We start from the raw sequence: 288,358 nt of genomic DNA on the forward strand, positions 1-288,358 counted from the left end.
TCTGAGAGACATAAAATAAATTATGTGAGCCCTATTGCTTTTCCAGTAGAAAAGGGGAATCCACATTATGCTTAGCAAATTTCCTGAGTAGAAAGACTTTTCTAAGAATATCTTTGGACCATGGTTGCTAGAGTGCTCAGGACAGATTATAAGATAAGACACAGCTGCATAGCTAGAGAATGTTAGAGATCTGCAAAGGAATCTCTACAAGTGTTCAGTAGAGTGCTGATTAGCACACTTGTGCGCACCAATACCAGGGAAATAACCAACCAAAACTGTTACAGGGAAAACCACCTGGAATTCTCACAGGTCTGGGAAGAGCGTGTTTTCTGACCAGCCAAGTCTGGAAAAACTCATAACCCACCAGGCATTTGGTAGAGTAATAATACTGCCTCAGTTTTGGGGAATAATTATCTCTAGACAAAATATGTCATGACTACCACCTCACAAATTTTAAAATCAAAATTTGAAGGGATAAACTGTTTCCAAATAACTATCCCAGAACAAAGCTCAAGAGTCCTTATAGGAATTCAAAGATATCCAAAATACCCTAAAGTACAATAAACGGTGTCTGACATTCAATCAGAAATTAGTAGGTATGCAAAGAAACAGAAAAATACAACCTGTTCTGATGAGAATAACTATTCAACTCAAACCCATTCAAAATAGATTTGGATATTGGAGTTAGTAATAAGACATTAAAGCTGCCATACTGTATTTCATATGTTCAAAATAGTAAATAGAGACATAGAAGGGATAAAAGAGATCCATACCTAACTTCTAAAAATGAAAACTACAGTATCCAAGATAAAAATACTACTACATGGGATTAATAGGAAGCTAAATATTGCAGAACAAAGAACAGTGTACATGAAGACATGGAAGTAGAAATTATTCAAGTAATATACAGAGAATAAAACCTTTTTTTTTTTTTTTTTTTTTGAGACAGGAGTTTCTCTCTGTAGCCCAGGCTCAAGTGCAGTGGTGCAATCTCGGCCCACTGCAATCTCCGCCTCCTGGGTTCGTGTGATTCTCCTAACTCAGCCTCCCAAGTAGCCTGGATTATAGGCATGCACCACACTCCTGGCTAATTTTTGTATTTTTAGTAGAGACAAGGTTTTACCATGTTGGCCAGGCTGGTCTCAAACTCCTGACTTCGAGTGATCTGCCTGCCTTAGTCTCCTAGTGTGCTGGAATTACAGAACGAAACAATTTTAAAATGCACAGGGCATGGTGAACTGTAGGAAAGATGCAAGTGCCCTTTTATTTGTGTATTTAGAGCCCCCCACCCCCCAAAAAAGGAAAGGAGCAAAAAGTGTGAAGTAATATTTTCCCCAAAATTTCCAAATTGAATGAAAATCATAAACTCAGGGACCTAATAGACTCAATAAACCCAAGACATGAATAAAACTACACCAAGGAGCATAAAAACTTACCAGAAAATTTACATACAATTCAATAAAGTTTATCGGAACCAATGATAAACAGAAAAATCTTAAAAGTGAAAAGAAAAAGAAACTCATTATATGCAGAGGAACAAAAACAAGGAGGAAAGATTTCTGTTGAAAACAATGCAGTTGAGAAAACAATGAAACACTATTTTTAAAAGTACTAATGGGAGAAAATTATCAACTGTCTTATTTCCAACTGCTAAAACAGAATATTATAAACTGTAATATGCTTTGGCTTTGTGTCCCCACCCAAATGTCATCTTGAATTGTAATCCCCAGGTATTCAGGGAGGAACCTGGTGGGAGGTGATTGGATCATGGGGTCAGTTTCCCTCATGCTGTTCTAATGATAGTGAATGAGTTCTCATGAGATCTGATGGTTTTATAAGTGTTTGACCGTTTCTCCTTTGCTCTCTCTCTCGGTGCCTTGTGAAGAAGGTGCTTGCCTCTCCTTTGCCTTCGGTCATAATTCTAAGTTCCCTGAGGCCTCCCCAGCCATGCATAACTGTGAATCAATTAAATCTCTTTTGATTATAAACTTACCAGTCTTGGGCAATTCTTTACAGCAGTGAGAGAATGAACTAATACAAACGGTGTGGCTTAAAAACAGAAATTTATTTCTCACAGTTCTGGAGGGTGTCAGCATAGACAGATCTTAGTGAGGATCCTCTTCTTGGTTATGTCCTACCATGGCTTTACTTGCTTTATTTGGTGCACACACACACACACACACACACACACACACTCACTCTAGTCTTTTTCTCTTCTTATAAGGATGCTAATCTCATCATGGGGGCTCCATTTTCCTGACCTCATCTAAGCCTAATTACCTAATTGCCTCTACCTTCTAATATGACTCCATTAGGGGTTAAAATTTCAGTGTATGAATTTTCAGGGACACATACATACAGTCCATAACATAAACCTAGCATTTTTTTTTTTTTACCTAGGAAAATATGTTTGTTTGTTTGTTTGTTTGTTTGTTTGTTTTTGAGACAGAGTCTCACTCTGTCGCCCAGGCTGGAGTGCAGTGGTGTGATCTCTGCTCACTGTAACCTCCACTTCCCAGGCTCAAGCGATTCTCCTGCTTCAGCCTCCTGATTAGCTGGGATTACAGGCATGTACCACCACGCCCAGCTAATTTTTGTATTTTTAGTAGAGAAAGGGTTTCGCCATATTGGCCAGGCTGTTGGCGAACTCCTGGCCTCAAGTGCTCTGTCTGCCTTGGCTTCACAAAGTCCTGGGATTACAGGTATGAGCCACCATGCCTGGCCAGAAAGTGTGTTCAAAAGATAAAGGCAAAATACAAACTTTTTAGACATACAAAACTGGAAAAAAAAAGAAGTATCACCAGCATACCTGCACTACATGAAATGTTAAAGAAAGTCTTCAGACAAAAGGAAAATAGGAAAATAGGAAAATGATACCACATGAAAACACAAACCCATACAAAGAAGTAATAGAACTGGAAATGACAATCACGTAGGCAAATATACAGAGTACTTTTCCTTATTATTTATATCTCTGTAAAAGATAATTGATGAAACCAAACAATAACAATGTAGTATGGAGTTTACAAGAATGTAAAAGTCAAATAAATGAAAGCAACAGCATGAAGGTCAGTAGCAGAGAAATGGAAGTCACCTATTATAAGGTTCTTATACTCCAGATGAAAATATCACTTGAAGGTAGGCTGTTAGGTTAAAGCTGTAGTATACAAACTCTTGAATAAGCACTTATATAAAAATGTTTTTGCTAAGCAGCCAAAAAAGAAAACAAAATGAAATCATAAAAAGTGATTAAAACAAAGGAAGCACAGTACAGAAAAAGAGGAAGCAGAAACATAAGGCAAATAAGAAATTTAATGCTAACCATATAAATTAATTGTAAATGGTATAAACATCCCAATAAAAGGACTGTATGCATCAAGCTTTTAGACATTCACTACTATTATTTGGAAATTTTAATTAGACAATGCAATATGAAATTAATGCCTATTGCTTATTTAAAAGCTTATTGAAATGAAATGTATCTAATATAAAATTAATTATTCTAAAGTGAACAATTCAATGGCATTTATTACATTCACAATGTTGTGTAATCACCATCTCTGTCTAGTTATAAAATATTTATTTAAATCCAACATAAAACCCTATACCCTTTAAGCAGTTTCTCCTCATTTCACTCTATCCTCAGCCCCTTACAACCATCGATCTGTACCTTTCTCTATGAATTTACCTATTACAGATATTTCATATAAAAGAAATCATGCAATATGCGACCTTTAGTGTCTGAATTCTTTCACTGAGCATGTGTTTGAGGTTTATCAATGTGTAGTATGTCTCAGTATATCATTCCTTTTTACAGCTGAATAATATTCCATTGCATGTATATACCATAATTAGTCAACACATTCATCTGTTGATGGATGTTTGGACTGTTTTTGTCGATAGTGAACAGCACTGCTATAAACATGCATGTGAAGGTGTTTGGTTTAGGTGCTTACCTTCAACAATCTGTGTATAAACCTAGGAGTTGACTTACTAGGTCGTATGATGATTCTATGCTTAACTTTATAAGGAACCTCCAAACTCTTTCCATGGCAGGTGAATCCTTTTATTTCCAACCACACTGTATAAGGGTTCCAATGTGTACAACATTTTGTTTATGATTTATATTAAGACAAAGTTACATTGAGGTAGCATTTACATATGGTGAAATACAAGTATGTTAAAAGAACATGTCAATGAGTTTGAACAGCTATATACAACCATGCAATCAACATCCTAATAAATATATTAAAATATTTCTATCATCTCAAAAAGTTCCCTTACACCCCTTCCCATATCAATAATTGTTCTCATTTATATGGTTTGTCCAAGTTCATCAGTATTTATTACTGCCAAGTTTTATGTATGAGTATACAATTTGCTTAATGTATTGTCCATTTGATAGAAATTTTACTATTTTAGGTTAGGGTTATTATGAATGAAACCAAGATAAACAAGCTTTTTGTGTATAGGTGTTTTCATTTCTTTGAGGTAAATACCCAGCTGTAAAATTGATGGACCATAGGGTACGTGCATGTTGGACTTTATAAGATGTTGTAAGTTTTCCAAAGTGGCTCTAACATTTTTCACTGCACCAGCAATGTGTGAGAGTTCCAATTGTTCCTCATGCTTGACAACATTTGTTGTTGACAGCTTAAATTTTAGTTATTCTGGTACATGTAAAGCAGTATGTCACTGTAGTTTTGATTTGTTTTTTTTCTGATGACAGATGAGATTGAATAATTTTTCATATTCTTATTAGCCATTTGCTTATTAGGCTTTTTTGTACAGTGTCTGTTCAAGGCTTCTGGTAATTTATTTGTCACTTTATTATAGTCATGTAGGAATCTTTTGAAATATATTCTGTAGACACATTCTTGGTCAGGTATATATGCATTATAAATATTTTCTTACAGTCTGTGGCTTGCCTTTTCATGTTCTTAATACTGCCTTTAAGGGGGGAGTCCATTTAATACTACCCAATTTATACATTATTTTTTGTCTTATGTTTTGTCCATTGTGTATGCTAAAAATTTTTTTTGTAAAACCAGGAGATACAGGCCTATCTTTCCTGCTATAAACTTTAACATTTTTTCCTTTACATTTAAGTGGCAATCTCAAATTAATTTTCATGTGTGGTTTGAGAAAAGGATCATGCTTTATTTTTCCCTATGTTTATATCCTTGTTTCAACACAAATTGAGAGGAAGATTTTTCATTTCCCATTGAATTATCTTAGACTTTTTGTCAAAATATCAACCAAACATGTAAGTATGGTTCTATTTTTGGATTCTTTTTTCCCCATTGATCCATTGGTCTATCTACATAAGAAACTCAGGAGGCATCTTCACTAATGTCAGGAACAAAACAACGTTGTCACTATTACCATCACTACTTATTGTATATTGGCGAAGCCATTATCTTAACTGAAATAAGTCAGGCACAAAAAGACAGATGTTGCATGTTCTCACACATATTGGTAGATAAAAAAAGAAACTTGATCTTATGAACATAGAGAGTACAATAATACCAGATACTGAGAAGTGTGGGTAGGTGGGAGAGGAAGATGAAGAGAGGTTGGTTATTGCATAAAAATATATAGTTTGATACAAAAAATAAGTTCTAATATTTGATAGCATACTAGGGTGTCTATATTTAGCAACAATACTTTGTGTGTTTCAAAGTAAATGGAAAAGAAGACTTGCAATGATACCAACACATAGAAATCATACATTCTCAAGGCAATAGACACCACAAATACCCTGACCTGATTATTACACATTCTGTTCTACATAATAAACGCACACTTATATGTACCCCACAAATATGGAACATATTATGTGTCAATAAGAGAAAGAGGTAAAGGTAAATCTAAGCCAAACTAAGTAGCTATATCAATTATTATTTACAAAGCTTGCTGTGGGTCTTTACTATGTGCCAGACCCTGAGCTACCACGACAATGCATTTTAAGCTTTCAGGGAACTCGTGGTCCAATGAGAAAGATCAATAAACATAACAAATAATAAATAGTATCAGTGGACTCTTGTGGGAACACAGAGAACAGTCAATATTCTGGCTATTTAGAAAAGGCATTATTGAGCAGACATTTCGCATATTCGTGAGTATATGCCAGGCTGAGAATTGGAGAATAGGGCAGTACAAAGAAAGCAGAATGTGCAACGACATGGCAATGTGAGAGGATCTGGGACACTGGGGAATGTTGAGTAATGTGAAGCAGAAAAAAAAATGAAATGAGACTAAATCACAAGGCAAAAAAATCGTCACATGTAATCTAGGTAGAAATAGCTAATGACTTGAAGTTAGGTAAGTCATTTGCAAATAGTAGCTTTGTGGATAACTGAATATAAGACTGGAAAGCATAGATCCATTTATCAAGCACATAATGTTTCTTGGAGCATGCCCAAACGTAGGCTGGTATGAGGTGCATTGGACCAAATAATCTCTTTTTGATATAGCTGAATGAAGAAAGGGCTAGGATAGGTCACATCAAAAGTAAATCACACTTCCATTAGAGGTGACAATTTTCTGTCCCAAAGGATCCAGTTTGAAACTAATAAAGCAGCGGCAAAATGGGCTGATTTAAATTTCACCTTCTCTCACTTTATATCCAATTCCTATTAGAAGTGCTAATATCCATGGGACCATAAAATGGCCTAAAGACCTCTTGTTGTGCAGATAAAGTGAGGATAATGAAGGTAAATTGAATAAATTGCATCTGGAAAATGAAGAGTTATTTGACAATTCAATAGAACTTTTCAGGTTTCCTCTATTAAACAACCTTTTTTATTTTAACTATTATTTTAGTCTATGTTTTCTATGTAAAATAAATGAAACAGAAGTTATTACAAATTGGGATGGAATAGTGAATCAGATAGATTTATCCACAATGTGAAATCTGTTTTCACACAAAGCTAAATTTTATCATTTAAGTTTTCATATAGTTACGATTTTATGGTAAGAAAATATAAATATGATTTGTCATCTTCTGACGTTTATGCCATGATAGTGTTTATAAAATTTTTATGCTTTCGATTTTTTCTTTTATTGATTCATTCAAATTGTAACTGAGCAAATGCTATATGTATTGTTTTAAAAATCAAGACAATGTGATAAAATTGGAATTTTTAGGTAGTTGAAACTCTACTGTCTGTTGCTAAAGGCTATTAACCCACTTAGACAAAAGAATATTATTTAACTAAGTAATGACACATTCACTGCTTGCCACAGAAAGTAGCTTTGGATCACAGAAACACAAAATACCATATAGATTTTTCTTGATTAAGACCATGAACTCTGGGGTCTTGCCCAGTTTTCCCACTTGCTAGTTGAGTGCACATTAGGCAATTTATTTAACTTCTTTGTACTTCATTTTTTTATTTGTAAATTGGGGATGATATTAGTATCTACCTCATGAGATTACTACAAATATTTGATGTAATAGTTACAAAGCACTTATTCCAGTGCTTGGCACTAAATTTGTGTTCAAAGTATACTATGAGCTATATTTATTTCCATAGCTCTTCAGACAGCAGATTTATGAGCTGTCAAAAGCAATATCCCAATTTCTACTGTTCCATTAATTGAAGTCATCTACTCCAGGTCGTCCAAGCCCTACTCCAGATCCTATAGGTCTTTTAAGAACCAAGTTTGGCATACAACCATCTCTTTAATAAAGGCACCCTGGCTTCCAACTCTTCTTCCTCCCAGTACATTTTGCCTCTTAACTCTTTTCTCTGTAGTTGTAATGACAGTTACTCTAAAACAGACAGTCTGTTTTCACTACTATAAAGAAATACCCAAGACTGGGTAATTTATAAAGGAAATAGGTTTAATTGACTCACAGTTCCACATGGCTGGAGAGGCCTCAGGAAACTTACAATCATGGTGGAAGGCAAAAGAGAAGCAAGCTTGTACCTTCTCACATGGCGGCAGAAGAGAATGAGTGAGTGCAGGAAAACTGCCATTTATAAAACCATCAGATCTCATGAGAACTCACTCATTATCACTAGAACAGCATGGGAAAACAGTCCCCATGATTCAATTACCTCCCACAAGGTCATTCCCCTGACACACAGGGATTACAATTCGGATTACAGTTGAAGATGAGATTTGGGTAGGGACACGGAGCCAAATCCTATCAGTTACCCAATTCAGCCCTTGATGATTCTGAATTATATACACTTCTTTCTCTCTCAACTGCTCTATAGAATTTTAGTATATTGAATTTGCAATAATAATAATTAGCATTTATTAAATTGTTGATATCTGCCAGATATAGTACTAAATGTTTAACATATGTAATGTCACTTATGGTACCCCAAGAACTTCATTTTATAGACAAATCAACTAAGGTGCAAAAGTTAAATAAATTACCCTTCTTCCGTAGTTTACTAAACATAGAACTGGGATATGCACTCATATTTGCTCAGGCTCAGATAACCAAAGCCTCAGATACATGGCCTCTACTACTGCTCTGTTAATCTCAGCCACATGAAATGCATAATATTCAAGTCTTTCAGAACTAAATATATCTAAACATCATATGATACAACTAATATTATTCTGCTATGCACAATGTCATTCCTTAACAAATGCCTGGTGTGTTTTTAATTACATACCCTCAAAATTTCAAGTCAGATTCCTCTAAGCAGCTCTCCTTCTTCACCAGTATTTGTTATTCTTCCACATCTTGTTCCTTCTTTATTGTGACTGCTGAGACAGTCTACTGTGATATTAACCCATTTAATCTCAGGCCAATAGAAATCTGATTTCTTTTCTACCCATCAGTATTATTCTTTTTTAAAAGTAGAAATTCCTGACTGTTGATTTACATGAATTTGTATAATCAACAGTAGGAACAAATTAATTTATACAAGCATGAATAAAATAAAATAAAACCTGAAGCATTTCCAAGCCTTGTTCTGGTTCAGCTTTATTTTTCCTCCCTGGGTCTTTTTTAATAATACAGAGCCATTCCATGTTTTCCTTTACCATTTTAAAATTGCTAAGAAGTCACAGAAAAATATATAATTGAACTCTTCGCTGTTTTTCAGTACACACTAAAGAGACATAAAATGGCAAATATACCCATTTCACACTCAAAGAATTATATATCTTTGCACAAAATTGCTTTAGCCACTTATGAACAGTTCCTGTAGAAACAGTGGAAAAAAGTCAGAAAAGAAGGGTTCCAAACCAAGTTCCACAGTTTAATAGATGTAAGACTTAGGGAAAGAAATTTCTTCTCTTTGAACTTGAGTTATTTTTTGTGTAACATGGGAGCCATTGTTGCTGGTGTAAACAGAGATTGTGAAGGACTGTTTCATTCATTGCTTTATAAACTGCCTAGCTCTATGCAAGGTAGTATTTTTCCCCCAGACTCTCAATTTATGTCCATTTATTTTGGTTTTCTGATTTGTGTCAAACTTATTGTTGATCTAACATTAAGATCCAGAAATTGCCACCAGGTGGTTATGACGATTGCTCTAAACTTGAACTGGCAGATATTTGCATTTTGTCAATTCCCAAGTTAAACCTACCCTTGACTTTGTTATGGTAGAACTATCTAAAGATATGAATAATTTAATGAAACTTCACTCACAATTGATTTCTGAGCATAATATCACCTTTCTGAAAAAAGATAACTCATTTTTAAGCTAGTGTAGATTGAATAACATTTTAAGAATATTTTTAGTGACTGGATTAAACTTACCATCTTTAGAGACTAATATCTACCTCATAAACTCTTTCAGCCTACACTTTTAATTTTCTTAGTGAAGGAAGACAATTCCTTGGTAAGAGGTAAGAAATAAATGATTTTACAAATACAAAACAAAAAGTTTTTTAATAAACTGTATTCTTGCATCAGTTTTGAAGCTGCTAATATACCACAGATACAGTTTCCTCTTGCTTTACCAAAGGGAAGAAGAGCTTTGAGTCCTTTTGTCACATGATGGGTATGAGTGATTTTCCTGAACAAGCACTGCTTTTCTTTCCAGAAGAACATAGTTAAGCATATCAACGTTGACACACCTCCTTAAACAATTTCAAATTGGGCACTGCCACTTTAATAATCCACACCTGGTTAAGATTCCAGTTCCACTGAATTCACACTGTGGTAATAAGCCCTTAACATCAGGCAGAGACATGAATGAGAACAATGCAATTAATCACCAAATTGTGCTCAATTTCAATAACATAAAAATTCTCTTACTTTTTTTTCTCTCCAGAAATAATATTTCATGTAGTAGAAAGATAAAGTTTCAATGATGAACAACAAAAAAGTCCTTATATTAAAAAAAGCTAATAGCAGACCACATGAAGACGAGTACAGAACTCAAATACCTATACCATCTGTTATAGAAAATTTAACAGGAATTAAGTGACACACATTTCTAAAAATACTTTTCTTCACAGCATGCAAGAGCGCATCCCAAGAATTAAATTTTTGAGGAAGAATATAAAAATGTATTATCAATTAGAAAATCCTATCTCATTAAAGAAAAACAAATTTACAGCCAAACTTCTTGCCAGGTGAATCTACTCTTGTAAATATAAGACAATACAACACAAAGAAACCCAAAAACAAAACAGACAAAACACTGGGTTAAATTTCCAGAGAGCTGGGTGTGCCTGAGTCACTAATTAATTTGTGTGATGTAGGAAAAATCAATCTTTCTAGGCCTGTCTCCTCACCTATAAAAAATAAAACAGTGGAACAGAAAGTAAAGCAGAATTTAACAGAGTTTATTCTACATCTCAAGGAATCTAGGTATCTGAAGGCTAGAGATAATAAGTATTACTTTCCCTTATTCATCTGATTTCTGTGGAATTCTTAGCGACAGCAAGGGAACAACAACAAGAAAAGCATGTTAGTGTTAGTAAAGATGGTTTTTTCGGAACAGACTATTATTTCCTCACTGTGGTTAAACCCTGATGTACTACTTGCATATATTCAAGACATATGCAGGAGAGTTGATCCTTGTTCTATAACATTTGTGTAGTACACGGCTAGTTGTCTTGCAAGTGACACAAAGTCTACATATTTAGGACTGAACATATTTCTGAAAAAGATAGTTCATTAAGGACTGTAATTTGAAAAACAGGTGCAATTAGCCCACCTGCAAAATTAGTTTATGGGCACATTTCTGTCAATAATAAAAACAAATTGGACATTTAGTTACTAGCTATGCATTTTTGTAGTCCATTCTCTTTTATAATAGCAAAAGAAAGAAAAGATCTTGCATGCATAATTTAGCGTTCATATATCGTATAAACCCTGTTTTTCCCACTTACTTTGGAAACAGTAAGAAGGGTTTCTTCTTAGAATAAATAATGTTTATTATTTATTAATAATGAATAATAAATAATGTTTATTATTTATTAATAATGAATAATAAATAGAATAAAGAATGTTTTGTGATTAAAAATGACAATGTGCCTCATGCAGTTTGCAGACTAGTTTACACGGTTGCATTCTGATTTTAATTTAACAGAGCCTTGAATGCTGAATTTTAAAATTTTAACCAAGATGATTGGGCAAGAAATCCAAATGAGTAAAAGTGGTGAGTCATGTGGAGACTGGCTTTTGAGACATTTAAAATATAATTTAGAGCTTGAGTTTGATCCTGTAAAGTAAATTCATGCTACCTTGAATAGAACGTTTTGCAGTCAGGCATTGCATAAGGACATTATGGTCAATGATAGACTACATATGAGACAAAGATCCCAGAAAATTATACTTCTGTGTTCCTTGTCTATGTTTAGACGCAAAATACTTACCATGATTTACAATGATATTCATGACTTACCTATGATATTCAATATAGTAACATGCTCTACAGGTTTGTAGCCTAGGAGCAACAGGCTACACCTTATAGCCTAGACATGTAATAGGCTGTATTATGTATGTTTGTGTAAGTACACCCTATGGTGTTTGCACAATGACAAAATCACCTAAGGACACATTTCTCAGAACATGTCCCTTTCATTAATAAATACACGACTATTTCGTTTAACGTAAGCAAATAGTATGTCAAGTGCTTTTAAATGTAAAACTGAAAAGACAATAGCATTTGGTTGACCACTAGATGTTACACACAATGCATTTTGCTAAATAACAATACCACAATTCCTATATCATGGAGGCAACACAATCTTTTGAGCAGATGTTGTAGGACAGTTAAGTAAAATAGCCATATCATGTCCGTGGAAAGATTTTGTTTTAATCATCTTACAAATAAGAAAATTGAAGATCAGAGAGGCTAAGGTATTTGTCTAAAGTGACATAGCTGATAAATCTAGTATTGGGATTCAAGCCTGGGCAGTGGTGGCAATTGCTTTTCTATCCAGCAAACTGTTAAAGGACTTCCAAATATTGCAGAAATTATATATTGATTTAGAAGTATTTTTCTGATTTCATTTTATGGACTTTTTAATTCATGAGTAAAATCAGGGAATGAATTAACAAAACAATCTCATGATTTCTAGCTCTTTCTCTTCTTAGTACATGGAGTGGGTGAGCTCTGTAAGATGTGCATCAAGGCTTCCTCCAGTTGAGTAGCAGGCCCACTTGCTTGTAAAGATGCTAGAGAAATATGTTGTAGAGGAATTAAAATTAATTTTGGATGTTTGGTAGGTTAATGTCATGACGTATTTATTAATGTGTGTAACCTACCATCAATTTCAAATACATTTTAAGAAGAAATGAATCTGAATAAATGAAAAAAGCCTTTAAATAGGCATAATACCAGTGTTATAGCAAAAATGTTTCCAATGGTCCAATTTTGAAATTAGTCATGATTTCTGAAGCAATGACTCTAATCATATCCACCTCAATTTTATTTCAAAAGAAAGAACCATAATATCTTAGTGCTAACATAACATCAATACTGTACATTTCTTTTTCTTTTTTAGAAATAATCCTAACATTACTTTGATGATATCTAGAGCTTTGAAGAAATTCAGAAAATGCCTTTGTTTAGACATTTGCCAGTACTAATCATAGTTTTTTTTAATGCCCCTGATATGGTCCCATTGATTTATTCTTGTTTGACCTTATGTGACAAGCCACAGGCAGATTATGATGTAATGCAGCATAGTAAATGTTATTAAAAGTGGTAAAATAAAATGCTGAGTGTGAATCACAGTCATGGGTGCTTTATGTGTTTTTACAGGTGTAAGTCTTTTTCAGGAATTTCCTTAAGTATAGTTAATGTTTTCTTATGAATTCTTAATAAATATTTTAATATTCATTAAAATCGTAATAAGGACTATTCTAAAGGTCAACTTTGTCACTTTCCTCTCCAAGGAGAGTAAGCACAGGGGATATCAGGTAACTGAGTCTCATAGCTTAAATAATGGTGTCAACCTTATAAACAGATCTTACAGTAGTAGAATATTTCTTAAAATATCTGGTAGTTGTCCATCTTTTCCATTTCTAAGTAGCTTACAAAACTTCATGGAAGTGACCTCATTAACCAATTTGCCATTTCTCAGAAGTAGGATGCAGGGTAAAGTATTTTAACTACTGCTTAAAATCAACTTCTGGGATGTTTTCTCCTTCTGAACTCTGACGCTGGGCCCTGATTTATTTAAAGAGCACAATGGTGAGTTCCAGGTTGTGATGAGTAAATGGCAGGCCTTGAATGGGACATGAAACAAATGACTTGACTTTTGAAAGTGGTTCATTAGAACTTGTGCAGACTTGTTAATGGAAGGCTTTGAAGAGACCATTAAGTATATTTCTCTACTACTTTGCAACACAACATCCGAGCTAGCTCAGAAATATAATAACCTGTCTTAAAGAAATCTGTTAAGTTAACGTTTACAATACATTCTAGATTGCAAAATGTATGAGGGGAGATGGTGTTGGTCTAACTTGCTTGCAGTAAGCATCCTGTTCATGTTTACTTAATATATGAATTAATAGATAAACAATGATAGTTAAAATGTATTGATAATACACTGTTTCAGGCATTATTCTATGAATATTGTGCATACACATTCACTTAATTATCAGTAGCTAATAATTATTATTAATTAAAAGAAAGAAAAACTTTTCTTGTGAAATTGATAATTTAAATGGTCAAGTATTATTTTAGAAAAGTTTTCCTTCTGCATGAGCTAAACCCTTTATGTTTTCTTCTGCTTGCTCTTTCATGAATAAACATATAGAAATATTAAGGTAAAATACATTAAATATTTCATGACTATAAGAAAATAAGTAAAAACGCAAAGCACTTGGGAATTTAATGTAAACATTATTTCTATAAAAACACAAATAGACTGTAAAGATAAAAAGCATAATAATTGTTACTGTTACATAAAAACACCTTGTACATTTTACCGTAGGTAATATAAATTTAGATGCATTCCCTTTAAATCATTCCATTTATAAAAGATTTACAGTTTTAGAGCATGTAGTGGATATTTTAACATTATTGGAGAAACAATATTTATATACATAATAAAAGATGCAAATTCTTAATGTTGGTCTGAGTTACAAGCAGAGGCATACTTTTTACATGTTTCTTCTCGTTATGGATTAAAAAAAATAATTTTGGCAATTATTCAGAGACTCTCACAGCCTCTTTCATTTTAGTAACTGCATTTACCTTTGAATGTAGAATTCGTCTGACCAGGGTCATAGTTTTCTTAAAAGAAGAATGATCGGCCGGGCGTGGTGGCTCACGCCTGTAATCCCAGCACTTTGGGAGGCCGAGGCAGGCGGATCACGAGGTCAGGAGATCAAGACCATCCTGGCTAACACCGTGAAGTCCCATCTCTACTAAAAATACAAAAAAATTAGCCGGGCATGTTGGTGGGCGCCTGTAGTCCCAGCTTCTCGGGAGGCTGAGGCAGGAGAATGGCTGAACCTGGGAGGCGGAGCTTGCAGTGAGCCGAGATCACGCCACTGCACTCTAGCCTGGGCGACAGAGCCAGACTCCGTTTCAAAAAAAAAAAAGAAGAAGAATGGTCATAGTGCTGGAAAAGACACTAATGATAGTGGTAACACATTTAGGAATCCTAAAACGTACACAGTGTTTACTTACAGAAGATGAAGGCCAGTATTTTTATCAAAAGACACTGTGTACTTGTCCCTGAATTGGTTGTCAGTCTAGCAAAATAGAAACTTTCCATGCATTGTTGTTATAATCTTATTTTTTCAAAGTCCTTCATCATCAGTTGGGTTTTTCTTTTGGCTTCATGCAGCACTGGAACCTCATTCTGTAAACCACTGGCTATGTGATCTTTAAAAAGACATCAGCATCTGACATAATGGTTCCAAACAATTTGAGCAACAAAGCACGTGCCACAAATAACGTGTGTGCCTTTCCTTTCTAATAAAACTGAAAGCACTCGCATGCTATCTTTGTCCGAAGAATGTCTTATTGGAGAGTAAAAGAATGGAAAGAACAATTGCTGTAACTTTTTTTCTTATTTGTTGTAAGAAGCAAGATGAGAAAAAATAATAATAATAGGACAGAGGTATTATAACCACCCAGCGCAAAATGGGCTCTGTCACTCTAAAGAGTGAAATACAAATGAAAACACTGTTTTAAAATTAAGTTTTATGTTGATAGCTGTATCCTGCCAATCCATTCGTGTTGATAAAATAACTATTCAACGTTTAGTTACTTTAGAGGCCTTGATAAAAAAATTGAAATTTGCCAAAATGTGTTTCTCTCTTTCTCTTTGTTTCTCTCTCTCTCTTTCTCTCCCTCTGACCCCTACCCCTTTCTTATGAATTTGAAAATTTGCTGTGACTCTGTTGGAATGGGGGTCGTGCTCTCTTGAATCTATATGGCGTCCACTCTGAAAGTAAGCATTGGCAATAGCGTCCAATTCCATTTGAAGGAATTGTTTTCTTTAGGCTCAAAGTATTGACGTCATTCCGAGCAATTTACAAAATTTGTACCCTGCTGTCAATGTTCGTTGTCAGTTCAAAAATTACATTTATATGAAATGTTCAAATCAGGGTTGCAGTAGACACATTCTATATCAAGTTTTAAAATAACTTAAAAATATCATTCTCTTTCTATTACACAAAGAAAAAAATCATGTATAATTCAGTCTACAAAATAATCATTAAAATATTCATGAATATGTATTTATAGGCTGAATTTCTAACTTAAAGATTAGGTCTTTAACTGAGATCATGTTTTTCACTTACTATCTGTGCTATTGGTGTAGTGATTGCTTTCTGGGTGTTAGTACTAACTCCTTCCAAGAGAGAGCAGTAGTGAATTGCTTTATTTGTGCTGGCTACATAGTTTTACTCGAAAGTACTGATTTTCATTTTCAACTTTATAACCTTTCAACCTATTGACCATGAAAAATGCTCTGACACAATGTGACACATATAAATGTTTAAAGTCAAAAGGGTAATTATCTATATTCATAGTTAAAACTGTGCCTTCATTTCACAATAGAAACCATATGTTCACTCAAAACGCTTTCAATAGGTTAAATAACACCCAGATTAACCCTGAGTTAGTTTACTGGTTAAAATAATAACAGCATCTTCTTCCAATTCAGTAGTTCATTTATCATCTCTGATCAAGGCACTGGACATGAACTTTCAAGATTTAAAAGCTTAAGTTTAAAAAGAAAAAAGCGAGAAAAAAAGGCTACAGATGTTTAAATATCCTCTTTCTTGACCTTATCATGGTCTTATCTGTTCAGGTACTTAATATCAGCTTTGAGAGTTATTACTGAAAACTACATATTCAATTTTGTCTGATGTTTAATAAAATAAAACAATTTCTCTCTCAAGTCACGAAGGCAGTAACTTGTAAATTTTTCCTTAGCACTGTACCATATGGAGAGCAATTTAGAACAATTATTGAATTTTTTTTAATGCAAATTGCCTTAGGCCTTGATCAAACCAGTGAGACACACCGGAATGAGGAAGGTGGGCCTCTGTCAAGGCCATGCTAGAACATCTTGCTTCATTGGTCAAATGAAGGATTTTGTGAGACAAATATGTGAAGTGAAACTTATATCACCTTCAAATAAACCAGCTTATATATATATATATATATATAGTCATCCTTACAATAATTGATCTGAAACTTTTAAATCACTGCAGCAGAGAGTTACAAACAGAAAACAAAATTGTGTATTATAAAAGTAATGAGAAGTCAAAGGAAAAAGACACTGCAGGAGATAAAAAAAAAAAAAAAAAAAAAGACAAAGAGGCAAATGACTTTTCAGCATGTGCCAGCTCTGCTCACGTTAAGCTGATTCCAAACCCCTCCATACACTGCTTTGTAATGTCACAGTTCTTTGTCAAGCTGCAGAGAAGATCACCTCCAATGAACAGATGATCTACTGGGGGCTTCATCAAAAAGGACCTTTCTGCCTCTGAAGAAGTGACATATTTTTCCTTAATATTTTATTCAAGCTCCATTGGAAGCAGAGTACAAGCAGAGTACAGCATAAACTAGGAGACCTGTGGATGCTTGGCTGATATACTTGTTCTGATCACAATATTATTATTTTTTATGACTATACAATTGCTTGGAATTGTCATTCCTCTATATAAAGATAATACAAAGGTGTGGGAATTGAGGAGGACAGTATTCCCTTTGGATTTAAACAAGTTTCCATCTTTATAGGTAAGAGCATGATCTCCAGGAGGGAGCTTTGACTGAGTGCTCTTTCCCTTGAAATAGAAAAGAAATACCCTTCTGCATATAAAAACCAGAAGTTCTACTTGTTAAAGAACAGCCTCTTCCTATCAATGGAAAAAAATAGGTTTCTAAAATTTTGCAGTTTTGCATCCATCACTGGCTGATATGCTCTAAACAAGTGAGCAAAACCATTCACCCTTAGAAAAGCTGGCTGTCACCTAGTTTATTCTCTATATGTGAGTTTTCATATGTTCTCCTTATAAACCTTTACCATCATTTATGCATCATTTACCATAAAGATAGGACTTACTATTAAATCTCTTCTGTAGAATGCTATAAAGTAATTTGAAGGTCTTTCATATTCAATATCTCAAATGACTCTGCAGCCTTCATTTTGTCACAGTATAGATTATTTTGGATATGGTTTACTTGAGTCTTAGTGCTATTTATCAACAAGACTCTGAGTGTATGAATATAAAGAAAAATTCTTAGCATCTGGGAGGAATACGCAAGGCTCTTGCCTCAGTTCCAGTTATTGAAAGTTAACACCAAGGAAGTAAGGCTTTTAAAGCTATCTACACTCACAGTAAGTTCTCAGCAGTGGTTGCTAAAGCCCATGAATCCAGAGGTGGTAAAAAACATTTATGTTGCATTATCGGCTCAAAGTGACAAAAGGCAGGTTGCAGTGCGAGGGCGAGTGTTTCATTAAATTTTCCAGTAAGTGAGTTAGCACTTGGAAAAAAGAATTGATACATGGTTAATGCTAGTATGTGAAAGGCTGTGCTCTGCAGATCTAATAGATCCCAAATATAATCAGTATCTACAATGATAGAAGGTTTGGAAAGAAGCAGTCAGAGAAGTTGTATCAGAGATGCTTTACTCTTGTATTGGGTTTACTGTTATAATTTTGTTTTATGGACTAGAAAGAAATTAAAATTTTTACCAGGAAAATGAGAGGTTATCATTCAGCTTTTTTGTTTTGTAGCAAAACAAAACAAAAATTGGAAAAAGTAAAATAAATTTAAACATTTATTATACTTTAGCAAGTTTGGTGTTCATTAAGGACACTTACCATGGTCAAAAAAATCAGCTAAGCAAGGGTAAAGTGTAACATTTTTAGACCTAATTCAGCAGTCTTTAGACAACATTCTCTAAGGGTGTTGCTCACTTAGTTTTCCTCTTTCTGGACAATCAGAAACTTAATTATGATACTTCTATAATTTCATCTCTTATATCCCAGGGTCCTATAACTCTGAATTTAATACAAACTCTATAGAGGTTTCTAATGAGAATTATGTATTGTAATGCATACTTTATTTAAACATAAATATATGTAATAGCTTAAATATAGCCTGTGAATTTCTGGTGTTAACATCTATTTTCTCCTCACTGAACATCCAGGGACAAATCCCAATCAATGCAGCAGAAACTGACCTGACTTCTCTTGAATTGTTCTGCTGATTGTTTTGTTTGCTTTTCCTGACCTCATTCCTGTGTGCCATTTGGTTCTGGGTTCTTAGTCTTTGCAATGCAAATGCCCAATGTTAACTTTAAATGCAGTCAGTAAGGAAGTCTTGTTTCTTTCCAAAATGTTCAGAAAAAAAAAAAATGCTGGCCGTCTGCTTGACTTGTTAAATGGGAAACTGGTTTCTCTCTCTTAAGTTGGCCCTGAAGCACTCTCTCCAGACTGCTCTGTGATGTCTGTGTTCTTTTTCCAACACTGAGGTGAGGGGAAGAAGTGATCTCATCCCCAGGGTAAAAGAAACACTTCTTTGTTGGAGACGTATGAAAACACATCTCCTGTTGAGGGGTGCCTTGTCATTTCTTATGTAACAACATTAAGCATGCTTCTGAGGAAAGGGGCTGGGATGCTAATGCTTAGCTACTTCATAGACTAAGGCATCTGGGACAGAGAGTACATGTTTTGGGCACAAAGATGGGGGAAAGGTGTTGAAGTAAAAAGAAGTTGTGCAGGAATGTCGGAAACAACTTGCTTTTTAAATTACTCAGTATTTACTAAGCAACAACTTTCCATATGTAATATGATGAGTATGGCAGAGAATTCAAGATGAATTAGACCTGAAATCTTTATTCAGGGAGCTATGGGAGGAAAAAAAAAAAAAAACTCAGATGCATTAATAACTTTGGTACTAAGTAGAAAGACAGTCAGGGTTGTCAGTGAGGAACTGGTTGGTGTCAACCAGGGTGGGGAGTAATTAACAAAGACTTTCTGGAAGAAATGGCCTTTGATTTGGTCTCTAAAAGGTAAGAACTTGTGTGTACAGAGGTAGGAGTTGGAGGGTCAAAGCGATTTAGTGCTAAATGGCCTTGCACATATAATAATATGTAATTATATTTGTTTAATACATATTGGATGGAAAGAGGATAGTAGAAAATATGTTTTAAAAAGTAAGTTTGAGAGAGATTGCATAAGGCTTCGAATACCTGAGAAAGGAATTTAAACTTTATTTTCTAGAGCAGGCTTTCTTAACTTTTAATCTCTTCTATCAGAATCTCCTGAAATGCCTCTTAAACAATCATGTTCATATTCATAGGCCTTACATTGAATATCTCGGTTACTAAACCAGTAACAATGGAGTTGGTATTCTGAATTCTGAATAAGTTTTTAACATATAAAAGTCATTATTATACTCACTAAAGACTAAGAACTACTGATCTAAGGAGCATGGAGTCACTGAAAGTTTTCTTTTATTTAACAGTTAGTTATTGAATGCATACTATATGCCAAACCATGTGCTGGACATGCAGTGTTAAATAAGGCAAAGCCTACTCTCGTGAAAGAATAAAGACCTGAAGAATGCTACAAATGGGAAAACTAAAGAAATGATTGCTTTTCACCAGAACTAGTTATATAATCAGTGAAGCTTTCTGTGCTTAATTTACTACGCTTATACTAGGGGCTATTGTGGGAAAACTCATGAACTTAGTTAAGCATCATATTACAAGTTGCAGATAATAAATGGCATAAAAATTCAAAGAAGGAAAATATTCACAAGATAAGAATAAGTTGATGAAGGTGTCTGTACTACCAGGATTTAAGCTGAGCCTTGAAATATGATAGATTCCTAGCAAGAATCATAATATGATCTCTATATTCTCTCAATGAAAGCACATATGATCGTTTGTTGAGACTTTTTCTTTCTAACATTAAACTCATGGAGTGAATTATCATGTGGACTCTCATAAAAGTGACATTGAGCAATATAGTAAATGACATCCTCAGCAATGGTTTGGCTGAAAGTGAGTAATGGTTTTTTGTGCGGGGCTATTCTTTATTTTGACTTTCAATGAAAATCAAGGCAAAACATTAAAACACAGCAAAGGCATCATTAGAGGAAGTCAAACTAATAGATCTCAGGGATTTTGGCCTCTAGTAACTTTATTTAGAGGACATGAGACTGAAGTCTAAGTTATATAACCAAGTAACAGTTATTTTGTGTTACTGTTTACAGAAAGATCCATTCCCCAATAAATTAAAATATCAGACAGTAACATTGACATTCCCTGTGCACATCAGAAGTCTGTATGTGCACACTTATGAAAGGAGGGTCCTACTTCTGCATTGGAATCCCAATGTTTTTCCTTAAAAAAAAAAAAAAATTTAATATACTACCTTGGACAACAATTCATTGAGCACAGGGTTCCATGTATAAGATAATTTATTTGGGCCTAAAATATTTTGGGAGAGTAAGATGTCTTATCCATAAGAGAAACCCAGTGTTAGGTCAGAATTGTTTCTGATTTTGACTGGTGCTACAAGCTGATTGGCTCACCAGGATGAGTTAGGCATGAAACACACTCCTAAGTAATAGAATGGATTGACTCGCTGGATGGAATTATTTAGTACTGCCCATTTTACCACCTGAGGACTCCTGCCAAAGACTACAATTTTAAATTGAGTGGAATTGATATTAAGCCCTTCTGTCTGACAGTAATTAGCTAAAAGTTTTTATTGCTTCTTGAGGTTGCTCCTAGATCATGATATAATCTAGTATTCACTAGAGGAGAGGCCTTTTTGCTATGGCATACGGGCTTGTATCCAACTCATCTAGAAAGAGAATCAAGCTATTTAAGTGTAACTTAAAGAGAAAAGGGGCTGTGCAACATAGTGCTTTTAGAAAACTGTTTAGAATTAGAATGAGATGAGTCCAGAGACTCTTCCCACTGTGCTGCTAGTGTGGCAATCATATTATAATGCAGGAGAAGAAGAAGCATAAATATTCAAGGGTCTATGCTGAGATCAGCATTTTGGCTTAAAAGGCAGTTCCTGCTTTCTCCCTGTCTGTTGCAGAAGAAACTGACACTCAGGAAGATGACAACATTGCAGACACTGGTTTTAGTATTTCAAGTCCTATAATCATGAGCCAACAATAATTGTCCATGACTTTAGCAAGCATGAAGTCAAATGCCGAGACATCACTGAAGGCTCTGAAGAGTTTTGCATTATTGTTAACTTGGCAAGATATAATAGCATAGAATGATCAGTACTGTGAGAGTTTTTATATAATGTACTGGTTCTAAGCTATAAGGCTGAGATATGGCCCAGGTGAGGTAGCATTTTGAAGAGATAGCTGAAAAACTAGTGCTATTTGAGGATAAAGCAAAATTCCCATGTTGAGGGTGGGTAAGCTACTGCTATGATCTGAATGTTTGTGTGTCTCCAAAATTCATGTCAAAACTTAGGTTTTAAAAGATGGGGCCCTTAGAAAATGATTAGATCATGGGGGCTTGGCCCTCATGAATAGAATTAGTACCCTATAAAAAAGGTTTAATGAAGACTTCCACTTCTTCCACCAAGTGAGGACATGGCAGGAAAGCACAATCTTTTTTTTTTTTTTTTTTTTTTTTTTGAGATGGAATCTCACAGTCCCCCAGGCTGGAGTGCAGTGGCGCGATCTCGGCTCACAGCAAGCTCCGCTTCCCGGGTTCACGCCCTTCTCCTGCCTCAGCCTCCAGAGCAGCTGGGACTGCAGGCGCCCGCTACCATGCCCGGCTAATATTTATTTATTTATTTATTTATTTATTTATTTATTTATTTATTTATTTTAGTTTTAGTAGAGACGGGGTTTCACCGTGTTAACCAGGATGATCTCCATCTCCTGACTTCGTGATCCGCCCGCCTCGACCTCCCAAAGTGCTGGGATTACAGGCGTGAGCCACCGCGCCCGGCCAATCTTTAAAGCAGAGAGCAAGCCCTGATCAGACATTCATTCTGCTGACGACTTGGGTTCTTAGACTTCCTAGATTTCAGAACTGTGAACAATAAATTTCTGTTTATAAATTACTCAGTCCATACTATTTTGTTATAGCAGCCTGAAGGTGGGAAATAGACATGAAGACTTAATTACATCAAATAGTCTGGGAAAGATTGGAACCTTCCACTTCAGACAAAGTCTAGAGCACTGGCAGCTAACATTCTTTTCATGATGGTTTTTTAACCTAAACTGACTAACCGAATGTTTTTAGAACAGATACAGTTTCTGCATCCAAAAAGAAAATAAATCTGAGTTCTACAAAATAAGAATAAATATTAGACAGAAAAAAGAATGGATTTTCTTACTGGGTTATTAAAAATAATTGTAATTTTCTTATTTTTCGTAGCCTGTTTCTACTTCCTGTTCTTGTTACCGTTGTGTCAGCCATAATTTTTTCTTTTCACCTCAGTAACAGCAGTTGATTTCAGCTTGCAATTTTTTTCCAACACTCAGAGACAGAATCTGTTCTGTCACCCCTTGAAGGCAGCAGCAACAGCTGACAGTGTCCCTGAGAGGCCTGGATCCTAGTTCCCCGGACCCCCAACTGCAAGCCGAGACATGAGTGGTGGCTGAGCACTGTCCAATTAGAGGTCCATGTTCCAGTACTGTGGGGCCCTTTCTCCTATATTTTATGCTTTAATTATTCCAACTCTTTTGCTTGTTTTCCCAGTTCTAGAAACAATACCTACTTCTGGAAATAGCCACTTCAAGGACACATTAGCTTTTCTTCTTGCATTTTTATTTTTCAATACTTAACAATTATTTATACTGAATTATCTTTATTAAAATAAGTGGTGCTTTTATTCTGTGACTGGATGGTATAACTGATACATGCATCATCTATTAATCAAAATGGCTTTTTTTTTTTTTTAAGAGGCTTTCCTCATTTGGGAATAAACAATGAAGAAAATTAACAAAATAAAATATAGTATGCAGAAAGAAAGGTAAAATTGTAAAATCATTTTGTTTCTTAGAAGATCATATACAGTTCTCAGGGCCAAAATGGCTGAGTAGAAGCAGCTATAGTGCATAGCTCTCAGGGAGAGGAAGGAAAGGGGAGAGTAAATATAGCACGTTCAACTGAAATATCCAGATACTCACTTTGGGACTGATCAGGGAAACAGCTGGACCCACAGAGAACAGAGAAAAGTAGGGCAGGGTGATGGCCCACCTACTGACAACAGGGAAGGGGCAGGCTGCCATCTCTGCTGTTTTGCAGCCTTCACTGGTGATACCTCCAGGTACTGGAAAATCCATGGTGATTGGGGACTGGAGCAGATGCCCAGCAAACTGCAGCAGCCCTATGGAAAAGTGGCCAGACTGTTTAAAGGAAAACCAAAACAACAACAACAAAAACTCATCCAAAGGCCAGCAACCTCAAACTGAAGGTAGATAAGCCTACAAAGATGAGAAATAATCCATGTAAGAACTCTAACAAGCCAAAAAGCCAGAGTGCCCTCTCTCTTCCAAATGACCACATCACCTCGCCAGCAAGGGTTCAGAATGGGGCTGAGGCTGACATGGCTTAAACAACAGAAGTAGACCTCAGAATGTGAATGATATGGTTTGTCTGTTTCCCCACTCAAATCTTACCTTGAATTCCCACGTGTTGTGGCAGGGACCTAGTGGGAGGTAATTGAATCATGAGGTCAGGTCTTTCCCATGCTGTTCTCATGATAGGAATAAATCTCATAAGATCTGATGGTTTTATAAAGGGGAGTTTCCCCTGCACAAGCTTGCTTCCCTTGTCTGCAGCCACTTGAGACATGCCTTTCACCTTCCACCATGATTGTGAGGCCTCCCCAACCATGTAGAGCTGAAAGTCTGATTAAACCTCTTTTTTTTTTTGTAAATTGCTCAATCTTGGGTGTGTCTTTATCAACAGTGTGAAACGGACTAACGTATTGGATAAAAACAAACTTCACTGAGCTAAAGGAGCACGTTCTAACTCAATGCAAGAAAGCTAAAAATGACGATAAAACATTGCATGTGCTAACAAGCAAAATATCCAGGATAGAACTAAAAAACATGATACAATAATTTCATAATGCAATCAAAAGTATTAATAGCAGAATAGACCAAGCAGGGGAAAGGATTTCAGAGCTTAAAGACTATCTTTCTGAAATAAGACAGGCAGACAAGAATAAAGAAAAAAGAATAAAAAATAATGAACAAAACCTCCAAGAAATATGGGATTATGTAAAGAGGCCAGATCTATGACTGATTGGTGTACCTGAAAGAGCTGGGGAGAATGGAAACAATTTGGAAAACATTTCAGGGTATTACCCATGAGAACTTCCCCAACCTTGCTAGACAGGCCAACATTCAAACTTGGGACATGCAGACAACCCCAGTACTATATCTCATGAGAAGATCATCCCCAAAATGCATAATCATCAGCTTATCCAAGGTTAAATGAAAAAAAAAAAAAAAAAAAAACGTGTTAAGGGCAGCCACAGAGCAAGACCTGGTCACCTACAAAGGAAAGCCCGTCAGACTAATAGACCTGGCAAAGCACTGTTGTAAGTCCAAGTGTCCAAAAGCTGAAGAACATAGTCCAATGTTCAAGGGCAGGAAGCATACAGCAAGGAAGAAAGATGAAGGCTGGAAGAATTAACAAGTCTTCTCTTTTCATCTTCTCCGTGCTTTATTCTAGCTGCACTGGCAGTTGATTAGGTAGTGCCCACCCACATTAAGGGTGGGTCTACTTCTTCTAGTCCAATGACTCAAATGTTAATCTCCTTTGGCAACACTTCCACAGACACACCTATGAACAATACTTTGCATCCTTTAGTCCAATCAAGTTGACAATATTAACCATCACAGGCAGTAATAAATAGCCTACTAATGAAAAAATGCCCAGGACCAGGTGGGGGCACAGCTGAATTCTACTAGATGTACAGAGAAGAGCTGGGACCATTCCTAGTAGAACTATTTCAAAAAATTGAAAAGGAAAGACTTCTCCCTAACTCTTTGTATGCCAAATGATGCCAAAACCTGGCAAAGACACAATGAAAAAAAAAGAAAACTTTAGGCCAACTTCTTTGATGAACATCAGTACAAAAATCCTCAATAAAGTACTGGGAAACCGAAACCAGCAGCAAATCAAGAAGCTTACCCACCACCATCAAGTAGACTTCATCCCCAGGGTGCAAGGTTGGTTCAGCATACACTAATCAATAAATGTGACTCATCACATAAATAGAACTAAAGACAAAAATTATGTGATTATCTCAATAGATGCAGAAAACGCTTGCAATACAATTCAACATCCCTTCATGTTAAAAATTCTCAATAAACTAGGTATTGAAGGAATATACCTCTAAATAATAAGCACCATCTATGACGAACCTACAGACAACATCATACTAAATGTTCAAAAGCTGGAAGCATTCCCCTTGAAAACCAGCACAAGACAAGGATGCCCTCACTCACCACTTTTATTCAACATAGTATTGGAAGGTCTAGCCACAGTAATCAGACAAGAGAAAGGAACAAAAGACATTCAAATAGGAAAAGCGGAAGTCAAACTACCTCTGTTTGCAGATGACATGATTCTATATAAAGAAAACTCCATAGTCTTGGCCTGAAAGCTTCTTCAGCTGATAAACAACTTCAACAAATTTGCAGGATACAAAATCAATGTAGAAAAATAACTAGCATACCTATACACCAACAATAACCAAACTGAGAGCCAAATCAGAAAGGTGACCTCATTCAAAATTGTCACAAAAACATAAAATACGTAGGAGAGCAGCTAATCAAGGAGGTGAAAGATCTCTACAATGAGAATTACCAAACACTGCTCAAAGAAATCAGAGAAGACACAACTGAATGGAAAAACATCCCATGCTCATGGATAGGAAAAATCAATATAATTATAATGGCTACATTGCTAAAGGCCATTTACAGATTCAGTGTTATTCCTGTCAAACTACCAATGACACGCTTTACAGAACTAGAAAAAAATTACTTTAAATTTTATGTGGAACCAAAAAAGAGTCAGAATAGCACAGGCAATATTAAGCAAAAGGAACAAAGTTGGAGGAATCACATTACCCAACTTCAAACTATACTACAAGGCTACAGTGACCAAAACAACATGATATTGGTACAAAAACAGGCACAGAGGCCAATGGAACAGAGAAGAAAGCTGAGAAATAAGGCCGCACATCCACAACTACCTGATCTTTGACATAGCTGACAAAAACAGCCAATGGGGAAAGGACTTCCTATTCAATAAATGGTGCTTGGATAACTAGCTAGCCATATGCAGAAGACTGAAGTTGGACCCTATCCTTAGACCATATACAAAAATTAACTTAAAATGGATTAAAGACTTTAATGTAAAACTCAAAACTATAAAAACACTGGAAGGCAGCCTAGGCAATACCATCCTGGACAAAGGAACAGGCAAAGATTTCATGACCAAAAGCAGTTGCACCAAAAGCAAAAATTGACAAATGAGATCTAATTAAACTTAAGAGCTTCTGTACAGTAAAAGAAATGATCAACAGAGTAAACAGACAACCTACAGAATGGGAGAAAAATTTTTCAAACTACCAAACTATTCATCTGACAAAGGTCTAATAACCAGCATCTATAAAAAGTTAAACAAATGTAACAAGAAAAAAAAATTAAAAAATAGGCAAAGGACATGAACAGACACTTCTCAAAAGGAGGCATACATGCAGCCAACAATCGTATGAAAAAAAGCTCAATATCACTGATCAAGAAATGAAAATTAAAGCCACAATGTGATACTATTTCACACTAGTCAGAATGGCTACTATAAAAAAAGTAAAAAAAAGGAATCCTCATACATTATTGGTGGGAGTGTAAATTAATTCAATCATTGTGGAAAGCAGTTTGGCAATTCCTTAAAGACCTAAAAGCAGAAATACCATTCTACATAGCAATCCACTACTGGGTATATACCCAGAGGAATATAAAGCATTCTACCATAAAGATGCATGCATGTAAATGTTCATTGAAGCACTATTCACAATAGCAAAGACACAAATCAACCTAAGTTGATTGTGACAGACTGGATACAGAAAGTGTGGTGTATATACATCATGGAATATCATGCAGCCATAAGAAAGAACAAGATCATATCTTTTGTGCAAGCATGGATGGTTCTGGAGGCTATCATCCTTAGCACACTAACACAGGAACAAACAATCATATACCACATGTTCTCACTTATAGGTGGGAGCTAAATGTTGATGGACACAAAGAAGAAAACAGCAGACACTAGGTTCTACTTGATGGGGGAGGGTGGAGTAAGGAGAGGTGCAGAAAAGGTAACTATCGGGTACTGAACTTAATGCCTGAGTGATATAATAATATGTACAACAAACCAAGTGTTTATGTAACGAGCCTTCACATGTGCCCCCAAACTTAAACTAAAAATTGAAAAAACAATAATAGCACAAAAAAAAATAGTTCCCTTAAAAAATGAAAATCATATATACACTTTAGACAGAGAGATGTGAACTAGATAGATACATTGAAAGATATAGATGTAGATGCAAATTTATATAGAGAGATGAATATACAGATAGTGTTATGGGTTGAATTGTGTTTTCCAAAAGCATACATGTTGAAGCCCTAAGCTTTAGTGCCTCAGAATGGGACTTTATTTGGAAATAAGGACTTGGTAGACATAATTTGTTAAAATGAGGTCATACTGGAGTAGGATAACCCCCTAGTCCAATATGACAGGTGAACTTATAAAACGAGGAATTTGGACACAGACACGAAAGAGCATTGAGAGAATGTCAGGTGAACATGAAAGCAGAGATTACAGTGATGTATCTAGAAGCCAAAGAACACCAAAGATTGCTGGAAAACTACCAGAAGATAGAGAGGGACATGGGACATGTTCTCCCTTCCAGTCAATTGAAGGAACCACATTTAGCTACCAGAAGTGAGTGTAAACTGAAAATAAAATTCTAAGCACCCCCAACCAATTGAATGGACCCCTCCTCTTGGCCAAGGGCATTCCTAAGTTAACCTGGAAAGCTAGTTCAGGTTAACGATATCAGGTTAATGAGGGTCAGACATACCACATTATACTCTCCTTTTGGATTTCAGGCACAGCTGGTCAGCATTTAACATTAAAACAGACCTTAAGACTGACAAAGCAGACTCTCCATAGCAATAAGATAACGATAAGATAGATAAAAGGCCCTAAAAGAAATCAAAGTATTTTACCCCCAAATATATTTCTTTGACATACTTTGAAACGGTCTGCAAAGGTGTCTGTTCCCTTTCCCCTTCCCTTTCCAGTTTTTTTCACTGACTGAGGAGAGAATTAGCTGAGAGTCTGGCACCTTTGTAAGTCTGATAAGAAACATTTGCAATATATTCTGTCTGATGCCTGCTACTTGGAGACTTGCTTCATCTGCATAATAAAAATCTTGATCTCCACAATCTTTTGTGTTAACCCAGACACTCCCTTCTATTGATTCCAGATCTGTTTTGTTTTGTTCTGTTTTGTTTTTGTTTTTTGAGACAGAGTCCCACTGTCACCCAGGCTGCATTGCAATGGCATTATCTTAGCTCACTGCAACCTCTGCCTCCCAGGTTCAAGCCAATTCTCCTGCCTCAGCCTCCTGAGTAGCTGGGATTACAGGTGCATGCCCCTACACCTGGCTGATTTTTGTATTTTTGGTAGAGACAGGGTTTCACCATATTGGCCAGGCTGGTCTCGAACTCCTGACCTCAAGTGATGCACCTGCCTTGGCCTCCCAAAGTGTTGGGATTATAGGCAGTGAGCCACTGCACACAGCCAATTCCAGATCCTTAGATAAACTCTTTCAACCAATTGCCAATCAGAAAATCTTTGCAACCGCCTGTGACCTGGAGCTCCCCAGCTTCTCCTGCCCCTTTCAAATTGACCTTTCTTTCCAGACCAAACCAATGTACATCTGTACATCTTACATTCATTGATTGATGCCTTATGTCTCCCTAAAAACCAAGTTGTGGCATGACCACCTTGGGCATGTGTTCTCAGGACCTTCTGAGGCTGTGTCACAGGCATGTCCTTCACCCTGGCAAAACAAACTTCTAAGTTGATTGAAACCTGTCTCAGATATGTTTTGGTTTATAAGAGAAAATACATTTCTATGGTTTCAGCTACCCAATTTGTTGTGCTTTTTTTTAGGTCAGCCTTAGCAAACTAAAGTAGATAGTTATACACACATACATATACACTACAATGTAAAAATAACAGCATACTTCAAAATAGGATGAAAACAAGACAGTACATCTATAATGATTTGACTTGGATTTCTCTCAGTGTATATTGATATAACAGAACTGAAAACTGATTCTCATTCAGAGAGTACTCTCCAATTGAGCATCCATGTTGTCATGACATATATGAGATTGAATCGGCTAAACTCCCAGCCGAATAAATCCCTGAAACATAAACAATTTCTATTAGGATGTCTGTGTGCCTGAACCCAGATCCTAAGTCTCTTACCACATTTACCCTTTGTTACTCACATCACAGGGATTCTCAACTCCGAAAACTCCAAAAACCTTCCTGTTCCTGTTTAGGCTTCTAACCTTGCATTCCAAAAGAGCCAGTCACTCTGATGAGGTCCAGCCCAAATTCACCTTCTGTGACCTTAGTTCCTTCCTCACTTTTTCACTATACTTGTCTGTATCATAGATTATTTTCCACACAACTCTTTGAGATCTTCTCTAACTTCTTATCCTGTTTTTCCAATTCCATCCCAAACACTTTGCCTCCTATTTTATGAAGAAAACAAAGGCTGAAATCTAAGCTTTTTCTACTTCCTCCACTTTGCCTTTTCTGAGATTGATTTATTGGTTACTTTAATAATCCTAGATTTCCTTCTTAGAAAGACTATTTTCTTTCTGAGTTCCCATCTTGCAATTCTAGGTTCTCTTTTTTTTTTTTTTTTTTTTTTTTTTTTTGAGGCGGAGTCTCGCTCTATCGCCCAGGCTGGAGTGCAGTGGGCTAACTTGTTTTGTATTTTTAGATGGGTTTCACCATGTTAGCTAGGATGGTCTTGATCTCTTGACCTTGTGATCCGCCCGCCTCGGCCTTCCAAAGTGCTGGGATTACAGGCATGAGCCACCGCGTCCGGCCTTCTAGGTTCTCTTTTCTTTAACCTCATGACGCTAACACATTTATAGCTCTATTTCTCTTATATTCAGTATCTCCATTTCTCCTACCAACAACATGCATTCGACTTATCCTAGCGTGTCTTTCCTGTACCATTTTATAGGTTAACACAAGGTAATGAGTCTGGACCAGGTGAGGAACAAGTCATATAATAATAGAAAAAGATAATTTGACTCCATAAAGGGAATTAAAAATAATTTACTCTCAAGTCTTTATTTCATAAATAAAGAGGTCAGGTAGATAAGATATCCAGCCAAAGAAGTTTAGTTTTTTTTTGTTCTTGTTGTTGTTGTTGTTTTAAAAGTGTTCTTTGAAAAATCTCAAAATCATCTCTTAGGCAAACCTACAAGTTAATCTATCAATTGATGAAAATAAAAAATAATTCAAGAAAAGCCACTAAGGAAATAGGAGATTGAATGATGAACTAGATATTACTTATTTTTCAAAACATGTTATTAATTGGCTAGATTATGCTATGTACATTATACGCACTACCTCGTTTGACTCTCACTGCAACTCTGTGAATTAAGTAGTAGTATTTTTCCCATTCTAAACATGAAGAAACTCAGGCTTAACTTAAGTAACTTGCTGTGGTCACAAAGCTTGTAGATTTATGAATAAGGACTTAAAATCCACTCTATCTAGCATCAAAGTTCTTCTCTGACTAAAAATTACAACCAACACTACCTACCTGGCACTATAATCAATTATTTTTTCCCTGACCATATGGTTAGATAACTAGGGAGTGTGTGTGTCCTGTGAGTCTATCTGAGGTAGGGGTAGGGGAGGAGGGAATGTAAGAAAGCTGTGGTGAAGCATGAGAAAGAGTACATATTTGTTTTCAAAGGGGAGAATTAATTTACTCCGAGCCATCCTTAAATGTATTTCAGAGATACTTTTCTTTTTCTAATCTTTCTTTCTCTCTTTTTTTTTTTTTTTTTTTTTTTTTTTTGAGATGGAATCTCACTCTGTCACCCAGGCAGGAGTGCAGTGGTGTGATCTTGGCTCACTGCAACCTCCTCCTCCAGGGTTCAAGTGATTCTCCTGCCTCAGCCTCCTGAGTAGCTGAGACTACGGGTGCGCACCACCACTCCTGGCTAATTTTAGTATTTTTAGTAGAGGCAGAGTTTCACCACTTTGGCCAGGCTGGTCTTGAACTGCTGACCTTGTGATCTGCCCACCTTGGCCTCCCAAAGTGCTGGGATTACAGGTGTGAGCCACCATGCCCTGCTGAGATACTTATTTTTTATGTGACTTGACAAAGTTTAAAATTCAGTTTTTAGTTGTGAAAGATTGTCCCATCCCAGATGGGAATGACATTTCTAACCAAGGCCTCATTAACACCTTCCCAATTGAATTCAAAATCTAAAAAGAGTGAGAAATATTCCTAAAAAGCAAAAACATTTTGATTCATGTCATAAAAAAAGGAAAATATTCAGAGAATAAAAAAGCACTTATTGATGTTCTTAAATCTTCAGCCATCAAGGGGGAGATTCTCTGAAGCATGGGAACCAGACAAGAGGTCACATTGATTTCCTGCCAGCATTCACAGGTTAACCACCACAAACATGGCAATGATCACCAATGGGACTGTATGCTCTGTAAAATAAGTAGCATCAGGGTTATTTAAAATTTTCCAGGCTTCTCCTCTCCATCTTGAAAGCTGTCAGTATGCAAAACAATTTTCAAGGCTAATGTTACCTACTTCAGGACAGGAAAATAAATGTGAAGCTCTATAGCATTATTGGTTGGTCATATTCTATAAAGAAATTCAAAAAGTTTAGTTCTTCCAGAATTGCTTTAAACCTCTAGGAAGAAAAAAACCTCATTGGACATCCTGTTTGCACAAGAACATAATTCCCCTTAGAAACTTGTCACTAAATACTTACGTGGCTTTGGCAAATTTGACAGTAATGTCTTTAAACCATAATTTCCTCATTTGTAACATGGAGACTTGGGATCAAATTAGTTTTATTACTTTGTCCAGGTCTAAAATGTCATAATAAATACCACACCATGGCAAATAACTGATGATATCTTAATTCATATGACTGATACCATGTCACTAGATTTTTTTCGAATTTCATTTATGCGGAACATAGAAGAGGAAGGCAACTTTGAGACACAGATCACTTGTCTTCAGGATGAAAGATTAGATTTCCAAAAATTTCTGTCTTCCCATTCCTGGTTTTCCAGGGGAAAATGGCTGAGGGTGAGCACAGGCAGCATCACTAAGGGAGGCAAATTATGATGGTAGTTGTAGTGAAATATCTCTTCTGACCATGATTGTGTCCCAAGTGTTTCCCAGTGTAAGAGGGAGCCTAGAATATCAGTAATATAGATATTACTGAACACTTCTGGGATGATTAACAGTATAAGCCCTTGTAGTTTAAATTCTCATCCAAACCTGTATGTGCCCTCTTTGTCACAGAGTTAGTGGAATAGTGCTCATTCTACCCCATGTGAATTACATCTTTACTCAGAAATTTTGTGCGCCTCTTCTCTATGGCTTTTTACCAACACGGACTGCATCTTATTTTTAAAGTCTGAAATAAAGAAGTTATTAATAAATCAGTCAGGAGTCAATTAGAGAAGCAAGAGTACTAAGATATATATATACACAAACAAGTTATGTATCGTAATTGTCTTATTATAAGTAAATGTATGCCTATATTATTGTATGTATGTACGCACTGGAGTGCAGTGGCGCAATCTCCGCTCACTGCAAGCTCCGCCTCCCGGGTTCACGCCATTCTCCTGCCTCAGCCTCACGAGTAGCTGGGACTACAGGCGCCTGCCACTACGCCCGGCTAATTTTTTTGTATTTTTAGCAGAGATGGGGTTTCACCATGTTAGCCAGGATGGTCTCAATCTCTTGACCTCGTGATCCACCCGCCTTGGCCTCCCGAAGTGCTGGGATTACAGGCCTGAGCCACCGCCTCCATACATATATATAAGTATACACACACATGTACACATACATACACATAAAGGATTTTGTTACAAGGATTTTACCTTACACAATTGTAGGAGCTGGCTAAGCAGTTTCTGTAAAGCTGTCATCTGTGTATCTGTTGCTGTTGGTACTTGAAGACTACAGGGCAGGCAACAGAAAAGGAAAGATGAATGTAAAATGGAGGAGTGCAAGAACAATCTAGAGTCCACAAGCACAAGTTGGCTTGACATGGATTAAACCTCCTATCAGTCTTGTTGCCTCTGATGTTGAAGGTATGGCTGTCCTGCAGATTCTGGGGTCCTTCTTATGAAGCTAAAAATACACCTGGCTCAGAATTGAGAAGAGTTATAGGAAGATCTAGAGGAAGATGAAACAGCTGGAGATCTGGTTTCTGGCTTACACTGAGGTGAGCAGTGTGTGTGTGCTACAAAATGATTGCAACTTAACTTTCACCCTCCCACAAGATCTCCCACAAGAATCTCTCTTGTGACCCATGTTCACCAAAAGCAAAACAGGAAAGCTATTTTTAGGAAATGAAGTTCAGCCTAACTAAATTGATATGTTACAAAGCCACTATTAAGATGCTTTATTGACAACAGCAACATGCTGCTAACATAGAAATTATGCTTTGCTGAAAACTGAGCATGTATCAGGCATTCTGCTGGGCAGTTTATATAGATGATTTCAAACAGTTCTCATCTTATCAACTGAGCTAAGTATTCTTATCTCCATTTCAAAGATGAGAAAACTGAGATCCAGAGACAATACAAACTCTCTGAGATAATAGAGGTGGTATGATTTTAGAATCTCGTTCTATCTCACTCTACCATGCATTTATATGTTTTAATTATTCCATGTAGGATGGAGATGATGATAATAACCAGCGTCTAATCATAAGTACTATTTTGGCAGGTGCTGTGCTGAGTACTTTACATACACTACCTTACTTAAAGTTTACATTTCTATGAAATAGATACTTTTATTCTATTTCACAGATAGAAGAAGAGAGGATTTGATAGGTTAGATAAACATTCCCCAAATCACAGAAGTGGTAAGTGATTGACCCAGAACTGTGTCCAAATTTGTCTAGCTTCAAAGCCAACGTACTTAACGCATGTTGGGTTAATGGACTTAAGTCTAATATATACTTTTGTTTGTTTAAAATGTTCTATACCCAAAAGATATAGGTACAGATTTAAAAAATAGTAGCAGAATGAAATTTTCCAATCTCTCTCTCTCTCTCCATCCAATCATCATCTTTCCCAATTTAAAAAAGTAGTTTCTCAGCATCTTAGAAGCCCTCTGTGTGCCTCTCCCCAATATTATCATCCAGCCTTCTCCTCAGAAGTAACTAAAATCATTCACATTTTATTAATCATTTCCTTTGTCTAAAGTTTGACACATCTATGTAGTTTTTATGTAGTCTTTACATATTTTTTGACATTTAAGTGAAATAAACCATGTCATATACATTTTTCTATGACTTCAACTCAGAATTAAGTATGTGAAATTCCTCTGACTTGCTAGTTACTGTAATTGATTCATTTTCCCAGCTGTGTAGTTTCCCATTATATTAATGTATTACAAATATTTGTCCATTCTGTTGTTGATTGGCATTTGGGTTGGAATATTTGCTGTTACAAACAATGATCCTATTCACTTTTTAAAAACCTGTTTACTATTGCATGTACTCAAGTGTTTCTCAATGGTATTTTTGCAAGAGCGGACTGCTTAAAGCATGGGGCATGCACATTTTCAAATACTAAGTAGAGGCCGGGTGTGGTGACTCACGCCTTTAATCCCAGTACTGTGGAAGGCCGAGGCGGGTGGATCCCCTGAGATCAGGAGTTTGAAACCAGCCATGCCAACGTGGTGAAACCCAGTCTCTACTAAAAAAAATACCAAAAAAAAAAAAAAAAATCAGCCAGGCATGGTGGCACATGCCTATAATCCCAGCTACTTGGGAGGCTGAGGCAGGAGAATCGCTTGAGCTGGGAGGCAGAGATTGCAGTGGGCCGAGATTGTGCCACTAGACTCCAGCCTGGGCAACAGAGCAAGACTCCGCCTCAAAAACTAAACAAAACAAAACAAAATAAAACAAATTTACTAAGTAGTGTCAAAATCTTTTTGAAAATGATTAAACGGTTTAAAATTTCTACCAACTGTGCTTGAGCACTGCCATGACCCTATGTACTTTCTAACAAGATCTATTCAAGCTTTTAAATGTTGACTGTCATTCAATATATCTGATGTAAAATTTTTAATTTGAATTTTTCTGATAATAATATTGAGAGTATTGTCATGTAATATGAGCCATGTGTGTATCCTGTAAGGAAAACTTTTTTGTCTTTTGCTAATTTTTCTAAAGTGCTCTTTATAATTTTCTTGTTGATACATAGTTTATTGTTATACGTATGTGCTAGAAATGCCTTCTCCTGGTAAGTGTTTATGCTTTCATGAGATATTTAGATTATAAGAATTCCTTGATTTTATAATATTCTAGTTTTTCAAATTGTCTTCATGATGTGAGTGTTGTATCTTCCCAAAAAATTGATTTTATTATGCATATTAAAATATTCTACTTTATAGAGTTTTAATAAAAGTTTATTGTTTTTGCCTTTTACATTTCATCCTTCAATTCACCTGAAATTATGTATTTTCTGAAATGGGAATCCAATTTAAATTTTTTTTTATGTAAAAAGCCAGTTTTCAACTGGGCACGGTGGCTCACACCTGCAATTCCAGCACTTTGGGAGGCTGAGGCGGGCAAATCACCTGAGGTCGGGAGTTCAAGACCAGCCTGACCAACATGGAGAAACCCCGTCTCTACTAAAAATACAAAATTAGCTGGGCGTGGTGGTGCATGCCTGTAATCCCAGCTACTCGGGAGGCTGAAGCAGGAGAATCGCTTGAACCCAGGAGGCAGAGGGTTGCGTGAGCCGAGATCGTGCCATTGCACTCCAGCCTCGGCAACAAGAGCAAAACTCCGTCTCAAATAAAAATGAAAAACTAAAAATAAATTTAAAAAATAAAAAAGCCAGCTTTTTCAGTGCCAAGTTTTCATAATCGATCCTTTCCCTACTGACCCCTGATGATGGCTTTGACACAAATTATACCTATATATGTATGGGCAATTTTCTGGATATTTTTTTCTTTTTTACTGTCTGTATGTAGTCTAAGAATGTATGTCATGATTAATATAGCTTTATAATAAATTTTGACTGGTTATAGAACTGATCTTGTTTTCTTGTTGTTACTGGGGGTCCTTGCTCCCAGAGCTCCCAAGATGGTAGCGGGCCGCTTCCAAGATGGTGGCAAGCCTCGTGTTCTCTGACTTGGGGTTCTCAGCCTCACCATTTCCAAGGAATGGAATCGTGGGTCATGCGGTGACTGTTATAGCTCTATTAGAAGCCATGGGTCATGCAAGAGAACCGTGGAACCCAGTGACTAGTGTTCAGCTCTATTAGGACGAACCCAGGCACTTAGCCATGCAGAAACAATGGCCAGCCTTTAGCCTGATCGGGAGTGGCAATGGGCGCCTAGCTGGATCAGGAGCACAGCAGACACCCTGCCAGATCTGGAGGGATGGAAGTCAGTGGTAGGTCTGTAATGGCGGCAAAGAGCAGTGGTGGAGGGCAAGGGAAAGCTCAGCTCAAGCCATAACAAACGCAAACCAGAAGAGTGCAGTTGCAAGATGTAATAGAGTGAAATAGAGTGAAAACAGAGCTCCCACACAAAGGGAGGGGACCCAAAGGGGGTTGCCACTGCCGGCTCAACCGACTGCCTGGGTTTATATCCCCATCATTGTCCCTCCCGCTGTGCTCTCAGGCAACAGATGATTGGCTATTTCTTTACATCCTGTTTTTGCCTAATTAGCATTTTAGTGAGCTCTCTTTACTATCTGATTGGTCTGGTATTAGTTAAGTTGCAAGCCCCGTGTTTAAAGGTGGAAGCGGTCACCTTCCTAGCTAGGCTTAGGGATTCTTAGTCAGCCTAGGAAATCCAGCTCTTCCTGTCTCTCATTATCATCTTGGAGTTTTGGTTTCCTTGTCATTTTGTTTTTCTCTTCAAGTTTCTGTTTGGAGTGTGTCTTGGCAATACTTTTCATATGATTTTCAGAATCAGCCTATTGAGTGGAACACACACACTCATACACATGGAAAGAGATGGAAAATTATATTTGAACTTACTGAAATTATTTTGATTTATAGATAAATTCCATGAAGTTGGATATCTTTACAACATTGAATTCATCTTTTCAAAAGCAATTAGTATTTCTTCATTTGTTAGTTTTATTTATTGTCTAATATCTTTATAATTTTCTAAATAAAAAGCTTTAGTATATTTGATTAGATTTATTGCTAGATATGTATTATCGCTACTCTAAATAGTTTATCAATGTGTTAAATAGAGAAATATATTGAATAACATATATTTTAAATTGTATATTCTAATTTTTGACAATACACAGAAATTCAGTTAGCTTTTGTATATTGACTATTATATTTTGACATTTTAAAATTATTTGCCATTAACGCTTATAATTTATGTACACTTTTAGCTTATTACCTAGACCTTAGCATCATCTTCAACAAATAGAATTTTGTTTGTCCTTTTCTACCCTCAATTTTTTCTTTCTTTCTTTCTTTTCTTTCCTTCCTTCCTTCCTTCCTTTCTTCCTTCCTTCCTTCCTTCCTTCCTTCCTTCCTTCCTTCCTTCCTTCCTTCCTTCCTTCCTTCCTTCCTTCCTTCCTTCCTTCCTTCTTTCTTTCTTTCTTTCTTTCTTTCTTTCTTTCTTTCTTTCTTTCTTTCTTTCTTTCTTTCTTTTTTTTTTTTTTGAGACACAGTCCTGCTCTGTCACTCTGTTGCCAGGCTGGAGTGCAGTGGCACAATCTCAGCTCACTGCAACCTCTGCCTCCCGGGTTCAAGTGATTCTCCTGCCTCAGACTCCCAAGTAGCTGGGACTACAGGTGCACACCACCACGCCCAATTAATTTTTGTATGTTTAGTAGAGATGGGGTTTCACCATGTTGGCCAAGATGATCTTGATCTCTTGGCCTTGTTATCCACCTGCCTTGGCCTCCCAAAGTACTGGGATTACAGGGATGAGTCATCACACTCAGCCCTTACTTTCTCTTTTATCATGCTAAGCTAGCTAGAATCTCCATTTTCATGTTGATTGAAATTATATTAGCAGAGAAAAAAAGTATTTTTAGTAATCTTAATGAAAACTTGAAATATTTTAACAGTAATAATAATGTTTGTTTCAATTTTTTTTTTCAACTATCTTCTATAGTAGCGGTGCCCGACCTTTTTGGCACCAGGAATGGGTTTCGTGAAAGACACTTTTTTCAGAGGGGTGTTGTTGGGGTGAGGGTATGGTTTCAGGATGAAACTGTCCCATCTCAGATCATCAGGCATTCTCATTAAGGAGCGCACTGCCTAGATCCCTCGCATGCGCAGTTCACAATAGGGTTTGTATTCCTATGAGAATCTAATGTTGCTGCTTATCTGACAGAAGGTGGAGAACAGGCAGTAATGCTTGCTCACCTGCCACTCACCTCCTTTTGTGTGGCCCAGTTCCTAACAGGCCTGGTAGCTGTCTGTGGCCTGCAGGTTAGGGGACCTCTGTTTTACACCTTTAAGGAAGTGTTTTCCTACTCCTGATTTGCTGATAGTTTTATCAGAAGTGAATGTTAATTTTATTGGACACTATTTCTACAACGATCAAGATGGTTTGCCTATCATAATTTATCAGAATGGTAAATTATATTAATCATTTTAAATGCAAAATTGTCTTTGATTTTGAAATAAACCCATACTGTTTATAATGTGTGTATATGCGTGCTTGTGTGTGTGTTTTAACACTGTGTTAGATTTGGTTTAGAACCATTTAGAGGTTTTCCAGATCACAACATTTTCATGAATTTCAAATACAAAACCAGATGTGGTCTGAATTTTGGTTACAAATTTTTAGAGTAGACTATTTTTTCCTACCAGTAAAGACCATTGTTCTCGAGTTTCCCTTCTGAATGGTGTGTCTACTTCTTGTTTATATTGACAAGATATCCCTTTTGGTTCTCAGATTTATGAGGTGGTTTTATATAGGACTTTTCACCTTCAATGGACTCAAGGCTTTATCTTCTGTCTCAGTTACCTTAAAGCTGTCAAAGTGGAAACCGAAGTCATCTAGGGTTTATTTGAAATCTTCTGATTTCCTGTGTTCATATTAATTCTGGATTCTGTGCACTTTTTTCATGCTCTTTTCAGTCTCCATGAGGAGAATCATCTAGGGCATTTAGTCTAGCAGAGGGCTAGGAAGAGCATGGTTTGTATATTCTACTCAAATTAAATTGATATCTCTCAGTGACTACAACTCGTAAAGATTCAAGATAATGAAATTCTGAAGAACTGAATATATATTTCCTATGATTTTAATTAAATTAGTAAAGACACTAAGAAATTTTTGTTATAATAGCAACTCCTTAATCATATAAAGCTACTTTATTTACAAATGATAGCACAATTTCCATGAGGTCAGCATTAGTTAATTAATATAATTCCTAGTGTTAACATTGTTTCTATCATCTGATCTGCTTTGTTTGAACCTCGTCATTTCTACATCTTGCCACTGAAACTATTCTAATTCACTGAATTTAATTGTATCTCTTTTTCTATGTTTCAAATATATTTTTCTGTTGATATGTTAATGGTGACATGGTGACTTTTAGAAAGAATTCTTAATCAAAATGGAAAAAGGCTGCAGTTTGCTTTTATGTGTTGCATGTGTACAATATGGCAAAGATGACATCACCATCACACAGGCTTACGTTACCTTTGTTATCAATAATTAGGACTAATTGAACATACTTGTTCCCAAGAACTAGAGCTACACCTTTGCATAAAAAGCAGATGTTAGTCAAAACTGGGGCATTGCCAACTCTATGGAACAGAATAACTGGCATGAGGTAGTATAAAAAGAAAGACATAATAGATAAATAAATGGCAAATGTTATTTACTCAGTACCTTTCTGCAGAATGACATCACCTGAGAAATTATGTCAGCTTTGCATATCAATTGGCCTATAGTCATATTTGTGACTTCTGAAGCTTCTGTATTGTCCTTACCTGCATCCTCTTCCTCCCATCCTAACTTTATTGACTAATTAGTCTTCTCTCTTTCACTGAGTTGGGAGGACAATAGATTCTGCCATCAACAAATATGTTCACAATTTATTTTGTACTTACAAGTTAGAGATGGAATGGAGAAGTCTCCAATTTTAATTAGTTGTCTTTCTGGCTGATTTTTTTTTTTTTTTTTCGTTAGGTTTTCTCTCTTTTCAGAAAGTGTTTCCTGAGTATAATTCAGTAGGTGGGCTATTGACTATTACCATGGCTGGCAGTAGAGTATTACATTAATGCCATGCTCAGTTTTCTTGATCCTAGATAAGAAGGGAAAAGAGAGATCACTCACTGGTCTAAGGTTAAGGCAGAAACATCAGGGGCATGTTGCTGAATTTTATGCTGGGTATTTTTACTTTTGAGAAATCACTTAACCTCTGCTTTCATTTTTCTAGTTGTAAAGTGGGGTGTTGAAGAGGTTATACAATTAATATTCCTAAAGTACTCTTAAAATGAAAAATGCTGTGCAGGGTGTTAATTATCTTGTCGTGTTGTTATTAATAATAATTTAAGTCATACATTTTAGAAAACGACCATCATGCCATTTTTTTGCCACCCAGCTGATTGTTTTCCCCAAAACAGCATGCATGTTAGTATAACATAGATTCAAAGTATGTAAAACATGTCTTCTGTAATTGCTAGAGGTAGTCATAGCTAAACAATTTGTAAGCCTACGTTATGTTAAGAGCAAAAATAAAGTAAAAGAGATAAGAAGACATGCAGACCAGTAACACCATAACACATGTATGGTTATGTGTGCACGTGCACATATGTTTACTATGCCAACTAAGAGAAATGCTAAAGGGATATTATCTTAATGAAGTAACTAAGTCAGCAATCCTCAGTTTATTTTGACAAGCTCTGCTTTCTTCTGTCAATTCTCTTCCTCGTGGGCTGAACAGGAGGAGAATTTCAAGTGACCTTACTGGTTTATGCAGGCAATAAAGAGAACACATAGGTAGGTAATACCTCAGGGTACTAACAGCTCAGGGCCAAATAATGGAACAGCTCCTTAAGAACAGCAACATGGGCAGGATTCATGCGTTTTCTATGCCATCTGAGAAGAAGCACCCTTTCATGTGAGAAGAAATCACCCTTCTTAGAGTTCTTTAGAACAGGTAGCAGGTAGGCTATGTGAGTAAAGTTGAAAAGTTTACTGTACATCTGTTATCAGAAGGAACTTTGTTTGTGTAGACTAAGATAGATGTAAAATACTTCTGGGGTATCACCAGAGACAGACATAGAGCCTAATATGCTCATTTCAGCTTGGGCCTATACTAATTTCTATCCCCTGCCTCCTCAAACAACATGTATCTGAACCACAGATTTTGAATCCTGAGATTCTACTCTGTGTTGCAAATCACTGTGCTTGTTTTAATGGAAAAATTGTATGGTAAGATATGAAACTTGTTGAAAGTACTTAATGTCTCAAAGTGGAGATGAGGTATGTGCATGAATAATTGCATGAGTTGAATGTTTATTTTCAAAAACCTCCATATGAAATGGCTATCGTTGTGTAATAAATCACCCCAAAACTTAGTGCTTCACAACAATTGTGTGCTTGGCTCACATTTCCAGGAATTGACAATTTTGCACTAGATTTGGTTGGTTTAGATTTGGTATTATTCACATGTCTGTTGTTTGCTTTAGCCTGGGGCCTCAGTTCTTTTCAACGTGATGTAGTGTCTTCCAGCTGGCTAGCTCAGGCTTTTTCATATTCTGTAATGTTCCAAGAAAACAAGAGAGAGAACAGTGGAGTGCTTAAGCACCTTTCTCTCCTCTGCTTGTGTCACATTTGCCAATGTCCAAATGGCTAACACATGTTAAATGTCAACCAGATTTGTCTCTTGACAAAACTGTCTCTTGACAAAAAATGTAACACTATAAGGTCATAAACGTTAAGCAGGGAAAGAATTTGGGGCCATTTTTACACTCTACCAACAGTGAGGGACAAAAAATGGAGACTCTTTGGAAAGTCAGATGCCATTTCATGTGCTTTGTCAATCAAGCACCTATCTGAATATATTAAAAATGTAAAGTCCAATTCCTCTTCTTTGGATCTCTTTCCCTTGAGATTTAAGAAGTTTGCAGGTGTCTTATCATGTCCCAGGGGCCATTTCTTGCTGTCTCTAACTCTGCTGAATGTAAAACTAGGGTGTACCTTCTTGAGGTTAGAAAGGATCTACATCTCTGTTTTTTTTTTTTTTTTCAAAAAAAAAAAAAGAAAGAAAAATAAAAAGACAAGGAAAAAAAAAAAAAAAACCTGTCCTTCACCAACACTGAATACTCATAGTTTTAACACATCTTCCATGCACAAAGACGGTCTTTGCTTTCCATTGCTTGACTATTGCACTATGTCATTGCAAAGTAGATGGAACTGAGCTATGACAGGGCTCAAGACACCCTATTCCAAAATGTGGCATCTTGGCATATTAAATATTTTAAGCTGAAGGAGTTTGAGAATGGGCAGGGTCATATGTCCCTCATATGAGAGATGCTCCCCAAATACCTGACAAAAAGGAAATTTTTTATCCTCAAAGACAGAGGGACACGAACAGGAATCCTAACAAACGAGCCTTGCTAACCGCCCTTCAGTCTAATACACTTAGCTCGTACCCCTATCTCTTATACTTTTCCATAACTTTCCACTCGTCATCAAATGTAGTATAAAATGCTCAGTTTAACCATTTCTTTAGATCTTCATTTGCTAATGAAGGCACCAAGTCACATAAAACCTATATTAAATGCTTTCCTTCGGTTAATCTATCTTTTGACAAGGAGACCCAGTCAAGAATCTAGAAGAGTGGAAGGAAAGGGATACGTTTCCTCCCCTCTAGCTGTCTGTTCTGATTGCTGCCTCTATCCTTGCTGCAGTACTTCTTCAAGTTGCAAAGTAAAAATCAGTACCTATGCTATCTCAAGGTGTTTAAACTTAAGTTTTCAAATTTGTGCCTGTACTTCCAACATTATATCTTTTTATATTCACTTACACATTCGCCTTACCAGAAAGTAAACCTGGCCTCTTACAAATTCAGAACTACCATACCTTTTTTCACCAGTGTAGCTTCTAGGTAAAGCTCAGAAACCGCATGATGGTTTTATTTTAAGGGCTCTGTTGTTCTTACCTGTGTTCAGGCCTAGTGCAGGGTCATCCTGGGACATCCCAAAGGGTTTGGTAACATTAAACTCAGAGATAAATATCTGGTCTTGATTATTTCTTACCAGTTTCCCTAGAATTCCAATGCTTACTTTCTAGGTGCCCTCTCAACATCTTTTGTTTTTCAATGTCTCTCTCTCCCTGTACATTTTCCAGTCACAAAACCAATTAATTACTAAATATTCAGATTCTTGCCCACACCATACCACAAAAGTAGAATGATTTAAGTTATAGAAGAGTTCATGGCAGAGATAAGTGTCCATGCTAAAGATAAATTATTTAAAACTAAAGGAATTGACGGAAAGATTTTATGAAAATTATTATTTCATTTTTTTCTTTACTTGAAAAATGCATAATCTTTGGTTATTAAGAAAAAATGGGAAAAGTTCTCTGAGTGGATAGAAGTGGAACAAATGCATAATTACTAGAAGTTCAAGCTGTTTGGGCAGAAGAGAATGCTGGAGTAGATTGAAACTTAGAGTTTTTAAAAGGAAGAAAGAGGTGACAATTATTGATAATATAAGAAAAAAGATCTTGTAGTAACTTGAAAGGTAGCCTAAGAGATTTAAATTTTTCCATAGGAAGTAATAAAAGTGACAAAATCAGAGATATGGTTTAGAAATATGAACTTGAAAATAGCTTGAAGAGTGTACTCGAGAAAAGTATGGGTCATACGGAAATGAGCTTTGGGAAAGCTATCAAGATAGTCCAGGGTTAAAAAAAAAAAAAAAAAAAAAAAAAAACTTTTCCGTTTCCTTAGTTGTTTAATGGGCATAATAATATCTTTTTTACTTACCTTGAGGATTAGAAAAGCTATTTCAATATGGTATCCAACACAGTACTTGGTGTTTAAAAAGAAGGTTGTAATAATGGTAAACTGCTACTGCAAGCTTCAAATTTCCCTAATCAGTATATATATCTGGTTTCCAATAGAGTGATTCTAAACTTGTTAAGAGGAAACTTTTTCTGTGCCTTTAATAACCCTTTTCCCCCTTTGTATTTGACGCAATTTAAGTTCTCAGAAAATACTTATTGAATAAAATACACACCCACATAGTACACTATTGCTTTTATGTAGAAATATCTATAATTTGACATAGATTTAGTTATTCAAATTTTAATATTACACACTTTAAACATTTTAATTTTATTGCCTCTCTATGCTACTATGCAAGGTTTTTTACTTCCCTTTTTTGTTGGAATTCTCTCAAAAATCCAGAGGTTTTTGCAATCTGGAAAATAAAGTCAGAGATAGGTTTTTGACTGTCTCATTTTAGTGCCAAACCAAATTTCAGGTTCTAGTTCAATTCATTCTATCGCAGGCCTTCTGCACAGACTCACTTTGCCTCCAGTTACCTGCAGCAGATAAAAATCGAGCCTCTTATCTTCCAGCACACATCTAGAACTGATCTAGCCTGTTGCTTTCTGTTCTCTCTTCTCTCCTGACTTTCAAGGGCTTCTTGGCTTTCTCAGATTTATCTCATTTCTATATTATCCCTGTGTGCACATACTTTTATGACTTTGTCCTTAGTTATTTTACTTGGATTCCATTTGTTATTTGTTCTCTTTGTCTGTACATCACATCCATTACTCTCTCTTTTATCTAGCACCCCAGATCCACAGGAGCCTTACTAACTGGAAAGCCCTATTGACCTTCCAGTTGAGGTAGGGGTATCAGACACTGTTAAATACTTTGTTCTGTCTTAAGGCAACAAAGTGCCTTAAGTGAGAAGGGCAAGAATTAAGTCAAGACTACAGGTCAATGTAAATGCCAATGTAACTTCCAGAAGAGTGGGATAAGCACCCCATAAGTGGCATCCAGTAAAGGATGTTGCTTATTAGTTTGTACGCTCTGGGCTTTGGATTGTTGATAGTGATGGTATTTCAGAGCCTACCAAATCCAAATACGCCTATCTTAGGTTTGTGTATATAATTCAAATACGTTTGGAGACTCACTTGCCTACAGAGCCCATGCAGTTATCCTTAATAAATAAGATAGTTATTGTGTCAGAAAGAAAATGGAAAGTGGAGAAGACAGTAATGAATCAAGAGGATAATTCCATAGAGAGCTGCCAGCTACTATTCATCTCCAGCTAATTGTTCCATGAGGAAACCCAAGCCTGAAAATATGTAATATTCTGAACTTTTTAAAAAGAAGATCAAAATGTGCAGTTTTATATGGCTTAATTGTACTCAAGACCCTGTAGGAGCAGCATTTTGTGAATGTAACCTCTCTTTTATAATAATAAGAAAATGGAGTGAAATGTTACAAAGACGTTCTCTATTCAATTAGGGATATTCAAATTAAATTATCATATAACGTTTACTCAGTAGCATAAGCATGCATTTATTTATACAAAAATAAATATTATGCAGCGGAATTTGTTTTTCACTGCCAATTCATGTATGTATCATGGGATATTTGGAAAATATTTACCAGATTCATTTTGTATTTCTCCTGAATAATTTCCCCCTACAGTCTTTTCTTAAGGGCAAGCCAAGAGGCTTAAGTCTTAGAAAGATGGATATACCAATTAGAGCAATAAAATCATTACTAGATTTTTGACTGTCAAATTAGTCATTAAAGCCACTAAGAATTTCTGAGTCTTTTGTTAGACAATTATTCTGGAAAGCTAGGCATTACTGAGAGAAAAGAGGATTTTCCTTAAGCTCCATTAACATATCAAGAGCCAATTCTGATAGAGTCAAGCTTGAATAGCCAGTTTTATTCTAAGCCAGGTAGAGAAACGCGGTTATGATGTACTAGAAATTCCACCTGCCAAAGTAGAATGCAGAAACTTGACTGAGCTGGATGCAAGAGAATTTCTTGAGAAAATTTTAATGAAAGAAAGCAGGTGCTAATATGTAATTTTTCCCTCAGAGAGAATACTCAAGGTGGTCTACGAGAGAAATATCTAGGTTAAGATGGAGGAACCTGAAGAAAAAACAAAATTCTTCTCCAATTACATCACATTGTTTTGTTACCATATCCAGCATGATAAGCATTTGCTAATACATATGTATTTGAAGCAAATGACCCAAGAGTGGCTGTCCTGTTTCTTCATAGCCTGCACACATAGGGTTTCTATGTAGAAGATGTGTAGAATGATCAGAAGATTAACATCTTGTGGTCCAGATGAAGAACTCATGGTATACAAGGCCCACGAACCGAGGCTGATGACTCTGATCTTGAACTTCCACAGCTGATGTCTACAGGATGTCTCTTATGCTGACTGGCACCTTGGATAGGTTAGCTTGGAGTAGGAAAAAACTCGGAAAGACTGAATTTTTACCCATTAAAAAGTGGAATCTACTGGCTTAAACCTGAGGAGTCAAGGCTATCCTCACTTGTCAATTGTAAGTCCTCATTCCTTCCATCATCATTCAACAGGTTAGGAGCTTAACAGCAAGATTATATCATTGAAAATAAAATAACTATTTTCTTGCACACCTTAAGAATGATTTGTCAGTTATTGAACTTACCACATCTCTAAGTAATTAAAGGGCTTCTTAGATAGGGCTAACTCAATTGTCTCTGCCCGGAAATTGAGTTAATGTCTTTTTTATTTTAATTCTTAATGGTCTTATGCTTTTTTGCTATGTCCAACACTGGTATTACTTCATGCTTGTCTGCTATAAGATGTTCCTTTCTAAAATGAAGGCATTTACCACCATTTTGGGGAAAAATCAACCTGCAACCGTTCACATTTCGGATTTCAATTGTCGAATCCTCATCAACGTATTTTATAGTTCCAATTATTCAGTTCTTTGTCACAATAAACTAAGAATATTTTGTTTCTTCAAATAGTTCTTGGCTGATCATTATATAAATCCTCAGTTTTCTGTCCTTTTTTTCTGTGGTTTGCCTGCAAATAACCATAAAATGGGAGGATGAGGGGAACATAAATTTTTATTGGTAGTGTGGAGAATAATATCACATATAAGGCTGATTTACAAGTCCCTGTTTAGCATTTCCCTTTACTGTGAACTCAAACCAAAAAATGTTTGGTCCAGAAATACAGACTTTATGGTACTTGTATAGTGCCAGGATAAAAAGGCTTGTTTAATAGTAATAACAGATTAGAAAGTTCTTATATTGTCATTTCCTGACAATGTTCTATAGCTATGCCAACATAACATATGACTAAGTTGTATGTCAGATTAGATGGGAACAGTAAGATATTGAGGATGTTTGGGAAAAGCAGCTCTTCAGCACTAGGAAACTGTCATTGTAGAGAAAATCTGAGCAGGCAAAAAAATGCAACGAGCTAATGCGCTAAATTTATGATCAGGCAACTTACAGAAAAGGAAATTGGAATGAACAAAAGCAGATAAAGAGGAGAAACACTGCTGTGACTGTACTTGGTACAGTCATTGTGGGGTGATTTTGTGGAAAATAATAGTTTGAATGTGTATATAGTCTATGACACAGGCTTCCACTACTGAGTATAGTAATACCCCGGAGAAATTCACACACATGGGCAAGGAAACATGTTCAACACTTCTAACTAGTTATTTCTAGTAACAGGGGATTAAATTTAAAAATAGTAAAATTATACAGTGAAAAAGTTAAAACTTTAAAGAATTAACTCTCTTTCTTGTTTCTGTTTTTTGGAGACAGCATCTCACTCTGTCACCCAGACCGGAGTGCAGTGGCACGATTGCGGCTCACAGCAGCCTCTACCTCCTGGGCTCAAGCTATCCTCCCACCTCAGCCTCCTGAGTAGCCACATACCACCACACTCAGCTAATTTTTTTTATTTTTTTGGAGATAAGGTTTCACAGTGTTGCCCAGGCTGGTCTCAAGTTCCTAAGCTCCAGTAATCTACTCACCTCAGCCTCTCAAAGTGCTGGGATTATAGGTGTGTGCCACTGTGCCTAGCCAGAATAAACTCTCTAGATAGCTAAATAGATTACTCTCTATAAAGGTATGTGTGTATGCATGTGTGTGTATATGTTACATATATATAACATAAATACATGAAAGCCAACATGAATAGCAACTTTCAGAATAATACACAAGGCATATTATGTGATACTCTTTGTACAAGTGGTAAATATAATTGACATTATTCATTCATACATATATAGATATATGGAAATTTGAAAGAGATATAAAAATCATGATAAAGACTGCCTCTGTAAAAACAGACAAGAAGATATGACACAGTGTAAGTCAAATAACACTTCAAATTTATCTGTATCCTTTTCTTAAAATAATATTGAAGCAAATTTGGCAAAATGGTGACAATTTAAAAAAATTTTTGGAGCATAAATGTTAGTTACATTATTTTCTTTAATATCCACATTTTTAAAATTTCTAAAAATGATTGATGGAAAGAGGAAATCCCTCATGATTTTCAGCTTTGAAAAAAATAGATATGGATTATACTATCTTCCAGCTGTTTCTAAGGAAAATGAATCTTAACTTTGTTATAAGATGAGCCATAGTAATAAGAATTCTGCTCCTTTGCTTCATCCCCCAAAGAAACCTGTTCCTAATTCCTTAAAAAGCACAATGAAGGAATTAATGTAGGATTTTTGCCTCCATGCCTCTTTGAAAACTTGGGTAGCTGTTGGCATTCTTACTGCTAAGTAATTAGCTAAGGCAGCTCCCACAAAGACAAGGCAGGTGCATCCATGTGATGGTGGCTCTGACTTGACTTGTCCAAGTTGACACTGAGTAGCTTGCATAATACACTTCTCTTTGAAGCTATTGCTTTAGAAAAAAAAATTGCTCCTACTTTCATAATCTCTGAAAACTCACGTAGAATTCAGAACACACAAAAAAAGAACACATGTAAATGGCTTTTAGATAATATAAATTTTGATAATTGTGTTCATGTGGATATGCACTTCACACATCTCTTTAAAATACTTTGAAAATGAATGGAAGCAGTATAACTCACTTTCTAAGACCCACGGGGTTGAGAACAGTACGTGGCATCTTGTAACTACTTAGTAAATATTTGTGGAAAGAAAGAGGAACAAAGTTAGAAATTTGTTACGAATAAACATGGAGACCAAAGTTAGATGCAGTGCAATTAGCTTCATATTCAGAAAATGACTTGCATTGTAGTTATAAACAGTAACACCTAGCCCAGAAAAACATCTTGTAAATTTGTGTGAAGTTGCTTGCAAGGTATGGATCTCTGAAATCTTAGGTGAAAGAGTGTTTGAAGGATACATTGTTGGAAGAGAGGCAGAAGAGGAAACAAAAGTCCTTATATTTAAGTGACATTCCCCTGTGGGGACTGAGTGTTTTTATTCTTATGCTATGATTGATTGTCTTTGAATGAGAATCCAGGAACACCAAATGTGAAGCAGGGCACCTGAGGTTCAGGGAGCGCACTATTTTTATACTTTATAGAATTGTGAAAATCCAAGCAAAATGACTTCTTGTGACTCACATAATATTGGGCTCAGATTAAAAGGACCAGCACATCCACAGAGATATTTGAGGCAAAAAAGGTAGATAAACCTCATGCTTTGACCCTCTGTGAATATCCCTGGGATAATACAACTCAAAAATGCACTTCTTTAACAGTGAGATTGTGTGTTTTCCCATTGCATTGTGACATAACCATGGTATGAGATTAACTGCCTCCAGAGATCAGAGCATTCACAAAGTCAAATTTCACAGCCATGTTAATTTCTTCATTTCCACATTTTAATCAACATTACACTTAGGAAAAAATACAGTGACCATTATCATCTGAATATCGTTTTATTTTCTCTTTTAGGGTAATTTTGTGCATAGTCCCTAACCTATCATTAAAGTGAATTGAAATAACACATGAATATAAAATATCAGGAAACCTGGGTATGAAATAGTGGCTTTAAACTGTATTTTTCAGAAATAAGAGTATTTTCATATTGATGTTTTCTTACTTTTTTTCTTTCTGTTTGTATGTTAAGTTAGTGAGCAGGCTGTTGAACAATGAAAATTTTCCATCTGAAATGCAGAAATAGTCTGAGATTTCCAGTCACTGACTTTTTTCTGCTACACTGTGTGAGTTTTAAAGAGTAACTTACCTTGCTGGTGCCTGTTCCATATTAAATTTTATGTATAACAATTAAATTCCCCTCTGAGCCATCTGGTTTATTGGTTGTTTGAATTTACATTCTTCAAATTGTCCTCCCAATTTACCCATAGTGGGACCAGATTTTCTCAGTTCGTTTTTCATAAATTCCCTGCATGTAGCCAGTCCAGTAAACTCCCCGCTGAGGTGGCTATAATGTGGCTCATACTTTTAAAGTTATGTATTCATGCATTAGACCTCACAAGGAAATGCACGTAGCTCCACTTCTGTGCATGCAAGTAAATTGGGACATAATCTATTTTCAGAAAAATCACCTTGCTGGAAACTGAGTTTACTCTGAAATTAGTCCCTTTTTTTCTTTTTGTTATAATTGTAATCTGGGAAGAATTCTGTTATATATGTTATAGAGCTTCTTTATTTATACTTTAAATTGGAACTTGTTCTGTATATATTCATCCAAATAATTCATTTTAAGTAAATGAAAAGAAAAAAGAATTACTTTTCCTCCAAGCTTTTATTTTATAAGGTTGATTAGGTCATCAAATTGAGGGAATATATCCAAGTTCAAAAATCAAACTTCTTTCTTGTTGAAATGTACATAATTTCTTATTCTTCATACATTTAAGCTGCATAATAGAATATGTAGCCTAAGTAATACATCAATTCAGTAAAAAGGAAAACTAACCAGACTTTCATGTTAGTAAAATCTGGTTGAGAGTTTAATGTTTCATTAAATATAATTTCAGGTATTTATTTTTGTAACATGTAATTTAAGTGCCAACAACAGCAAATCAATCTTATCTTACATAATTTATACTCTTTACATGTATTATATTTTCATTGATTGCTTTATCAATTTCTTAAAACTTTTTTTAAAAAAAAGAATCTTTCAAATATGCAGACTATACAGAATTAATAATTTTGAATTCTATATAATATTTTTTCTAAGCATTTAGTAAAGCACATTATTATATATACTACCCATATTTCATACATATATTTCACGCAGATATGAAATATGTATATACTAAAGCCCTTCATAAAGTAATTACTAAACAACACAAATGCTGGGTACTGTGTTAGGTGCTAAGTCTACATTGGTGAATGATAGAAACAAAAATTTTTTCCTTCTTGGAACTTCATGCTTGTGAGGAAAGATGAAAAATTAGCAATAAGTATAATCAAAAAATTTATACAGTATTTTAGAAACATATTTCTATTATATAGACACAGATGAAAGAGATTGAGGGCTCCAGGGTGGGAGTACGCTTTCTGTTTCAGTTGGGGTTGGGGAGTCATGGTAGTCACATGAAGTAGGAGACTGAGTCTTGTAAATAATGGGGAAAGAATTTTCCAGGCAGAGCAAAAAACAGTAACAGAGTCTCAAGGTAGGACTATTTTGAGACCAGGGAGGAGGATGGATAGTGTGTCTAGAGTAGAGGTGGTCCAGCAATGGAGGGAGACGTAGCGGATAAGAATAGAGAAATAAAGAAAGGACACAGTCATGAATGACTTTGTAGGCCTTTGTAAGGAGTTTGGGTTTTACTATTAAAAAAAATAAGTACGATAATTTTTACTTAGATTTTGATAATATGCCTCATGCTTTTTGTTCCAATCCCTGCCTCTTTCCTGAAGCAATCATATCGATAATACATTGAATATATTTTTTCCATTTTTATTATTTCACTATTTAAAAATTTTATGACTATATTGATGTACAATTGACAAACAATAGACACATGTATTTAAAATGCACAATTTGTTAACTTTTGACATATGTGTATGCAGTGAGCCCATGAATGCAATCAATATAATGACATTTCTACCACCTCCAAAAGTTTCTGCTTGACTCCTTGTAACTCATTACTCCCTTCGCTGTGTCTGCAGGGAAACCCTGAGCTGTGTTTTTGTCGTTATACATTATTTTGCATGTTCTAGAGCTTTACATAAATGGAATCATATAGTAGGTACTCTCTTTTTGGTCTGTCTGCCTTCCTTAAGGAAGGAAGAAATAAATTCTGAGACTTATTCAGGTTGTTGCGTGTATCATTAGTTCACTGCTTTTTATTGCTGAGTAGTATTCCATTGTATGGGTATACCAGATTTTGGTTATCTATTCAACTGTTGATAGACATTTAGGCTATTTCCTCTTTTTGTTATTGCAAATAAAGCTTTTCTGAGCATTGGTATATAAGTCTTTGTATGAATGTATGTTTTCATTTTTCTTTTAGAAATGGAATGACTGCATCCTATGTTAGTTACATGTTTAGTATTTTAAGACTCTGCTAAACTATTTTCCAAAGTAGAATGCCATCTTACATTCCCACTGGCAACATGTGAAAGTTCCAGTTGCTCCACGTTTTTGCCACCATTTTGTATGTTGATGATTTATTTGTATTATTTTTTTCCAGCTTTATTGATATACAGTAGACAAAAATTGTATATGTTTAAAGTATACATGTTTTGCTATAAGCATACATTGTGAAATGATTACCAAAATCCAGCCAGTGAACATATTCATTACTTCAAATAGTTACCATTTTGTGTGTGTGATGAGAAAATTTGAGACCTATTCTCTTAGCAAATTTCAAGGACACAAAACAGTGTTACTAACTATAGTCACCATGCTGTACAGATCTCCAAAACTGCATAGCAAAAACTTTTAATCCTTTGACCAACATCTCTCCATTTCTTCCACTCCACTTCTGTCTGCCCCCTGCTAACCATCATTCTACTCTCTGTTTCTAAGAGTTCAACTTTTTTAGATTCATCATATAGGTGAGATCATGTAGTATCTGTCATTCTGTACTTGGCCTATTTGACTTTGCATAATGTCCTCCACATCCATCCGTGCTGTCTCAAATGGCAGAATTTTCATGTTATATAGACACCACATTTTCTTTATCCATTCATCCACTGATGAACAATTAATTTCATATCTTGACATCTTGGTCATTTCTATGTTTTCCATTAATAAGTGTCTATTCAGGTCTTTGCTCAGTTTCAGTGGGGTTGTTTCCTAGCTGTTGAGTTTAGTTCCTTATATACTTTGGATTTTAAACTTTGATGTCTGGTTTACAAATTTTTTTTCCATTCATAGGTAAGTTGTGTCTTCTCTCCGTTAATTATTTCCTTGGAGCACAGAATAATTTTTAGTTTCATGCAATCCCATTTGGCTATTTTTGCTTTCACTATCTGTCCTTTTGGGGCCATATCTAAAAGTTCAATTTACCCTAACCAATGCCAAGAAGCTTTTCCCCTATGCTTTATTCTAATAGTTTTACAGTTTCAGGTTTTAAATTTATGTCTTTAATCCATTTTGAGTAGTTTTTTTTAATGTGTTATAAGACAGAGTCCAATATCATGCTTTTGCATGTGGATATTCAGTTTTCTCAACACCATTTATTGAAGAGACCGTCATTTCTCCAATTGTGTGTTATTGGCAACCTTGTGGAAAATCAATTGGCTGTAAATGCATGAATTTATTTCTGTGCTCTCTGTTCCATTCATCTATATGTCCATTTTTAGGCCATTACCATACTGTTTTGCTTACTAAGACTTTGTAGCATATTGAAATCAGGTAGGGCAATACCTTCAGCTTTGTTGTTCTTGCTCAAGATTGCTCTGTCTATTACAGATATTTTGTGACTTCATATGAATTTTAGGGCTGTTTTTACTGTTTCTATGCAAAATACCAGTGAGATTTTGATAGGAATAGCTTTGAATATGTAGATAAATTTAGATAGTAAGAAAAATATTAATTTTGTAATTCCTGAACATTTTCCATTTATTTGAGACTCCTTCAATTTCTCTTGTCAAGGTTTTGGTGTTTTTACTGTGTGGACCTGTCACCTCCTTGGTTAAATTTATTCTTAGTATTGTATTCTCTTTGATGCTAATAAAAATTGACTTGGTTTCTTAATTTGTTTTTTGGATAGTATGTTGTTAGTATATAGAAGCACTTTTTTTTTGTATTTTGGTTTTGTATTTTGCAGATTTACCTAATTCATTTAGTAGCTCTAAAAGTTTTTATGATGAAGTCTTTACTTTTTCTGTACAGAAACAAATAAAATAGATTCAAAGCATTGATTTTTATCATTCTTTTTTTTTTTTTTTTTTTTTTTTTTTTGAGACGGAGTCTCGCTGTGTCGCCCAGGCTGGAGTGCAGTGGCCGGATCTCAGCTCACTGCAAGCTCCGCCTCCCAGGTTTACGCCATTCTCCTGCCTCAGCCTCCCAAGTAGCTGGGACTACAGGCGCCCGCCACCTCGCCCGGCTAGTTTTTTGTATTTTTTAGTAGAGACGGGGTTTCACTGTGTTAGCCAGGATGGTCTCGATCTCCTGACCTCGTGATCCGCCCGTCTCGGCCTCCCAAAGTGCTGGGATTACAGGCTTGAGCCACCGCGCCCGGCCGATTTTTATCATTCTTATTATTTTAGTGTCATTATTCTTATATTAAAGAGTGGGTTTTCTAGTTCTAAGTGTAACATGCGATAATCAACAGTACAGTCTTCTCATATCTTTTCCTGTTTGAATGTTTGTTTTTTTCTTAATTACTTGTATGACCTCTGCTGCGTATCTTCTAAATATGAATCATTTTTTGTCAAAAATGTGTCACAATCTTCTTCTAATCTCTTGTCTTTTAAATTAGTTTATGGTATTTATTTCTATCTTTTTGTTAGATTGACTTTCATTATCCCCATATAAAGTTTAACAATTTTTAAAATATATTTTAATATATTGTTTTAAATATTCTTTCTATTCTGAGGTAAAAAAATAAACTGTCTACATGTTCATAAAAGTGTTGAATTCTCCTCTCTCTTAGACACTGAAAGTTTTGAATTTTCTTCCTCATTTAGGTCATTAATACATAAATTGTTCATCTAACTTTTTATTTCTTTTCCACGTAAAAAGTTGGTTTTCCTAGCCACTTTGAAGTTTCCTTTCCCCAGTGATTTCCAATGTCATCTCTTATTTACCCAGGTAGCTGTTTTGTATATGACTGACTCTTTTGTTTATGAAGTTTCTGTGGGAAGAAAATCTTATTTGTTTATTTTTGTAGCCATACTAATTAGCATGGACCAGTTAACAATAAAGTCTTTCAAAACGGACTGTCATTTGAACTGGAACTTGACAGACATGTTACAATTCTCCAAGAGCACATGACTGGGTCGTAAGCTTTTATTAAATTTGGTTTAAGACATATGTCTTGAAAGCAAATATAAATATAAGAACTATGTTCCTATTTACTATACCACTCTAAATTTCTTAAGGGCTTACATTTTCAATTTATGTTTGAATAACTATTAAGCATAAGATCTTCATGTCAAAATTATTTTTGTTTATTCATTTAACAAAAGATGTTGATTATTCAGTATCTAATCTGTGATGCATTATAACTCAAGGTATAGGATATAAGGTCAGCCAGGTCATATTTTCTATCCTCATGAAGCTCATCATCATTTCAGGAATAGGTGGATGAAGAAGTAACTGTGATGTAATAAGTGCTCTAGGAGGGACATGTATAAAGGACAACAGAATACAGTGAAGGAAGAGTTAGCTTTGCAATAGAGAGCCAGAGAAGTCTTCACTGAAGTGATCATGACTTAGTTAAATCTCTATACGAAAATTTAAAGTTCACCAGGTAGGGAAAAACAAAACAAAACAAAACAAACAAACAAATAACAACAAAAGAAACCCATGTGTTTTCTTACCAGTGGAATAACAAGCACAGAGTGACAGAGGCGTGATGTCACGTGGCATGTTCAGGAACTAGCAAACAACCTTTTATAACTAAAGCAAAGACATCAAGTATGGGGAAGGGCTTTGGAGATTAATCCGAAAAAAGTAGATTGGAATTGGATTTTGAAGAGATTCGTATGAAGAAGTAGGTCATAAATCTATGGGCAACAGTCAACCACTGAAATTTTGAAATAAGCACATCATGTGATCCAATTTTTATTTCAGGAATTAACTGATGTCAGGATGATGAATGGACTGAAAAGCATAAAGACTAAGACTTAGTAAAGTTTATTTTTGTAGACAGAACAAGAAACAGATTTCTGGGTTTCTGTAATAAAATCTTCACTTGTTTTCTTGCCTCTGTCTTTGCCTTTTGTAGACTAATCATGACACAGCAGCCAGACCTATTCTTTTAAAAACAAAATCAGGAAAGCAAATTAGGTCATGTCACTTCTCTGCTCCACTCTTGCAATGATTCCTCAAATAGCTCAGAGTAAAAGACAAAGTCTTTATAATCAATAGCTTACAAGCTCCCATCACCTGTCTGCTTTTGTCTCTTACTACTCTTTCCCTGGTTCCCTCATTCTAGCCTCACTGGGTCCTTGCTGATTCTCAGAAATGCCAGATATGCCCCATCTTAGGATCTTTGTCTCATAAATGCAGAGTTAATTCCCTTATTGCTTTTAAATCTTGGCTCAAGTGTCTCCCTCTCACTGAGGGCTTTCCTGGTCACGCTATTTGAGATTGCAAACATCCATCTCTTCCTAGCACTCACAATCCTCTATGTCCTGCTCTACATTTCCTCCCAAAGCATTTGTTATTCTCTAACATACTATTTAATTTATTCTTTAAATTATCCTATTGTCTTTCTCCCTTGCTAGAGTTTAAGGCAGCAATCTTCTCCTTTGTTCAGTAATGTGTCTGAAAGTGCCTAGAACTTTGTCTGGCACATAAAAGTAGGCTCTTAATTAATATTTTCAACGAAAAAAAAATAAGGGTCTTATGACAGTAAGATAGTGACAAAGGAATGGTTGGATTGAAGAGTTTTGAAATGAATTTAGTGTAATTGTGGGTGGGACTCAGTAATTGATTTAATACAATCATTAAGTGAGATGAGGGAATAAAAGCTTTACCCATTTACCTGGCTTTGTTGAATCAGTGAATTATAGTGTTATTAGCCTATATTCTTCTCTTATTTCTAGTAAGAGCAGAAAGGATAGTTTCCTTATTAATTTTAAAACCACGTAAAGACTATATAAAATATATTAAAGATTTTAAAATTCTCTTGTAATCTCCAGCTATACAGATATGCATTGTCTTTGCTTTAGTGTTTGATAAATATTTTTATTTTTCCTTAGAAGAGACAGAGAGACAGAGACATAGAGAGAGTGAGATGGAAGAAGATAGACTCTCAGATTGTCATCTACCTTCCTCAAATACACAAATTAAATAAAGAGAAAAATAGATCCAAATTAGCCTCTATTGCTCTTGTTTCTCTCTCCCTTGTCCTCATGATTGTGGTTATTGTGAACTTTAGCTCTTACATGGATGTAATTACTTGCTCTTGCAATAGTCTGGTATCCTGTAAGAGCACGGGACCATGACTGCTATACTCTGGACAGTGTGGCCCTGAGAAGAGAAAAAAAGAGCTTCACTCTAGCTTGGATTCAACAGAGCCACTTTCAGGTTCCAGCTTTGTTAGTTTACTAGCAATGAACCCTAAAGCAAATTATTTAACCTCAAAAAGAATCAGTTCCCTAGTTTGTAAAATGATACTATTGCAAAATATTGTTGTGGTGAAGAAGTGTAGTTTTTGAAAATTGTGAAATGCAGTCAACGTATCAGATATAGTCATCATTCTAAAGAGCAAAGTGTGCTCATAGACTTTGAGCACTCTCTAATCTGGCAGAGAAATGAATGTTACCTGGTCTTTAGAAAACTATTCTATTTGTGGGGGGAGGGGAAGAAAAAATTAGTTTTACAATTTTTTCAACCAAGTCTGGTACTAGGTGCCAGTGTTATTTTTCTACTAGGCAGTCACAGACAGAGTTGTCACATTTATATTTTTGCCCCAAAAGGTGCCTTGGGGTATAGTCACTCAGCGACCCCTCTAAACTTCATATTAACTCATATCAGGATGTTTCCTGACTAGAAACACTGCCAAATGACATCTCTAAGGGAGTTAAGTGTGTTTAAAAATTAATCAGTACTCTAATTTCACCTTCAGAATATTTGCTAGAATCTGCTAATATGTAGTCACGAATATAGCATCATACTATTTCTTATTAAATCTAAGATTTGAGTTTTCCATCTTGATTATATGCTTGGAAATTTCCATATTCAGTAATCCTTTTTTTTCTATAATTTTCACTGCTAAAGTTTTTCTGATATTACATAAGGCAAAGTCAATAGTAATTTTTTCTTTCGTCTTTGTACTTATAAAAGTCAATAACTGGAGCAATAAGACATCACAGGTAAAACAGGACTACTTTGAACCTCAGGAAACGAAGGCATTTTAATGCAGCAGAAAGTCCACTGAACCAGAATACCAAAGGCTTACATTTAGTTCTAATCTGCCATTAGCTAGATCCCAGGCCAATCATTTTACCTTTCTGTGAATCAACTCTTTACCAAAAAAGTAAGCAAAGAGACTACATAATTTGTCAGTATGTTTTGCCTACAAAAGTTTATGAAAATTATCTCTTCCTGGAAGAGGGATGGCAGTTAGTGGAAAAGGAATTGTTTTGAAAGCCTGCTAACTGAAAGTTAGCCAAAGATGTTTGAAGCAGATACCATCCTGATAACTTGTAGCCATTGGAGAAGACACCATTTACTAATTGTCCAATAGAATTTAAAATAGCAGCATAGAGAGGCAATTTGATTATATTTATATAATTCCCTCTCTAGGTAGTATAAAAGTCAGTAGCCAGTGATATCTAAAAGCATGCACTTGTTTTGGCTTCCCTATGAAACTACTTTTGATATAAGAGTTTGTCAGAAGAGATTAGTGGTGATTTATATTCTCTATTTCTAATTGCTTTGCCTATTTCAGATCTCCCTAACAATTTTTGATAAAACTACAGTGAAAGTTTCACAAAACCTTCAATATTTATTTCTTAAGGCTCTTCAGTTAATTCAAAACCAAAGAAAAATCTGATATCCTATTTAAAATTAAAAATGCCTGCCATACTAATTATTTATCTGAACAACAGAGGGTTTCAAATAAACAAGCAATAAAAGCAATATGTTAGGGGAAGATGGGAAGAGTAACAGCAATTTCATTTTTAAACAATTCTGCTGATGCTATAATTATTATTAGTTTTTGGAAATACTCCTTCATCGAAGAATGCCTACTGAGGCATTCTGGCGAGCCCATGTAGAGTTGACGATAGGCATTGTAAAATGTCCCTATGCTTGTTTCTCTCTGGGAGATCAAAAACACCAACAGCTACCAATATGGATTATGAATAAAAACAAACAACAGCTCAGAGTAATTGTGTATGACCACTGTATTTTCTTTCATAGACTCATTAATCTATTCAGGACACATCTATTGACAACTCGTTACATACCAGGTGCAGTGCTCTAACTTGAAACTGTTCATGTTAGACCTTGGGTTGTGACTTTACAGGCTACTAGGTGCATTTTTCTAAAAAGAATAACTATTTTTCTGGCATCTTCAACATGTGTCATTTATTGCTGTTTTTCCTGATGGTGATTTCACATAATGTTGTCTTATGTTGTACTTATCAATATTCTTAAAACATTTATTGACTCCATTTTGCTTATTACCAAGTCATAAACTTTCTGCATATTTTGCCATCATATTTTATTTCTGTATTGTCCAGAGCTTTACACTTGAGATGCAGTAATCACAGTTTCGAAGCTTGTGAACATGTTGCACTCCATAATTTACAACTGCATGCACAGTGTTCTTATTTTGAAAATCTTCAAATTAATTGCAAAGTTGAAAAAATAGTTTGATATAAGCACCCAGATAGTCTCCAGCTAGGCCTACCGATTGTTAACATTGTGCCATTTTAAGTCTATTTATACATACATACATTTTTGCTGAACCCTTTTTTAATAAATGCATAAACCATGACTTTACTTTTGCATGAAGCTTTGAAAAATTACGACAAAAAAAGCATAGGACATTTTCTACATAATCACAATAATTCCATAATTATAACTCTTGAAAATTAAGCATTGATCAAACAGATTTATCTAATTTACAGTCCATTATAAAATGGCCTCAGTTGTCCTGGTAATGTCCTTTATAGCTCTTTCATTGTTGCGCTGAGCCAAAACTCAATTAAGGATCACACGCTATAAGTTAACTGTCGTAACTCTTTACTCTCTTTACATCTAAAATAATGCCCTGCTTTAAAAAAGATTGTCTTAATGTATTAAAACTTGAAGAATCCAAGACAGCTGCTTTTGCGATATAATTCATGCTTCTCTAATATTGCTACATAGCTGGCGTTGGACCCTGGTCAATGTATTTCACTAGAAGTAAGGTACTATAAGTTTGATCTATGATTGGTAATGTTTGTTTTTACTTTTTCTATTGTAAAGGCATTTTACGCCCTTTGTAATTATTTTAAAGTCCTATTTTAAATAAATTTGATATAAATCTTTTTTCTTTTTGATAATTTACTAATGGTTTGCAGAAGACATTGATGACTCTTCACTGTCTTGAAAATATAAGCATCTTCATACATCTATTACTCTTCTTGCACTGGGTAGATCAGTTACCACAATCTTCTTATCCCCCCATGATTCTGTCTAGAATAACTTGAATTCTTGGGCATGCAATTGTGAAATCATTTTTAACTTTTGACCAAATCCAATATCTATTAAATTTTCATACAACAATTACGTCAATCTGTTAAAGATGGAGTTAATTATTGAAAATCAGAAATATTGAACAGGAATGGAGTCTAACTCTACCTGCTGCATGATACAAAACATTAGCATAGTTTCTAATATATTCTTTCCTGGGAACCAAATCTTAGTAACTAGCAAATCCAGGATGACTGCTTCTCGAATATCTTTAATAGATCTAGTAAAAAGGTAATACAATTATATACTGTTTTCTTAAGTAATACTCTTGACCTCTAATGCTGTATTTTCTAAGTTGTTGAACTCAAATATCTTTTCAGGAACAGGACATAATTCTTTCTCTCTTTCTTTCTTTCTCTCTCTCTCTCTCTCTTTCTCTTTCTTTCGTTCTTTCTTTCTTTCTTTCTTTCTTTCTTTCTTTCTTTCTTTCTTTCTTTCTTTCTTTCTTTCTTTCTTTCTTTCTTCTTCTTTCTCTCTCTCTCTCTCAATACAAAGAACTTCAGCTTTTTTTCCCTAGTTTTTTTGTTTGTTTTACTTTTTTTTGAGGCAAAAAACTCATGGAGTGGTTATACACTCTTTTCCTAGGCATATGTTAAAAGCTAGATGAAGGATAGGCCTGGTGGCTCATGCCTGTAATCTTAGCACTTTGGGAGGCTGAGGTGGGTGGATCACCTGAGGTCAGGAATTCTAGATCAGCCTAGCCAACATGGCAAAATCTCCTCTACTAAAAATACAAAAATTAGCTGCATGTGGTGGTGCATGCCTGTAATCCCAGCTACTCAGGAGACTGAGGCAGGAGAATCACTTGAACCCAGGAGGCAGAGGTTGCAATGAGCTGAGATCATTCCACTGCATTCCAGCCTGGGTAACAGAGCAAGACTTTGTCTTAAAAAAAAAAAAAAAAAAAAAAAAAAAAAGCTAGATGAGTATATCAACATAGTCAGAAGCTCTCTCATGTTTTATTACTTTGGCCAAAGCAATTATATTTTTGAAATAAAATACAGTATTACAAATAAAATAACACAAATATAACACAATGATTTTTGTGAACATTCTGTACTTTGCCTAGACCCTCACTAGTACTAGGATAAATGTATTGACAAGATTGCCAAAAATCCTTGTCCCTGAGAGGAGATTCTCTTTCTGTCAATGAAGATGATGAACTATTTCATTTTCTAATTTGAGAAGACAGTCAAATGCCCTGCTGGGTTTAATCTTCTCTATTCCAGAATATTATTTGGATTCTACAGGCTACTTTGACGATTTATGTGCCTTCATTCGATTAGTAGATTATGAGGTTGGAATGTATAAATGCACTTCTTCAGCATTAAGATTGGAAGCATATTTTATTTAAATAAGAATTATACAAAATGATGACTGTAATAAATAATAATCATTGTATATTTCAAAATTGCCAAAAGAGTAGATTTTAAATGTTTTTACCATTTAAAAATGATACTTATATGAGGTGAATTTGTTAATTAGATTGATTCAATCATTCCACAATGTAAACATGTATTGAAACATCACATCGTACCACACAAACTTATGCAATTACTATTTTCATTAAAAATAGTGTTTTTTTAAAGAAGAGCAACACCACCTAGATTTAACAGTGCTCTACAGTGTAACAATTTTTTAAGGGATAGAGAATATCAGTGAGAAATAGCACAATCCATGTAAATCAATGTGAGAGCCATCCTTTAATTTGATACCTCATCATTTTACATTAGTTGTTTTTAAATTAATAATTTCCCAAAGGGTTCAATTTGATCAAACTTGTCGTACTCTTCAAGTAATCAAGGTAGAGTTAAAGTTCAATTGCTATGCCAATTCACTATCTTAAAATAGACTGTTGAGTAAGACATATTTCAAACATACTTGGGTAATATCCAAGGTTGACAGAAGCAGAAACCTTATTTCTATTTTGTGTCTCTTGCATATCGATAATTTATAAACTTGACCAAATGGCCTGCATGTTTCGGTTAAGACCTTTAATGAATGAAACAAAAAAAGAAACTAGAGTTTAATTAAAAATAGGCATATTTGCTTGGGATTCATCCTCTATCTTCAATATTAGTGTAAAAATTAATAATTTTTTAAAAAACCGCTTCATGTGCCTTGTCCTACAGGACATGAAAGGTTCAGATAGAAAAGCAGCGTGTTGATGGGGCTGACTGTTCCAGAATTGATGTGCCCGTGCTCCGTGAGGAATGCAGCTCATGTGTACCAGCAAATGTGTTGGCTCCTGCCTGCAATTGTATAATTCAGGTGTACATTTAAAAACAACTCATGGATAAGCACAGGTAAGTGTTATTACTCACGTCCTATCCTGGTAAAATTATGTAGTGCAGACATGCTGTGAAAGTGCTCACTTTTGTGCAAGAGTTTTTCTTTGAAAATTTTTTTATTGGTCCCTGTTCTGTGTTAGATTCTTGACTTCTTTTGGCAGCACTTTGAAATGACACGTAAGAACGGGTATTACAGTGTTCAGTGTAAATAAGAAATTCCTTTTTAGTTAAAGTTTTAGGATTCTCTTTAGTATTATCTCTCTCAACTCAAAAGTAATACCACGAGTTCCCGATTGTGCTGTTTGTTGACTTTCTAGTGTGTTCTTTCCTTCTTTTTATATTTTCTTTCTTTCTAAATATAGTACAATGTCTCTAGCTAAAAAAGAAATGAGTAAGTTACAAACCTGAAATACATTTCTCGGTCATGAACTTCACAGGTAACTGGTGTTCATTACAAAGGCTGAAGTTTTTACATTTTAAGAACACTTTAAATCAATGCTTTTTAAGTGGTGCTGAATACTTTGAGCTAGTTTTCCTCAGTTGTTTAATGTCCCATAAGTGAACTATTGCACAAAATAATGCAATGTTCACTTATAATTTTCAAATAATTTTTGCGTGAATATTGCTTTTAATTTAAACAGTATTCTATAAATTAACATTCTGGAGTCTGAAACGTTGTTCATTCCCTCTGTAATATCCCTGTTACAGATACTGAAATAATTTCACCTTTCTTAGATCACCCTACTATAGCAATAACAGAGTCTCATTTGGTTTCTCTTTAAGAAAGCATACTGATAAATTTACAATATAGTTTGCAACTATGGCCCAACTACTAAGAATATTCTACTCCATGAAGCTTGTTAAGTTATTCAACATCAGGCCAAAGGCATATTTTTAAAGAAAATAAAATGAATGCTCTCAATTTATCAATTGTTCTGTCATTAGGGGTCTAAACTATTGTACACTTTTTCTTGGATCATTAGGCAACCTTGTAATAAGGAGAAAAAATTGTAAATGTCTGGAACAATTTGTTCATAGCTATAAGCCCACAACCATGGTGTTAAAAGTTCCCTAGTGGCAAGGTAGTTTCAGAATTCCCATGTGATATATAGCACTGCAAACGAGGTACTATGAAAATTTCTACAGATGGCTGCTTAATGTGTAAATTAATCTGACTCAGTAAGGATCTTGCCAGTCACTGGCAGCTATAATGATAGATCAGAATAAGACCTTGCTCTACAAATTTGTTCAACCAGAGAACTGTAGCATATACACAAGTTTATTTAAATACTTTAATTATTTACTGCCAGGATTTGTGGCACATGTGTGCTTCAACTTGCAAACACTAAGAGGAATGATACAGCACCATGTTCGTAGCATAAAACAAACAAGGTCATTACAAAATATAGAGGAAAAACAACACAAAATAACAAAACCAAATATCCATCTCTAAGCACAATCGATTTTCAAAGCAAATTGATCAAATAATAGACATCAGTCAGAATGGGCATTTTGAAGGATCCAATTAAGTATGAAGCTGATATTCTTTAAAGTCTTATAATCTTAAAATTAAAATTAAAATCTAAATTACCCCAATTAAGCCCTCATTAACTAGCTGAATTCAGAAATCTACTTAAACTTCAAAGTAACAGCTGAAAGTTTATTGAAGACAAGCATATTCATACTTAATGAGATTCCCGTGAAATTTCAGCTTTTATTTGGAGAGTTTAGGAAAGCACCAACCTTGAAAGTCACATCTGTTCTGTTACTAGAACTAGAAAACAATCTCCTTCCTCCTATTAACTATGAGAAACAGAATTCTCTAGGAAAAATACACTGCAATTGACAAAGGATCTCCTTTTTCCCCTAAGGTAATCTTTAATACTGTCCTTACTCAATTGAAGTAAATCCTAATTTAAATAAGCTAATCTGAAACTCCATTCAAAGAAAGGAAGAAGTGGTACCATAAGAGGAGATCTGCTATTACAATTTCAAAGCATTCCTTATTTTCTTTGAGGGTAACACTTAAAGATAACATTAACCAAGCTCTCTGCCTAATATTGAGGAATGTGGCCTTCTCCTTTTCCATAGTGCCAGTCTGTCAATGGAGAGATGATTAAACTATATACATCTTTCTTCACCTTCATTAAGAAACTGTGTAGCATAACGTAGGGAACACAGCACTGGAAGTCAAGACCTTGGTTTCTGCAAGAATAACTGATTGTCAGCAAAGCACTTAACCTCTATGAACCTCAGTTACTTCATCTATAAAATGAGAAGCTTGGGCCAGAAGACATCTAAGGTGTCTCTTTCAGTTCAGCATTTAATCATCCTATAAAACAGTATGTATACAAATGAAGAGAACTGACTGGTTCTCTAGCTAATCTTGGCTCTTTAGACAAAGCTTCTCAGTGATATGGATGTTTCAAGGAAAAGAAGTTTGCTTTAATTTTTCACTTCATTTTAAAGACACAAAAAGCCCTACTTGTAGAAAGAAGAGGTATGTACCTCCATGATATATTCTGAGGTACTGGAAAATCCCTATAACTCACTAAAGGCTCTCAAATGGTCAGCTTTAGACTCATTTCTTCATGGTAGATGACAGCATTTTTCTGTAGGCTTTGAACTTGATCTGCTATTATCGGGTTTGTCAAACTGGGAGCATGCATGTTTAGCGATCTGATTAGGTCAAGTTAAGGTTATTCACACTTAGTGCAAATGCGTTTTTAAATTGTGTCTCAGGTCCCCATTCTGTGGTCAGTACAGAAGGATTTGGATGGAAAAGGCACTGAGCATTACCATTTCAGGAAAGACTCTTGAAAGACGCTGCATTAAGGGTAACTAAGTATTAGCAAACGCCAGAAAAGCAAGGACAGGAACTCTGTGTCTCAAGATATTCAAGGTACTCAAAAAATATGATACCCCATTGGGAGGAAATGGGATTGCCTCTTTTCAGTAGGAGGAAAACTTAGTGTTTTGCTGCCGATCTTATCATGAGCTCCTAGTAGGGTTTGACTGTTCTACATTCCTTAGTCCTTTAATTGAAGCAAGACTAGAAAAGTGAAGTGCAACAAACATGAATGGTTTAGTAGCCAGGGCTTTTTCTTTTTGTTTCTTAGAAAAACAATACAGCAAAAGAAAAAAAATATTTGATGATTGCTACCTACCATTTGTATGGCAAATAGAGATTAGTGGAGAAAATGGCAAATCCCAGGTCTAAAAGGGGGTTGCACGGGTCCTCAGTTTCAGTCAATGTTCCCGTGTGACAGGGGCTCAGTGTTGCCATGTCTTCCAAGTTCTCACAGGAAGTCTTCAATCTAGACTTTTATAAGCAATTCTCCATTTAAAAAAAATTTACAGCTGCTTTTTTAAAAAGTTTAAAATATTATGCAAGTTAAACAAAACATACTGGCAGGCTAGATTGATCAAAATCTACCAGTTTTCAACTTTTGAACTAGAGCTCCATTAAACATCCATGTAAGTATCAAACTCTAAAAAGCCAACACTCCTAACTGAATAAAAACAGCAATAAAACCAACAAAACTCAATGCCCAAGTCAAAAACCTACCTGGGGGCATACAGTAGACTATCATCACCTGATTTCCTTGATGGTAGCCTGGTACTTAGTTCTCAGTGCCATGCTTTTACTGGTTAAGATTTTTTTTTTCCAATAATATGGACATGGAAGTATATCACCTAGAGAATCAAAGATCACCATCATTATTGTGACAAAAATATCAGTCATATTATTAGAGACACTGACATACACTCAAAAAAATTAGATGTGGGTGTTTTAATATTTCGAAAAAGTATTATGCAGTGTATCTTCTGTATACTCTTTGCAGCTGATAAGTTATTAAATATGTTTGGAGGACAATAAGTGATTTCTTTATAAAACAGATAACAGTTTTTATTTTTTTCTTGTCAGCCATTTGCTGGGAAGTAGCCAGTGTGTTCTTTCTTTTGCAGATTGCAACAAAAGGGAAAACATTGAATTTGAATATATTTTTTTTTTTTAGCTGCTCTAAAGGTAAATCAAGAGAGGAAAGAAAATTCAAGTTAATTAAGGCATAATCCATTAATGGCATAAATACTGCCAAGAACAACAAAAAAATACTCAGTAGTCTTAAAACAGCTCTAGCCCAATTTTGTTGATTAAGTAGGGGATTCTACTCCTTAGTTTACATATTTTTGCATTTGTTTCATAGGATCTAAGCTAATACCATAGGGCAGTGGTACCCAAATATTTTTTGTCTGATTACCTATAACTTAAAAAGAACACATAGTTAAAATTATATATGTAGTCATATATACTATATAGCCATGTGTATATATAATATGTGTGTGTATATATATTTATTTATTCAACAGGTATTTATATAGCACCTAGCAAATGTCAGAGACCAGAGACCCAGTGGTAAGCAAGACAGCTACTTTCTATTCTATTCTAAATTTTATAACCTGGTGATTGATATAAACATTAAACAAAAACCATTCAAAGAATTATTAAAAGTTTAATTGTGAATAATGTTAATAAAAAAAAGAGTCTCTAATGGGGAGATTAACCATGGCCTGGTGTGGGTGGGGACTGAGTTTGGGTCTTGGAGGACAACTAAGGAAGTAGCATTTATGTCAGACTTGTAAGAAGGCATGAGTGCTGGCCAGACCAAGAATTAGTGGAAGAGCATCCCTAGCAGCCAAAAATCAGAGCTGGTTTTTAAATACTTCTTCCCTAATGGGGCCTCAGTCAGCTTTCTTTAAGGCCTGTCAACAATTTCACATTTTATTATGACTTCGGTAAATGGTAGTACTATTGGCAAAGATCTTGGGTCACACAGACTGGGTTCAATTTACTCACTGTGGAAAAAAACAAATTGAGTAAACTCTTTGACTTCTAATTTTCTTATTTGCAACTAGAAGATATCAAACCTTGTTTCTTCTCTAAATTCTTTTGGAAATTAGGTAAAACATATTAAGGAAATGACTCAAATTTGATAAACAATAGTTGTTATTGTGTTACATTTTCTTTCCCCTTCCTGATGAAAAACCCTGAGAAAAGATACATCTTAAGGAATATTGCAGGTGGATAGAATTATGAAGTTGATTGAAGGGGCTTTTATCCCCGTGTAAAAGTGTTTGCTTGCAACCCTTTTCTTTGCCTTTTACTTACTCTTCAGGAAACAAATAATCCTGCTTCCAGAAAAGTAAAAGCTGCCATTTGTTTAATGTAAGACATCGCACTGAGCAACTTTAGTAAGATGTTTAGTTTGGTCTTTACAACCCTGGGTATGAGGTATTCTCACTTCCGTTTTACAAATGGAGAAACTGAGGTTACTGATGTTAAGCAATTTGCCCAAGGTCAAAGTCTTAACAAGTAGGCGCTTGGGATTTAAACTTAGGTTCCATAACTCTAAAGGCCATGTTCTTAAAACTCTGGAGCATATTTTATGGAATAAATATTCTAATTATGTGCGCACAGGGTTGGAAACAACTGGAAAAAAACCTATTATGCATTACATTCGAATTTTATGTTTGAAATATAAAAATGTTTATTTTTATGATACAAACATCAGAAAGTACAATTCAAAAAATATTTTCTTATTTCAGTATTAGTGTTTCCTCAAGGGAAGGGTGGGGGGAGCTGAGTTTCAACATTTTTGTTTGATTGTTCTTTTGGATTTAAAACAAATATTTGAGAACCATTGGCAGGGAAAGACATAATAAAATTTAAAATATTTGCTTAAAGTATTTTTCTTCTGATTGTCTCTCAATAGGAAATGATAAAAAATGAGAAAAGAGTTATATACATGAGAATGTTTCTTTAAGTGATATTTTTAAAAGTGAGCAATTAGAATCGACATCTTTATCCAACAATAGAAAAATAATTGATTAATACAGAATTAATTCCTAAAAATGAATATCAATTAGCCACTTAAAATGACAGTCCTAAAGACACTGGCAAAGTAGATAATATTAATATATGAAGATGTTTGGAGGAAAGCAGGATATAAAACTACCTATTAAGATTTTAACTTGGAATGGAGTCTAGACTCTCTTCCCACCTACAAGATCCTGTTGCAGTGATCCCTATATCTATCACCATGGATCCCTTTAAATAAAGTCTGCCTTATCATATTTAAAAAAAGAAGAGAAATTGTAACTATATGAAAATATAAATATAATAAACAGACAACAAAATGGTAAGGGTTATTGTACTGGACTTATTTATGGGCATTAACACTATTTTTTATTTTCTATTCCTTTTAAAGTAGCCAAAATGCTTTAAATCTTAAAAAATTATTTAAATAAACAGCACACACCAAGTCATAGACGTACAGAGCAATTATTTCTAAAATTGCTCAACAGTGGATTATTTCTCCATCAGTTCACCCTTTCTCCTTTTACATACAACTAGACAGTGATTATCATATTTTAATATATTTGTTTATGTGTCTAGTTCATTTGCCAGCCTCTTGACTAATTAAAAACTGGGATTGTGTCTTATCCATCTTTGTATATTCAGCGCTTAGCACAGTGGCCTACATTTAGTAAGATTTCAATGTACTTTGGTTTAATAAATGTATGAATCACTATATCTTAATACCATTTACTTCTCTAGTGTGGATACAAGGGCTTGGGGATAAAAATTAAGTATGATTTGTAGTAGGGAATTAAGTTTACTGATTATTTGTAGAGGAAAATAAAGTTTGAAAAATAACGGGTTCAAGCAATGACCATCAGTAGTGAAAAACACAAGAAAAGGCAAAGAAAGCGGACCTTATTTGCCTCTTGATAGACATATACAACATCCTTAATGAAGCATTCTTGCCTAAAGTTGAACCTGAAAAAGGACACATCTCAAGATTCAGCTAGTAGAAATATAAAAGATAGAAGAGCATTAAACAACATCATAGAGATTCAATCATCAAAGTCCAGAACATGAGAACTCTAGGGGAGAAATGACCCAGTTTTGTCAACAAATAAATTGCAAAATAAAAAAAAGGAGAGAATGGAAACATATAGATTAAAAGAAGCCTAAGAGGCAAATCAATAAAATGCAGACTGGAGCTGGTTTGAATCCTTATTCAAACAAACAAACAAACAAACAAACAATATGAAAAAGGGGCATTTGAACTCTGACTGGTGTTTTGATTGTATTATAAAGTTAATGTTAATTTTAACTGTGATAATTATATTATGGTCATTTTATTGGTGTGTTTGTGTCTTTTAGAGATGCATACAGGTATATTTATGTATGGTAATGAAGTCTGGGTCTGTGAGAGAAGAAGGAGGGGTATAAATGAAAATGAAACCAGATTGCTCATAAGTCCATAACAGCTAAAGTCAGGTGATGGGCATGTGGTGATTTATTGTACTATACTATACATTTATATATGTTTGAAATTTTTGTAATGAAAAGTTTTAAAAAACAGTTTCAAAATAATTCAAAGCGAAACAAAACAAAGAATCTTAGAAAACTGGCTTAGCAAGGAGCCCCTATTTTATTTGTTCATCAATTTCTTTCTAATAACCTTGCCTGTAAAGTACTTTCTTTTTGTTTTGTCTTTGATAGATCAATACATTTCCATCTTATGACTAAAATTTTTTAAATGCTTATTTTTCTTTCAGTAGTTTTTGGGGTATAGGTGGTTTCGGTTACATGGATAAGTTCTTTAGGGGTGATTTTTGAGATTTTAGTGCACTTATCACTAGAGCAGTATACACTATATTCAGTATTTTTTATATATATATATGTATATGCATATTTTTATCCTGCACCTCCCTTCCAACCTTCCATCTTGTGTCCACAAAGTCCATTGTATCATTCTTATGACTTTGAATCCTCATAACTTAGCTCCCACTTATAAGTGAGAACATATGATATTTAGTATTCCATTTCTGAGTTACTTTACTTAGAATCATGGCCTCCAACTCCATCAAAGTTGCTGCAAAAGACATTATTGTGTTTCTTTTTATGAATGGGTAGTATTCCATGGTGTATATATGCCACATTTTCTTTATCTACTTGTTGGCTGATGGGCACTTAGGTTGGTTCCATGTCTTTGCAATTGTGAATTGTACTGCTATAAACATGCAAATGCATATACATATGTCTTTTTCATATAACAACTTACTTTCCTTTGGATAGATACCCAGTAGTGGCATTACTGGATATGATTTTTTTTTCAAAGATTTAGTACTCTTAGGATGAATACAGCATATAAAGGCTAATGTATGCAAATGAATGGATAACTGTTAAAGAATCTCTAGTCTTAATTTCACAAATCTCTTTTCTTGGGAGAGAACTAACACTTTGATTTCTTTGGTATTCAATTATTTGTTGTTCATCTGCCTGTCTTAGGAATTCAAAAGACTCCCCAAAGTCTTCCTGCAGCAAAGCCATGTCTGGAGTACTATGTAGAGTTAATCAGGTAAGTCAGATAGAACACAGAAATTAGCATAAAGTATAGCTAACTGTGTCTACCACAGGCTAATTGTGTTGTCTTACCACTTATGAAGAAATGATTATGTAGTAAACTAATTTTCCAATGTTACTATCATTTATAAAGAGCCACTATGTAAAAGACATTGAAAACTTCTGTAATGGTTGATCATTACATGCCAACTTGGCTCCACCATGGTCCGCAAATAATGCAGTCAAACATTATTCTGGATGTATTTGTAAGGGTGTTTTTGAATGAGTGTGAGTGGACCTCATTCAATTAGTTGAAGACCTAAATAGAACAAAAAACTGACCTCCACCAAGCAAGAGCAAATTCCGTTATAGGCAGCCTTTGACCTTGAACGGTAACATTGGCTTTTTTCCTGGAAATTCAGTCTGCCAGTCTACTCTGTAGATTTTTGGACTTGCCAGGCTCCATAGTCTTGTGAGGCAATTCCGTAAAATAACTCTTTTCATACACACACACACACACACACACACACACACACACACTCTAAAGGCTAGGTTTCTCTGGAGAACCCTGACTAATACAGCCTCAGACAAAAGTTTACATGTAATAAAAGTTTCAGTTTAGCACTAAGAATACCTATTCGCAATAGAATTTAGTAAGACTATTAGTGGTAGTCTGTAGCAGCTACATATAATGGGGGTCTTACCTACCCTTTAAGTAGCCTTACTTCTCAAACTCATCTGAAATGTTGTAGCGTCTTTTGGCTATTTAGCATATAGATTTTCTCGTTCAGTTATTTTTCTGAATTATTCTATTTTAGAAGCAAATCCCAACTTTGTCTCACTATGAATTGTTATATATTTAAATTTTTATTTACTCTTAAAATATGCAATATTGAAGATTGTAGCAGGTAAGACACACCGATAGCTCACAAATGTATACTTTGTAATGGGTTATAGTTTTGGAGTCATTCTCTGCAATTTATTTAGGGAATATAAAGGCTGTTTTAGTCAGTTTGGGCTGCTATCACAAAATGCCATTCACTGAGTGTCTTAAATAACTAATATTTATTTCTCACAGTTCTGGAGCTTGGGGATTCCAAGATCAAGGTGCTGACAGATTGGGTGTCAGTGAGGGCTCTCTTTCTGGTTTGTAAATGGCCTTCTTGTTAAGTCCTCATGTGACTCCTTGGTGTTTTAACACAGGAAAAGAGAGAGAGGCAGACAGACACACAGAGAGAGATAAGGAGAGGGAGAGAGAGGGAGAGTTCTCCTGTTTCTTCCTCTTTTTATAAGGGCATTAATACTATCACGAGGACTCCACACTCATACCTAATCTAGTTACCTCCCAAAAGCTTATGTGCTCTTGTTGCCCAGGCTGGAGTGCAATGGCTCTATCTAGATTCACTGCGACCTCTGCCTCCCAGATTCAAGTGATTCTCCTGTCTTACCCTTCCCAGTAGCTGAGATTACAGGCATACGCCACCATGCCTGTCTAATATTATATTTTTAGTAGAGATGGGGTTTTTCCATGTTGGTGAGGTTGATCTCGAACTCCCGACCTCAGATGATCTGCCCACCTCGGCCTCCCAAAGTGCTGGGATTACAGGCATGAGCCACCATGCCCAGCAGAATACTTAATTTTTAAACATTTTATGAGTGTTTCAATGTATACAATTTGGAGAGACAACAGATATCCAGTCCATAGCAAAGGCAAACAAACATTATAGACAACCAAGATAGATCAATGACCCAACTTCATCTTTTATGTATACATTCATCATCCTAATTCCTTTTTCTCATAAAACAAAAGTATTATATCATTTATTTTCCGATGTTCACAGTCACTCTGGATTTTCTTTGCTGTTAATGCGGTCTGACTTCACCGGTGTGTCACCATATGGAAGACAGTCCCTCCTATTATCTAAACAAAAGAAAAGAAAACAGAACAAAACAAAATATAAAGAATGTGAAAAAGTTTTCCTGAGTACAATTATTTATTAAGATTTGACAAACGAGGATGAAGAGGAGACAAAAAAAAAAGCAAACAAACAAAACAAAACAAAAAAAAAAAACTTTTTCCACAGGCCAGGACAAAATTCTATTTATATTTCAATCAGGACATTACCCTACAGGGAATCTACTGCCCCTTCAATATCTCACCTCTATCTAATTTTGCCAACTCATCTATGTTATTTTCTGTTCACCTTTTTTATCTCTTCCCTTTTCTTATGAGAAAAGCTCTGTCCTCATGTTGTGCTTCCTAGGCTCTTCTTTCCAGCACCCCCGACCTTAGAGTCTTTGAGCTTATACAATTATTTCCCCCTAAAAGTGAATTGCTGTTATAAGTAGAATTGTGATGCAAACTGTTAAGTATAAAACCAAATAGAATTAACTAAATTTATTTATTTAATAAATCAAATAAATTATTTCTAATTTAGTTAATTATAATTATAATTTAATTATTTAGAACAAATTATGTAGAGATACAATGTATTAATAATTATAATAAAGTGTAAATAGACTAAGCATTTTTTTAAGTTAATGTAAATGAATTTTTAAAATCCTATTATATGCTCTTTATAAGAGATACACGTAAAATATTAATACAAAGAAAAATTTTTAAAAGTTGTATAAATGTTATATCAGTGCAATGCTAAACAAAAAAGATGTTGGTTTATCAGTATCAGATATTTAGAATTTAAGGCAAAAAAAAAGTAGCCTAAGGAAAGGTAAGGTCACTGAACAATGACTTCAAATAAATTGTAGAAAAAAAAGAAACAGAATTTGATGAATATACCATTAAAGTACACACAATTCAAAGCATTTTTGTAATTAATAGATCAAGTAGTCAAATTTAATAGAGATAAAGATTTAAACAAAACAAGCAATAAACAAAATCTAGCAGATATACATAGAGAACTCTGCGCTGAAGATTTTAATAGTATACATTTTCTCAGATATACACATAAAACATTGATAAAATTTACTAAATTCCCAGTCTCAAATTATTGGTATTATACCATGAGTTATGTCATATGGGTCTGGGAAGACCATATAGTGTTAGAAATGAGAAAGCTATTTTAAATAATGCATTTGGAAATAGAATAAATGAGTAAATGAGCTTACTACCTTCAATCAGTATTTTACTTACTGATATGTTTTCACTACATCCCTTTACGCTGCTCTTTGCTCGTGGTGGTATGAATATTCTGCTTTAATCCTCTAATGTTTAGATCACTATACTAGTATCAGGTCATTATATGTAGTTTCATTGGAAAGTACTCAGGGTAAAGTGTCTCATTTTGAAGCAAAAATTCATTTTGTTTAGTTGCTCCATAAGTAGTTGGGATGGATCAGAAGGAAAACACATAGCAAGGGTTGATTGAGGCTAATAACTCTACCTCTGTTTTATGTTTTGATCTTTCACTCTACTACAGGTCACTACCTTTATTTCTTAAATTTAAACTGCCCAAAAGATATTTATCTTCCCCCCACAAACTTGTTCATCCTCTTCTTTTTGGTTCCCCTCTGTCAGTAGGTAGAATTGCATATGCCCAGAAAAATGCATTCTGAGTCAGAAACTGAAGACAGACTCTGTCTTCCCTTTCAATCTTCACCACCAGTCTTTACTGTTTGGACATTATCTCTCATCATTTCTTATCTTGATTTTGCATCAGCAGGCTAACAATTCTTCTTGCTTCTAGTATTGTTCTCTTCTAATACTTTATGGTACAACCAAAAGAGTCTTTCAGAAATACAAATCAAATTATAGCACATCCCTCTTTAAGTTGTTTTATTGATTCCCATTGCCTATGAGATATATTCTAAACTTATTTGTGCAGCATATAAGGTCTTTCAAGACCTTACCCTTTCTCAGTTTTCTACCTTCAAATCTTCCCTTTTCTCTCATACTCATAAAGTCTCACCCTATCAAACTATGCCTTTCTTTATAACTTCCAAGATGCAAAATGCCTTCTCTTGATTCCCTCTTGGTGCCACTGCTCAGAGAGCTCCCTATGCTTAGAAAATTTTTATTTTTATTTTTTTCCCATTCAACTTCACTAATTTCTACGTCATGGCTCAGCTCAACATCATCTCCATGAAGGAATGTGTTTGCGATTACTACTAGTTCATGTGCTTTGCCATGTGAACATAATTCCATTGTAATTATCATCCCTGGATAGAATATTTTCCCATGCATATGACAACATTTAGGCTGCAAGCTCTTTGAGAATAAAGAATTAGTCATTTGTGTATCCTTGGTGCCTATTACTGCTCAAAATATATGACTCACACATCTCACGGGAAATGTGTAGCTGAAGTAGAACAGAAAGGAATGAAGGGAGTATGGGAGTATGGGAAGGGAATGCAGGAAGGAGAGAGGTAGTCCATATTTCTGTATTAGTTAAATGAAGTAATTTGGATATATTACCCACCTAATAAAATTAGCCTATTTATTTCTTTCATCTGAAAGTCTTATCTGTGTACCCCCAAATTTCCCAAAATGCTGCAAGAAATACTTTGGAAATAAACTTACTCCTCCAGAATACATAGCATCCCTCTTTAGTAGTTTTACATGCTTAAAATATTTATTTTGGCTGGACACAATGGCTCATACCTCTAATCCCAACATTTTGGAAGGCCAAGGGGAGAGGATTGCTTGGATTCAGGAGTTTGAGGTCAGCCAGGCCAACATAGTGAGACCCCATATTTACAAAAAATAAAAAATTAGCTGCACATGGTCATGCAGGTCTGTAGTTCCAGAGACTTGGTAGACTGTGGTGGCAGGATTGCTTGAGCCCTAGAGGTGGAGGCTGCACTGAGCCGTGACTGCACTACTGCACTCCAGCCTGGGCAACAGAGTGAGACTCTGTTTCAACAACAGCAACAACAACAAAAGAAACATTATTTTTCAACTAATCTAATAATAAGAATTAATGGTATTAATGGTATTCCTGTTTCAAAGGCAAGTATCTAAGTTACATAGAAACTTTCCTTCAGTAGTTGAATTAATTATATTTTTCATATATTTTTCTCCTTTTCTATCACTGCTAATTCTGTTTCCTCCTGAAACAGAATTCTGTTTTAGAATTTATGACTTCATTTTTAAAAACATTCATTTATTGTCTTCTCTTCGTATTTTCACAGGTATATTTAACATCATACATCTAAATTTAAAATATCTCTATTCTAAGTGTTCTTAGGATTCTGATCACCCTCTTTGTCTTAGGTATTATTATTGTCAAGTATTTCAGTTTTAATGTTTTTCTCTTACTTCTCAAGCTACGAGTTCTCATTTTTGTACATAGAGTAAATTTTATTTTACATTTACCAAACTTCATTATCAACTCTAACATTTCTTCTTGCATTTAAAATTTTCCAGCTGGGACCATATTCCCTCTTCTGAGGTATATTATTTAGATATCTCCTAATTGAGGATTTGTGATGGTAAACATTTAGTTTGTTCAGCTCCGAAAATGATTGCTTTTTCCTAAATTGCAGTACAGTAATGTAACTGCCTGAGGGGTTCTTCCTGCCGACCATGGCATTGTAATGAGAGTTTAGCAGATACGAGGCCTGCAACACCACATGGGAGATGGAGTTTACTCAAATCATCTCCTCTGAAGCTCATAGACTAGGGGTTTTCTAAAGGCAGTTTTGGGGGAAGACGTAGGGGTGACTAGGTAACAAGTGCTTGCTGCTGATTGGTTGGGGTGGAGATGACATCGTAAACAGTCGAAGCTGTCCTTTTGCAGGCTGAATTGCTTCTGGGTGAGGCCACAGGAGCAGGGTTGATGATGCGGGTGAGCCATGGGTGTCAGACATGCAAGAACCCTAGAAAGATGTCTCAAAAGACCAATCTACAATAGTGGTATTTGCAGGAGTAATTGGGGACGTTACCTTAGTGGAACTAAGGCTCCTCTCCTTCTCCTCAACATGATAGCCTCCCATTAGCTTTACAAAAGCAGATGAGTTTTGGGTAGGGCCTATTATCATTTAAATGATAGCCTCAATGTCTTCCAAAATGAGCTTGGAATAATCATCAATTATTAACATAATAATAATTATACAATATATTAATTATATTAATCAATATTACATTTTACCATATTAATATATTATAACAATGTATAACTTTTAGTATAATTATTCCTTTGAATAAGTATTAAGTACTCATATAATTAATAATTAATATAGCTAACAATTATAACCATACAGTCTCAATTATTTCTGGCCCCAACACCCATAAATAATTAAGGGAAAGGCACAATGGGTTGTGAGTTAGCTTAGCTTACCGCTAGAATTTTTCTTACTGATAATTTTTGCAAACTTGGTTTCCATTATTTAACTGAACATTAAGTTCTAAGTTAAGTTTTTTTTCTCTGCCTTTAAAAAAAAGGTCATTCTGCTACATTCTGGTTTCCATTGCTAGTATTGAGAAATTGTTCCCCCATTCGAATTGCCTTTCGTTTTTAGATGTCCCATTTTATTTCTTTTTTCTTTAAAGATCATCTCTTTGGTGTTTTTCAGAATCATGAAGAACAATCTCTTTTTTAGCTATCTGGCTTTGAATTTGTCAGGCTTCTTAAATCTGAGGAGTCATGTTTTTCATCATGTCTGGAATATTCTCATTTTCATTTTGGCTGTAGCTTCTCTTCCATTTTTTTTTCCGTTTTTATCCTGAAACAGAAGTTAGACATTTGTTGGACCTCCCCAGTCTGTGCTTCATGTACAGTCTTTTTGTATTTTTTAAATCTCATTGTTTCTCTGTGTCAGCCTGGGTGGTTTTATTTATTTGTTATTAACCTCACTAGTTCTCTCCCAAAGTATCCGAATTAAACTTGCAATACAATATGTCATGGAGATTTTAGTTTCAATGATTATATATGATTGTTTTTACAAATTATATCTGATTAACATATATATTATTCTTTTTGGTGTTCCTACCTTTTTTGGTAAACAAATAAAGCTCATTGTAAATCATTTAACTGTCATTCAATACCACATTATCTTTGTGGGTATAACTTTACTTTTTTTTCTGTTTACTCTTTTTTTTTTTGTACATTGTTTCTGTAATTTTGGATGATGAGCTCTAACTACAGGATTGACTCATCCAGACAATACTTGCTTTTACTACTGTTAAATTCTGGTAATACTTTTGAGTTCATATCTTTTGGCTGAGTTTTTTAAATCTCATAGTTTCAGTCTTTCATTTGGCTGTAGCTCTTCTTTTCGAACTGTGTAGGTGTAATCATCTTCCACATCTTCCACATCTTCCAAAGTAAGCTTACCACTCTGATTTCAATTTCTTTAATTTGGGTGGAATTTTTCTTAACTTCTTATGATTAGTTACATATTTGAAAAGTTATTTTTTATATTGTATCCAAAATTTAAAAGTGTTTTGTTAAAAATTTATTTTGTTAATATCTAGTCTGTTCTTTTATTTTTTCGTTCTTTCTATGAAACTATATTAAGTACTAGCTACGTACCAGGCATTCTGATAGGCATAGGGAGTTGGGATAAATAAACAAATAAATTATTACTGAATGGCATAACATATGCTGTATTGAAATCTGAGTAAGAATTTATGGACACACATGAGACACTGAATCAAAAAACAATTATTGGTTGTGTGTGGTGGCTCATGCCTATAATCCCAGCACTTTGGGAGGCTGAGATGGGCAGATCACTCAAGGTCAGGAGTTTGAGACCAGCCTGGCCAACATGGTGAAACCCCTGTTTCTAATAAAAATACAAAAATATAAAAATACAAAAATTAGAAAGACATGATGGTGCATGCCTGTAACGCCTGCTACTTGGGAGGCTGAGGCAGCAGAATCATTTGAATCTGGGGAGTGGAGGTGGTTACAGTGAGCCAAGATTATGTCATTGCAATCCAGCCTGGGTTACAGAGAGAGACTCCATCTCAAAAACAAAAACAAACAAACAAAACTATTAGCCACTTCTAGGAAAATAAATTTTTTTAAAGTGTATGTGTATATATATACACACATTTGTATGTATATTATTATATATACACATATATACATACAAATGTATGTATACATGTATGCATATATGTGTGATGTATATATACACATATATGTGTATGCATATAGGTATACATATATGTGTGTGTATATATATGTGTATGTATATATAGAGAGAGCATATTCACTTTGGAAAACGTACTTTTATCATTTGCTTTGGAAATAAGGCAGGCGTTCTGTCAAATACGTGATCAGGATATCAGGATGAATTTTGGGAAGTGAAGATAAAAGGGAGTATATTTCAGTTGAGTAAATGGTAGAAACAATGTCATTGAAATTAAAAAATATGTATATTGCCATGAATTATAAATACTTAATTGTTCTAATTGGCTAGTGAATGGGGTATGTAAAAGAGAGAAGTAAACAAATAATATTGAAAAAGTAGATTCATGAGAAGAAAAGCTAACACTAGGACTAAGAAATTGGAATTTTATTATATTAGTGAGAGACAGTAAGTGAAGTGAGTGGGTAGTGGTATTTGACATTATTTGAGAAAGAAATTACATGAGGAATGCTCTTCTAAATTTGGATAGAATTTTTACAAAGTGAAAGGTGGGTAGAGATGTTGTGGGCAAAATAGTTCCTCAGTCATATAGTTCTTAAAGTATCGTGTAACTACAGGATTATTATTATATGAAGATAATTGATTTAGTCAGAATATTTTAGGAAAACAGAAGCCTTTCTAGGTGTTACATGCTGGAAGAATTACATATAGGGGAATAGATACTAATCAACCTGCTGCAATAATTGGAAAAGTGAAGACCATGGAAAAACATGATTAAAGTTCTGAAAATCAGATAATACAATGATCACAAAGAGCCTCTACCAATTATCTCAGCAACCTGTAGAACTGAAGGGGATTATTCATGAAAAGAAATCAGAAAATCTCTTGTGAAACTGCAGGAAGTCACCTGCCACAGGCTCTCTGCCTGTGTGCTATTTTCAGGACAAAATAGCTTTTCATTCTCTCTGCCTTCCAAATATCATTCAAGTGCCATTCATTGGTGAATCGCAAATGGAACCCTGATGGCAAGGGAGACTGAGAAATGTAAACTCTTAGTTTCCTGCCTCTTAGATACATGAGGGACCATGGGAGGGAACAAAAAAGATGTTGAGAGGCCAACAGAAAATTCAGCATACACTTACAAATTTACTACATATCTTTCAATATTTTGCTCAGTACACAAAGCAGTAAAAATGTGTACTGGAAAATGCCTGGAGTGTTTACTGACAATTTTAATCACTTTAGTGCAGAAACAACTAATCAAAAGGTTTAGAAAAATTATTCCTATCTGAAAGCACTTGCTTTTAAAAATCTGAAAAGTACCAATGAAGAAGATTAAGAATGGGAAACCAGTTTTTTGATTTGTCTGTTTTTTCTTCAATGTGTGAGCTTTTGTCACAGTTTAAACACCACATTACAGGATATGAAAAGAAAGCATTCTGGAAATGAGGTTCTGTTAGATCACTCTAAGCAATAATTCAATTTTATCAAGGTGGGAACTATTCTACCATGTTCAGTAAAATATGTAGGAAATATAGGATTCCACAAATCTATCAGGGAATATATATTCACTAACACACCAAAATACACACAGCTCTCTCCTTAACTGGCATTCAAATAGAAAAGGTATCTAGATATCAATCTGAGTAGTTTTCAAAAAGCAAAATTGTTGCATATTTGCTTTTCATAGCCACGCTCATACCGGTCTTCTAAATCCACTTTCTATCCATTTTCTTTTAGTTTGACCTGTTACCAGCAGTCTCTTTTAAGGTTAAAAAAACCTAAGAATCATAAATACACGAGGCCTTGAGAGAAAATGTAGTTTACCTGGTTAATTTGTGATTTTGACCAACCATGCTTTGTAACAGATACTAAAAGAAATGTATATTCCAATTATATTTTTTAAATTGCATACACAATTAACTCTATTTTCATGCTAAATAAAGTATGACTTTCATTTTATAATATTATATCCAACTTTAACATTACAAATAAGACTCATTAAGTAATAGTTTCAACTGATTATTAACTGTACATCTGGAAATGTTAAAATCAGAATTTTGTTTCCTTTTTATCATATTTTAAAAATATCTGCTTAACTTTGTTAAACAGATGGATTATAAAATCAAATTGATATATCATATCTAAATCACAACCTTTTTGGTTCATCTCTTTATTTCAGTTGATATTTATGTAGGGAAAATCAGATGCAAAATAGTTGAAAGAAAAAAGAAAAATAAATAATAAATCAGTAATAGTAAGCCTGAGTACCTGAGACCATATTTCTATATCATTGCTTGATCTCTCTCTCTCTCTTCAATAATTTCTATAATTTCAAGTAAGTGCAAAATGATAATATTCATTTCATTATTTGTCTGAGTACATGACCCCAATTTATAACAGCATCCAAATTTGCAATCCATAGCACTTTTTTTTTTAAGAGATGCAAACCAAACATTTCTCTTCATAGGTCAGTGTAAGTAGTCCATTCATGCAAAGGGAGCTTTGCAGGTCCTCAAAGAAACGCCTTAAAGAGGTTCAGGGATATTACAGTGCAGCTTTCTTCAAAAACTAAATTTGCATTGGAACTGTTTACCTGAAAATAGTTTTTAAAATGTCTTATGCAGCCCCAGAGACTTTTGAACATACTTAGTAAATAAGGTAAATACTGGTTAGAATGTTTTAACCAAATAAATACCTGAGAGTTACTCTTTACCTATTGGCAAGATTCCACAACTCTAGTATCTGAGTGAAAAATAAAGCTGAATTTTCCATCAACCCCGACAATACCTTGGTTTTCTCAGAGACTTCATTAAAATGAATGTTCTTAAAATTTAAACATTGCAGCTCTCACCTCTAAGGTTTGCAGAAATGATTCTTTATTTATGAGAGATCAAAAAAGGTTATACAACACCAGTCATCCTGTCACAAGGGCTTTTGAAGTTTAGTTATATTTTTATGCTCCTGTTTCTGTTCTTAAAAATATGAAGTTTCCAGCAGCATGTAAAGAATATTGCAAAGTATATTTCATAGAATTACTTTTTCTTCTAAAAAGAATAATGCCCTCACTATATCTGCTTTCTTTCATGAAGAGAAACAAATTATATATTTTAAGAGCACATTTAAATTTAAGAAATGAGAAAAATATAAAGATTCACCTAGATATTTAAAAGTTCTAATGTTTCAGTGTTTCACCTTTCACAGGTGGTTTGGTGATAGGAAAACGCATTCTTTTTATTAATATGTGTGTGTGAAAAAGAAAAACTAAAAACTATATTAAATATAATTCTCAGAAGGTGTGGATCTCATATTCATCCTTATCAACACAACTTAGGGAGCATAAGGGAAAGAAATAAATAATTTCATTAAATGCAGGCAGAAATTAACCTGCCTGATAACTCCAGTTGGCTAAAACTCTTCTTTAAGCTGTTGAAATTGTCAAAGGCAGGCCACAGTCCATATTGACTGTAACTACAAGTTAGCCATCTCAGCTGACGTCCTGGGGAACTCTAGTTTACTTTATAGAAGTATGATGCTGTAGTATTTTTTTGGACTTGCTCTTATATAAATGACAGATGTCTTGCCAAGTTGTTATCAGTACCTGCAAGAACCTCTAGAGGCATAGGCAAAAGTTAATATCTATTGAAAATCAATCCCATTCACTCTTCTGAGTAAACAGAAAAAACAAGCTCATTGCTTGCTAGGTACAAAGCCTACAAACAGTGTTTGAAAGCCAGAGGCAAAAGGTCCAAAACTTCTCCTCTGTACTTTTTCAAAGACTTTACATTTCATTTTCTTGAAAGTTGAAAACAACTCCAAAAAATCAGTGTTTTTTTTAAGTTGCTGACTTTAATTGATGTCTCCTTTCATCCAATGAGTCCAAGAAAAGAGAAGACAATATCAAAATCACTTAACTCTTACTTTCATTTGAGCCTAGTGCCAGGGAGCATTTAATAAGACTTTTGAATAGATGATACAGTAGCAAATTGAAATAAAGACAAAACAAAATGAAATAAAGATTAAGGTATCAAGAACCACTTTTAAAACAAACATAAAATCCAGGTATTAAGAATTTTCAGAAAAGGATTCAAATGTTATATCAAAAAAGGGTAGTTATGTCCTTGTAGCTAACATAGATCTGTGGCCAGATCTTAAAGACACATTTCATTTTTGTATAATTTCTTTTCACATTGGGTATATCAACATGCAACTGTAAAGTAATACATTTTAAGTACACGAGGATTCATGTTTTCCCTACTGTTTTTGTCTTATTAGATTCACTTCTACATATCAGCAGTATTGGTAATTATATGTGTTGGCTGATTGAGTCTCTAAGAATTCCAAATCTCTAAATATCTTTCTCTGTAACAGGAAGTCATGTGAGTTACTAATGACTTGGATAATTAGCCATAAATTCAAGAGCCTACAGTAGTCAGTGAGAGAATTATAATCGATTAGAGTGTATTTTCTGTGCCAGTTATCAATCTATTGCCTCTCAGCTTTAAATCCATATGATGCTTTGCCTTGATTTGGATTCTGAGGCTGGTCCCTCTTAACATTTTTCCTTTGCCAACTGGCACCTGGGTAAACTTTATCATGGGAAGCAATGGTGCGACACTGCAGGAAGAAGAGTCATCTCTTGTTGGTTCTAATGTCTGTTTCTTTCCTTCTTGCTTCTGCAATGTGTGGCAGCCAGCAGTAGGCAGGACACATGGTGGCACTCATCCTCCACCAAGTTTTTTATGGTATTCCAGCAGGTGGCTTCCCAGTAAGTCTTGCCGGCCGTCCAGCAGGCACTTTTCTGTGTCCAGTCTTGCAGTCTGCACTTCTTCTCTATCCAATATGCCACAGCCAGACCCTCTCCACTGAGGAATCTAGCCCTGGGTTTGAGGGTGATTGTGCTCTCTTCCAAATGAGTTTCTTCCCTAGGTACGCTGCCTTAGCCCTTAGCTGCTTCCTATGGATAGGATCTATGAATCCTTCAAGGATCTCTTTACCCTGTGGCAGTTAATCCCTTGCTGGTAGCTAATAATTTTTATGTTAAATTTTCCCTGTACAAATTACTGGTGTAGTTTTTTTTCTCTCCTGACTCAACCTTGAATGATTTATTCCTATCAGTTCTGGCTATTGCATGGTAGACTATGTGTTTTTAAATCTTATGTATTTTTCAAATAATCTGGAGATTTTTTTTTTTAGTAAAAACTTTTAATTTCATATGTGCCATTTGGCTTAAAATTTAGAAATCATTATGCAAACAAAAATTCTATAAATTTTACAGTTTTCTAATCCTGCTACACATAAATGGGGAGGCAGATAGGTGAATGTAGCATCACCGAACTGGCAAGTTTGTAGCAAAAGTGAAATTTGAACACATCAGCGCAATGAACCATTGAGGCGGAGAGATTGGGAAGGTGAGGCCTAGGGTCAGGCTTTTAAAAGATTATTTTGGGAGAAAGTTAAGAGAGAAAGAAGATATTTCGCAGCAAACAAAAAAAATTACAGCCACTTCAACTGTTGTCAGGAAGAAGTTCCACATAATGTGTTTACACACACACACAATTAAAACATAATAGAGAATTAAAGTTAAGTCATTTGAGGCTAGAATTCCTCATGGAAATGGAAATGATTTCCTATTTCAACTTAACATGAAAAGATTCTTGAGCCTGCCTAGCTTTTAAAAGGGTAAATTGGCACTTGTTTTGCAGCTAAGAATTTTAAAAGATTAGAAAGTTCTAGAAGAGAAAAAAAGAGCAAGCAATTTTAAAATATATATATTATTTTTGAACTACCTCAAATAAATGTAATGTGATTTTGTCACCTTACTGTGATCTAATTGTATATTCAGGAATGCAAGTCAGTTGCAAGAGTTGGTTCTATTTTTAGAACTCTCTTCTTTCACATTAAAAGTGGAGAACAAAAGGGACAGCCAGGTGAATAGTGTCTGCTAATCTAGATACTGTCCACTCAACCTTAGCGTAATGTTAAAGAAGGCTGAATATTTGAACAGTTTAGCATACCGAAGCATAGGGTCAGTACATCTTTATTTTTCATCTAGGCAGCTGGGCAGAAAATTAGTCAATTGAACTCCATCTGTCTCTATCTTTTCTCATTAGTTTTTGGAGGAAACATAACATTTTTGCAATATATATGCTCTTTTGTTTTTTTCAAAGTATATGAATTATCCTAATGCAAAGGTATGATGAAAAATAGTGAATGTCATGTCAGGAGGTTGGTGTATTTTCTCATAATTCTAGATATATATCACATCTCCCATACATAATATAAAAATGCTGTTAAGAACAATGCTATTTTTCATCATATAATATGAACATCACCAAGAGTAATTTGTAAAACAATTAAAATGTTGAATAATAAACATATAACTGTGACTTACTGACTTTATGTATGAGGCATATAACCATGAAAAAGACAAAGTTCCTGCATTCAAAGAGCTCTATTTTAACTAGTGTGGACAAACACATGTCTGACCAGTTTTCTTACTAGATTATGGTAGGTATGATAAGATAGGAATAAGCAAACTGCTAGGCACCTGGGTAACAAGGTTGATTCATTCTTCCCAAGGTTGATTAACAAAAGAGATTAATTGTGCTATGATAAATGACTAGGTTATCCCAATGCATACAAGGTAGCAATGGTCACCCACTCAAAGAAAATTGCCTGAGAAAAAAATATAGAATGTTTGGAGATAGCCAATGATGTAGTTGGGCTAGAACATAAGGTACTGGGGGAAAATAACCAATAGGGCAAAACGTGAAAGGATTGATGCCTTGCTAAGGAGTTTAGATTTCATTGTCTGTTAAATGGTATTGCCAGAAATGTTTTCCAGCTTCAGAGTGGTTATATATTCATATTTGTGTTTTACAAGAATAAGCCTAGCAATGTAAAGAGCGTATGTGGAGACAGAATGCATGAACTCCTGGGAGCTTAGGGAATGGGCTCATATAATAACTGAGAGCATTTGATGATGAGGACTGGAATCATAGAAGTGTGGAGGATGAAGCATAGGACAAATTCCAAAGACATTTCAAAGATAAACTTGAGAGGACTTGGTTGAGTGGATTTAAAGGGTTAGGAGAGGTCGGAGTCAAAGATGATTGAAGTTTTCTAGCCTGTGTGACTGGGAGGAGACTGGCCCCATTACTGGAGCAAGGGAACACAGAGGAGCAGCAACTTTAGGGCGGGGGTGGAAAGATAATGAGTCTAATTTGAAACATCTTAGGTTTTGAGTGTCTGTGGGCCAGGCATGCTTCGTATTTTCTAAAAATAAAAGGGCTTTTGGGGCAATCATCTAAAATAATTGTAATATTAAAATATAATTTATAAATGTCACCCTGATGTAAAAATATTTAGCAATGCACATCATTAGCTCACACCATGCTATTTTGAGAGGCCTATGCATACACATTAGGTCTAAGGTGTAAAAGTCTATCCATTAGAGAGTGTGGCCCAGACAATTACATTTGATTTGACCTACCTCCTTGTGCATTTTGGAGACATGGATTAAAGAAATAAAATATTTTTTCTCTTATTTTACTGACAAATATTTCGGATAACTCGTATATATAGATAATTTGATTTTTTTGAAGTAAAAATCAGACAATAAAGTATTGAGTAGAGAATTGGGTGGCTTTAACTAATGAAAATAGAATGAACTATATGTTCCTTTTAGTAAAGACTACTTACTCTTTTAAAATGTCTAAAATCAAACAAAAATGCTCAGTAATTTCTTCCATTAAATTACTATATTAACCTTCTAATTATGACTGCTAAATATTTGAATTGGATTGTAGAACAGAACAAATAATAGGATTAATGCTAAATTCTAAATCTATTTTATATAGTACTATTGAATTTGATTAAATCAATGGTAATTTAGCAATTAGTAGAAGGGCATATAAGATGTTACTATGCAAACAGTCTGTAAGGCGTACTAGCAAGCTATTCAAACTTTGGGAAACAGCAGGTACTGATTGTTAGTCTCTTAAAGTCTGTTTCCTCACATTTTCTTACCTCTAGCCAAGCCCAAAACTCTTTAGAAAACTCACTGAATTTTGTAAAAATATTAACAACTCATCCATCTAATTGATTCATACTTTCAACTCTATTGGAACTTTTTGATTCAAACAGAATGCTTCAGGAGCAGCATGCACTAGCATTGCAGTTACATGCACTCTGTTTTTAATCTTTATAATTTCTCAGTTTTACTCAATATTAATGGGCTTACACCTCTGCTTTTAGAACTGTCTTATCCCAGTAGATTGTTTTGCTCATAGCTCATCTCAGAGTACACAGCTTACTCCATCACAATTTTCATGCACATTTTTGATGACAAACATCAGTGCATATTTCTTACGTATTATCACAGTTCATAAATATTTCACTTATTTTTTCTCATTTGATACCTTCTGTGGCTTCAAAAGATGATCTGAGAAGTATTATTTGAACACATTTACAGAAGAGGAAATAGTATCAACGATTTGCTTAAGTTCACATCACTAAGAAATGATGGAAATCACACTAGAATCCCGAATTTCTTTATTCAAAATAAATGGCACAGACTTAGAATGGCCAAAATGCCAGTAATAGAGAAAACATTCCCACTGGAGATTTCTTTGTCTTTGATGTTGTCATGTTAAAGAACATTCTCTCTCTCTCTCTGTCTGTCTCATTAAACTTAAGATGAGAATGATTCCTAGTCTAATAACTAAAAGATGCACACTAAAGTAATATGTTTATACTATTCTTTTTCTACAAATAAGCACAACTTACTGTTTAGATTGTCTTGTTTACATTCAATCTTTAATCACCAAAGAGTCTTAAAATTTTCAAAAAGCATTTTCTATCAGTATAGAAAATGTGGCCAAATATCAGCAATCCCACATAGGAGTAGGGGGAAATAACTATTCCAGATCCATGCTCTAAAAGGTATACAAGGGTACAACATTACAAGGAGAAGGGCCTTGGAAAATGCAAGGAAACATGCTCCTTAGGACAAACCAATCCATCTCCATTTTGAGTGCAATATGGTCCTAGGAATTTAAGTGGGCAGAATCATCTCTTTAATTCTTTCTGTTCTGTTTTCCTGCATGCTCTCACTTTCATTGAGAAACTAATGAGGGGAAAAAATAACCCAGAGGAAACATTCTGCCTTATCAACAGTGTTCAGTGCAAATAGTCAAAACATACTGGATATAATAATATCACAGCTTAATTAAAAGGCTTTTAAAGCAAGCCTTAAAATTCTCCATATCAAGTAGTGACATTGGCTCTGGTCAAAGCCAGCGCTCTTAGAAAGCTTTTATCCAGAAAGAGATTTGTTTCTGTAAAATGAACAGAGTGGTTTTTACTGCTCTTTCTTTGTTGGCAATTAAGAACCTCCCCTAGGTAAAAATGTATAAGACTCTTAGTGTACCACCTCTAGGGCAGTTACTATAGAATCTCAGAAGCCTTTCTTTATCTGTCTTTATATATTTTTTGTTTGTTAACAGAACATGTGAAAACATATATGAGGCCATATAGTATTTATTTCTAATCTGTACTCAAATCTTAACTCCTCTCCTTTCCAGTTGCAAATTTTGAGATACTTGTTTAACTTCCCTCACTTTCAGTTTATTCATCTCTGAAATGGCAAAAGTGTATCTAGCTCACAGGGCTGTGTCGAGTATTCCTTGAGACTATTAATGTAAAGTACTTATCAGTTTTGAGTACTTTAGATGTTGTTATTATTATCATTTGTCTTACTAATCAAATTTCACTGTTATTCTGTGACCTGTGACATTTTGGAGATCCAGCATACCATCTTAAAGGTGAGTCTTCACTTAGATTGCAGCTAAGGACCATTGCCATTGGCTGGTCATGACTGTATGCTGGCACATGTCCCCATAATTCTACCTCAAGTCCCAGAGGATGCTAACTATGAAACCAATTCCCAACAGATCAACTTTCAAATTCATTGGTACAATGGGTTCCATGAAAAGGCAGTGACTTGCACTTTGATCCTTTCTTTCTTAATCAACTAAAAAATTCTAGGTATGTGCAAAGATTGAAAAGATACATATTTATATTTATTTCATTATTATCTCCACCACCCCCAAGCCCTCAAGTGAAGGCAGAGAGGAAAGTTGCCTGCAAATCAATATGATATATAAAGGAGTGGTCCTTCAGTCTTTGCTGTGTCCTGGACAGCACATTTCCTGCTCTTTGACACCAGTCCAGCTGAGGAAGAGGTAGAGAAAATGCTGTGATTGACATGAAACTATATAGTGGGCTGTCTCTGAATCCTGACAAGTTGAATCGCTGCTGGAAAAAGGGCACTTATTGAATTTACAGAGCTCTGTAATTAGTTGCAAAGCTAAATTTGCAGCAGCAGTAAGCATATCTCAATCCTTACCTGATTCTCATATCGCCAGCTGTAGTTAAGGTTGAGTAAGCTGGCCCTCGTGTTGGCACATTACACAAGGGGAAATCTTCTAAGAAACAATATTAGCAGGAAAAAATTACAGATTTTAAAATAATAACTAGCTCAACATGTTTCTGATCAAATTTATAAAAATAACTATACATATACATATGCCCTCTTTCCCACCTTTTCTTCCTTCATTTCTTGCTCTTTCTTTCATTTAAAGATAGAGAGAAGACAGTAAAATTCATTCCACTGGATCCAGTGGGATTTGGTGGGGAGCTGAATTCCCACTGGGATTCGGTGGGCAACTGAATTCCCAGTTGGATTCAGTGGAGAACTGAATTCCCATTCCATGGGATTTAGTGGGGAACTGAATTCAGGCTGTGTGTTGAGGATTGGCTGAGCACAGCACAGGCTGCCTTTCAGCCCCACCATCCTCATTGGCAAGCAATTGCTGAGCAAGGCTTAATTTACACAATTGTACATGGAGGCCCTGAGAATAGGAAAGACTTATTGGGGATGAAAACTGCAGTTATTAGAGAAGAGCAGAATTAACATGACTAATACAATTGGGAAAGTATTAAAGGCTGACTAGATGCTTCCCTGTGTGGTTCTACTGAATAACCTTTCTGTTAGTTTAGCCAAGAACAAGAGCACAATGGGCAATTATCAAGTTTCATAGCAGGTCTTAGTTGGGGGTGGGTGGGATTAAGTTTAAAAAGATGTTATGCAATATGAGGAAGCTATGCAATGGGGACCAGTAAACAGTGTATGGTGGTCAAGAGCCACCATAGTAATGGGAGTGCAGATCTCCTCCAAATTCTTTATATTATACACATTGGTATAAACATGTCAGTCTTTTCTAAAATGCATGTTGTTGGCAGCTAAGAGAAATGAGAAAACAGGTGATTCATCGAAAGACTTGTCTAACTATAACATAATTCAATTAAAGAAGTAGAGGCTATCATAGTTAAAAACTGTAAATTCTAATTCCTGATCTCCATGGCAATATACTTTAAAGAACCCAGAATATATATTCCCTTGTGATATATCAGTTCTGTATACCAAAAGTTTATGATGCAATATAATAGTCTCATAATTAAAAGGCCAATTTTGCTTTTAAAACTTATAAAGCACATTAGAACTGATCATGTGTTAATAAATGAATTCATTTATGCGTATTGTGCTTTGTTGACGGTTGTTTGCCCAGAGCCTGGGACAGTTCCTGACACATATAATGGGCATGGTATAAACATTTTTCAGTGAATTAATGAAATTTAATAAATCAATTTTATGTACCTTAGCCCATTTGATCCTGTAGAACATGTATTAGAAACCCTGCTAGATATATATGGAAACACAGGCTAGAAAATTTAGAAAGAAAAGTTCATTTATTGTTGCACAAAATTCCATTAAGTGAAAATTGGCTCTCAAACATGAAGACTACTGGATTCCAGTCTATGGCTTTCTAACATATACTGTACTCTCTCATTTGTAACAGGAGGCTACTACCTTCTAACTTCCTAATTCTCTCTAAACTAAAAGTTGCTTCCTATGTCATTGTTTTTCAGATGTTAACTAGTAATGGCCCAGGCTTCCTTTATCACACATTAAGTAACAGAAAACAAATATTTGAGTACCAAGTTATACATGTAAATATTTAAGTATAAGTTGTTAACACCCAGAGTTTGGATCTTTTGGACCATATTATATTACCTCTGAGTAATAGGAGGCCTGTGTTTTGGTGATAATAAGTAAAAAGAAAATTCAGTTTTTTACAACATATCCAGACATGGCTTTGTTAACTGTGATGGAATGGGTTGATTATTTCAATGCTTCACATTTTCAAGGACTCACACTGTTTTTATTGATCTCCACCCTGCCATGCTAGGGGGGACTCTGCTCACCCTGCTATAGGCACAGCATTGCTGCAGCATCACTGTGTACTACATTAATGTCACAAAAGTGACCACCAATTGAGAGACTGTTCTGTACTGTTTGGCTCTTTCCAAGAATAAAGAAACTTTTCCTTAAAGACCTTAAGCAAACTTCTTTTAATAGCTTTTTGCCATAATTATGTCATATAAATCAATCAATGGCAAGCAGAATGGAATTATCATGATTGGCTATCATAATCAGTATTTACTCCTGAGGAGCACTAAATGGGACAATATAGGCAGCTTCCTCAGCACCGTCCCTTAACACAAAATGTCAGCATTCGGTAAATGTGAAGGATTATCTCCGTTAGTCAAGAAATAGGCATATTCTGTGGAATTATGAAGGCAATCACCAAAAGAAATCACACTGGACCAGATAAAATACAGTTTCTTCTGTAAACTGTGTCTGTATTAGAAGAGGAAGGGGAAGATCATATTTTCTTTTTAATTTGTTTTCAATTGTAGGGTTGAAATTGCTTGGCTATGTGTACTTATTAATTTGTATCATGCTTACCCCATTATATTAGTGCATTTCAGTATTAATGTAAATATCAGAACCCATTTATTGAACTTGAATTATTGTGTTGCTGAGCCCTCTACATTTGCCATAGTCAAAGATCCTGCCATCATTTATGTAATCAACACATTTGTTAAGCACCTATGATGGACCAAGCATAAGGAGAGACTCATAACTTGTCAAGGGGCCTCTCATAATACTGTAGTGTCCCAGAAAGTGTAGTTCTCTAATAAACATCTACTAATATTAATGGAGAAAAGTGGGAATTTTTAGTTTTATTACAGCATTACAACTCTACTTTTTAAAAGATTGATGTTTATGAAACAATCCACTAGAATAAATAATATGGAAGACTCAACTTTTCTTCTTTTATATGGCAAGATAAATTATGTGATTTGCTAAAACAATAAAAGAATTAATTTCCACAATTATCTTCTCAATAATAGAAATATTCTTAAAAATTTATTAAACGTATCTTTTCTCTTTATGTACGGATAAATGGTCTCAACTTCCTCTATTTTAGTGTGGCACAATGTTAAACAGCACCAGCTTTGAAATCAGATAGATCTATTTTCACATTCGTATTCTCTTGGTTTTTCCATTTAGTCTGTGCATGACTTTGAATATAGGCAAAATTCTCTAAGTCTCACACTCCTCATCTATCAAAGGATCCTAATAATCCCTTTCCTAATTGGGTTGCTGTGAGGATGAAATGGGATAATGCAGTAAATAATTTAGTACTGAACTTGACCCATAGAGAGCATCCACTAAATATTAAATGTTATTATATTTGTAGTGAGTACATTATATCTGCTCCTAGTGTCCTAGTGAGTAAATGATAACCAAGGCCAGCACAGTGACTGATGCCTGTAATCCTAGCACTTTGAGAGGCTGAGGCAGGTGGACTGCCTTAGCTCAGGAGTTCGAGACCAGCTGGCCAACATGGTAAAACTCAATATCTACTAAAATACAAAAACTTAGCAGGGCGTGGTAGTGCCTGCCTGTAGTCCAGATACTTGAGCAGCTGAGGCACGAGAATTGCTTGAACCCAGGAAGTGGAGGTTGCAGTGAGCCGAGATCGCGCCACTGTACTCTAGCCTGGGCAACAGAGAGAGACTCTGTCTCCAAAAAAGAAAACAACAACAGCAACAACCGCCCCCCGCCCGGCCACACACACACACACACACACACACAACAAAAACAAATGATATCTAGATTGGCTGTTTTCAGCTGTGTTTTAAGATATATACACTCACGGTTTCAATGGAAGCTAATTTTTTTGAGGTAGTCCTTAAACACCAAGTGCATTACAAATTACTAAAAGGCCATATTGGTACCATATACCCTAGTTCTTGATTTGCTGCCTCATTTGGGGGAAAAGCTGCTCCATTTGGGGGAAAGAAGAAGGAAGATGAAGAATAGGAATAGGAGAAGTATGGTGAAAGGATAAAAGTTTTCTGTTATTAATCCTTCCTGGACACATTGTTAATTTTTGGAGACTAGTTTGAAATAGGTGAAACTTTCTTTTTGATTTGATATATTCCCTGTCCATGAAGCCTCACGGGTAAGTCTTCAGGTTTGCAGCACTGAGATTCTCTAAAAGAATAAAGATTTTCAGAGTGATTCCATAGCAATAGTGGAAACATTAGGGAGTCATAAAATAGTGAAACAAAAATAGTGTTTGTTATTTGCTTGTACATATTTCTAACTTGAGTGTTGCTTTTATTTGGTATATTTTAAAATTGGAGACTGATCTGAATTTATAAAGTATGCATAGCATGCATTTGTATGTGTTCTTTTGAAAGTATATCAAGGCTCTTGTAAGAAAGGCAGACTCAAGTCATTCTTACCAATACAGGTTATAGTAAAGATATTTAGAATTTGCTTAAATGGAGAATGTGTACTCACTTAGTTAGGTATTCCGTTATCCTTATAAAAATTTCATGTAGGAGTTTTTCCTCAATTAATCTGCTGGCACACAAGGCAAAAAATCCTATGACTTACAAATTGAATGCAGAGAAGAATCCAATGCAAAATGAGAATAGAAAGAGCAAAGCTGCAGTCATACCCTTTACATATGGGCTAAATGCTTTCCTGAAATGTCTAGCAAGCGAATTTACGCATTATTGAGCCTATTACCTATCATTCTATTCACTGGGCTGAATATCCATTTTGCCAGGGGTGGAAAAAGAGCCATAAAGAAAACTTAATTCCTTGGCTCCACCCAGATCTACTTCTGAATTTCCCCTTCCTCTTCTTTCCCAAATGGAGACCCTGGGGGTAATGCTCTTCAAGAAGACTGCAGACTGTTCCCAGGAAAACTTCTGTAAATCTCCAGACTAATTAGGATGGAGATTATTTCTTGTCCTGATCTTATCTTTTGATTCCTTACCCTCAATCAGGTCCCTGTCTGTTGTCTTTCCAGAGATGAAGACAGAGTCCCTAAAGGGTACCCTCCTTTACTCCAAATACTGCCAGTGGTGAGGAGCTAATAATACTCATTTAGCTGGGATTTATCTAGAATCTTCTCATTTAGGGATAAAAATGGGAATAAGGCATATTCCCCTAGTGGGTATCTAAGTGTATTTCCTCTGTTCCCTCTGAAGACCATTCATTTGGCCCTAAGAAGCATTCCACAAATACAGGTTTGGGAGAATGCATGCTTGAAACCATATTCTTGATTTATAAATCCCATAACACAAAGTGCTGCACACAGGTCATGAAGCAAAAATCCTACACGGTCACATAAAATACTCTGGCTTTATTTATTTAAAGAATTAACCTTTCTCTCATAGGCAGCTGGAATTTCTATCAGTTCTCCCTAACTAAGGTATTTTATATGTAATTGCCACATTGCCCCACTCAAATAAGAGACACTATCAATTCACTCTGTTGCCTCCAGTTGTTTCTGTCACAAAAATAGGACCCTTGGCTGCTTTTGCTCCCTTGTAACAAGTATTTGTTAATTTTGATAATTTGCAGAGTTTAAAGAACAGCAGTTCTGTTTGTGTAAATCACAAGATTTAATTAGAGAAGAGGAATCCAAATGGTGCAAATAAAAGTCTGTGCATAATAAAATATTAATTGCCTTTAAAAATACAATAGTGTTCCAGTATTCTATTACACTCCAGCGGAAAGTGCTGCAAGCAACAGAGTGCAGTACCGCAGCTCAGCTGTCATCATGGCAGCCATGGAAAACTGTTTGCAACCCTGAAAGGTTGGAGGAGCAACTGCCTTTGTTGCATCGCTGATTAGGATGTCTTAGGTGTTTTTTCCCTTGGGGTGTGGGACATTCATCGTATTCTTATTGTACTTCTCATCCTTGCACTCCTCTGTATCTTTTCCTAGAAATTTCTAAAATGTGGAATACTGTAAAGAATTTACAATCTTAGGGTTTCTGGTAGGGGGAAAAAGCAAGTTAAAATATAGGAATTTGAAGATGTTTTGGCTCTACCATTGGGAGATTGCATCAGTAATAAGCCCTGGGACCTTGAGTCCACAGTTTCACATAATGAGATCTCTGCCTCTTCACCTGTGGAATATATAAGGGTAAAGTGCTCAAATCAAAAGTGGTCCCTTTGATTTCTAATCAGTCTAGTATTCTAGTTAGTATTCATTTTCACATTAATCTTTTTAAGGAGAAGTTAAGTCTAGAATAAAAATTGTGATATATTATTTGGTAATATATTGTGCTTTCCAAATATAGAGTTTATGATAGATACATGTAAGATCAGAAGTAATACCTTGTCATTTTGCATTGTGTTCAAAGATATGCTTCACAACTTTGGGAGGCGGGTGGACACTTTAAGTCAGGAGTTTGAGACAGGTCTGGCCAACATGGTGAAAACCCATCTCTGCTAAAAATGCAAAAATTAGCCAGGTGGTGGCAAGTGCCTATAATCCCAGCTACTCGGTAGGCTGAGGCAGGAGAATCGCTTGAACTCAGGAGATAGAAGTTGCAGTGAGCCGAGATTGCCCCAGTGTACTCCAGCCTGGGTGATAGAATAAGACTCTGTCTCCAAAAACAAAACAAAACCAAAAAAACACAAAAAGATATGCTTCACATACATTATGTATTTGATTATATTCAATAGCAATTATCGAGTAATTCTGTATTAGAAGAATTTATAAAGTTTAATGCCAAACAATTACTGTTACTATTGTTATTAGAATTATCAGATTAAATTTTCATAAAAACTAAGCATAAAGAAACTTAGGTTAAAAATTAAAATCCATATTAGATCCCAATGTTATTTCATAAGTTTATTTTAACTTACAATGATTTAATTTTAGAATAACTGATTCACTCATATATTCATTCATTTATTCAAAAGATAGACATTAAGTGGCACAGTCTTTAAAATTATTATGCTATTAATGAATCTGGGCAAGGAGCAAAAGAGGCATTGACACTGAAGTCACAGATCTTTCCATCCAGGGCAGACAGGTATTTCAAGATGTAATTTTACTAACATTCAATTAGTATGATAATAAGGAGGCAAGAGTGTGCTTTAAGAGTATATATTAAAGGTTTAATACCCTTTAACTTCCTAGTTTAAAAATAACTGATACCCCTTGATTAGTAGTAAGCACTAAGTATTCCTTTCTTCTAAAAATTTTTAGCTTTTAATACATACGTTGTCTATATTTTTATTGAAACTATCTAGGAATTTCTACCAAATTTGATTTCTGGAATACACATTGTAGAAATTTTATATCAGTAAGCATCAGTGACAGGATAGTCATTCATGGTGAAGAAAAGATATTTTAACTCCACTTCCTACTATTGTTAGCTTAAATCCTAAGGAAAATATATATTTATACTAACAATTTATTTTCTCAACTATATTTGTTCTTTTATAGCTGTCAAAGAAAATAATACTTGGTGTAAACTAAGCAAATATATCTACCTCCTGTCTCTCTTGAGAGTCATTGGGATTAAAGTCTAGAATTAGAAAATGAAATAGTCAAAACAATAAATAGAATATGAGAGGTGTCACTGTTACAGAAATATCTTACTATACTTGTAGAAGACCATAATTGGATGGGGAAAAGCCTTAGCCTAAAGTACAATATTGATTGCTGTGGGAAAAGTTGAGGTTATTCCATCTGAAAGAGCTCCAGAAAATTCCTGTGACTCAGAGGCAACAGATATGAAAGAGGGCAGACTTGTGGGGTAGAGTTACAGTCCACTGGACTGGTCTCTCACTCCTGCCTACACGGTGAAGATGGCGTTTACCCAACTATACCATCTGGGGAAGGGTTATACTTACAGGATGACCCATAATGACTAGCAATGAATGCTTTCTCACATTGGCATAGTGGTGAGGGCCTGGGGTTACATTTGACCCTGCTCTACCTACTCTCCTTCAAATGAAGCCGACTAATACAACCACAGACCCCACCGCACCCTTCCACTCAGTGTCCAGGAAGAATTTCTCACTCAGCAAAGAAACTGACCAGAAGTAAAAGCAGAGGAAATCATACAAGCTATGTATCCTGTGGAAACCAAAGATTACTAACACATGAGGACAGCAAGCTGTGTGGAAGAGAGACACCATATAAACAAAGAAAAAAAACTGCCCTAAAGGAAACATAATTCACAGCACCAAGCAGGTTTTACAATTTTTTTTACTTATCTTCTGAGATATTTAAGAAGTTATCAGGTGCATAAAACATGAAAAGTAGGCCGGGCGCGGTGGCTCAAGCCTGTAATCCCAGCACTTTGGGAGGCCGAGACGGGCGGATCACGAGGTCAGGAGATCGAGACCATCCTGGCTAACACGGTGAAACCCCGTCTCTACTAAAAAATACAAAAAACTAGCCGGGCGACGTGGCGGCGCCTGTAGTCCCAGCTACCCGGGAGGCTGAGACAGGAGAATGGCGTGAACCCGGGAGGCGAAGCTTGCAGTGAGCTGAGATCCGGCCATAGCACTCCAGCCTGGGTGACAGAGCGAGACTCCGTCTCAAAAAAAAAAAAAAAAAAAAAAAAAAAAAACATGAAAAGTACACTATCAAAGAATCAATCAAGAAGCATGAAAAGCTCTTAAGAGATCAAAATATGGAATCTGAAATTAAAATAAACCAACAAAACTAGAAGATAATAATAGCAAAAATTTATATATACTTACAATATGCCGGATCATGTTTTATGCCCTTTATGTGTATTACCTTATTTAATTTTCACAACAGTGCTGATATAGACACTCTATTATCCTTTTTTATAAATAACAAGCCTAAAGCACACAATTGTTAAATTGTTAAAGGGGCACTTATTACCCAGCAAATAAGTGGCATTAATGAGATACAAGCCTTAGTATTCCGCCTCCAAAAACCTTCCAGTTAGGAATTACACTATATTTCCTCCCAAAATACATGAGAGATAAAGAAAAAATAAGTTTTATAAGGTTCCAGAGGGAGAAAGACAAAAAATTATCTATAGACTAGTAAAAATCGGAAAAGCATCAGACATTTTGTCAAGGATACTTTATTACAGATAGCGATAAGGCTCTTAAATTCTGACATCAAATGATTTTCAATTCAGATTTAATACCAAACCAAGCAATCGACTACAAGTGAGGACAAAATGAAGGCCTTTTATAACATTCAAGGACTGAAACACTTGATCTCTTTACTATCTCTTAGGAAGTATCTGGAGTATGTGTGCATCAAAATGAAGAGGTAAAACAAAAAAGAAGGATGCACAAGATAAAAAATAAATCTGGCCAACCACAGGAAAAAAATAAAGACAGAGAAAGGAGAAGAAAGACAGGAAGGGAGGAAAGAAGGAAAGGTGGACATTACTGTGTACTACTGTAGACTTTATAAACACTGTACACTTAGCGTGTTCTAAATATATACCTTTTCTTTCTTCAATAATAAACTTAGCTTACTGTAACTTTTTTACTTTATAAATTTTTTAACTTTTTTGACTCTTTCATAATATCACAGCTTAAAGCACACACTGTACAGCTATACAAAATATTTTCCTTCTTTATATCCTTATTTTATATGCTTTTTTCTACTTTAAATTTTTCTGTTAAAAACTGAAACACAAACATAATCATTAGCCTAGGCCTACACAGGGTCAAGATCATTGATATCACTGTCTTCCATCTCCACATCTTGTCCCGCTGACTGGTCTTCAGGAGCAATAAAGCACATAAAGCTGTCATTTCCTATGATAACAATGCCTTCTTCTGGAATACCCCCTGAAGGACCTGCCTGGGACTGTTTTACAGTTGTGAAGTAGAAGAAGTACACCCAGATATAATGACAAAAATGTATTACATAGTAAGTATATAAATCAGTCACATAATCATTTATTATCATTATGAAATATTATGTACTATACATAATTGTATATGCTATACTTTTAACAGTTATCAGTGCAATAGGTTTGTTTATACCAGCATCACCACGAAGGTGTGTGTAAGGCATTGCACTGCAACATTGCAGTGACTAGGATGTCACTAGTTAATCGAATTTTTCAGCTTCATCATAATCTATAGGATCACCATTGTCTATGTAGTTTGTCATTGACTCAAATATTAATGTGGCGAATGATACCTGCAGCGCGGTTCTGATGGGAGTGAGAAGCACAAGGCTTTGGATAGTGATCTCCAGAAAAAAATGACAAATGGAGACAGCAGAAAGTGGAAGCTGCTCTGGCAAAAGTGAAAACATGCTGAAGGTATAAAATTTACGAAGTAGAAAACACTTCAGCAGCTCTCGGAATAACAATGAGTTTGAAATATAAACGAAACTGAATTGTGGCAGAATTCTGAGTAATTGAAGGAGTGTAAGAAAAGAGAATCCACCTGACTTTGCTGGTACAAACATTCTCTTTAGAATAGCCCAAAAGTAATTGAATTGGGCCCACTAATCCTAGTGTCACTGCTTGGACCAGCACTGAACAATATATGCACAGTCATAGTTAGGTGAATACTGATTCTCAAATTTTAGAGTCAATCGATATTCATAGAAGATTTATTTGTGGTTGCAATTTAGATCGTAAATATGACCTGCACAGATGGCATACATTTTAGAATCTAGCAGAGAGATAAAATGAAAAAGAGGATTGGAAAAAGTTGATGAAAATACAGAAGCCCAATTATATTCATCAGACAAAATGAAGAATCAAGAGATAGTTTTGAATGTTATTAACACTAAAAATTGGGGTTTAAAAGGTAACCAATAGGAGATGAAATTGGAGGTCATTGTATTAAGCGAAATAAACCAGACACAGAAAGACAAATATATTGCATATTGTCATTCATATATGGGAGTTAAAAAGTAGATCTCATAGAGGTAGAGAATCGGTTGGCAGTTATCAAAGGCTGGCGAGAGTGTTGGGAGGTAGCGCTGTATTAGTCCATTCAGGCTGCCATAAAGAAATACCTGAAACTGAGTAATTTGTAAAGAAAAGAGGTTTAATTGGCTCATTGTTCCGCAGGCTATATAGGAAGCATGCAGCGATTGCTTCTGGGTAGGCCTCGGGGAGCTTTCAATCATGGTGGAAAGCAAAGGGGGAATGAGCTGTCTCACATGGGAGGAGCAGGAGGAGAGAGAGGCGATTCTATGCACGTTTAAACAACCAGATCTCAGAAGAACTCCATCACAAGAACAACAAGAAGAGGATGGTGCTAAATCACTCATGAGAAACCACGTCCATGAGCCAATCACCTCCCACAAGATCCCACCCACCTCTAGCAGTAGGGATTATAATTCAACTTGAGATTTCGGTGGGGACATAGACCCAAATCATATTGGGGGGGAAGAAGAGAGGTTAGTTAATGAGTACAAACACACAGTTTTATAAAAGAAATGAATTCTAGTTTTTGATAGCACAGTGAGGTGACTACAGTTAACAATAATTTATTGTATCTTTCAAAATAGCCAGAAGAACGGATTTGAAATGTTCAAACACAAGGAAATGATAAATGTTTGAGGAGGCAGATATCTTAAATATCCTGATTTGATCATTACACATTGTATGCATGTATCAAGATATCACACGTGTCCCATAAACAGGTACAATTATTATATATCAAGAAAAAACTGATAATTACTAATCAAAAGAAGGAAGGAAAGATGAGAGTACAAGTGAATTAAATCTTCATGTATCATAAAAGCAACTAAATTGATAGTTTCCAATATGTTGTTACAGGGGTGAGCACTGTAAGAGTTAGAAAGAGTGAGTGCAAAGAGTATAGGGAGTGGACTAAGGGTGGTGAGAACAGTACTAGGACCAGTAGTTTCATCACACATTCTCTTTACTCTTTGATTGTTACCCAGTACATGTATTATTTTAATAAAAGTAATTTTTAAAAATATAGTGTTTTTGAAATATGTTAATTTTAATTTTCTAATTTTCTAAATCTAAAGACTTGAATGGGTTGATCTGTTATCGAGGTTAAAAATAAAAAGAAGAAAATATTATTCAGACATAAAAAAGAAGGCAACTCTACCATTTGAAACAAAATGGATGAAGCTAGAGGAGGTTGTCCTGTGTGAAATAAATCAGTTGCAGAAAGACAAATATTGCATTATCTCACTTACATGTGGAATCTAAAAAAGTCAAACATAAAGAAGCAGGGAATGGAATAGTGGTTGGGGCTGGAGGGAAAATGGGAAGATCTAGATCAAAGGGTACAACAAACATTCAGTTATAAGATGAATAAGCTCTGGGGATCTAATTTACAGCATGGTGACTATAGTTATCAGTACTGCATGATACACTTGAAATTTGCTAAAAGAGTAGATCTTAAAAGCCGTTAAAATACACATGCACACACACATACACACATAAAACAATGGCAGCTATGTAAGGTGAGAAAAGTGTTAACCAACTTGATTACCATAATCATTTTACAATGCATACTTATATCAAATGATCATATTGAAAACCTTGAAAACATACAATTTTTATTTATTAATTATTCTACAACAAAGCTAGAAAAAAAAACAGGAAGTATGTTTTCAGCAATATAACCAAAAGGTTCTGTCCTTTGTGGAGTGGGCTCCTGGATTCCACAGATAAATTCCTAAGATTACAAATGAGCATGGGACAAATGATTTGGGTCAGTATGTTTTCTATATTATAATATCTGAGTAATCATGATGTATTAAATTCATATGTAGCAGAACAAAAGGCAAGATTTATCTTCCAAAAACTTTCTAGATATAAAGAAAAGACTGAAAGTTTATACTTAAAGGCATTTACCCCTTTCACTTTTGATGTATACATGGGATGAATACAGGGTATAACAAATAATATATTTAGCAGGTAATTGGAAAATACGAATCTTGACTAATTACAATGTGATGGTGGCCAAGCACTCTATCATTTTTGTGATTCAATTTTCTCATCCACACGAAAAAGTAAGAGAGGAAGAAAAGAAAGAAGGTAGAAAAAGAAGAGGGAGAGAAACAGGGAAGAAGGAAGGATGAATGGAGAAAATGAAGGAAGAGAGAAAGGCAAAAAGGCAGGCAGATAGGCAGTCAGTCAAGAGGGAAGGGTGGATTTGATTTCAGATTGGCTCTAAAGTTGTATAATATTCTGAGTGAGGAAGATGGTTTACTTGGAACTGAAATGATAGATGTGTAGTTTGGAGATTGGTAGGGATTTTAGAAAGCTTTGAGGCAGAGGTGTATATTTTAGTCATGGAGTTTCAGGAAATGGGGTCCCTGAAATCTTAAGAAGTAGGTGGTAGGATCATATCAGTTACTTCTTACAGAAAACGAAACAAAGCAGAGGATGCTTGGAGGCACTGGCAATTTATTAATGTATCAAAACTGCATTACTCTATATTCAAAGTACTTTTGTGGGAGCTTTAGAGGCTCAACAGACACGGGCTCTGACTTAAAGAAGGTTACACGCAGGCAGGACGACAACACAGTGTCTTCTTAAACATGTAAAAAGTCAAATTCGATTGTCAAATATGTTGTAGAAAATAAATGGTCTGGGATTGCAGAAGAAAAACCACTTCTGCCTTTGCCAGAATGAGAGAAGACTTTTGAGGGCACAACGGGTTAGAGACTGAGATTTCATAGCAGTTCAGACTGGGCCTTCCTCCCTGCAACTCTCGCTTAAAGGAATAGAGTTAATGTGATCTTTCAGGGAAGGTGGAATCACTTTGTTTACCTGAGAGATGAAACTAGAAATTGTTGGTCACTGGAGACTTTTTTCAGTCTTTGTATGGGGTGCAGAAGTAGTTGGATTTCCAAATCTATATGGCCCTTGATCCCTGGAGCTTTGTTTCCATTCTTGCCTCACTCTTAAGCAGCTTACTTACACTAGCCAGTAGTGGACAATACTGTGGCTCTTCCCAGCCACTTCCTCTAGAGCTCTCGTTCAACATGTAAGGCATGCTTTCAAGTTATCTCAGACAATTTTCCAGATATTTGTACTGCACAAGGATTGTAGTTGTCCAACCTCGGGTATCAGTTTTAGCGCCACCTGCTGCTGAACTGTTTTTTTTTGTTGTTGTTGTTATAATAGTACTGCCTTCCAGTGACATTTTCTATAATACATCTGGTCACTTTGTGAATCATCTCCATTCCAACTAGTGGGAAGAATCATATGTAAGCAGTATCTTTGGGGCCATGTCGGAATAAAGTAAGACATCCTTTCTGCTACATATCGATGGTTAGGACTGTCATCACATAGTCATTCATAACTAGAGAGAGGTTGGGAAGTGAAGTCTAGCCGTGTGCCCAGGAAGAAGAGAAAGTTCATTTTAATGACCGAGCTAGCAACATCTGGGAAATGGAAAGGGCGCTGTGATAGATTGACAATGCCTGCCACGGATAAAGGGTTGGTGTGGAAATGTTTGTGTCATGTATTTGCCATCCTGGCCGTAAACAATGCAATTAGAAACAATTGTTAGCCGAATCTCTTAAAAGTTTATAAATAATCCAATTTTATTTCAACTATGTTTCCCCAATAATCTCCATCTTTTCTTAACGATCCTCTTTAATAATGCTTTTAAAACAAATTTTGGCTAAAACTGGAGTTTGAATTTAAAACAGGCGCTAGAGCATCTTTTATAAAAAGCCTAGTTCTAGAACATCCTTCATTTTAAAATTCTGCTATCTGTTCTCTAATTCCACAGGGCCCAAATATTTCAGAAGCAATATAATCTTCAGTTTATTTCAAATTTCTAAGCCTTCCCTGGGGCATTTGTCTCTCTATAGGACACGAGTAACTAGGAACTTTGGCCTCATGCTACCAACTTGGTTAAAGTTCACAAAGGGGAGAAATTGCCCATGTGGAAACTGCAGTTCCAATACTTGTCACTGAACGTAAAATAACTCGGGCCTCCAGGGTTAATGGTAACATTAGAATCACTTGAGGCTCAGGTAAGAAAATTGTAATTAAAAAGGAAATAGAGTTTGAGATATAGCTGAACTTTATTATACAAAAGTACAGTGTAGCATTTCCTTCTTAACCTTGGAGCCAAGTCTCTGAACGTGCTGAAGTTTTTGATACCTAGAAAATGCCTTGATGAGGGAAAGGGAGAAGGAAGGGGGGGAAGTCATATAGACCCCTGTTGGAGTTCTGCCCTGAATTTTTTAGAATAATTAAGCCCTGCTGCCATCTATTTCAAGTTTTTCTACTTTTGTTTCATGTCAGCTCAATTTTCTTCTCATCTGTTCCTGTGCAAGGTGCTTTTGGCTTTAGTTCTTTCACAACTGATTGGCATCCATCCCCTTCCCTTGATGGAATATCCCCCCCAATGTCTCCATTTAGGAGCTTAGCCAATTAAGCAGGGTATCTTCTTCTTCTTTTTTTTTATTAACTAAAATTGCATGGCCTAGTAGCAGTGTTTTCTTTTTCCTTCTCTGTGACAGGCTGAAATAAACACACCACCATCTGATAAAGGTCAGCTTTGAAATACAGCTGCCTGCTGGGCGTGGAGCACAGACACAGTGCACCCCAAACCTTTCCTGACTACTAATACAATTTCAAATCCAATTAAAACCCTCAGCCTCCTCATTGAATCCTGAAGGTCTTAGAGACCCAGCGTCTTCAGACATAGCCTAGTGAAGTCTTCTTCCCCTTGCTACTTTCAGTCAACACTAACTCTCAGCAGTTGTTTATTTCTAGGACTACATTGAAAAGACCTCAACAAAGACATTTTGGAAATGGAAACCCAAGAGCATAGACCTCTCACTTATCACATATCCACCCAAGTCTTGGTATAATAATTCACAACGTGGCACATACAACTTCCTCCCTCAACAGACTCACTAGCTTGGAATCCTAAGTCTGCCAAAGCCTGTTTTGTTTTCCCACTTGCATTCACATGATTTAAATGGAGTGAAGCCCAGGAGAAATTGATTTCTCTTGGTTGCATTATACTTACATGTTTGTCTGATCTCATAGCTATGCTGAGTGCCTAGCAATACGACAGTTTTAATAAACACCACACACTTCTGAGTAGGAGGCATGCAATCAGGAAAGGTGGGGACCGTTAGTGTACCTGCTTATTAGTCCCTTCGACAAGACAGACATAGGGCACTTGGTATCTTGCACCTGCTACAGATGCTCTGATCCTCAGTAGCGGTGTGCCCTTCACCTGAGGACTCAGTTGCAGCAGTGGTATGCATTTCTCTTTGTTGAGTTTCTATCCCTCTTGATACTTCAGCTCTGCCAAGTACTCTGTGGGCCAGAACCACTCTTTCTTTGTGTTTGTGCACATGGTGTTAAGGGATTAAAAAACGGGGAGGAATATTTACCCTTTAGGAAGTAAAGTGTTGGAAGCTTACACTGCCGTTGAACAGCTTATGACTGCTGATGGGTGTTTCCTTTCACTCAGATGGTCTGGGGGCTTGAGAATCACAAATGTGGTTCAAACCCTTGACTCCGTATCTATTGTGGCATCTGCCCTCTCCATGCTATTGTTGGTGGCTAATATACAGGGCAACCTCTTTGCAAAACATTTACATGTAGGGAAATTTTGCAAAGCACTGAAAAGAGTTTCAAGTCCTCTCAGGAAGTCCACAGGGTTCAGTGAAAATAGAATCTAATCAACCTGTAAAAATTGAAATCCCACATCTATTGCATGACTTGATTTGATTTGAGGTATCTTCTTTTTGATCCCCAAGCAATAAAATGAGTTGACTATCTCTCCTGGAACATTATCTGCACCTGTCTTTGTTTTTCTCGGCCTCCTCTTCATTCTTTGTCTTCTTTCAGGCTTCTGTTTCTGAAATCTTACTAATTGCTCCTCAGCCCAGGTATAATTCATCTTTACTGTGCTGAGTGGCTTTGCCACTAACTAGAGAGGAAAGGAAAACAGTCCTTACTGCCTGCCTCCTATTTATGAGGCACTCCTTTGCCCATCGTTTTTTTGTGTGTGTTCTTCTTTCCCTAAGTTTCATGATTTCCCCCCTGGCTCCCAGGGTTTTATAAAGATTTTGTGAAGAATCATTGCTTAATCAATTAAATTTGAATCAGAGCAGTTTCAGAATCCTGTGTAGTGTTTAGACAGGCATCTCCTGTGCTCACAACAAACAATATCATAGGGAAGTTGATATTTAAGTAAATCTTCTTTCATTAAATGTTTCAAGACTGGAACATCTGTCTCATTCACCATCTCCAATAATAAAAATATTGTATATTCATGCAATATTTAAAAGTTCATATGAAGGTGTAAGCATTATTTAATTTTATCCTAAAAGGTAATGAAGAAAAGTAGTATAGCACTTTTTAAATTTATATTTTTACATGTGAGAAATTAAAACTTGAAGGATTTTAGTGGCAGAAATGGAACTAGAAGCCAGATCTGATATTTGGTCCACCTTTCCATTATAACACAGTTGACATAATATCTAAAAATTATAGAGAATCAACAGTGATTATTAGTTTTGATACTATATATACTTGCACACATTACATTAACCCAAATTTGCAATAATTTGTAAAATGTCGATTTTTCATGTTATATCTGCTTTTAAATTATTAGTTGCTTTCTCCATAATACCTTGTCCTATACCACCATCAAAAGCATATGTTTAGTATAATATTTTACAATAGATTTCTTTACGTATTAATATAAACAGCCCTTCATTCTGAGAAGCTCTGAATCTGTGCATAATGCCAAGTTCATTGTAGGGGTAAAAAAAAAAATTTAGTGAAAAATGTGTGAATACAATATAGAACTCAAAGGACTTTTACTACAGGGAGTCCAGACTTCCTTACCTACTCAAAAAAAAAAAAAAAAAAAAAATTGCATGGGGATGCTAGGGAACGTTGTTTAATGCCACATTCCAGAGGCAATACCCAAAGCAAGGGTTACTTCTAGCATCACGTTAGCTCACAGGTTCAATTATGAATATTTGGAGAACATCAGTGAACTGCCCCCAGCTTCTCCTTTGCCTCTCTTCTACAATCATCTCCCATCTGTACATTGTTAATGATCTCTGAGGTCTGTGCTGCTCAACTCTAAGCACGAATGTGATCACAGCCCAAGGAGGGAAAGCCTCATTTGAGTTTGATCTGTTCATCCAGCAATAGTGGAAGGAAAGGTGTGGAGTGATTTGCCCAACTCTGGAAGCATTTCTGGAGAAGCGTGTTGAAGCCAGCAGACTTAACTTGTTTGACCTTCAGATTCCATCTTCCTTGACATTAAGATTTGTTTTTATTCTTTTTCCTGTTTTGTTGCTGTTTTCATAGCCAGTGGTGGTAATTCTTAGAACAGTCAAAACTGGTGTGCATATGCATGTGGCAATTATGTGTATTTGGGTGTTGTGGTATGTTGTCTGGCATTACATTAATAAAGAGATCCCATGTTGCATAATTCTAAGATTTAAGATTACTACTTAGAATGTTTTTAAATTTTTGTCCTGATTTGTGCTCATATATATTCTAGCATACTTCATCTGTCCTATGAGGAGAGATAATAGGAGGCAATTTCTACATTACTTATCTCTGCTTTAATTACAACATATTGCATAGGAGACATTATTTTCAAATGCCTTCCTTTTTTTCTCAGTCCTGATTGTTTCTCATCCCAGAGCAAATATTCGCTTAAATGTTGTAAGCCATCTGTAGTTTATAAAACACCTTTAAGCTATTGTTTTAAAGTTTCATACCTTTTAATGTTTTCCTATTTATTTCCTGCTGATATCAACATATACCCTGCCAAAACCAATCTTTGGTGGGTACTAACATATTCCTATTGAACATTTGATCCAGAAAGTTTGCATATAATAAGCAGAATGAACATCTGTGAGGGCTAGATAATTTTTAATATTTATGGAGGGTTCATTTCAGTGTTACAATTCTTATGATGAGTTTGGTACTTCAAGACACTGTATAGTGTGAGCCCTTGAAGCAGATTGCATCATGGGACAAGTTTGAGAACTGAGTACTAAAATGTTGATTAATTGGGATTTCAACTGTGTAGGAAAATATTACTTGTAAGAATTTGAGCACTGTGCAAGGTACTCATGAATAGGAGTTGATGTCATACATTTTAAAATTGGCATATGCCAAATGCATTAAAGAAAAACGTTTCCACCTTAGAGAGAAAAGTCCACAAATGAAACTTAATGTTTTTACTCAACAAGATGTCTAATGTATTGGCTAACACTCTGGAAAACAGAAAAAGTGATAATTGTGGAATTAGAACAACATCTTATTAGTATATTCTCCTGTTTGTAAAGTGTTAGTGCCTGGAAACAATTAGTCACAGGTTCAAGTATAGTATCAATGCATTATATGGCCAGGAAACTTGTCTGAGGTGTTTTTTTTTTGTTTGTTTGTTTGTTTTTTGTTTGTTTGTTTGTTTTTAATAGAAGGAGTCTCTCTCTGTCACCCAGGCTGGAATGCAGTGACACAATCTCGGCTCAGTGCAACTGGGTTCAAGCGATTCTCCTGCCTCAGCCTCCTGAATAGCTGGGAATACAGCCGTGTGCCACCATGCCTGGCTAAATTTTGTATTTTCAGTAGAGATGGGTTTTCATCATGTTGTCCAGGCTGGTCTCAAACTTCTGACCTCAAGTGATCCATGTACCTTGGCCTCCCAAAGTGCTTGGACTACAGGAGTGAGCCACCATGCCCTGCCCCATTCTGAAGTTTTTGGGTTTTATTGATTTGTGTTTTTTCTGTGGGTATTTTAATGTTTTCTAACTCCTCTTCCAGGCAGTTTCCTCAGGGTCAGATAAAGTGAACTGATTGGCAAAGGAGTTTGCTAAGATAATAAATGTTGTTATCATATACTGATAAATAAATTACCAATCAGATTTAGTTTCAGGTATCAGAAAGGTATTTAGAGATCGTATGGTTTCACCTTTCATTAAATTGCACTCTAAATACATTTTAAAAATTCATCTGATGATGTAACATAGTTTGAGGCAGATGCAGGACTGAAATGTAACTCTGTCTTTTAAAGTACCTGAAGCATAGTGAATCTGGGAAATAAGCTTGAAAAATGGCCAAGATGGGTAGAAGTTAACCTGCAATGACTATCCTTGTTTATGGACTGCTATTGAGGAGCCTCCACTTTTCTTCATAATCCTCTTGTACACATTATGACTTTGGAGAGAGCCATCCTCCCCTAGTTGTTTACATTGGTAGGCAAAATCCCTTTTTGTCCAAGAACAGTATTCGTAGGAAACAGGGCTTCAGGCTTTTTATTCTGTAATTCTCTTCTACCTATCTTTTTCTGGTTCACAATTTCCATTTAGATCCTGAAATCGATACTGAAGATAATTAACCTTACATCAGAAAAAGCAGTCTCCTCTTCTCAATTAGACATTGGAAATGGCTTCTTACCTACCCACTGGAAAATAATGAAAGAAGATATTGGAAGATGGTTGTAGCACCATAATTTTGGTCTGTGTCATTTTAAGCTTCCTAAATATATAAATTTCATTAATTATTTATTGATCAAAATGATGCTAGAATTTCCTGTGCATGTTTCACTTTGGGTCATACAGAGAGATAGAGTTTAGTTCTTATTGGTTTTGGAGGTAATGATCCTGCTGAAGGTATTAATGATAGATGGATAGAATTCTTCAGTACAGAAGTGCTGCTGTGTTATCCAGAAAATTCTCTAGAACAATAAATATTATAAGCAAATAAGTATCTCATCTCATGGGACCAAATGGTTTTCTCAGCATCAAACTGAAAAGAATCATTTAAGAGTTCATCTTTGGCTGGGCATGGTGGCTCACACATGTAATCCCAGCACTTTGGGAGGCCGAGGCGGGCAGATCACGAAGTCAGGAGATCAAGACCATCCTGGCCAACATAGTGAAACCCCATCTCTACTAAAATACAAAAAATTAGCCAGGCGTGGTGGCAGGAACTGTAGTCGCAGCTACTGGGAAGGCTGAGGCAGGAGAATTGCTTGAACCCGGGAGGTGGAGGTTGCAGTGTGCCAAAATCTCACTACTGCACTTCTACCTGGTGACAGAGCGAGACTCCATCTCAAAAGAAAAAAAAAAAAAAACGGAGTTCATCTTTCACAGGCATGATATAAACAAGAGAGTGCAAAGAAAATATGTACAGAATAAGTAAATCATCTGGCAGTATTAAAAACCAGCATGCTATAAACAATACGCTGATCAATATACCCCAATGCTGTTTATGGATCTCTAGGAAGCAGAGACCATTGTCTCCGCAGTGTCAACATGAACCCAAAGACTGCCCTATACTTGCTGTTTAATAAATTGTTGTTAAATTGATTAATTGATTAGCTAGTTATCCAATAAAAATGAAGCCTTTATTTTCTTTTCTTAACAATCCATATGTATCAAACAAAATGTTTGAAGTATGAGCCATTAAGCAATTTGGTGTTGATATCCCCAGTAATACAAATAAATCAACAAATCCAGAGAAGAATTTAAAGGTTGACTCACCATTAGCTAAGAAAAATTGAATAAGGAAGTCAGTCTTTCAAGTAAATAACGCTTCCCAAGTCTGTGTAACATAAACAAATAGAAGCCTTTTAAATGACACGTTTGTTTTCCTACTTCACTTGACCTTGTGAAGACGGTTGAATAATTATGTTGTACAATGCTTTCTGTCTTTTCAAGGCAACTTAGGTTAAGCTATTAGTTTCACATGTAATGGAAATTTTCAAAGGTAAAATGTTACGTTTAATTGGGCTAGGGACTTGAGCATAATGTTGCTTTCAAACAAAATGCCAGTGTCCCTCAAGGCATGCCTAGAGATATTATCTATGAGGCACCTTACTGCAAACTTCTGCTAACCTGGGTCATAAAGACATGAATGAGTTTACATAAAATTTGTAAGGAGTAATGGATTATTTTCCTTCTTCTTTAAACCTTTTTTCTAACTCTAGAACTTTCAAAAATGTGTCATTTGTTCTGTTCATTTAACCTTAATCCAGTGAACATAATTTAGCCTTTCTTGATGACACATTTGGAAATACACAATGTATGAAAACTCAGATATGGGCATAGAGGCAGATGGCATGGGCATGTTGTCATCCATCATTCAGCCTTCTTTTTAGACCATGCCCCTTACCACTCTGCTAAAGTGTCCTGATAAGCCTGATGTTGTGGCCACATGACCTCTGGATGTGAGACTTTTTGATGTGTAGATTACACACACACACACAGTAAACATGCAGATAACCAAACACATATGCTTGATTGATGGAGATGGCATTCAATTGATGCAGATGGTTACAATATGGAGAGGTACATCGTTACATTTTTCTTCCCTACCTCTCTTACTCTTTGTTGAGCTATTCCAGTTTCATTCTGTCACTTGGTCTTCCTTCATATTTATAAAAATTAATTTAATTCAATAAACTTTTGATAAACACCTTCCATATGTCAAGTACTAGAGTAAGTGTTGAGGATGGATAATGCCTGTTTCTGCCCTTGATGAATTTACAATCTACTATAGTTTACAAATACATGGCTGCTAGTTCAGAGAGCTGTGACCTTCACAATTTTAAGGATATTGAATTACCAGCTATGCATTTTTGTTTCCCTAACACTGAAACCTACTGGCAATTGCTATTTATAAGCATACTTGCACTATTATTACGCAGCTTTGAAGAAAGTGAAATACTCCTTGTTTCCATATCTCTGTCAAAAATGGGAAAATAAAAGATAGGCCATAAGAAAAATGAGAAATCATGTTTATTTGTAGAAGAAAATAATATTCTTATGAATTTAAATGACAAAGAAGTGTTTCAGACCATGGCTTAAATCATCTCAACTTCCACCCTCACAGGTTATTTATCTGCCCTATGGGCATTTGAGTTTGTGATTATATATTTGCGGCTTACTCTTTACTTCTAACTTCTGCCAACAATTGTGCCACAAATTATTTATAAGCTTGGATATCTTCTTTCTTCACTTTTTAAAACTACTACTTCTTTTAACTTTCTAGTATTTCTTTGGAAAGAGCTGAATTTTCCAAAGTGTCATTAGCCACTGAGAATACTTCTTTCCTTTGTAGACAAACTAATGATAGCATCTTTGCTGTAACCCCTTTTATTTCTGTAACTATCATTTTTACAATGTTTTGCTTAGATCAGTTACCAGGTTACATATAGTGAAAAAACAAAATCCTTTTTAATTTTGTTAATTTGTTTGAGTTCTTCAACTCAAAACAGATCATATCATTAGGTAATGTGGTCACATTTTATGTTCTACCCAATGAAATGGTTACAGGGATAACCATTTTATATATGAAAATTCATGTTTTAATGAAATAGTTTACATTTTGCCTATAGTTCTTTCTCCCTGTTTTTGTCCCAGTATGTTTCAATGCTTTGACTCCTCAACGGCTCCTTTCTAAATTTCCATATTATGAAGATGTAAAAGCAGCTGTTGTATTGAGTTTTCATAAATGCAATCCGACCCTAACGAACAGGAGAAATTAGAAAGGGCTGCTTATAGACACATTCAGAACATCTATTTAATCAGTGACAATGAAACATATAATTAACTTTAAAGGGAAACAGCAACATAACAGTGCACTTTGAAGGACAAAGCCTTCATGACATCTCTCCCCAAGCTGAACACAAAGTTAAACACCCACACATACACAAAAATAGCTGTCTATAAAGTGCCATCTGTGACGCTTAATATTTTGGGGGTGGGTGCGGGGGTAGTGGGGAAACTTGTGTGAGGTAAACCAACATGTGTTAGACATCAGCAAAAGATGAGGCAGTCAGAAACATAAGCCTTAACTGCAAGTCCTATAGTATAAACAGCAATAACATTAACGGTTACCTAAACAAAGAAAACATAAAGAAATCTTTCCATAAACACAAAACAAAAATGTGTTCAGCCAAATGTATTTCTGTAGTGTCTGGAAAAGCAAGGTTGTTTAGTATTGCTGTAATTATCACAATTACCATTTTCCTGGGAGTGAGAAGGCTGTTTTTGTTTTCTTAAGTTATTGTAAAGTGCACATTAGTGAGTAAAGACAGTCCCCTTAGGTAAACACCAATCTCATCTTGTGTGTGTAAACATAGATTAAGGCATTTTAAAAAGTTCATTCATTATCCAGTTGAATAGGGAACTTGCTGTACCTGTTTGAACAGAATGAAGAGAAGAATGCATTTGATATTGCAAAGGTAATGGATAACTAGAATGGGCGGTGTGGAAATGTTCCATTTGTAGGCTCTATTTAAAATAGAATGAGCTTCTGAAAAAGAGCCATAGTCTGAATCAAACTAGAAGTATCATGGTTCTCTCTAGTCTTGCAAAGAAACTGAATTTGATCTCTGGTTTCAAGATTTTCACTTCTCATATATGAAGGAAAGAAAAGCATTGATATGTCATTAAGAGTGGGGGTCACCCTTGATGAAGTGTGATGTTTGGGAGCAACTCATCTAACTTATTTATATTTAAAAATAATGAGCTACAGAAATTCATTGCAATCATCTTGAACCAAAAGACTATCATGACTTAAAAGATTAGGCATATTTCCTATGGATATAGGATCAGAAGAAGGCAAAGACAGGGAAAGGCTGCTTATGCCAAAAAAATGACCCATAAGCCTAAAAGCAGAAGTGAACAAACAGGGAAAAATTGTGGATGGTTGTTCTTGTTTAAAAACGTTCTAAAGGATTTGAGTAATGAGACTGGAGACATAAAAGAATTGAAGTACAGTGCTAAGTCATGAAAGACAAACTTTGGGATGAAAAGAATCTGGAGTTGAAAATAAAAACAAGATTCTTACTTTTTCTTTCCTTTACATGCCTTTGAAATTCAGAGCATCGCTCTGGTGGACAGAAATATTAACAATTGGAATGCAAACTGAGTTGGTATAATAAGAAATATCAAAACTTTCATTTTAGTAATCAGAGTCGAGTCACAGAGGACAGCCCTGCTTGAAGCCCATTAACACATCATAATAACAACCACCTGATGTAATGAAAACAAATGAATTCCAAAGAAATAGAAAATGTAAGAGTGGGTCATTATCGCACACACTAATGAGGAACAGACTTTACCTGTTGTCTTGGGTTCCAAAGACATTTTTCAGTCCACCGAGGGCATTTACAGCAGGAAATATTTCATTCTTGTTTGGAAATTCCCTTTGGAACATGTTACAGGAGTATTTTCTTGTCTTCAGTCTTTTTGTTTCAATTTCGCTAAGCTAAAATTTCTCTCTGTTGCTCATTACTTTATTTGTAATTTTATAGAAAACAAGGATGTGAGAGAGCAGGGAGAGAAAAAGCGAAGAGCTTAAAACGTTATTGTTCTAAATCAAGTTGCTCAAATAATCAAGACAGACAATATCTGGAAGGACTTAACTCATTTATCACATTTCATTTTTTGGATTTTTTTTTTTTTTTTTTGTCATTACTAATGACAACCATGCCTGGCACAGTGTTTCAGAAAGGGATGAGTGCAGACCTTGGAATTTGTGTGGATTTTGGTAAATTGGGATTCTAATCTGTTATATGGGGTAAATAATGACACTTCATGCTTTAATTCCAGGTTGGTTATGAGGATCGAATTGTATGTCTTCCTACATATCTCTGCCCAGCTCCTGACACCACAGGAAGTTTAAAGCAATTTACACACCAGCAGCTTCAAAGTCCCCCTACCTTCTCTTCTTCTTTTCTCAATCCAGCCCCTACCCCATCCCTCACCAACCACCCTGGAGACAACTTCATAATATTACAATTTAGTTTGTCTTTCTCCCATCCTCTAAGCCATTACCCAGCCACTTCTCAGCTGAGAAAAATTGGCACATATGTGACATATTCCCATTGTATTTTAAGCTAAGATACAGGCAAAGTAGGCTAGAGTAATGCACATTTCTTCTCAATTAGTTGCAATTTGACTCTTTTCTTTTGTAGGAATAATCTTGTTTTGGGATTCTCGGTGCCTAGATCAGTGCCTGGAACCTAGTAGATGCTCAAGAGTTTGTGTAATAAATAAAACTGAATGATTTCACTTAGAAACTCTAAAGTACTGTACAAATGTTAGGTGTCTTCTTCAAATATCATATCCTCTTTTGGTTCATTAGAGTTTTTATCCAATGCTGATACCCTGGAATGTCACAAACAAATGCTTCTAACAAGGACAGGCATAGACAGATTCCAGTTCTCATTCTCTCACTTATTAACTTTATGTTAATAAGTGATGAAACCTCTCTCAAACTCAGTGCTTTTGTCTATACAATGGAGAAAATAATACCTACCTCCCAAAGTGATAATGTCCACCTGACAGGAGTGCTGTGAGAATGGAGTAGTAGATGACAGCTGGCACAGCTCCTGGCTCTGAGGAGGCACCCAATCCATCTCCCTTGACTGACTAGATTAGCCTTGTGGACAAATGTGGGAGACCATGAAATCTTTCTACATGGCTTTTAAATACATGCCATGCATATTTTATGCCCTGCGTTTTGGTATATGATTGTATTCTGGATGAATCCTACCTGTAACCAAATCAGTCATGAAGGCAACTGCATTAGATGGAAAGCTACAAAGCAGAAATGCCAACCAGATCAAAACATTCCCCATTGGCTTACCACGATGACCACGATGCAAAAAAAAAAAAAAAAAAAAAAAAAAAAAAAAAAAAAAAGGCCCATGGTTGACTGTTCAGAAATCCTTTATCTTGCAAATATACCACAGGGATACAAATTATTAAACTGCTAACTAATGTTTTAATATAAAAATATAATGCAAAATAATCTCAGATTTGAAAGAGTCCCTAAATGCAGCAAAGGCATACATTTTACTTTTCTTGGGATAGTTCAAATTTTTGCCTGTTTTTTGGCACAATTGTTAACAGCAGGCCCTGATATTCTTATCCTGGATTGGATAATAAATGGCATGGTCATCCTACCTAAAGATATCTGTCCAGTCTTCATCTCATACTTAAATACTTTTTACAATATCCCTATCATATGGTTAGCATTTGGCTTGAACCACTTTTCTGACAGAGAACTTACTACCTCCTGAGGAAGTCTAATATATCATGTTTTGGTTTTCTTAGGTCTTTGTTAAAATAAGATAATTGGGTCTGGTTTTTGCTTCTACCTCTTGGTTCTCACCATATGCTAGGGTTATACAGAACAAGTCTGCCTCTTTTCCTGCATGACAGACCTTTGAATATTTGAAGAGAGCAGTCATGTCCTGCCTGAGTTTGCTCATTTTCTGACTTTGAATTCTGACTTTGAATTCCTATCTCTTAGTTCAATTGTTCTTCTTATAACTGGCCATTGAATTTCTTCATCTTTCCGATTGTGCTTTTCTGAATGCATTACAGTTTATCTTTCCGTGCCTAAGTGAATTGCCCAGAAAACAACAACTTAATACAACTATGGTTTGCCTAATATCAAAAAAAAGGATGACCAAGACCACTGTCTTGGGGTATTATGTTTCTAATAACTAAACTAGAAATCCAGTAGTTCTGATTATCACATCAAACTATTATCTTTTTTAGAAGTTATTTTCCAAAAACAAAGCCATGCTTTCTCCATTCCAGTAATTGTGAAAGTGAGATTTTGGTATTCACAGTAGAGGGTGAATCTTCTTTGAGGAATCAAGGCATTGAGAGAACACGGTTGTTAAGAAGGAAGGAACTTGTCCAGGAAATGAAAGTTTGAATGTTTTCTTCCTGGGTGGGGGTATAGCAGAAGGACTTAAATCAATAAAGAGCAGCAAACTTGGTGTGGACAGCATTATTAGTGTGAGCCAATGCCTCAGATTTTCATCCCTTTCCTGGACCAAGGAAAGATTAACTTTTGTGCAGGGCCATGTGACTAGTGATGGCCAGTGGGCTTTGATAAGGGGTGATGAGCATTAATTTGAGGTATGAGATTTTTCATGTTTCCTTCCACTACTAAGTAGATTCCTGAAGCTTCATATTGAGGAAGAGTTGTCACTTTAGTAACGCAGTCTGAAGCATTAAGCCCACATGCGAACAGCTGTCTTGGGAAGTCATCCACTTTCACACTTGTTAAGGCCTGCACTGACTGTGTACTTGTTATTAGAGGAGGTCTGAATCTATATACATTGAAGAGCTAGTCAACACATGATTCATGGCTTCCATTTACTAATCACTTACCAAGTGATAAGCGCTGTACTAAGCACTATCCATAGATTTTCTCACTCTGTCTTTCTAATTATCCCCGAGACATGCATTAGTTCTAATAGACAAACACCAGAGGTGAGGTTAGTTCTTAAGAGGTTAGCTAGCTAGTTTCTGATCTGGGTCTGTATGGTGTCAAGCTCTATTCTGGCTGCTGCATTATGCTGCTCTTACATACTTAGCTATACTATTTTGGTGTCCCTGTTGACAAGATAAAGATGATTATTTTAAGTGTGAAAAAAGAATACATTAGTGAATCATTCAACAGTTCAATCTGTCTTTCAATAAGCTTTTATTGAGCAATAATATAAACTTAGTGCAATGCTAGAGATTAGATATAAAGAAAATTAAGCCGAGGCCCCTACCCCTCTCACCTAACTTTTCTTCCTTTCTCTTTCCTTCATTTTATTGGGGCACAATTCTTCCATAAGTTTTTTCCCCCTTTTTTAGGGATGTTGCCTAGGCTGGACTCAAACTCTTAGGCTCAAGGATCCTCCTGCCTTAGCCTCCTTAGTAACTCTCAGAATGAAATTCCTGGGATTTAAGAGATGCATGCCACCATGACAAACTCCTTCCAATTCTTAATATTAATTCCAGTGAAATGAGTTCAATTACTGTAACTCTGGATATCTCTATAATTTTACTCACTCTGTCTCTGGGTAAGAAGAATGATGTAACGGATCGGTCATTTTGGGTAAAATAACTAAATATTATCAGTTCACCTTCATTTGTTCTTCTTGGGAGGGGACCTGACTTCTGGAAGCTCAGTTCTCCTCTCTTCTTTACCGTTTGTCTTTTCTGTACTAATTCCTTCCACCTGGGAATGCCTGTTCTAACCCTGTGTTCCCTATGAGGGAGCGAGCTAATCAGTCGAATTTTGGAAATCAGTGGCCAAGTTCATTTGACTCTCACATTAACCAATCTTCTCTAATATAACTTCTATCAATAACAAAAGTGCCATTTTGGCCTCTGTATTAGTTTTCTATGGTTGCATAAGAAATTACCACAAATTGCAAGGTAGAAAACAACACAAATGTATTTTCTCCTGGTTTCTGTAGGTGAGCAGTCTCAATGTGCTATCTAGCTCATTTCTCTGCTTGGGATCTCACTAGGCTGAAATCCAGAAGTTGGCTAACTTCTGTGCTTGGAGTCCTTCCCCATGCCAACTGGCTGTTGGAAGACTTCATTTCCTTGCTGGCTTTCATCTGGGGGCTCCAGTCAGCGTCTAAAGGCTGCCCACTCTTCTTACCCCATGATCTCCTACATCTTCATGCCAGCCATAGCAAATCAAACCCTTCTCCTGTTTTTGTATATCTGGTTTTGATGACCAGTCAGAGAACACTCTTTGCTTTTAAAGGGCTCATGTGATCATTTCAGCCCACTTGGATAATCTCCCTATCTTTTTTTTTTTTTTTTTTTTTTTTTTTTTTTTTTTTGAGGCGGAGTCTCGCTCTGTCGCCCGGACTGGAGTGCAGTGGCCCGATCTCAGCTCACTGCAAGCTCCGCCTCCCGGGTTTGCGCCATTCTCCCGCCTCAGCCTCCCGAGTAGCTGGGACTACAGGCGCCCGCCACCTCGCCCGGCTAGTTTTTGTATTTTTAGTAGAGACGGGGTTTCACTGTGTTAGCCAGGATGGTCTCGATCTCCTGACCTCGTGATCCGCCCGTCTCGGCCTCCCAAAGTAATCTCCCTATCTTAAGGCCTACTATGCCATATAACAAAATCTAAACGCAAGAGAAAAATTCACCATAGTCACAGTCCCAGAGATTATGCAGTACATGTATACTGGGTGTATCTGTTGGGGTAAGGAGGAACTTGAGGGTCACTTTAGAATTCTGACTATTTCAGCTTCCATCTTATTTTTTTATTATATTTCTCAAATTGTCTAGAAATGATGGAAGAGGAGTAGATTTTGTTTACTGGGGTTCCCTTAATGTCTTTGATAATTTCTTTTTTTTTTTTCTTGTCTCTATTGTTTATGTGTGTATCTTCCTCTTTTTGCTGATAGAAAACTAAAGAAAAGTTGAATATACATAAATAACATATTCATACACACACAGAGACTTGTATTTTGTATTCTAATTGGAAGAAGGAAAAATTGCAAAGGTTAATGAATATATTGAAGCAGAAATTCCTGGAGCTGGGTAAGAATGGAGAGGAGTTGAAGGGGACTCATGGAGTAACTGTTCAATCCATAGTGTCAGCTTCATTCTTTCTCTCTTCTTGGAATTAGAATCAAATGGTTGTCGAAGGAGCACTAACCCTAACCCTGACCGTAGCCAGAATCCCCTTTAGGTGTGCCCAAACACAGGTATACCTCCTTTTATTGATTTCTTCCTTAAATGCAAAGATTCATTTTACAGTTTCTCAATAGGTTGCTTATTACAAAGTTTACTATGACTCTTTCTTTACATGCAGTCTGCCTACAAGAAATTATTAGAAACTTTCTCAGGATGAAATTCCTGGGATTTAAGGAATTCCCTTCCCTTCCCTTCCCTTTCTTCCCTTCCCTTCCCTTCCCTCCCCTCCCCTCCCATCACCCTCTCTCCCCCTCCCTCCTCTCCCCTCCTTTCTTTCCCCTCTCCTTCGTGTCTTTTTTCTTTCTCCTTCCTTCCTTCCTTCCTTCCTTCCTTCCTTCCTTCCTTCCTTCCTTCCTTCCTTCCTTCCTTCCTTCCTTCCTTCCTTCTTTCCTTTCTTCTTTCCTTCCTTCCTCCTTCCTCCCCTCCCTCCTTCATTTCCCTTTCCCTTTCCCTTCCCTTCTCTGCTTCTTTAGTTGTGTGAAGGTTGACTCTGCTGCTAGGGGCTGTTGCATTTGGGGATTTGAAGTTGAAGCCAATTTTCATTTACCATTCTGAAAATCCTAGGGCCCTTAATAATTATGCTAAATCTACTCTGCTGTCTTTTATAAAGGGGACAACAAATCCTGGGTGACAGCACATCTGTTTACAGCATGGTTTAGTGAATATTTTAAGACCATTGTTGAAGCCTGCTTCCCAGCAAAAAATATTTCTTTTAAAATATTATTGCCCATTAACAATGCTCCCAGTCACCCAAGAGCTCTGATGATAATGTACAAGGAGATAAATGTTTTCATGCCTGGTAACACAACATCCATTCTTCGGCCTATGAATCAAGGAGTAATTTTGACTTTCAAGTTTTATTATTTAAGAAATATATTTCATAAGGCTATTGCTGCCATAAATAATGATTCCCGTGATGGATCCAGGAAAAGTAAATTGAAAACAGTCTGGAAAATGTTCACCATTCTAGGTGCCATTAAGAACATTCATGATTCATGGGAGGAAGTCAAAATTTCAACAGTAACAGGAGTATGGAAGAAGTTGATTCCAACTCTCCTAAATGACTGCGAGAGGTTCAAGACTTCAGTGGAAGAAGTAACTGCAGATGTGGTGGAAATACCAAGAGAACTACAATTAGAAGTGGAACCTAGAACCTGAAGAAGTGACTGAATAGCAGCAACCTCATGATAAAACTTGAAAAGATGAGGAGTTACTTCTTACAGAGGAGCAAAGTAAGTGCTTTCTTGAACTAAAATCTTTTCCTGGTAAAGACAATTTGAACGCTGTTAAAATAACAACAAGGAATTTAGAACAGTACATAAACTTAGATGATAAAGCAGCAGCAGGGTTTGAGGGGATTGATTCCAATTTTGGAGGAAGTTCTACTGGGGGTAAAATACTATCAAACAGTATCACATGCTACAGAAAAATATTTTATGAAAGGGAGAGTCAATCAATGAGACAAACTTCGTTGTCTTATTTAAGAAATTGCCACAGATGCCTCAACCTTCAGCAACCACCACCGTTATCAGTAAGCAGCCATCAAAATCGAGGTGAGGTCCTCCACCAGCAAAAAGATTGTGACTTGCTGAAGAATGAAATGATAGCATTTGCAGCAGCAACATATTTTAATTAAGTAATACACATTGTTTTGTTAGGTGTAATCATATTGCACACTTAATAGACTTAATAACACACAGTATAGTGTACACATGACTCTGATACGTACTGAGAAACCAAAACATTTGTGTGACTCACTTTTTTGCAATATTCTCTTCATTGGAGTGGTCTGGAACTGAACTTGCAATATCTCTGCCGTATGCCTGTATACCAAAGGAGCTCATAATAATTTCAGAAACATCCTGCTTCAGGACTACTAAAGCAGATCCCAAGATTACTGAATTCCATAGACACACCCAGTGTTGAGTTGGCATATCACCTTCTATATTGAGTGGCATATTTGATAACTGGAGATCATACAACTATAAAATCAAGGCAAACATTGAAGTCCTTTTCTTCCAGGCTTGTTGAAAAGAAATGAAGACTTGCTCTTTTTTTCATGTATTCTGGGTTGATGTTTAAGGATTACAAGGATTTCAGCCAACAGAATCTTATCAAAATTCCTGAATTGATTCTTCATGGCTGTGAGTCCTCATGCTGTGCAATGTTGGTCACATTGCAGTGCAGAGCATGGCATGCTTCCCACTGGCAACAGGGTGTTAGACCACTGGCTTCTCTCCAGTATTAACACCATCATTTCTGCTTCTGGGGATATTGTGCCACCTTTTTATGATGGATGAAGTGTCTTAAATAGGCATTTAATTTATTCATTTTATCAGTTGCCTTTGTTGAATAAATACTAACTGCTTATTAGAAACCTATTTATTGAGGATGAGAAGTTATATCATAGACACATATCAAATTTATGGTTACTAAATCTCACTTAATATGCTTTGAATATTCTATTGGTCTTTAACACACTGTACCAAGATGACTGTATTTATTCTAACCTTTCAAACAAAAATAGCTGCTATTGAATAACAATGTACAATTTTTATTCTCTCAGGCTTATTTACACAATGTTAAAAACAATGTGATAGATACCTACTCTATATTACTTGTAGTGGTTAAGAATTTCAATAAATGTGTTTGTAATATTCATTTGATTTGTAATCAACAGAAATTATCTTATTAAATGTGTGAGATATTTATAATATCTATTGTAATATGTTACCCCAAATTCCTCCTAATCTATTACTAACTCTCTTGGGAAGAAGTGCAATCTCTGTTATTAGAAAAAGGATTACTTAATTTCTTCCACAGCAAAGCCCCGTAACAGGGCTAACCTATCTGGTTGGTGATTCAATTGACAAATTGGCAGCTAGGATTCTCACCCAAGTAACAATGAATGAGAAAGTTTGCTTTTTTCAAAAGTGACATGTTCTCTCATTCAAAAAGCTGGCAGCAGTTTTACATGCTTCTGGTATACTGAATAATTGCATTCGGCCATTTTCAGAATACTACACTAGTGTTTTGTTATTATTATTTTGTACTATTGGTTATGAGATGAGTATAGTCTCTCTTCACTGAGGCTGATGAGGCTTTCAGTTGGCAGCTGACATTTCTAAACCTTTCATCAAAAGAAAGGGCTACCTAACATCTGGCATTTCCTATTAAAAAGATTGTGAATTGAGATATCTGTAATTTGAATTGTTTTCTACTGATTTTTTTTTTTTATTTTCTGATTTTTAAAAATGTTGAAAGACTTTTTTATAAATTTAATCCATCTTGCTGGATTCCTTTTAAACAAATGAGTTGTAAGAACAAGCAGCAAAATTTATAACTGTAGAATATATAGATTCCTGCTGTCAGAAACCATGTTATCTATTTGGGGAGTGCTTTAATATCTCAACAAACAAACTTCTATACAAGATTGGTATTTTAAAATGTAAATTGGAATTGAATAACTAACAGGAAACAAGATAGTTTAGGTAAGAATAATCAAGTTAAGTTTAGAGTCCTATCTGACCCCCATAATAACCCCAGTGAAGGTAACTACTTCCCAATGGGCATTAGGATATTTTCATCAGGTCATCAACAATAAATAAATTATTATACATGTTGTTTTAAATGCTTCCAATGCAATTTATTTTATTATCAAATGATTTGATTGGAGTCATCTTTTATAAACATCATGAAACATTTGTTATAGTTTTTTTGTTTGTTTGTTTGTTTGTTTGTTTTGAGGCGGAGTCTTGCTCTGTCGCCCGGACTGGAGTGCAGTGGCCAGATCTCAGCTCACTGCAAGCTCCGCCTCCTGGGTTTACGCCATTCTCCTGCCTCAGCCTCCCGAGTAGCTGGGACGACAGGCGCCCGCCACCTCGCCCGGCTAGTTTTTGTATTTTTAGTAGAGACGGGGTTTCACCGTGTTAGCCAGGATGGTCTCGATCTCCTGACCTCGTGATCCGCCCGTCTGGGCCTCCCAAAGTGCTGGGATTACAGGCTTGAGCCACCGCGCCTGGCCGTTTGTTTGTTTTTTTTAATCCTCTGACTGTTGATTATCGTCTTCTCTAGACAAGAGTCAGGCATGTTGTAAGCATTATCTGGGGACTTGAGCATTTCCTGGCAAGCCATTTGACAAAGGTCAACAGAGCAAGAGATTATCCCCTATTGGTTATAGAAGCTAACCGATCCACTTCAAAAGAGCCAACAGTTTCTTGCTCTTTGTGAAATCAGTTATAATCAATAGGATGTAAAGAGTACATTTCTGCCTCTAGTCACACACCCCATTTCTTTTGCATTAGTATTGATTTAGTCAAGAGTCTATTTAACCATTAAAGGCATTACTGTATTCCCAAATCCTGCATTTAAAGAAATCCAGAGTGTCTTACTGAGAATTGAGAAAACAGATGGGTCTATCTCCCTTAAGTTATATTGGATTGGATTATATTGAAAAAAAATCATCATTGGGTAGTTATTTATGCACATGGAGGAATTGCCTATGATTTTTGAATAAGCAGAATAGTTTCAATTTTGAGATAATAATGATAAAATAAATAATAACATAGTTATTGATTAAATGAGCCAGGCCTTATAGTGAGCTTTTTGTATACATTATGCATTTAGTCCTCAGAACAAAGCAGTTTATATACCACTTTGCTGATTAAAAAATGGACACAACTAAGTAATTTATTCAAAATCACACCACTATTAAGTGCTGACCCTAATATTAAAACTGGAATCTGTCTGAAGACAAAGCCAATGCTTTAACCACTATGCTATACTATTTCCAATACTTTAAAATACATTTGGTGTTCTGAAAATTTAGTTGCTTTTACATGACAATAAAAGTTGTTGAAAGTCACTTCCTGGTGTGTTACTCAGTGTCTTACAGGAATCTGGCCTTTATCCAGCTTTCTTGAAACATTGAACAGCTAAACTACTTAATTGTATTTTCCGACGATAATTTCCAGCTCATTAGAAAAATATCCATGTTAAATAATATTTATCACAATGAGTGAAACCACAGTTTCTTGCTTCTCCTGTTACTACGTGTTTTTTATTTGTTTCTTTAATAATAAACTCTAAATGAAATAATACAAAACGTATGATGTGTTTATAGAAAAAGGAACGAAGGAAGGAAAAAAAGAAGGAAGGAAGGCAGGAAAGAAAAAAGGAATGAAGGAAGGAAAGAAAAAAGGAAGAAAGGAAAGAAGAAAGGAAGGAAGGAAGGAAGGAAGGAAGGAAGGAAGGAAGGAAGGAAGGAAAGAAGGAGATTGAAAGAGAAAGAGAATGAGGAAAGAAAGCAGATGAGTTTTGGAGATATTGCTGCACCCTAGCACGTTTTAATTCTTGAGGTCATTCTTGGAATATATGACTTGACTGTTTATGGCCATTTGCCTCTATTATTGCATGTTTGCAAAAATTAGTGAAAACAGATTTTAAAATAAAAATAAGCTATTGACTCATGCCAAATATGTATTTGGTATTGACAAAGAAACACATTAAGAGCTAATTTCTTTTAATTGAATGCTTATTCCCACTTGGCACAAATCCATCTACTAATAGGTTCAATAATTATGTGAATGCATGTGTTAAATTTATATGAATAGCTCTATTGTTGGGAAAACAATTAACCAAATGTACACAACATTGTCTTATTTGATACTTTACAGTAATTCTGAAGGAGAATCAGTAGAGACATTGAAGTAGTGAAATATCTGAATATTAACAATATGATTTTGCGTCAAATGCATTTCAGAATCTGAGTGAATTAAGAATATCAACAAGGTAAGAAGTCTTTTTAGGTTTTGGGCAAAATGGAAGTTCTGAACAAAAAGACAAAAGTATAGAAGAAAATTTATTTGGGAAGTGTATATGTAACTCAAGAGTTGACGAGCCTTCTAATAGAATTTATCTTTTTTTTTTTTTTTTTTTACCTGAACCAGATGGCCCCTCCTTAATTAAAATGAGTGCATGGTTCCAAAGCGTTCATTGCAGTCTCCCCACGGCCCAGTTGTACCACAAATGATTCTCACTTCTGGGAAAATATATTGTCTTCCTACGTAACAGGAACCTTTGAAGCAACCTTCCTTGCAACTCAGTCTCCTTCTTTTTCTTAGTCTAATTATCTTTCAAAAATAATCAGAATTGTAATTTAAATATTATAGAACATAATTAACCACAGTGGTTGACAGAGAATGAGAAATTGTGGCTCCAGGCAAGCATCAAAATTAATATATACAATTGGGAATACATCTTGTTATGAAGGAGTGTCATCTGTCTAGTATGCAGAGAGAAGCTGAGCTGAGCAGTCCGGGCCCTCTTCTGACCGGACCACTATCTTGGGTAAGGTTGATGAAATCCCATGCACAGTCTGCCCAGTCCTACTCTTTCTGATGCTTTGTTTTCTGTTTTTCTAGGTGAAATTTTTCTGAAACTCCCCAACGACCACCTCTTTCATCTTCTTAGAAGTTTCTGGCTTCTTTTAGGTGTGAGCATTTGTAGGTAGTTGTTTGCTCTTATTGTTTCTATTTTAGCTTCATGACCAGTTGTGAAGGGTTCTCAGGTCTGGCTCTTTCCCAGGCATATTGCAGAAAGGTGGCTTTGCTGTGTATCCTATATTTTAATGCACTGGGGAGGATGTAATGGCAAATAAGCTGTAATTAAATCATTGTGTGCCACAGGACCAAGTATCATCTAAAGGCTGCTGAGTTGTGAGACTGAGCTAAAACATTGTTGACTCTTACAAAAGAAACAGGCACCCCATGCATGGCAAGTAGGTTCTTTCTGGTTTTCACCAAAAATTGGGCTTATCAAGATTTCTGACATATTGTTGTTTTTCAATACCTTTCAGCTAAAGGACCGTGTTGGGCTGTGTAAAAATGATGGATGTCAAAATGTTGCCTCTCAGTTAGGAATTACCAGGATTTGCCCTCTGAAATTAATTTTAAAGGAAAATATATCATTCTCTCTTCCTTTTTTAAGAATGCAAAAAGCAACCCTAGGCTGTAGCCCAGATTTCCACAAGAAGCCAAAGGAATCAGCTGAAGTATTAGTTGAATAAAGGAGGATAATAAGACAAGGAAAGAAATAGAGAATTAGTGATGATTTCACAATCAAGTAGAGTCTTTTGGTTGGCCTCATTGTTAACTTCGTGAACTTTATAATAACATTTTGCCCACATTTGCAGCTTCCCTGCTGGTACAGCATGCTTACTCTTGTGGTCTCTATTCTTTTTGGTGGTGGTTGTTATTTTGTAATTCCCTTGTGTTGGTTTTTTCCTCCAGAAGAGGCATAATGAAATGGATCCATTCACCAAATTTTTTAATTGGGTCCATTGCTTCTACCATGAAAGAAAAGCTGAATGCTGACATTTTTCATCGAAATCTTGTGTGCCTTTACTGAAAGGGAAAAAAAGATAATGGCTCTGGCAGCTATTTTCTAATAAGGTCTTCCCCTTAATAGCCTTAGAAAGTAAATTAGAAAACATGGCTGTAGTTGGTGTTTCTTGATCGGATACATTTTTCTTGCCCAAAGGATGTAGATGCTAGGCAGCATTGCCTCAATTAGATGCCACCTTCTTCCCCCAAAATGGAAACTTTTTACATAGCTTTCACTTGAAACTGCACAGGAACGTGGATGACTGCATCTAACTGTAAGCAGGTCTGATAATTAGCTGAGCTTATGATGGAAACAACCATTTGTTACATTTGCCTTTGATTGTAAATAGCACTAAATGTCTCTTTTCTTCCAGTGTTTTCCCAAAATTAAGATTTATTTGTTTAGAACTCAGAAAACATTTATTTATCTTTCTTTTTCTAAAACAGAAACAATGATAATAGATGACTACTTTTTCCAGTATTTAGCGACCAATTTTACAGATAATTAAATTACTCTAACAAGAAGATTAATCAACTTTTAATATGAAACTGCAATGTTGATTTCATTGTATATGTATTTTATGCTACTCTCATATATGCCAACTAGAAGTGTATGCATATTAAAATACCTATACCCACTCGCACCCATGGCTATTAAACAATTAACCCACTTTTCATGGGTAATCAACCCACAATAATTTGGTTTGGGTGTTCATTACCCAGATTAATTCAAATAAAAAAGACACAGTGAGGCAGAAATTGGATAAGTGGATACTATCTAATCCCAGCTGTCTTGATTTTCCATAGGGAAGTCTGAATTGGATTTTGACAAAATACCTCTCTTCATCACAACCCCTACAATCAAATACAATGTGATTTTTTTCTATTTCTTAAATTATTCTTCCATGAGTTGTATATAGTTAATAGTCTTCAAAATTCTGAAAGACTAATTTTTAAAAAATCTCCAACTCCCCCACACCCAAATCCTACTCAATTAAAATTTACTTTATTTACATATATATTCATATACATAATATACAAAGCAATAAACATAAAACAGATAGTGAAGCCTTCTTAAAGGTAGAATGAATTGACTTTAAATTTTTAGCAAAAAAAATTATAAAATCTAGCAATGATGCTCAGTTCTTCTTTTTTTTTTTCTTTTCTTCCATTTTTTAGCCCCCAGCTGCTGCTGCTGTCAGTTAATCAAGGGCCAAAAGAACTCAAAGTACAATATGTGTCGCCTCAGGGTATTTGCTTTCTTTCATAATTTAACTCCGGCTTAAAAGACCAAGACATATGTATCTTTATATGATAATCAGTACCCAGGAAGATTAGTTTTTTTTATATAATTGGATCTATCCACATATAAAAATATGACTGAAAATAACCTAAATATTCAAACTAAGGGAATTTAAAATAAATTTTGATATTCCCATGCAGTATGAGTACTCATTTAAAGTGATGTTTATGAAAACTGTTTAATAACACAGACAATGCTTATATGTTCCTTCAGTGATTCTTAACCCTGGCTACACTTTACAGTCATCTAGGGTGCACTTAAAAGAATAAATATGACTAGCGCCACCTCCAGGGATTCTGATTTAATTGGTTTTGACTGGGATCTGAGCTTAAGTGTATTTTAAAATCACAGAGGATTATTATTTTCCATAAAAATCATGATGCCAACTTGTAAATATAGTATAATTAAACTGTTTTTAAAATACTCCAAATATTCTTGTAGGCAAGAAGGAGATCTACAAATAAATGTTTTCAAATAATGTGTTGTTGAACTTAGGTAATGCAACTTTGAATAACAATTATTTTTCATTTGGATGTATTTTCACACTGGGTATGTGTTTGTTGAGCTTAAATTTATTTAAAATGAAATTAAGGCAAATAATATTCAAATATATATTTGAAAAAGAAATTCTGTACATCCACATGCACAAGCACCCAGTCTCTTGTGTTTAGACTATTCATCCACACATCGAAGTATGACGTTACTCTTTGAAGGTCTGAGCCATACCCTTTCACATATAGCTTTGTCAGAACATAGGAAGCCGCATAAGTGAGCATTATATGTAGAAAAACACTGGTGGATAAGCACTTAGATGGTTTTCAATCCTAGCTGTTCTACCTGGAGTGAATGTTACATTCTAAGACACAGAAAAAAACCCCAGGAGAAAGCTTCAGAGGAATATTAGGAGAGTTTAAGGATAGCACTCAAGTCAAATCTTTTTTCTCCCATTTTAAGTTAAAGATACTTATAAAGAATTTTCTTTAAGAGTAGTGTAATGCAGATGCTTAAATATTTTGTGCATAGCATGAATATTATATTCTGTAACCACAATTAAGTCTTCTGGGTTTTATTTAGTGATTTAAAAAATAAAGCCATTTTTGTTGTTGTGGTGATTAATTTTATGTGTCAACTTGACTGGGCCATGGGGTTCCCAGACATTTGGCCAAACATCATTCTGGATGTATCTGTGAAGGTGCAGATTAAAAGTTGACTCTATGGACTGAGTAATGCAGATTGTCCTCACTGATGTGGATGGGCCCCATTCAATCAGGTGAAAATCTGAATAGAACAAAAAGCCTAAGTAGAAGGGAAATTCTCCTGCCTGATTACTTTGAGTTGGAACATAGGTCTTCTGATTTAAACCAAAACAATTATTCTTGGGTCTCAAGTCTTTCAGTTTCCAAACCAATTTATACTATCAGTTCTTCTGGTTCTGAAATCTTTGGTCTCAGACTAGAACTACATATTAGCTCTTCCTTGTCTCCAGTTTGCCAAATTAAAATCTTGGGGGTTCTCAGCCTCTGTAATCGTGTGAACCAATTCCCTATTACACACACACACACACACACACATACACACACACACACACACACACACCCCGTTGCCCTATTGGATTGTTTCTGCAGAGGGCTATAAACTAATGTCTAATGATTAATACAATTAGTATAGTCATGAAAAATTATTTACTATGCAAATAAATAGTAAAATAGTGTGACCGGATTTTAGTTTAGTCTATGAGTTGAATATTACTCATCTTAGGCAACATGAAAGAGACTATTTCAAATATTAAAGCCTTACACAATTTTTACTTCTACTGAATTGCTTCATATGATGCAAAATTTTAGTTAGTTTCATATGTATACCATGGTTGTTTAGTAAATCCTTTAAAAAAAAAAAAAAAAAACACTGGAACTTCTAATGGCTTTCACTTTTTTTTAAATTTATTTATTTATTTATTTATTTATTTATTTATTTATTTATTTATTTATTTATTTTTCTTTTTTCGAGACGAAGTCTCACTCCGTCACCCAGACTGGAGTGCAGTGGCGCGATCTCGGCTCACTGCAAGCTCTGCCTCCCGGGTTCACGCCATTCTCCTGCTTCAGCCTCCCGAGTAACTGGGACTACAGGTGCCCACAACCGCGCCTGGCTAATTTTTTGTATTTTTTGATAGAGACGGGGTTTCACCGTGGTCGCGATATCCTGTCTTCGTGATCCGCCTGCCTCGGCCTCCCAAAGTGCTGGGATTACAGGCGTGAGCCACCGTGCCCGGCCTCCCTTTTTTTTTTTTTTTTCTGTGTTTATATAATGAACACAAGTCTTCCCCAAAGCTTCAAGACTATTCACCTTTAATTGGAAATCTACTTATTTCCCGAAGACATTCTTCTCAGAGTCCCTTGAGTGTATGTTTTCTATACAAAATGATTGATTTCCAGGTTTAGTGCATAGCTACTATTCTCATGCCTCAATTTCATAGCATTCCTGAACTAGACCCACTGATCCTGGACTCAGTATCTCCAGATTTTGGATATTCTTACAATATTGATTCCACATATTCTCCAAGAACTCTTTCCCAAAGTATTTTAGGGAGATATTTTGGCAATAACATTCTTAAAAAAAGCAGACAGTGTGTTTTCTTTATCTTTGTTGCTGAAATAGAATTCTAAGTGCACAGTGTTAGAATTACTTTTTAATTCTTTCTTGCCACTTTAAAGACATTGCTCGGATGCCTATTGGTTACTTACATTATAGCTGTTGAAATTCTAGTGTTTCATTCGTCATTCTCAAAGATATTTTATTTATTTATTAATCTATTTATTTTTGAGAGATGGTCTTACTCTTGTTGCCCAGGCTGGGGTGCAGTGGCATGAACATGGCTCACTGCAGCCTCAACCTCCTGGGCTCAAGCAATCCTCCCACCTCAGCCTCCCCAGTAGCTGTGATAACAGGTTCATGTCACCATACATGGCTATTTTTAAAAATTTTTGTAGAAACAGGGTCTCTCCATGTTTCCCAGGCTGGTCTTGAACTCCTGGGCTCCAGTGATTCTCCTGCTTCAGCCTCCCAAAGTGTTGGAATGGCAAGCTGAGCCACCATGCCTCACTCTCAGAAGGATTCTAAACATTTGAGAATGGGAGCAGGGAGCTACTCTGAAGTTTATTGTGAATGAGTATTGATTTGAATTTGTTTTTACTTACTGCACTTAGAATTTGTTGGAATTTTTGAAATTGAAAGTTTATTTCTTAATTGATTCTGAAAAATTCTCATCCATTAACTTTCTGGACACTGCCTTTTCTCCATTCTCTTTCTCTTTTCTATTCTTCTGTGACTTTGATTACACATAAATTGTGTCTTTGGACTCGTCTCTTTGCTTCCTGTTACTTCTGCAATCTCTTTTTTATGTTTTTCATCCATTTGATTCCTTCTACTGCATTGCTGGTTGATTCTGCACATATGATAGTCACAAATTCTCTAGACAGCTGTGTCCAATCTGGTTCTTAAATCTTATACAGGGTTTCTGACCTCAATGATTGTGAAATTTATTTCCAGTAGTTTTATTTGATCTTTTTTTCAAATCTGCTTAAGCATTTCCGATAGTCTCTGGTTCCTTGCTTATGTTTTGGACTCCATCATTTATTTCTTTGAATATTTTTATAAATACTTTTTTTGTGTTTGATGATTCTAATATCTGAAGCCCTTGGGGATCTAAATCTAGTATTTATTGTTTCTGCTTTTAATATTTTTCTCACTCATGGTGATTTATTTCCTTGTGTACTTGATATTTTTCTTTCTATTGTGAGTTCATACTTACCTGGACTTAATCCATAAAAATCCCATGGAGCCTAAATTGACAGGCTTCCCTCTTGAGTGTAAATGTGTTTGTTTCCATTGAAACAATATGTTTTGAATTTGATTTATTATCTTGGAGTTTCTTAGACTATAGTCTTTTCGTGGTCACCACAATAAACAGACTCACATGAGATTAGGTCTATAATCATAATTCTCAGACCAGGCTATTACTGCCATGTCTATGATTAATTTCCCAGCTGTACCTTGGCAACTGAAATGATTTCTCTTTAGTTCTCCTTGCTACAAACATAATATATATAGCATCCTCACCTTCAATGAGAGGGGAACACCATTGAGGTATCTAACTTTGTGTGGTGAAAGGAATCCTCTCCTTCATCTCCTTTCCCTACCTTTTGGGGATCATCTAATTTTTCCCAAGTGTTAAACTTAACACAAAACTGTAGCTCTCAGTATCCATTTTCGCCCAGGGATACCACGCCTTCTATGTTTATTTAAAACTCTGGCTTCAGAATTCTGCTTATTTTTTTTTTTTTTATTTTTAGTCCTCAAGAAATTAATTTTCTTATTTTGACATTAGCACTTTTAAAGAAAGTTCGTTATAATTTACCAGTATCTAAACGTTTTGGAAATGGAAGATTTTTCAAATGATTTATCTACCATAATGGTGTCATATGGAATCATTAATACTCTTTCTACACACGGGTGTTCTTAAAATAACTGTTCCTTCTTCTCTAGACCGCACAGCCCTTTATGTACTTGAACGTAGCTACTGAGATTGAACCCTTTATATCTTTGTGTGTGTGTGTGTTAGGCATCCTCCTGACCTGTTCAAAATTTCCCATTTGACATCATTTCAAGTCCACTTAACATACTGAACTATTACCTCTGAGTGCATTTCCGTTGGCACTGTCTACATTTCAATAACTGAGGAACATACTATAAGTAGGTCCTGACAAGAACAGAGCAGAGTATCATGGTCACCTCCCTCAATCTCTTTCATTAATATAGCTTAGGAGTAAGTTTACATTTTCATGTGCAGTAACATAACATTTCTCTTGTGTTGGTGGTATTTTAAACCCATATGTCTTAGATGGTTGCTAAGCCACATTTTCCCTTCTCATACTTGTAGAATTGTTTTTACTAAACCGAATGCCGTCACTTGATATTTGTCCTTATTATTCTTCATTTTATTGGGTTAAAGTCACTGTATTAGGAGTCTAATATGGACTTATTTGTCATCTTTTCTAGCTTTAAAGAATTTGCAGTTATTCAATATTTTATATTCTTCCATATATTTTATTCAGTTAAATTTCATGAATATAGTTCAACATTTAATTTTTTTATTCCAAATTTCAGTTTCCCACCACTGAAGATATTTCCTAAACCTGTGAGTGTGTGAGTGAGTGTATGTGTGTATGTGTATGCTGTCCTAGCAATCGATTATTAAAGATGAAATATTACATCAAGGTGAAGATTAGGGACTCAGAATAGAAGCGTAAAAGAAATAAGACATGCATGTAAATGTAACAGCCACAGGCTGGATTAATATGCAAATTTGCTTTAAATGTTATAACTCCCAGCAAGCATGTGCTGGGTTGGCTGGTTAAAAATTAATTTAATTACTTCTAACATACATTTAAATGTCTTTGAAAAGTATGACACAACACTGAGGATAGAAGTTGCAGAAAATTGGCTTCATCTCTACCAATCTTTGTCAAACATTCTTTTCTCTCATTACTGTAATTAATTCAGTCAATAATTTTAACTTATGAATTACAAAAAAAGATTTAAACCAAAACATAATTTTCTTTAACTGTATACATAAAATAACTTAAGAAGAAGAACCTTATTTATTCCCCTACTGCACTGGCATTTATTGAGAACCTTCTGCATTGCTGACACTATTGTAAGTGGTGGAGATGCAGCATTTAAAATCCCTGTCCTCATGGGGCTTATGAGAAGGCAGATAATAAACAGTCACATACTGAATAATTAATGCAAATATATAGTATGTCAGCTTGGAGGAAATACTGTGAAGAAAGAAGGATGGGATGGTGAAATGGTAATATTTTGGGAAGAGAGGGGTTTGTAATTTTAAATTGATTGTTTAGGAAAAGCTTCATTGAAAACAAAATGGCATTTGTGCAAAGACATAATGTAGCTGAGAGAGTGGGTGTGCTTAAATGTGGGGAAACACAAGTTCAAAAGCTTTAAGGCATGAGAGTATATGGAGTATTCCAAGGTATCTGGAATGGAGTAGGCAAGGAGGAGGTTGTTATAATATTAGATGAGGTTGCAAGGGCAGAGATGAAATATGGCTAGATTCTCATTATATTTTGAAAGGAAAACAAACAGAATTTATCACCAGATTGGGATAACCACGTGAATGAAAGAGGAATCAATGATGAAACTGAAATTTTTGACCTAAGTACCTGTAATTATGGAGTGGCCATTCAATTGGATGGGGAAAATTGTAAGATACTTATGTCTGTTGGTGGAATATCAGGAGTTTATATTAGAAATGCTGATTTTGGCATGTCTATTAAACATCAAGTAGAGATACCAGATGAGTAGTTGGATATCTGAGTGGGGAGTTCAGGTGACCCATGTTGTCTATTGCTGAATAACAAACTCCCCCAAATTTAGTGGCTTCCAATAATAGTTTATTACTATTTCTCACAATTCCGTAGATTGTGCTCAGCTTAGTGGTTCTTGTTTTGAGTCTTTCATGGCTGCAGTTAAATGAAGGCAGAGACTGGAGTCATTTGAAGGCTTGACTAGGCAGTGAAGGACCCATTCACATGGTGTGCAGTCCACGCTAGCTGTAAGCTAGGATTCAGCCAGGGCTATTTATAGAGCATTTACATGTGATCTTTCCTTGTGACTTTGGTTTGCAAGGAGGCTGGGTTCCAAGAAAGAGATCCCAGGAGCAAGGGATTGATCCAAATGCAAGCTGTAATATTTCCTATAGCCTAACTTTGAAAGTTACACAGTCTCACATCTGCTGTATTCTACTGGTTGAGAGTAATTTCCAGGGTTGCCCCAGATTCATGGGGAGTTATGCAAGAATGAGAATATCAGTGATGTGGTTCATGAAAGGCCATTTTTAAAGGTTAGCTACTACAACATGATAAACAGATTGAGTGTCATAAAACATATGGATGGCATTCTGTCATAAGACATGATGAAATCAATAAGGTGATAATACAGAGAAAAGAATAAGATTCCAAATGGAGGGAGCCCTGAGATGCTTTGATTTACAGGTTGAGGAAGAAGAAGAAACAAGCAAAGAAGATAAGAAAGAAAGGCCAGAGAAATAGGAGAAAACAAAACAAAACAAACAGGAGAGTGTAGTGCCTGGTTTCCAAAGCCACAAGGAGGATGTTACCAATGATGGCAAATGTTGCTGATAGTGCAAGAAGTTGTCAGATGAGAACTGGCCACCTCAACATGAAAGCCATCAGTATAGTTTCAGAGGAGTCATGAGGAAGACTTCAATGGAGTCATTGGGATGCTTTTATGAGCCACTTTGATGAGAAGAGCTAGAGGTAGTCAGTCTAGCTATCTTTTTAAAAAAATGTTTATATTACAAGGCAGAAGCAAAGAGAAGTATTTGGTTGAGGAGATCAGGAAGTCAAAAGATGAATTTTTCTTCATAAAAGTATGTTTATATACTAACAGAAATGATACAATGCAGAGAGAAAAATTTAGGATCCAAATAGGTCAAGCGGAGTTGTTGCTCCTCTGTCCTTAAGTAGATGAGAGGACACTAGTGGAAGAATGACCTTGGATTTGCAGTGTGAAAAGTTCACGCAAAATAACAAGAAGGCAGGCAGGAAATACGGACCTTGATGGAGATTGGAGGATAACCAAGGTGATAGGAGATTTCGGAATTCTTTTCTTTTGCTGGTGTTTTCTCAGTGAAATTGCCAACCAGATCATCAGCGGAGAAACAGAACGTGGAATGAAGTACATGAGTTTGAGGGTAAGAAGAAATGTGAAATAGTTATTAGGGAGTGAGGGAGACAGTGTGATGACAGTGGACTTGGGACATGTAAGATTATAAGGCAATAGTAAGAACAGGCCTGTAATGTAATTTACAGAGACAGATTTTTTATAGTTGTATGGAGAGATAGAGATAGAAATGTTGGTGGGGGAAAGAGAGAAAACTTGTCACCACATTCAGTGGGGGTAACATTTTCTTTTTAAGCCGTAAAAAAATATATGGGCAAAAAGTCTCATATCAGAACAGGGAAAATTATGTGAACTACAAGAATTGGATGGAATATCCTTTCTAAAGAATCAAAAATATGGTTGTAGAATTTTATTACTTTTATAACCTATATTCTTAAAAGCCCTCCAAAGAGGATTTGGAAAAGGAATAGCTGAAAATAAATTGAAAAAAAAAAGTTATTTTGGTTAAGACCTTCAGCTTTTGCCTCAAACTATGAAATCACAGACCCATGAATGAACTGCTTCTCTGTATTTAATGACATACATAAGTAAGGACAATTGCTTCAGAAATACTGTGCTAGGCTATTCTTGCACTGCTACAAAGAAATACCTGAGATGGCATATTGTACAAAGAGGTTTAATTGTCTCATGGTTCTGCAGACTATACAGGAAGCATAGCAGCTTCTGCTTCTGGGGAGGTCTCAGGAAACTTCCAACCATGGCAGAAGGCAAAGAGAGAGTGAAGCATCTAACATGGCAGGGAGCAACAAGGGGGGTGGTGCTACACAGTTGTAACCAAATCTTGTGAGAACTCACTCACTATCACAACAGCAGTACCGAGGGGGATGGTGCTAAACCACTCTAGAGAAACTGCCCCATGATCGAATTATCTCCCACCAGGCCTCATCCTCCAATATTAAGAATTACAATTTGACACGAGATTTGTTAGGGACACATATCCATACTATATTAGACACATACTTATATAGAGACATAAACTAGTTTAAAATTATATAGTAAAACATATTAAGTATCTTACTTCAAATGGAGGTAAAAATTACTAAAAGCTTTTTGAAGCCTGGAAACATGACAGTACGAGAACATTAAAATATAAACACCAATAGCCATAGGAATTCTGCAAATGGGTTTCGTTTTTGTAGGTTTTTTTTTTGTCTGAAATTTTAGTGTCTATTACAATTTTTTTGAAATAAATGATTTTTACAGGTAGCTTAACATTTACATTAAATACAATATTTTTTCAGTGTAGAAGATTTAGACAATTTCCGAATATGTTTTAACGCATTCATTAAAAAACTTATTACTAAGAGTCTATTTGTTCCAGGTACTGTGCTAGATGCCGGATATTCGTGAGAAATAAAAGCAGGCTTGATTTCTCCTCTTATGAAGCTCGTAAACAAAAGCACACAAAAGAGCATGAAAAATTATGTTTGCTGGCATTACTCAAGGATTAGTCAAAACAAAGAATTTGGTGTGTTTCAGTAGGGATAGACTGGCTCACTGTTCTGATAACGTGAATCCAGCACTTGTTAATTTCTGATTTTTGTTTATTTTAAATTACAGCTTTTCTAGTGTATGTGTGATATTTTATTGTGGTTTTGACTTGTATTTCCCTAATGATGATCATATTGAGCATTTTTAATATTCTTACTGGCCATTTTTATGCTTCTTTGGAGAAATGTGTATTCAGTGCTTTTGCCCATTTTTAAGTTGAATTGTTGGCCTTTTTGTTGTTGAGTTGTGAGAATTCTTTATATATTCTAAATGTAAAATCTTATCAGACGTACAATTTTAAAATATTTTTTCTATTCTGTGAATTGTTTTCTCAATTTTTTGATAATGTTGTTTGATATGCCAATGTTTTTAATTTTGATGAAGTCCAGTCTATTTTTTCATTTTGTTGCTCATGTCTTTGTTGTCATATTGAAGAATTCATTGCCAATTTCAAGATCATGAAGATTACTCCAATGTTTTCTTCTAAGACTTTTATGGTTTAATTCTTATGTTTAGGTCATTGACCTATTTGAATTAATTTTTTATATAGGCCAAGATGAGGTTCCACTTCATTCTTTTATGTATGGAAATCCAGTCATCTCAGATCAGCTGTTGAAGAGACTATTTTTTCCCCATTGAGTGAAAAACAAAATCCACTGTCTATAGAAACACAGGTTTATTTTGGACTCTCAATTTTTTTTTTTTTTTTTTGATTCATATGTCTATCGTTATAGCAGTACTTCCCTATTTTAATTACCATACCTTTGTAGTCAGGTTTGTAATCAAGAAGCCTAAGTCCCACAATTTAGCTTTTCTTTTTCAAGCTTGTTTTAGCTATTTGGAGCCCCTCACCATTCTATGTGAATTTGAAGATCAGTTTTTCCATTTACGCAGAAAAGTCTGCTAGAATTTGGAGGGAGATTGCACTGCCATTGTATATGGCTTTGGGTATTACTGATAATCTTAACAATATTAAGCCTTCTTATCCATAAGCATAAGCTATGTTTCTATTTATTAATATTTAGATATCTTTTTATTTATTTCAGCAATATCATATAGTTTTCAGCACATGAGCTTTTCACTTTTTTGGTAAATTTATTTCTAGGTTTTTATTCTTTTAGGTGCTATTTTAAATGAAAGTGCTTTCTTAATTTTCTTTATGAATTAGTCATTGCTGGTGGGGAGAGACCAGTCATTTTTGTGTGCTGATCTTGTACTCTAAAACTTTGCTCAATTTATTTAATAGTTCTAGCAGCTTACTTGTGGATTATTTATAATTTTCTACATATAAGACATATATAAGACCATATCACATGTGAATAGAAATAGTTTTATTCTAGTTTATTTGCCTCTTATTGCTTTTTCTTATTCAGTTGCTCTGGCAAGAACTTCCAGTACAAAGTTGATGAGCAGTGGTAAAAGTGAGCATCCTTGTCTTGTTAAACTGTGGATTATTGGGATATTTTATTCACCTAGGAAAATTTTTGAAGTTTTCATAAGTACTGGTTGTGAGTATATATGTGTATACGTGCATGTGTGTGTGTTCATGTATAGTAAGCTAGCTGTCACAAATGACAATCCTCAAGCACTCTGTGGCTTTCTGTAATAAAAGGTGTCTTGTTTTGTTTTATTTCTTTCTTTTTTTTTTTTTTTTTTTTTTTTTTAGCCTATAATGTTACAGGATGGAGAGCTTGATTGACCCTCTTTCAGCCTTAATCTCTGCCAATTTTGGCCTCAAAGGCTACAGAGGTAGGGGAAAATAAAACTAGAAAATTTTGAGAGATGTTTTTGCAGGTTATGACTGGATGATGTTGCATCAATTTCATCGACAGAACTGTCACATAGCCTCAATCCACCTGGAAGAGAGGCTGAAAAATGTGATTGCACTATGGATAGTAATCACGGTATTGTAAACTTGTAACATTTTTTTCCTGCCACAATACAAATTAATACTATTCAGGTCCACACAATCACACAGATGTATTTTGCTGGCACTCTTTATACTCTGCATGTTTTTTACTGCATTAATCTCTGGAAGGCAGCTTCATGTCTTGTTAACCCTTCCCCAATGAATATATTCTCACTCTAACCACAACAGACTACCCACTTTTCTCAACATGAAGTTCTGTCATACATTATATATCATCTTTTTTTGCCATCAAAATTCCCTTTTTAAACTATTACATTAAGTTCAGATGTACACGTGCACGTTTGTTATACAGGCAGACTTGTGGGGAGTGGTTATATAGGTAGACTCATGTCATAGGGGTTTGTTGTACAGATTATTTCATCATCCAGGTATGAAGCCTGGTATCCAGTAGTTACTTTCCTGATCTTCTCCCTCCTCCCATCCTCCACCCTCCAGTACGCCCCAGTGTCTGTTGTTTCTTTGTGCCCATGTGTTCTCATCAAAAATGCCCTTTCTGGCCGGGCACGGTGGTTCATGCCTGTAATCCCAGCGCTTTGAGAGACCTAGGCAGGCGGATAACGAGGTCAGGAGATCGAGACCATCCTGGCTAACGTGGTGAAACCCCGTCTCTACTAAAATAATATAAAAAAATTAGCCAGGTGTGGTGGCAGGCACCTGTAGTCCCAGCTACTTGGGAGGCTGAAGCAGGAGAATGTTGTGAACCCAGGAGGCAGAGCTTGGAGTGAGCCAAGATTGCGTCACTGCACTCCAGCCTGGACGACAGAGCAAGACTCTGTCTCAAAAAAAAAAAAAAAAAAAAAGCCCTTTCTTTCATCTTCACTTGCAAATATCCTATTTATCGTTCTAAACTTAACTCTCATATCATATTTTCTGTTACAATTTGCCTAGACAACATAAATCACTGCCTTACATCTTCAGAGCACTTATACAACCATGAATAATAATATGTACAACATTTACCGGGCACTTACCATGTGACAGGTATAATGCTGTATGTTTTACAGGTTCATCTGTGTTAATCCTCAAAATAGCTACATAGAATAAGTAAAATCATAATTATTTTCTCCAGTATGGAAACTGGGGCTTAGAGAGATAAGGCAATTTATTTAAGCTAAAATCTGTCCAAAGTCCCTGACCTTAACAATTATTCAACATGGACTCATATTGTTCTGTCATCGTCTTACATTTTGTTTTGTTTTGTTTTGTTTAAACTAGGAGTGCAGTCATGAGTTGCTGGAGGGAACAGCTACATGATCCATTTTTGTGTCCCTGGATCATATTACAGGAATACCACTGCTTTTTCTTCACTACTAGAAATTAATTGCCATCCTATTATTTCTGTGACATGTATTACCAACCTTGATCTCTTTGGAAGAAAGTGTTACAAAATCAGTAACAGCTCACATTTTATGATATTTGTACAAAATTAAGGGCTCTGAAGAAAAATATGGCCAACATGTTCTTATTCCTACATAGATTAACTTAATGAATTATTCCCCTATTCAGTCAAGCAGAGACTGGTCTAGCAACATATACCTAAATTCCTTGTCAGTGGCTATGTATCTAGGAAATACAAGCTAATTTAGGCATTGCCAAACAAATATAAGTAGAAAGAGAACTCTTTCAAAGATAGGAACAAATTATGTTTGAAAATTACGATGTTTTGCGTTATCTGCACCACTGCCTTCTCCATTGTAATGACTTATTGAGATCTAGTTTTACAGAGAATAACTAATCCTTATCATCAAAACTGAACTATGTCAGAGAGGCAGGAGTCATGTCAACCTGCCACCACCAATTAGAACATATTTGTTATAGTGAGTGCTTTTTCCAACTATTATTCTATGTAATAGCAAATCATATTTCTCAAACACAAAACTTACATTCAGTGGCCTCATAGGTACATGCAAGTATTAATTAAAAATCTTTGTATTATGTCTCTCAACTTTGATTTAGTAATTCTGTCCTAAACCAGTTACATCTCATTAAAAACAATGGAATAACAAGTATTCACGTTTCTCTCATAATTCACACCTGCTGTTTTATATGTCAGTAGTTCTTAAAGGCCTGTTTGAAGATCAACTGTCACAGAATCCCTAGACAACAGTCATATTCACACATACACCACACATGCACATGCACACATACAAATATATATGTAGTATATGTAATTTGTATAAAACTACATATACACATATATACACATATATACATGTGTATGCATATCAAACATATGTAAACTGAATTCTGAGTTTGAGGTAGCCTTTAAGAATTTCTTTAAAAACTATATATTGAAATTCATAAACACAGCATAAAAATAATTAGTTTAAAGATCTATAGTAAAAAGCAAATGTTCTCTGATCCATACCTCAAAAGGAAGTATCTAGTTCTCTGTCTTTTTTTCTTTCTTTCTTTCTTTCTTTTAAGACAGAGTCTTGCTGTGTCACCCGGGCTGGAATGCAGTGGCACAACCTCGGTTCAGCGCAATCTCGGCTTACTGCAACCACCACCCGAGTTCGAGTGAGTCTCTTGCATCAACCTCCTGAGTAACTAGGATTATAGGTGCCTGTCACCATACCCGGCTAATTTTTGTATGTTTACTAGAGACAAAGTTTCACTGTGTTCGCCAGGCTGGTCTTGAACTCGAGACCTCAGGTGATCCACCATTCTGGCTTCCCAAAGTGCTGGGATTACAGGCATGAGCCACTGTGCCTGACCTAGTTCTCTGCCTTTAAGTTTTAATAAGAGAGCATGATTTCTTGGTCAATTTAGTAATTTGTTTAATTTTGAATGTGACTAAAAATACTAGATCAAATTGATCTCTGGCCAACTGAATTGCAATGAATAAATCAATCTTGAGCCTTTAAAATACATCAATCTCTATATTTTAAAGAAGCAATCAGATTAATTTATACATGAATTCCTTAGTAGTGTATGCACACTCGTTTCTGAGAAACCTACTCTAATTTTATGTCTTCAAATAGTCATTAAAATAGTTTGGGACTGAATTATATGACATGTTCCATTATAGCTTTAATGGGCATGTTAAAGCTTAATGATTGATACTATGATTAATGCATGGATGGTGCTATTTACACTGATGTCATATGTCACCATATACACATTAATTAATAAAGTAATTTTGAGCACTTTTTTAAATGAGAGGTTGTAGTTTGACATATAGTTATCATTCAAAAAACATAGTCCAATTGAAGATGAAGAACGAAGTTGGATGACTGATGTTACCTGACTTTAAGACTTACTATGAAGCTACAGTAATCAAGACAGTGTGACACTGGTGAAAGAATAAACACAGATTAACGTAACAGGACAGAGAGCCCAGAAGTAGAACCACACGAATTTTGTTAACAGATTTTTGACAAGAGATCAAAATGTCCAGTTGTTTCAGCACCATTTATTAAAAATATAGGTCTTTTTAATAAGTGGTGCTGGAACAACTGCACATTCATATGTAAAAAAAATGAATCCAGGCCGGGCGCGGTGGCTCAAGCCTGTAATCCCAGCACTTTGGGAGGCCGAGACGGGCGGATCATGAGGTCAGGAGATCGAGACCATCCTGGCTAACACGGTGAAACCCCGTCTCTACTAAAAAATACAAAAAAGAAAAAAAAAATGAATCCAGATATAGACCTTACACCTTTCATGCACATTAACTCAAAATGAGTCACAGATCTAAAGGTAAAACACAATACTATATAAAACTTCAAAAGATAATGTAGAAGAAAATCTTGGGTTTAATAATGACTTTTCAGATACAACACTAAAGGCACAATCAGTGAAAGAAATAATTGATAAACTGGATTTTATTAGAATTAAAATTGTTTGCTCTGTGAAAGACACTGTAAAGAAAGTGGAAAGACTAGCCACAGACGGGTAGGAAATATTTTCATCAGATATATCTGATAAAGGACTACTAACCAAAATATTAAAAAAAAACACTTAAAACTCAACAATACAAAAATGAACAACTCAACTGAAAAATGGGCAAAAGATCTGGACATATCATGAAAGAAGATATACAGATGTAAGTAAGTATATAAAACGATGTTACATATCATATGCTTTTCAAGGAAATGTGAAATAAAACAAATTAAATACAAACAAGAAACTTGAGTGCATATTGCTCAGTGATAGGAGCCAGTCTGAAAAGACTAAATACTTTATCATTCCAACTATTTGACATTGTGAAAAAAGCAAAACTATGGAAACAGTAAAAATATCTGTGGTTGTTAAAGTTTAGCAGGGAGTAATGAATAGGTGGAGCACAGATTATTTTTAGAGCACTGAAACTCTGACACTATAATTGTAACGTCATTATATAATGTAAAGTCATTACACATTTATTCAAACCCATAGAATGTACAACATCAAGAGTAAGCACTAATGTAAACTATAGACTTTGTTGATAATGATGTGTCAGTGTAGACTCATCAATTGTAACAAATGTACCACTTTGGAGGGGGATGTTTTAAGAATAGGGGAGGCTGTGCATGTGCATATGGGAACTCTCTGTACTTTCCTCTCAATTTTGCTGTGAACCTAAAACTTCTCTACAAAATTAAGTGCATTAACACAACAACAAAAATCCATAGCCCATTTAGCAGTAATTTTTTGTTAAAATAACAAATCATGAAGTATTTCAGAATGTTACTAATTTAACCATATGAATTTTATATTAAAATGTTAAGGAGGCATCTAATATGTAGGAGATATATGTGTGTGTGTGTGTGTACCTATATACACACATGCAAAAAAATCTTAATAGAATAGCTGATTGTTTTCAACATTATTTTCCAATACGGTGAAATAAATTTTAAAAAAGAAAACCAATTATGAGTGCAAAACATATTTCAGTAACTATTACAAAATATCAAAACGTCATCTGATCCATATAGTCAGCATTTATATAATGGCCAATGGCTGGAGTAGATGAAATGCATAATTCAGGGAAAAGAGAAACAGATTGATAGACTTTAAAAAATTATATTGTTATTACATATGCTTGCAACAATTATGCAATTCTCTGTGGCCATATTATAGTTTAGTAGTGTTAGTAAAAAATAACCTGAAAGATCAGGTTTATTAAAATTAATTTTTTCTTTCTTAATGCATTTATTCGTTTCCTTATTTATTTGCCAGAATATGTGATACATATATACACTTAATAAAACTAGCAATTTGCATCCTGAACAGATGCAATATGTAGCTCAGAACAAGTAAATAAAATAATTTTAAATAGTGCTTAAAAGTGTACAAAACAGATCTGTAGATTCCTTCTGTGCTTGAAAATATGGGTTCCTATATTAACTTTTGTGGGGAAATCATATCAGTCCTTTGAATTTACAGTCAAGTTGTTTTTTTCTGCTGGTTAGTAGAAGGAGAAGTCCATCAGAGGAGAACTTTTTTTTTCTTGAAAGATAATATGTTTATAAAGTAGATGAAGATTAAAAAATGAGAAAAAAATCTAAAAATAGTGCCTGGACTTTTCACAGTGCCTAAACTTTTCACAAGTTTAGCAAACTTGTGAAAAGTTGGAATGGAAATTTTAAAAAGCAGACTAAAGAAAGATTTTAGTAAGAAATTGATGTAATTTTCTATACTTTTTTTTATTACACGTTAGTAACACACTATTTTAGATCACTTTTCAAGATATCTAGATTCAATAGAAAAATCTAGTTTTTAAGTTTTGAGAACTGTTAAACTTAATATGCTATTGCTGTTGAAAACTTTGCTTTTATTTTCGCTTCCTTGTCCTCCTTTTTTAGGAAATCCTGTATGGGGAAAGAAGAATCCTTTCCTCATAGATTTGGTTAGAAACAAAATTTTTCCATATGTGTTTTTCCTTTTTTACGTTGGTGGACTGAATGTGAGGAACAATCTTTGTCTACATAGCAACTGAATGTGGTTTAGAGTTAGACAAACTGAACAATAACGCAATAAATTTACATTGAATAACCATTCACTGAATGTCAATAATTTGCTTCAGTGCCAGAAGTAAGAGTAGCACTAAAAGATATAATCAATAAAGGAGACAGACACTCTTTTCAAGATAGTCATATTGCAACATAAAACAGCAGGTAATGATTAATTCAAATTACTAAAATGACCTGTAAAGTCAGTCCGTTAAGTAAAGTAATATTATTGAGACAATAAAAAGTTGTATTACCGTGGTCTTTCTATTCTTTTGTTTCTAGATAAAGTTGTTCTATTACGGCAAATCTCTAGAAGGTTGGAGCTTGTATTCATATGTTCTCGCACTGCTACAAAGAAATACTGAAGACTGGATAATTTATAAAGAGGTTTAATTGGCTCAAGGTTCCACAAGCTGTACAGGAAACATAATTCTGGCATCTGCTGGGCCTCTGGGGAGGCCTCCGGAAACTTAAAATCATGGCGGAAGATGAAGGGGAAGCCAGCATGTCACATAGCTGGAGCAGCAAGAGAGAGGAGGGGGTGCCACACACTTTTAAACAACCAAATCTCATGAGAACTCACTATCACAAAAACAGCAGCAATGGAGAAATCCACCCCCATGATCCAATTACTTCCCGCTAGGCTCCAACTCCAACGCTGGGAATTACAATTTGATATGAGGTTTGATCCAAACCATATTATAGCTTATGTTTAAGATCATGTACAATGTTTTCTAGTGGTTACAAAACCATGGATTTTGAAAAGAACATAAATACAGTTCCTAGTTTTCTTTTTCAATGTAAAATTAACCAAGTCAAGATTGATATATACTTATTTTCTAAGTGGACAGAGGTATTTATGCTTGTACATGAATAGGTACATACACAATCAACATACTGTTTATCCAATTCTAAATTATTTTATTCATTTTTAGTATAGGAGGGCTATTAGGGGAGGTGGAAATGGCCAAGTAAGAAAACAATGACAGACAAAGACATGAGATAAGCAGTAAAAAATAACAGATAAAAACATGAGATAAGCAGTAAAAAACAAACAAACAAAAAAGTTTTTGCTTATTTGTTTCTTAGACTGAGTCTCGTTCTGTTACCAGGCTGGAGTGCAGTGGTGTGATCTCAGCTCACTGCAACCCCAGACACCCTGGTTCAAGCAATTCTTCTTCCTCAGCCTCCTGAGTAGCTGAGATTACAGGCACGTGGCACCATGACCTGCTAATTTTTGCATTTTAGTAGAGACGTGATTTCACCGTGTTGGCCAGGATGGTGTGGATCTTCTCCCGACGTCGTGATCTGCTTGCCCTGGCCTCCCAAAGTGTTGATATTACAGGCGTGAGCCGCCACTCCCGTTCAAGCATGCTCATTTTTAAGTAAACAAAGATGACGTAAGTGAATGTTCTTCCTAATCTAGGCCACTTCTGGATTTAAAACTAAATAGAAAAGGAAAGATGGGATGATTGGATGGTTGCAAAGTAGGTATTAGAAGAACAAATAAGAAATTTATTTTCACAAGATGGATATGAGGTTTATTCCTTTCTTTCGGAGTTTAAACCCATGGCAAAATAGACATGTATATCAATAGTTTAATTATGAAGAAAAAACATATTGTGTATCTTAGGTTGTATTTTCTAGAAGTTGAGCCTAAAATAGGAATTTGGATTCCTAAATTTATTGAAATAATGCTCTTTCAAGAAATATCTGGGGCATGAGTGAGGGGGAAAAAAGTGAGGAAGAGGAAGGAGCTGACCAGAATGCACTTAGGTAAATTCTGTCCTTAGCCTTATCGTGGGAGTATTCTGGAGTGTGAATGACGTTGTGCAGGAATTCCGCCTTACAGCCAGGGGGGAGTAGTTCTGGGGATGCAGCCCTTCAGACCTGTGGAGAGGAGTTGACCCTGTTAGTCCAGGGCAAGGCTTCAGAAAAGGTTGTGTGTGCATTCAACAGGGGATGAGAGTATCAGCCAGTAAAGGGGATTCAAGTGGGGCATACACCAAGGTGGCTCCATTATGTTAAGCAAACATACAAAATAATATGGATGGACGAGTCTAATTTCAGCTGGGAGATTTGTCAACGTCTTTATGACATGTGGCTCTGGTTTCCCTACATAACTAGAGCTTGCAATTGAGATTCTCCTATGTCATTACTTTCCAGAATTCCTTGTGGGAAATGTCAGAATTCCTTTAGCAGTGATTTTTAAGCTGTATCCAGTAAAATAAGTTCAAATAACTCACTTCCGGTTTTTATAGGCATATTACCAGTGAAGGTTGCAGGTTATCTCAAAGAAATATGAAACATGAAACGAGGATATTTTATGGTCCAAACCTTTATAGTTTCTGTCATTTTTTACTACTGCACTTTTATGCAGCTTTGAGTTTATGTGTGGTTTGTTGTGAGGGGATGCATTTTTCTGTTTTGTATATCTGGAGCTAGTGTTTTAAAGATCATATTTAGGAGTGTCTGTTTTTTTCTTCTATTTACATTGTGGTTTTGTGATTTAATGACAATAGAGGGAGTTATACTGTGTTGGGAGTTTATAAAATTCATATGGTTAAGAGAGGCAAGTATGTGTGCATTGGAGAAGTCACAATCCACCTATCAATTACACCCAGGGACTAAAGTAGATGTGGAAGTTGAATCAACCTGAGTCTGGAATGTGTTCACACTCTGCTCAGTTGCAGAGTATGAATCTTTCAGACCATAATACAATTTTATTTTCAGTCTTATAATCCTATGCCTGCATTAAACCTAGGCTTCTTAGGGGACAGTTGTGATGGCTCATATCTGTAATATCAACACTTTAGGATGGCTGAGGCAGATAGATCACTTGAGTCCAGGAGTTTGAAACCAGCCTGAGTAACACGATGAAACCAAGTATCTACTAAAAATAATAATAATAAAAAAAAAAAACAGTGTGGTGGCGCATGCCTGTAGTCCCAGCTACGAAGGAGGCTCATGTGGGAGGATTGCTTGAGCCTGGGAAGCAAAGATGGCGCTGAGATGGTGCTACTGCATTCGAGTCCAGGTGACAGAACAAAACTCCATGTCTAAATAAATAAATAAATAAATAAAGGCTTATTTAACGTCCACACTCATTCTTGTAATGTGCAATAAAAATTACAAAACAATCATAGGCAAAATTCATATTTCTAGTCTACTGAAGAAAAAGTAATCCATTCAACTATTTGGAAATTTATTAAATTTTAATTGACCAAGACTGTCCTGAGAATAGCTTATTTTATTAATGATGTTATCTGTTTTGGGAAGTATTATGTCTTATTTTTTTCAAACATAGGCTATGGAATGTTGGAAGTGATCTTTGGGGAATTGTGTAAAATATTTTTGCCTAAAGGAGAGAAATTAATCTCTAGACATAGAATTTATACCTTTTTATTACATAAGAGAATGTTTGCCATGAAGATCATAAATGAGATTTTTAGGGGCCGTGATCTCCCATTATCACACTGAGTCTTGTTACTTCTCACTGTCTTATAGCTTTCCTAGCACTCCTCAGAAGTATGATGAAAGGGAGCTTTCAGATGTAAGAGAGGGGACCTAATTGCTTTAGCAAACCAGTCTGAACAGGTGTTCCTTATATAGGAAAAAGAAAGTGATTGAATGGGTATCATAGGGGTTGATTTGGAAAGAGGTAGGCTAGTGTAGAGACAAACATTTCAGTAAGTTTCAGGACTCAGAATGGTCAATTGTGAAAAATCATAGAAATATAAGTGAGATCAAGGGACCTGGGACTCCCTCTTGTCTGCTGAGAACCTCAAATTTAAGCTCCAGCTTGAAGATTCCTTTCTGATAACTTGGAGCCTCCTGTGGTGGTCTAACACAGATCAAAGAACATCACTGCATCCAACTGTAAAGGCAACATGGTCTTAATACAAAGACTGGGAGTCAAAAATTTGAGTAGAACCTCGTCTTGCATCTTCTGCAAAATCATCAAATGGTATCTTATAAACACAAAAGACCAGATTCATAATTTAGCATGGGGATAAAAGATATGCTTTGGAACATGACTGATTCACATTCTAGTTTACCACTTAATGGTGGTCTAATATAGATCAAATTGCTATGTTGACCTGGTGGGCAAGTTCTTAATTTTTCTAAATTTTAATTTCTAAATAATCAATTTTCCTCAAATTTGGAATGAGAAACTTTGCTAAACTTGATTAAAACAAATATGTAATATTTACATTTCTATGTTGAATATAATAATTATATAATCATTTCTGTATATGGGTATAAAGAATAGTTTTCTTTGACATGCTATCAATATTTACTAAATAATTCATTTTTTACTGAAAGGCAATGTTATATTTGCATAACATTATACAATTTGTGTAACATTGTTATATTTGTATATTATGTACATAAATTTTTATTTCTGTATGTTCTTTAATACAGATACAATTTTGTTCCTTTGACAATACCATACAATTTTTATTATATTGAGCTTATTTTAAGTTTTGCTATTTGGTAAGGCAAATATCTCTGTACAGTCTTTTTTATCATAATATTCCTATATTTATTCCCAGACATTTTTCTTTCAACTGAAATTTTAATTTAATTAAAATCAATTTTATGAAGGTTCCAAAATATCCCTCATTTGAATGATAGTTGGATTATATAGTAATTGCTTGGATCTTTGCCCCTAAGCTCCAGACTCAAGTATAACCCGCTATATTTTCATTTGGATATTTCAATTATACAGCCCACATTTAACATGCCCAACATTAAGTTTCTGCTGCAACCCTTCCTTTCTCAGTTAAAGATAATATCCTATGTATACACGAGCCAAAAATCTTGATCTCATCCTTCATTTCACTCTTTCCTTCACACCAAACAGTCAGTATCAGGGCTATAGCTTTCATACATATCCAGGATATGATCACATCTCTAAAAATCTGTGGCTACAACCTGGCCTATGCCACCTTTATTTCTCACGGGGACAGTTGCAAGAAACTGTTCTTCCTGTTCTGCCTTGCTCTCCTTGGTATGGTGAATTGGACAACAAGAGTTTTCCTGTCAAAAACTCAGAGCATGTTTCTGTCTGCGTAAGGCCCTCCAGTGACTTTCTATCCTACTCAGAACGAAAAAAATACTTACAATGATATGAGCTGGTTCTCCCTCACTACTCTACCCTTTGCTTACTCCACTTCATCTGTATTAGTGTCTTGCATACGCTCAACTCAGAGACATTGTACTTTCCTCCTCTGCCTGGGAGGGTCTGTAATCAGATGCCACATGACTTGCTCTCCTATCTCCTTTAGGTCTGCATTCAAATGTCATGTTCTCACTGAAGCCTTTTCTGACTACCCATGAGAAACTTCTATCTCTACAACAGTTTCAGTTTGCTTTTACTGGTTTATTTCTCTTCATAGCATTTTATTCTGTTTAGCATATAATGTGTTTATTTTATTTTCTGCATCCCACTTCTATCATTGCATTCTCAATATACAAAGTAACAAAAATTAATATTCATTGAATTAATGAATGATAAAACACGTACACATACAAGAAATGACATTTTCATGATACTAAGTTTTGCCATGCAGGAATACAACGTGTTTTTCCATTTACTTAGGATCTATTTCATGCCGTTATGCAGTTTAAAGTTCTCTCTAAAGGGACTCTGGCCTTCTATTGTATAGTTTGCTCCAATACTTTTTATAGTTTCAATGTAATTTAAATGGACTATTTTCAATTTTAAGTAGCTATATCTGTTCTAGAAAAGCCTATTAATATGTATTATTGATCTTGTTTCTAGCCATTATACCAAATTATTTTATTAATTCTATTAGTTTTTGACCTGATCAGATACAAGATGATGGAATTATAGCATCTCTGCTCAATAGTCTTTAGTTGTTATTTCATAGTTTCTCACTGCTTCAGATGAAAATTGTAGCGCTAATCTGATTTGCATATTGTAATATAGAACCACTTTCCCCTCATCTTAGGGGATGAGGTTTTGCCTTTGAATGTGGAACTTAGAAATTTGTATAAACTCTGCCTGAAAGTTTGTGAGTCTTTTCCACATGCAATTTCAAACTTCAGCTCAGGACTTTTTTTTTTTCTTTCATTGTGAAGTTATTAATTTTCCACTCTTTTCTTTTTTTCTCCTTTTGGCATTCCTATTGTAAGTCCCTAGATATACCTTTCTTACCTTTTAGCTTTTCCTTCAAGACTTACATTCCTTTGTATTTATTTATTTTTTGAGGTAGGGTCTCACTGTGTTGCCCAGGCTGGAGTGCAGAGACACAATCATGATCACAGATCACTCTAAAACCTCATACTCCTGGGCTCAAGTGGTTCTTCAACCTCAGCTTGCTAAGGAATGAGGACTGCAGGCTAGTGTCACTATGCCTGGCTAATTAACTTTTTTTTTTTTTTTTTTTGGTAGAGATGAGGGTCTCAGTATGCTTCCCAGGCTAGTCTCAAACTCCTGGCCTCAAGTGATCCTCCTGCCTGGGCCTCCCAAAGTGCTGGGATTACAGTGCATGAGCCATTGTGCTCAGCTGTGTTCCTTTTTATTAGTGCTGTAAAATTACTTTTTATTTTAGTGTTGTAAAATTTTGTTTTCCACCTGATCTTCAAGGTTACAAGATCTCACCTTGACAGTGATCCTTCTAATTTCCAATTTCTGTCTTGAGTTTTTCACTCAAAATTTATGTAATATGTGTTGTTGAATACATTTTGTGCTCTAATTGCTTCTCCATGTGTATTTTCATTTCTACTACTTAAAATTAAACTTGATTTTCCCTCACCCTTTTAAAATAATATATTATTTTACCTTTTAATGTTTTGTCAGCAACCACATATTTCTATAAAACAGCAGGTAAATTTTGGAATAAAGACATAGAAATTTCTGTTCTTGCAGTTTAATTGGTGACAAACTGGAGAAAATTACCCTTGTGCTGAGGAATGGGAAAGAATCCTGATGCGGCCTGATTTTCTTGTGTGTAAATCAAAGCCCTTTCTCAACTGGGGAACTGAGATGTAGCTTAATCCTGATGTTATCCTGCAGGTCAGGGGTGGTTCTCCCTGGATCATAAACGGCAAGCAGGCTGTTATTTTTTCCAGGGATTTCACTGTTTTCTGCTATCTGGATTTTCCCAAAGATCTGCTCAGTCCTAAACTTCATCTTGGTCTGAAGAAGGGCAAGTCCTCTCTCCAGCTCTTCATTGCTGACTTTCACTGATGCAAGAAGAATAAAGTCTCTTACCTGCCTTCCCAGGACATCCTGAGAGAAACTGTGACTGCTGGTGTGTTCTCAAAACTCACCAACATGATTCTCCTGGTGGTTATATGACTCTAGAAAGGGAGTTTAAATCAAATGATAACAATTCACGGATACTTTTATGTAAACAACCAGTAGTGACCACTATAATAGTTGGTTTGTATTTACCAAATTCCATGTCTGAGGCCAAGAATTTATCTCTACATCCTCTGGGACAAAAATCCAGCATCTCATCTTTTTTTCTGCCAGCTGTAAGATCATTGCGGGAAGGTACTGGCTACTTCTTGTTGTTGTTTTCTCCTTTCCTTGAATCTTTGGCTTGGACAAGCATGGAATGAAAATCATATAGAGCATGGAGCTTATAGCAAAGGAGCGTGTAAGGGCAAAGAGAATAAAAATGCCGGGACAATTTCTTAAAAAATGACTTAGAGGAGGATGTCTTCTTTTTGTGTCGTATAACCTCTCACATGGTTCTTGAATGCTGCTAACCATGGCTAGAAGTGCAATTTCCAACAAGTAAACTGTAATCTAGCCAATGTTGTGGGAGTTGTATACGTCAACCAATGGTCAAATATGGCTCTACCTGTCAAGAGTTGCAAAGTAAATGTAGAATCTTACCTTCCTGAGGTGTGTATAATTTAAGTTTCTTATTCTGTTCTTTACTGTGGCATTATTAAAACTTAAACCCACGCCATTTTCCTACCGAGTCATTTTCAGTGCAGAAGAACATGCTTTCAAGCTATAACTGCATCAATACCTGCAACTGTACTTTCTATTGAGAATACAAATGCTTTTTTCTCCCCCTTCAGAGCTGTCAAAGCTTCTGATGCTGAAGAGTTGATCTTGGAAAATGCAGATTCAGTCCTGCTACCAGCAGAAAGTGAAGAAAGTCCTTAATTTCACAATCGATGTCGTCCTTATGATGCCAGTGTTTTTTATAATGGTGCAGAAAACATACTTCATTGAGTTTTATCTTTTTATATTTGGGAAGGCAAAATTAATCATTCATCTGATCTGTGACGTGACAAGTTAGATATCATATTCTGTTAAAATCAGTTAGTTGTCGATCAAAATCAACAGTGCTTTTTCTTCAGATTGATTGGCACTAAATTCTTCATAGCTTAAGAAATTTGACATTTTGTATAAGAACTCACATAGCATGGAGACGCAATTTTATTGTCAATTATCACATGCCTGTAATTGACAAGTAACTAAGGAAACACCTGTTTAGTGCAATCCATTCATCTTAATTCCATCGTGGTCCCATACTTTTGCTTTAATTTTGTGCTTGCTATCTTTTGGACCTGAAATAACTCCCCACAATCCTTTCTGTAAGCAATATTAAAAAGAGACTTCTTTGGTTAACTTTCTGCATTTCTCAGTCAAATGCTAGGATCAGATGCACAGCCACAAATTTAACTTAGTTTCTCACACCATACATGTAATATATTAATTATATAATTTACCCTATGTATATTTGGTTGTTGCCAAACTTCAATGAATCTTTGTTAGTGGATTGGATGCTTTTTCTATATGCAATGAGAGTTTGTGACGCTGATTCTGCTTGGAAAGTATGCTATAGTTAATGCATTTATTTTATTAAACACCAACGGAACTACATCTAGTTATTTCTAATTACTTGGTAGCTAATAAACATTAGCCTAATTTAATAAACCTAATTTGACATCATGATTTTTTCCCTTTGTATTAAATGTGAGCTTTAGAATTTAGGTGGCCAGACCTTCATTAGGTTGTGCCTCTATTTTCCACAGTACTTCCATAGTATTGACTTGGTCTTGTTCAAAAAAGGCAAGTCAATATACTTAATAAAGAAACAAAAATTCTCACTATTCACAGGTTCTGTATTCTGAATTTGTAATTTTGCCTACTGGTTAAAATGTCTTTGCAGATCCAAAATTAATACTTGTGGGCTTTTGGGTCATTTGCAGACATATACAGAATAGCCAAAAATTTGAGGCTCTTGGGCGTGTTCCTCGCTGAGGTTGAACAAAGTGAATCTGCCTTCTTGTTTCAGGTCTTGGTCATATGGCAAACAAGTGTTCATTTTGAGGCCTACGTAATGGCACATTGTTTGTATTTTTGTGATTTTTTTAGGTGATGTTTGCTGTTTAAATAGCCTCCAAGCATAGTGCTGAAGTGCTGTCTAATGTTGCTAAATGCAGGAAGGCAGTTCTGTGCCACATGGGGAGAATTTGTTTTAGGTAAATTTTATTCAGACATGAGTTATAGTGCTGTTGGCCATGAGTTCAATGTTAATGAATCAGCAATATAGCGCATCCATAAAAAGGAAGAAGAAATTTACCAATCTGTACATGAGAATGCTCCAGAAAATGCTAAAGTAACTTCTACAATATGTGATGAAGCTATGGTAAAGATTTAAAAAGCTGAATTTTTCAATTCAACTGATTAAAAAGAAAAACACAGTGGGTAGCATTATGATGCTGAAAGCCAAATAAATTTATGATCATGTTATCCAGTATCAGGAAAATACTAAACCTTTCTCTGGTAGTGCCAACTGGCTCTCATGTTTCAAAAGGTGCTATGGTATGAAAAATACTGAAAGTATGGGTAACGTAGGTTCTACGGATCAGGGGGCTGAACAGGAATTTAGAAAATACTGTTATGTAGGAAAAGTATTCTGTGCAAGAGTGGGTTTTCAATGCTGATGAGACTGGCTTGTTTAATATTAGTGAATGACCCATACAGCTCAAACAGTGTTTTTGTTGATGAAGTGTTGTGACAATTGTCTTCCAGGCATCTAATTCTCTAATGCTCCTTAGAGCCATAGTTCCGTACTCACTAATTCAGTGCTTGTGGTGTATTTATAAACATACCTACATTGAATAAAGAGAATTGACTATAAATGAATAAATATATTCCATTGTATTCAAGCGTTCTGTAGAAAAACAGAACACAAATCAATTTCTCGTCATCATGAATAACAATGTAACTGATGGTAAAAATCTCATTTGTCTTTAATTGCTGCTCTCTATCATTTAGCTTATTTGGCAGAAACAACATAACATAGACTATATTGCTATCTGATTAGTGAGATCAAGTAAGCTACTAAAAAATTCCCAGTCTGAAAGGAAGCATCACCACAATGACACAATCCTACCTCAGTCAGGATTTCCTAGATTGCTGCAGTCAGTAACAAACAATCCAAACACTTTAGTAATTTACCATCACATTGCCATTTATGGTAAAGGAGAATGAGATTAGGTATGCCACATATTCTTAAAATTTACATTCTGTATCTGGAAGTACTTTATTTCTTCTCTTTTTCTTTTTCTTTTTTCTTTTTTCTTTTTTTTTTTTTTTAACCAAAGAAAGTCACATAACTATTCCCATGAACCACAGAGTAGGATTTGTGGTGAACAGCAAAATAATGCATCATATTCCCTTAATAATCATGAATTTAAAAACAACAGGCCGGGCGTGGTGGCTCACTCCTATAATCCCAGCACTTTTTGAGGCCGAGACAGGTGATCACTTGAGGCCAGGAGCTTGACATCAGCCTGGCCAACATGACAAAACTCCGTTTCTACTAAAAATACAAAAATTAGCCAGGCATGGTGGTGCATGACTGTAATCCCAACTACTTGGTAGGCTGAGGCACGAGAATCGCTTGAGCCCAGGAGGCAGAGGTTGAAGTTTGCCAAGATTGCACCATTGCACTCCAGCCTGGCCTACAGAGGGAAACTATGTCTCAAAAAAAAAGACAAGACTAAACAAAACCAAACAAACCCACAAAACTAGCAATGGAAAAGGATTGAAATATGAATACCACATGTGAGCAGTTGTGTTAACTTAGATTCATAAATATCAATATTTTCTACTATGGAAATCTAATTATTATAACGTTTCTACTTAAGCCTATCCTGCAGCTGTTTGTTGCCATCAGGATAATTACCAATTCCCTAGTCTGCCATTTAATTGACTTCATAATGTGGATTTTACCATTTATATCTTTCCATTTTTTGCCTTCATTTTATGCAACTGCAATCTTGATAAGAGCCAAAATATGTCATGCCTTTGTACTTTTGATAATGCTGTCTATTCTGCCTGGAATGCAGTTTCTATCATTCCCCCTTGGTGTGGTTAATATTTTCTAATCCTTTAAAAATTCCCTCACTCTTGGCTCTATCCCATTGCAAGACAGATTATCTCCTCTTATTTTTTCTGAGAATAAATTATCATTATTGCATATTACAACACATTCCATTAAACATATACATGTATATACATATATATATATATATATATCCACCAGACTGTGAGCTTCTTAATGGCACAGGAACTGTGTCTTAATTATATTGCATGCTACTGGCTCATAAGGTACCCAGAACATTTTAGATTATAAATAGTTTGTTGAATAAATCAGTCAGCATTGAGTTCAGATCAAATAGCAATTATTTGTGTGTAATTTTATGTATCAATACAAAATCATAAACCAATAATATTCAAGCCCAATATTAGTCAATATGTCTGATAAACTTCAAGACACCTATGTATTCACAGAACTTGTATATCTGGAAAACTCTCCAAACTTTATAAATTAATATTTTCAGCTGCAGGATGAATGCTTTGTGATTTTGTTCCTGAAGCACTTACATAAGAAACCACAAAAATAACTTTCAAAACATCCTATTAAATTAGCTTCAAGGGTAGGTTCTTGATAAATGTGGAAAAGCCTCTAACTTGCTCATGCATTATGCTCATGAAATGCTACGCAAAGAAGATTTTTAAATAAGAAATTAGGACCTGAATGCCGGTACTGTTGTGACACTTACACAACACTCTGTCCTGGTTTCTTGATTAATGAAAAAGTAAGAAAATAATGCAAATGACCAATTTTTCCCTTGAAGAATGAAGGAAGAAGAATCAAATCAAAAATTAGATCTTGCCTTGCTCCTATGACACTTTACAAAGACCTTCAAACACATTAGCCCGGTATGTTGTATTAAAATTTAAAGCTGTAAAACCTTAAGATTTATTTAAAATGTCAATACATTTCTTGTCTTCCATCCTATCATTTAATGTTGCAGTTTTTCAAGACTTGGTCCTAGCTTTCTTTTTCTCTATATTATGTATTTTCATCCATGTCCACTTTTTCAATTACCACTTATAAAAAGATGGTTCTCAAATTTACATGTACTCTAAATCTTCATTGTTATCTAGACTTTATACGGAGATGCTAACGTACCATGTTTGGATCTATCAAAAACATATTACTCAATTTGTTCAAACTTATTCCTTCTTTCCAAACTAGTCCTCTTCCAGGGCGATACCAGTTAGTGATCAGCACTATCACGCATCTAGATGGGCAAGTCAGAAATTCAGGAGTCTATTTTGTCCTTCTCTCGTGCCTGTAATATCCAGTGCAACACCAAGCCCTGCATATTTTGGTTCTTAATTGGCTCTTCAATCCACTTCCCTCAACCTCCAGCACTGTTCCACTAAAACATGACATTGTGAACCCACACCTGAAATACTATAATAGCCAACATTCTTCTTGATCCACAACCAAATATTCAAATTTGTATTAGGCTTCTCCACAAAAACAGAATCAATGAGATAGTTACATATATGTATATATACACACACATACAGTTATATATGGATACATGTATGTTTGTGTTATAATAATACATTAATAAATATATTTTAATTATAAACATAAATATATTTATTTTCAGGTGTTGTCTCATGTGATTATGAAGGCAGCCAAGTCCAAAATCTCCATAGTGGGCTGGAGACTCAAAAGAGCGCTGATGTGTAATTCAAGTCTGAAGATTGCCTGTTGGTAAAATTTCTTCTTGCTCAAGGGAAGTCAGGCTTTTTGTTCTATTCAAGCCTTCCATTAAGTAGACTAGGCTCATTTATATTATGGAGGGCAATCTACTTTACTTGAGGTCCACCAGCTTAAATGTTACTCTCATCCAAAGATACCTGCACAGAAACATTTGGAATACTGTCTGGCCAAAATATCTGGGCTCTATGGCCCAGCCAAGTTGACACATAAAATAAACTTTCACAATATTGTACCCAGGTTTACATTTTTTTATTACAAGCTCCAGTCATGTTACCCTTTTCTCTATGAGGGCAGAAATAATATATAATTTTGTCTATATGTGCATTGTTTCATCATACTATTTCAAGCACAGAGCACATCAAATGTAATAAATGTTGTTGATCAAATGGTGAGAGGCAAAAGAATGACCAAGTACCCAGGTAAATTTCTGTGATGACCTGCCATATTTTAATACCAGCCACAAGAAAGGAGAAAATTCACCAAAAAAATTATATAAGGACTACAGAATAATCTCATTAACACTCAGTAGGTATCTCCTTTTATTTATCACCTAAATTCTCTACATTCTCTTTGATACTAGCCTTCAAGATATTGAATATCTTGGTTGTTTTTTCTAAATATTTTTCACTCTCATTCTTTTAATGCATCCTCACATGTGATCTCTGTAAGAGTCATTATCATTCATTTTCTAGATGAGCAAAATCAACTCACATTAGTACACAGGACTTGATCAGAGTCCCATTGCCATTCAAACCTGGGAAACTACTGCCATCCAAGTTTTCCCAACATCTCAGCTCTCTCTTTTTATCTAGAAATTGTCAATAAATGGGTTTTTACAGTTTGTAACTTATTGAGTATTCAGAGAGTACACAAAATCACAGGCAGGAGGACTCTAGTAAGAAACTTGGCTAGTAAATGTCAGAAAGAAAACTCTTCTGTAGATTTTAAAACTAACACAATCTGAGCAGCAGGAAGCTGTAGCAGTGAATTGTAGTAAGGGAGAATGGGAGCCAAGGAAATAAGATGAAGAGAAAGTTAAACAGCAGGAGGCTTTAAAAAGAAAACACAACTACAGTAGTCCCTCCTTTATCCCTGATGATGAGTTCCAAGACCCCCAGTGGATGTCTGAACCTGCAGATAGTACTTAATTCCCTATAATATATACTACATTTTTCCCATATGTACCTGTGATAAAGCTCATAAATTAGGCACAGGAAGAGACTAAAAACAATAATTAATAATAAATTAAAACAATTATAACAATACACTTGAATAAAAATTATGTGAGTGTGGTTCTCTCTCTTTCAAAAGATCTTACTATACTGTATTCACATACTTTGGAACGGTGATTGACTGTGGGTAACTGCAACTGCAGAATTGGAAACTGCAGATAAGAGGGGACTATTCTACCTTGCTTTAGAAACCAAAATAAGATAAAAGAACAAAAGATAGAGCAGGGAAGGGTAGTCTAAACAATAGCAATAAAGAAAAGCAGTGAATGTTAAGGAGTCTATCAAGGTGAACTCAGGTACCTGTTGCCTTTCAATAGAAAACACGGGGTCATGAAACAAAATGAGGTGACTCATGAAGCAAAGGCAGAGGAAATTAAGGACAAGTATTGAGACTTTTCAGGAAGTCTCAGAGATCCCTGTCTCAGATTAGAAGAAAGACAGGAATTACTTTTACAATATAACATTGCAAATGAGAAGGGAAGATGGATGGTAGTCACAAAGCTGCTGATAATGATGCTATTCATAGAAGATTCTTTTTTATTATTACAAGTTCCCACCAGCTGTTACTTAGAGATGACAATAAATGGATATATCTAGGTTTAGAGGAGAAAAGTATATTTTTTCTCAAACCTCATAAATTCTTGGTTGAAATAAACCCCTTTAACAAAAGACATTAACAAAATTTAAAACAACAGTTTTTTCATATACACATGGGAGATACCCAGAAAATGAATACTTGTAAAGGAGGTGGTTTTACATTCCAGTTAATGGAGCATTTTCAACAAAGAACAGTAAATGTTTAGATAATTGACAAGACACAGGACAACGACTTTGAGTTTCTAGGGGTGGCAATTGTAGGAAGACAAATAACTGGCAGATAAAGGCCAATGCATAAATTGGTGACTGTCAATTCCTCTGCTGCCATCTCTGGACTGTTCAGGGCTAAAGTCTTCAGTGGTCAGCCTTTGCTGTCCCTGATAGAAAGAGAGTTGGGGAAGCAGGATACCTTTTCTCTTTGTATTAATAAATATATATCCTGATTTTTAGGCAAACAGAGGAAGGGCAGAGCACTTCCTTGCACTAGCTTTTTCTTAATTGCCTTCAGCTCAACAATCCTTTTGCTGAAGAAGCATATTTTGTCGGGGAATGTTCTGTCATGGGGTTGGGATTATGAAGAATAGGACAGGACGCCTTCTATCTCATAAATATTCTGTGTTCCAGGAATTACATTGCAAAACATTTCTTGGGATGAGGAATATATGTTTTAATGTAAACAGCATATTAGATAGTATTTACGTTCCCTGATAAAATTCTAAAATATATTTTTCTTAAAATGAAACTAAGTATTCATTTTGACATGCCCTCATTAGACACTGACACAATTAGATATGGTGTCATGACATGACTTGGACTCTGGCACCACTGGACCCTGAGTTACTGTCACTTGTTTATTGTTGTTATTATTATTATTACTATTATTTACTCATGGATCACAGGTGTTTGAGGACACACATTGAATTTGAAGAGGATGAGGAGATAGATGAAAATATCTTGGCAAATTTAAGTAGAGTTTAAGTTTGAAACATTTTCAACTCAAGACTTCAGAAGTTGAAATGATTGATGTTTCATTTTTACTTAACTTGAGAAGTTATTAATTAAAAATATTTATTAAATAATACATGTGTCTGTATTTATGCTAGATGTGAGTGATCTCAGGATGACAATACAGTACTGAGTCCCTGAGTTTAAGGAATCTAAGTCTAGTTATAATTTCTGTTTTCTCCATAGATGTATTATGAATACTTCTCTTTGGTTCTCCCTGATAGAAACAGGGTGGCAGGAGCAGGATACCCTCTCTCTTTGTAAATCCGTGTCTTGATTCTTAGGCAAATAGAGGGAGAGCAAAGCACTTTCTTGCACTTGATTCTTCTTAATTGCCTTCAGCTCAACAATACTTATGCTAAAGAAGCATATTTTGGGGGTCATGTTCTGTTCATAGTATATAAATATCTGAAGAGATGACAAAGAAGAAACATAGTGAAAGGCAGAAAAAGTTTTATAATGTGTGAAATAGGTGAATATTGGGCTAGATGGGTAAAGAAGAAAGGGCTGATTCCGTTTCCTAGCACTGCCTTAGTAAATTACCACAAATGTAGCAGCTTAAAACAACAGAAATTAATTATCTCACAGTTCTGGGAACTAGAAGTCTGAAATCAACTTGTCAACAGTGACTTATTCCCTCTGGAGACTCTAGGAGAGACTCCTTCTTTGCTTGTTCTACGTTCTGCTGGCTCTAGGTATTCCCTGATTTGCGATTGTATCACTCCATGTATCACTTCTTGTATCTTCCCATGGCTTTCTCCTCTTTGTCTCTGTGTCTTCTCCTCTTATAAGAACAATTGTCATTGGATTTAGGGCTAGTCTAGTTTGTCTAAGATGATCTCCTGTCAAGAGCCTTAACTTAATTGCATCTTCAAAGACTCTTTTTCCAATTAAGATGACATTCACAGATTCTGGGGATTGAGGTATGGAAACATCTTTTAGGAGGGCCCCCATTCAACCCACTACAGGAATTAAAATCGGAACACTTTGTATTTGAGGAGACAATTGTTGCAGAGTGATAAGTTTAAGAAAGAAAAACACCAAGAGAAAAAGCAAAACAAGCAGAAGAATTCTGGAAAATAAGAGAGCTGTGAGGGAAAGATGAGGCAAATTCTTCCCTGTAGCTTTTACTTAGCATTACAATTGGGCACGAATATTGGTTAAGCTTCAGAGGAAATAAGGAGAGGTTTTATGGGATGTTAGTGCCATACAATTACTTTAGAAAATGTGAACCTATATACAATAGGATCTTCCTCTGTATTGGACTGTATGTTTACAATCTGAATTTTACTCTTCATGCCTTGAGGTAAAACAAAGGTTTTCACAATTATTTTATTATCAACCAGAATTTCAGGAAAATAAACATTTTTGTGGGGAGACCTTATAAGGAAAGTTGCAGTTTGTATCAGCTTTGAAGACATGCTACATTAAAGTCACTTAGGGAGAAAGGCATAAGCTAAAGAAACATGTATCCTTACTGTGACCCTTTATTTCCTCTAACATTGACATTAGACTTACCCAGAGTAGAAGCATGTGCAACTACCCAGCAGGGACCTGCCTCAGTTTGCACTGCACTTGACTCAGCATTGCAGAAAACTTCTGGGTTTTTATTTTTTCCCTCATATAGTGGCCATCAACTTTCAAATATGTACAATCTGTAGGCAAATAATATGTGCTTGATTTTTTTTTTTTTATTATACTTTAAGTTCTAGGGTACATGTGCATAACGTGCAGGTTTGTTACATATGTATACTAGTGCCATGTTGGTGTGCTGCACCCATCAACTCGTCAGCACCCATCAATTTGTCATTTATATCAGGTATAACTCCCAATGCAATCCCTCCCTCCTCCCCCCTCCCCATGATAGGCCCCGATGTGTGATGTTCCCCTTCCCGAGTCCAAGTGATCTCATTGTTCAGTTCCCACCTATGAGTGAGAACATGCAGTGTTTGGTTTTCTGTTCTTGTGATAGTTTGCTAAGAATGATAGTTTCCAGCTGCATCCATGTCCCTACAAAGGACGCAAACTCATCCTTTTTTATGGCTGTATAATATTCCATGGTGTATATGTGCCACATTTTCTTAATCCAGTCTGTCACAGATGGACATTCGGGTTGATTCCAAGTCTTTGCTATTGTGAATAGTGCCGCAATGAACATACGTGTGGATGTGTCTTTATAGCAGCATGATTTATAATCCTTTGGGTATATACCCAGTAGTGGGATGGCTGGGTCATATGGTACATCTAGTTCTAGATCCTTGAGGAATTGCCATACTGTTTTCCATAATGGATGAACTAGTTTACAATCCCACCAACAGTGTAAAAGTGTTCCTATTTCTCCACATCCTCTCCAGCACCTGTTCTTTCCTGACTTTTTAATGATTGCCATTCTAACTGGTGTGAGATCGTATCTCATTGTGGTTTTGATTTGCATTTCTCTGATGGCGAGTGATGATGAACATTTTTTCATGTGTCTGTTGGCTGTATGAATGTCTTCTTTTGAGAAATGTCTGTTCATATCCTTTGCCCACTTTTTGATGGGGTTGTTTGTTTTTTTCTTGTAAATTTGTTTGAGTTCTTTGTAGATTCTGGATATTAGCCCTTTGTCAGATGAGTAGACTGCAAAAATTTTCTCCCATTCTGTAGGTTGCCTGTTCACTCTGATGGTAGTTTCTTTTGCTGTGCAGAAGCTCTTTAGTTTATTTAGATCCCATTTGTCAATTTTGGCTTTTGCTGCCGTTGCTTTTGGTGTTTTAGACATGAAGTCCTTGCCCATGCCTATGTCCTGAATGGTACTACCTAGATTTTCTTCTAGGGCTTTTATGGTATTAGGTCTAACATTTAAGTCTCTAATCCATCTTGAATTAATTTTCATATAAGGAGAAGGAAAGGATCCAGTTTCAGCTTTCTACTTATGGCTAGCCAATTTTCCCAGCACCATTTATTAAATAGGGAATCCTTTCCCCATTTCTTGTTTCTCTCAGGTTTGTCAAAGATCAGATGGCTGTAGATGTGTGGTATTATTTCTGAGGACTCTGTTCTGTTCCATTGGTCTATATCTCTGTTTTGGTACCACTACCATGCTGTTTTGGTTACTGTAGCCTTGCAGTATAGTTTGAAGTCAGGTAGCCTGATGCCTCCAGCTTTGTTCTTTTGACTTAGGATTGTCTTGGCAATGCAGGCTCTTTTTTGGTTCCATATGAACTTTAAAGCCGTTTTTTCCAATTCTATGAAGAAACTCATTGGTAGCTTGATGGGGATGGCATTGAATCTATAAATAACCTTGGGCAGTATGGCCATTTTCACGATATTGATTCTTTCTATCCATGAGCATGGTATGTTTTTCCATTTGTTAGTGTCCTCTTTTATTTCATTGAGCAGTGGTTTGTAGTTCTCCTTGAAGAGGTCCTTGACATCCCTTGTAAGTTGGATTCCTAGGTATTTTATTCTCTTTGAAGCAATTGTGAATGGAAGTTCATTCCTGATTTGGCTCTCTGTCTGTTACTGGTGTATAAGAATGCTTGTGATTTTTGCACATTAATTTTGTATCCTGAGACTTTGCTGAAGTTGCTTATCAGCTTAAGGAGATTTGGGGCTGAGACAATGGGGTTTTCTAAATATACAATCATGTCATCTGCAAACAGGGCCAATTTGACTTCTTCTTTTCCTAACTGGATACCCTTGATTTCTTTCTCTTGCCTGATTGCCCTAGCCAGAACTTCCAAGACTATGTTGAATAGGAGTGGTGAGAGAGGGCATCCCTGTCTTGTGCCAGTTTTCAAAGGGAATTTTTCCAGTTTTTGCCCATTCAGTATGATATTAGCTGTGGGTTGGTCATAAATAGCTCTTATTATTTTGAGGTATGTTCCATCAATACCGAATTTATTGAGCGTTTTTAGCATGAAGGGCTGTTGAATTTTGTCAAAAGCCTTTTCTGCATCTATTGAGACAATCATGTGGTTCTTGTCTTTGGTTCTGTTTATATGCTGGATTACATTTATTGATTTGTGAATGTTGAACCAGCCTTGCATCCCAGGGATGAAGCCCACTTGATCGTGGTGGATAAGCTTTTTGATGTGCTGCTGAATCCGGTTTGCCAGTATTTTATTGAGGATTTTTGCATCGATGTTCATCAGGGATATTGGTCTAAAATTCTCTTTTTTTGTTGTGTCTCTGCCAGGCTTTGGTATCAGGATGATGTTGGCCTCATAAAATGAGTTAGGGAGGATTCCCTCTTTTTCTATTGATTGGAATAGTTTCAGAAGGAATGGTACCAGCTCCTCCTTGTACCTCTGGTAGAATTCAGCTGTGAATCCATCTGGTCCTGGACTTTTTTTTGGTTAGTAGGCTATTAATTATTGCCTCAATTTCAGAGCCTGCTATTGGTCTATTCAGGGATTCAACTTCTTCCTGGTTTAGTCTTGGAAGAGTGTAAGTGTCCAGGAAATTATCCATTTCTTCTAGCTTTTCTAGTTGATTTGCATAGAGGTGTTTATAGTATTCTCTGATGGTAGTTTGTATTTCTGTGGGGTCGGTGGTGATATCCCCTTTATCATTTTTTATTGAGTCTATTTGATTCTTCTCTCTTTTCTTCTTTATTAGTCTTGCTAGTGGTCTGTCAATTTTGTTGATCTTTTCAAAAAACCAACTCCTGGATTCATTGATTTTTTGCAGGGTTTTTTGTGTCTCCATCTCCTTCAGTTCTGCTCTGATCTTAGTTATTTCTTGCCTTCTGCTAGCTTTTGAATGTGTTTGCTCTTGCTTCTCCAGTTCGTTTAATTGTGATGTTAGAGTGTCAATTTTAGATCTTTCCAGCTTTCTCTTGTGGGCATTTAGTGCTATAAATTTCCCTCTACACACTGCTTTAAATGTGTCCCAGAGATTCTGGTGTGTTGTATGTTTTTTCTCATTGGTTTCAAAGAACATCTTTATTTCTGCCTTCATTTCGTTATGTACCCAGTAGTCATTCAGGAGCAGGTTGTTCAGTTTCCATGTAGTTGAGCGGTTTTGATTGAGTTTCTTAGTCCTGAGTTCTAGTTTGATTGCACTGTGTTCTGAGAGACAGATTGTTATAATTTCTGTTCTTGTACATTTGCTGAGGAGTGCTTTACTTCCAATTATGTGGTCAATTTTGGAATAAGTGTGATGTGGTGCTGAGAAGAATGTATATTCTGTTGATTTCAGGTGGAGAGTTCTATAGATGTCTATTAGGTCTGCTTGGTGCAGAGATGAGTTCAATTCCTGGATATCCTTGTTAACTTTCTGTCTCGTTGATCTGTCTAATGTTGACAGTGGAGTGTTGAAGTCTCCCATTATTATTGTATAGGAGTCTAAGTCTCTTTGTAAGCCTCTAAGGATTTGCTTTATGAATCTGGGTGCTCCTGTATTGGGTGCATATATATTTAGGATAGTTAGCTCTTCCTGTTGAATTGACCCCTTTACCATTATGTAATGGCCTTCTTTGTCTCTTTTGATCTTTGATGGTTTAAAGTCTATTTTATCAGAGACCAGGATTGCAACCCCTGCTTTTTTTTGTTCTCCATTTGCTTGGTAGATCTTCCTCCATCCCTTTATTTTGAGCCTATGTATGTCTCTGCATGTGAGATGGGTCTCCTGAATACAGCAGACTGATGGGTCTTGACTCTTTATCCAGTTTGCCAGTCTGTGTCTTTTAATTGGAGCATTTAGTCCATTAACATTTAAGGTTAATATTGTTATGTGTGAACTTGATCCTGCCATTATGATATTAACTGGTTATTTTCCTCGTTAGTTGATGCAGTTTCTTCCTAGCCTCGATGGTCTTTACATTTTGGCATGTTTTGCAATGGCTGGTACCGGTCGTTCCTTTCCATGTTTAGGGCTTCCTTCAGGGTCTCTTGTAAGGCAGGCCTGGTGGTGACAAAATCTCTAAGCATTTGCTTATCTGTAAAGGATTTTATTTCTCCTTCACTTATGAAACTTAGTTTGGCTGGATATGAAATTCTGGGTTGAAAATTCTTTTCTTTAAGAACGTTGAATATTGGCCCCCACTCTCTTCTGGCTTGTAGAGTTTCTGCCGAGAGGTCTGCTGTTAGTCTGATGGGCTTCCCTTTGTGGGTAACCTGACCTTTCTCTCTGGCTGCCCTTAAGATTTTTTCCTTCATTTCAACTTTGGTGAATCTGGCAATTATGTGACTTGGAGTTGCTCTTCTCGAGGAGTATCTTTGTGATGTTCTCTGTATTTCCTGAATTTGAATGTTGGCCTGCCCTACTAGGTTGGGGAAGATCTCCTGGATGATATCCTGAAGAGTGTTTTCCAACTTGGTTCCATATTCCCCCTCACTTTCAGGCACCCCAATCAGACGTAGATTTGGTCTTTTTACATAATCCCATACTTCTTGCAGGCTTTGTTCATTTCTTTTTCTTCTTTTTTCTTTTGGTTTCTCTTCTTTCTTCATTTCATTCATTTGATCCTCAATCGCTGATACTCTTTCTTCCAGTTGATCGAGTCGGTTACTGAAGCTTGTGGATTTGTCACGTATTTCTCATGTCATGGTTTTCATCTCTGTCATTTAATTTATGACCTTCTCTGCATTAATTATTCTAGCTATCAATTCTTCCAGTCTTTTTTCAAGATTTTTAGTTTCTTTGTGCTGGGTACGTAATTCCTCCTTTAGCTCTGAGAAGTTTGATGGACTGAAGCCTCCTTCTCTCATCTTGTCAAAGTCATTCTCTGACCAGCTTTGATCCATTGCTGGCGATGAGCTGCGCTCCTTTGCAGGGGGAGATGCGCTCTTATTTTTTGAATTTCCAGCTTTTCTGCTCTGCTTCTTCCCCATCTTTGTGGTTTTATCTGCCTCTGGTCCTTGATGATGGTGACGTACTGATGGGGTTTTGGTATAGGTGTTCTTCCTGTTTGATAGTTTTCCTTCTAATGTGCTTGATTTTAATTAAAACAAATTAAGTATTAGTTTTATAAAAATAAACATGTGTACATAAGAGGATATTAGCATTTGCCCCAATTTGTAATGTGAGATGTGATGTTCTTTCTTCTTTAGAATTTGACAAAGCACTCAGGGATACAGTGTGAAACTTCAAGGTAGTGCTCACCCTCTACAGGTACCAGACCTCAGCAGGAGAACTGTCCTCAAAAGGAAGATCTGGAAGAGGACACAGAAGAATAGTTTGCTGAAAGTACATTGGAATGGAATTCTTAATAGTATCCTTCTGTGGCCTCTTTGAAAAGACTAGATTTTTCTCTCTAATTAATAAACGTCAGTATATTTGGTTAAATTGGTAATGTGTGCATCCCCCAAAGGCTTCCTCTCTGTATTATAAATCTTCTTGCTTCAAGTTATCATGGGAAGACTGAGGTGAATATCTCTCTGTAATAGCCTTACCACTTGCTTGTCTTATAGAGATTATACATCAGTATCAACTGACTCAAAGAAAAAATTTGAAAAAAAGTGTGGCAGTCAACCCAACTACGTCTGCAATGAGGAAAACTTGAGGATCAGAGACAGGAAAAAGGATGGAAGTGACACTGATTGGGAGCACTATGTATAGAATGGGATTCCCTCCCCTGAAATTCATATGAAGGACACTGAAACTGAACATCTTTGAACTCTGATTCTTCTAGGTTTAGTAGCCATGGAATATCACACATAAAGGGAGGTAAGATGTTCTGTTGAGTTACTACTGCCTTAGCCAAACATTAAGACACATTGCATGGCATACATACAGTTGTATGTGTATACATGCATGAATGTGGGTAATTATTTTATAAGAAGGTAATGAAAGTTTAAATGAGAAAACAAACTACATGTAGAAAAGAGATAAAAAGATTTATTTTTTTTAAAAAAAGCATAAGTGAAAACAAAAAAAAGAAAGAAAACTTGAATATTTGCCAATTTCTCTTTTCTTGACACGAAAAATCGAACCTAAATTCCGGTGTCCAATGTCCTCCTGACAACTGAATTCTGGGAGATGTCCTTTGAAAGACTTGGATGTTAATCTGAAACTAATTCAAGCCTTTTGAGCTCAAAAATTGGATTGGAAATCTTTTAAGAGCAGGCTTTCCCATGAGATTTCCATTACTTCTATTCTTACTGATAAGCCACAGGTATCAGAGAAACATCCATTTGTGTGCTATCTTTGGATCCTTCACTACAAGAGAAGAGGTACAGAAAAAAAAAAGATGGGGTTTGCTTTGATTCAAGTTTCAGAGGAAAGTTTCAATCAATTCGAATTTTGTCTGAAGCCACTCTACTATAATAGCTTAAAGTCTTTATTAGATACTCCTATGATGTTACCTTCAGTGTAATATGCCAGCTTTAAAAGAGGGAGTTGAACTGTTCTCATGGATAAGATCTAGTACTGGCTCTGTTCCTGGCCTATGAAATAGACCTTGGATAAGTAATTCATTTACTTTGTTCATCAGTTTCCTTACCTCCATAGTGAAGCTAGTTACTTAAAGAAGGATTTTCTATAACATGACTTGAGTTACTTGGTCAAAGTTGACATTTATATATGTGGTGTTGTTATTAATAATACTTAAAAGCATTTTTGTATATGCTGACTTTGCACATTTCAAGTGGAGTAGCTTGTGAGGAGAGCTAGCTATATGATAAGGGAATATGCCTGGACTGTATATGGGTGTTTGGTTCCACATGTCCTCTGGTACATTTGCATAAGCTAATTTTAATGAACACATATGGACTTTTCCCATGAAAAGTTTAAGAAATGCATATTCTTCTTCTTCTTTTCCCCCCTCACCCTGAATATGGCTCTGTCAATGATAAGCAATTTTTTAACAGCAGGAGAGCTTTCTTCTCCTGCTGGTGTGATATATAAACCCTTGGGGCCAAATTGTGTCAAGGGTCTACCTTTTTCCCTCTCCATGACTCAATGTCACACCTGCTCTGTGAAATTATGACAAGGAAACAGTGTTTTTCTTTTGTCCACTGACATTAAAAACAGTCAGCAATACCAGAAATACTAGAGATTCACAGTAGCTTTTTATTTTAACCTCACTGAGTCCTCTTGGAGACCTCAATTAATAGGATTAAATATACTTTCTGAGAATTATCAATATACTTTAAATATAAATTTACACTGCCAAGTCAACCCTAGAGGGGAAAATGAAAAACAATTGTAAAAATCTCTATTTCTGTAATAAGACAGAACATTTCCCCCAATCGATTCCTGCATTATAGGCCATAAATAAAAATATCACTAAGGGAATATCTTTGTCAGAATGATGTACTCCCTGTGGCATGGCATAACGAGCTTGGATATGCTACAGACACTGCATAAGCAACAAGCTAATTGAGGATTCCAGTTTATTAAGCTTGAATAGCATGATTTTTAAGGACTTCTTTATATGGAAATAATACACAGTTATAGTTAACTTCCTTTGTATTTTCTTTGTAAAAACTAAAACTTAAAATGCAGTCAGCTTTTATGTATGGTGTCTGCTTTATTTCAAAGACTGTTTTGCTCCTCTAACCTGACGTTCTATAGACATAAAGGAAATTAGAGTATATGATTTTAAGTTTCTCTTAAGGTCAAAATCTAACATTGACATTCTACTATGATGCTTAAGAGGTGATACATTCTTTTGTAATAGTTATAGCGTATTTGAGGCTATGTGCTAGTGGGAAATGCTATGGTTGTGTGCTAAGAGTAATGAATATATATGGAAAGTGAAAGAGGCATTGGATTTTCTTTACTATATTGTTCACCCTTTCTAAGAAGTAATATATTAAAATAAAAGGCAATGCCATCTATCCCTAATTGTTGACACTGTTTTTCTGTTGTTTATGTTGTTTTAATTAAAAACATCATGGACGACTTTATTTATTTCCAATGCAGAAATAAGCAACCATGAGATGGGAAATGCTTGGTCTGGTCATGTCAATCCTATAGATTACACATTAAGATCACAATATGATCCTATGCATGTATCCGGCCATTTCCAGTTACATATAAATATGCTACTATATTGTGCATACACACACACACACTGACATTTGCTTTTAGAGCACATTATACTAAGCCAGAAGATTCATGAGCACTATTGTAGAATGCATAAAAATCACTGAGAAACAAAAGAGAAACAAAAGCCTAAGCTTATTTATTTACTCATTTTTAGCAAATATTTATTGAACACCTAATGTGCCCCTGGCATGTTCTAGGTACTACAAATAGGGCATTGAACAAAAAGCAGGCCCCAAATTCTGCACTTATGGAACTCATATTTCAGTGGAAGGAATTGACAACATAGTAGCACTTAAATAAAATCAGCTGGATGTTGTACAGTATGAGGCATATAGGATAAGGGTAAGAATAAAAATAAATAGGAGGACTAAATTTAAACAAGACGGTCAGTGTAGACTTCATTGAGAAGATGCATTGGTTTTCTATTGATTTATAACAAATGAGCACAAACTTAGTGGCTTAAGACAATACAAATGTATGAATATTGTTCTAGGGGGAAAAGTCTAAAATCAATGTGTTGGCAGGACTGTGTTCCATCTGAGGAGAATTAGTTTGTCTTTTCCAGCTTCTAGAAGTTGCCTGCTGGGCTTATGGTTTCTTCCTCAAGTCATTCTACCTTGTTGCTTTCACTGGCTCATCTTCTACTACTCACTGTGAGCCTCCTGGCTCCTTCTTATAAGAACCCCTGTGAGTAATTTGGGCTTGACTGGATAATCCAGAATAAAATCCCATCTCAAGATCTTTAACTTAATCGCATCTACAAAAATTTTATTGCCAAATAAGGTAAAATGATCATAGGTTCTAGTGATTAGGATGTTGCCAACATATTTTGGAGGTGGGTGGTATGTATTCAATCTGCCACAGAAGGTAAAATTTGAGTAAAGACCTGAGAGAACAAGGGGCCTAGCTATGCAATATATCCAGGGGTAGACCTTGCTAGGGAAAGGAAAAAATAAACACAAAGTTATTGATTAGGAGTATTCCTAATATGTTTCAGGAACAAGAAGAAAGCTACAAGAGAGAGTAGTGAGGTCACATGGGTGACAATTTTTGTGGGAGTTACCTAGAATGTCTAGGATATGACAATACATCATATGGGAAGAGCTTTGTCTTACTTGCTGAATGACATAGGGACACATTAGATGGTTTTGAGGAAAAAGTGACTTTATCTGTCTAATGTTTAATGGGGATCACTCTGGATGCTAAGTTAAGAATAGTCTGAAAGAGGTCAATAGTGGAAGCAGGAGATCAACCAGAAGGGTATTGCCATAAGGCACATGAGAAATGATGATAGACTGTATTAGATGATAGCAGTGGTTGCTCAGATAAGTTATCATATTCTGGATAGATTTTGAAGGTAGAATTGGCCAAAAATGAGAAGCATCAAGGACGACGCCACGATTTGAAACTAAGAAATGAAAGGAATAGAGCTTTCATTAACCGAATTGGAGAAGGCTATGAGTACAGCTGGCTTTGAAAGGAAGATCCATGGCATAGTTTGGGGTGCACTGAGTTTGGAATTCCTATTAGTCATAAAAAAGGAAATCAGATTCGATTTACAATATGAAGATATAAATTCAGAAATCATCAGCATATAATGATTTAAATCCAAGAGATTGGATAAGGTCACCTAAGGATTAGATGTAAAGAGAAAAGAGAACATTGCTAATGTTTCATATTTAGGGCTTTTGGGCACTCTAAATTTAGAGGTTGGGCAAGGTTGGCTTCCTGGTCTTAATATTTTATAGTTGCTCCAGGCCTCACACCCAGAAGGGCCTCGAGTTTGTTTTAAGTTTCTGTTCTTTGCCTTGAAATTCTTGATTGGACTAAGGAGCCCCACATCTTCATTTTGCACTGTGTTCCGCAAATCATGTAGCTGATTCTGGTTGAGGAGTAATAAAGGAATCAGGAAAAGAAACTAGGAAGTGGCCAGAGAATTAAAATAAAAATCAGGGAAGTATGGAATCTTGGAAGCAAGATAAATAAAGAATTGTTGGGAACAGAGAGTGACAAATCTTGTAAATAGCTGCTGACAGGCCAAGTAAGGTAAAGACTGGAAAATAACTACTAGAGATAGCAATAGGCAAGTCTTTAACATTTGAGAAGAACAATTTTAGTATAGTGGTAGAAGGAAATTTGGACTGGAGTGAATTTATTTAAAATTTCCAAGAGAAATTGGTGAGTGTTCAATAACTCTGCCAAAGAACTTTGCTCTAGAGCAAACAAAGAATTAATTAGGTGAGAGAGACTTAAAAGAGGGTTAACAGCATGACTGTGTGTTAGTTACATTGATGAAGAATAGAGGAGAAAGGCGATGAAGCAGGAGAGGAAGAGGGAATAGTTGCTGGAACAATGTTTTCCAGTAGAAATGGTCTCAGAGCTGGTATACAGTAGAGGCACTGGCCTTAACTAGCAGCACAGAAGGATCAGTCATAGTAACATACTAAAAGTTGTAGTATGTGGGTCCTGACATTCAAAGTGCCGTAAGACTTCTGACACTATCTGTCTGGATTCACCACAAAAGGAAAAAAAAAGTACTGTGAGAGTTAACCAACACATCCACATTTGTTCTTTTACTTATGAAGTAGGAAGGAAGATAGTCAGCTGAGAGTGAGGATAAAGAAAGATGTTAGAGATCTGAAGGGAGAAAGATAAGTATAAAATAGTTTTTTTAGGACAACAGAAGAGAGGAGCTGTAAGGAAAATACAGTGTGATTCACAAGTAGTACTGAGGGTCTACATGTGTTAAGTGATCATCAATTTAAAGGTTGTCTACTGTGTGTTTTCTCCTTCCAACCTCAGCTGGCTGCGCAAGTACAGACATAAAGAACTACAGTCAGATGTAATAAGGGTTGTTTTATCAAGGGAATGTATTAAAACAGTAGATAAAGTAAAAAGAGGTGAGGTTAAAAGTAAGGTACAGTAATAATGACGTTTATGAAATGTGACTTACATAAGAAGAAAAGAGGACATAAATGGTATGAGAAATGGTGAAAGTATGGTAGAATCAAGCGATTTAAGGTATACATGGGAGTGGAGCATTGTTGGAGTTGAAATAACAGGAAATAAACACAAAAGAGTCTAGAAGATGGCACAGTGCAGGATGTTTGAAACTGTACTGTGGAGGGGTGCCACTCTTGACAATAATAAGGTAACAGGATGACTGTGGGACTGAGGGGACTGAAATTGTGTAGAGAGCAAGTTAGTTGAAGGAGACAGGGATCTAAGGCACTATGGATGAAGAACTAATCTATGTAAATACTACGATCATCGAAACCAAAGAATAGTGTTGGAGAGAGTTATCAACCAACCTGGTGTTAAAATATTTGGGAAGTGAGTCTTGTTAGTACCTGCGAGATTGTACAGATGGCTACAACATAGAAGACAGTGGGTGATCTGGTCTATAATGGCATTGCAAACAGAGACTTTTTTTTTAATACATGAGGAAAATGATCTGGAAGTCGCAACATGGAGTATGAAAGAAATATACCCTATCTCCAGAAAACATGTTCTGAGAGATTTGAAAGAGAAAACAGCCACCATCTGAGAGGGATCTACAGACAACTGCATCATTAGAGAAGAACAAAACGTCAGAGAGGGAACAAAGCTGAAGAGAATATTCACATAAAAGTTTGAGATTAATGGTGATTTTGGTAATGATGAAGCCACTTAAAATATCTTTTCCTTGAAGTGTAAAAGGCTTTAATGAATTTTAAAAGATAGAAATCATACAGAATATATTACCCAGGAATTAAATATAAAATCAATTACTTAAAAATATCTAGGTCCTGAAAACAAGGTCTTGGTGAGGTGCCACCATTTCATCCGTCCTCGGTCTCTGCGCCTTTCGCAGAGCTTCCAGCAGCGCTATGTTGGGCCACAGCATCCGGAGGTTCACAACCTCTGTGGTTGTGAGCCACAGGAGCCACTATGAGGAGGGCCCTGGGAAGAATTTGCCATTTTCAGTGGAAAACAAGTGGGCGTTACTAGTTAAGACGTGTTTGTACTTTGGATCTGCATTTGCTGCACCCTTCCTTATAGTAAGACACCAACTGCTTAAATCATAAGGATGTTTCAGTTCGTCCGTTTAACAGATATGAAGAACATTTTAAGACATACAGCCTCTGGAAATAGATCAAATTCTAACTCATGGCATACTAGATATGTTTGTCAATAAACTTATGACATGAATGCTTAATGCCTCTTTTTTGAAATAGGGAATGTAATACTTGGCCATTTGCCTACTTTATTAATTTGGGTAACATTCCAGTATTACTCTGTGGTTTAGCTTATTTAATGGTGTTAAACTGAGGTTATATTAAATTTTTGATTCCCAGGTCAGGATTTTGTTGGTAATTTATACAATAAAAGGGAAATACAAATAAAAAAATCTAAATATTTCTAAATAGTTAAAAATAAACCAACACATTTATAAATAATTAGAAGGGAAATTAGAAAATATTTCAGCATTGAATAGAAATAAAAGCAAAAAGTATCAAAATTTGTGTGATGAAGATAAGCAGAGCTTGGGGGAAGTTTGTGGCTTTGAATGCTTATATTAAAATAAAGAAAAATTTCACATCAATGATTTTAATTCTCAATATTGAAAGCCAGGAAAAGAAAAATAAATCAAAATAAGTAGAATAAAGGTATTAAAGAAGATCATAAAGCAATGAAATAGAGAATAGATAAGCAATAGAGAAAAGTAGCAAAGACAGAAAAATAGATATATTAAACATTTTTTTCTCTTCAACAAACATCACTAAGAAACTGACAGTAAGTTACTTTCTGGGAGAGAATTTTTCAGTACGTATATCTCAGTACTTATATATTTAGAATAAACAAAGAAGTATAAAAATTTAAAAATAAGACAAAAAATACAGTGAACCAAAGATTAAGAAAATACTTCACAAAAGAAGATATATGGATGACTGGTAACCATATGCAATACGTTCAACAAATTTAGTAAATTCAAATCACAGTGAGATCCCACTGCATATCCACTGGAATAATCAAAAAGATGAACAGTGTTCAATCACTATCAAGTGTTGGCAAAACTGAATTATTGGAACTCATTGTTGAAGGCAGTATAAAATTTTTCCTACTCTGAAGAGTTGTTTAGCTGTATTTTATAAAGTTCAACCTACACATGCCATAGGACCAAGAAATTATACAAGTAGTTATTTACCCAAGAGAAAGAAACACATTTATCCATTTAAAAAAAGACCTTGTATACAAATGTTCATAGAGGTTTGGGGTAAAGGAACCCACATGTCAACAAGACAAACTGTAGTATGGATAAACTTTAGTATGTTCATATAATGGGTCACTACTTATCTATGAAATTATATCAGTTACCAAAATATACAGCAACACGGAAGAATCACAAAAACATCCCAAGTGAAAGTAGCCAGATACAAAAGATTATCTACTGTAAATTTCATTATATGAATTACTAAACAAGTACAATTAATTTAAAGTGATGGAAATCAAATCAATGTTTGCTTGGAGAGAGGAATAGGAGTCATTTGGATTGAGAAGGGGCATGAGGGAACTTTTTGGGATGACAGAAATATTCTGTATATTGATTAGCACAATGTTTACACAGTAGATACACTTGTACAATTTGTCAAACATTAATGTTAATGTACTTAAATGAAGTTAAAAAACTAATAGCTTGACATTTATTTTCCTGCAAATCATGGAAATCAGCAAAAAAAACCATTGTTTTAAGAAGATAAAAACGTTGTTTTTTGTTTAGTGCTTTTTGTAATTCTTGGGTAATTTCAGATGATGAATCGCTTTGTTTAATACCTTATGGCGTTTTCACAAACAATGCAACATTATTTTTAAGGACATTTCTATTAACTTGATAAAGCAGATTAGTTTTTAATGAAAATATGTCCTTTGGTTCTAAAATATGTCCAAAGAAAAGTTTGTATTTTGTAAACTTATTTCTTATTCTCTCTTGGTGGCTAATGAGCTTTAATTAAGTTTAATTACAAAGTTTATCATAATGACAGAAAAGTATATAATCTTTTTCCTAATTCTCTCAGGAAAAAATAAAATTGGTTTCTGTTCTAAGGAGTAGGGAGTAGAGGTACATATGATAATTGAATAAAGCAACATCTGCTATATACATTTCTTTATATATATTTCAATTAAGAAGCTTTCATTATCCTTGGACCAGCAACATAATATAACCATGGATAATTATTTTTTGTTTCCGAAATTATTTCTGCTTTTAAGAAGTTTGTACTCTCATAGCTTACTTTTTATTTTTATTTTTAAACTTTCAATTTGTTGGTTACACAAGATTATCTTATTCTGAAAGCTTTCCTTTTCTTTCTCACCAACCAATCCCACATGCGTGGTGGGTGTAGTATTGGAAACGAACTTCATAGTCTTTCCGGATCTACTCAGTGTATAAGATGTCTTGTTTCCTCTGCTTGTATTCCACAAACTATCTGCCTCATCTTATTTATTGAAGCTTATCTGTCCTTAAGTAGATGAGATCATGCTTATGCTTCAGAAAGCTCTTTCTGCTCTGATTGGATGTTTGTGCTCTCATTTTAGTCTTTTCCCTTTAATCTCTCAATGTAGCTCACCCTACAAAGTATTTCCCTATTACCTTGTTTGGGCGGCGGGGGGACACCAGATAAGAAAAGGTGCTTTTATTTAATTTAAAATAAAAATCTCTTAGGATTAATGAAACCATATTTTGCCTAATACAGTATAATTGTGTAATAACTATTCATGGGACTAAAGAAAAATTAATGTTGGAAATATTATTTCTAAAAACAGTTATTATGTTATCTATATTGAAATGAATTTCAATATATGGGAATAGTGAGGTCTGGAAAATTGATACTTTCAAAGAGCATCATGAAAATGACTTTTTGACACGGGGAGCAAATTCATAAAGAAATCTAGTAAGATTTGAGATAATGATGCAGGATTATTTTTGTCCTTAGTTCAGCTAAAATCCAGGTTCTTGTCACACGACCAGGAAAAATTAGGCAGGCACCCGTAAATATTGAAAGGTAAAGAGAGTGGAACAGGCCAACAGGCTCCCACCTCACAGATTGAATACCAGGCGACCACACACAGCTGAAGAGTCCAGGCTCCTCCCTGCTATACTAGGTGAGAATTCCAGGTGGCTCCACCCACTCTCCCAGCGCGCAGGCGGGCCGCCAGCCCTTTGTGGGCGCTCAGAAACAAGGTCCTGGGCAGGTTCCCTTATCCGCACAAGAGCATCTGATGTGAACACTTGCGGGGCGGATCAGAGATTCTCCGGAGACCCTCGCTATCTGCCTCCTGCATCTATCAACAGGATCATCCTAGGAAAGAGAAATTTGTATTTTCTCCATCAACACAATGAAAAGTTTTGTCAAATGGATAAATGATATTTTTTGCTTGTGGTTGTGTCATTTACAAGTTTGAAGAACGAACTAAAATATCTGCTTTTTTCTTTAGAGCTCAAGCAAAGAGAGGTCGGAATTTTATACCTCAGTGGACCCAATTTCGGCATGACATTAGAATCAGAGTAACATTTCATTAAAAAGAAGAAAAGAGGTGGGAGAACCTAACAACAGAACAGGTCATAGCGTTCCTTTATATTTGAACAACAACAACAACAACAACAAACAACAACAACACAAAAGGCTTTTGAAATGTTGTTGTTTTCTTATTTTCATAGGAATATAGAAATCTCCTTAAAGCCCATTTTGGAGACTCGGTAGAAAATTCGGACCTATTAATTTCAATAGCTCTGGTCTTCGGGGTTCTGATTATAACAAGTTAAAAACAAGCATATATATGTTTTGTTTTTGTTTTTGTTTTTCCTGCTGAATGCTACAGATGGATTGTGCCTCCGACAGTTTATAACTCTCTGTTAAGAAAATAATTTTCAGTATCATTTATAGCAATCAGAATAGATATTCTTTGGCAGAATGGATGATCTGGAATTATGTTTGATTTAGACAATGATTATGTGTGTTTTCATCATTGCTCTTGCTCCATGCCCTGATGAGGTTACTGAAAGAAGGTTCCTATTCATCAGGTAGGAGAGTGTGACATCACTGATCACTGGAAACATCTGACTTCCGGCTGACTATCACAACCTCTCTGGGGAAATTCTGACGTGTTTCCAGGGACATTCAAAGCCCTCCTTTGTGTGCAATCAGCCAACCTGTAAACTTCCATGTGTAGGAACTGCACAATTAAACCATATAATATAAGAAACAAAACATCATTAGAGTAAGGTGAAGATATATAGTCCACACCCTGCCTCACATCCTGAAGGTGTCACACTGGGTCATGTAACAATTGGGAAACCTGTGAAAAAAATTTCAGCATAGTATTCTTTCTCATTATATTTTACAATACTGGTAATACTCATTATCTTCACTATATTAACTAATATCAGTTGAATGTTCACTATGTGCCAAGCACTATACTAAGCACTTTCGATGAATTATCTTAAGTAATACTGGCAAGAATGCTGTGTCAGCTTCCCATAAGGCTTAAAGTTGTTATTTCTCGCTCCTAGTCTGCACCTGATTTCATCATCCCTAAGAAAGCTTCCAGTCAGGGTGAGGTACAAGATGAACAATTGTTCCCTCCTGGATCGCAGTCATAGCGATTATCACCATGGCTGAATTCTCCTGTGGAACAGTGCTCATGTATGTATCTCTTTCACAGAAAGGGAAAAGTAAACTCAAGGGAACTGAGTTTACCACCAACTAGTGTATGACCTCTTTCTTAATCTTTTTCACACTCCTACTTCCTTACCTGTAAAGGGAAATACTATTTTTTATCTTATAGACCTAAACTTTTATATATTAGGAATTGAGGAATGCAAGTTAGTGCCTTCAGCTCAGAGCATTTCTTCCATTACCCAAATGAGACCATAATAAAAGAATAATTTTTGCTTAAAAATATTTTCCCTTTCAGAATCTTCTCATAAACACATATTAGAATGTTTCTTTGCCCCCAGATAATTATGACACTTTAATTTATAACTGTCTATGAACACAGTTTCCTGGGGTGCTAATATTAGAGGGGCTGATAGAAGAACCAAAAAAGGGGCGAGTAGTGCTGAAGAGGAAAAGTACACATACACACATTTTAACTATGTAGAAAAACATTGGTGCAATGTCTATAGCACGCCTTTCTGGGTTATCTGATCCTAATTATATGGTAGCCATTTTATAACTCTGAAAGTTATATATAACTGATAGCAATGCAAACTAATGTGTGTATGTGTATATGCAAATGAATACTGGCTAGTGGAGAGAAGAAACCCTCACGCCAGGAACTACCATCTTTGTCTCCATTTGTACACTCATTTTAGTACTCCTATCTGTAAGTGTGTCTGTCCTTGAAGTCTCCTTTGAACTGGTTATAACACCTCACCAGCTGCCTCATTAGTGAGTTATTTAAATATCTTTAACATATGATTATTTTTATATCGGTATGAAAGTCATGACTCTTACCTTGTTCGAAAATTATCCTTTAACACTCAAGTCTCAGTTCTGGTTTTATCTACCTTTGGACATGTTCGATGCATACATCTTTAATGAGCTGAGCCTCTACTTGAGCTTGCCCATGTCAGGTGCTGTGGTAGACAATAGAAACAGCAAACACATTATCCCACACAGAGAAAGAAAAATGGCTGACTCAGAAAAATAATTCGTTTCCTGTAAACCTCTCAGCCTCTTTTGTTCTTTCTTCTTTGCTTGCTTGCTTTCTGTCTTATGAAGTAAGACAAATGAGATGATTATTTCATTATGATGAATGATACAAGCATAGGTAGATTGCCTCTCATTTGTAATAAAATTGATAAAGTATTTAAGCTAAAAAGATTATTTTTCAATGCTACAAAGATTAAATATCCTTCCTTATCAAAAGGGGAGAAAAGTGACACACCACTTTGTTCTGATCGAGATTTTTACTATAAAAATCTCAAAAAGAATTCCAAGGAGACAGAGTGGAGACTGATTTGGTGACTTATTCTATGTAGACAGGAAGAGAGTAAGAATCTGAAAGTAACTATGGTACAAGACTGCCAATAATTGGTTCACTCACCATTGCCTGGGCTGACAGGTGAATTAAATTGAAAGATATGCCTGCCAGGTATTTGGAAGACTTTCGTCTTCTCACCCCATTATATGCTTTGAACTTTATGTTGTGTCATTGTGACAAAATAAAGACTCGCAGAGTAAAAAGCTAGCCTTTAACTCGACAATTTAGACCATTTCTTACTTTATTGTAACACTCTATGTATTTTCTAACTATAAAGAGAGAGAAAAACCATCACAGGGTGGACACATTAAATAATTTCTATTAAAAGTGGACATGACCCATTACTTTCACTGTGGCCTTTATTTTTCTGCATCTAGAGATTTAATTTTCTGGGAATTGTAGAATAACTATGGTGTCAGTTATAAAATCTCAAGTACGAAAGCTATGACTACAAAAGCAAAGTGTAAAATTTGATACTATTATCTGAATGTTTTCTCTCCATTTATTCACATTTTCTCACTGGTATAATTAATCAAATTCAAAAAATATTTATCAAACATTTGACCCTGAGGATATGGCAATAAATAAGAGACACATAGTCTTTGCATTCATGATTTTACATTGTAATTGAGGATTTAAGTTTAAATCTAAATATAATAGTTTTTAAGTTAAAAATAAATTTGAAATAGGCAAACAAAATTCACACATACGAGTACTTACATAAACAAAACTGACAGTAGGTCAGTGTTATGCAGATAATTAAGATAAGGTGATGGTTAAATAGTAATTGTTGTATATTACACCAAGCAGGAAAGGTCTCTTCAGGAGAGTCTTTCATTTAAGCTGTGATGAAAATGACAGAAAAGGACAGAGTCCAGCAAACTGAGATGAAAGCTTCCCCAAAGCAAAAGGACAGCTAGGTAAAAGATAATTGAAATATGTTCAATATATTGTTCAAACTAATTGTATGTTTAATATATATTTAGATCTATATATAAAAAAATGAGAAGGCTACCTCATACTCAGAATGACTACTAACAATAAAATAGAAAATAACATGTTGAAAAGGATAGAAAGAGGTTGGAACCCTTCTACAGTAAGTCCTCACTTACCATCGTAGATTGTTCTTGGAAACTGTGACTTGGCACAAAACAAGATAATGAAACTAATTTTACTATGGGCTAACAGATATAAACAAGGGGTGACTTTCCTACAGCATATTTCTGGTCACAGAAACATTATGAAACTTCTAAATAAAGCCCCCAAACACTTCTCACATTAAACACTGGAATAAAATGTGGGTTATACATACATTTAAGACATTAGTACAAACAAGTAAGGTCATTATTTACCCACTTATTTCAGTTCAGTGTCATGGGTTCAGTTCGGTATCATGAGTCCCCGAGGCTCAGAGACCAAGGCAGGAACGCGCTCTTGACAGGAGGCCATTGCATCGTAGGGTGCACTATCACACACACCCACACTCACGCTGAGACCACGTAGACGCACCAATGAACCCAATGTTCATAGCTTTGGGATATGAGAAGAACCCAGAGTACCTGAGAAAAAAAACCCAAGCAGACATGGAGGGAACGTGCAAACTTCACATGGCCCTGGCAAGGAATAGATTTTTCTATTCTCATCTACATTATAATAAAATGACGTTGAATGAAATGCTGAGATTGGTCACACTACAAAGGGAATGATCTTAGCACTATGGAACTGTGCATTTAAAAAATAGTTAAGACAGTACATTTTATGTGATGTATATTTTACTACAATTAAAAATTGGAAATGTCTAAAAGAGAAATATAAAGCTGTTTTTTAAGAGAAGAACATGCTGTTTAATTTAATATATGCCCATTTTTTGATTTATCGGCTTTTAATTTAGAGAGAAGCAGCTAACACAAGAGTCTTAGGAGACACAGCAACGAAAACAAAGCCATTCCCGAGAAGCTGCTTTATCACAAGGTGGACAGAGAGAACCATGTTCAGGGTTGATGTGTTCGTTCTTCTTCCCAAGAATGTCCACTACCTGAAGGCGAAGCTTTGGTTTGACGTATTCACTGTTGTGTCCCAACACCTAGCACAGAACCTGACAAATCATGGACACTCAAGAAATATTTGTTCAGTTAATTAGTCTATTAATAAAAAGAAGGTATTGCCATGGGCTCAAATACTAATCTGTTCACCTTTTTCTCTTTTTCCATTTTGAGGAATATAGCTCAGGGTTATATATAAAATGCACACAAATCAAAGGAATGAGACTTTTTTCTTTTCTTAACCTTTTTTGTCTATGAGAAGGGAGGAAAAAGTGATCATAGAGGGCTAGATGATGATAATAAGTTAGATCAAAATGTCAAGGTGTTTTAAAAAATAGTAAGCAATAGTACTAAGAACTTAAATGAAGATAATGTCTAGAGAAAATAAAGTTTAATGTTGGAACTTTTCAGCTGAGAGTATGCAGAACTTTAAGAGGACTTCTCATTGTCTAAGACTCAGCATTGAGGCCACTCCTTACTGTCAGAGCTGACAGTAAGGACTTAGATTTGGAAACCTGGAGTCTCAGGACTGAAGTGAAGAGGGTGTGGGGAAGAAGAATGGTGGGGATTAACCCTGGGGATTTTTTGAAAACTGGGACATTTTGATAGTAGCAGATATTTAGTTAGAGATAACTGATACTTCATTGAAGAACCACAAGGAAGGCTCCATTTGGTACAAAAATACGACATTTCCCTAATCTGGATTAAAACTTTCGTATTTTTAATAGAATGGTGGTTCTCAGAGTTTACAAAGATAGGTATCTGGGAAACATCCATAAATTTCAGATCCTGGGTCTCTACCCAGACAGCGTTATCTTGAATCAATTTTTATTTTTTATTTTTTTAGACGAAGTTTGACTCTTGTTGTCCAGGCTGAAGTGCAATGGTGCAATCTTGGCTCACTGCAACCTCCGCCTCACGGGTTCAAGTGGTTCTCCTTCCTCAGCCTCCTGAGTAGCTGGGATTACAGGAGTGTGCCACCACACCCAGCTAATATATGAGGTAAAATAGTATGACCACAATGGTTTAATTCCCATTTGTAGACAGGTAGGTTATTTCTACATTCATCTATAGCAAAAATATTAGATTAAAATATTTATAATACTTGTGGTATAAAACTATACTGCATATAGCACAATTTATAATTGATAAGATGCAGAACCAACTTAAGTGACCATCAAACAACGAATGGATAAAGAAAATGTGGTATGTATACATCATGGGGTACTACTCAGTCATAAAAAGAAACAAAATAATGTCTTTTGCAGCAACTTGGATGGAGCTGGAGATCCTAACAGAAGTAACTCAGGAATGGAAAACCAAATATTTATGTTCTCACTTATAAGTGGGAGCTAAGCTATGAGGATAACTAATATAATGGGCTTTGGGGACTCAGGGATAAAGGTTGGCAAGTGTGTGAGGGATAAAGGACTATATACTGGGTACAGAGTACACTGCTCAGGTGATGAGTGCACCAAAATCTCAGAAATCATCACTAAAGAATGTATTCATGTAACCAAACACCACCTGTTCCCCAAAAGCTACTGAAATAAAAATAAAAATTAAAAAATATATACTGCATATATTATGAATATTATATATTATATACCTACGAATATATGAAATATAGTTGTGAGTATATGTTGTATGGCTATATGTTACATATATATTTACAAACGTGCATATATGCTTATGTACATATATATGCTTATGTATATCTATCACCTACCTATTTCCAACAAATTTGTACTGCGAAAATACACTAGGTGCCATGTACTATGGAAACAGAAATAAAATAATAAACAAATAAACAAACATGGAGTTGACATTTTAGTGGTTTCAAAAGTCAGTAAACAGGTTTATGCTTAAATAATATGCCCGGTGATAAGTGCTATGAAGAAAAAAAGAGCGCAATAAGAAAAAGAAAATTAAGGATGGTACTATTTTTAGACAGAGGTGTGTACAATTTAAATTTTGATAAATTCTGTCAAATTTTTCTTATTAATGCTCTAGTTTAATATCTTCTCATTGTCACTGAAGTTCTTCAATATTACCATGAGCTGTCTGAATATAAACTCCTGCCGTCTTTCCCTCCCTCCCTCCCTTGCTCCCTCCCTCCTTCCTTCCTTCCTTCCTTCCTTCCTTCCTTCCTTCCTTCCTTCCTTCCTTCCTTCCTTCCTTCCTTCCTTCCTTCCTTCCTTCTTTTCCTTCCTTCCTTCTTTTCCTTCCTTCCTTCCTTCCTTCCTTCCTTCCTTCCTTCCTTCCTTCCTTCCTTCCTTCCTTCCTCCCTCTCTCCCTTCCTTCCTCCCTTCTTCCTTCCTTTCCTTCCTTCCTTTTTTCTTTCTTACTTTTCTTTCTTTTTTTGCTTCCCCGTTATAGTCTCTCTTTTTTCACTTTAATGATACATTCCAAAAAATAGTAGATAAGCTAGATATCAATTTGGATTATAAACTTGTATTTATTGGGCTTTCTCTGAAGTCCTCTAATGAGACCTCAGAAGAGATATGCTTTGCTTTTACCGTATATCCCTGGTTCGTGGGGACTAACTATCAAAGAAGGCTTTATGGTTAATTTCCTGATCATGGACTGCTGTGTATGTCATTGTATGTGTGTTTTCTCGAAAACTTAGACCCTAAACTCCTATGAAGGCAGATTTGGTATTACAGATTTGCAAACAAATCATTTTTTTCCTACTCAGAGCAAAGGTCAAAACAGATTAGTTTTCTTGTTATCTCTTTTGCTGGACTGCTTAGTTTTTCTGAACATCTGTCTCTAATGGTGTTGTCATTAAACTGTTTGAAATTCATGCTTGAATCTGATCCAAATCTAAACTGCAGGAGCCAAAACTTACATCCTTTCCTCATGTCTAATACAATTCTAGCTCTGGATTGCCAGGATTAGTTCAGCCATAGCATCAATGATGGTATTACTTGGTTTTGATCTCCCTTTTTGGTTTCGACCTTTTATTGTCATATGAGCTCAGCTATACACTTAAAATATATCATCATTATTAGGATTTTGTATTAGGACAATTTTCAGGATATCTAGTCTGACAATATTTGTAAGAATTGAAGTGCTAGACACTTTTCTGTATATTATAAATTTTCAAAAATAGAAATAAAGTGTTGTTAGCTATGCCCATTTGTTTTACCTAAAAAATACAGTGCTTTGAAATGAAAAGCTAATTTATACTAGCAAGGTATCTAGACTGTTTTATTGACAGAAAGAAAAAACAAAACTGCTAATACTAGACTGTAAAACCAGCTAAGGAACTGTGGTCCAATTTGCTGTTCTTATCTATTTCTCATCAATTTTATGGTACAAAAGTCAACCAGTTTCTCATATTATTTTTTCAAGAAATTCAGGTACACGTAAGAGATTTCAAATATAGCTTAACTAGTGTCTCATCCAGGAAAGTCAACGTTGATATGATATTCTGATTCTGCAAACAAAGGTCTACCTCTATTGGGAACACAGGAGATTTCTGGATGACACCAGCTGCTCAAGTATTTCAGTGGGGACAAATGTGTCAGGAAAGGACACAGAAATGTAGCTTCTGTGTGTGTGTGTGTGTGTGTGTGTGTGTGTGTGTGTGTGATTTCATCTCTGGAAAATCAGAGTCATAACTAAATTAACTGTTTCAAAATGTGGTTCTAATTCTATCAATCACATATTTAAAATCCTCTAATGTTTTTTCATTGAAATCAGAATAAATCCCAAATTTCTCACATGGTCTGGCTCCTGTCTGCCTCATCAAGCTCATTTCTTATCACTCTGTCCCTCATTTACTAGTCTCCGGCCACATTGAAAACACATCAGGGATTTTGCCATTGTGGTTCTGTTTTCCTGATATGGTCTTTTTTCAGATCTTCACGTGGCTACATGCTTCTCAACACCGAGATTCAGTTCAGTTGTTGCCTCTTCAAAAACTCCCTCCAAGGTTACGCTATCTAAAATACAGACAGCATATTTCCAGCTCCACTCACGGGTTTTGGTGGGGTTTGTTATTTATTTATATGCTGGCAAATTTTATATATGACTCTTTAGTGGATTTAAGTTCTGTAAAGTCAATAATTTTGTCTTTCTTTTTTGTTTTCAACTCTGTATTTTCAATTCCTAGAATGCTATCTCTCACATAGCAGATGTCCAATAAATATTTGCTGAATAAATAAGTGAGTGGATGTTCCGGAGACGTTATCCTAAGTGTTTCTGATACCCTTTTAGTGCGAAGCCTGCTGAGGTCAGGAAGAATTACTACCTTTTTTTTTTTTTTTTTTTTTTTTTGAGATGGTCTCTCGTTCTTTCGCTCAGGCTGGAATACGGTGCCGTGATCTGGGCTCACTGCAACCTCCACCTCCAGGGTTCAAGCAGTTCTCTGCCTCAGCCTCCCGAGTAGCTGGGATTACAGGCACCTGCCAGTATGCCCAGCTAATTTTTTGTATTTTTAGTAGAGATGAGGTTTCACTATCCTGGCCAGGCTGTTCTTAAACTCCTGACCTGGTGATCCACCTGCCTCAGCCTCCCAAAGTGCTGGGATCACAGGCGTGAGCCACCGCCCTGGCCAAGAATTACTATTTATAGATCCCCTACATGGTTCTACTTTCACATCTTTTATTTATCAGAAAAAAAATATTTTCTCTTCTTATTTTCTATTTCTTTATTTTATTATTTTTTTGGAGAAAGGATCTTGCTCTTTCACCCAGCCTGGAGTACAGTGGTGTGACTTCTCTGGCTCAGACAATCTTCCCACCTCAGCCTCCAAGCAGTTGGCACTACAAAATATTAAAAAACAAATACAGACTAGCTGGGCATGATCTTACTACGTTGCTCAGGCTAGTCTTGAACTCCTGGGCTCAAGGGATTCTCCTGCCTTAGCCCCCAAACTTCTAGGATTACAGGTGTGAGTCACCGGGTGTGGCACCTTACTTTTTAATGCATATGTTCTGTCTTATAAGCTGGAGAATTTTAGAACCTGTTTCATCCAAAGAAATTAATCTAATTTCTTTGCAGCCATTCGGGCAGAGCCAAAGGTGAATAAGATAGTCCAGTTGGGGCAATATGCGAATGCCCATTGATTAAGTCATACAACTATACCTGTAAGAGATCTAGAGCCTTTAGAAATAGCCTTGGAGAGTATGGAGTGCAAATTTAGTGTTCACTGTTACAAGAACTATCTGCATATGTGCCTGTGGATCTCCATGGAAGTGATGGTTGAATGAAAGTTTTCCCAGCCTAATTATGAACAAGGCGAAAAATCAAAAGCAGAAGAACATGTAGAGCTAAAGCCTAAAACAGGGAATCAAGTATAAGAAGTATCAAGGAAGGATCTGTGGGCTCATTGTTTTGAGAGGACTGTCGATAGCGAAGGCAACCAGCAAAACTGAGTGAATATGTGGTTTGCAACTGACAGTGTTTTGAGTTCCATGGCTTCAGTGTTTTGAGTTCCATGGCTTTGAATGAGCTCAATAAGGAGGCTTCAACTTTGCAGAATAATAAATTATAGAAAAAAAATGCCAGAAGGAGATGTGATTGAAGTCTTCCATGGTCACTGTTAGTCAGCATTAGGCTTATCCTTTAGTCCAGTGATTCTTAACTGGGGACAAGTTTGGCCCTCTGAGGGGTGGAAGGTCTTTCTGGTAATATCTGGAGGGTTTCTTTGATTGTCACACTTCAGAGGTGCTTCTGGTACTGGGAAGGTGGAGACCAGAGGTGCTGCTAAAGATCCTACAATGCACAGGACACAGCCCTTTACAACAAATAATTATGCAGTCCACAGTGTCAAATAACATTAGCTGAAATTGAGAACCCCTGCTGTAGGCAGTGATCGCTTCTTGGAGGTTTTGAGAATGGAGTGACACATGGAAAGTATTCTTTTAGTCAAGGTTCCTTCATTGCCTGTGACAGAAGCCATCTTATGCCAAAAGGAGGCTTTATTATTAGAATGGAAGCATGTCTCATGAACCTCCAGAGAAGGAATTCAGACAAGCCTTAAGGAGAAACTCAAACCACAAAAACAGAGAGCTATCAGAGAAATTTCCTTCTATTTTTCTCTCTGTCAGGCAGTCTTCATTTTTGTCACTCTTTTGACTGCCTTTACTGAAAGCTGTTTCATGAAGATGTCAGCATCTAACTAACTCATACCTCCCAGAATTAAATGCTACTTTGTCATCCACATTGATAATTTATTGTTATCACTATACTCTCTCTTGGTATGTTAAGAATAAAGATTTTTCCAGCCTAATCTGGGCTTTGAAAATCCAACTCTCTACTGGGTCTTTCTCTTATTATGCAGACAGGAGCTGAGAGCTCCTATTTTCTCTTTCTAGCAGGAAACTGGAAATGAATCCTGCAAAACAGCCTGTGTCCGTATGCAAATTTTTCAACTAAAAACTTTTGCATACACGTTGTTTACTCACCTGTGTAGGTTTGTTCAGTGTTTTTTGCTATAAGCTACTTGAGGGCCACTATATTACCAGGAAATTATCACCCTTGATGAACCTGACATAAGCAGGCTATCTAGGGTAACTATGTACTAATAGAATCAAATTAGAATAGTTGGACACATTTTTATAAAAATTTATCTTATTCAGAAAAGATTAAATTGTGGATTGTGGATGAGTGAAATAATTCAGGAACAGGCACCAGTCTGTGAACCGGTTTGAAAGATACTGACCCAGTCTGGCAATTTCAAAGGTGTGATCTGTGGAGCATAGGGCTCAGGATAGTCGTCAAAAATAAATATTTTATGGTTGAACAGGTGTCATGGGTTAAATTGTGTTCCCCTAAAAGATATGTTGAAATTTTAATGCCAGATACCTGTGAATGTGACTTTATTTGAAAATAAGATGTTCGGATATATAATCAAGTTCAAATGATGCCATTAGCGTGGGTCCTAATCCAACATGACTGGTGTTCTCACAAGAGAAGAGAAATTTGGACAAAGACAAATAGAGGAGAATGCCATGACACAGACGCAGAGGGAAGATGGTTATGGAAAGATGGAGACAGAGACTAGAGTTATGCTGCCGCAGCTAAGGAATGCCTAATGCTACCAGAAGCTGGAAGAAGCAAAGCCTGCACCCACCCCAGAGGGTATGGAAGGGGCATGGCCCTGCCAATATCTTCATTTTAGACTTCTGGACTCCAGGACTGTGGGATAAGTTTCTGTTCTTTTAGGCAACCGTTTGTCATATTTTGTTATAGCAGTCCTAGGAAACTAATACAACATGTTTAAAAAATTCTGCATGCTATTACAACCTCAACTCAGAGATTTCTCATTCATATTACCATAAGGATTCTAAGACTTTCTACTTTATTTTTTAAAAAATTAACTTTAATTCTAAATCTGAGATTTATTTCACCATGAAACACATTATTACATGATATTTATAATCCTAAAAGCAAGAGTTCCTTGGATTACTGTTGGGGATTTTTAATTTTTCTATTCATTTTATAAATGAACAAAAATTAGGGGGTATAGGGGTGCTAACTGTTGGTCCTAATTCTCTTTTACCTGGGTTTTACCCTGGTTTTTCACCATAACATTTTTACCATAGCATAGCATAGAGATGTAGAGAACAGACAAAAGATAACAATAACAAAACCTAATTTACTTTTGAATGAATTGTTAAAATTGTGCAATTTTCTTCCAAGGACTATATCTCATATATATTTGGAATAAAAATTTAGATGGACACTTATAGATTTAGTCTTTTCATTCTTATTTTCAAACACCCTTAAAATAGTTAAGAAAAACATAATATAAAATAAAATACATATAAGGAATGAATTCCAGGTATTTTAGTTTCTATAATACTATATGAATAAAATACACAACTATGGAAATACCACAATGTCATAAAACAGCTATTCATTCAATATCTCTGTATGGTATCAAAAATAATTTTACATGCTTGAAAAATCTGAATAAATACATATAAATAATTATTAAAAATCCATAGCAGTATGTATTTTTTTAAGAGCTAAAGTAGAATTTAGCACAGCACCAAGGCAATTATTTTATTTCCTCTCTGAATATGGAACCACTCAATATTAATAATAGGAAAATTAATAGTAATCCAGAGCACTAGGCTAGATGATTGTTAATTACTAAGTAAAATTAAAATCTGAAAGCACTATAATGTTACTCTACTAAATGACATTATTTAAAACACTATCATTATAGTCAAGGGAAAACAACACTGAAATGTTGAACTCTGTTAATTTTATTTCAAATGATCAATGTCTCTTATGATCAGAGAGTTTATGTTAATACCAGGCCTCACATTTTCTTTTTCAGTGTATTAACCAAAAGGCTTCCAACTCCTTTTTAAGCACTAATGCTCCTTAGGGGAAATTTATACAGCCTGCATTGGCAATCCAACACAGAAAAACGACAAAGGCGATGACACTTATCCTGAGAACCACAAAACTACTTGAATTAAAATAAAAATAAGATGAACCTGGGTCCTTCCTCCAAATAAGCCTAACTCAGGTTTGAAGTTGGCAAAACAACATCGAGCTACATCAAAGTTAATTGGGAGGAGTTTTGCTTTTCCAGTAGAGTCGTGTACTCTCTTCAATTTAAGAACTTAAGAGCCCATGCTGAGTTCTAAAATCCTTCTGGAGCTACATTAAATTGAATGTTTTTTTCTTAATTTCTGACTAATAAAGAAATGACTATTGATCCTACAGATTCTCTGTCTCTACTGCAATATTTAGACTTATGATTTGGCACAAATAGAGATACTTGCAATATATAGAATTTTTAGGAAGCAGAGACAACACAGTAAACAATATGTATTTGTTTAATGGACAATTTGCTGAGTTCTGTATTGCTCTCGCATTACAGATAAGAAACCTGAGATCAAGAAAATTTCATGAAATATGTTCAAGGTCTCTTGGGTCCCCATAAGTGTGCTACTACATTCTTCTCAATATGCAATACTGCTTGAGGCTAGATGAGACTCATTGGATACTGTTTTCCAAAACCGCTTGGTCCGGTATTATTCAACGATAAGTTTGTATCACTTCCAAAATGGAAAAGAGCAATTTTTAATATAAATCTTTCTTTATTCATTGGTAATGGAATCCCAGTCTTATTTGGGCACTAGTCTATCCAAAAAGATTACATTTCTTAATTTTTCATACAGCTATATGTGGTCATGTGACTAAATTCCAGCCAATTATGTGATAGTGGAAGTAATATCCTATTCCTGGATATACAGCAAGATAGAAGAAAACTGGATAAGTAATGCATATGGTTCTCCATGCCAAATCTGGACCGTCTCCAGTCATTTTTTACATACAATGAAAGTGCATTTCCATCATGTTAAATCATTACTCTGTATATGTTTATGGGTTTGAGTTTCAGAGTGGGTGGCTTTTTTTTAATATATATGTAGCAGGATCTAATATTATCTCATTCAGCAATGTGAGTTTCTCCTAAAAGTCTGTATATTCAATACAAAGACTCAGTCTCAGGCAACTTATATTTTCTTTATCCTTTTCATATTTTGGAATTTAAAATACCTTTATCATATGAAAAAAAAAGCTCAACATCACTGATCATTAGAGAAATGCAAGTCAAAATCACAATCAGATACCATCTCATGCCAGTCAGAATGACCATTAATGAAAAAGTCAAAAAGTAACAGGTGCTGGCAAGGTTGGGGAGATAAAGGAATGCTTTTACACTGTTTTTAATGTTAATTAGTTCAACCATTGTGGAAGACAGTGTGGTCATTCCTTAAAGACCTAGAGATAGAAACGCCATTTGACCCAGCAATCCCAATATTGGGTATATACCCAAAGAATACAAATCATCCTATTATAAAGATACATGACCACATATGTTCATTGCAGCAGTATTAACAATAGCAAAGACATGGAATTAACCTAAATGACCAACAATGATAGAATAAAGAAAATGCAGTACATATATACCATGGAATATTGTGCAGCCACAAAAAAACAACATCATGTCCTTTGCAGGGACATGGAAGAAGCTGGAGGCCATTATCCTTAGCAAACTAATGCAGGAATAGAAAACCAAATACTGCATGTTCTCACTTATAAGTGGCAACTAAATGATGAGAACACATGTATACAAAAGAACAACGCACACTGGGGTCCCTTGGAGGGTGGGAGGAGGGAGAGGATCAGGAAAAATAACTAATGGATACTAGGCTTCACACCTGGATGATGAAATAATCTCTACAACAAACCCCCATGACACACATTTACCTAGGTAGCAAACCTACACACCCCACACAAGTGTCCCTGAACATACAGGTTAAAAAATAATAAAAATACTTTAAAATCTTTGTTTTATGAAATAATTTTAAACAAAAAATGTTAGGTTTTTTGTTTACATAATTTGAAAAATTAAAAGTTGGCAAATCTATGAAATTCCAAAAATTTGTATTTTTATATTTTACTAAAACAAAAAAATCTGGAGACAACCAATTTAGATCATTTTTCATTTGCCAGCTTCACCAGATAAAAGAGAAATTTGAAACCTGCAGTTGAATTCATTAAGATTCTAAATAAAAGCCATTTGAACCAATAGCTTTATATTTATTAATTTTTGCATATTTATACTGTTCATATGATTTCCTTAATAATGCAAAATTTTTTATTTTATTTTACTCAAGATTTAAATGCCAGAGCTCTTATTATTAATGTTGATGATATTAATTGTGTTTAAAAGTCATACCATGAAATATAGGTCAATGGTTTATTAATTAGTGGCAATTTAGAATATAACAGTAAACAAAGCGAATAGAGTGACAATGGCCTATTCCATTTGCTTATGAGGCCAATGAAGTTGCCATTGTAAATATAACCTCTAACTATATTTGAACCAAATAGTGGTGAGTTTTGTTCTCTGATGCTAAGCCTGGCATTCTGGGACATCTGCTTTTTACTCTGACCACTGGCCATTAAGTATCTTTAAATACATTGATTGTATTTGCTGAAGGAACCAAACATATATTATATAAATGTAATTTTTAAAAAAGTAATTTCCTTGGTAAAATTGTTTTAGTTTTATTATAGTTTTGGCTTTTAGAGAAACATTCAAAATTGCAGATTTAAAGTAACATGCCATTAAACAGGCCTGTGGATTCATCTACTTGAATAATATATATTTAATACAATTTACAGTTAGATTTCTTCCTGAGAAAAATGAAGAAACTGACTGAAATAAATTCAGAATCTTAATTAAAATTTTGTTCTCTTTTAGATAGTATTTTCTAATGTCATTTCATTTGTTTATTTGTTTATATATTTGTTTATAATTTATGAAAATAATAAAAATGTTCTATAAACATTGATTATGTTAGAATTATGAGTAATTTGACAATACTGCTAAATATAACTGATCATACCTTTTTAAAATAAATGTATGATCTATCTATATTTATTATCTGCTTTAAATGTTTACCAAACTTAACTTTCTATTGGACTACTCACATTAAAGATAATCTTGACTTCATTAAGGTGCACATTATCCAATTCATGCTGAATCCAAGAGTTATGATATTGAACAATATGCCTGGGGGTTATTATAATTCAAAATTTAAGTATGTCTACAATTATGACATTTTGTGAACTTTATGCTCTTATGCCACCCCATGATGTTTAATGTTGTTCTTTTTAATCTGGTGCATTTGTTTATTTAGCTACTGGCATTTGGTGCAAAGGATATGTCTTCTCATATGGCTATAAATGTCTTTTATGTGTTTAATGCAAAGCTTGCTAAGCTTTAACAATATATATATTGGTATCTTTATGTTTACACCTGTAAAATCTTTTCTAATAGCTATAATTATGTAGGTGTCTCTTGTAACTCTTACTTTAGAAAGAATGCTATACTATATTTAGTAGATACCATAAATGACTCCAATATAATTTTTCTATTATTCTTATGAATAAGAATCAGTTCAACTCTCTTTTCAGACACATACTCAGTGTTTTTCAGTCTTCAAATGACCATTGTACTTTTCTAGGGGCAAGAGAGCAGGGTATTTCTAAACAACTACAGTTCCCATTATACCAAAAGAGCATCTTCTTAGGGGATTATAAAAGCTGTAATTTCATCTCAGGGGTCCTGCGACTAAACTGCTTGAGTTTCCTCCTGCAATTTATGACATTACATGTACCCTTGAAGGAATTATAGACTTATAATACTCCCTTGAGATATGTTGTTATTCTTTATGTTTTCCATGTTTAGGTTTAAAAAGGTTCTGCAACTGGCACTTGATGGAAGAGCAGATTGTGTAGTTACCTCTTCAATTACTTGCAGCAATTTAAAAGACAGCAACTGTAACTTAACAAAAAAGCCTTTCTTTCTACAGCAGTTCACTTGGACTAAAATCTGCGAAAATTGCCAAGTTCTGACTTCCAACAGACATCTCAGAGTTATTGACTCTGCCCTTCAAATTTATGTGTTAATTGAATATAATCAGTGGCTATTTTATGTAAAACTATGTACTGTAGTTTGTAATGAAATATGTTCCTTTTACCAGTTATGCTAAGTGTATATATACATATAGATAGATACATAATCAAATTTTAAATCCCTATCAGTAATGTCAGTTACTTTTATTATTATTTTCACAAAAGACTGAAGTAGTCAGTTCAGAGCCTGAAAGCTGAGTAACACAATAAACCAGGGTTTCTTAATTTAAACATTAACAGCATTTTGGACTATATAACTACTTGTTGCAGGAGGATCGTCTTAGACATTATAAAGTGTTTGGCAGCATCCTTGGCTACTGCCTATTGGAATTATAGTAATACACTCCAGTTGTGGCAACCCAATATTTCTCCAAGCATTGCCAAATGTCTCCCAGGGACATCATAATAATGATGTCCATGAGAAATGTCATAATAATACATTCAATTTTATCTAACAGATTGGCATCAATCATTTATTTCAACCTTGAAAATGAATCTTCTCAGAGTTCTACCCTGTTGAGTTCATATCAAATATGGTAGTGATAGTAACATAGAGCAATAAGACTCTTGACAGTAATCACACAATATGTCTCAAATACCAGCTATTGATATATTGGTAAGGATCACATGAGGTCTTGAGGGTGGAACATATGGTACCCTGAGGGTGAAACAAAAGGCTCACAGTATCACAGTCTACTAAAATATATGGGAAGGCGTAAGAGCTATTTAGGATTATATCAATTATGGTAAAAATCCCATTAAAAAGTAGATAGTTCTAGTTCTATTTGAAATAGTAAATATTTTAATGTACCTGAATTTTTGCTGTAGTTCATCCAAAATAATAACCAAATTTTTCATTTTACATTTCATATAAATATTTAGAAGTATACATGTACTTGTATGTACTTTTATAAATCAGAAATTGTATCACTCTAAATGTGTTCATATATGGATCTGTTTTTAGATGAATATCAGGATATCACAGGCATACTTGCAAGTTCACAAGGTAAGCTAAAATGATAAGGATTTTGGACAGTGATTTCCAGTCCTTTGATTACAAACATCACATATTACATTGCATTAAAAGAGGTATGAAAATTTCTCTTCTGTCCAGTCATTTTTGGCTAATTAATATACCTGTCATACTGACACAGGTTTCAAATTTTGGAAATCAAAAGTTATAAACATATGTGCAACTAAAGGATATGTTTTTGTGTAATCCATATCTCTGTATCTATCTGCATATATACATAAATACCTAAAAACATACATAAGTATGTGGACATTAATGAGCATAACTTTGACATAAGAACAATTAACAACAGCTTGTAAATTCTGCTATGACTATTAAGTGCACACATTATCTTAAAAAGCGCTATTGAAAACATTTTTACTTTTTGTCTTGCATAGTCTCAAAGATGTTAAACTACATCTCATTATGTAACTAGACATGATTAATATTTTTTACATTGCAAGCTTCTAAAATTGGGACTCACTATCTTTGGATAAGTAAACCTAGGTTTAGCCTCAGATTTGCTATTTAAATATGTTATACTGAGAAAATAGCTTCATATTTCTGAAGCACAACGTCCCTCTATGTAAATTCAGAAGAAACCATTATTTGTAGATTTTGTGGCTTATATTATAGGTTCTTTATTCATTTAATTCTCATTAAATAACTTTTTCATTTACCAAATTTTTATTGAATATGTGTTATATAGCAGTTTCTGTATTAGGTGTTGTAAAATTGAAAGACAGACATGATCCTTGGAATGACCTTTTGAAGTAAAGTAAACACGTATTGATGCCAATATATTCAGCATTTTGTGCTTCTTTTTCATTCCTAAAAACACTTGGATTTTTATCAGAGAGCATTGCCTTCAGTTTTGTAATTTGGGATTGACCTTCACACTCCTTGGCCCCCCAAACTTGAGATTTTTTGGTCAATGGTTACAAAAACATGCACCCTCTCACTCACTTTCTCTTTCTGAATCTGAACTAAATATAATGTGGTTGGTCTAAAAATGGATACCAAAAGATACCAAAAGATAGAGCAAGGAAATGTAATAAAACTAGTCCTTGGTGACATTATTGAACCAGTGAATCAACCAACTCTGAATTTGGCCTTACTTCTTGTATTTTCTATTACATAAACCAATATATTCCTTTATTTTAGAGGCAAGTTATCTTGATTTTTTAATACATGCTATATTAAAAGTCTAAACTTATATAGAAAGCTTTATCCAGAATGCATAGGAATAAATAAAATAAAACTTACCAGAAGCATATTTAGTAAGTGACTGAGCTGAGATTAGCATCCAAGTCTGTCTGACTTTAAAATTTCAGAATTAAAGATATGATTTCCATAAAAGTACAAAACACTTTAAAATTGGAAGTGGTAAGATAATCCCAAACATTTAATCTCTGAGTCTGAGACATGGCTACAAGATTCATTCACATTGCCCGTTCACTTGACTGGCAAGTGACTAGTAGGTCCTACAGTTATGAGTACTATGGAAATGAGATTCTCTTTGAATCAGAGTTTTGCAAATTTATTTTGATAGAAGTGAAGACTTGACCATAATGGGTGCTGAATACATTGCTTTATGCCGCATTGAGGATTGTGTTGTTTTAACTTGCCTTCACTATGTTTCATAAATGATGACTGCTAGTGTTAAAAATAAATGTTCTGGCACAGTGGCTCACGCCTGTAATCTCAGCAATTTCAAAGCCTGAGGTGGATGGATCACTTAAGCCCAGGAGTTTGAGATGAGCCTGGGCAACCTGGCAAAACCCTGCTCTACCAAAAACACAAAAATTAGCCAGGTGTGATGGTGCACGCCTGTAATCCTAGCCACTTGGGAGGCTGAGACACGAGATTCACTTGAGCCCAGGAGACTGAACTTGCAGTAAGCTGAGATCACACCACTGCTCTCCAGCCTGGGCAATAGAGTGAGACTCTGTCTCAAAAAAGAAAAACATGTTTTGACACCGTAACAATGAAATATGATTAAGCAAAAAATGCAAATAAAAACATATAATGACTTCTGTGACTATTTCCCCTTCTTTTTAATCCTCTTGTCTTCTTCCAGTACTTTCTCTTCTTTCCTTTCAGACACATAGGAAATGACATGCAGGCAATGGCATGCGCAAATACCTGGACACCCCTAAAGGACGTGACAAGGTTGGTTGCAAAAGATATTGTGTCATCACCCAGTGATATTATAAAGGCCTGTAGGTATTTTAGATTTCCTGGTTTCTGGAAATTACTTCGAAATTTAACCTTTGGGCTGATAGTTCCACGATACAGCAGCTTAATTTAAACTTTTTTGAAGGGTAGACTTTCACTTTCTTTTGGGAACCCATTTTAGCACCACTTCCAGGTGTATCATTTTTTTAATCAGAATATTTCGAAATATAAATTTTTCCTCTTCCTCGGCTACCTAACTCTGCATTATCCCACATTCTTCAAGGATCATTACACTTTCTCTTCAATTTTGTTAAGATCTTCAGGGTTTCACTCCCTTCTTGGAGTATCTTTTTTTCTTAACAGTTCTATCTATACCAACCACTTAAAATCCAATTTCTCAAGTATTCTGATCCTTTGCCATCTTGATATTTCACTTAATTCTTCACTAAGTTACAATTTTTGGAAAAGGCTATGCATCCACTATTTCTCTTTTTGCTCCTCTGTTTTAGATGGTTACCTGTTCTAACCTCTGACTTTGCCTTTTCCACTGATTTTAGGGAGCTTTTGAGATTGTGTCTGTTCTTATGTATGACTTATTTTCCCTTTTCAGACTTTTCCACATTCTCTAATAGCTGTTTCTTCATTCAGAGTTTATGAATAGCTGTTTTTTGTGCCTTGAACTGAAAATGTTCATCTATCTGTATATCAAAACATTAGTATGCATTGAGATGATGTGAAGTTGCATCCTCAAATGCTGAAGTATTTATTAACTAAACTCATTGGAATAATTACTAATACATTTTTCTACAAAATTTAATCATTTTGGCAATAACTGCTAAGGTAGCTCATTTAGCATCCTGTTCCACATGGAGGCCAAGGTAGGAGTGAAGTGGTGGCTAAAAGTGGGATAGCTTATATTAAAACTGTCCTTGTGTTAAAAACTGACATTCTTGGCCCAACATGGACACCAGCAATTAGCACTGATTTTTCACAAAAGGACAGATTCATTTCCACTAATACTCTAAGCCAAGAAAAGCCAAGTTTGGTGGAAAAATGTGGTAGAGGATTTTCCCAGCATAAAACACGGGTAGATCTGGAGTCAAGGGATCTAGGTTCAAAATTTGAGCTCCCTTTACATCATCTATATGACTTTGAACAAAGTAATTTATCTGTACCTCCCTTTTCTCCTATGATAGATGAGAATTATGATTTTCTTCCTCCCAGAGTTAGAGGTATTAAAAAATAACATATGGGGGATTATACTACAATGAATGTCATGAATGGTAAATTCATGATTTTTATTGTGTGTTAATTTTATTTCCCACTCACCCTTCCTCCACTACTGATTCAAATCTATAATGATGTGTTTTCTTCACCATTAATGTTTCGTGTGACTTCCATGAACACAACTCACTGGGTATCTCTATAAACATTCATTTATAAACTTTTTGTCTAACACTTGATATGTGTATATGCATTGATTGATTGACTTTCATCAATCAAATATACATTGATTGATTGACTTTTTTTTATCTCTCTCTTCATAATTTCCCTGAGAAGTTTTACCCTACGTTGCTGCTTAGTTTCCATCCAACAGATAGAAAATGGAGACCAGATTCTATGCCTGGATTCCATGACATTAAAGTGGACTGCTGTTCTGATCTATGGAAGCCTGTCTGAGCTACAATCCGGTAGATGTATCATCATTCCCTCATGGCCATGCTAGCACCCTACAATTGAACATTTTGAATATTAATAACAGTAAATTTTTCTATACCCTATGGAAAGTGGAGATTGGACCACCTGGCCTACAATCATGCTCTACCTCCCCCACTTCCTTTTCAGAACATTCAGTATGACGTATGTGTGAGGTTATATTGACAATATCTGACAAACGTGATTGAATTATTCCTTTCTTCTTGATTTTTTTTCAAACTGAAATGGTTTTGAAACTCCAAGTGACCATTTAATCGCTGTTTATAACATTACATTCATGTCCAATATGCTTTTAGTCCTATCACAGACTGTACTAAAACTTACAGATTTTTTAAAAGCACAGAAGAGTTGAGATACCAATGTGCCCTTCTGATTCATTAATTTTTCTGTTAACATCCTATAATGAGATACTTCAGCAGATAAATGCTCTACCTGTCCACAAGCAAAATTGTTTCTCAACTATTTACTCATCTTCAATGAAAGTTTGATATCACAGATTGGTCATATGTCGTCTTTTACATTTAACACAAATTGTATATATACTTCAGATAGGAAACATAATGAAAGCTTACACTTTTCCAAAAACATCTCCAGAGGTCTTTTGACTCTAGTAATAATGTCTTGATTGTTTCTGAGGCCATTTTCTGGCTCTATAATATATCCCTGCCACTGCTCTGTGGATTTTTGAAAATAGTGTACTTGATCTAAACATTTTTAAAACAACCAAACAGTACGTTTAGATTCAAAGCTGCAGAGTGACCATTTTTGTGTCCATCTGTACTTGTCATTTCACATCAAAGCATAAATCTGTGAATATATTCTATTTTGTTTCCATTATTGTCACACATAATGATTGCCCAAAAGTGTTCCTCAAAGCCATTTTATTTTAAACCATCTCTGGTTTCCTCGGTAAGATAGCACATTGGAAATTCTGCTGCATTTTAACAAATTTTTTTTAACCCAGACTTAAAAATGAAGCCTAAGAATTTAAAGGTCTGTTTAAAAATTCTCTCTTGAGCCATAAGCTGCTATGCTGTTTTCCTACTTTGATTCTCAGTATTTCCTCTCTTTTCGTCCTTCTCTACACATCTAGCACTGCATTTTCTACCTCACCTCCCATGCCTCCTTGCCAAGCCTAGACTCCAGGGCTAGTCATTCCAATTATAATTTTCTTCACAGCAGAGACTCTTTCATGCTAAGAAATTCTTATCAACCTTACTATGACAGATATTTATAAAATCCTTTAACTACTGTCTCTCCTGCTGAGGCTGGTTTTGTGGATGGACATCATGAAACTGGATGAATTTAAGCCAGGAGGTCAAATCTCTATTTTCAATAGATTATAGAAAAAAATTATCCCAATATTGATACTCAATACATTCAATTTTAGGAGTCTGACATGGCCAGGAGGGAATGATAATAAATCTGCTAGATTGTAGTGCAGACAGGATTCCATATATGAGAACAGCAGTCCACTTTAATGTCAGGGAATCCAGGTATTTGATCTGGTCTTCAGTGTCTATCTGTTCAATAGGAACTTGACAGCAACATAGGGTCAAATTTCTCAGGGAAATTGGGAAGAGGGAACTAGGAAGAAACAACACAGACTGTATTATTCAGTTTTAAATCTTTGCTATGTAAATTAATATCATGAATTGTATATGTTCAAAAATGTCATGAATTGTATGTGTTCAATAAAGCGTTAGTAAATAAAATTAAACCAGTTTATTCTATTTAATATCCATGCTATACAACACAACTTCATCCTCTGCTGCTCATCAATGCTTTTATTAATCCCTAATTGATTATTGAACATAGTCCAAAGAACTACTACTACAAATGGCTCCTACTCTCTCTAAGTACTCCTACTCAACTCGTTTTAAATAGTCTTTCTTTCCATTACTCCAATGAAGCAATTCTGGTCAAGGTCAGTCAATAATCTCTATATTCCCCAATTTAATGGTTTTTCCTCCACAATACAAGCTCTGTCGCAGACTCCACTTCAGACTATATGCTGCTCCTCTTCAAACAAATTTCTCAATATTTGGTTTTATGTGAAGTTTTGGTCATGAGACACCTTCTCCTCTCTATTTGTATTATTGACTTTGTTAATCTCAGCCAGTGTCCTGGTTAATGCATTTATAAACTGGTGTCTATCAAACTTCTCTATCTAGTTCTTATTGTTCCCCTGATCCCCAACCTTATATATGTAACTATCAATTTGACGTCACCACTCAGATTTTAACAGAAATATCAAAATAATCCAAACCCCAAAATGATATTTAAATATCCTTTAAGACTGTCTCATCACCATCTCCTCCTTCCTATAACCTTTATCCACCCAGTTTGTTTAAGCAAAACTCCTTGATTTCTTCCTCTGTATCATTTCTGAAGTTCAACCTCAAATGTATTTCTCTAACTTTTCTACTTCTCTACAATGCCACTGCCTCCAACCAAGTCCAAACCACATTATTATATTTTGTCTGGATGACTGTAATTTCCTTCTAAATAAGCTTCTTGTTTTTATTTTCCCCCTTTAAAGCAGGTCCTCTACACAGCATCCTAAGCAACTGTTTAAGGACATGATCATGTTACTTGGCTACTTCAACCTTTGAATGACTTTCATTTACATTTAGAGGAAAATTCCAAACTCTCTATTCAGACCTCTAAGGTCTTACATGAGGTGGCCCATCCCTACTTCTCTGATCTCATATCAAAATCCTCTCTGCCTTCTCTCATATCCTAAACTAATATCACCCTTTTCCTTTAAACATACTCAGCTAGTCCACCTATAGGCCTTTGCACTGGGTATTTTCTCTTCCCGTATATGTTTTTCATTGATTGTTTTTATGCCTTAGTCCCTAAATGTCTTACCTAATTATCACCTGTGAACCAGAATACCTACTCTACTCAAGGGCTTGAATTTATACTCAATGGCTTGAACTTGTATTATTACATGAACATCCATTACCAAATGAAATTATAGTTTTATTTGTTTGACTTTTTAAAAAACCTCTATGTCAACCATTATCAGCCTGAAGCTCCAATAATATGAAAAGTTAATTGGATCAAGGATTTTATCACTCTCTCTTATTGCTCTAAGTCTAGTATGTAAAAGAATAGTAACTGGCTCACAGTGAGAACTCAATACAGTTTACTTTGTCAATGATTGCAAGAGTCCTTGTAATATTTTTGTCCCTATCTATTGATATGGTTTGGCTGTGTACCCACCCAAATCTTATCTTGAATTGTAGCTCCCATAATCCCCATGTGTCATGGGAGGGACCTGGTGGGAGGTTATTGAATCATGGGAGTGGGCTTTCCTGTGTTATTCTTGTGATAGTGAATAAGTCTCACAAGATCTGATGGTTTCATAAAAGGCAGTTCCCCTACACACTCTCTTGTCTGTCACCATGTAAGACGTGCCTTTGCTCCTCCTTCACCTTATGCCATGATTGTGAGGTCTCCCTAGCCATGTAGAACTGTGAGTCCATTAAGCCTCTTTTTCTATATAAATTGCCTAGTCTCAGGTGTTTCTTCATAGCAGTATGAAAATGGACTAATATATCTATCTTCTTTAGTAGACAAAGAAACTACTTGAGAATGAGGACTACATATCATATTTACAGTGGTACCTGATATATATTAGATATTCAAACAAGTTTCAAAACATAAATGCCCAAGTGCTTGGGAGCCCACCCCTTGCATCAGTGTGCCCTACATGTGGGACATGGAGTCAAAGGAGATTATTTTGGAGCTTTAATATTTAAGTACTGCCCTGCTAGGTTTTGAACTTCCATGGGGCTTGCTGCCCCTTTCTTTGGGCTGATTTCTCCCCCTTGGAGTGGGGGTATTTACTGAATGGCTATAGTCCCATTGTATATTGGAAGTAACCAACTTGCTTTTAATTTTATACGCTCATAGGTGGAAGGAACTTACCTTGTCTCAGAGGACACTTTGGACTTTGGACTTCTGAATTACTGCTGGAATGAGTTAAGACTTTGTGGGGGCCTGTTGGGAAAGGATGATTGTATTTTGCAATGTGAGAAAAACATGAGATTTCAGGGGCCAGGGGTAGGATGATATGGTTTGGATCTGTCTCCCCACTCATATCTCATTTTCAATTGTCATCCCTAGTTTTGGAGGTGGGGTCTGGTGGAAGGTGATTGCATCATGGTGATGGATCCCTCATGAATGGTTTAGCACCATCCTCTTGGGGCTGTCTCATGATAATGAGTTTTCATAAGATCTGGTTGTTTTCATAAGATCTGGTTGTTTCATAAGATCTGGTAGCAGATGCTGTCATGCTTCCTGTACAGCCTGCAGAACCACGAGCCAATTAAACTTATTTTCTTTATAAATTTACCAGTCTTAGGTATTTCTTTATAGCAGCATGAGAAAAAACTAACACAATAAATAAATGAAATAATTATATAGTCACGGAAAGCTTTGAAAAGGGAGAAATGTTTGGATTGTTTTTCAGAAAAAGAGTAGAATTTCACCAAAAAAGGAAGTGGAAAAAGACATTTCAGGAAGAAGAAATGGCAAACGAGAAAGGCCTGAGGATATGAAAGAACATGGCTTTGTGGGAATAATTAAGGCATTTAGAATGCTTGAGGAATTGCAATAAATACCTCATATTTCTTTTACAAAGTCCTCGTTTGTTATACACTGTTTCTTTCCCCCCAAAAATTATAGTTTAAATTCTTATCTCCATTGTGATGATATTAGGAGGTGGAACTTTTGGGAAGTAATTAGGTCATGAGTGTTGGAGGCCTCATGAAATGAATTAGTGCCCCTACAAAAAAGACTCCAGAGAGCTGTGTCTCTGTTTCCCCTAGGAAAGGATAACTGCTCTTGGAATTCAAACCTTCAGAACCATGACAAACAAATTGTTGTTGCTTACAACCAACCCAGTCTATGATACTTTGTTATAATGACCTGAACTAAGATACATTTTTTTCTCTTAAAATCTCTTTCTTATTTGTTGTTATATTGCCTGTCTTTTAAAAATTATCTTTATTTTAAATTGGCACATAATAATTGTACACATGTATAGGGTAAAGAGTGATATTTTTATAAATATAGACAATGTATAAGGATCAAATCAGGCTGATTAGCATATTCATCACCTTAAACATTCATTTTTTTATATTAGAAACATTCAAAATCCTCTCTTCTAGTGATTTTAAAAATATACAGTGAATTAGTGTTAACTAAAGTCACCCTACAGTGCTATAGAACAGGGGTCTCCAACCCCTGGGCTGTGGACCAGTTCTGCTTCGTGGCTTGTGAGGAATTGGGCCACACAGCAGGTGGTGAGGGACAGCTGAGCGGTCATTACTGTCTGTGAGATCAGCGGTGGCATTAGGTTCTCATAGGAGAACAAACCCTATTGTAAACTGCACACGCAAGGGGATCGAGGTTGTGTGCTCCTTACAATAATCTAATGCCTAACAGTTTCATCCCAAAACCATCCCTCCAATCCCTACCCGCCCTGCCAAAGAAAAATTGTCTTCCACAAAACCAGTCCCTGGTACCAAAAAGGTTGGAGAGCTATTATAGAACACTATAAGCTATTAGTCTTATCTAACTGCAATTTTGTAGTTGTTAATCAACAATTCCCTATTCTTTCCTGCTCCCTACCCTTCCCAGCCTCTAATACCTACAATTCTTCTCTGTTTGGTAAGCAGGAGATCCTCAGCAGTCCTCATTCCCTTCACGGACACCTGCAATTCTACCTAAATGAGACACCATTGCTAATTTCACTGCTCAAGTGTGTGGACTCATTATTGTCTACTCTAACTGACAAATGCACATTTTAAAATGTTTCCCAGCCTCTAATCTGTTTCTGCTCCAATCTACATAACTTGATGTTGCCAGATAGATAATCTGAACACAAATCTCTGATCAGGCACTTCCCTACCCACAACTGAAAAATCTTCGATGATTCCCTATTGCTAACTGAAAACATTTCCAACTGCCTTAATTGAATAAAAGCTCGTTAAAAGCTCTTGCCAAGCTGTTTCTCCAGACTAACCTCCCACTCTTCCTTTTCTTGTATTCTATACTATAGCCAGAATGGAGTATTTGCATATCCTTGTGCATTTCTAGCTACATTATTTCCAAACTTGGTGATTCTACTGTACTTTCCCCTGTGTACAATGCCCTTTCCACTATCTCCACAATCAACACAACTTCCAAGTTTCAAACGCCACATCACGATGCTATCTCTGAACCATCCAGGCAGATATAGCTCGCTTTTCACTTAACTCTCCTAAATGGGCAAGTGGTTATTTCTAACTTACATTGTAGTTTCAGAAAACCATTCTTAAGTTTTCTACTTTATGTGAGTCCCCTATCCAATTGCATATAACTTATTACTCACAATGCATGTTTTTCTCTTCTCTTAATTACTCAATTAATATTTCATAATAAAAAGTAAATTACATAGGGATATAAATACATATGAGTACCACTATTGCTAAATCTAAAGAAAAGTGATAACACCATACATAAATATAAAATTACAGACTTTGGTCAAAGATGCTGTGGAAGAGAAAGAATTAAAAGGAAAAGAAAGTGAAGAATTGGAACCATTGTCCTCAAGCTCTTGCTATGTGCTGTCACCACAATCATGGCTTTATCTACAGTTTTCAGAAAAGCTCAGTTAGGTATGAAAATAAGACTCCAAGAGGCTGCAGAACATAAAGCAGGTGACTTCCACAGCCAAGAATTAGACCAATTGCTACTTACCTTCAAAACTTGTTTACTTGCCCAAAACACTGAAAAACCGACTGAGATTCTCTAGACAGTAGGGATTAACATGTCTGAGGACCAGTTATTTTAATATCATATTGTTACTAGAGCACAATCTTGACAAGCTGAGTCTCCAATACTCCAGTACTCAGTGACTTCCACTTTAGTTAATGGACTTATTTTACATTTAAACTACAATAAAATGAAAGCAGTGTTCAGAATTCAATGCAACATCCATTGACTATCTCATAAAACTTTTTTAACCTAAAAAATACCTATAAAAAAACAATAGCAATGGTCCAAAAATTACATACTTTTTCAATAATAGATTTTATGTTTAGAGTAGATATGAGGTGTCCTGCACCAATCTAAGAAATACCTGAGTATTATTCAACAAACATCTGTTATGCTTATGGCTTGAGTAATGACAGTCGATATTGAAAATATGTCAGCTCTCTTAACATCATCATGAGCAGAATTCTTAACCAGTGGATGCTATCGATAACATGGAATGCTTCTTCTTTGAGAATGAAAGTTATATGGTCAGATTTGGCTATTCCACTGTTGATGAAACTCTGGGCAGCCAATATGTCACTGGAGGGACGACAATACTCTTTAGAAGGAAGTTACCAAAAGTGAACTGATTCCCCTTGTGGCAAATACAGGGACAGAGCAGATGAGCTAAACTTACAGCTATTATGGTTTCTCTGTTTCTATTTCAGGTGCTTAAGTGTCCGAGAAGCTGAAGCCCATGCTTGCTTCTGTGTTTTTCTCTGTTCCTCAGTGGTCTCTAAAGTAAAACTAATCTCAGTGCTGGTTATAAGGAAGCCTGATATTGAGGTTCAACAGGGACTGCTAGATGGTTTCCTGTTCAACATTTTCAATAAGCAATACGTATACAGGGTAAAAGTTAAAAACAAAAATCAAAATGTTTCCAGTCCATTAAGCTATACAATGATACAATGGCAAGTGCAAGTCCTTCTCTACCTCCCAAACTTCAGTCCCTTTTGCCTTAGACAGTTTCTTATTAACTGTATGGAGGATTTGATGTTTAGTGTTGCTCTACCTGCAGTTATCAACAATGTGATTTATTGACATGTGTTTAACTGTTAGTCATTCTAAGATGTGCTAAAAATTATAGCCCATGAGCAACAGAATCAAGGGGATTCTATTTTATTTATTTATTTATTTATTTATTTATTTATTTATTTATTTTTTGAGACAGAGTCTTGCTTTGTTGCCAGGCTGGAGTGCAGTGGTGCCATCTCGGCTCACTGCAACCCCCAATTCTCAAGGGGATTCTTGTATATGCTTTACTCAATGTTATTTTAAAATGTATTTTTGTGAATTATTTCATTTAATCGTTGTAAAACACCAAGGGATTTTTGTCTCCATTTTTAACTATGAAGAGACTGAAATTAAGACACGGGAAATAACTTGCATAGAGTCACACCAATAGGATATGAGTTAGAGAAGCCAGGACTCAAATATGACTCCACTGAAAGAATTCTAAAGCATTGCTCTATATGGTATTGCCTTTACGTAGCCTTGGAAATTTAAATTATAGTGATTCTTGAATTTCTACTGGAAACCCAGCTTCGAATTCATCAGCTGAGCTGTTTGCTTACACATTTCCATACAAATGTCCTTTTAGTCCAGCCTTCATTCCTAAGGCTGCCAGATTTTGCAAATAAAAAGTCAGGCCTGGCACGGTGGCTCATGTCTGTAATCCCAGCACTTTGGGAGGCCGAGGTGGGCGGATCACGAGGTCAGAAGTTCGAGACCAGCCTGACCAACATGGTGAAATGCTGTCTTTACTAAAAATACAAAAATTAGCGAGGCGTGGTGGCACATGACTGCTATCCCAGCTACTAAGGAAGTTGAGGCAGGATAATTGCTTGAACCCAGGAGGCAGAGGTTTCAGTGAGTCAAGATCACACCACTGCACTCCAGCCTGGGTGACAGAGCGAGACTCTGTCTCAAAAAAAAAAAAAAGTCAGGATGGTTGGTTAAATTTTAATTGCAAAGAGACAACAAAAACTTTCGTAGTCTAAGTGTACACCAACCAAAATAGTGAGAGTGGGCATTCACAGGGCTAGTACCATGCAATATTTGGTAGATGGCTGTACTAAAAACTATTCATTGTTCACTGGATGTCTTATGTTTTGTCTAATAATCCTACCCATTCCACTGCTTTTGGGTTTCAGTGCTTTGATATTTAACATGTAAGCCAAGAATTGCCATTCCCATGAAAGTTGCTGTAACTCTCACACCTTGTATTTTCTTCACTGTGTTTTCCTCAGGTACATTGTTGTCTATTCTGAAAAATACAAAAACAAAAAACTGGCATTGGAAGGCTTGTGTTCTGTTACAATTTGAAAAATTGTGCAGGGTCAGAGGGATGTCATTTTGTAAAGGGTATCTAGTCATAATTGATGTCTTCACAGCAGTTGTGATCTTATGCCCCAATCTGTCTAAGTCCAGTTCTTGACTCCGTTTTGGTTTCATACAACTGTTCACAAAACACCTAAAAAATAAAAATACAGAATGTGAATGTATTAATTTATGATGACAACTACCGGACTACTCGCTCTCTCTAAAAGGCCCATTCTTTCTGTGTCTGCTCAGTCTCACTAGGAGACACATTTTTTTTTTCTTGGTAAAAACATGGGAAATAAAGGATTTTGATGACATTTTTTAAAGTGCTATTTTAAAATCTTCTGTTTCTAATCTGCAAAATGGGTTTAATAAGTACCAACCTGATGGGGTGGATGCAGGGACTAGAGAAAATATATAGAGGCATATTGAATTTTATTAATTTATGTATTAATATTTGGTAAAGAAAACAGAAACAATAATTCAAAAGATTGGCTGTTGAACACAGAATCAGTGTCAGGAACTGAATGATGTCATTTTGCTGCAATCAGTAATTATAACTCTCTTAAATGAAGGATTATATTTGTTTGATAAATGTAATATTCTTCTTTCTGAATTAGACTTTCTTTTTACATATTAAGTACTTGAAAGAGCTTTGCCAATGTTAGTGTGACTTCTCTTACCTACTTCTATTTTCCGTGTTTCCGTTGTTTACAAACACCTCTTTGGATTTAAAAAAGTAAACATTTTTAAAAGGTATAAATATATTAAATCACATGTAGATCTACTGATTATACTAACAAAATGGAAGTAGACTAGAAGTTATTCTTTCTCTTTAAGTTGATTTTTCATATATTTTCATTGATTTATTAACTACTGGTTTCATGACAGTATTAGTCTGTTTTCATACAGCTATAAAGAACTGCTCAAGACTGGGTAATCTATAAAGAAAAGAGCTTTAATTGACTCACAGTTCAGTATGGCTAGGGAAGCCTCAGGGAACTTACAAACACGGCAGAAGGGGAAGTGGGCATGTCTTATATGGTGGCAGGTGAGATTCAGTGTGTGAAGGAGGAACTCAAGCACTTATAAAACCATCAAACCTTGTGAGAACTCCCTTACTATTATGAGAAGAGCATGAGGGAAACTACCCCCGTGATCCAATCAGCTCCTTCCCCTAACATGTGGAGATTAGAGGTCCCTCCCTCCCTCGACATATGAGGATTACAACTTGAGATGAGATTTGGGTGGGGACCCAGAGCCAAAGTATATCATTCTGCCCCTGACCCCTCCCAAATCACACGTCTTTTTTTCACATTTCAAAGCCAATTATGCCTTCCCAATAGTCCCCCAAAGTATTAACTCATTCTAGCATTAACCCAAAATGTCAAATCCAAAGTCACAACTGAGACAAGGCAAGTCCCTTCTGACTATGAACTGTAAAATCAAAAACAAGTCAGTTACTTCCAAGATACAATGGGGGTACAGGCATTGGATAAATATACCCATTCCAAATGGAAAAAAAAAATAGCCAAAACAGAGAGATTACAGGACCCATGTAAGTCCAAAACCCAGTGAGGCAGTCATTAAAGCTTAAAGTTCCAAAATGATCTCCTTTGACTCCACGTCTCACATCCAGGACACATTGATGCAAGGGGTAGGCTCCCATGGCCTTGGGCACCTCCCTTACTGAATGGCATTGAGCACCTGTGGCTTTTCCAGGCACATGGTGCAAACTGTTGGTGGATCTACCATTCTGGGGTCTGGAGGACAATGACTTTCTTCCCTTAACTCCACTAAACAGTGTCCCAGTAGGGACTCTGTTTGAGGGCTTCAAACTCCACATTTACCTTCTGCACTGCCTTAAGCAGAGGTTCTTCATGAGGGCTCAATCCCTGGAGCAAATTTCTGCCTGGACATCCTGACATTTCCATACACCCTCTAAAATCTAGGCAGAGGTTCCCAAACCTCAATTCTTGACTTCTGTATACCCACAGGCCCATCACCACATGGAAGCTGCTAAGGCTTGGCCCTTGCACCTTCCATAGTAACATATGAAGCAACAGTCTGAGCTGTACTTTGGCCCCTTTTAGCCCCAGCTGGAGCTGGAGCGACTGGGACACAGAGCACTAAGTCCTGAGGCTTTGTGCAACAGAGGGGACCCTGGGCCAGGCCTAGGAAACAATTTTTTTTCTCCCAAGGCCTCCAGGCCTGTGATGGAAGGGGCTGTCACATGCCCTGCAGACATTTTCCCCATTGTCTTGGCTGTTAACATTTGGCTCCTTGTTACTTATGCTTGAATTTACCCTCAGAAAATTGGTTTTTCTTTCCTATTACATTATCAGGGTGCAAATGTTGCACATTTTTGTGCTCTGCTTCCCTTTTAAATGTAAGTTCTAATTTCAGATCATCTCTCTCCAGTTCAAAGTTTCACAGATCTCAAGGGCAGAGGCGAAATGCTGCCAGTCTCTTTGTTAAAGCAAGGAAAAGTCACATTTGCTCCAATTCCCAAGAAGTTCCTCATCTCCATCTGAGACCACTTCAGCCTGGGCTTCTTTGTCCATGGCAATATTAGCATTTTGGGTGTGGACACAGAGCCAAACCATATCATTGACCACCCTCAGAATTATATAGTTCTACAGTCCTCAAGGAAAGATTATTGTCACTCTCATATAATACCTACAGTTTCCTGTCCTGAATCTGCTGCTTATTTTTTGTGCAGCTTTTGACAAAGCACTTAGTCTCTCACTACCTCAGGTTATTCATCTGTAAAATGGGAATAGTAAGAACTCACAGGGCTCTCATGATGATCTATCCAAAGGCAAGAATAAATTTAAACATACAACATTTCCATAGAACTATCCTAACTTGGAACTACTTAAGGCATGTATTTATATTTGAGATGGAAATAATATTTCTTAGTTCTTCAAGGTTATTTTATCATTCTTCATTTTCTCCATTGTCAGCTGTTGTATCAGTGCCCTCACTAGCTGTATCAATTTCCTATGATTGCTTTAACAAATCATCACCAATTTAACAGCTTAAACAACACAAACTTATTATTGTACAGTTCTGGAGGTCAGAAGTCCAAACTGGGTCTCATTGGACTAAAACTAAAATCTCAGCAGGGCTTTGTCCAGTGTCTTGATGCCACCTCCATTCCTTGGTTTGCAGGTTTCTGTCTTCAAAAGGGAAGACAGAAGTATTGAATATTCTCAGGTCATTCTTCTGTAGTCACCACTGTACCTTCCTCTTCTCTTCTGCCTTTCTTTTCCATTTGTAAGAATGCTTGTGATTCAATAGCAAGGACTTGGAATCTACCCAAATGTCCATCAGTGACAGACTGGATTAAGAAAATGTGGCACATATACACCATGGAATACTACGCAGCCATAAAAAAGGATGAGTTCATGTCCTTTGTAGGGACATGGATGCAGTTGGAAACCATCATTCTCAGCAAACTTTCGCAAGAACAGAAAACCAAACACTGCATGTTCTCACTCATAAGTGGGAATTGAACAATGAGATCACTTGGACATGGGAAGGGGAACATCACATACTGGAGCCTACTATGGGGAGAGGGGAGGGATGGCATTGGGAGTTATAACTGATGTAAATGACGAGTTGATGGGTGCAGCACACCAACATGGCACAAGTATACATATGTAACAAACCTGCACGTTGTGCACATGTACCCTATAACTTAAAGTATAATATAAAAAAAAAAGAATGCTTGTGATTATATTGCGCCTACTCAGATTATTCACTTCAATCTCTCTAAAGACAGCTAACAAGCAACTTTAAATCCATTTGTAACCTTGATTTTCCTTTGTCATATAATCTAACATATTTACAGAGCTAGAATATGAGCATCATTGGGGAGACCTCAAATAATGATTCGGCTTGCCAAAACATTCCTTGAAGTTAATTTTGTAGAGTGACACCTCAGTAACTTCTACATAGAGGATTTATACCAGGTATATTGTATCTTATATCCTTGAATTCCAAGGTATCAATGAATATATCTAAAAATTAGGAGTTCTATTCAGTTCAAATCAGCAACAATTTATGAAAGAACCATAATTCATTAGACAAATATTTATTGAGTATCTATCCATTATCGAGTTTCTTGCATTGAGTATTGAGGGCACAGAAATGAATGAATTAATTTAAAGATTGACTTTCATGGAACTTAAATTCCATTGGGAGAAGGTAGAAAATAAAGAGAAAACTAAAATAAATGATACTTTCTGATAGTAATAATAATAATAGTGCTTTCTGATAATGATACTTTCTGATAATAAATAATATTTTCTTTCTGAATAAAATAAAATAAAATAAAATGTGGAATATATAGTGATCCCTTGGGAGTACAATTTTAGCACTTTCTCTGAGAAAGGAGAATTTAGGGTGAAACCTGAAGGGATATAATCCTGCTGAGATTGAAGAAAAGCATTTTAGGTAAGTTAGACAGTGAGAAGAGAATAAGATTGTTTTGCAATAGAGGGAGAAAGACGGTTGAAGTACCGGAAGTAGCAAAAAGTAAAGGAAGAGTGGTGAGAAATGATATGGCAGAGTTAAACAGAGGAGAAAATAAAGGGTCTGCTTTGTAGGTCATGGTAAAGAATGTGAATTTAATCTCGTTATAATAGAAATTTTCTGAAGCAACAAAACAGATTCATGTTGTAAAAGGCACACTGGCTCTTTTGTGAAGAAAAGATTATAGAAAAATACTGGAATGCTCTTTTTCAGGCTAGCCATGGGTCATAACGGCTGGGGTTAAGGTGACAATGGTCAGATTTGACATGTATCATGGTGGCACAACCAAGATGACTTTGAACAAATTGACTGTAGGGCAAGAAGACATCAGAATCTTAAAGAGGTGGGTGGATGTGGGCACCACTTACCCACATGTGGAGGCAGGTGTGAGAAGGGTGTGTGAAGCACAAGGAGGGTTAGGGACAGAGAGGGGTGATACCTTTCCCCACACATCATAGGGTCATGGCTAACACTGCTGTAACAAAAGACAGATTAACAAAGGGAAAACATAACAAATGTATTTAGTTACAGTTTTATGCGACCTGGGAATCCTCAGAAATAAAGACCCAAAGATCCAGGGGAAACTAATTGTATGCTTAGGTCACATGAAGAATATACAACTGTGGAAAAATGCAATTGGACAAAAGGCTATAGTGTAGTGGAAATTGACAGGGGAAACGTAGCATCATCTGTTTGTTCAGATTCTTCTTGGCTTTTCTGCATAGTATTCCTTTCCCCGGTATAGGGCAGGACCCCTCTGAAATCAGAGTGTTTGAAAAAGAAGGGAGAAGAAAGAGAGTGGCTTTTTGGGGTTTTATGGCTTGCTTTGGGGGAGAAGAGTTTTAGTTTCTATGATCCCGTTGGAGAAGACAAATTCTAGTATCTATGACTTGGTTTGAGGAAGTAAGAGGTATGGGAGACAGGAGATCAGGGGAAGGTCGGAGAGACTTTGCTTCTGAGGCCCTTCCAATATCCTTCAGTTCAAAATACTCAGCATGCCAAGGTGCCATCTTTTGGGGTATTGTGTTCTGAGCCCCGACAGTGTCAAGTGATAGACACTAAGTAGGCCTTGAATCCTCAAACATAAGAGCTCAGCCCTAAGAAATGTAATAATTTGACACCATGGAAAATTCCAAGTCTGTAAAATATCACAAGGGGAGGTTGGTTAAAAATTATCTGCCTCAAGTATTTCTTTTGCAGAAATGCAGGGAGATTGGGGCTTGCTCACAATAGCATTACTTATGAATGGAAAAGCTGAGACTAGAAATCAAGCCCACCCTGGCTCCCAAACTCCGTGACAATGTCCCCAAACATTTTCTCTGTAGCTGACACTTTAAGTGCCCTGTCTATAGCCCTCTGAACTTGACTTCTAATTGCCAGCATCTTTCTTCTAGGCCTGCAGGCTTCATCTACATTAACATAGCCCACCTTCACTCTAGGCAATATTCAACCAATGACTGTATGATATGTACTAACCCAGCTCCTCTGATCTCCTGTGCAATAACACTAAGGCACTGCTTTACACTGTTGCCCAGTTTCTCTGTGAGATTAAGCTCCAGTAGCCATGGAAGTTTAATAAACTGCCACTTAGTAGCTACCTTTCTTTTCTGTAACACTTCTTCTCTCCCCACCCATGTTCTCAGTACCTCCCAAGTAAAGTACCCACCCTACAACCCTTAACCTCAAGAGTTGCCTCTAGGGAAACCAAATTAGCACATAGCTTGTAGTTTAGTGTCTGCTTCTGCATAACTTTGTAGCTCAGCTCAGCTTACTGTTTTACACTTGGTGCCTGCACCATTTTGGAAACTTTAAAGGTAAAGAATGCTGTAAGAATGGACTTTAATGACTACCCTTGTAAAAGAGCATATTGTGGCTTTTACTTATTCTGCCTATATTCTCGCTTCTTCTCAAAGACATCAAGAAATACAAAAGACAAATCTCCTGGCACTATTATTAAGTGTTTCACTTACCAAAGCCTGGGCAGTGAATAAGCTCGTATAAAGCTTTGCAAGGTGGCTACTTCCAAAAGGGAGAAATTGTAATTTTTCAGCAAATTCAGAAACATCTCAGTTATGTAAAATGCCAGGTCTGCCTATGGACTTTCTTGCATCATCTCTGTTTTATTTTCTTTTGAGCATAGATTTGGTATTTTCTTTTCATAAACTATACAATTTTTCAAAGATGAACTATTTCTTAAATGTTTACAAATCTTATTTTTTTCTATGTCTCAAATTTAATGGAATAAAACTATTATCTTTGGGTTGTGGATGCCAATTCTTTATCTCTCATCACTGACACATGCCATAATTCAGTCTCTGTGTCCTGTTGTTGTTCATAAACCAACAAGTTTCCATGGTTTATGTATCAGCAGAAAACCGGAAAGTGAATTATAGCCTTGCATTCAATCTCTATGTTCTGTGCAGAAAGAGCCAGTTTTTCAGAATGTGCAATTTACAGACTTGGGAGCAAGAGACTTATAAAGTGTATTTCTTGTAGCCTGTGCCAAAGTCAAAGCTATGAGCATTCAAAATAAAAGATTGATATAAAATTGGTTCAAAATACACCTACAGTTTTATGGGCAACATAATGTTTTTATTAATATTTTGGAAACTTTAGAGAGGACTACATTCTACTTCCTTCTTAACTAGAGAATTTCTAAAAAGAAAAAAAATTTGGATTTTATCAAAATTGAGTTGGGAGGGTGATAACTAGGACATATTGACTCGTGGGCAGTAGAGTAGACTTTTCACTGTGTGTGCTAGTATTTATCCATGTAAAATAGTTGAATAAACATCTATACAAATGTCTATACAGAGAGCTAACCTGAGAACAGACACACAATGTCCTCCTTTAAAGGGTGCTAAAAACCTAAATATTTTAAAGTTTATTTAGATAATTTAAGAAAATAAATTATTGCTATTTATATTAATCACACCGATAATAATTAATATTTTTCACTGCACAAACAGCACATCCCAACACAAAAAGGATTATCCTCCTAAATAGGTTAAGATACAAAGTGCAATGGTATTGGGAAGTGATCAACAACCTATTGGAAAAAACCTCCTAGCTTGAGACATGGTTTTTGTACCAGACTTTTAACTTTTACTTAGAAACAGTGCTTTGAGGGAAAATCGTAGCACTTTTAAATACATGCCCTTATTTAAATTAAAAATGTGCATGAGAATTCATATTTTGAAAACTATACAATTACCTCTTGACCTTCTTTGAGTGTTAAATATTCCCTTAATATGTGCCATATACCATTTTAAGTTCTGTAAATGTGGAAATAACAGCAGTGAACAAAACAGACACTTCTCTTCTCAATAATCTAATGTAGCAAGACGGAACAACATCTTGTGTAACAGAATGAGAGGAAAAGAGTGATCAAAGATGGGGTCAGAAAAATAGCAGAAAACAGATGTAATACAACTTGTACACGTTTGAAAAGATTTGATAGTAGGTGACGCAGGAGGTCAATAAAGTTGGATCAGAAGTGATCTGAAGATTGCGTGCTCTTTTGTTAAAAGTAGACTGTTTAAGAGAGAGGGAATGTAAAAGCCAGGAAGTTGATTAGAAAGTCATTGGAAATTGTTCAGGCAAAATATCATAAGGATTTGTGCCATGGTGATGTAGGTGAAGTAGTGATTAGTTTCTGTATAGATTTTGGAAGTAGCATCAAACAAGTGTACTGATCCTTTGAATGTAAGATATGACACAGAGGAGTCAAACATGATTCCGTGGTATAGAATTTACTTGTTCAACTCTCATTTATTGGGGGAATAAATAAGTGAAAGTAGATACTAGTCTGGGTGACAAAGATAATGGCTTTAAGAATATGACACATAGAGTGCCCAAGTTGGAGAGAGTGTCACATTAAACAATTTATATCTGTTGTCAATAAGAAAGATTTAGAAAAATTATTAGCAATCCCAAACTTGCGATCTCGTGAACCTTTCGCCTCAGCCAATAGCACTAAAGGTTAGGAAGTTCTGGTGACCAAAATCATATTTGGGTGGTTCTTTACAGTTGTAAAGATTCAAGAATTGTGTATGGGTGTTTTAAAGGAAAGTCCCAGAGAAGTAAGAGTTTTATAGCCTTTATTTATAGAATTCAGTGGTGCCTGTGGCTTTATTTTTCAACCTCAAAGACCTGAGAGCTTCAAATACCTATTTCCTTTACCCAGGGCCTTGGGTCTGAAGGGAAAACCTCCATAGCTTAGTGTAGTTCCACTTTGGATTCGATGGATCTTACCATCTATCACAATGTTGGAGGCACATCAAAGGTGTTCATTAAATTTCAGTTAAATTGAAATAAATGTCTTGCTCTTTTAAGAATGTTGACATCAGAAAAATATATTACATTTTAGTGAAAAAATGTCCTTGAACAAGCAATTTTATTGAAATTTTTCTTCATCTAGTGTCTTTTTTTTTTTTTTTTTTTTTGGTCTGACATTCTTCACCACATACAGTTTCCTCATTGATTTTGAATAAAAATCATTTTCTAATCCATTATTATAATGGTCTAGTTACAGTATTTCCAAATTGAGAGGGTGATTTTTTGGAGAAAGCACAGATTGTGTGAGTCTTGGTTTTACCACAGTGAGAACATGGACAAATAGGTGAACCTGAATTAGCATCTGTTCTTCCACAGATACAAAATAAGTAGTGAGACTGATATTTTTCAGGATTCTGGTATTGCAGCACACTCACAAAAGTACCTAGCACATAGGAGGCAAATAATACATGAGAATTGTCTTTTTCAAGTATTACATTTAAATTTTGTAGCTTTATAATCATAATTGAATACTATTAATTTTAGAGGATCCTATAGCAACACATAAAAGGCCAAGATGAAGAGGCGAGGAAGAGGTCAGCTCCTTGCTGCCCTCATCATTTTTTGAGTTGTCCCAAGTAGGGAGTGCTGCTTCGTAAAAGAAGCTCTGATATCTAACTGTGGAATATTCCCCTGTATATGGAATACCTAAAAATCATTATTTCTTTTCGGGAGATAAAGGGCTCTAAGTTCAAATGGGCTATTGATTTTGTTAAAAGGAGGGAAAACAATCTGCTCCAGGGAAACCTTACTTGAGCAATTCTATATATAAACTACTTTACCATCATAAGTCTATTTTTAGTTGTATCATTCGAAACCGTACATCAAAAATATTAGAAAAGTTGGAATGAGAGGAGAAAAAGACTTGACAGGATGTACAGATGAGCAGGATGTGCCTTTAGCACTAAGGCAAGTGTCCCTGCATATTCCAGCACAGTCTTCTCAGGTCAGTAGTCCAAGTATCATTGAAATACAACTCTGACAGGTATTGCAAAGTCCTTGTCACACTGAGCCACGCAAGGACAGAGCTCAAAAAAATTTAAAATATAACCAATATGCAACTCTGTTAAAATTATATTTTATTTACCTAAACAAGATTTTCTGACACTTCAGAAAAACTAGAAGTGAAGCTCACCTAGACAAAAAGAACGGAGAGCATGTGACTTTTAAAAAATCTGTAGCAAGGTTTTCAAAGTTCAAGTTATGCCCTTAGTACCTTCATACTTACTAATGTGTCTAAGAGTAAGGTTTGCATATGCAAAAATGCAAAGCTAAAAGTAGGTAGTTACAATACACAGTAAACATTAGGAAATGCTATTTCCTGACATCATCATATGAATGAACACAAGATTGGATTTTGGTATTCCACAGACACAAAAGGAAATGCTGTAGCACTGCTCTTTAAAATTCTAGGGCACACACATGCACACAATTAGAAAGCAACTTAATTTTATTGACAACAATACATTATAAAAATTTATACACACCAACTGGCAAAGCATATAGGGTGAATCTATAATATAACTCTACAAATAAGAAATACATTTTAAATTATTAAAAACAACTAATAATCACTCTTATTCTTCTGAGTTTCTCAATTAGCTTAAGCAGCTGAAATAATTCTTCAAATTATGCATCCATGAAGCTGCAAGAACCCAAATAGAAAGACATGGTTTTGCCCTGGGCTCAAGCTCTTTTGGAATGCTCTGCAAATGCAATTTCCAGAGACTTACATAGAACGAAATGGGAGAAAACTCTAACTCACTTAAAATAAGGAAAAGTCAGGGTCAGTAGTATCCAAAAACTAACAACTTATTCTTATCTGGAATGAAGTTTTCGCCTTTTACATATTTCCTTTTTTAAATTATTTAAAAAATTTCGGGTGTTTTCTTGCCTTCTTAATTCAGCTCAAATATCACTCTATGAAATTTCCCCCTAATCTCTGAGGCAGAAAAAGTCACAGACGTGTCAGTTCTTACATGTCATATTTTTTAACGTACTTACTTTTGTATATTTAACAATGTATCTTACTCACTAGACCCTGAGCCCTCCCAAAGCAAGGAATATGACATTTTCAGCTTTGCCCCTTTGTGGAGTACCCAAAGTAGTTCCTAGTGCAGAACAGATGCCAAAGAAATGATTGTTGAACAATTAGGTGGATAAATAAATGTGTAACCACAAAAGCATTTTAACTCAAAAAACTTCTACTATTTTAGCTACCAATAACTTAGATGTTTAAGTATAGAAGATAATAAAGCACAGCTGGGTGCGGTGGCTCACACCTGTAATCCCAGCACTTTGGAAGGCCGAGGCGGGCAGATCATGAGGTAAGGAGATTGAGACCATCATGGCTAACACGGTGAAACCCCGTCTCTACTAAAAATTACAAAAAATTAGCTGGGTGTGGTGGTTGGCGCCTGTAGTCCCAGCTGCTTGGGAGGCTGAGGCAGGAGAATGCGTGAACCGGAAGTTGGAGCTTGCAGTAAGCGAGATTGCCCCACTGCACTCCAGCCTGAGCCACAGAGTGAGACTCCATTAAAAAAAAAAAAAAAAAAAAAAAAAAGAGAGAGAGAAGATAATAAATAAATCACACAAGGATGACTTTCATTTATATAAACTAGGGCAGAGGTAGATGAAGGTAAATACTTAAAAGTCATCTGGAAAACTATCATGCTATGTGTTTTTTGAGGTAAATTTAACTATAAGAAAATTATAACCTAACTGGAATATAAATTATCTACTTTATCCTTTGCTAGTACTTTATCCTTTGCTAGTTATGTGTGAATATTCTTAAGTTGAAAACTTATTTACTTGGGACACCAATAAAACTGTATAATAGTAAAAAATAAAAATAACAGTCTCTCTAAAAGTGAACACACACTGACACACACACACACACACACACACACACACACACACACACACAATGTTTGCCAAAGCAAAACAAAGAAATATAACTTCGTAATGAAGAGTTCAATAGTGAAGTCAGCATGAGCTTAAAGGATAGAATGTAATGAACAGTTGATAAAAGTTTGATAAAGATTCAAAGCTTATGTTGATTATGAGAATGAAGGCTTAGCATTTCCATTATTGAACATTTTTCTGCAGCTTTTTTCAGCAGATATTAAGCTTGTAAAGAGCAAAAGCTTTCAAGAATCAAGTCTTTAAGGGAAGCAATAATAGCATTTGGAAAATTTATTAAAATACAAAAGGATCAAAAGTCTTTAAAGAACTAATCTATGTGGCAATCTTGCATTCCTTTGTACAACTAAATTGAGTCCAAAGTATTAAACTGAAACCATGGAACTGTAATTACACAACTAACTAGCCACCTGCAGTTTAGATAGTGTCAAGTGAATTGGGTCAGGTTGGAATAAAGTCAAATACTTAAATGAGGAATAAAACGCTTCCTTAGCCCTGTTATTGGGCTGTTAGTGTGACTATGAACTGACTGACACATTAAATAGCAACAGGGTTTCACACATTTGTTCTTATGTTATCATTTAAAAGTATTTAAAAACATGTAAGATGAAAGTGCTTAATTTGACCAGAAATGCTCAGGGTATGAAGGTCAAATGGAAAATTCTTTCTGCTTTTTTCTTGTATATGTAAAGAACGAACGAAAAATCAAATTCTCTAAATATTTTCCCATAAGATATAATAATAACAAATACAAGTACTTGTGTCATAACGTAATTTCTAAAAGTCTTTCTCATATACTATCTTATTTGCTCCACAGCTGCTGAGAAAACTTAGGCTCTGAGAACCTGACTTTTTCAAGGTTCTTTAGCTCATAAATGGTGTAATCAGGACGTAAATTCAAATATTCTGATTTCAAATTCCTAGGCTCTTAAAGAACATTGCTACTAATTATGAGCCTAATATATTATATTATATGTATATACGTTCCACCAAAATCCAGCAATATTTTCTAGAAATTAGAATTATGAACCATTATATATTGTATTAGAAGTGAGAAATAAGAAATAACAAGAAATATGTTTTCTTGCACAAGTCTAATAAGCATTTCAGGTGTTTTCTCCTTAGTATATATAACAGAAACTAGAGGTTGAACATAAATAATTGTTTATGGAAAACTAAAAGTAAAAAAATAAAGAGAGCATTAACAAATAATAACTTAGCACTCAATACTTCTGGAAATTCAGAAGTCACGGACTGAAACTACCTATTTGACCTATTGTCTTGAGTAGACATTACTTCCAGATATACAGACTTACACTGACAGCCTTAGTAAAAATGTATAGTTTTGTTCATGCTTCTACATATGTAAATTGTACCTTTTCAATATGTGTCAGTTCCTGGGCAGACAAAATATAGTCCCCTGATCGAACCCAATAACGTAATTCAAACATACTTTTTTTTCTTTGCTGAGAGCACGGGGCCCTGGAGCACAGTAGCTTGCAACAATAGCCAAACACAGAAATTATAAGATATCTCGTGGACTCAGCTGGACTTCCTAGTATGTAATGCAAAAGACTAAGTAGAAGTTTATTTACAGTTTAACTCTGATATGAAAGAGAAGTTTTATTTGGTGTCAACTAGTGTGTATGATACTAGAAATGAGTTTATCACAAGTGGCTTGAGAAACGTCTGTATTCATGATTCGGGATTGTAGCTCAGTACTCCTTGAAATGTAAAGGATTTTTTGGTCAATGAACAGAACTCACCCACACTTATAGAAGCTTTTTTATACTTTGTAGGAGTTCATGTTTTTAGAAAACATTCATCTAATCTTGCTGCTGCAGCTGAATTAGACTCTATCATGGGAACAACAAACTTTAGTTTTGCTGTTTCTCTAGGTTTTTTTTTAAACTTAAAAATATCTTTTTAATGTGCTGCAACATATTTAAGATCTAGTAAAATATGTATTTCAGACGTATGAACGAATTTTACACACAATGAGATTAAATAGCTTTGAGATAATCTCAGTGAATGCATCCTAGTAGAGGTAGAGCAAAAGGTCATTTGATTTCAATTGTGTAAATAGTTGAACATAAAGGAGAGAAAAGATGCACCAAGAATATGGGAACCTACTAGAGACAACAGTTATGTTTCTTAGTTATAAATATTTTTAACTTGTGGAAAAAATAGTTTAACAAATAGGTACAATAGACATTGTCTCAGATTGTTCTAAAATCTGACAATTACTTTGAACAATAAGCAAATGCAAAACACTTTCACAGAAGACAATGCAAATGCATGTATCTGGAAAAGCACTTGATCTTCTCTAGGAACTATTGGATTTATTATGGAGAATATTATACAATAGAACAAAAGACACTGGTGTGTGCTTTATGGGTGAATGGCTAGGTAGATGAAACTGATAAAGAGATGCACATAATGAAAGAAGGAGTGTAGAGAAAAAGAACAGGGAGGCAGGACCTGTGAGTAGGCAAGCATAAGAGGGAAAATTTGGCAAGGTGTGTAGAGCAGTTTTAGGATGTAAAAATTGATGATTAAAGAAAGGGACTTCAAAGTTTTAATAGACATGTAATTTAAAATGGAGATAGGTTTGTTTATCTGTATCTATCAATCATCTACCTATAATTTATAGCTATTAGACTCTTTTCCATTCACATGTCTTTTGTATCTTCCTGATATCTTAGGGTTAAATAAATCTATAAAAAGTTAGTGGCTTCCATATTTTGGTGTCAAAGAGATCTGTGATTAACAAAGATAACTTAATGTTTGACTCTCACTTTTCTCATTTCTAATTTAATAATTATAACCTTATCAGTAATGATAGTATCTATATCTATCAATCTATATATCTATATTATTAAATCTGTATGTAAATGTAAATCTAGACATGGGCATACATATGTCATTTATTAAGAACAGTGCTAGACAATTTACATTTTAACTTTGTAATAAAAACCCAACAAGACAGAAACTAGTACTGTTACCATTAACCAGATGAGGAAAAAGATTTCCAGTAGTTATTCTACTTAGTCCCCATCACAGAACAGATTCCCAGATCTTAACTAGTTGATTATGTTTTCTAAGAAAATCTTTTTTAAAAATAAAACTGAGAGGAATACTGTAAAGTTACATGAGGTAATAAATGAAGATTTTATCAAAGAAGATCATTAAGTAAAATTGAGGGGCAAATATATGTTGAGAGCACATATTTTATAGCCTAGGCTGCCTGTGTGCTTACTCTACCAACTATATGACATTAGGAAAATCATTTAACCTCCCAATCTCTCAGCTACCTCATCTATAAAATTGCATATTGACAGAACCTACTTCATAGGCTTGTTTTGAGAATTAAGTGAATTTAAAAATAAATTACAAAACATATGGAAGAGTGCCAAGCATAAAGTAAGCCTTATGTAATTATCTATTGTTGTTTTAGATGGCCCATTGGTTGTTTTTGTTTTGTGTTTTATGGTTTGGTGCTAAAATTTTTTTAAAAACCAAATAAATGTTTGCTGTTCCTCAGTGAGCGTAAGTAAAATTTGTATATTATTTGGGAGGCGGAGGCGGGCAGATCACCTGAGGTCAGGAGTTCGAGACCAGCCTGGCCAACATGGTGAAACCCCGTCTGTACTAAAGATGCAAAAACTAGCCAGGCATGGTGGCCCACGCCTGTAACCCTAGCTACTAGGGAGGCTGAGGCACAAGAATCGCTTGAACCCAGGAGGTGGAGGTTGCAGTGGGACGAGATCCGGTTACTGCACTCCAGCCTGGGTGACAAAGCGTGACTTTGTATCAAACAAAAACAAAAACAAAAACAAATAACAACAAAAGAAGGAACATTGTCTCAGTTCTCTGGCTTCTGTCTAATTGACCTTCGCAAGACTCACCAAGGGGGTGTGCTCCATTTATTGAGCCCGCAGCTCTCAATTCCTCGCGGAAGGGAGTGTGCGAATAAAGGAGGCAGGAACTGGACTACAGGAGCGCTGGAGTCAGCTGGCCGCTCTCGTGCTTGCAGGAATGAACTCCACTCACGTGGACTGCTTGTTCCACCCCTCACGGGAGGGGTGAGCAGGTGAGCAGGTGCAGGAGCTGGGGGAAATGCACCGGCAGGAGTCAACTCCGTGCCAGCCCTGCAGCAGCATCTGGTGGAGGTGCCCGCGATCCCTGAAACCCCAGAGGGAGTGTTAGGACAGTGCTCTTTTAGCTCTGCTGTCCGTGGACGGCTTAATTGTTAATAGCTCAGTGGACCCTTTGCCTTTTCGCATGAGATGGCTGCCTTCTGCCTGTGAGGGCAAAGAGTCAGTGTGACAGCCTTTTTCATCCGCACTCGTGGTGCCTGAGCTCTTGTCCAGCCTTTGGGAGAAATGAAATCGCCCGAACGAATTGAAAGATGGTAAATGTGGAAGATTTTATTGCTGATGGAGGTAGCTCTCAGTAGGAAGGGGACCTGAAGAGGAGACGGGAGGGAAGGTAATCTTCCTTGAAGTCTGGCCGACTCTGGCCAAATTCTTCGCCGAAGTTACACTGTCAAGCTGTCCCTCTGAAGTCAAGCCGCTTGTCTCGGATGTCCAGCTGTAGTCGCTGACGTCCAGCTGCTTCTCCAATCTCTGCCAGCTGAGTTTGGGTTTTTTTTATTGGCACAGGATGGGTCCAGGCGGGGCCATGGGTGGTTCTGGAAAAGACACCACTTCAGTGGGAAAACAGAGATGTTAAGTTCTCACTTTGGGTCGCGGCTTCAGGCTTCAGGGTGGAAGTTTTGTCAGGAACCCACCCTTTTCTGCCTAGAATTTCTCTGCCTCCTGTCCCTAGCAGAAACAACTATATCTCCTTGTAGTGAAGTTCATTTGTAAAAGAAAAACAACAAGCTGATATCTTCTGGTTGCTATGTGACTAGTGTCTCCTTTGCTGCCACATGTCTCGGCAAAGACAGGCCACATGAGGACATGCTCCAGTTCTATCTTAAAGCACTTCTGCCTTCCCTGCTTGTGACCACCCTATACAAGACTGCTATAAAACAGCTCTTGAGCAGACTGACATCTTCCTGTATTTCATAAACATTTCCAGTCCTAGTCTTATGTCACACATTTCATTGCTCTACTAATCCGGCTCTGGATTCCTCTGAATACCTAGATGGCACAAGGAATCTGGTAATCTGGTTCTCCAGACGACAATAATGTTAAAATTACATTAAAATCAAATGTTAAGGATGATGCCATATTAAAAACATCTGTATGTCAGGTTTTCTACACATGTGCTAGCTCTGTAGTAAAACTCAGTAGTAGTTTTCCCTTCTGTGCTTCTGAAGAAGCCTTGGAGTATATTATGGTCTCGCTATTCTGGCCTAAAGAGTAAATATTATTTATATTATTTTCAATTTTTTTAGCCACCTTCAATATGTTTTCAAGTTTGTAACTCTGCAAATGTTTTCTATATGCTTCTTGGACAGGTACTTTCTCAGAACCTGAATGACTTACTCCTTGAAATTTCATTATGCACTTGTCCTGTTTTATCGGAAGAGCTTTCCAGCTGGTCTGAAACACATTGGGATACCAACTTTATTTTTTGTTTTCTTCATATTGCTTTATGCCCTACCTCTCTAGCTGTTTCTAATTCTTTTTGTTTGATCTTCATCGAGTCAGCAAAACTGTTTAGCAGTTACTACATGCTAGATAGTGTGCTAGGTACCAAGACTTAAAAATAAAAAGTTAAAAAAAAGTTTATATCCCTGCCATCAAAACATTTACAAGCCAGTGGGATGGGAGAAGGGATGAAATACAAAACAAAAAGCAATTTTTAAAAAATACCATAATGCACTTTTTTCAGACAATTTAGTGTTGTACATGTGTCAACATTTTATTACAATCTTGGTGCAGGGAAGAAGACTTGTAGTTAGTCACTTGAAAGATTAGATTTCCTTTCTTTTGAAACATACTATAAGAAAAGTGAATGGTTAGCTAATTATTGTACTTCATAAGAGAAAAAACACTAGTTAAAAATTATTGAACAATGCCTTCAAGACTGGTTCAAGGTAGTTAGGTTCCTCTCAAGGTTAACAGTCCACTGAACGGGTGAGTAGCTGAGTTCTCAGAAGGGTCTTACTTCCATTAAAGCGTATTTGAAAATTAATTAAGCCTCTTATCAAGGATGATAATTTTTTCCCAAAAATATTTTATATATTATTACATGAACAAAGTTTCTGTCTTTGGCCCAGGTTGGGTCAATTTTTTTCTGTCTTACATGAGTTTGTAAAAGTAGAACTGAAGGTCTGAATAAGAGATTACTAATCAACAATGACTGGGGAAGAATGAGGGTTAGAAAATCTCAGGCAAACATTATTGCTGAGGTAGAGATGACACAAACGAATGGAAAAACATTCCGTATTCATGGATATGAAGAATCAATATTGTTAAAAGTGGTCATACTGCCCAAAGCAATTTACAGATTCAGTGCTATTCCTATCAAACTACCAATTATATTTTTCAGAGAACTAGAAAAAAAATTCTAAAAATCTTTTGGGACCAAAAGAGCCTGAATAGCTAAAGCAATCCCAAGCAAAAGAACAAAGCTGGAGGCATCACACTATCCAACTTCAAACTATACTACAAAGCTACAGTAACTAAAACAGCATGGTACTGGTATGAAAATAGACACATAGATCAATGGAAAAGGTTAGAAACTCAGAAGGAAAGCTGCACACCTACTGCCATCGAATCTTCAGCAAAGTCAACAATAACAAGCAATGGGAAAAGGAATCCCTCTACATGGTCCTTGGATAAGTGGCTAGCCATAAGCAGAAGATTGAAACTAGAACACTACCTTATACCTTATACAAAAATCAACTCAAAATGGGTTAAAGACTTAAGTGTAAAACTTAAAACTATAAAATCCCTTAAAAAAAAAAAAGAAAAGAAAAGAAAAAAAACAAACTAGGAAATACCATTCTGGATATTGGCTATGGCAAAGACTTCATGATGAGGACACGAAATACAAGTGCAATGAAAACAAAAATGGACGAATGGGACCTAATTAAAGTAAGGAGCTTGTGGACAGCAAAATAAACTATCAATAGAGTAAATGGAAAACCTACAGAATAGAATAAAATACTTGCAAACTATGTATCTGACAAAGTCCAATAGCCAGAATCTAGAAGAAACTTAAACAAATTTACAACGAAAAATCAACCCCATTAATAAGTGGGCAAAGGATATGAACAGATACTTCTTAAAAGAAGATATATGGGTGGCCAACAAGGATATGAACAAATAATCAATATCACTAACCATTAGGGAAATGCAAATCAAAATCACAATGAGATACCATCTCACACCAGCTAGAATGGCTAGTATTAAAAAGTCAAAAAATAACAGACACTGGCAAGGTAGTGGAGCAAAGGAAATCCTTACACACTGCTAGTGGGAACATAAATTAATTCACCCACTGTGGAACTCAGTCTGGACGTTTCTCAAAGAACTTAAAACAGAACTGCCATTTGACCCAGAAATCACATTACTGGGTATATGCCCAAAGGAATATAAATTATTCTACCATAAAGACACATCCATGGGTATGTTCGTAACAGCACTAGTCACAATGACAAAGACATGGAATCCACCTAGATGCTCATCAATGGTAGACTGGATAAAGAAAATGTGGGACAAGTATACCATGGAATACTACATAGCCATAAAAAAGAATGAGACCGGGACGGGTGTGGTGGCTCATGTCTATAATCCCAGCACTTTGGGAGGCTGAGGTGGGCAGATTACGAGATCAAGAGATTGAGACCATCCTGGCCAACATGGTGAAACCTTATCTCTACTAAAAGTGCAAAATTAGCTGGGCATGGTGATGCATACCTGTAGTTCCAGCTACTTGGGAGGCTGAAGCAGGAGAATTGCTTGAACCTGGGAGGTGGATGTTGCAGTGAGCCGAGATTGCGCCACTGCACTCCATCCTGGTGACAGAGCGAGACTCCATCTCAAAAAACAAACAAAAAAAAAGAAGAATGAGACCATGCCCTTTGCAGTAACATGGATGGAGCTGTGGGCCATTCTCTATTATCCTAAGTGAATTAACACAGGAACAGCAACAACAACAACAAAATGTCACATGTTCTCACTGGGAACTAAACACGTGTTCTCCCCGGGAGCTACTGAGTACACATACACTCAAAAAATGACCAATAGATACTGGGGCCTACTTGAGGTTGAAGAGAGGGAGGAGAGTGAGTATTAAAAAACTACCTATTAGGTATTATGCTGATTACCTGGAAAACAAAATAGCTCCACACCATACCTGACAATGTGCAATTTACCCATGTAACGAATCTACACCTGTGCTCCTTGAACCTAAAAACAAAAATTGGAAAGAAAAAAAAATAAGTATTGCTAAGAAGAAATGATTTATCCACAGTGGAAAAGGAATATCTGTCATAATTTGGACCATTGATAAAATGAAATAAATGAATGGAGGTCAGTAGTTTACTGTTCAAATCTATCTAAAAGTTCTGGCCTGAGTTCTATGGGAAAAGATGCTGAGATTTAAAAACTGGTCCTATAGAAATCCATCTTCGATGTGGGGCACCACAAGGATTGAGCCCACTAAGACACAGATGAGCTCTTCCCCACTTTCAGCACAATTAAGGGCATGTACACCTCTGTAAGAGAGTATGCAAAGAAGAAGTGTTAAAAAACATACAGCATTTTTTTTTAACTCTAAAGTGAGTAATGTGTACATAAGATTTTTTGTTTTGTTTTGTTTTGTTTTAGGGCTGTGACAATTGAGATGGTGGGTCACTTTCTTAAAAATGAAAATTACATAGTTGAGTCAAGTGATCATATGAATGGTCCAGAGCCAGGAAAGGGCATTTTCTAATATGGAGTTAAGTGTCACTCAAAGGAGGGGTAGAAATCAAAAAAGAATTGGAGAGCTATGATGAAAATTGTTGGTGAATTACACTTTCTGCCTAAAAATATTTTGAAAGCAGAAACCCATATATGTTTTTAACCACAATCACACAAACTTTAAAAACTATCTTAACCTGTGTAACTCCTTGATGTGTATTATTTTTATAATTACCTGCTGAGTTCATTGTATTGATTAGCAGTAAAAGCTTTGACCACCCTGATTAACTAGAGATAATAATATCGAAAGTTAAAACATTATTGATTACATGACTTTCAGGCAGTATCTAATTTAATTTTGAAAATTACCTTATTAGATACATATTATTACTATTTCTGGAAAAAATTCATGACATTAAGGAAAGCTAGGTAACTAGCTCAAAGTCACAGAGAGTGGTTGGTCTTAATGTAAATAGAAGTTTTTCTTTTTTTTTTAATCCAAAATCTAAGCTGTCAGTGCTATGACTTCTATGCAAACCTTAAGTCTTGAGTTCGAATCCTACCTCTACCACTCTTGCAAATATGAATAAATTATTTGGCCTCTCTGAGTTACATTTTCTTCCAAGTAATGCACCCAATTTGAGGCCTCATTTATTCAAACCACCCATATCTGTCCTGGACTTCTAGAACTAGTTTCTTTTTTTCCTCAAATGCTTATCTTCGGAAGAAGCAAGGCAAAGGGGAACTCTTTAGAGAAATGCCACTTTCTTTACTTTGAAGCCAGGTTTAAGGGTGAACCTCTCAAAGGATACAAAGTTTGTTGACTTGTTAGGAAAAGACAAAGTCAGGAGAGGCTAGAAAAGTGGCTCTTAGACTAAACATCAGAATAGTAGTGGCATCCCTCTAAATGTGTATGACCTCATGATTCTGTCTTCAGTCTTCTTTCGCTTTGAGCTGTTTCTTGGAGCAATCAACAATGCGACAATACTTCGTAAGCCTGTTGAGAGGGCTGTTGTGAAGGTGGCAGTGGAAACCAGGAGGAGATAGGTATGATTCTTATATTGTCTTTTGGTAATCAGACTAGGAACTCCTTATAAAAAGCAGAATTATAGCCCCAGAAGTGTTTTCATGGTAATGATGTTAAAGGGATGATATAAAAGCGAAGCATGGCACACCGTCAAGAAGAAAAAGTAAAAAGATACAAATCCAGACACATATAGTTAGCTTTCTTTCTTTTTACAGTGAGTATGAATGTGATAGGTGCTCATTAAATATTTATTAAATTGAATTGAAAATAATATTGTGACTGTCATTGTTTTTTCAGTACTCTGTGTGAGATAATTGAATCAATGACAGAAAGCATAAGGAAAGTATTTTGCATATGGTAATGTTCTGTATAAATGAAAGTGGCTTTAAAAAATGTAATTAAACCAGGCTTTTTAAAGTACTAAGCTTGTACTAAGTACTTAAGATGGAAATATTAATAAATTCTTAGTTCTAGAATAAATAGCTATTATGAAAAAAGAAGTGTCAGAAAAAAAGTTGTCTTGGAAATGGGTGAATGATTGACAAAAAAAAAAAAAATCGACTTGCCAATGGTAAATGAGATTCCCGTAAGTCCTTTCAGTGGAGCACTGAACATTGTCTACCAAACTCTCTGGGGGTTATCTGTTACTATAAGCTGGGGCACCTTTGATTGTCTTTATTGACTAGGCTATTTTACAACTCTATAGGGATGGAAGCTGTGTGACAGCAAACACGTGACACTGAAAATGTTTCTTGTCCATAGAAATAAAAATGAATTTTGTCCAGTAGAGAATTAAAATCTCTGTAAGACATTTTCATTTGAATCAGTTTTAACATTCTCCCTGTTTCCTCACTAATTAATGAGCTAAATAAAATCTCTGATAGATATTCATTTTATATCTGATGAGAGTCATGATTTTACTATCTTGAAAATTATCTTTTCACAGAAGGGAATTACTAAGTGCTTCTTAGGTGCCTGGTGTTAAACTTGCCAATGTCTTTTATGCTACCTCATTGAATATTCTAGGCAATTCCACAAGGTGGGAAGACTTTCTCGTAGAGTCCTTGTGTACTGCTAAGAGCTCTGAGTTTCAGCAGGAAAAGATAGGTTAACAAATACTTACGAAACAACCTGAGACGTTCTCTACAAAGATTCAAGGGGGATCCGAAATAGCCAGTGACTGGTAGAAGTGAACTGAGATTATTGGCTTATTAAACATATGAAATGCTTGAATATATATTTTAATATTAGTGTGCAGTGTTTTATTATAATCTGCATTTAAAATAATTTTTTTATTATGTTATACTTATGTTTGAGAAATAAATTCAGTTTTTTATAAACTGGTAATGTACATTTCGGAAACTTAAAAATGAAGAAATTTGTGACATGCTACTATGCTGATTTTGCTCTGAACATCTTTATTGTGTGTGATATGTGCATTATTTTTTCTTTCTGGGGTAAGTAAATTACCTTTTATAAAGTATACTGACTTTTTTTTCACTTAGACGATTAAAAAGCAAAACAAGAAGTAGAAAAACAAGAAGAGAACATTTACATATTTGTTTTGAAAACCAGAAAATACTAAAAGAATATTAGTGAATTTACTAGGAAAACAAAATGAAGGAAATACTAGGATTATGTGAAGAATTAAGAAAACGGAATATCTTAGAATTTTGATGTATTTTTTGCAAAAGAAAAATGAATCCTATCCTTTCCCTACGGGAGATATTCATAAACCATGGTCTTAGCTGTTTTTATACCTTTTTTTGACTCCCTGACTCCACTCTCAGATTCTTTGCTTATCATGGCCACAGCTGTAAACAAAGAACTTTTTCCCCTCCATGATTTAGAAATGGACATTGAGCTACTACGAGAAGAACAAGTACAATAGGGACAGCAAGCAGTATGAGCTTTATTCACATTTCATTCTGGAGAACTAAGATTAGTGGAAGGTAGGGTCAAAACATTTCCAACCCTGTATAATCCCAGATTTGGTGTTTCTTCATGATGTAGCCAAGATCAAATAAACCTAGTTTCTTCTGCAAGTGGCCTTTAGAGTCTCCATTATTATCAGATGAAAGAATGGTGTCCTGTGGGACAACAAATGAGTTCTAGAATTAGATGGACTTGGCATTGAATTCTGGCTATCTTTTACTAGTTGCCTTAACTTTGCTGAGTTTTCTAACATACCAGAACCTATTTCTTTAGCTGCAATATTAGTAGGATTATATGTCCTTCATGGGGATGTTGTGAAGGTAGATTGAACAACTCATATATTGTAATTCACCTATAGTTGATTATTAATAATGATAACTATTATAAACACAATATAAACACCAGGTACAATCCTGCTAGAAACAGTTTCATTACATTTAAGTGATCAAGTACTTTTTGTTTGATGTGGTATTTGGACCTCAGTAATTACAGAACCTATCAAAGGATTCTTAAATAATTCAGAGGTAGTTTATTTTACTTTCTGGCTATGAAAATAAACCTCCACACATGAAAAGTTAAAGTAAGTATGAAATTAAAGTGTCTTATATATGGAATCCCAAGATTTTGGGAGGCTGAGGTGGGATGATTACTGGAGGCCAGGAGTTAGATACCATCCTGGGCAGAATAATGAGATTCCCATATTGAAAAATAAATAAAAAAATAAAAAAATTATCCAGATGTGGTGGCCCTCATTTGCAGTCCCAGCTACTCAAGAGGCTGAGGCAGGATGATTGCTTGAGTCCAGGAGTGTAAGGCTGTTGTGAGCTATGATCATACCACTGCACTCCAGCCTGGGCAACACAGTGAGACCCTATCTGTAAATTTTAAAAAAAGAAAAAGAAATTAAGGAAGTCAGCATGGCCATGTATTGGGCCAGAATTAGTATTATAGGCATTTATTTCATCACCTTAGCCTTTCAACATTTCTGTCTTTTGACAGTACTTCAAGCACAGAGTTTGTGTCCTTAATGTAGCTGTGCTTTAGAAATCAGCTCTATGGGGCACAGAATCACAAAGAAATGTATCTGCAGTACAAATGGAGCAAATTGTTTCACTGCAAAATTGAGTAACAAAGAATACTACTTATATGAAGTAGTGTGAAGATGGTGGGACATATTCAAATTTTGCACTGATAATTTTCACCAAAATTAATACCTCAATGGATGATGTTTGTATAGGTGTATTTCACTGGCCTAAGGTAGAATTTCAGGATAGGAAGATACATGCCAGAAAGAAATAATTTAGTACTGATTGTTAATTTTTGTGTGTGTCCCTTTTGCATAGGTAGATGAATATCAGCTCTCAATATTTTCCCGTCTCGTTCTTCAAAACAATGACCTCCATAACCTGAAAGAAAATTAGTAGTGTGTAGAAAAAAAACATTTTTTAATGATCCTGAAAAAAGGTTAATTACCTTAACAACTAGAAACTGTTCATTTCTTCCCCAAACCTCTTCTTAATTCCCTTTGCTGCTCTACCTTATTCGTCAGATATTTACATCTCAAATGATTATTTTGTTCTCTAAAAGAACAGGGCCTTTCTTGGTTTAGACTTTGCAGAGCTTTCATTTATTTTATCATACAAAATAAAATCCATGACATTTGCAAAGTATATTGATATTCTTTTCATATTTACCTTACATATGAAGACTCATTTAAAGATATTTGTAAAAAGTGTACCCTGCTATGTTTCACTAAATAAATGTTATCCAGTTGATAAAAATAATATCTTATTTTTAAGGATAAAGCTTTTTAAAATTTCATACATCTAATTATTTATCCATTTAAAAAAATTTTTAATGTATTTATTTATTTTATTTTTTAAAGACCGGGTCTCTTTCTGTTGATCAGGCTGGGGTGCAATGGCTTGATCCTAGCTCACTGCAGCCTCAAACTCCTGGGCTCAAGTAATCCTCCCATCTCAGCCTCCCCAAGAACTGGGATTACAGGAACCTGCTACACCCGGCTTGGTTTTGAAATCCTGGCTTCAAGTGATCCTCCCACCTCAGCCTCCCAAAGTGCTGTGATGACAGATGTGAGCCACCATGCTTGGCCTGTTTATCCTTAAACTGCTTTGAAAAATCTTGATTTTAATGGGAATTTTTAACATTATAGGAGTCCCTAGTTGCAGTATTTTAAAGACAATGAAACTTTCAAACTATATATATTTATCGACAAAATGTACTCTAAGCAGTTTTAACAGTGAAGTACTTTGAGCAATAAGTCACTGACTCCCCATGCAAACCACATTTTCTACCTTTTGGCTACCAAATAAATAAATAAACATGGCTTTTGGTTTGGAATTCATTTAAACTTCATTTCCCCCTTCGTCTTAAATTTGTATTTCTTCTCTTCTCAAGGGCATTTTCTACACAAAATTTTTCTGTCTAAACTTGCAAGTGTTTTACCTGGTTAGCTTCATGAACAATGATTATTTCTTTATCACATTAAAAAAATGGATTAAAAGGTGAGACTCTATAAATCAGTTAGTTCTGGATACTACATAATGTCAACATACAACTTTCTATGGGTTTGAAAACCCCACATGTTGATAACATAAGGGCAATACCTCTAGAAAATTGACTGTATCTTTCAGTTTTAGTATAATTTCCACCATTGATCCATCAATCAATTAGCACCAATCAGTTAATCAATCATCATCAGTAATTGTTCTTAAATATGTATTAAGCACAAATCATGTTATGACATTATCTTAGAAATTAAATAAATCTATTGGTGTAAAAATGAGTTATTTTTAATGGCAGCTTCTGGTTGACTTGGGGAGGCTTGATATATTGATAAAAAATGAATTTAAGGTAATGTATGATACAGAACAGAAGATGTGATCTGTGATAGTTCACAGGAAGGAGAGTTTGAGGAGATATTTCTCCATGAGTCTATCATATTACTGCACAAGCAGAGGCACTCATTCCCTTTGTTCCAGATTATATCTCATGGATGTTTGTATAACAAGCAGCTTAGAAGGTATGGTGTGTCCTTCAGAGTAAAGGGTAGATTTGTGGGCTGCCCAGTGTGATAAAGATAATGTTTCCCTCTAGGAAAAGATTAGGTAGATTTGCTTCCAGTCTATTGTAGAAACTGAAGGTTTTCTAAACTCAGGTTTCCTCAGCTCTGATGCAAACCCTCTGCGTGCAAACTTCCACAGGTACCATTTTGTGTCATTCTGTAGGATTTGAGTAACAAGGGAGCTGACACAAACATGAAGCTCATAGTGCTTTGTGTGCCATGAGTAATAAAATCCTATGTCTCTGACCCAAGAGTGTTTTGTTTTCTGCCAGTACATATGAAATTGTGGCAGACTGACTTACTAGTTTGCAAGTAGGCTAAAATTTCAGCCCTTTCACAATTCCTTACAGAGGTTTTCTTTGTTTGTTTGTTTTTGGAGGAAAGAATCTCACTGTTTTGATTATATAAGTGTAAATAAATTCTTCCCAGGCTTTGGCACATTCCTAGTCATGGACAATTTTTAATTATCTAGAATTTAGGACTCCATCAAACCCCATATAAAAACGAAGGGGTGTGGTGTAGATAAAAGGTGTAATTAATAAATTTGTTTGGTGAGGGTGAACATAACAGAACACACATATGTAAAAGAAAGAGGGGTTGGAAAAGTTGAGTAATTTCAAAATTATGTTTGATTTTCTATTTGACTTGTGTTACCTATCTGAGTACAACCCACGATGACAAACCTCTTAATTTTTGCTCAAAACATTGCATAGATGGTAATTTTTCAGCTGAAAATTCTTATTGTAAATTAAATTATTTCTCCATAAGCCTATTCTCTAATTTCATCTTTGGCAAGCAGTGTTAGTTATCTTCATCTTGTTTCTGTACAGAAATGTATATAGCATAGCTTTGAAATTATGGCTGCCAAACGGAAGATAGCTTCCTATTAAGTGATTTAATCATGGGCATGCTTATGTTCAATAAAAGTTATCAAAATGCATTATCATAATTAGGAAATTGAGTTCTCCTCATGTACAGCACCTTATGAATTATGTGGAGTTATTTTTGAACCACAATGCAACACTAAATTAGGCTGCTCTTTCGTTAAAAAAAATTAAAGCATAATCAGTTACTATTCTCCGCTCATTTCTAATTTCTACAATGGTGCCTTGATTTTGTAAACCTAGAGAAATCATGTCTTTTTTCTACTCCTTTTTTCTGTTTTAATGTCACTTTACATCCGTTTCACTTTTTCTCTGGGGCTCGTTTATGAAACCCGCTGGCACTGGTAATGATTCTTCATGGTGGAACCCAGCAAATGCTGTTGTCATCTCTCTTAAACCAAACTAGTCTTGCAAACATACTGACTCCATTTAGTGGAAACAAAAGGGGATAGAACAGAAAGAGGAGATCATGCGTATCTTAAAATAACAACAGCCATATGACAGTTTCAGGCCTGTGTTTGGAGAGAATTTGCATATATCCTATTAAGCCTGCCTGAGCTCCACTTTCAAATTTTGATGTTGCCAGTCAATTTGCAGAGGTCAATAATATCTTTTCCTAAATGCAAGTTTTCTTATAATTGCACCTCAATAACTGACAACGGGTCCTGACAAATAGACAAGAAAGACAAGTGTTTGTTGCAAGAAAACATCAATATACAGCATTTTGTAGACAGGACTACTCTACAGAGACTCTGCTATTTTTGGACCATTAGCATCAAGTCAAGGTTTCAAATGATAAATTCAATTAGAGTGGAGTTGACTAAGTGATCTAAAATAGTGTGCATTAGGAGCAATGTACAAGCATGGAGTTCATTAAATGGCAGTATCAATGTGATCACCTTTTAGTAACATAATCAATTTACTGGTCTTTGAATAGTAGCAGTGGTCAGACTAAATTAAATTTAATGTACATTGACCAAGTGATTTACAGTATCTAGATTTACAGTATCTCAGAATAAAGAATGATGACTTTCAAGCATTCCAGGAATGAAGAGAGGAATAAATTATAATATGGGCCAAATAAGGTGAGAAAACTTATCTTTTGTTTGCTTCCAAGTTTTACAATAGTTCTTTTTCTGAAGTCTGCAAAAAAATGTCAGACTAATTGGAATCCTGTGAACTCCACAGATACTACAGACTTGAGTGCTGCATTGGCAAATTGGTATTCCATTTAAATTCCCATCAAAGACTTTAAGGTTTATATTCCTGAATACCTACTGACAGGTGCTATGCAATCAGCACTATTATGATATGCTGGAAACAGGCATTGTAGCTTAATAAGGAAAGCTTGATTCAATGACGGGACAAGCAAAACAGTATAAATTTATTACAAGCACATCCGAATCCTTCATCTTTCAACTTTTTTCTTAAAATATGATATATGAATAAAAGAATAGTAACAAAGATCTTATCTGAGTGGTGGCCACATGTGTCATATTCAGATATATTTTTCAACAGCCTATATTTTGTCCCTAGAGAGCTGTTGCCTATTAGTATAAGATTTGCCAATAACCATCACAGCCATGTCCAATATTTTATACTTGCACTCCCAAGTGTCTGGCTTGTTCATGATTTGGGGGAAAAAATTAGAGGACCAGTGGAAATCTGTTTGATGCATTTAGGCTCCACATGATCTTTAGAATAAATCAGCTTCCTATATTTTAACAGCAATTGGTATTATTCAGGGTTAGAAGAGGTTATATATCAGAAATTCTAAACTATAGTCGATTCAGCAGTTGCTACCAAATAAAATAGGATACGTCTTCAATGGAGAACACTTTTTCAAAGTACACAAGTTTTACACATACTCTTTAAAATTCCTTTACTACACTTCAATTCCTGCCAGAACTGACTGCTATTCTGTTAGGCAAGGCTAGGGGGTGCTATAACCTTACAGCTGAATGAAATCTGCACCCCAGTATTGAAAACAAGATATTTTATCAGCCTCAGATCAGAAAAGGAAGGATGTGCATGTGTTTGGACATGCATGCACACACAGGTTTCTATCCACTTTGGTAAGATATGAGAAAGAAGAAATTTGAGTAAGAATATTTCCAACTGTTGATTTTTACATAGAATATGTTGATGCTTCAAATCACTCTAAGTTTTAAAACGTGGATTTCGCATTTTAGTTAAATTATTGAGATTATTTTTTCTTAAGGAAATCTTTTTATCTTTCTCCAAATTTTAAGAAAGAGATTCTAGAGAATAATTGAAATTCTGGATAGGCAATTATGCTAATTAATAATTTTATTATATAATTTTTTTCATTAAACCAATTGTGTTTCAGGTCAACCTAGGAATATTGTATTTTAGAAAGTAGCAAAAAAGCCAGTTCCATTATTTAATTTGCTAATTTTCTCACACTTCAGAAAATTAAATATTTTTGGTAAAGAACAAGATTCTGTTGTTAGAAAACTGTGTAAGTAATATTGAGCCACTATCATTATTGCTTTTCCTTCTTTAGAAATATTGAGACTATTTTGGAATTTTTAAAATTTTTATTGCAAGTTTCTTTTGAATGAGGCTTTCCCTAACTAATTAGTAATTAAGTAAAGAAGAAGAGATTTTCTTCTCTGTCTGACAGGGTCTCACTCTCTTGCTCCTGCTGGAGTGCAGAGATTTGATCTCGGTTCACCGCAACCTACACCTCCCTGGCTCAAGCGATTCTCCTGCCTCAGCATCTCGAGGAGCTGGAATTACAGGCACGCACCACCACACCTGGCCAATTTTTGTATTTTTAGTAGAGAAGGATTTCACCATGTTAGCCAGGCTGGTTTTGAACTCCTGACCTCAAGTGGTCCGTTCACCTTGGCCTCCCAAAATGCTGGGATTACATGTGTGAGCCACCACACCAGGCAGAAGAGATTTTCATAAAGAACCTTTATAATAAAATGTCTTTACATATGATGTATTTTGTAAGACTCAGATTTACTGTCTTTAGAAGCTGAAATCATACAGATTTCTTTTTGGCATATTTAGTTTCTTGGTAAGCTATTTTTTAAAGGAAATTTTAAATAATGCAATAATATCATGTTGTTTGAATCTTCCCTATCTTCCAGCTTTTAAAGACAACCTGAAACAGGAGATTGGTGAGGAATAAAGCATTTGTGAATTTGGTTAAATTAATTTCAGAAAAATGTGTTAAATCCTACAATGCCCAGCACTATGATAGACCCTACAAATATGGAGTGAATGAAAGTCAGGGTCTGTCAGTGGGAAGCTTGGTCTAATCTTTTCTTCATTATGAAGATGGAATATGGACCCCAGATTGATTTAATTTCATGAACCTAGAGAAAAGCCTCTTCCCAGTTACTTTACTTGGCCTTTAAATAAGTTACATAGTTTGAAACCCCTTTGCTATGTAGGAAAGATGTGGATTGATCCTTGTCTGAAAAGCATACTTAGTACTTCTGAGAGGAATGCTGCTTTTTACGTCATCAATTGTTTTCACTTATGGGGAGGACTTTCTTAGGCCCAGGATTTCAGAGGGCAATTACATTTAATTAATTTGGCAAATAGTGAAAGAGAACTTACAATATACCAGTCCTGGTCATCAACTATGGGGAAGGGGTGGTTTCTGCCATATTGGAGCCCACATTGTAGTTGAGGAATGAAAAATTACAAAGAAAATTTGCAATACGTTTTACTCTGTGAAATAGGCTAAGTAGACGATGTGAAAGTACTTCAAGGGAAAATTACCTAACCTATATTCCTTAACGTGAAAATCACAGCCAAAGAAAAAGAGACAAGAAATATGTGGAATGCAACAGTTGGAACTACTTTAAATTAACACTAAATTTCTGATTTTATTGAGTAATACCAGTAGATTACAGGTTTCTAAGTGATGAGTAGTTATGTTTTTACTGACTGAGTATAAGTAGGAGTTTTGACAAACAGTTTTGTGTGTGTGTGTGTACCCCTCGTGGCGCTCAAAATCATTGTATATAAAAGACATCAATAAAGTGTTTTTCTACTGATTATTTGTTAATGAAATAATGATGTGAAATGATGTTTGCCTGTTACATGATTAAAATAAGCATTTAAAAGAAAATCTCAAATATGTAAACCCCGTGGGGATCCAAGAATCTTAAAACTTGCTTGTCGTAATAATGAGTTAAAAGGCATAGTTATTTGTGTATGGTGTTTGTGAGTGGATGTGTGTATTTATTGAATTGTGTGTGTGAAAGTGATTTAGGAGGTCAGCAAGGGAGCCCTTTCTCCTGTGCAGTCTTTACAGCTATTCAGCCCTTGCCAGTCAGGATGTGATGGATGAGTTCAGGAATTGAACTCTGACCCTCACTGGGAGAACACGGACCTTGTCAGAGGTATCTCAAAGAATTCCCATTATCCTTTAATTTTAAAGATTCTTGAAATTGCTTATAATTCTTGCCTTAGGTACTGAAAACTTCCTTTTCAGTTTATAATAAGTTAATAGCAAAATGACGTGTATTCCAAATAGCCACTCATGGCATAAAATTACTATTGCACTCAGATAATATTAATATTACAGCCAAAAAGTACTAATTGCCACGACAACTATTATCAAAGTAATTGACCAAATTCACCTAATGGTTATAATTTATTTGTAGCACTGAACAATTATTGGAGAAGATGAAGCCAATTGCCATAGAATAAAAATTATTCTTGTAATTTGTATACTGCATTGTTCCCGAGCACACATACAAACTCTATATGTAATACATAAACCCTTTGAAAAAAATTAAGCACATACAAAAACACAAGCTCAGTCAGCATTAGCATTTAATTAACCGATTCCTCAAAAATAATTGGATGTTTGATTATTTGTCTCATGTCAATCCTGCCATTGGCTGCATTTTATTTTATTATTTGTTAAAAGCCTGAATAATGAAATCCAAAACCCCACATACACCTCAAACCCCCCAGAATGCCTCTAAGATAGTTGTATAGTAAAGAAAATACACCTAATTCGAGTAGACATATTTGATCAGTGGGAAAATTGTTAAATGTCCAGGAAAAACTATGTTAAAATTATTGTAAAACCATGTATATGCTGAATATACTTCAGTTCAGTTAATTTTTTTCTAAGATGTAACAATCAACCAACACGAAAATTGACAACCTTATGTGAGACCATTAGGTGACATTTAAGAGCAGAATCAACATTGTTTCTTATTTTGCAGGATTTCCCAGATATTAGAGTGCTTTTAGCACTATGTCTGGGGTGACCTGATTATGACAGATTTATTTTCCTTATAAATTGCTTCTAAAGATAAACATAAGCCATTTGGGAAGAGATTTATTCTTTTCAAAATCAAAAACTCGAGCTACAAGTAAAAGCTTGCAGTTAAAATAAAAGCTGTATTTAAATATTCAACATTCAACAAAGGACATGACTAAGTTAAGTCTCTATATAATCAGAAAACATGGGATTCTACCAAAAAATTATTCATGAGGAATGGGAAGGGTAAGAGAGGAGAAATGCATAAGTCTTAGAAATTAAACCTCAGAAACACAATTCAAGAAGGGATTGAAGCAATATGGTACCTGTTTTCACATTTACTGTGACATATCACAACTGAAACATACTTTCAGTGGTTTAATTCAATATTTCATTTCCAAATAATAGTCAAAATGAAAGATACTATTTTATGGTATTTGTTGTTTCTTCATACATTTATCAGTTTAGTCATCCCTTTATCCCCTCCTCCCTTTTTCACTCCTTCCTCCTAGCACATAGTTACAACATCTAATAGGGTTTTGTTTTAAATGCTAACAAAGTGTTTGTTGACATTCAGTGGTATTGCATCAGTAGTATTTTATTCAGGATTTCCAGAAAGCACAACTCTAGGTGGAACCAAGTACATTAGGCAATCTGAGAATGGTGTTCCTTGCAGGTATTCAAGCAAAGTCATGTGATAAAGCTCTGAAGGATACAATAGATGATAAGGCTTAGCTCCTAGCAATTGCTAATTTATGATTAATTAAATAATATTTAATTTATGATTAATTAATTAATTTATGATTAATTAAATAATTGTTCAACAACCCAGTTTTCCCTATTCTGACCCCCTCGTCTATATTATAACTTACAATAATATAAGTTTATATTTGGTAAATTTCCTGTTAGTAATAAAATTATTACCTCCGTACGTATTTATTGGTTAGCTTCTATTTGCACCTTATTCTATATAGGTGCTAATGTGTTTGGTGGGTCGTGCTTTGATTCTCACATGGCCAATATTTTTCGCATCAAAATTGCGTCGTTTCAGTCCTGCCAATTCTACTTGAAAATGGTGAGATGATAAAATTGGAGGCAGGGGAAATTTTGAGTGAGGTATAGAAGGGAAATGTTGCTTTCATTACCTTTCATGTTTGCTCCTCCAACTCTCTCCTCCCATCCCCATATAGGATGGATGTCTTCTGAAACCAACATACAATGATGTTTTCTCTTTGTGATTAAAAAATAGGATAAACTCTAATTATTTTTATTGCTCTTGGGTGGTTACACAAAGATCTATGTACCCCTTTTCCAGAAATAGACTACATTAAAAATGAAGAAAATAATAACATCAACATGTGTTCTGTTCAAAGTCTCTCTCTTTAAAGATTATCCAGAAATCACAGGAATCCTTATTTCCTTGCAGAAAATATAAAGTCTTTTTCTTTTAGTGTCCGGAATAAAGTAAGAACGTTATAATTGAATGCCACAAATAAATCTGTCTCAAATGAGGGAAGAAAACTAAAAGATTATATGTTACAAATATTCAAAATTTCTGGCCAAAGGCACATACTATAAATGGTCACGGCCTTCTCCCTTTGAAGAATTCACAGAATAACACTCAGAATTTGACTGTGAGTAATCGAGCTTCCTAGCTATACAAACAACGCAGACACAGGGGTCTGAGTTTGGTTTAATGTTCTCCTGTAAACATTTTGAAATTCTTAATAGTTCATGAATACTGAGCCTCATGTTTTTGTTTTTTACTGGGTTCTGCAAATTATATAGCCATGGATTCTGGTGGAAACACATTTACATCAGTTTGGGTTCTTGAATGCTTGGAAGTCAAGAAAATTCCACCATCAGCAAAGGACTACACTTGAAACAATTCCTTAATAACTGAGAATTACTGCCACTGCTTTAGCTAGAGAATTAAGAGGCAGGAAATACTTCCATTCATTCTCTGTCTCTTTGTTTTCTGAACATGAATGTTCAGATTGAAATAACCAAAATGAGCTCTGGTAAGAAGAAAGATTTTTCATTTTGACAGATTCTGAAACAACCTTTCTCTTGGCTGTTTAGTTTTTCTGTTTGCATTTTCTCTTCTGCTTTCTCTGGAAATAGATGAGTTTACAAAAGTGGAAAATCCACCTGATTCCTTCTTGGCCTTGCATTTATGACTACATCTGTGAATGCATCTATTAATTTCTTAGAAGCTTGGACTCTGGAAGCCAAATGCTTTGGTTTAGATCCCCTTTGGGGTACTTAAGCATTTTTTTATAAAGTGTGAACTTGAAAAACTTTTTTACATAATCTCTTCCTGAGATTTCTCATTGGAAAAATAGGAATACCAACAGTATATAGTATATATCTCATTTCTTTATTATGAGACTTAAATGAGATAATGTGCATTAAATATTTAACAAGTTCCTGGCACATACTAAATTATCAGTATATTTAACCATTTCTTTCTACTGTTAAGTTCAGCTTTAATGTCAGTCCTTTATGCACATATCCTATTATCTAAAATTATATGCCAAAATATCTTGAAGCATTACATTGATAATTATTTTATTAATAAGAATTATTTCTGTTTTGCTACTAGCACTATGTAAGTGTTGCTTCTCTGTTTCTTCTTCCTCTTTCATTTGAAGTATTTTAAATAAACGAAATTTTTTAGTAACTATTTTACATAAACAAACCTTTACTAGTAGTTTCTCTTTTTTCAGAGCTCTACATTTTTTCTTTTGCTTTTTCAAATAAAGCATGTAAGAGGAAGCTAAAATATGAGAAAGTGCTTAATATTTTTTATATTCATAGCTTGAAACTAAATATAGTACTAGCTTCCATATATTAAATCAATCTACTGGTTATTTCTATGAATCATAAAAATACCATTTCACAAATTTTACTTTCAATCACAAAGAACTGATAATATTTTCCTTGCAGAATGAGATTTACATCCTCTTTTCTCAGCAAATGAATATAGAAAATAGTGCATGAGAGTATGGTTGGCAGAGATTCATGAATAGAAGCTGGGCGTTTTTTCTCAGGGACCCCAAAGGGGAAATGTTAACAAGGAGCTATAAGGTGGCAGAGAAAGCCTAATGAAGTTCATTTCCCACCAGTCAAAGAGATGAACATTTTAGGAGGCACAGCAATCGATCAGTAGGCTTATTAAATATTAACACATCTTTCTCACTTTCTTCATTAGAGTTTTTGCAAAGTAACTAAGAATGTGACTGCACCAAAGACTTGAACTCTTTCAAGAACCAAAGCAGACATCAGCAATCAGTGTTGATATTTAATTATAATAAATGGTGCTTCATCTCAGAAATACCAGTAATGTCACTTGCATAGAACTCTAAAGAATAACTATGTATAATCATCCTGTCTCTTTATCCGCCACGTGCACACACACACGCGCACACAAACACACACACACACACTCCTTCATTAAAGCCATAGTCATTGTTAAGAATAAGCACTTGGCGGATCAGAGAGCTACTAAATAAAATTCCTATGCAGTCTTTGTGATAGTTGTTTTCAAGCATCTCAGATGCCTTTGCAACACTACCCTTCTAAGTGCAGGTTATGAAGTTTACCCAGACTTACCTCCTGGACAGTTTAGGTGATTATAGTGCTCAGTCTGGACATCTGCTTTTGAAAACAGCATCCTGTTTGATTTTCAAACGTATTTTGGGGGGCCTCATGTATTGTGATTATTATATTGTCAGAGTATACATTTTAACCACATAGACCTCTTAAAAAACAGCAACTGATTTATATAGGATGCTGAAATGCCTCCTCAAATACTCAGAAAAAAACTGTTTCTCCCTAATGTACCTAATTTTCTTAGCTGAATGATAAATTTGTACTACCTTAAGCAATTCTGCATCACTGCATCCTTAGACCACTGTGAGGGGTATATTTGAAGACTGAGATTAAATTATTATAGTCATAAACATATTTCAGGCTACAAATATACAATTCTTAGGGAAAAATAAAACTTCTGCTTCTGAATTGAACTTTCAAAATGCTGCTTTGAGAGTATATGTTCATGCTGAAATACTTTTGTTACTCTCCACTGCCCAAAGGTCAAGTCTAGACTGCCTCTGCAGAGGGTTTCACGATCTGGACCCTTACTTTTCACTTCTATCTGTTCTCCATATCAATCAAACTGGCACACTTCATAGACTGAATTTATTTTGTTTTCTTTCACCTTTATTGTTTTGCTCACTTTCCTTGATTGGAATTTCATTTTCTTTTATGCAAATTCCAACTATCTTTATGTAGCATTATTGGGAGCCTACTATCTGCAAGGCCCTGTGTTTGTGATTTTACATGAAATCTCCAAATAAAGCTCTGAAACAGTGGTTTATTTTAAAGATTAAGAAACTATGGCTTGCACATACTAAATTCCTTTCCTGAGGCACAGAGCTACAAAATGACAGAGACTAGATTTAAAATACAAGTTCAGTTTTTTTTTTCTTTTTTATTTCACAATTGCCTTCAAGCCAGATAAAATTCTATCTCCTTTATAAGCCTTCTCTACTGAATCTCAAGTAATTTCCAAACTCCTAAACAAAATTGCCTGTATAATTAACTAGCAACTGTAGTCATGTAACATTTCCTTATTCTGTGACTGCCTCCTCCTCTAAATCGTATGCTTCTTAAAATGAAGAGTTCTGACTTTTCCTAACCCCCATAATATTTTGCAAAGTCTAAATTTCTTAATCTATGTATTGGTAAAACAGTAAATGGCATTGTTTCAAGTTATAAAAATTTTGTCACTTCCCTAGACCTTATTCTGGTAAAATGTACAATGTGGGAGAAATGTTTCTTTTATGTGAGGATATATGTGTACTCATAAATATATGCCTCTACCTAAGAAAGGAGCATAAAAAGAGAGAGCTGCTTGATATTGAACCTCTAGATGGTACTTGGGAGGGTGATAGTGGATCCTCAAGATCCCCTTGGTCTGAGCAGTAGTACATACATCAAGCAGATTACTAGTGTAGTAGGCATGAAGAATCATTACTCATCTGCTGTAATTGTTTATTGTCAGTGGAAACTATGCCTAAGCTCAGTATTCAAGGCAATAGTTAAAGTTAGAGATTTTATGATAGTGAATCTGTCTGAGCAAGGAGTACATTCACACTCCAGCACTGGATTTACCTCGGCATCTTTTAACTTGTCCGTGTTGTATTCAGACAAAAGAGAAATGCAAAAAATAGATTAGTGATGTACAGCATTAAGCCAATGTCAGAAATATGATTTTACCAGAGAATTAAACATTCATAATATTTCCTCTTTATCTCTGTAAAAACAAGCACACTTAAAATTTCACATTGCAATATTTCGTGTTTATTTTTGTAATAGACCCTTAATAGAAACAAATGTGATACACAAGCATACATTTCTAGGAGATAATTTTGGAAACTGGAATAGCTTAGTACAATAAACGTTTTTAGAATAAATGAATAATTGAATATAACTAGGTTAGACATCTGTAACAGAAATTCTATATTTAATACCTTAGAGGCCATGACAACTTTTAAAGATCTTTTAAATTTAATTTAATTCAATCCAGAAATTGGTACCTTCCTGTTTGGAGCCGTAGTAATGAGTGATTCTGTAAAAGAGCCCTTGTTGCCAGAGGAACTCCTATCAACTACAGGAATATTCAGATCATCCAAGTGAGAATTTTGCAGCTAATGAAAGCAATGGGTTCAAAAAGAACTACAGAAGGCAGGCAAATGTTGCAAGAAAGGCAGTATTGATAGTCAAATGGCAGTGCTAGAATAATAATAATTTAAGGATATTAGCAATGACATTTGTGTAATTGTGGTCTGGCACGATCCCTCGAATTTAGAATGATCTTGGTTAGGATAAAAGCCAAGTAAACTATTTCAACTTATTTGTAAGTTGCATTTATAATATTGGTATGAAATCCATCTGCAGTTGGTGTTAAACACATTCAATGCTGTTTTAGATTCATATTCTGAAAGCTAAGCATTGGCTGAAAAGAAGTGACTGGGAAAATGGTAGGTTTGGAGAAGCATTGGAAGCATAACTATAGTAGCTGTGGTATTGGGAAAAGTAAGCAAGATGTGCAACAGAAGACCTGGAATGGAGTTCCAAATTCAATCACTACTAGTTGATGTCCTTTGAAAGTCTTTATCCTTTATAAATTTGACTTTATTAAATTGGGATGAAAATGTTAACACCTAACTCAGGCTGTGAAACTATCTGTCAGAAAATATATGTGAAAGTTCTATGTAGTGGTTAAAGTACATAGAATTATTAGTATACTCCATCAATTTATGTGAAAGACTGACACAGATCAGATTAATGGATATCTTCTTCCCTTGTACGTTATCTTTTTTTTTTTTTTTTTTTTTTTGAGACAGAATCTTGCTGTGTTGCCCAGGCTGCAGTGCAGTGGTGCGATCCTGACTCACTGCAACCTCCACCTCCTGGGTCCAAGCAATTCTCCTCCCTCAGGCTCCCTAGTAGCTGGGATTAGAGGCATGCACCACCAAGTCAGGCTAATTTTGTATTGTTAGTAGAAAGAGGGTTTCTCCATGTTGGTTAGACTGATCTCAAACTTCCAACCTCAGGTGATCCATCTACCTCAGCCTCCCAAAGTGCTGGGATTACAGGCGTGAGCCACCGCGCCTGGCTGCCGATCTGTTTCTTTTCAATGAATGGCAAATGGCCAAGTATTCTATAGGCTGATAGGCTTTGGAAACGCCTTCTTTGCAAAAGCGCCAATAGTTCATTAACTTGTTTTATGTCAAACAAACTCCCACTTTTCTTCCCACCTTTGGAGGACAGAGCTCAGTTGCAAATATCCCCAGTTGAAGTAACTTTTTAATGGCACACGAAGGTAAAAGTGATTAATGACAGATTAATCTCTGAGATAAGATTTGATAGCAATGGGTTAACTAGTCAAAAAAGCCCTACAACTTTGATATCCAAGGTGCGGAGTACCTTGACAGAGGTGCAGCATTTAAAAAGGGATGAATGAGAGTGCCACAAAAATATGGAGTCACTTTAAGTAGAGTTCACCCTGTGGTCAAACGATGTAACAGATTCTTTGGCAGATCAAAGAGAAAATCTAGTTTCCTCAGATAAAGGAGCTTAAACAGTTGAGGAAACAAAAATGGGAACTCCAAATACTTTAGTCAAAGCAGAAAACATGTGAACTAAATGACTGAAAAACTATTCCTGGGGGTAGAAAGTTTAAAAAAGTCACTTTTGAGTCCAGATGAGCAAAGGCCAACAGAGAAACTGAAGAGTAAACACACCATGGTTAAGAGGGAAACTTTTGCCACTGAGTGATGCTGGTGTCAAGAGTATGTTTAAAATTACCTTAGAGATCAAGAGTAGAAATTCTGTCTGGGCTAGTGGAGTCAGGAGAAAATCTCAGTGTGTAAGAGGAGAGAACAAGTTAGAACCTCAAAGCTTCCCAGAAAACCACAGACAAACTAGCATGTTTCTAATGCACCCTGAATGTGCATTTCGAGAGGCAACACAGAAGTTGAGGGTATTTTGTGGATATTCACTAGAAAATAACAATTATTTTAAATTATCATATTACTTATAATTTTTATATATTTACATAATACAATAAGGAGAAAACAAAACCAAGAGATAAAGTGTTATATATTTAGATAGGTTCAACAGATACTATACATAGTTGTATTTTCATGCTTTGATCCAATTCGTAAATAAAATTTAATATCTTTAAAGTGAGATATAATTTAAGTAACTTAAATTTTAGATAATGCCAAAGTTAGATTTAGATGCAAGGAATTATTTTGAATATGTTTTCACTAAATATGTAGCAGTGAATATGCATGTGAAGAGATATGTTTCACCATTTAACAGCAAATTAAGAGAAATGTGACTTTTTTTTCACTTGTGAAGTTCAGATCTTCCTTTTCTCATGCATGAGCACATTTCTAAATTCTTTTATGGCAAAAATATCTGGAATATTATTTTTTTAGTATTGATTTTTAAATTTCAACTCTGCCACAATAGCAAATGTACTTGCATGGAAGAACCAAGTGCTAATATTTGAGACTTTCATAGAAATAGGATCTCATGGAAGTGATTAACATTATGGTTAACAGTTTATCACTTTTTTGTTTAAATCACTAAAATGCTGACTATCCCAATAATAATGCTAAAAATAGCATTCATATATTGAAAATAGTAACAATTTCTTTCAAATAAACAGAAAAAATGGTACATGAAACTGAGAAAGATCATATTAATTTGTTGTCAATATGATAACTCTGCCACATATAAAGAAACCATAGATGTTTCTAGAAAATGGACACAGTGTTTAATATTGCAGGCTTAACACTGCGATCATTACTGAGATCACGTTCAATGACTTGTTGTAACATATATAGAACCATTAAGCTGACTTCAAATAAAAGGACACATTTCTAGTATAATGAATATTCTTCTTCACCCCAGTATTATTATTCTGGATGTTTCTCTCACACAGGATCTTTATAGAGTCTTCAGCTCACATGATCTCTGCAACACTTGTTTCTTTGATTACTTTCTATTACTAAAATCATCTCTTCAGTTTAGCCTCTAGTCTACAACTAACTCCTGAAATCTTTCTACCTCTCTGATTATTTTAGTGTTTAACCCTAATTGGCTTTCCTCTACCTCTGCCTGTCCTTTCAACGTTGGTATTCCCCTGAATGCACTCTTTCAAATTTTGTGTTCTATACATTCTTATTGGTAGAACTTAGCCTCTGTCATAGCTGCAGCTACGATTTATAAACTGATGGCTTCTAAAACTTTAAACTCAACCCTATTCTCTTAAATTAAAAAATTATACTTCCAACATTTCTTACAAACCATTACCATTCAGTCTGTATCCCAAGTAATGATTCCAGCTGACAAATGTTCCTGGAATTTGGCTTTTACTCTCTAGTTACATAATTCTTGTCCTAGGCAAGTCTCTCATACGCCCCCGTATGTCTTGTCTAGTCTTTTAAAAATGGCCTCCCACATAATTTTACAGTGACAACTGTTTCCCCAGACTTTAGCAAAGGTTACTTTAGGTAGAGCACACATTGAACCCTGTAATTTCTCTACTAAAAGACCCTTCTTATGATTTGGTGTGTCCGTGAGATAGAGTTCAAAGACTCTGATGCATATCAGGCAAAATCCTCTAAAATCCAGGCTTTCCAAGCTCACTTAGCCCAAATTCTCCATTACCCTATAACCAGTGGCCTCCAGATCCACTGACCTTCTTAAACTCCTTTTCTTATCATGCTCATTCACTGCTACATGCTTTTTACCTGTAGCTCTATTGGCCTTGAATATTCTGTTTCCTATCTGGTAAATGCCTACTTACTCTTTAACTTGTCCACTTTGTGAAAACATATTAAACTCAAGAGAATATGTTGTTTCCTTCTCCTTTTTTCTATGTTATTATTTTCTCTTTTGAAGCATTTTTATCATAGTATTATAATGATCTATTCACAAGCATCTTATCCATTAGAAAGTGTTGTAGTCATATTTACATCTTCCATTGCCTAGCACTTAATGGTTTTCTGGAGTTTCACAGTTAGTAAGTAACTAAGCTGAGATTTGACTCCCAGTCTTCTAAGTCAATATCCAGCCCCATTCCCATTAAAATGGATTGCCACCCTGTCTCGGGGTTCTCTCTTCCTTTTGGGCCTGTATTCTTAGTTACCCAGCATTTTTCACTCTGGCTGTGCTTGCTACTTTATCAAAACAAACTTGGATTCTAATCTATCAGGATTATACTCAGTGGTTTCATTACCATTGTGATATTTTGGAAAAGGCAAAGATGCCACAAAAATTCAAATCATTCATACGTAAGCATCCAGATATAATTCACACCCTGTATTTCTGGTTACAACGCATGTGAATAGGTATTTTATGCATTTTCTTTATCTATATAATCGGTCATTTTGACAAGTCTGCAAGGTGCAGACAGATTTCTTCTCCTGTGTATGTATTTTCATCCATGATACATGACCGAATGCTTTCATTTAGGAACTGAGAAATGTTGGGATTGTTAGCAGCTGAAGAAGAAACACTTAGGGATGAATGAAAGGGATAAAAATGAAGGGAGAGTAGCATGTTGCCTATACTTTATCTGGCCTCTTTAACTGAGTTTGAGTAGTATTGGATTAAGATTAGAATACAGTGACAATTTTGGTTTAGTTTTTAAATGTAGACTTATTTATAGAATATGTTATAACTATCACAGGTTGGGAAATATTTGAGTGAAATTTACTTATCTTATATCCTATCATTACTAAACAGTTTTGAGGTAGAGTAGGTTTTAGCCATATATGCCTTTACACACAGAGGGAAATATTGTCTGGGTCCACAGAAGAAATTTGCAGCAACTGGGGAGCTACACAGTGCCTGAAACATATTGACCTCTGCCAGGCTCAAAAATGTGTGACACAGCAGTGCAGAATACAAACACCTTACAAAGACATACAATATATACAGATAGATATATGAAGACATATTGAATGAACTTTTGTATTTTAATAACACTGTGCATTTTTTCACCTAAAAGATGATATTCAGATCAAATGAATATGTAACAAAGTGACTTATTTAGTTTCTCAGAGTTTCAAGGTTTTCATATTTAAAATGAGAGAATAGGGCTATAACATCTAAGTATCCTGGTTTTAAATTCTATTACTCTATGAGAAAAAAATCTCGACAATTACTAAGACAGTGGAGCAAACATAAGCATACATTTGTCCTTTGGAAACTTTGTGACATTTGAGAAGTCCAGCAAAGATTGTGTGTCTTGTTAAGCTTGTGATTACAAGAAGTGCAAATACTTTTAGATTTGTTTTGGCATGACATACCGTACATTTCTTTTACCAGTGTTGACTATCCACTGAAGTCTGGACTCTCAAATTCTTCAACATTCAAATTCACTGCCTGAGGAAAAACACATGGATAGAACAGAGAATGAGACTACAGCATTTCATTATTAAATCAATACATGTGCCTGACTTACAGAAGCTAGGTACAGTTTAAATCTGGTTACAAGAAGTCAATCATCCATTCCCCAAATTCTGAAAGCATGCAATCACACCTTTTGCATTTGAAGGCACTTGAAAGTACAACAGTCTAGTGTATAACGAATTAACTAACTAGAAAGGAAAACATTACATTTGCATTGGGCACATGATATGACCTTTTTCTTTTGAACTTTTCAAATAGTATTGTAGTATGACAGGCATTTTCCTTTTACATAGTCACAGAGAGTCCTCACAGATCCTACATAAACTCACAGAGGATGGGAGAAGGAAGTTAGTGTTTTTTCTTGCTCTTCAGTCTGTAAAACAGCTGTATTTGATTCTTCTTTGTTTTGCCCTAAGACTGTGATGATTTCGCTGTGAGATTTTTTAGATACTAACAACAGTTATAAATAAATATATTGTTTTAATGTGAGCTTAAATTATGCAAGGCATGATTCTTCGTGCTGTACATGCATTACCTTATTTAATATTCACAGAAATCCTAAGAAGGATGTATTATTATGACACTTATTTTACAGCTGTGGAGAAACTGTCAATACAATTTTCTAATGTCTCCTGTCTTATAAGTATTGTTAGACATCAAATCCAAAACTCTTACAGATCTCAAAGCTCACTCTCATAATCATCCATCATGGGGGCTCAGTGCTCTTTTCTACGCATCCATCCACACATATCTTGGTCTCTTCTAGTACATGGAAAAATGGGAGAACTTAATTTTCAACTGTAGCTATAGAAGAAGAAAGAAGTGTTTCTCATGCCATATTAAAGTCAGTTCAATAAAACTAGTGTTAGTTAATTTGCTAAGATATTTTATTTCCCTTAAGCGTCAAAATCACCTTTTACATGTATCTAGCAGAATATTCTTACTATATTTTCTTCCACTTTCATGGGTTCAAGTGTGAAAAGTATGCAAGAAAGCTGCAGCTGGGCTTAAAACTCTCATTTTATATGTGTGGTTCTTTTGATCCTCCAGTGAAAGGCCACAGAAGGAACAAGCATGAATTTCTTTATTTTGACAAAAATTCAATCCCCACTTGCTCAATAGGTTTGAAAAATACAGTTAAATTCCCATATAGGGTAGTAATATTTTCAGTAATGTTCATGTGGATTATCTCTTTCTTTTAGTTGAATAGAAATTGCTCTGTGATATGGGCAAAATATGTATCAAACCATGTAACCGGTCAGAAATGAAGAAAAAATATGTCATTACAAGGGTATCATTCTCTTTATGGCAAATAAAGGAAGAGAGGTTGACGACATAATGCAGACAAGAAATTGCACTTATATTCTGAGTGGCTTTCTCAGATAATCTCTGGAGGCTTTATAAGAATTAAAACTTCTTAATAGCTACATCAAACTTCAGCTACTTTGGTTTAGATTTTAAAACAGAAGTTGATTTAGCATTTTAGATCCCTAGTGGAAATTGCTTCTACATTCATGAAAGGTGTTGTTAGAGGCAGGCATACCATATGACCAATAGCTGCTGATCCAGGCAAAGACTTTTACAGTTTGCAGGAAGTCACAAAGATGCTTCCATAACAACTGTAGGAATTGACCAACCCAATCTGTGAGAGGTGGAGACGGGAATTTAAATACATGGTTATTAGTGTAGAGAGCAGTTTGCACAAGTATCTTGGAACTGTCCTTATCTATTCTTTTCATTGTTATTGCTACTATTTTTATAGAGCCCCAAGTGTAAGTGTCCAGAGTACCTCAAAGGTGATGTGAAACACAGTGAAACAAAACACCTCTTGCAAATTCAACCTTGTGGTTGTGATTTCAAGTATCACATCTGTTCTAACTAGCTCATAAGCAGATATGGAGCCTTATGTAATAAAATATCATAGGAGTTAGTTGCATTATTCTCAGTCTCACTAAAAATAACTGTACTTGACAGTTTGAGTAGCTTTTGTGAACGCTGAATATTTTTAGGAGAACATGAAAATTAGAAGAGGCTTTCTAAATATTTCTTAGTAAAATTTACTTAGCAAACAATAAGGAAAAAAGACACTTAGATAAAGATAGAATAAATAAACAAATAGCTTGATATTCACATTTGGATGAAGCAATTCTCTCACATTGATAGAAAGAATAAAAGCGTAAATGTGGAGCATCTTAGGTGTTGGAATATTCAATTCTAATATATAGAATTCTCTATACTTATGAGGTGGGGCGGAAGAGAAGAAGGAGGAGGAGGAGAGGAAGAAGAGAAGGAGGAGGGGAAGAAGAGGATGAGGAGGGAGGAGGAAGAGCAAAGAAAATTATGGAAGTAAAGAATTGATATCAGTAAGAATTAGACAGAGAAATTTTACATTAACTTACCTTATAGGAGATGGAAACAGGACAATAATATTTAGTATATAAAATGTTATCTTATTTAAGCCTAATAATTTATAAAATAACTAATTAGACTATAATCACACTGAGGAGAAGGGCCCTAGTGATGTGCCAGCATAAAGTTCATCACAAAAGAGGTAAAATTAGTGATTACCTAATGCTTGTCAAGTAGCATGGGGATAATAATTTGCAGCTTAAATCCCTGCAAATCTAGTTATCTTTAGACTAAGCTTAAAGTTTCATGGTAAAGAATATTTTCAACAAACGGTGCTTGCACAACTGGATATCTGCATTCAAGAGGATGAAGTTGTACACTTACCTCACACTATATACAAAAATGAACTCAAAATCAATCAAAGACCTAACTATAAGAGCAAAAACTATAAAAACTCTTAGAAGGAAACAGGTGTTCTTCATGACCTTGGATTAGGCAATGGTTTCTTAAATGTGACACCAATAGCAGAAGTAATATAAGAAAAAGAATAGGTAAATTAGACTTCATCAAAATTCAAATCTTTTGTGTTTGTAAGATACCATAAAGGAGGTAAAAAGGCAACCTACAGAATGGGAGAAAAATTTTGCTAGCAAAATATTTGATATTTTTACCTAGAATATATGAAGAATATTTATAACTCAATTATTTTAAAAAGACAGATAATATAATTTTTAAAAGTAGAAAGCATCTGAATAGATATTTCTCCAAAAAATATATACAAATGGATAGAACCCATGGACATGGTGAACCAGGTTATCAAGTGAAAGGCTGCAGTTGCCTGGGAGGCTGGAAAGCCTCTCTCCATAGAGGAGATAGAGGTGACACTCCCAAAGGCTCATGAAGTTCGAATCAAGATTGTTGCCGCTGTGGTTTGCCACACTGACACCTATATCCTGAGCAGAGCTGATCCTGAGGGTTGTTTTCCAGTGATCTCGGGACATGAAGGTGCTGGAATTGTGCAAAGTGTTGGTGAGGGAGTTACTAAGCTGAAGGCAGGTGACACTGTCATCTCACTTTATATCCCACAGTGTGGAGAATGCAAATTTTGTCTAAATCCTAAAACTAACCTTTTCCAGAAGATAAGAGTCACACAAGGGAAGGGATTAATGCCAGATGGTGCCAGCAGATTTACTTGCAAAGGAAAGACAATTTTGCATTACATGGGAATCAGAACATTTTCTGAATACACAGTTGTGGCTGATAATCTCTGTTGCTAAAATAGATCCTTTAGCACCTTTGGATAAAGTTGGTATCCTAGGTTGTGGCATTTCCACTGGTTATGGTCCTGCTGTGAACACTGCCAAGGTGGAGCCTGGCTCTGTTTGTGCTGTCTTTGGCCTGGGAGGAGTTGGATTGGGAGTTACCATGGGCTGCAAAGTGACTGGTGCATCGCAGATCATTGGTGTGGACATCAATAAGATAAATTTGCAAGGACCAAAGAGCTTGGAGCCACTGAATGTATTAGCCCTCAGGATTTTAGTAAACCAACCCAGGAAGTGCTCGTTGAGATGATGAGCACTGATGGAGGAGTGGACTATTCCTTTGAATGTACTCGTCATGTGAAGATCATTAGAGCAGCACTTGAGGCATGTCACCAGGGCATCAGTGTGGTGGTTGGAGTAGCTGCTTCAGGTGAAGAAATAGCCACCCATCCATTCCAGCTGGCAACAGGTCACACATGGAAAGGCATTGCCTTTGGAGGACGGAAGAGTATAGAAAGTGTCCCAAAGTTGGGCGTCTGAATATATGTCCAAAAAGATAAAAGCTGATGAATTTATGACTCGCAATCTCTCTTTTGATGAAATTAATAAAGCCTTAGAACTCATGCATTCTGGAAAGAGCATTCAAACTGTTGTCAAGATTTAATTCCAAAGAGAAAAATAATGTTCATTTTGTCATATCTGATGGGAGCCGCCTAACAGGCAGGGAGAAGCTTCTCCAAGCTCGCAGCCTCGCAGACCTTCAGCAGCTACTCCAGAGAATGGTGTGATGTGTGTGATTCATGAATTTCTGTAATCAAGGACAAGGATAATTTAATCATGAACCTGTTTTCTGGACCATCCTCCACATAAATAATTGCTAACTCATTAAGGAATATTTTAACATAATAAAAGTAATTTCTACCAAAAAAAAAAAAAAAAAAGGTATACAAATGGCCAATAAGCACACAAAAATGTGTCCAGGGTGGGCATGATGGCTCATGCCTGTGCTCCCAGCACTTTGGGAGGCCTAGGTGGCGGATCACCAGAGGTCAGGAGTTCGAGACCTGCCTGACCAACAAGAAGTAACTCCACTTCTACTGAAAATACAAAATTAACCAGGCATGGTGGTGCATGCCTGTAATCCCAGATACTTGGGAGACTGAGTCAGGAGAATCGCTTGAACCTGGGAGGCAGAGATTGCAGTGAGCTGAGATTGTGCCATTGCACTCCAGCCCGGGCAACAAGAACAAAACTCTGTCTCAAATAAATAAATAAATAAATAAATAAATAAATAAATAAATACAGTTTCAAAAAGTGTCCAATGTCATTAGCCATTAGGGAAATGCAAATCAAAACCACAACGAGATACTATTTCACATTCATGAGATTGACTAAAATTAAAAAGACAGATAATAACAAGTATTGGTTAAGATGTGGAGAAAGTCTATTCCTCATATTGCTGGTAGGAATGCAAAATGGTGCAGCCACTTTTCAAAACTATCTAGAAATTCATTCTAAGGTTAACATTTGAGATAACATAGAGTTAACATTTGACCCAGCAATTCTACCTCTAGGTATATACCTAAGAGGAATGAAAATATATGTCCACATGAAAACTTGGACATAAATGCATATGGTGCCATTATTCATAATAGCAAAAAAGGGATAAATTCCCAGATATCCATCAATTTATGAACGAATAAATACAATGTCACATATCCGCACAATGGAATAGTATCTGGCAATAAAAAGGAGGTATTGATACTTGCTACAACATGGATGAATCTCAAAACTTTGTACTAAGTGAAAGAAGCTATCACAAAAGACCATATCTTATTGCATTTATAAGAAATGTCCAGAAGAGCCAAATCTATAGAAGCAGAAAGTAGATTAGTGCTTGCCTGATACTGGGGAGAAACGGAGAGTAACTGTTAAAGGATATGAAGTTCCTTTTTGGGATGATGACAATCACCCCAAATATTTTAAATTGACTTTGGTGATGTTTATACAACTCTGTAAATACACTAAAAACCATTGAATTGAATACTTTAAATTGTGAACTCTATGGTATGTGAATTATGTCTCAACTGTGCTATTCCAAAATAAAACAATGTAAATGTGTTTCAGATATTTCAATGACAGTCTGAATAGTTTCTTTTCCATGAGGAAAGAAAAACTAGATGCAAAGTATGAAGAGATTATCAAAAGATACCATCCTAAAAATAGAAATGTCATGACAACTGAATTGCTCTAGGGAAAGTTTGCAATTTTTTCAAAAAGTAACATCATCTAACATGTTAATTTATTCTCCTTATTAAATAGGTTTATGATATAAACAAAGGCATTAAAAATGTTTTATGACATTTATCTGTCTTAGCTAGGGTTTCATAAATTTTTCATTAACTATAAATAGGGATGGCCAAATTGCTCAGAGGATGCAAAAAAGAATCTATCACCACTTGTAGAAAAAGTTCAAATGTAATGGTCTTCTGACTGGATCATAGAAATCATTTTAACATGCAATATGCATCACATTGGGAAACTTGGTGGAATTTAGAGGTCAAAACAAAACAAACAAATGAAAAAGTTAGAAGAGCATGACAACAAGAACAAAGAAAATGATATAAATTGAAAGAGGCTGTAAGAAACACAGAGGGGATAATTATAAAAGTTGTATAGCAACACCCACTAGACCAAAAAAAGAAAAGAAAAACCAAAAGGAAAAAAAAAAAAAAGTCTAGTTGCTACTGGCAAGCTATGAAACAATGAAGAAACATATTTTCCAACATACTCATATGCATGAAAGACAATAACACTATCCCATCTGTGATCTGTTATGTCATATGGCAATGTCGTAGTTATTCTGGGTTTGGAGAGGGCTCCCTCAACAGATATACCTACAACCTGCCCCACAACACATTCTCCTGAGGTAGAAGAAGTACATTAGAACTCAAACGACATTCTTTTTCATATACAGCCATATACTGGAAAAGAAACAACAGATTGAAGTAAGTAGAAATGGAGATGTTAGTAGGTGATAAAGACCACAAAAATCACGAATTAACATTTATGTAATCATAAAGCATAATATAATGTAATTGATTATAATATATTGATTGTACCTGACAACTGGGGACACTTTTATAGTTTTCAAAATGTTTCCAACTCCCTCATTAGATTCACTCTCACCTAAAAAGCAAAGCTGAGCATTTTACAGATAATGCAAAGAAGGCTTAGAGTTCAATTATGCTTCTGATACTGGCGTGGGAGTACCCATGTATGAGGAATGATGCCAGTGGGAAATGCAATGCTATATGAGGAAAACGGAAAGATGAAGCATTTTCTTACAGCTTTATTTCTGCATCAATACAAATAGAGTCTTTTCTGGTTCAAGGTGTGTGTGTGTGTGTGTGTGTGTGTGTATCATGCAATATAATTTATTGTTTAATAACAAATACATATGTATCACAATTTCAACTATTTTATACATATATATATTCCAACATATACATATATATTTCTCCAATTCCATCACGAGCTCCCAAGTCAAAGCAGCATGGTCTCCTAAAGCAGAGCCTCCTTAATCTCTTTCCTTCACTCTTGCTGCCTCCCATCTCAGTCTCTTTCTCATGTAGCAGGCAGAGTGATGTTCAACTTGTGAGTTAAATGAACGCACATCTCTGTTCAACATCATCCAATATCTTCCTAACTCAGAGTCAAATTCAAAGTTCTTAAAATGACCTGAAGTTTTATACCATATGGATCTCTGATAATGTTGTGGCCTCAGTTCCTATCCTTCAGTCCTCTCCAACCTCCAATATGATCCTCATATATATCCTGAATGTTCTCACCTTGGTACCTTGTCACCATTCCCTCTACCAAAAATGCTCTTTCCCCTCATATCCACGTGGTTCTCTACCTCACTTTATCTGAAATGCTTTCCCTGAGCCCCCTATCTAAATATTAGACAGACAAAAGCAATTCTTTAATTTGTTTTATTTATATGACTTAGAAGTATCTGAAACGATCATCTATCTATATCTTATCCATGTCTGTCTCCACTGCTAGAAATAAGCTCCATGTGGGCAGGCCTTTGGTCTCTTTTGCTCACTGCTTTATCCTCAAAGCTTAAAATTATTCTTGAAACAAAATGGCATTAAATACATTTTTATTAAATGAATGAATGACAATCAGTCATAACAATACAAAATGATAGGAATTATATCTCTTATTCTGCTTCTTACAACAACACTCATTGGTAGAAATATTTAATCTCATTTTTACAGCCAAACAAATTCAGGCTCAGGAAGGTTATGTTGTACACCTAACAACTCAGAGCTCTATAGCTCAATTTTTACTCAGATTTGAATCTGATATCACTGACACCTGTTTTCAAGTCATTTCTTTAAGCCCTGAGGTTCCTTGGAGGTTCCCTGTGGGCTGCTGTCATCCTTAAGCAAAGGGCTAGCTGTGGGGTTTCAGGTTCCATGGCCACCATTTCAATCAAGTGTCTGATTCTTCTTTAAGATATGAAGGCTTCATATAAGATTTCATTTAAAGTACTTTTTTAAAGTATTGTTTCCAAGACCTATAGAAAGAGGTCATGTTGTATATGGTGTTACATAGTGTGTGGTACAAAAATACATATAAATGAGTGATTTACTAGGTAATTGGTATGTTTATTTGGCACCTCCGATGAGGAAAAGAGTAAACTTTTTCTTCTTTGTTTTTCTTCCCCTCCAGTGAATGTTCAGTGTGTAAAATACTGCACTTGGTGCTATGGAATATGCAGAGTTGAATAAAACACACTCTCTTGAGTACTTACATACAAACTAGAAATGTACAATAAATTGTTAGATACTACATTTACATTTTGTGATATATCTCAGAAGAATTTAACTTGAAATCAGAATATGGAAATCTTAACTTCCTAGAGCACAATCTGAAAGTCAGAGAAAATTTAAGATTTTCAAAACTAAAATATCTGATATATAATCAGTGCATGAGAGTTCATATTTATACCTGGAAGAGGCCTTCATTCTGTCTCTTAGGGTCTGCTGATCGACACCTCACACACACTTGAAACATGTTTCTATCTTTTCTTCCTCCATTCTTTCCGTTCTTCCTTTTCCTTTTTCTAAGATTTCAGTATAATGGAAGAATACAATTAAAAGTGGGGAGAAGACAGCTAAATTAAGCTCCTACACATGAGTGGAATGTAAGAGCTGATAACCTGGTAATGAGAAAGCTGGAAAAAAAAAAAAAACCTTCACCAATGAGCATCCATACCATCATAATATACAGGAAAATATGTTCACATCGCTCTTTGCAGATAGAGAGCTAGTCGTTAATAACATGTTTTACTAAGTGTTAGAATTTAAATGAGAAATTTCAACATTTGACAAATATCTTCACAAGACAACTTTTTTTGACAAATATAGATAAGTGAGATGTCATAGTTTTGTGGGCATATAGGAGTGTGTATATTCCACTAATAAATTCCATTGTTCGATGAGCTATTTCAAATGAGTAAAACAGTTTATTATACATAGCTCTAACATATAGCACTACATTATAATTCTTTCATGCATGATTTTATTACTTTTATTTTCATGTTTACCGGGTAACGTTGTAAAATAATGGTCTTGTTAAGATAATGAATGTTGAATTACAGTGGAAATCCAATTGAATTACTTGTGACATTTACATTAATACTAAATGAGTTTGTTGTGATTAATGCTGTTAAATAGATACTAGAGGAATTAATATTGATTAGACAATTATTTTAAAGTGTTACTGTTTATTGCAATTTATACCAACTTCTTTTTTGAGTAAACCTTCCTTTATTGATGGCATCCAGTGCAAACTGTGCAATCATCTGGGGAGCCTGGATGATGGGCACACAGTTTTGTGTTGTGTTGTGTTGTGTTGTGTTGTGTTGTGTGTTGTTTGTTGCATTTGAAATGGCAAAATGTGAAACTTTCTTTTGCTCTGACCTCTTTAGTGATGGCCTACTTACGCTCCCTAAACATCCCAATGTTTTTTTTAACAAGTTCTGAATCACTGCCTGTAACTTTTCCCAGATTCGGTGTGCCCCTGAATCGTATGTGTGAGAAGACCTACCTGTTCCTTAAGACCTGTCACGTTCAGTCATCCATTTGGCACCTTTGTAAACCACCCAGTTAAACTTAGTTACTGTATAGTACTTTATAAGTGCTAGAACACTTGCATATCATTTGAGGTTTAGGATATGATATGCTAATATGATGTTCGCATTTTAATATATACTTATATAAATATATCACACATAAATATTTTCAGCAATAGGTGTTTTTACATAACATGGTTTACTTTTATGGCAATTGTTAAACAACTTGTACTTATGTTATATAGGCACATTCAGATCAGTTCCCAAAGAAGGTAGAAAACACTTATAGTTATTTCTGTTCTTGTCATGTATCTGTGAAACTATTTTGTGGGAATGGAGAGAATGAGAATCAATTTAAGCTCCACCCATATGATCTTTGGACAGAAAATTCTGAGGATCAAATGTATATCTGAATATCAGGATCTTTTGTGAAAATATGTAATAAGTAATCTTGTCAGGTAGTTACACAAGAATTGTGCAGATCTTTTGAAAATAAATTAAATAAAATAATGAGAATACAACTATGAAAGCTAATTTTTTTTTTTTTTTTTTTTTTTTTTTTTTTTGAGACAGACTCTTGCTCTGTCACCCAGGCTGGAGTGCAATGGCATGACCTTGGCGCACTGCAACCTCTGCTTCCCGAGTTCAAGAGATTCATCTGTCTCAGCCTCCTGAGTAGCTGAGGTTACAGGCATGTGCCACCATGCCCAGCTATTTTTTTTTTTTTTTGGTATTTTTAGTAGAGATGGGGTTTCTCCATGTTGTCCAAGCTGGTCTTGAATGCCTGACCTTGTGATTCACCTGCTTCAGCCTCCCAAAGTGCTGGGATACAGGTGTGGGCCACCGCACCCAGCCACTAAAACATTTTTATGCAGAAACAGCTCGTTATATATGTCAGCTGAAATTTCTCTTCTTAATAAAACTTGTGAGCAAATTTTCTCCATCAGATCCTGATACCAGGGAAGGGTTTCCTGAATAGTATAAGGAGAGCATTGAGGGAGGCTTACTTTCTGTAGTCTACCAGTCAGAGTTCAAAAACGATTTTATGTATATACATACACACACACACACATATATAGACACATATAAATAACACAAAAACACATAACATATACGTGAACACATATATAAACATATATGCATATTTACAGATACTATATATTTTTTAGGAATTATCTCATGTGGTTGTGAAATTTGTAGGGTAGGCTAGCAGGCAGGAGTTGACCCTTTAGGGTTGAAGCAGAATTTTTTCTCAGGGAAATCTCAGGGTTTTTTCTTAAGGCCTTCAATTGATTGGACAAGACCCACACATACCATCAAAGGGTAATCTCCTTTACTTAAGGTGAACTGATTGTAGATTTTTGCCATATCTATAACATATCTAAACAACAACATCCAAATTACTGTGTGATTGAATGGGCACTGTAGCCTAGGTAAGTAGACAGATAAAACTAACCATCACACCTGAAAGGGCAGTATATCTGGTTGGTATAGAAGTTTTCTATTTCTTTTTCTTCTTCTTCTTCTCTCTCGCCTCTTTCGCTTTCTCGCTTCGCTGTCCTCTTTCTCCTCTCTCCTCGTGCTCTCTCTCTCTCTCTTCTCTTCTCGCTCCTCCTTCCTTCCTACTTCCGGCTTCCTCCCGCTTTGTATATCTCGGGCCTCCTTCCTCAGTCCTTCCGTCATCATTCCTCTTTCTTACTCTTCATCCTTCTTCCTTCTTCCTTCCTTTTCTCCTTCCTTTCTTTCTATCTCTTCCTTCCTTTCTCCTTCCTTCCTTCCTTCTGCTTGCCTTTCCTTCCTTCCTTCCTTCCTTCCTCCTTCCTCCTTCCTTCCTGCTTCCTTCCTCCCTTCCTCCCTCCCTCCCTCCCTTCCTCCCTTCCTCCCTTCTTTCTTTCCTTCCTGCCTTTTCTTTATTTTTATTTTATTTTTCTTAACATTATGATTATCTGAGTTTTTTTCTGTTTTAGCATTTTTAAATTCTTCATTTTTAACATCTTTTTATAGAAGTTAAGGTATTGATTTTGGTAACTTGGCTTTTGCTAATCAGGATACTTTTTCTTAGCAACGGATATGTATATTTTTCAAGATAATTATTTGTCTGTCTTAGCAACTATTTTTTCACTGTGATCAATGGTGCCTTGATTTTTCTGTCATAAATAGTATGTCATTCATTTCAAATATTGTAAAGAAAAGACAAGTTACTGTTTAACTTCTTTATCTCATTAACATCACAACAAGTGCTGATAATAATGGTAGATATGTATAATAATCAAATGATGAATAATCTATATAAGAAACAGATAAGAGATACTCTGATATGACGAACATGAGAATAATTCTGGATGCCTAAGATAATTAAAGCCAACATTTAATTGGTATTCTTTATAGTCGTATTTGGGGCTTTAGGATCTTTCTTATAAATGTTTGGAAGCCAGAGAACTTTGCTTACCAAAATATATTCTCAGGAAAAGCTATAGACTGATTTACAGTTTTTATTGATTTTCTTTTTCTCCAGGCTTTAATAGATTTACTGAAATTAACTATGTTTCCCAACATCACAGAGTTGGTCTAGAAAATTCTGAAATATTCTTACTGTTCTCAAAGGAAAAAATGCAATCACTCACTCAAATGCTTGTGTCCATGTGTAATTCCTCAATTTAACTCCAATAATTGTTTAGTGAATTTCCATAGATCCTATGGTTTATTGCATTTTTCTAGCCAGGAGTATATTTAAACTGAAAGTAATCTGTCTTGGTGCCACAACAGAAAACTGTTATTTCCCTTGTCTTTGCATGATCATGATGCAGTGAATAAAAAGATTTTTTAAAAAGAGAGAACTATAAATGGCAAAACCCAAAAGGGAATGCCTTCAGGCCTTACACCATAATAGGAACATCTATAGAAAGAAGCCATTCAAAGATTATGCTCAATTTCGATAAAAATAACTAGCACTGAGAAGTGGAAAAATTTGTAATACATCTCTAAGATTTGGATTATGTCTTAAGTAAAGGTTATAAAATATATAAAATCAGTATCAGTCTAGTCCACAAGAGAATAATATTTACAACTTTTTTAAAAAGAATAAACTGAAGAACGTTGAAGCAAGACTTCTTCCTTTGAAAGCAGGATTCTTATCTCCAAAGCATAACTGCTTTTTTTTTTTTTTTTTTACAAATCTTACAATATCTTCCATGGCACATGTGCAATAGCTGATTTTAAAAGATACATAGCATTATGGGACTGAGTATCTTTGAGAAAAATCCAGCTCTTAAAGTTAAAATATATTTTGAGGCTTATCTGGTGATATTTATAGCATATCTTGTTAGAGGGGAAATTATCATTGCTTCCATTAGTGATTAGTACACCAAAAGTTAAACCTTTTATGCCTTAAAGAATTCATTCTGTTATCGTTAGCTTATTATTATTTCATCCTCTTCCTTTAGTATTATCAGTACACTGACTACTTTCATTTCATCAAGTTAATGCATCAGATGCTAGTGCAATATTTCCCCTCATTATTTCGTAAATTAGAATATTTCCTCAAACATCTTGGTGAGTGAGTGAGTCAAAAAGAAAGTTTCTCTCATTTTCTGACTAAAGATTTGCACCATTTGTTTATTATTATTATTATTATTTTGCTAAGTAGGTAAGGTTGTGCTTTGCCAATAATGCATATAATATCACTATTACAAAGACATTTTTTTTTTGGAGGGGGCGTGGTGCAGACTATTCTGCTCCCTTTCCTATAAAAAAGTTGTCTCTGCCATGATGTGCCTCAAGACTTCTCGCACATCTACAGTAGACTGTATTCTTCAGACAAAATAAGCTTTCCATCCTCCTTGAAAATTCTTATTCTGGAGTATTTGACTTCATTATTAATCATGTTTAGACTTTTATAATTTTATTTTATTTATTTTTTGTTTTTTTATTATTATTATACTTTAAGTTCTAGGGTATATGTGCACAACGTGCAGGTTTGTTACATATGTATACATGTGCCATGTTGGTGTGCTGCACCCATTAACTCGTCGTTTACATTAGGTATATCTCCTAATGCTATCCCTCCCCCCTCCTCCCACCCCACGACAGGCCCCAGTGTGTGATGTTCCCCTTCCTGTGTCCAAGTGTTCTCATTGTTCAGTTCTCACCTATGAATGTGAACATGCGGTGTTTGGTTTTCTTTCCTTGCGATAGTTTGCTGAGAATGATGGTTTCCAGCTTCATCCATGTCCCTACAAAGGACATGAACTCATGCTTTTTTTATGGCTGCATAGTATTCCATGGTGTATATGTGCCACATTTTTTTTTTTTTATTATTGGCAATAAATAACAGGACTGTGTTCAGGATAACAGGTAATATCACCCTCAAAACAACCATTGCATGAAATTGTTGTTTTGTCACCCGGTATGTTGTTAAGTCACCTTGTATGAGGATATCCTTGCTAATATTTTCAGTCCAGTTCTTCTTTGGATAGATGTAAAAAGTGGATTTGGTACACTTAGTTGTGTTTCTCACGTAGTTTATAAACATGTGTAGGGATATTTAAAAAATAGAACCCAGTGTCTAAGAACCTACAGTTGTTGACTTGGATTACATACATTTTTATTTTTCAAGTAAAATAACTCTCATTAACACAGCTTATGAGACCTATCATTAACTGACTCCTGCCTCTGCCTTCAGTCTCTGCTCCCACCTTCACCACTTCCCACCCACTACTCTGTGTTTTCCAGTCACACGGACTCACTTGCAGTTCCTGAAGTCTCCAGGCTCTCTCTGCATTCTGGTCTGTGTATACACCATTCTTTCTGAATGGAACATGCCTTTCCCTCCTTCCTTGGCAGTTTAATTCCTCTTCATTCTTAGGTGTAAGCATAGAAGTAGCTTCCTTAGAAGAGTGTTCTTTGTCCTCTCAAGTCTGGGTTAATTGAGTCACCTTGGTCTTTCCGGCCCCTTTTGTACCCACTTGGGTTATGGTACTAATCTCATTAAATTGGAACTGCCCATGTGCCTTTATGGTTGGCCCCTCTATTCTTAGCACTTAGCACAGGGCCACAGACATTGTAGGTAAGATGGGAAAGAATCATTGATTGAATGAATGAATAGTCTTTGCTTTGTAGTGGACTATAATGCTACACACATGAGCAGATAATGTCCTTTTGCTCTATTATTATAACAAAATACATTCTCATTTCCATCTACTTCTTAATTTGATGTGTTATCTAAAAGTATTTTGAAGCCATGGTTATGAGAGATCACACCCTAGTCAATGCTGAGCGTTGATTAAAAAATACTCTTAATAAAATGTGTTCAGAAGCACATAGTAATATTTTTGGAAAGGTTTTTCTTCTCCTCTTTTATCCAATTAATGAAGCATTTGTATCCATGGTACCCCTGCTGTTAAGTGGTTAGCTTTCTTCTTTAGCTTTAATTAAGTGTCTTCGGTTAAAGAAGTCTTTTAAAATTTGTTTTTAATCACAAACAAGTGAAAAATGTCTAAATTCCTTCGAGGTGTCTTTCTAAGTTTTCTGATTATATTTAAACAAAACATATAGTCGAAGCCTTGGCCCATTCTTTCTTGGACTTGGCCTCTGGAAATACTTCCTGAAATTTCTAGTCACCATTTACTAGGAAGTACCTGACTGTAAAAATAGACGGTTTCCTATCTAAACATTTATTACATGAAAGGAAACTGCTACTCACATTGAACTTAGCTAAAATACTGTTAGCAGAAGTTAATCTGCAGAAGAAGCCCTTCCAATTAAATACTGAAAGCAATCTACAAAGATGCTCACAAACTATTTCTGAGGGTAAATTGCTTTGTGTTGCTCAGTTTTATATGTTTTGCCATACTCATAAGCATGCGGATTCTATAGTTCTTTCTTCCAAGAAAAAAAATTCTAAGTGTATACTGTGGCATTGCTCTATTGCTTGCAGACTCTGAACTTTGTGATCCTTCGGTGGATGCAAAGCAATTCTTTATCAATGAATAGTATCAAGTATCAAGATAAACAAAATATTCTATGTATTCTGCATTCTAACACTACTCAGGTAGGATGAGAAGCTTGAACATTACATTTTAAGATCACTAACAATTGTGTATGGTATTGACATGATAAATTAGTTTCTTAGGTTTTTTTTTTTAAGAAATACACTTTGAAGTGAGACCATAACCAAGTTTTAGTTACGTATTTCCCTTGACTGTACCCAATACACACTCAAATCATACAAAATTGTACAACAAAATGCTTAAGATGAATTTGGCTGTACCTTCAGATGAAAATAAATGAAAACTACCCAGATGTGGCTTCTAAATAGTCCATGTGTTCTCTGTTCTGGCAATGCCAATATCTTTTAGGAATTTATAATAGCATATTCCTTAAGTTAAATACTTCAAGTTGAAAATCATGAATCCGAAATTTATTATTCCACACTCAGATACATCTTTGCATCATTTATAACTGATCTCTTCTGAGAAGCTCTTATGTATTTGATAAACCATGCACTTCGGTAGTTTATTTTATTTTATTTTATTCTATTTTTATACCTTTTTTTCCTCTGCTAATTGTCTTGAAACATTGATTTATTCTTGCTTTCTTGACTTTCTTACTACTCTCTTCTCATTAATGGCTCCAATTTTGGATTTTTGTTCTTTATCATCTTTAACCTTTCTAAAAATTTGGCCCCGTGGATCACCCCTTGACTTCAATAACACTACTTTCTCTCGATTTTCTTATTTTACCTTACTGGCATTTCTTTGTTCATATTTTTCTGAATCACAGGGATTCTCAGAGGTTTTATTCCACTTTCTTTTTTTGTCATGTCCTGATTCCATTTAGAATAGACCATCTTTTAATCAAAACAATTGTAAGAAATAATGTAAGTTCACAGGGGCAAGTCTGAAAAGTGTTAAGCAGGTTGTCCTGGCCCCAACCACATTTCTGGACTCAGAATAGAACTGAGAAGTTCCATTTAGACTCAGAAGTCTCAATAGAGCATTACAGTGCTCATCAGAAGCTGATCCAGAGACTCTGCTACAAAGACCTGACTAAAGCAATGTGGCATAGAGGAAAACTAAGGACACATGCCATATTTGACACCAAGCTGAGAGCATTAACACTAATCTCAGATCCCATGCTAATACATATGAGATTATGGCAGGCTGCCAACCATACTCAAGACTAATGCAAAATTTAAACAGGGCTGAGTTTGTTGGCTGAAAATATAATAACATAGGGTCAGGATGATGTGAAAGCTTAGACTTCTGCAAACACACTCCATTTCGTCTATGACTTTTCAAGATTACTTTAGTTATCTATTATCATGTAACAAACCACTAACTCTTAGCGATAAAACAAAATAGCTATTTTTATCTCTCATTTTCCTGTGGTTTGACTTGAATCACCTGGGTGGTTATTCTGCCCTATGTGATTTCAGTTGGCACTACAATCATCTGCCGGGAAGCTCTACTGGACTGGGATATCTTGTGACGAGTAGTTAGTGCTGGCACTCTGTGAGTAGCTCAGCTGGGTCTAACAATAAGAGTGTGACAGTTCCCCTCCACATGTTCTTTGATGGAGTGAGGCCTTCTCATAGCATGGCAACTGGTTTCCAGGAGAAAGTGTTTTAAGAGTGCCAATGCAGAATCTGATCTCTTCAGACGCAAGCTCGAAGTTACAAAATGTAATTTTTTTTGCTTCATTCTCAGACTTCATTTCTCAATGGAAGAAGTGATAAGAAATTTATAGTCACCTTTAATCCACTATGTATACATAGCAGAGAATTCAATATCCTGGGACTATCATCTAAACATTTTACTTTTATATTTTCAGATTGGACTAAATTATATAATAAAAACACTTTGGGGGAGCCACATGACACTGATGAATTATTGAACAGATTGTAAATTAAAATCATGTTGCTTTAATATATATGTGTGTGTGTGTGTGTGTACATCTGCTGCTTGTTATAATTATGCTGTACTTCCTTCTTTATTTTTGAATGTGTGCTGGATCAATAAATTGTGCTTCTTTCCAAAAAACATTTGTGCTGAATTTTTGGCAAAGCTAATTATCACTGAGCTGACATTATCAAGTAAATGGTATGAATAATGTAAATTCACAGGGACAAGCCTGAATATATATACATTAACTATAATATATAATATACATCAAATTTTTTAGCTATCTTGTAAAAGGTATTTTCTATCCTAATAGCTATAATTCTCAGAACACTGAAATACGAATAAGTTTTTCAAATATATCTAAAAAGATAATGCAAAACAAAAATGAAATTTATATATTTTAATTTTCAAGACTATTACTCTTTTGTTATCATTATTATATTACTATCATTTCTTCCTGCCTCATGGCTAATGTAATTATTTAATTAGTCATTTTAGACATTAAAGGGTATATAAATTTTAAATAACATGTAAAGTACATTTCTATGGAAAGTACACAAATTCTTAAAAGATAAGGAAGAAATTCACATTTCCATAGATCATTTTCTTGTTTTTAAAAGTTCTTTTTAAAATATTTGTATACATTTAGGGAGTACAAGGACAGTGTTGTTACATGGATATATTGCTTAGTGGTGAAGTCTGGGCTTTTAGTGGGGCCATCAGCCAAAGAGTGTAAATTGTATCCATTAGGTAATTTCTCATTCCTCAGCCCCCTCCCATCCTTGCATCCTTATGAGTCTCCAATGCCTATTATTCTACACTCTATGTCCAAGCTTACACATTATTTAACTCCCACTTGTAAGTGGGAACACACAGTGTTTGATTTCCTGTTTCTGAGTTATTTGACGTAAGATAATGGCTTGCAGTTCCATCTAGGTTGCTGCAAAACACATGACTTTTTATGACTGAATACTATTCCATTGTATGTGATGTGTATATCTATCACATACAATGTAGTAGTAGATAGATATATAGATATAGATATAGACATACACATTTTCTTTATCAAATCATCTGTTGTTGGACACTTAGGTTGATTTCATATCTTCGTTACTGTGAATAGTGCTGCTATTAACATATCAATGCAGATATCTTTTTAATATGATTTATTTTCTTTAGGTCAGATACCCAGTAGCAGAGTTGCTGGATCAAATGGTAGGTCTATTTTTTGAGAACTATCTTTCCTGTTCCCATAGAGTATTACTAATTTACATCCCCACCAACAGTGTATAAGCATTACCTTTTCTCTACATCCTCACCACCATCTGTTAGCTTTTGACTTTTTAGCAATAGCCATTCTGACGGTGTAAGATGGTATTGTAGTTTTAATTTTCATTTCTCTGATGAAAATTAATGTTGGGCATTTTTTCTTATACCTGTTAGCCATTTGTATGTCTTCTTTTGAAAAATGTCTGTTCATGTCCTTTTTCACTTGTTAGAGGAATTATTTTTATTTGTTTATTGTTGAGTTCTTTGAGTTCTTTGTAGATTCTGTATATTAGTCTTTTGTCAGATGCATAGTTTGCGCTATTTTCTCCCATTCCGCAGGTTGTCTGTTCACTTGATGTATTATTTATTTTGCTGTGCAGAAGCTTTTTAGTTTAATTAAATCCCATTTGCCTCTTTTTGTTTTTGTTGCATTTTCTTTTGAGGTCTTAGTAATGAATGATTTGCCTAGAAAAAATGTCCAAAAGAGTTTTTACTAGGTTTTCTCTATTATTTTTATAGTTTCAGGTCTTATATTTAAGTCTGTAACCCACAGTGAGTTAATTTTCCCCCCAAATTTTCACCCTCTTCATTGAGAACACCTTGAGCTAGTTCTGCACATGGTGAGATGTAGAGGTCCAGTTTCATTCTTCTGCATATGGCAATCCAATTGTGTCAGCACCATTTATTGAATAGGATGTCCTTTCCCCAGTGCATGTTTTTGCCAACTTTGTTAAAGATCAAGTGGCTGTAGGTGTGCTGCTTTATTTCTCAGTTCTCTATTCTGTTTCATTGATCTGTGTGTTTATTTTTATACCAGTGGCATGTTTTTTTGGTTATGCTAGCCTTTTAGTATAGAGTCAGGTAATGTAATGCCTCCAGCTTTGTTCTTTTTATTTAGGATTTCTTTTGGTTACTTAGGTTCTTTTTTCCTTCCACGTGAAGTTTAGCATTGTTTTTACTAGTTCTGTGAAAAAATGTAGTTGGGATTTTGATAGGAACTGAATTGAATCTGTAGATTGTTTTGGGTAGTATGGTAATTTTAACAATATTGTTTGTCTGGATCAATAAACATAGGATGTTTTTTCATTTATTTGTGGCATCTATAATTTTTTTCATCACTGTTTTCTAGTTTTCCTTGTAGAGATCTTTCACCTCTTTAGTTAAATACATTCCTGGGATTTTTTTTTTTGTAACTATGTAAGTGGGATTGACATCTTGATTTGGTTCTCAACTTGATTGTTATTGGTATTTAGAAATGTTACTGATCAACAAACTAGGCATAGAATAATGTACCTCAAAATAATAAAAGCCATATATGGTGAACCCACAGCCAGCATCACACTAAATGGGGAAAATTGAAAACATACCCCTAAGAACTGGATCAAGACAAGAATACCCAATGTTATCACTTCTATTCAACTGAATACTAGAAATCCTAGCCAGGGAAATCAGGCAAGGGGAAGAAATGAAAGGCATTCAGATAGGCAAACATGAAATCAAACAAGCTCTGTTTGCTGATGATATAATCCTATACCTAGAAAACCTTAAAGACTTCTCTGAAATACTCCTAGATTTGATAAATGAATTCAGTAAAGCTTCAGGATACCAAATAAATACACAAAAATCAATTCTACGGATCATTTTTACCATTTAAAATTCCTTTAAAGCATAAATTTTGATTTAGATTTAAATTCTGTTTCTCATTTATGAATCTTTGAATTAATGAGGAAACTGAAATCAAGAGGACAGTCTTCAAGCTATGAAATGACTTCTTTGGCCTGGCGCGGTGGCTCAAGCCTGTAATCCCAGCACTTTGGGAGGCCGAGACAGGCGGATCACGAGGTCAGGAGATCGAGACCATCCTGGCTAACACGGTGAAACCCTGTCTCTACTAAAAAATACAAAAAACTAGCCGGGCGAGGTGGCCAGCTACTCGGGAGGCTGAGGCAAGAGAATGGCGTAAACCCGGGAGGCGGAGCTTGCAGTGAGCTGAGATACGGCCACTGTACTCCAGCCTGGGCGACAAGAGCGAGACTCCGTCTCAAAAAAAAAAAAAAAAAAAAAATGACTTCTTTGATTGACTATTTCATTGTACAATGGATTGAGGAGAATTAGTCTTTCCATGAAGTTGTCTGAGAAGGAAAAGCGGCTTCCGCCTCTTTTGTGTGTGTGTGTTCTCATCACAGCCATACCCAAATGGTTCTTGTACATCTATATTTAAATGAGTATTAGAGCTGAGTTAATTTTTGTAACACTATTGATTATTCAACTGGAAGGGAAGTCAATTTCTAAGTAACTCAAATTTTCATTGTTATTTTTAGATTTCCATAGTATTATTAATACAATAGCAGCATATGAACTCATAATAAAGACCTATTTTCTGAAATAAATTAAAATAAAACTAAGGTTTTCAAAGACATTTTCTTGAATACTTTTAGCCCTAAGACATTAGTTTTTTAGTTAAAGAACAACCTTAGTAAACTCAAATGAATGAAGGAAACTTTATAAAATAATGTTAGATTGATTGTAGTTTTGAATGTTTTTCTTATTTAGAGGCAACCAATTGACCAGAACTAATGACAATCCCAAAATATACCTGCTCTTACATGCCTTGGTGATTTAAGATAATTTAATCACTTTTCCTTTGTGTGTGTGTGTGTGTGTGTGTGTGTGTGTGTGTAGCTATATGGATTGTTATGTAGATAGCCAGATACTTTATCCCTTAAACTATGCTGTTCTTTTGTATCCTCCACTGTCTGGTAAGCTAGTTTACTGCTTAATAGCAGCATAGTCTCTATGTGTTGTTATAAATAATTCACTGGAATCTCTAAAGTTAAAATATCAGGGCTATATGGCACAAGAGATTGGTATAATCTAAAATAGGGAAAGCTTATATTTTATGACTATTATGACTAGCTTTGAGCAGTGAAAAAATACTTTAATTAGTATTACAAAAATGCAACCCCTGTGGTTTACCTTGAATTGTGCATATGACAAAACATCTCAGCCAATTAACCTGGATGTGGCTGATACAGGGCATGCCATACGACAATGTATGAAAGAATGCTGCCCTATTTATAATTGTCTAGTAGATGATGTCTAGAATTCTAAGCATAACAATAATTATTAAATACACTTGAATGAAACCAAAATACTTTGTAGCCAGTATAGATCACCATTCTTTTCTTTTACAAATAAGATTCTTCTTGTCATACAGTCTGTATCTAGATTGTATTCTGTTCATAGAAACTTTGAATTTTCAACCTGTGTTGTTTTGGAATCCAGATGCTTCATTTGTCAATTTTATACTCTCATTTTTATCCAAATATTATTACTTTAAAAAATACTTGGAGTTGTCAAAAAGTTAGTTTAGTAAGTGGTAGTATTTGTTAGAGTGCTAGATGAATAATCAGTTGACCACGACCTAATATATAGTTAAATTTCTGAAAAGAAAATATTAAAATTAGTAATTTTCGTAAAAAGATTTTTTTAAGTAACTTGTAAAGATCGCTGTTATGTATAACTGCAATAATTAGCCAAGTCACTTTATGTCTAGAGAAGCTGGAACTAATTGCTTTGTTCCCTGTATTCTCAAATATTAAGGAATTTTTTAGCTCCATATAAACACACACACACATACTCACACAAATCACAGCTTTCAAGGATTTGCCTTTTGTCTGTCAGACTGACGTATCTTATACGAAAGGGTAAACTTCATATAAATACACAACTACATAAATATATGAACATGTAAAAAAAACATTAATACTTTAGTTCTAATATTCCTTTAGATATATATTTTAGGCCAATATATCCAGAGTTAGCACTATGCATTTTTAAAGACTAGAAATGCAGTACCACTGTGAAAAGTATGTTTCTGGCACTTTGACTTAGCAACATCTTCACCACCTCACATGGCAGACAAAACTGACGTAAAAAAAACAGTAAATTGTCTGTACGCACATTTCCACTGAAAAACCGGTTTTACAGCTACATCTGGATGCATGTGCAATTCAACAACCCTGATATAAGACATTAAAAGCATATAAGATAATTTCTAACTTGATTTTTTTTGTTTTGTTTTTGTTTTTGTTTTTGTTTTTTTGAGACAGAGTCTTGCTCTGCCGCCCAGGCTAGAGTGTAGTGGTGCGATCTCCGCTCACTGCAAACTCCACCTCCCAGGTTCAAGCAGTTCTTCTGCCTCAGCCTCCCGAGTAGCTGGGACTACAGGTGCACACCGCCATACCTGGCTAATTTTTTGTATTTTAGTAGAGACAGGGTTTCACCGTGTTGCCCAGGCTGATCGCGAACTCCTGAGCTCAGGCAATCCTCCCGCCTCAGGCCTCCCAAAGTGCTGGGATTACAGACGTGAGCCAGAATTTTTTAAATATACAATCATTTTGCACTATCTTTATTATATCACTCTAGCGCTTTATATTTGTATAGGACTTAAAAGAATAGACTATCACATGCATTGGATTAAATTATTGCAATTAAATAAGAAATTTTATGTTATTCAAATTCATTGTTATTGAAATGTTACTTACATCTTTTTAATCATCATGTAGTTACAAAAATTCTTTCTCTTAAACTTAATTTTTAGCTAGTCCAGGGGATTCAGTCAGTTTTCACTAATTTGAATTGAATTGACTGGATTTATTTGAACAGGCGGTTGTCCTAGGGCAATCTAAGAATGATTGAGACAAAAATGTCAAATGGAGTGTTCAGCAAGCTAGAGTATGCTTAGCAGTCAGTGGCCGGAGGACTGGAGTTCAGTATCCATGAAGATTCACTAAAGACAGGAAGCAACGTTAGATTCTGAGCTTTGAATATTTTGTGGCAACAAGTAGATGATCCACTGTGGTGCAGTTCGGAGATAGAACAAGCAGGTCAGAAGTAGGAAAGACAAAGCAGAAGCATAAACAGAAAAATGTCCAGGTGAATTGTTCAATTTCTATTTTCAAGGTTCTCAGACCAACTGGGAAGCAGCTTGCAAATCTTTAGTACTTAAGCAAAGTTAACAAGGACATAACTGAATATTAAGTATTCAGCTGAAGGTGGAAACTGTTGGATTCCTACCTGATTAGATACTCCTGGAAATTCCACTCCCAGCTCTGCATGCTTCTCTTCTAGGGGCTGGAATCTGTAGTCATCTTCAGCATCCTTGTAGGGCTGGAGCCACTTGTCCCAGAGAGGAAAGTGCCTGGGAGTTTAGGTTTCCACAGGATATGCAATAGCCAGTGATGGACTAATGCCTTGTTTTAAAGGTTCAACTGCCTTACCTTGACATGGGACAAGCTACAAAGTAATTTACACTCAAGAGCTCTCTGCACCTGCAATTGCACCTTCCTTGATTTTTTGGCCTTTACCCCCACATACTGGTTTCTCATCAGAGCTCTTGTACACGAATTCTACTTTTAATATTCCCTTCTAGGAAAACAAGACTGAACTACCTGCTAAACAATTAGGACTACATAGTAACTCAATTAGAATTACAGTCATAATCCAAGGAAAAAGTTTAATGACTCACTATGCAGACGATGCTCACTATGCAGTTTGTATTAGGTGTGAGAAAGTGTATCTCAAAACATAGTCTTAGAATCACCTGCATCAGAATCTTTTTGGATGGTTATTAACAAGCAGGGTTTTTGCCACATCTAGTGACATCAGAGTCACTGAGTTGGGGCATGGAAGTTGCCATCGTTAAAGACAGCCTCTAGTGATGCTTATGCATATCAAAGTTTAAAAGAATACTCTGATTTAAATCATGTATGAAAAGCAGGTTTATTTTCTAGCTTCCATATGGTTGGAACTGCTATTTGTGGCATAGTTTAGGCTGGCTATGGCAAAGAAACCAGACAGAGCTGATGTTATCAGAAAGTATACACACTGTCTGCCAGGAATGAGTCAATTTATTTGAGACAATAGATTTACTTAGGACTCTTTTTAAGGATGAGGAGTACAAGATCTAAAGAGGTTAAATGATTTATCCAATAGCATGAAAGGCTATCTTTAGATGGTAAGAAGCCCAGATATCCAAATTCCCAAAACTTTGGTGCTCCTTTTATCCATGTTACCTCCTATGGCTGTTCATATTACAGCTCTTGAAATAAAGCAAAATTATTTTAACAGCCACCACCAACAAAATATTTACAACCACAGTTAATAGTTTTGCCTATTTTGGATTTGCCTATGAAGATATGAACACATATCTGCTTCAGTGAGAAAAGATTTGTTCCACACATGTTTCTAGACATTTCCCCTTCATTGTGCTATACAGTCATATAAGACTGATTCAGATGGCTTCAGGGGCTAGTAACAGAGCAACTGCATATGGGAATATACAGCATCCCATATGGATGAGACTTTGTCTAGAATATATGAAAATATTTAGTGATTTAAATTAATTAAGTTATAGAATGGTTACCTTTATACACACACAAAAAAATCATATGCCTGGCATCATGTATAAAAGCAAGCATTAGCTAACTAAATTATTCACTGTTTAACCAGTTGATTTATTATCACATGGACAGAACCTGTTTACACAATTGTACATATTACCACATTATAATAACAAACACAAATGTTTGAGGGAGTATCTCTTATTTTTGAATGCTGATGCTTTGACTTTCATTAACATATATAATCAAGTGTTGAGTATATAGTTTTAAATTTACACTTTTATTAATTTCATTTTTTAATCTGAGAGAGAAATGGAAAATCAAAGCAATAAAAATTCGGAATTTTCTTAGTGGTTTTGTAATACATTTACTGGTAGTAAAAGTGAATTGGCTGATAGTTTTGCTTTATCATTACAATATATTTACACTTTTATTTAACATGAAATTAGCATTTGCATCCTTTAATTATTATAGTTTTAGATGAGTTTCATTCAATTCAGGGTACATTTTCTTTTCAATTAGAGAAATAAGACTTTTTTGTGTTGCTCTTTGTGATTATTTTGGATTGGTGCTGTAGCTAGACACTGAAATGGCCACATTTAAAATGAATAATTCATGAGTTTTTGTTTTGTGTAGTTCTTAAAGTATCTTATTGGACAGGACATTGTGAGTGTGTGTATGTTACTTCTCTTTTTTTTTTTTTTTTTTTTTGATGGCAACAGCAGCACACTACATACTAACTGCAAAACACAACTATTAAATTTTATATTTTTATACCTAAAACGTAATCCAGAAGCTTTAGAGAATGTCAAGAACTGGTCTCTCTCTTAAAATGCATAGCTTAGTCTGATATAAATTTATAAAGGTGTGTAGGTATGCCAAGTCTCATCATGAGTAAATAGTTCTACAAAATGACCATTGGAAACATACTGTAGCAATTGTCAATCTATACAAATCTGCTGTATGTTCCATAAGCTTCAGTGCTTATTTTTCCACCTAGTCTTGTATTGTTAGCCCATTGAATAAGACTTTTTATTCCTGTTTATACTTTGCAAATAGTTTCTTTTCAAAATCAATCTTGCTTTAGCTCTTAAGGCTTGTTCTCAACCACGAAGAAGAAAATAAATAAAGACTAGGGCTCATTAGCATACATGCTCCTTCCTCCTTTTCTTTTATTTCCTGTTATTATTTATCTTCATTTTGAATGTATATATATCTTGTGTGTATACATTTATTTATTTATTATTATAAAATATAGACAAGTTTTAACCCACATCTCAAAAGCTGCTATAGGCTTTGTTCATTTGTTTTTACTTGATGACTCTAACTAATTTCAATGCTACATCCAGAGAATCTCCCATTACATTAGGGGATTGTCTTAGTCCATTTAGTGCCTCTACTAACAGAATGCCCTAGACTGGGAAATTTAGAAATAATATAAATTTTTCTCTCAAGGTTCTGGAGGTTGGCAAGTATAAGTTTGAGGGACCATCTTCTGGTGAGTGCCTTCTTTCTATATAGTCTCCCAGCAGAAGACAAAAGGGCAAGAGAGGTGAGAGAGGACCAAACTTGCTCTTTTATATGGCACCAATTTAAACCATGAAGGTGGAGGCCTTATGTCCTAATCATCTCTTACAGTTCCCATCTATTAATACTGTTACAGTGGCAAGTACATTTCAACCAGAATTTCGGAGGAGATAAATATTCCAACCACATCATTGATAAAATGACATTTTGGAATAATGGAAAGATTTAACATTGATGAAAGTTTGATTGGGATAAAGCTCTGTGATTAACATGTGTGGACTGTGTCATGCCAGGTCACCTCTTTCCCTCAGTTTCTGCACCTATAAAATAAAGATAATTACGACAATACTTTATACGGCAGATTGGATAACGACATAGAGATGCTCACACTCTAATCCCTGAAACATGTGACTATGTTATCTTACATGGCAAAAGGGACTTTGTAGATGGAGTTAAGACTTCAGACCTTAAAATAGGAAGGTTATCCTGGATTATCTGTGTGGATAAAATGTTATCATATGGCATTCTTAAAGCTGAAGAGGTAGAAGGTTTGGAGAGATCCAGTGACAGAAGATGAAAGTATGAATGAGGCTCAATACACCATAACTTGCTTTAGAGATGAAGGAGGGGAACAATTTGCTAAGCAACTCAGATAGTCCTTAGAAGCTGGGAACAGCCCTCAGCTGATAGCCAGTAAGGAAAATGGGGAGCTCAGTTCCAGAACCAAAAGGAACTGAATTCTGCCAATACGTGAATGAGCAAGAAAATAGATTCTCCCTTAGAACTTTCAGAAAGGAAGACAGCTTGATGACACCTCGTAAAACTATGAGATAATAAAGTGTTGTTTTCACCACCACATTTGTGTTTATTTGTTAATGATAACAATAACAACTAACACAATATGGTTGAAGCAAATATTAACTGTTTGTGAAAACATTTTTCATGCTTCAAAGTATACTTCAGTTTTATAAACATTTGTTGGAAGAAGTTCCAAGATGGTCGAATAGGAACAGTTCCAATCTGCAGCTCCCAGAATGAGTGAGGCAGAAGATGGGTGATTTCTGCATTTCCAACTGAGGTACCAGGTTCATCTCACTGGGACTTGTCAGACAGTGGGTGCAGACCATGGAGCAGGGTGGGACGTCACCTCAACCAGGAAGCACACAGGGTCGGAGAATTCCCTTTCCTAGCAAAGAGAAGCCATGACAGATGGTACCTGGAAAATTGGGACACTCCCACCCTAATACTGCACTTTTCCAATGGCCTTAGCAAATGGAACACCAGGAGATTATATGCTGCGCCTGGCTCAGAGGATCCCATGCCCACAGAGCCTTGCTCACTGCTAGCACAGCAGTCTGAGATCGAACTGCAAGGTGGCAGCGAGGCTGGGGGAGGAGTGTCCACCATTGCTGAGGCTTGAGTAGGTAAACAAAGTGGTCCATAAGCTCGAACTGGGTGGACCCCACCGCTACTCAAGGAGGCCTGTCTGCCTCTGTAGACTCCACTTCTGGGGGCAAGGCATAGCTGAACAAAAGTCAGCAGAAACTTCTGCAGACTTAAACCTCCCTGTCTGACAGCTTTGAAGAGAGTAGTGCTTATCCCAGCATAGGAGTCTGAGATCTCAGAACGGACACACTGCCTCCTCAAGTGGGTCCCTGGCCCCTGAGTAGCCTAACTGGGAGACTAGGGGCCGACTGACACCTCATACAGCCAGGTGCCCCTCTGAGACGAAGCTTCCAGAGGAAGCATCAGGCAGCAACATTTGCCGTTCTGCAATATTTGCTATTCTGCAGACTCCGCTGGTGATACCCAGGCAAACAGGGTCTGGAGTGGACCTCCAGCAAACTGCAACAGACCTGCAGCTGCAGGTCCTGACTGTTAGAAGGAAAACTAACAAACAGAAAGGACATCTACACCAAAACTCCACCTGTACGTCACCATAATCAAAAACCAAAGGTAGATAAAACCACAAAGATGGGGAGAAACCAGAGCAGAAAATCTGAAAATTCTAAAAATCAGAGTGCCTCTTCTCCTCCAAAGGAAAGATGCTCCTCACCAGCAACGGAACAAAGCTGGACGGAGAATGACTTTGACAAGTTGCGGGAAGAAGGCTTCAGATGATTGGTAATAACAAACTTCTCTGAGCTAAAGGAGCATGTATGAACCTATCACAAAGAAGCTAAAATCCTTGAAAAAAGACTAGACGAATGACTGACTACAATAAACAATGTAGAGAAGTCCTTAAATGACCTAATGGAGCTGAAAACCATGGCATGAGAACTATGTGACACATGCACAAGCTTCAGTAGCCGATTTGATCAAGTGGATGACAGGGTATCAGTGATTGAAGATCAAATGAATCAAATGAAGTGAGAAGAGAAGTTTAGAGAAAAAAGAGTAAAGAGAAATGAACAAAGCCTCCAAGAAATATGGGTCTATGTGAAAAGACCAAATCTACGTCTGATTGGTGCACCTGAAAGTGAGGGGGAGAATAGAATCAAGTTGGAAAACACTCTTCAGGATATTATCCGGGAGAACTTCCCCAACCTAGCAAGTCATGTCAACATTCTAATTCAGGAAATACAGAGAATGCCACAAAGATACTCCTCGAGAAGAGCAACTCCAAGGCACATAATTGTCAGATTCACCAAAGTTGAAATGAAGGTAAAAATATTAAGGGAAGCCAGAGAGAAAGGTCAGGTTACCCACAGAGGGAAGACCATCAGACTAACAGCAGATCTCTTGGCAGAAACTCTACAAGCCAGAAAATAGTGGGGGCCAATATTCAACATTCTTAAAGAAAATAATTTTCAACACAGAATTTCATATCCAGTCAAACTAAGCTTCATAATCCGTTACAGACAAACTAAAGCTGAGAGATTTTGTCACCACCAGGTCTGCCGTATAAGAGCTCCTGAAGGAAGCACTAAACAGGGAAAGCAACAACCGGTACCAGCCACTGCAGAAACATGCCAAATTGTAAAGACTATCAATGCTAGGAAGAAACTGCATCAACTAACTAGCAAATAATGAACTAACATCACAATGACAGGATCGAGTTCACACATAACAATATTAACCTTAAATGTAAATGGGCTAAATGCTCCAATTAAAAGACACAGACTGACAAATTGGATAAAGAGTCAAGACTCCTCAATGTGCTGTATTAAGGAGACCCATCTCATGTGCAGAGACACACATAGGCTCAAAATAAAGGGACGGAGGGAGCTCTACCAAGCAAATGGAAAACAAAGAAAAGAAGGGGTTACAACCCTAGTCTCTGATAAAACAGACTTTAAACCAACAAAGATCAAAAGAGACGCAGATGGCCATTGTATAATGGTAAAAGGATCAATTCAACAGGAAGAACTAACTATCCTAAATATATATGCATCCAATACAGGAGCATCCAGATTCATAAAGCAAGACCTTAGATACCTACAAAGGCCCTTAGACTCCCACAAAATAATAATGGGAGAAATTAACACCCCACTGTCAACATTTGACAGATCAATGAGAGAGAAAGTTAACAAAGATATCCAGGAATTGAACTCAGCTCTGCACCAACCAGACCTAATAGACATCTACAGAACTCTCCACCCCGAATCAACAGAATATACATTCTTCTCAACATCACATCACACTTATTTCAAAATTGACTACATAGTTGGAAGTAAAGCACTCCTCAGCAAATGTGAAAAACAGAAATTATAACAAACTGTCTCTCAGATCACAGTGCAATTAAACTAGAACTCAGGATTAAGAAACTCACTCAAAACCACTCAACTACATGGAAACTGAACAACCTGCTCCCAAATGACTACTGGGTACATAACAAAATGAAGGCAGAAATAAATGCATTCTTTGAAACCAATGAGAACAAAAACACAACATACCAGAATATCTGGGACACATTTAAAGCAGTGTGTAGAGGGAAATTTATAGCACTAAATGCCCACACGAGAAAGCAGGAAAGATCTAAAATTGACACTCTAACATCACAATGAAAAGAACTAGAGAAGCAAGAGCAAACACATTCAAAAGCTAGCAGAAGGCAAGAAATAACTAAGATCAGAGCAGAACTGAAGGAGATAGAGACACAAAAAAAACCCTTCAAGAAATCAATGAATCCAGGAGCTGGTTTCTTGAAAAGATGATAGACTGCTAGCAAGACTAATAAAGAAGAAAAGAGAGAAGAATCAATTACACGCAGTAAAAAATGATAAAGGGGATATCACCACTGATCCCACAGAAATACAAACTACCATCAGAGAATACTATATACACCTGTACACAAACAAACTAGAAAATTTAGAAGAAATTGATCAATTCTTGGACACATACACCCTCCCGAGACTAAACTAGGAAGAAGTTGAATCCCTGAATAGACCAATAACAGATTCTGAAATTGAGGCAATAATTAATAGCCTACCAACAAAAAAAGTGCAGGACCAGACAGATTCATAGCCAACTTCTACCAGAGGTACAAAGAGGAGCTGGTACCATTCCTTCTGAAACAATTCCAATCAATAGAAAAAGAGAGAATCCTCCCTAATTCATTTTATGAGGCCAACATCATCCTGATACCAAAGCCTGGCAGAGACACAACAAAGAAAGAGAATTTTAGACCAATATCCCTGATGCAAAAATCTTTAATAAAATACTGGCAAACCGAATCCAGCAGCACATCAAAAAGCATATCTACCACGATCAAGTTGGCGTCATCCCTGGAATACAAGGCTGGTTCAACATATGCAAATCAATAACCATAATCCATCATATAAACAGAACCAACGACAAAAACCACACGATTATCTCAATAGGTGCAGAAAAGGCCTTTGACAAAATTCAACACCTTTCATGCTAAAAACTCTCCATAAACTAGTATTGATGGGATGTATCTCAAAATAATAAGAGCTTTGTATGATAAACCCGCAGACAATATCATACTGAACAGGCAAAAATTGGAAGCGTTCCCTTTGAAAACTGGCACAAGAAAGGGATGCCCTCTCTCACCACTCCTATTCAACATGGTGTTGGAAGTTCTGGCCGGGACAAGCAGGCAAGAGAAAGAAATAAAGGGTATTCAGTTAGGAAAAGAGGAAGTCAAATTGTCCCTGTTTGCAGATGACATGATTGTATATTTAGAAAACCCCATTGTCTCAGCCCAAAATCTCCTTAAGCTGATAAACAACTTCAGCAAAGTCTCAGGATACAAAATCAATGCGCAAAAATCATAAACATTCCTACACACCAATAATAGGCAAACAGCGAGCCAAATCATGAGTGAACTCCCATTTACAATTGCTTCAAAGAGAATAAAATACCTAGGAATCCAACTTACAAGGGATGTGAAAGACCCCTTCAAGGAGAACTGTAAACCACTGCTCAATGAAATAAAAGACGACACAAACAAATGGAAGAACATTCTATGCTCATGGATAGGAAGAATCAATATCGTAAAAATGGCCAAACTGCCCAAGGTAATTTATAGATTCAATGCCATCACCATCAAGCTACCAATGTCTTTCTTCACAGAATTGGAAAAAACTACCTTAAAGTTCATATGAAACCAAAAAAGCACCCACATTGCCAAGACAATCCTAAGCAAAAAGAACAAAGCTGGAGGCATCACACTATCTGACTTCAAACTATAATACAAGGCTACAGTAAGCAAAACTGCATGGTACTGGTACCAAAATAGAGATATAGATCAATGGAACAGAATATAGCCCTCAGAAATAATACCACACATCTACAACCATCTGATATTTGACAAACCTGACAAAAACAAGAAATTGGGAAAGGAATCCCTATTTAATAAATAGT

The 288,358-nt window shown here is 35.6% G+C and overlaps 1 protein-coding gene and 1 pseudogene across 1 annotated transcript; both read left to right on the forward strand.

Moving 5' to 3' along the window:
• The first annotated feature begins 177,112 nt into the window (after positions 1-177,112).
• Positions 177,113-177,342, forward strand: LOC115892348 (cytochrome c oxidase subunit 7C, mitochondrial-like). The gene has a single exon (XM_030913506.1). The coding sequence runs from the start codon at positions 177,113-177,115 to the stop codon at positions 177,308-177,310; it is 198 nt and encodes a 65-aa protein (XP_030769366.1). The 3' UTR covers positions 177,311-177,342.
• An 81,470-nt stretch (positions 177,343-258,812) lies between these two features.
• On the forward strand, positions 258,813-259,944 carry LOC104656872 (annotated as a pseudogene).
• Positions 259,945-288,358: the final 28,414 nt, after the last annotated feature.

The sequence above is a fragment of the Rhinopithecus roxellana genome, chromosome 12, assembly GCF_007565055.1.
Source record: "Rhinopithecus roxellana isolate Shanxi Qingling chromosome 12, ASM756505v1, whole genome shotgun sequence".
Lineage (NCBI taxonomy): Eukaryota > Metazoa > Chordata > Mammalia > Primates > Cercopithecidae > Rhinopithecus > Rhinopithecus roxellana.

Coding starts and splice junctions, on each gene's coding strand:
- LOC115892348 (XM_030913506.1), top strand. CDS start 177,113: ATGTTGGGCCACAGCATCCGGAGGTTCACAACCTCTGTGGTTGTGAGC.